Source organism: Rhododendron vialii, chromosome 8a (genome assembly GCF_030253575.1).
Source record: "Rhododendron vialii isolate Sample 1 chromosome 8a, ASM3025357v1".
Taxonomy (NCBI): domain Eukaryota; kingdom Viridiplantae; phylum Streptophyta; class Magnoliopsida; order Ericales; family Ericaceae; genus Rhododendron; species Rhododendron vialii.
In genome coordinates, this window is record NC_080564.1 from 9,306,167 (window position 1) to 9,577,731 (window position 271,565).

Consider the following 271,565-nt stretch of genomic DNA (forward strand, 5'->3'; position numbering starts at 1 on the left):
TAAATTATTTTTATGTGGGTACCTGTAAAAATCAACTCAATCGAATATCAATAAGAGCTTTTTAAGGATTCGTAGGGCAAAGCAATCAATTTTGTCATAGGAATACTAAAAAACTCTTATCGATATCCGATTGAGATGATTTTTTTTACACAAACCAATACAAATTAGTTTTCAAAATATTAGCAGTTCGGATCAACTTTCAACTATGTGCATGATCGATCTGTGGCCTTTTATCTGTGCAATCAGACTTTTGTATAAAAATCTACATTTACCAAACAGCGGTTATTGTCATCTGCTTTCAATATTTGAAAGTTGAAAACAGAAAGGGTACCAATGAAAACTGGAATTCTAATTTTTTTAAAACACCACACCCACGAGCGTGGTAAAATGTATTATCCGTTGAAAAAACAAATTTTTAATGAGGAATAATCTTCAAATGTTAGAAACTTAAATATGACAACATTACTAGGGGCTCAATCTAACAAGAAGATGTAAATGCATCTTGGTATCTGGATCAGGTCATTCTGCGAGCCGAAGAAGGTCCAAGAATCCAGAAGGGTTGTGTACAATGACACGAGGGAAGCACTACTTTAGAGCAAGCGAAACCTAAGATGGTACGTGTAGTTTATTCCCAAAGCAACCTCCAAGCGCGAAATCTCCAACAATTATGCAACTAAATATCTGGAACGTTTGATTGAGGCACGTACTACCTTGGATCATCAAGCTTTCAAGTATAGGGAGAAGCTTATGCAGTTTGGCTTTGTTTTTTGTTTGGTGGTACGGCTTTTAATCTTGAATTGTTCTTTGGCTGCTACTGTTTACTTTGTTTGGAGGGAAAGAAACCTTAGAGTTTTTCAACAGTTGCTAGTGATCAAGTTGTGCTGAATATCCTAAGCACAACTTGATAATTAATTAGAAAATAAAGGACTGTGTGCTACCAGACAATAGGATGGGTTCCGGTGAAACTAGATGCTTGTGGCTGTTTTGAGGTTGTCGTTATTTTCTCTGGAAATGTGGTGATACTAGATTTTGCTCTGTATAGGTTTACCAATTCTTTTCTTTTTTCTTCATACTGTGTAATTCTCCTATGAAGGAGTATAGCTATAAAGTCAAGAGAGTCCCCTTGGCATAGTTTGTTTGGTTGGGGCTTTAGAAAATGGTTCGTACTTATCAAATAAAAATAAAAATAAAAATCTGGCTCAGGTAAGAGATACAAGGTACTTATTTGACAAGGTGACCAAATCTGAAAATTGGGGAAGAAAGGTGGAAAAAAACTGAAAAGAAGTCAGGCTCTCAGTTTTCTTCTGCCAAAACGGTTTGCTATTCTCGAACCCATCTGCTACGGTACCAAAAACCAGTACAGAGCGCTACGCGGCAGGAACCGGCCGGTTCCTAGTGCGATTTTGGCTCCCGGTGCTATACCGGTCTATCTCCAAACCAGACGCTCAAAAAATCGCTACGAACTAGCTGAAACAGTTCGTAGGCTTAGCGGCTGGTTTTTATAAGTATGGTAATGAGAACAGACGTGGGTGGATACAGAATTTCCCAGCATCAACTAAGTCATAACCGTCTGCAGAAAGAAAGGTATTAATCTCATAACCGTTGCCTATACAAACTTAGCCGACTCCAATTGGACTTCATGTTTCTACTACTACATCTCATAACTGGTTTGTTAATCGACAAACAGGTTATGCCCTATTGCCCTAATAAATCAATTGAGAATATACGAACAGGTTATGCCCTATTGCCCTAATAAATCTCAACAGTATACAAACTTATTTTTACACCCAATTGGCAATAGGGCATCAATTGGACTTCATGTTTCTACTCTCTATTAGGACTTAAAAGATGTAGAGCTCGTTCCCTTTGTAGGAATAAGATTACTGGTTCGTGCTCTGCGTACTTGCTACCTCTTAGCTATGATGTCAATTGTACTTTCTCAAAATTCTTCAGTTTTGTTTGTCGTAACTTATCTTAGGTGAAAGTACACAGAGACTCCATCAACTATCACTTTTTCTTATGGAGACCTCCTAACATTTAAAATCACCCATATAGACCCCCTTAACTATATGAAATAAAAAATTAGCTAACTCTATTAATGGAATGATAGAAATGACAATTTTATCCCTTAAAAATCGCCCATACTGATTCCTTCATCTATAAAAAAAAATGTCTACGTTGATTCCTTCATCTTAACGGTCTTTTTAATAGAAGGGGCTGATTGGTTAATGATTATAGTTGAGAGGGTCTATATGGGAGATTTTAAACGCACTACAACAAAATACACAATTCCCGACTAAAATTCTTGACTGAATTTAGTTTAGTCGGAAAATATAAGCCAATTACCGACTAAAAATTTGTAGTCAGTAAAATATACAACAATTGCCGACTAAATTAATTTGGTCGGCCAAAACATATATTTTAGTCGGTAATTGATAGAAATAATTCCGACTAAAGTGAATTTAGTTGGTAATTTCTTTATTTGCCGACTAAATTTAAATTTAGTGGGGAAATATCATTTTTTCCAATTTAATAAAATAGAAAATTAATTCCGACTAAACTATATTTTGTCGGTAATTTATTTATTTGCCGGCTAAATTTCAAGTTAGTCGGGAAATATCATTTTTTCAAATTTAATAAAATAGAAAATTAATTCCGACTAAACTATATTTTGTCGGTAATTTATTTATTTGCCGACTAAATTTCAAGTTAGTCGGGAAATATCATTTTTTCAAATTTAATAAAATAGAAAACGAAATTCCATTTTCCGACCAAATTTATTTTAGTCGGGTAATTTCATTTAATCCAGATTAAAAAATCAAACACATTACCCAACTAATAGATTTAGTCATGGAATATCAACTTTTACCCCTTTTTAAAAATTTAAAAGAAAGGAAATATTTATTCCATCATCCGATTACAGTAGCCACAAGATCGCGAAACAATATTGACGATCAAGATCGTTGATTTTCTTACACTTGTTGAATTATTCATTCCCGTAAATTTGCGGCTCGATCAGGTTTAGAATATCCCTTTATCGATACGTGAAAAAAACCAAAAAAAAAATGTTATTAAATAAACAACGGATTTCAGATTATAGTTTACTTTATTTCTGTGTATTTTTTGATAATCCAATAATTTATTAATCTTTTCCTTTTATTTAAGTAAAATAAGCTTTTAAAATATTTTATATGATTAAGAAATTTTGAATCAAAATTCAAACATGATAATATATCAATTACTACACATATACTAATATACACTGCGTTTCATCTAATAAATATTTTAAAATAAAATACATTGAAAATAAATAAGAAAAAAAACTAGTTTTAAAAAAATAATCTTTATAGGGTTCAAACCCAAGTCCTTGGGGACTTGAGACACAGATCTCAAACCACCAAGGCCAATAATCTTTTTGTGCTTATAATTGGAACAAATAATATATATTATATAATTCTATTGTATAAAAATGGGCCTATTGTACGGTAGCCACACAATTGCGACACAACGATGACGATCCATACTATTCATTAATTTTGTTTTCAAACAGGCAGGGGTCACACGCTTATCATATCACAGCCGAGCTTCAACAATAGAAAGTGAACTCTTTTTGTTTTCAATTCTTCTGTCTAATGTTTTTACTGGGCATTTTAGTTGGAATTAGTTGGATCTAATTTGCTAATCAACTTGGCTTCTTTATTTGACGTTGTATATTCCTCTCCTTAGTCCATGTTCTCATTAAGAAGTTGCAAGGAAAAAAGTCCTGTAACAACTGTAATTGAATGTAACAGCTGTAATTGAATGATAAGTTTACTCATCTCCTATTAGTTTACCACCATGACGGGTGGTTTTCGTCAATAGAAATTCGTTAGGGTGGTGGGGTGACGGGGGGGAGAGTATGTTGATATACATGGGGATCAAGGATGTTCATGTAAATAATTATGAGAGAATGCTTTTAAGAGGAACCTTGCTGGCCCTCCCTGGATACACTTCCTCTGTTTGGGTAGGTAAAGGTGATGGAAAATTCGGGTTAAATGATCTCTTTCAATGCTGGGAACACTGACCATAACTAAGCCTATATCTTCAAATCTTTCCTATTGTGTTTTCATCAACATGCTCCTCTAGTTGTCTTAAATTACCCGATCTTTCTGTTCCCACATTGGGTTGGGCCATGTTGCACATTCTAATCTTATAGTTATTTCTGTATGCATAATTATGTCAAGATAATTTTAATTTTTCGTTCTGCCTTCTAATTAGTAAATATTTACCATGTTCATGCTTTGTTCAATGAGATACACTAGTTCATAAATACTACTGATACATTGTTCTTTTTTTTTGGTTTTTTTTTACAAGGACGACGTTTTAATGGAGTATTGTGCAGGATGTTGGTTATTGACTATGAAGATCAAAGTTGGATTTTGGTTGTGGACGTGCTTGAATTTTTTTTGTTATCCGTTTGCATGTTGAAGTTGAGTGTCCACGGGGTTTGGATACATTTTGTTACTGAGCTTGAATTTTATTTTATTTTACTCCCGCGGTGGACGTGTTGTTATTTTGCACTCTAGGAATTTGGATACAAATTATTTTTTAACTATTTGGTGGACACCTCTCTATTTATGAAAGTTTATTTATTTCTTGGAATTTTTATTTTGTATTAATTTTGTGAATTTAATGATTGTTGGCTAAAATTTACCGGCGGGAATAATAATGTGGAAAAAATTTGTAGGGAATTTTGGAATGACAAATTGGTATGGAACATTTTCCGACTAAAGTTTAGTCGCCAATAGGCTACAAATTAGTTGATTCAAAATGACATTTACCGACTAAACTTTTAGTCGGTGATAATTAAAACACATTTCCCAACTAAACAATTAGTCGGCAAAAAGGTATCACATTCCCCGACTAAACAATTAGTCGGCCAATAGGATAAACATTCCCCGACTAAATCATTAGTCGGCAAATAGGTTACACATCCCCGACTAAACAATTAGTCGGCCAATATTAACACATTCTCCGACTAAAAAGTTAGTCGGCAAATGGACCAATCTTTACCGACTAAACTTTTTTTAGTCGGCAAAAACCTTTGCTGACCCTCTTCCATTGACTAATGTGCCGACCAAAATTTTTAGTCGGGAAAAACTTTTGCCGACTAAAATGCCTACAATTGCCGACTAAACCGTTAGTCGGGAATGATGTTTTTTCTTGTAGTGAACATTAGAGGGTCTCCATGAGAAAAAATAATAGTTGAGGGGCTCTCCGTATACTTTAACCTTTATTTTACTTGGTATTCTTCCTCTGTGTAATCTTGATAACGAGGTTCATATTTGTTTTTCGTGTATTTTCGACAAAAGCTTGGATTTGTAAAGTTTATATTTGAGCTCTGTTAAGCCCCTTTCATACATTTGCCATAGAAGCTGAAAAAAGTGTTTCGTGTAGGTTTTCTCCAACCGTGCAATACTTGATTTTAAATGCCCAGAACAGACATGGAATGCTCGTTCGAGGAGGCATTCTGGTGTCTGTTGTGGAGCTCTCTGCCTGGGCAAAACCTCACCTTTTTTACCGCTGGCTGGTCAAGTAACGCATATCGCCTTTTTGCATTGCTTTTTGGCCAATGTGTAGGATCAAAAGATCGTGTATGACAGATGGAGTGAGAAATACAAGGACTGGCTGAAATCGAGACCAATTTACCAACCTTTTACGTCCCTGGCTTCTACGCCAGCCGGTGGAAAATATCAAGCACAGTCCTGGATTGTATGAGGAAATTTTCTGTACTTCATAATTAGGATTTTGTGTAATATTTTGAGATTAATAGGACTCAATCTGGTGTCTGGTTAGCTATGTTTCTGAATATTGCATTTCTGCTTTTGCTGTGACCCAAAACTTGACTGTAATGCCCTAAATTTTACATGGTCTTTGACAAGTCTCTAGCTATTGTATCGTAAGCATATATGTTCATCAAGAGTTTTTCTGTTGAGTTTAGTCTCTGTTTAGATTCTGTTACTGTTCAGTGAGGTACATGTATTTATATGGAGAATATATGTTCATTAATTCCGGGGTTGTGATAATTGTTAATGGATCTCACAATTTGGAGCATTTATGCCATTCCGTCTAGTCACCGCATCTCGCAAAACTCTAGAGTGAGCTGCAGACACTTCCCATCTAGACTTTCAAATTTTCAAAATGTTGCATTCTCCCCTTTCCGAGTCCTATTTCTTGGCGCGCGGCGTTGTTGAAGTTTAAAGTTTTACTCCTTTTTTTTTTTTTTTGTAGAGTAACTTTTTTGTATATCGGGTATACCAACCACTTGGTATCCCCATTCACAAAAATTGTGACACGAGGCAAACCATGCCAATAAAGAGAAAAGATAAAATATGAGGACTTTAACCGTAATTTCTTCATTAGCAAATCAGTATTGGCGATTTCCCACAAATCTTGAAGAGGTAAACAATTTCAAAAAATTAAACACTTTTTTTTCATGAAAAAATAAACTTTATCCACTGATTTTTCGCGTTGTCGTAAGGTTCCATTCAAATCTGAACACTTATTTCCTTTTACGAATGTTAAAACCCTTACTCAAGCCATAGTCATTGTAGAGGTTGTAAGCTTAATCTTTCCAAAAAAAACTTTCATTCCCACTTTGAGTTCCCCAATGCAATCATTAGAATTTTTCATTAAAGTAGCTTCTTCACTCTCATTTTTATAATCTGCAGCATCCATTAAACCTGATTAGCCAGGAAATTCAGTGTGATTAATGAATAGAAACCAAAAGATCATGAGTAACATTCAACAGAATAATGAGTACCCGCGTATTGTATTAAAAAACTAAAAAATCCCTCGAAATGTGTTGTTAAAATTATGATCCCTTTTTGATGTGGGTCTAAAAATGTATAACAATTGGATGAGAAGAAAGCAAAGAGGTTAGCGCCAATACTGGAGGAATTGTACGTAAACAGTTGGATGTAAGTAAAACATTTGTGCGGGAAAAAACTGTGGAGGAAGTGTTTTAGTGCCAATACTGATCTGGGAAGGAAGAAATTACAGTTAAAGTCCTCATATTTTATATTTACTCTTTTCTTGGCATAGTTTGCCACATGTCGCAATTTTTGTGAAGGAGGATACCGTGGTTGGTATACCGGTATACAAAAAAGTTTTTATATGGTTGACAGGGATTCCAGTTGACAGATATGAGTCATCTGGTGTATTTTAATTGGGCTCAAAATCGATGGGAAAGATTCCAGCTATACCCATTCTCGGTTTACCGAGTCAGTACACGGATTGTTCTCAATTGAAGGCGTACAAAATTCTTGAATCTCTCCCATTAACTAAAGCTTGCAACGAACCTTAGAACTTTTTTGTATGGTTGCTGTCAATTTTAATTGGGCTGATCATCGGTTGTTGACTCCTATATTCGATCGGGGGCACAATTCTTGAAAACAAATTCTACTTACTAGTATGACTGTCAATATTTTTTCCCCCAGCTATTTGTGTGTTGCTTTCCAGTTTAGACTCTAGCGCACTTCAATATGCCTTGAGCGGAGTCTCTGCATTTGGTCTCTCTTCTCAGGAGACCATGGCTGTCGGGTGTCTACATCCCCCAATGCACCTATATAACCATTACGGTTCTATGGCCAAGAGGATTTGTACCTTTACCTATCTACTCATGGCTAGCGTGTGTTCAGAGGAAAACTACCCCGTTCTGGAGAAACTACGGAGAATTGTGTGTGTGTGATGGAGAATATGACTAATATGTTAAAGACAAGGGAAAACCCACAGCAACAATTGAGGGACGGGAAACATCGAATGCCAAATGGAAGGCACATATTCTACTTTTGATTTATGTGCTTCATTTCCTTGCAATTTTCATGGGAATTCTTATTTAGACTCGAAATTATTAACCAGTTTCTAGTTGTTGATTCTACCTTATATATGCATTCACCTTCTTAGTGGACGGCTAGGATTTTGTTAATCCAATGGCTCTCATTCTCCTTCCAAAATCTCCCAATAAAATCTGTGCGCTTCTCCATATCCCCACAATGATCTAGACCTTTCCATACTGATTTAGCACATGGTAGAGTCTTTTTCCATTTTCTCAACATTCTCGATTATTCAAAACTTTTTTTCATTATTGACAAAGAGAAAACTTTTACTTTTTGGATTTGTCTCACCGAAAATTGTTTATTGTTGTTTTTTTCAAACATGACCAAAAAAAAATTCTCGTCAAAATGAATACATATGTAAAACTTTTTGATTAAAAAATTTAGAAAAATTCACATAAAACAAGAAAATTCCCGGAAAGAAAGCAAACAAACAAAATGAGCCAAACGGGTAGAGTTAGTCTAAGGTAGGGAAGGAATTAGGGGTTTTAGATGGAATAAGGAGTTGGCACATGTTTTTTGTTTCCCATTTCTGGAGGTAAGTTACCACATTTCGATGTTCATGCTTGAGGTCTGTTAGGAATACTGTCATGCATTTGGAACCTTTTTTTGGTAATCATGTATCAGAAATTCTCAAATGTCTTGGCCAATAGCATGACCCTGCAGGCATTTGTCTATTATATACTCCCTCCGTCTCTAAATAAGTGTCCTGTGCGCAAAATTAGGCTTTACAAAACATGCATATTTTCTATTAAAAAATTTAATTTTTTTTCACAATCTAATAGAACTCATTGCTATCTATTAATTTGTGAAAAAAAATTAATTTTTTTAACGAAACAAATGCATCTTTTTGAAGGCATAGTTTTGCGCGCCGGACACTTATTTAGGGACGGAGGGAGTATCTACTAGCGAATGTCCGTGCCTTAAGATACGTTGGAATGTAATATTGTCTCAGCTTAAATAAATTATTCGTTTTACCCAACCACTTTATGCGATAGTCATAATCACCACAAAGCGTCAGTTACCAAGTAGATATATTTACGCAAAAGACAATATTTACGTAGATATACATTGCCTAAAAAGTGAGAGTAGAGAAGTATGAATTTATTAAAACAATATTCTCTGTATCTTTAAAAAAAAAATCCGATGGCTACAAAGTTAACATGAAGTGATCTAACGGTTATAAAGGTTGCTCTCGTTTATATGCCTAGATATTTTTAACAAAAACTCTGTTTTAAAAGTACATGAAACGAAAAGTCACAACCTCATGTCTCATCTTCTTGGGGCCACGTGCTAGGACTTCAACACTTGATCCCTTGCACTCAAACATTGTCCCTACAAGTGCATCTAATCTAATATATATAAGAGAGCATCTATACTGGATTAATCAAAATTAAAATATTACTAAGGTTATTAATGTTTGTTTAAAAAAGTGCTCGCATTGAAATAATCAAACTTAACAACCTCTTAACAACAAATCAAATTTTGCTCCTTGGATAACCAAAACTATCAATAATCAAATTTAGTGAACCCCAAATCTTTCTAATCAAGCACACTATCATTAAAAAAAAAAATTTATTATGTTCTCTCTCTCAACCATATTGTTACAAATTTATTTAAAAATATTTTTTTTAAATCTTTTGTTACACAAAAAAAATATTTTTCAAAAACTTTTTGCTTTTCTAAAAACTTTTTTTTTCAGAAAATGATTTCGATTTTTTTTTTTGGAAAATTACTTTGTATTTCTAATAAATAATTTTTATTACTTTGAAAATTATTAAAATAAAAGTTTTCTATATAAATAATTTTAGTTTTTTTTGTAGTTTTTAAAAAGTGATGTGGCAAATTTTGGTTATCCAATTTTGATTATTTCATTATAGACTTTTACATTGCTAACCTTAACAACCCCTTAAATGAATAAAAAAAAATGTGATGTGGCAACTTTTAATTGAGTACTGCTATGGGTACCGACGGTACCCATAGGGAAAATGCACCGACGGCCACCGGAAGGCCGTCTCCGGTCACCGGACGGCCGATCCGAGCCGTCCAAAAATTTTAAAAAATAAAACCGAGTGGCCTTACGCGAGAATCAATGGCATCCGAGGTGTGTAGGGTACTTGATCCGAGCACCCATTTTTCGTGTATATTTGTATATACGTGTATATACACGAAAAAGGGGTACTCGGATCAAGTACCCTACACACCTCGGATGCCATTGATTCTCGCGTAAGGCCACTCGGTTTTATTTTTTAAAATTTTTGGACGGCTCGGATCGGCCGTCCGGTGACCGGAGACGGCCGTCCGGTGGCCGTCGGTGCATTTTCCCTATGGGTACCGTCGGTACCAATAGGATTTCTGCTTTTAATTATCCAATTTTGATTAGTCTACTATGGATACTCTAAAGGGGGAGCACCCTTTGGTGTAACCCAAAAATGAAGTTGTGTCACAAAAGTATTTTCCACTTTTGTCCTAAAACAAAACAATATTTACTTTTCTCTGAGCTTTCCATGTACAAATTGTCTAGGGTAAGATGGTAAATACGTTACCTCAACTGCCACCTTTCTCTTTTTTATCCGCCTCAACTGCCTCCTGATACCCCACGTTCTCACTCTCTTTTCGTTTTGAGGAAGAACTCTTCCCTTCCTCAATCAACCTTACATCGCTTTCCCTTCAATTTAATAGCTTATTCTTTCCGCTCTCAAATCTTCTATTCCACCAAATCTACCCAAACTACTCTCCCTTTGTCTCCCATTTGCTTACTGCCATAGAGTATATCGAAGGGAGTTGAATGCAAATTGAAGGGACCAAAACCACACTAGACATAAAACGTACGTACACACGTCTTCTTCCCTGCCATTTTCTTCTTTATTTTTATTTTTTTGCAAGTTTAAATAATTTTCTTTCCCGTATTATTGCCTTCAATTTGTTCAGAAAATAATTTACGAGATAAAAAATTACAGGCTTCCCTATTAGTGATTTTGTTGCATGTTAAAAAAAGTTAACCCTATATCATTACCCGCTTAACAATTTATGGAAATTTTTATGAATAAATTTTACTCAATTCAAGGTTCTATAAAAATTGGTACGTTCCAGTACTTAAAAATAATTTTATTTTAGATTAATTGTACATCTGGGGATTGGCAAAAACAAGTAGCTATTTGCCACTCCTGAAAGTGGCAATCAGTTCAAAAACTGAAGATAAAGAGTGGGATTAAGCTTAGAAAGAGTTTTCAGAGGATGTTTCAACAACTTGGGTCCACAATCGTGCAAGCAAGACTTTGTACTCATAGGTAAATATTCGTGAGAACTTGTTCATCATAGACAAATGACCAAGATTGGGCTTGTGTTGGGCGGCGGTCGTAGCCAACGACAGCAGTACCGCTCAATGACCCCAGCTGAGTTTGAGATCTATCGTAAATAGGTCCTGGAGATGGGGGTACGTATATAATTCACGTACTTATATTAGTTAATAGCTTTGAATATCTATCGGAATTTCAAACCTTTATTACCTGTATCGTATTGGATTGAGCATCTCCACTCGTTAGGGCCATATTGTAATCTCGAAAGCCAGAGTTTGTGCCATTATGCATGCAGTATTTTTTATGGTAACCAATGGTATTACATCGGTGATGATAGAGAGAAGAAATTTAACTTCCTATTGGCGATGTACAAGGGTTTGATGTCGTTATTCCCCCGGTGTGGGTAATTGCGGTTTAATTTACCCGTGCCCGAACTTTGAAAGGAATCCCTGTGTGTTTGAGGAGGTCAATCGTTGTGCAAGCAAGGCAATTGAAATCTATAACAAGGAACATGTACGATTTTCCTTCTTTCGTTTTTTCCTCTTCATTCCATCATTGCCTATTTATTAGGTCATCTGACTCGGCATTACTGTCCAACTTCTTTCTTGTATCGTAGAATACAGAATACCGGTTTCTGAGGGTCATCAAGTTAAGCTCTATGGCAATTTCTGGTTGTAATCATTACATTACCTTTGAGGCTAATGCTAATGCTGCTGCTCCTATGCACTTCCAAGCTCTTGTTTATGCTGGAATCCCTAAGGATAAGATAGAGGTTATCTCTTGTCGTCCTAAACCAAACTCACCGCATGTATGTTTTTGTTCAAGTTCTTTTATTTCTCGTCGTGATAGTATTGGTAATTATGGTTTTTTGCATTGTTATAAACTTATTTCTTTCCCTTTGGACACTTGTACACTCACCGATGAACCTTCCATAATGCAAATATTTAGAAGGTTTATTTTCTTGACTTATTTGATGGGTCCACATCAAGTTTTTTTTGGCATAACAGAGAGGGAAAATTTAAAAGGGAATATATGAAGTAGTTAAACTCATGGGCTTCTTCCTAAAGGGAAGTGACTGGAGAGTTCAGGCATATCGATTATGCGCCTTTCCTTAACTTCCTTGTGAAGTGCTAGTCTTGCCTATATTTTTCAACTAGAGGAGTATGGATTCAAAGGATTTTGGGTTTGCGAATTTCCATTAGATATTTTTGTGATAATTGTTGAAAAGAGTAAGGAACCTTTGGAATGACAAATGTATTTTCTTAGTTGGCACGGGTGTGTTTGGGGTGACTTTAGGCTTTGTATGGAAAGATACCATGCCCTTGTGTGATACAATGGAAAGAAGGTTTTCTTTCAAAGGTAAAATCGGGAGAGGTTGTCTTACAAAGTACAAGAGTCTAAGAGAAGGAAGAAAAGGCTCAAGCTGAAGTTGAAAGAGAGGTTGAGATGTTTACATGTAAGGTGAGTTATCAATGTACGCGATTGCAGTGGTTTGGTATAAGGGGTGGGGTCTATTATGGAGAATGTATAACTGCCTTTTCCTCTTGAAACTTGGGTTATTTGATTGAATGCCTTGATTGTTGATTCTATCTTATATACACATTCACCTTCTTAGTGGACGGCTAGGATTATGTTAATCCAATGGCTCTCATTCTCCTTCCAAAATCTCCCAATAAAATCTGTGCGCTTCTCCATATCCCCACAATGATCTAGACCTTTCCATACTGATTTAGCACATGGTAGAGTCTTTTACCATTTTCTCAACATTCTCGATTATTCTAAACTTTTTTTCATTATTGAGAAAGAGAAAACTTTTACTTTTCGGATTTGTCTCACCGAAAATTGTTTATTGTTTTTTTTTTTCAAACATGACCAAAAAAATTTCCTTTTCAAAATGAATACATATGTAAAAATTTTTGATTAAAAAATTTAGAAAAATTCACATAAAACAAGAAAATTTCCGGAAAGAAAGCAAACAAACAAAACGAGCCAAACGGGTAGAGTTAGTCTAAGGTAGGGAGGGAATTAGGGGTTTTAGATGGAATAAGGAGTTGGCACATGTTTTTTGTTTCCCATTTCTGGAGGTAAGTTACCACATTTCGATGTTCATGCTTGAGGTCTGTTAGGAATACTGTCGAGCATTTGGAACCTTTTTTTTGGTTATCATGTATCAGAAATTCTCAAATGTCTTGCCCAATAGCATGACCCTGCAGGCATTCGTCTCTTATATATCTACAAGCAAATGTTCGTGCCTTAAAATACGTTGGAATGAAACATAGTCTAAACTTAAATAAATTATTTGTTTTACCCAACCGCTCTATGCGATAGTCGTAATCACCACAAAGTGTCAATTACCAAGTAGATATATTTACGTAAAAGACAATATTTACGTAGATATACATTGCCTAAAAAGTGAGGGTAGAAAAGTATGAATTTATTAAAATAATATTCTCTGTATCTTTTTAAAAAAAAAAATAATCCGATGGCTACAAAGTTAACATGAAATGATCTAACGGTCATAGAGGCTGCTCTCGTTTATATGCCTAGACATTTTTAACAAAAACTTTGTTTTAAAACTACATGAAACGAAAAGTCACAACCTCATGTCTCATCTTCTTGGGGCCACGTGCTAGGACTTCAACACTTGATCCCTTGCACTCAAACACTGTCCCTGCAAGAGCACCTCTCTTGAGATCAATTGATTGCATAACAAGAGGAGAACTAGAAGATGGAGAGGGGGGAAAAACTCTTGCATCAATGTGAAAATTTTACAATAAAATGTTCAGAATGCAGTGTGGCAACAGTACACTTTTTTCTGGGGGAATGAGAGGACCGTTCCAAATGGATACGGTGGCTATGCAGAATGCAGTGCTACCAATATTATGCGTTGGACTGCTTTCAGAAAACGATAATCGGCAGCGATATTTCTATGTACTTCAACGACTACGAAATCTTGAATTTCCGGTATTAGTGTGGCATTTTGAGGGATCTCTTTCAAGCAATCAAGCTCACCTTTTAAATTCTAGGCCGGTAACTCATTGATTTCTATATTATATTAGGAAAATTAACCTCCTTTTAACTTGGAAAAAATGTTTAACCTTTAATTTCAGTTCCAATTAAGATGTAAAACAAGTTATGTTCATACATCACGACAGTTAAATCATCTTTTGATTTGCTTTATTGATATTGTTATTGGGGCCGGAATCCTCGGTCCATACTTGTGGATTTTGTGGATAAGTGGCACGGAAACCGAGGAGAGGATAATGCCGAGAGGCGAAGGCAAGGGCTCCGTGGAGCCCACGATGACATATATGTATGATGCAAAGGACATGTGGGATAGGCAAGCATGCCCTAAGCAGCCACGGACGCCGTTTGGTGAAGGAGGAGGACGTGTGGGAAGGTACGGACATGACCCTGATGACAGGGATTGGGAACGGACCAATCACTAGCGGACACTGGGAGAGATATCCCGGATTCAGGGGATATCCTTGTACGGACCGACGTGAGCGACCTGGTGAGTGGGTGAGTCAGGAGGAAGGGAGAGATATAAATACAAGACCAAGCCATTTAAGGGTAATGAATCTCTCTTCTATAAGACCACTGACTTCATCATCGGAGCGTCTTTCCGGCTACCTTGGCCAGAGTGCGCTAACGGTGTTTTAAGTGTGCAGTACTTTGAAAGAGCAAGCAAGGCTTGAGGCGAAGCTCACTGGTTCGAACTAGATACTCGTATTCGACGACTGTACAATTAGTGCCGTCTGTGGGAAACATTTTATAAATGCATTGTTTGGTTGCCTTTTTTAAAATTTTTTGGTTTGATTTTTGAGGTAACGAGTGAAAAGAGAAATGAGAGTAATGATTAAAAATAAGGTAATACGTACTGTTTTTGGATTTGGTAATAGTATCAATAATGCATCAGTTTTACTTGAAATGAAGAATCCTTCAAACGCATTCAATTGAAATAACAACCACTATATATGCAGTATACAATAGTACGTCATGCCAAATTACGATTTCCTCACAAATGATACAATGGGTAATCATTGAATGAGAAAACAAACTGGGCAGTGGGCAACATCACTGAGATTTTAACAAAGAAGTAGACCAACAAAATGATGCAGTCACTCCTTCTAGTGCTTCGTTAGGAAAATAACTGGCAGGGAAGTTGAATCTTAACAAATAGGTCTTTCTTTCCCTCTTGAATTCTACGGCATTCAGTTTGCGGCGAATTTTCAAAACGTAGAAGAACATAGAGGTGCAACCTGAACCTTCCAAAGTGCCGAAATATAGTTAACAAAGATATCAGTATATTAACCCCGACCTCCGTTATGTGTGTTGAGTTCGCCTTTTCTAAATTTTTGTTAAATTTTTATGATATTCTTTGGATTAATCATCTGCCACGACAAGTGAAGTCTTAAAAGTAGTACTCCCTCCATCCCATAATGTTTGGTATTTTCAGGAATGCGTGTTATTTTTAAATTGCATATATCTTTTAATTCATAATGTTTTAGGCAATTTTTGAACTTCGTATAATAGAACAAATTAAACTCTATCAAACAAGATCCATATTGCTCATAAAAAAATATTGTGGATTAAAAGATATTGTTAATTTTTTCATAAGGCTGAAATAGTGAAAGTGTCAAACATTATGGGACGGAGGGAGTAAAAAATTTTGATCAAGAGCCAAAAAAAAAAAGTTTTCTAAAGACAAAAAAAATATCAAAAACTATCTTTTTTTTGTCTAAAGTGTCGTCTTATATGATAATTTTTTCAACATCAGTTCACATTTTTACATTTTTCTAATTCCTCTCGTCAGGACGAATGATTAATCCAAAAAATTGTGACGAAAAGCTCAATAAAAATTGCAATAAACTCAACAGAATATGTGCACTGTGCAGCCTCCTCTCATTGATGTCCTAGCCGCCTTTGTTATCTCTCACCAAACCTTGAATAAACTATGAGAATTGTAAAAGGAGAATAAATTCTTTACACTGTCGGTGTAAATATTTGTTTTCTCCAAATCAATTGCATTACAACAAGTGTCAAAACAATGGTACCAATTAATAAAACATGGCGACATGGCGCAATGCAATTGATTTGAAGGAAACAAATATTATTTACACCGGCGATGTAAAAATTTTATCAGAAAGTCTACACACACATACAATCTGTGCACAGATTGTGCACAGATTTTGTTGTGGGGTCCATCACAGGTCCCACACAAATCATCCGAACCGTTCATTAAATGTAAAATATTTTTTCAAGGGTCTCCGTAAAAAATAATCTCAATCCGATACCTATAGATACTCGATTCAATCGTATAACTTTTCATTATCCGAAAATCTGAATGAAAAGTTAGATGGTTAGATGAAGCACATATAGGTATTGGATTGAGCTTATTTTTTACGGGGTCCCTTGAAAAAATGTTTTACATTTAATGAACGGCTTGGATGATTTGTGTGGGACCCGTGGTGGGCCCCACAACAAAATCTGTGCACAATCTGTGCACAAAAATCTGTGTGGATAGCACAGCTCAAAATTTATTCTCTTGTAAAAGAGGCAAACACAAACCAAGCAGAATGCATGTTTAACGAAATATATAGAATCACATCATTGAAATAGCTATATCAATTGCATCCAAATAAATGTATAACCAACATAACCACCCCACTTGTAAATGCTTCCATTTTTTTTGCCCCAATTGCGTCGATAATTCCAATAGGACTTCCATTGTTCCCCTCTTACCTCATTTATATGAAAATCACTTGGCACAAATCCTAGACAATTTCATTTGCATTTGTTCTCTCTGCTCAGGAGATCATAGATGTTGGGTGTCTACCAATGTTTTGAAATCTGGACCATTAAGTGAACCGGAAAAGGGACCGGGCGGACGGCGGTTGAACCAGAATTAAATCGTGACATCATAATTATATTTAAAATTAATAATGAATATATTAGACAACTGATAATTAAATCCAACCTATATTAAGATGTAAAAGTTTACTTATTTAAAAGATATATACACAAAAGATGAGGAGTTGAGCTATTCTTCGCACTCAACACTTTCGGGACAATCCTACATCGGTAAGAAAATGAATTTGAGGCAACAAGGGAGTATATATATAAAACAGAGTGGGCTGGAAAAGCTGTTTGACAGTTGTTTCATGCGTGTGAGCCGTAGCTTTCAATACATAGTGGGTTATTTTCAATTCAAATTTTAGATGGTTCGGTTCGATCAACACGTTGCCAGTTCCCACGGTTCGATGGTTTAACTGCCGTTAGCGAATGGTTTATGTAAATTAGGCCGGTTTTGCAAATGCAATGGTTTTCTGGTTGATCTGAACCGGACCAAGGGTCGGTCAACAGTTTAGTATGGTTTTATGGGCAGGAGAGCCCATACCTTTGCCTATCTTCTCACGGTTGGCGTATGTCTAGAGGATTAAGATTACCCGTTTTGGAGGAACTATGGAGGATTGGTAAAGCCTAAAAAAAACTGCCCCCTCTGATTTATATACTAGCTAATCTTGTATTTCTTTCGTAGCAAAGAAGGTCTAGGATCCAAGGCTTTCATACCTTTCCTCACGCAACACCGCTAGATGTGGTCAGCCATACCTTATTGCCATATCTGTCTATTGGTCCTTCCGAGACTACAGTAATGTAAGTTCCACTTGCACACCTCGGCCTTAAAACCTATTTGTTGACCATTTTCGTGCTGGAGTGTGTTGTGTCCCCATCACATTAATTTTCTTTTGCGAGTGGATGGATCTTGAGGAGAAAAATGGTCAATATGTTAAAGCCGAAGGAAAACCCGCAACAACAATTGAGGGACTCGAAACATCGAACATCAAATGGGAGGCACATATTTAACAACTTTTAGAGAGAGAAAGAGAGATAAGAACAGATCTCAATTTCATTTACTCTGTTCAACTAGCTTTTATAGAAACTAGCTATCACTACTTATACGAAATTACAGATGAAATGAACATGAAATGATAATCAAAAATCAACTGAATTTACATACTGAATTACACTGCAATTCAACCATCTAACTGCCAACGAGACCAGTTGGTGGAGCTGCTAAGTTGATTGGAATAGTTAGAGGTCCCACTGAGTCAGTTGAGCACGTGGAGCTAGTGTTGACTTGGTCAACACCACTTAACACACCCCCGCAAACTAAGGGTGGAGGAATGAACAGCCTCAATTTGTCTTTAAGACACTGAAGCCTGCCTATAGTGAGAGGCTCGGTGAAGATATCTGTTAAGTTTGCAAGTGTGAAGGTACAAACTTGATAACCAACTGTTTACTCAACACTTTTTATCGGATGAAAGTGAAAATCTACTCCAACATGCTTAGTGCGAGCATGAAAAATGGGATTAGAGGCTAAGGCAATTGCAGAAATATTATCACACCACAAGATAGGTGGAGATGAAACACAGACATGTAAATCTTTAAAAAGCTGAGTAAACCACATGACCTCAGCTGTTGTATTAGCCAAAGCCTTATATTCTGCTTTGGTGGAGGAACGAGCCACTATGGCTTGCTTTAAGTGGAGTTGCTAAGTTGATTGGAATAGTTGGAGGTCCACTGAGTCAGTTGAGCACGTGGAGCAACACTGGCCACTTAACAATATTCTACTTTTGATTTATGTGCTTCATTTTCTTGCAATTTTCATGAAAATTCTTATTTAGATGAAAATTCTTATTTAGACTTAAAATTATTAACATGTTTCTAGTTGTCGATTCTACCTTATATATGCATTCACCTCCTTAGTGGGATGGCTGGGATTATCTTAATCCAATGGCTCTCATTCCTTCCAGAATCTCCCAATAAAATCTGTGTGCTTCCCCATATTCTCCACAATGATCTAGAACTTTTCATACAGCTTTAGCACATGATAAGAGTCTTTTTTCCATTTTCTCAACATTCTCGATTATTCTTAACTTTTTTCATCAATAAAGATGATGTAGAACACGTGGAGACCCAATTTTATGATCAATTAAACCGGTCGAAGCCTCGGAAGTCCAAACGTTGTTTAATTGCAAATTACCCAATTTGGCAACTTTCAGACGAGCTCGGTTTGGGCCCAAACTTGGTAGGCTGACTTATTTTTGCGCTACGATCAATATTCACCACCCTAAGTTGTGATTGATGATGTTTTTCGGCCTAATTCCTTCGTTTAAGCCTCCAATTAGACGTTTTTGCCGTTTTAGGAAATATTTGTTCCATTAATAACTTTTAGCGTATAATTCCGTAGGAGTTGATTCTTACGGAATTATACGATAAAAGGTATTTTAGTCATCAACTCGCCCAAATTTTGAGAATTTTCGTTTTTGAGTTAGGGTTTTGCTAGGGTTACACATTTTTCCTATAAAAGGAGTTGTAACTTGCAACCTAATGTTTATGCTGCTTTTTATCAATATTATTCAAACTTTGTCTCTTTCTCTTGTGGATTCAAAAACTGCTCGTGGCTACGAGCACCGATCATTCGTTTGATTAGTACGCAACTAATATCTTTGTTAATTCCGTTGCGTCAAAAGAAAAAACCTTTACTTTTCGGATTCGTTTCACCGAGAATTGTTCGTTGTTTTTTTTTTCAGACATGACCAGGAATTTTTTTCTTGTTGAAATGGATAAATAAGTAAAAAAATTTGATAAAAAAAGTGAGAAAAATTCACATAAAACTAAAAAATTCCTGAAAAGTAAGCAAACGAGCCAAACGGGTAGAGTTAGACAAAGGTAGGGAAGGAATTTGGGGTTTTAGATGGAATAGCCGACTGATTTACCTGCTATCAGTGCTGCTGCTCATGTTAGTTCTGAGCCCAGTTATGCGGGCTAAGGCGCCTTTATTAGTCAACTTTTCGGGGTTGGCACTTCTTTTTTTTTTTTTTTTTTTTGAGGTAAGTTACCACATTTCCATGTTCATGCTTTAGGTCTGTTAGGAATACTGTCCTGCATTTGGATCTTTTTTGGTAATCATGTTCACAAATTCTCAAATGTCTTGCCCATAGCGTGACCCCGCTGGCATTTGTCTCTTAAATATTTTTTTTTGTAAAAATTCTATTTGCTACAAATCTTATAATGTAACAAATGTAATCTTATAATGTAACAAACATTTGTTACATTATAACTTCCACTTTTTATACTCTCTCCGTCCCTTTTTAAGTGTCCTGCTTCGTAATTCCAACTTATTAAAAAGACATCATCATTATACTTTTCACATCAACTTTTTCCTCTACTTTCTCTACTTACCCATCATCATTACACTTTTACTCATTTACTTTTCAAAAAGAAATCTACTTTTAGGGGTAAAATAGACAATGCACCAACTTTTACCCACTAACTTTACAAAATGGACACTTATTAAGGGACAGCCCAAAATGAAATACTGGACTCTAAAAAGGCGACGGAGGGAGTAGTGTCTAAAACACAATGATAACATTTATAGTTACAAAAAAGTATAATTTTGAGAAAGTGACGACCGTGGAATGAGAAAAGAAATAGCAAATAGAAGAGCTATTTTGGTCCAAGAGATACTTTCTAAGGCCATCCACAGTGGTATAATGAAAAGCCAATTATTTTTAAAATTAACAATGTTGATATAAAAGATGGCTCATAATGGTATAATCAAACTTAGCAACATCCTTAGAAATATTCAAATTTTCAGCTTTGAATAACCAAAAGTAACAACCTTTTTCAATAATCAAATTTTGTGGACCCCACGCCACATAAGTTAACTAGTTCCAAAATTTGTATACACGCATATTTCAACTGGTATTTTCTTATTCTCATTCGCCTACTCTATATCTTTTTCACTTCACCCACAAACTATCTCTTTCTTTCCTTCCAAAAGTGAAACTCATATCTCATGATCATCTACAATTCAACCCATCGTCGTCGGATTAAGGTATTTTAACTCTTCTTTTCTGTTTCTATTTTTTCCCCACAAAAAAATTCATAATATGAGGAAAGGAATTCACCAATTTTTTCCTTAAAATTAAGGAAAGGAATTGATATATATATTTGCCCAAAAAAAACTTAAATGGAAGGAAGTGAATAACGAGAAATAAAGAGGGAGAGAGAGAGAGAGAGTGAAATTATAGTGAACCCCTTATTTTGATTATGAACTAGAAGTGACCATTATGAATCTCAATATTATTAAGCTTAGCAACCTCTTAAATGAATAATCAAAAGCGATGTGTCAACTTTTGATTATCTTTTTTTGATTATACCGTTGTGGATGGCCTAAGCGTCTATTTTCGTAAACGGAGCGGTGAGTCACTAGTTGAAGCTTAAATGGACTCAAACTGTGGGTTTTTTGCCAAACTAGATGAACGAAGAAACATGGCCTCAATGAGTCAAATTGCATTCAAAATATAAATATATCAAGCCTACAGTCGCAAGACTAATGGGCCTTTGCGAGCCGAACGATACTATCTCTCAGGACCACAATTAATGGGCCCAACAGCCTCTCCAACCCAACCGAGTTACTATCTATATATGACCATAAGCCCTAAACTGCAGAGACGATTTCCTCTGTCTCTCTCTCTCTCTCTCTCTCTCTCTCCTTTGACTTTTGGAATGTTCGGCCGGAAGAGGTTTCTGTCGTTCCCCCTGGTCATCGGAGCGGTTATGTAAGCATCTCTTATTTCCTTCTTTGTACTATATGGTATACTATCCAGGCTTAAAGTAATGTAGAGGAACTTCAAATAATGCCCTGAAATGCTGCATCGAATCCGGTTGGATTGACCCTAATTATCTTGTGCAAAGCATCAGACCCAACTCGTGTAGAATCTGCTGGGTGCCTGTATAGGTACCAACACGGGCTATAGCATTTCTGGATGTAAAGAGGGAAATTCGCTTTTCCATATTCATCATAACTATATATATATATATATATATATATATATATATATATATATATATATGGCATTAGCATATTTAGTCCTAGCACCGAATTAATATAAAGAAAAAAGCAGTGCCGTTGGAGATAGTGGTAATTGAGAAACCTAAACAGCTCGTTTGAATTGTGAGAAAGGGAGCGATAAGAAACGGGAGCCCGTTCTCACTAAATCTCATCATTTTAAGTGGGATTGGGTGAGAAAGGGGAAGAGCCAAACAAGACATTTCTTTTTTGTACTTTTCTCACCAAAATATTACATTCAAACGAGGGATTTCTCAAGAAACCATAACCCTTTCCTTTATTTTCTCATGAAACCCCTCCATCCAAAGGGGCTGTTAGTGTGAGTGTCATACATTTCACCACCAAGGTGGTAGCCTAGATGGCTAAGGTGTGAGGGTGAAAGTACCCCCTCCCACACAGTCGCAGGTTAGAATCCTGCTTGCGGGTAGTAGTCCTGCAAAATAGATGTTGTGTGGAGGGCCCTTGCCCCTTGGTCCACTCTAGCACATTGGTGGGCTTGTGGTAATGGGCTCGCCTCCCAAACAGTAGCTATGGCTAAAACAGGACATTCCATAGCAGATGGGAACCCCTATGGTAATGCTTACCCAAGGGGGATTTCCCATCTTTTTTGCATAGCAAAACAATACAAATCAGTTGTCTCAACTTTTCTTTAAGAACTAGGGCTGAGCCCGTTCCTCGCTCAAGTTTTGTCTCTTTCTTGACCCGCTGTGGGATAAGTTGGCTGACCGTGGCCCTACTCCTAGGAAATGATCAAGAGGGAAGGCTATTGCAGCCATTCAAACATGGGATGGAGAGCATTGGGCATGAATCGTTAGGGGTTACTAAACGGGCAAGTTGTGGTGACAGTTGATTTGGCAGGTATCCATCTGGGTCGAGTTGAACTTGCTCTTATGAAATGAAAGTGGTGATGGACGAGGCATATCTTGTTTGGTAGATGGGAGAGGTGGAGAGGTTTTGCAGATGCGGGTGGGGAAGCTAGTGTAGGTAGGCACTAGTTTTGCACTTTTTCTTAAAAATTAACGTTGAGAGATATTAGGGAGACGGAAGTGTTGTTTCTAACCACCTTTCTCTATTTCTTCATAATTGTTGAGTAATTAATAACGTCAAATTAGTGGCGTATGATTGGATTATGTCGTTCTAAATTTTAGGCTCTTTGAATCATGTTGTTTGTCAATTTCAGTAGTTCCCTATAGCGTGTTTTTAGCCTTGAACATTATATTGAGATTGCATCATTTGTACAGCCTAAACTCTGAATTTATTCTCTATAGTAATTACCTAGAAATACAGTCCAGAGTCCTGTCAACAGGCGCATTCTCCTTACCAACTTTAGTTAAAAATTGCTCTACTTTTTGTTAAATAAAGAGTTTTAACTATGAACTTCTTATTTCAAGCAAAGTGGAAGCAAGAATTCTGCCTGTATGCAATATTGTAGGTTTACAATGAGATAGACTCAAAGGAAGAACACTACGATGTAAATTTAACTCTAAATGCTAGCGCAACTGTTGCATGGTATTAAAAACACATACAATTGTATTAGTAGTGTAGTGCCTTGTTATTTCCTATATTAGTTGGCAAAACCTCTAAACAACAACTCCCCAATCATTGGGGGTATGGGCGGGAATGATTGGAGATAGACCTAACATTTGTCAATCTATGCACAAAGTGGCTACTCTCAGAATACCACTGAAACAGTGACCCCCCTAAAACTCTAAGAACCGAGGAGCTACAGGGACGTTTTGTTGTAGAACCATGCCCCCAAATCAAAGCCAAATGACATCAGAGAAAGCAGGCTTAGAGACCCAAATCAATTTATGTGCACATTACCATGCTTCCTTCATTGATAGTCCAAAAACGATTCTGCAATAACTTCTTACGCAATTTACAGAAAACCACTGCTAGTTTTGATTTCGAACACTATTTGAACTGATTATTGGTGGCGTTCCTTTGCAATTGGAACATCTAATGACTTTCTGGGTTGTCCAGAATTGGAGTTGTTTCTGGAAGAGCAATATTCGGGCCGCCACTCGACGAATATTGGAAAAAGAAGGTTCAGGAAGAGGCAGTAACAAAGGAGAATGACAGAAGCTCTACTTAAAAGCAGAATTTTTTTCAAGGTTCACCCGAAGGTTGGAAAGTAAGTGGATCATCTATGCATTTACTTTGTTCTCCGTTCTCCAAGGTGGATTCTTTGAGATCCCGTGTTGGTGTCTGTTTTGTATTGCCGATTAAAGTGGAAGTTCTCAGTTCGAAGCCAAAGCATTGGATGCAACTGGAGCTTTAGCCACATCATTGCAAGATGGACCCAAAAATTCGATTGCTATCATGTCTTGTTATATTAGTCCCTTTTTGTACACAAACTTGAGCAACTTACATAGGCATATTACCGAATCTTTCTAACATCATCAGGATATTTCCATCAGATCTTACAAATAGCAACCTTTTTGTTTGTTATTTTACGTCTGGGAATGTAATTCATAATTGATTATCTCATTTGATGTGACATTCCTATTCCGGTTCTTCCAAGTTCCAAATTTATGACTTACTATTATGGTGATATGACATCAAATTTGTAGATCTTAAGATTCCAACCATCCAAACACGTGAATAGACAGTGGCAAGGACAAATGTGTTATTGTTGCGAACCATTAAGATAGATGATCAAACAAAATGCCCAACAGAAGCATGTCCGTGTATGAAAGGAAAGATTTTAAGACTTCTTCCCAAGGCTCTTTAACCTGCTAACTTTAAACAATACTCCAAGATCGGCTCTAATGAAAAAACACAAAGGACGCTGTTTGATTGAGAAGAGAAGAAGAGGAAACGATGAAATCCCGGAGGCGTAAGCAACATTGAATCAACAATACAAACCTCTTGCTGAAATGCAAATATAGGAGTCAAACTTAACGGAGATGCACACATATAATCGTATCACTCAACATGGGGTTGGAAAACAAGAACCACCAAAAACAGAAAAAACACAATCACCCACTGTAAATGTCTTGAACTCCTACGCTGGCACCAAAATCCAAACACTGCCCAGTATGTGCAAACACAGAGAAACACATATAGTAACAAAATCAGATGATTTTTGTGTCACAAATCTGACAACTTCGATACTCCTGTCAATGACTGCCTCATGAACACCATTAAAACTACTTCTCATACCCTCACATAGCTTCTCCATCAAAAAATCTAGGAAGGATTTAACAGTTTCGAAAGTTACCCTCCCAGTCAAATCAAGAACAAACTTTCTGTTGCTTGGAACTGCCAGCGTAGAAGACACGTTATTCACCCAGCCACCATCCTCATTCTCATCGAACGATTCCCGCGCTTCCCCATGAAGCTCCTCATTCACCGAACTCTGATTCTCAAACTCATCGATAGCCAAATACGGATCACTTGAGTTGGACTTCAAATCGGAACTACCACTAGTCAAGACTTTGTGAGATGTTTTGACCAGAGTTTCGACTGCTCCATTGCAAACTGATGCCACCATCTCTTTCATTTTCCTTTCGTGCTTCGGATTAGTCAGCCCTGAAAAAAGCTCATCGTAGGTATTGATGTGCATCGTCTTCTCAAGATAGACGGTAACTGCTGTGCTCACAAACAACTGGATACAATCACCAATGAGTTCTCTGCTCTTCTCACCACACACAACATTCACCCACTCGACCGCAGACTTCGAAGTGTTACTGGTCGCAAAATCAGAATAAGCCATAACCAAGTGTTTTGCAAAGCTCCCAACAACAACAGAAGCAAAACCAGACCCAGCTGTAGAGAACAGCTTATCAGAAACCTGGTCCAAAAAGCTCAAATTCACACTCATTCCATTATCTTTCCTCATTCCTGATTGATACCCTTTTGAAATTCCAACAGTTAAAGCCCTAGTAACCTTAACCACAGACTCCGAAAACTCCTCCGACCTCGTTACCTTAGAAACCTGCCTTACACTGTTAGGAATTCGGGCCGAATCCGATTGTACAAACTCTTTCAGATCTTTTGATACAACCCCAATTGCCTCAGCTGAATTGGACACAGCTTCAGCAATTGACATCAGGGCTCCTAAGACCTTCAACAGCTTTTTCCTCTTCTTAGCCACATAAGGCAAGTGATAAACGTTGTATGCCCCATATCCTGTGAAACCCAGGGCTGCCAGTAGAAGAACCCACTTCCCCCTTTTCTGGGTATGACCAAAACCCTCCTTTGCAAGCACTAAATCCATAATCAATTGGAGGTTTGGGTAAATTGTAATCAGAATTTCAGTGGTTTCTAGTTGGGTTATTTGACATTTCAATGGTTCGATCGAGGATTTGTAAATTGGAACGCACCAGTAACTGCATCCACCCAGACATAATAATATACCCACATACACTGAATGTAAGTACGTGCATCTATCTATATGTAAGATCAAAGAGAGAGAGAGAGAGAGAGATCACGTGATGTCAAAGCGGTTGAAGATGGGTAACGGAGGGGAGTCTCGTGTAGGAAATGGACAGCGAAGCGTGCACGTAGTTAATGCTTAGATGAGGGCGGCGAAATGAAACAGAGTCGATAAGGATCAGTCAGCAACCAGCTAAAAGGACAAAGTTCAACCACCGGAAAGGCACAAAACAAGTTTTGGGGAGAGAACTGGTTTACATCAGTGAATTGTGATAGGAGGTGCTTTGAGATCGAACTGGCCCACTTTTGCTTCTCTCTGAGTGAATGAGACGAGTCAAAGACTCAAATGTGATGCAGTGATGGGGTTCTGGATAAGGGATTGGCTTCTGTCCCCTCTGACGAGGGTCCACTTGAACATGGGTATGACTGAAATTATCTTTACTAACGGAACTAGTCGCGAGCTGCTACTCGAAGTTTGGCTTGGCTCGATTTATTTAGTAAACGTGTGAGGCTCAAATTTGAGTCTTAGGCTCATGTAGTGAAGGAGCTTGACTCAATTCGTTAGGATAAGCTCAGATTGTTTATTTTTGTGTTTGTCGGGTCAGACGATTGGATGTTAATATGTTAGTAGAGTTATATTATTACGGTAAGTCAACTTCGTTTTACTGACTTGAACTTGAAACCTCTTGCACCGGCACCTAAGTGCCCACTCACGATCGCTTGACCTACAGCTCTTGGTCATCAGCTCATTTGTACTGTTTACAAACGAGCTCAACTTGAGCTCGAATTTTGGTCTCGTCTAGTAAACAAGCCGAGCTCCAACACTACAAAACTCAACCACCTCGGTTTGTTTGCACCCCTATTCTCATGTGATAATACATCATGTGACGCAAAATAGAACTGATTGCGCGTCCATTTGATGGAACCGATCACGTGTCCATTTGTATTTAATGTTCATGCAGAAAATCAAGTTTATCGAATATATATGTCCATCGAACAAATTATATTTGTCACAAGGGGAATAGACAATTAGATTCTGACCATTTATTTCTTTTCACACAAATATAATTAGACAAAAAAAATTTATCGATCTCCGATAAACTTGATTTTGCCATGAATATTAAACACATCGGGATCTACTACACAAACGGTTTGGTTTGTGAAATAAGATTGTGGTAATTTCCGTTGTGCATGACATGAGATCATCTATGGATTTAAGCCGGGACACATGTTTAATCCACTTAATTTTCTCATGAAGCACCAACTAACCAAGCCAGAGAAAATGTGAGGTTATATTCAATTCGAGCAGCTTCAATTCATCTCTCAATCATTTTTCACGTTGGAGCTAGTCTCGTCATCCTATCTTATTCAAAGAGAACAAATAGACAATTTTCTATTCATTCACTCCAATCCATTTTTTCACTTTTATCTCTATTAAAAGTTTGTGTACAATTTCTCCATTATCAAACTTTAATTAAACATGTCGACCTTTCGAAAGTTCATACCGAGATATTGCCAATGATGTGTACTCGATAAAGATTGGCTTTGTAGAGGAACCTATTTTATGGAGATAACTAAAATTCAATTTGGCCACCTTCAATTCATCTATCATGCACTCATTTTCCCAATTGGAGTACTCTCATCATGATATTTTACAAGATATTGTACTGAAAGAGTAAAATAGACAATTTTTTATTCATACAACTCGGAATTGATAATGCCAAAACTATTTTTGTTGGTGTCAAAACTCCAATGTATAAAAATCTTGTACATTGCAAATTGTATAAATCTTTTGTGCACTAGAGTTTTGACACCAACAAAAACGGTTTTTGTATTATCATTTCCCATTCAAATTTTCCACTTCTATTTATATATGTTCTTTATTTTTTTTATATAATTCTACATTTTAGATTTTAATTAATTAAACATGTGATTCATTTCATTTGAATGTTCATATCGAGAAATTGCCTATGATGTATATACTTGATAAAGATTGACTTTATATAAGAAAAGCTTGTGAGTGCTTATTTTATGTTATTAGATATAGTAACTAAAAGTCAGAGGTGTGGGTTGGAAAATTATTTTCTATTGTGGAAACCAGATGGAAATGGGTTGTAGACGCGGTTACGTGAGTGAATTCTTTTATTTTTGTTTTTGGTCGAACGCAATGATATTCAATATTATAGCCAAAGGAAACTTATACATAAATCCATCCGAAAGACAAGGACACAAATCTAAAAAAACAATCTACCAAATAGTACATAAAACACTTCATCAGCGAAATGAAGGAACTACTAATGTATATTATCTTGAGTCCTTGACATGAACGCTAAGCTCTATATAGCACATAATGCGAAGCATACCAAAAAACAAGTCCAGCAATAGTGTGAATCACACAAAAAAAATGACCATTAGCTAGCCCATAAAGTTTATGGGATTCAAATCAATGTAACCCAAGAGGCACCTCTGGACGCGGATGATCCTTTGTACCCATTATTTTGTTTGGAAAAATTTTATGCGATCCAATGGTTCTCTGTTTCTCGGTACAGAGAAACAGAGGGAAATGGAAACAGAGAATTGAGCTTATCCCTAAAATTTCAAACTAGAAAAAAAAAAAAAAAAAACAACAACAACACGAAAACGAAAACAAAAACAAAAACAAAAAAACTCTCTAAAATCAAAGCTGCTCCGAAATAGCTAAAAATCTAAAAGAGCCGTCGACTTCAGATCAAAGGATTCCCTTTTCACTCCCTATGCACCTGGTTCAAAAGGTGAACTTCACTTTCTTAGTCCGCCCCTAAAATTGCGGTTAGTCTCGCGACCTCTTTAGTTGTCTCCCTTCCACGGTCCACTTATCGAGGAACAGAAAGAAAGGTCCCGAGATTAACAACACAGAGAGTGATGCAGGTAAACGGTACTAGTCGGAGACAGGGCTAGGCAGCTGTTGGTACAACTGTGCCCGAATGCCATTCGCGCTAGGATTCTTTCTAGTTTCAACTGTTTTTTCTTTCTTGTGCAGAGCTTCTCTCTCAAGCTAATGATAGAGGCAAGAACCCATGCAACATAATAAGTCCTAAGGTATTTAACCTCTGAAGCATTATTAATAAGTTGTTGCGAAATGGGAAAAAACGAGGGCCAAGTAATTCTTGAATAGTTTATGTTGGTCGAAAGTCCTAAAGAAGCCCGCAAGGATTACAACTCCAAAGACAGCACGTGTTGACTTTTCCCTGCCAGCATAGCAAACCCCTCCCACGTGTAAACAACCGCGGGAACTAGACGCCGCAGTTGGACGCTTACGGATCGCCACCTCATTCGCTCAAAAGTACACGTGGGAGATTCCCACCGACAGATTCTCTGCTGTTAAACAAACTCAAAAGCCTCTCTCCCCCAGTCCCCCCCCCCTTCGCTATCGTTAACGGCGTGCGCAGATTCCCCCCAGAGAGAGAGAGGGGGGTGGGGGGGCCTAGGCCTTTGCCACTGGAAACAAATCAGCACAACTCATGTACGTATTTAACAGCCCCCGTTTCTATATCTTTACATATTTTGCATACCAAACATGTGTAGCTATATATAGGGGAGGGAGAGGGGGAGAGAGTGTGTGTGTGTATGTGTATTCTCATTGACTCTGTCTATTTCGCGGGCTTCTCTCTCATCCCCCCTCTCTCTCTGCCAACAAACCTTCGTGAAAATATGAGAACTCTCTCTCTCTCTCTCTCTCTCTCCTCAACTGATGGGCACTAGTTGATCCATTGAAAAGTTCTCTCTCTCTCCACAGGTGATTGCGTTTCTCTGTGTGCAAAATTTTATACCTTAATTTCTCTCGCGTTTCTATGTGGAATTTTCTTGCACAACTTGAATTTCGTTCCGAGTTCTGTTTCTAATTTGCACCTTTTAGTTATCATCTGACAAATGTTTGTTACACAAGAATCCAACTTTGGAGAAACCCTTTTCTTGACGAGGGATCTTCAAATCTGTTTTCCAACGTCAAAAGGGTTCTCGTGAAACCCAAGAAATCTAATTAGATATCGGCGAAAACAGTCGCTTAAATTTCTTGGGTAATGGGAATTCTTGAAAAACAAGAAAGCTAGACAGCTGGTAGCATATAAATTGATCGGTTGACCTCCAACTGGTACAATCTTATCACCTGGCTAGTTTCTTTCCTATCTTCTTCAGGTACAGAGAATATCAAGCACAAAGTTAGGTCTCAATATTCGGAGATGGAGATTGTTTACAGGCCTTATTTCGACCCGGAATTCGATACCCTTATCGAAAGAATCCACCCTCCAAGGTATCCATACCATCCTACTAATAATTAAGTTACCTCATTTGGTCAATATTCTCAATCTTTATGACGGAGTCTTTTTCATTTCTGTTTTTTCAGGGTTAATATCGATAACGATACATGCCGAGACTGCACCCTTGTGAAGGTTAGCAGAATGCAACCCAGAAATATTTACTACTCTTAACACAAATCTTTTTTATACTAAGTATAGTACGGAAGATATGGTTAATTTGATATTGCTTTGGTAAATGATACCTATCTGATATACATTTAAGTATTCAATTGCTTTTTAGATTTCATGGGGTGAGTGTTTGGGTCCCCAGCAATGAAAAGATTCCACCGGAGAAGATGTATGTTATCTCCATATTGAGTTGACAAGACAATGATTACGACTTAGGATTCCGATTCTCTAACTAATTGGGCTTAGTTGATTTGCCCTGAATTAGTGTTTTTAATCACAAACTCAAAGGTTCTGAGTATCGTTTTGAATTCTCTTTGGCGTACTTGGACGGTCCAGTTGGGACTTGGGGACTCGCCAATGGTATATTTTCATGATCGGAGTCATTCTCCTAGATCATGTAGCCTATATGTTTATATCCGCGGAAAAAACTTTGCATATGTTCCACGGTCATCTGGAACGTTGTTTCATTAGACCTTTATAATACCAGATTCATGAAGTTGTACTTCCAGACTATTTCTGCAGATGGTCCTTACAAGATGAAATATGGCGAGCTCAAGAGATCCAACAAGAACATTTGAGTTCACTAAACAAGCAGAATCGACCGAAGCAAGCCTCCTCCCACTATTTAGTCTTTCTTTAATTTCTTGAATTACATGAGCTAAGTGTCGATCCAAGGTTCCATCCTCGAGAAAAGTATGGTGTGTAACAGAGCAAGTTGTACGTGGTGTCACCGATCTGTTCATGCTCGGCTGCATGTTTCTGAGCTGGGGCCCGTGACTGAGCAAGTAGGTTGAGTGGTCGGCCAAATCGGCTTGGCTCCCACCTCAGGCATGAGTGATCGACGTGAATGGATTGTGACACCACATAAACGCGCCACGCGGGGCCACCGCTACTCAAAATACTCTCTCCATCCTCTACCCTGTGAATTTTAATGGTAGAGATAAAAGGTTCCTACCCACCCACAAAGTTGAGAGGCCCTAGGAATCGAACAAGGAAAGGTCAAGAACTTGAGCTTTTACTATCATCCACTTCTTTCTGCCTTTTCCACTTTTAATGTCAGTTAGTAGCAGTTATGGATGCCGATTTATTCTAATAAACTGGTCTGCTCTTGAAACTAATGATGAGAGATCCAAAGTTGGTTGATAGTTTCATACCGACGAGGAAACAGTGTGTAAATTCCTAGAATACCCCTGTTCCATTGGCATAGATAATAGGCAAATCAGTTGGAACTTATAAAGTAGCTTCAACTTTATGCCCTCCACGCCTTTTAGTTGTTCCTTAGCCAAGTTGCAGAAAGAAACTTTTCCATGTGCATCCTTTTTCAAATAATTATTATAAGCATCGAGTGTTACTTAACAATTCTGTCACAGGTTGATAGTGCAAATAAGCACGGAATTTTGCTGGAGATGGTTCAAGTTCTGACGGATCTTGATCTAGTTATATCCAAATCGTACATTTCTTCGGACGGTGGTTGGTTCATGGATGGTTGGTGCTCTTCCCCCCACCCTTTCTTTTGTTCACACACTTGCTGTAAAAAGTATTCTGAAATCTGGATAATTGATATGCCACTGCATTAGTATAATCGTATCACTTTCTTTCTGAGTCATATATGAGTCACCCACTATGATTCCTGTGCTTAGACTAATGATTGGTTATTAAATAATTGCACGGCTACCAGTTTTCCACGTGACGGACCAGCTCGGCAACAAAATTACTGACGAAAGCCTCATACTTTACATTGAGCAGGTACCCCTGTCGCTCTCGCTTACACAAACAAGAATTCTGTTTTTATTTTGTACTCCATTTTCTGATGGCTGTGGGAATTTATAGGCAATATGTGCAACTAGAAGGGGGTCAAAGGAAGTACGAACGAGCCTTGGTAGAGAAGTGAGGCCTCCACACGTGTCAAAAGAACGGACGGCCTTGGAGATCACAGGCACGGACCGACCAGGCCTACTATCTGAAATATCAGCTGTGATTGCTGAGTTAGAATGCCATGTGGCTGCTGCGGTTTTGTGGACCCACAATACTCGCCTGGCATGCATCATCTACATGGAAGATGACTGCAAAGGTGGGACCGTTGCAGGTGTGAACCAAGTAGCCCATGTACAGGCCCAGCTTGAGAATGTGTTGGAGGCCCACCACCGGGAGGGAGAGAGGAGGAGCGTGAGGGTAACAGCCCCCGAGGCCGGGCGGACCCACACCGAGAGGCGGCTCCACCAGCTGATGGCAAGTGATAGGGACTACGAGGAATGCTGCAGCAGTAGTTCTGGTGGTGGTGGGAGGAGGCGGCAAGATAGACACAGGGATGGGATCAGAGTCACCATAGATTACTGTAAGGAGAGGGGATACTCAGAGGTTAACGTGAGGTGTAGAGACCGGCCAAAATTGTTGTTTGATACTGTATGTACCCTAACAGATATGCAGTACGTGGTGTTCCATGCCGCTATAAGCTCCAAGGGCCCCATCGCTATTCAGGTTGGTTCTTACCAAATTCTGTTTCTAATCACATACGCTTTGTTACATGGGACAACTTCTATTTTAAGAAAAATTTTATGTACATTGTGTGTTTGAGGGGACAAAAACGAAAGCCAACGGAAAATAGTGTCCATGCCGACAAAAAATGAGTTCGGTTTCGACAGAATGCATTTTTCACACTTAAATGTTGAAAATGATTTCATATGAATGGTACTAGTCAACTATAACACCACCACCACCACTCTCTCACCCAACAACAAATGCCATTGTTGTTGCCACCATTCTTCCACCAGCATCACTACCATAGTTATTTGCATCATCACTTTCAAAGTTGCAACTTGCAACCCAACAGGAGAATCCATTATTCTTGGAAAACATTTTTCACAACCAATGTTCTTAGAAAATACGTTCTCATAATACATCTGCTGCTGCAGCCAAAATGCTCAGAGTCTTGACTGTTTGTTTTCTGAAAATCCCCTCAGGAGTATTTCATTCGGCACATGGATGGCTGCACATTGGATTCAGAGAGCGAGAGGAGAAGAGTTGCACAATGCTTGACGTCTGCGATTGAGCGGAGAGTCTCCCATGTATGTTCCAGAAATTTGTACATAATATCCTGAGATACTTTTACTCTATACTTTTATCGTTGACTATCAACGATTTCCATGCACAGGGACTGAGGTTGGATATCTGCACAGATAACAGACTGGGACTCCTTTCGGACATAACAAGGGCCTTTCGGGAGAATGGGTTGTCAATAACAAGGGCAGAGATAGGGACACATGGTGAGAAAGCTGTTGGATCGTTCTACGTCACGGATGCATCAGGACAAGACGTGGACCGGGATGTAGTAGAGATGGTGAGGAGAGAGATTGGAGGTACTGTCACGGTGGTTAACGAATCCCCTGGGCGGCCCCCACAAACTACGACCAGAAGTATAATCACAAGCAAAAGCAGCAATGTGGAAGAAGGTCAAAGCAATGTGGTAGAAGATAGACCGAGGTTCTCTTTGGGAACCTTGTTGTGGTCTCAGCTTGAGAGAATCTCAGGCAACTTCAGAACCATAAAATCTTGAGTCTTGATGAGAAAATGTTACTGTTTCGCCTACTGTATCCTATTGCACATCTGTAAATATGTTAGAACAATACTGGTTTCGGTATGCAGTTTACCGGCTTCATGTGGCTAGTGAAATGTTACCTTCAGATTGAAAATTGTGTTTCCTCTTCCTGCCTTTTCCTAACCTGCTTCTCTGAGTGTGCTTACTTCAATTATGTAGTTATGAATGAACCTTCGTAACTTTTGTAAAAAAAAAACTGGAAATTGATCATATGGCCAGAAAATAGGTTTTTTCTATAGATGTTCTAGAAAGAAGATTTGCACAAAGGAATTATCTTCATCTCTAGATGATTCCTAGAAAACAGGAGCAACAGAAATGATATAAAGAGAAAGTATTAAACTTTTTTTTAAGAAACAGACCTCAATATAAATACAGTATATACTAATCTCTAATACTACGAATTCCTAGCTTCTTGCTCTAGAAGGATGGGAAGAGCCAACACGATTTGAACAGAAGTTGACAATCGAAACAATGCCATTTGAACTAGAAGATGAGCCTTTTAAACTAGAAGGATGGGAAGAACCTACACCATTTGGACAGAAATCGACAGGGAAAACAACAGTTGCAAACGCTTATGTGCTCAAAATCAGCTTTGAGAAATGCTTCTAAAACTTGGCTAGTTCCCCTATGGTTGTCTGCGTAGAAGTAATGTATTTTGAAGGGGTGAGATAACTGCCCTTTCTATGATCTATGATTCCCATCTTCCACCTCAACATTGTACAGCAACCATAGAAATAGAAAATCAGTAACGGAGTCGTAAAAGCACCGACTATAAGTTTGCAATTGAAGCTTCATGCTCTAGCATAAGGTCCATTAGCACTACTGAGCATGTCAATATAGGTAAATTGAAATAATGTGCATCATCTAGAACATGAATTGTTCTCATTATTCTGATATCACCAGTAAACATGTAATAAAGTTTCCATAAGCAAACATCCAGTGTATCCCCAGGTTTATATACAATCATTGAATCGTAAAAACATCGAGCAGCCTATTCACAACATGGAAGGGTGAACAATTACTTTAAGGCATCATTCTAGACAGCTCCGAGAGTGACACTACTCCACATCAATCTCATCAACATCAAGCCAGTCATTAGATTCCTTCGTCTCAGGGTCATGCGCACTTGCCTGGTCAAACCCAGCACGATCAACACCAACAGTGTTGACATCCTTGTTCGAGTCGGTAGAGCTTCTGCCCAACTGAACCCAATCCCTTGATTCTTTAGTTGAAGAATCGGAGCCATATGTTACTTTCTTGTAACTAGTGGGAACATCTCCATCATCTTCCTCGAGATCACTGAACGATACATCCTCTTCATTCTCAACAGGCACACCGGTCCCACTAGCACCAACTATCTCTGAGCTTTCTTCCTTTAACCAATCATCACCATCGTCTTCGTATTTCTCTTCAAACCCTCTAGAAGACGAATCAAAGTGCAACTTTTTGTCCTTGGCCAAGTTTGTTGGCCCTTCCTCAACAACAGACTTGTCAATAATCAGAATCTCAGTGCTCTGAGTCCGGACTGCGTGCTTCTCTGTCTCAAAATCAGCATCCACTGTGGAAGTGGTCGGTTCAAGCTGCACATATTCAGCTTGAGCATTGGAAGGAACTAAAATACCCTTTTCATGCCGTGGGTTGGCAATGTCATTTGAATAAGAAGTGTCCATTCCCGACCAGTCTTGTTCTGGCTTTGCCTTGGTTTTGTTCTGTAACTCCTGCGTCAACGAGGCTCTGGCTTCCACTATCTGCATGTGCAAGATCCGTTAATAGTTCCATGGGTAAATCAACAAAATTGCTAGAATGACAAGAAGAAAATCTACATTAGCATGTAGGTCACAGAAGAATTGATGAAAACCATCTTAGCAGGGCCCTTTCTATGGTAAGTTCTTGAACGGTCCATTTACTTGGGACTTAGTTGAATCCCAAAGAAATTTTTAATTTTTTCATTTGCCTAGGCCAACATTTCAGAATTTCCAGGGCAGCAAAAACATATAGAATCAACTACCTCACATCAGCACGGGACAATTTATGGTGAAAGATTCAACTTACTGTTCCAGTGCAAAATCTTTCTCACACGCCATAAACTTAATAAACAAGGATGATCTTTAGAACAAAGTTGTGCGACTGATGGACAAAATGAGTTTCTATTACAAGTTGCAAGACAATGACTCAATGAGGAAGTGCCGACCCCTTCCGTTCTCACATTTTCCCCAGCATGCAGTCCCCAACTTGCATATCAAATTGATCTAATTCAGTCAGTGGCCCACTCCAAAGTTGTAAGGTAAAGTCAGAGAAACACGACAAAACTGAAATATATTTTCCCCCGCATCATATGCATCAACTCTGAACATTGTAACATGCACGAACATCCACGAAGTGAAATCATGACAGTAAAATGAACCCATCTATGGTACAATTAAGAAACTCAACTATTGTCAGATGCCATGTGTGAAGAGCTTGCAAGTTGCAACACAAAAAGGAAAGCAACCGGCAGTACAGTTGGTGCCAATGGTTTTTCTCACGAGGAATCCCAAAGAGTACAACTTCCCGTAGCTGCACATCTGTGGGCGATGTCTAACGGACTAGGGAGTAGTGTTCGACATTTCAAAAAAGCCAGTGATCTTCCCCGTAGATTACCAATTTCAAGAAGGACAAAGCTATTAAATTTTCCAGATTCCCATGTGCAGAACAGTGAAGACCAAGTCGCCATTTAGATCAAGCAGTAAGTCATGATTCCTAGGCCACTGCTGTAGGTAAGTGGGCGAGGGAGAAAAAAACCGGATCAAGCCACACCAAAAACAACATTATGTCCCAGTAAATTGTTGTGGCATACATGAATCCTTTTTCTCCTTTCTGCTCTGTCAAGGTCTATACAATCAAACAAATTCAAGTAACTATATTCTTTGTTATCACAGCATCCCATGTCTATTTAGGTCTTCCCCATCGCATTTCCAGAACGATTAATTTATCACTTTCTATTTACGGTGGCATCTATTGGTCACCGTTGTATGTGTCCAAATCTCCTTGGCTTATTTTCTTCCAACTTACCTTCAATTGATGCTACACCTACCAACCCACAAATTTTTTCAGTTCTTACCCTATCTCTCCTAGTCTTACCACACATCCACCTTTTCAGAATAAGAAAAGACAACACAGATAAAAAAGTAAAATAACTAAGAAGAATGTAATGAGATCATGAAACTAGAATACCTGGGGTGTTATCAAAAGGTCAGCATCATGTTTATTGAGTCTAGGTTGCAGGAGAACAAAATAAATCTTCCAAAAGCTGCTCTCGCTCATATAGCCAGGGCAAAGTTCAATCCTGAGAGCAGCTAATCTTGGTGCAAGACTTTCAACTGCCAAAGCATGCTCTTGTTGGGCATCAGACATGTCAAAATCTGGAGGCAAAGGGGAACATAATGTAACATGTTGTATAACTTGTATCAGTACTAATCATATAGACATTCTACATCATGAGTTTAACAGCAACTAATTGCAACATTCTAATTCCTCCGCTCTCTATGCATAAAGGAAACAGAGTAGTTGCAGTACTTGCAAAGACACTTTCAAAGTTTAGCATGCATATAAGCATATAGAATTAAGGGAAACCGCATGATTTCCACAGGAACTTTGGAAGAAAGATTTAAGCATTCCCACCCATGTGTAAAATTTGCATCACTTGAATACCAAAGTAAAACACTCACAAGTCACAACCTGGGTAAATTGGTTCTTTTCAAAAATTCAATAATTCCCCCATTTTACTGCATACTCCCAAAACCCATTTGACCTTTTCTCTCACTCTTCCTAAATAACGAGATAAAGTACGTCATAAGTCGATTCCCTAACTTCTAGCTGAGTAAACACCTTGACGGCTTGACCTCCCACGCGACCACTCCAACTCCAAGTTCTCTGAAACTGCTTATAAATAAAGTTGTACAATTCAGCAGGGACACAAGTCTTTGTCCATAGATTATCATTCTCAAGCACTACGACATTGGCTTTAAGTGTGATTTGGCATAAACTTGTCAGCTGAAGTATTAACCTTTTCAAACCATAATGGCCATCCATCACGTACACATCCCAGATATGAGATACTACATTTACTCTTTCTATGCACGAATGGTTTCTCCACAATGACTCCCTTGGTTTGTCCTTCCCTAATCCATTCTTTTCACTTTTTTTCCTCCCGCCAGATATTAAGGGAAACGTTCTGCAAGTTTTGTGTGACTCCAAGAAATTCGGTATCCGGATAGTCACATAGGAGGATTCTAATGAACATACAAACCATACAAAAACTAAAGCAATATTAAAGCTTTTCAAACCATACAAAAACAAGTTCTTTCAATCTTGCGGCAATACTTGAAAGTTGAAACAAGTAAAACATTATGAACTATCCATTTGCTTCATTAATTCTAATGAACATTATGCATGCAAATTACCCACACACACACACACAAAAAAAATTTGAATGCAACATAAGTATAATTCATAGAAACACAGCAAAAAATCCCATAATGCTGAGTCCATGAGTTTTGAATCTCGTTCTTTTAATCCTAAAATCAAATGCACATCGATTACGAGGAAAAAAACCCCCAACAAACCATAATTGTACTACCCAAAACAACGTACCCTCGTCGTCGTCGTCCTCTTCGGGCAAAGGAAAATCCATCCAAGTCTCGGGATGCATCGCGACGTCCCTCGCGAACGCCACCACTTCCTCAGTAACCCCAACGGCAGATCCATTATAACCTCCCTCCTGCTCCTCCGACCCCAACTGCAGAAAATTCGACGCGATTTTCGAGAACTCCAACACCCCTATGTTACTCGAGAGCTTCGAGATTCCGCTCTTGAACTTCCCCCCAATCTCGGCGATATCGCTCCGTATTCCCTCGATCCCCGCCGCGTCGGTCGACTCCCGATCCGAGTCGTCGCCACTCGGTTCAGGCGCCTGAGGCGGAGGGGCGAGGAAGGAGGCGACGCCCCAGAACTGGCGGGTCAGGGTCTGGGTGAGGTCGGAGAGGTCTTCTTTGACGCCGCGTTGTTCAGGTGATGGTGGATCGGATTGGGGATGAGGTTGATTGCTGTCTTTGGTGAGATAATTGGGGTTATTGGATTCACCATTGTCATCGTCGTCGTCGAGTCGAAGAGAGTTAGTGATCGATCGGACAAGCCATGACATTGTTGTTGAATCTTTTTGGTCGGATTTTTGGGATTTCGGAGCGTTGAAATTGGAAAGATGACTTGCTGCTCTACTTTACTCCTATATCCACACTCGATTGGGGAAGCTATTGCCAGGGCTTAATTGGCTCTTGCCAGATTTTAAAGGAAAAAACTGGATTTATATTTTCACCACAATTTTGATCGAATTTTTTTTGAGTAATAAGTGAAGAGAGATAAAGAGATAAATGAGAACAATAAAATTGGAGAGAAAATATATTAGAGACCGTATGCAAAAAAAAAAAAGTTTGAGTCTATTGAACCAAAACGAACATGTTTTCACTACGCCAATATTGTAGGAAAAGAATAAAAGTCGAGTGGCTATAACTTAACGAGGTGTGCGTATAAAGATTTCCAAATTCAAAAAGAATTAAAATATCGTGGGTGATTTTGTACCAAATTCCCGGTTTTGTCTTTTTAAGGATTATTTTGACAATTGCAAGTCTAATCATTGTGATATATGCAATATAAATAGCTAGTACTCCTATCTATTTTTTTTATCAAAGCCAACAAAGTAAATTTTATAGAAGTCACACTTACCTCGTAAAAAGAGCTGCAGGACTAAGAGCCTGTTCCAGAACACATTTTTAAAAAATAAGTACTTATTTCACATTTTTAAACTAAAAATAATGTAAATGAAAAATAATTTTTTGATTTTTTTTGTATCGTATTAAAGATCTCAATGAGATCTTTTAAACAAGATTCATATTGCATATTTTTAGATTTCAATAAGACCATTATTTTTAAGCTTGAAATTGTCTTCTTAAAAAATAAAAACTTATTCAGAACTTGAATAAGTTCTTATTTTTTGTTCAATAATAAGGTTTGTTCCACAAAATAAGAAGTAAGTACTTATTTTTTGGTTAAGGCAATTTTAAGCTCAAAAATCATGTGTTTACGCAAATAATTTTCCTATCAATATGGATCTTATTTGATAGATCTCATTGAGATTTTTAATACGGTGCAAAAAAAATTGAAAAATTATTTTTCATTTACGTTATTTTTGAGTTTGAAAATGTGAAATAAGCTGCTTATTTGAGTTTTCTGGAACAACTCTTCTTATTTATATTTGAGAAGTTTCAAAATAAGTACTTATTTTGTAAGAAGGTTTCTGGAACGGAGCCTAATTTGAATCGATCATGTACTTTTTTTTATTGTCCTTTCAATGTCTTCATATTGTAACTTTTTTTAACGACTAATACGATCATGTATTTTTTTATTATTGTCAATGTTTTTCATAGTGTAATTTTTATCAACCAAATACGAAAACAAGCGTAAGTGTTTTTTTCCTAATCAGCAACGAAGAAAAACTCGTAAAAAGAGTCGAATGTCTAATTTGTATCGATCATGTAATTTTCTTATTGTCTTTTCCATGCTTTCTTCCTTTTATTTCCTCCTCCCCATATAAATACCCAAACCTTTCATCTTCTTGTTTTTTTCATTTGAAATGTCCACTTTATCCTATTTTTTCGACTTCTGTATCCTTTGAAAATGTTTGTTTTGAATTCTAATTCCTTTGATTCTCATTGTAGTATGAGAAACTTTTCAAGGATAAACAGCTTCATTTTCAGCTCTGAATGACCTACAACAAATTTATTCGAATGCCATGACCATGATGTACGAGAAGACGGTAAATGCATTGCATGTGGGAATAATGCAAGGATTACATTTAACTCTCCATAGATTTAATAGATTTAGAATTCGAAAACCTTATGTCTTGTTTGGATGGTGTTTTGAAATTTTTTTAGTTTGGTTTTTGGGTAATGAGTGGAGAGAGAGATTAGGGTAGTAATTAGACAAATGAGTAATGAGTGGAGAGAGATAGAGAAAGAAATGAGAATAATGATTGAAAGTAGGGGGAATGGGTGTTTTTTTAGTTGAATTTTTTTTTTCAAATTTGCAACCGAACAAGGGCTTAATGTGTTGAGAGTCGATGCCTAACTTTCCGTAGATTTAGAATCCTCCATAATATACTAGAGTTGTGTGGAGAGTTCTAAAATATTGTGAAGATAAAAGAAAGCAAAGACATTTGATAAGAGAATTTTAAAAGGAGAATGTAGACCATCAGATGAAAATGATCCTAACCGTCCATTGAAGAGGTGGATGACAATAAAGAGTAGGATGAGATCATTTGGAGGAAACTCACATGGGAGATCAGACTAGGTGTGCATTAAGGAGAATGTATTGGATCAAGTGAGAACTGAGAAGTTCTGATTGAAAAACTTCTGAAAGCGCAAGGCAAGGGAAAACATCTATCAAAACTAGCTAAGAAGTGCGGAACTTGCAGGAATCTACGAGCGAAATGCCATATTTAAGATGATGCATTAGAGAAATCTCAGGTTTTTGGAAGAGAAAAGCACTTACAGGAAGAATGAAGCCATTGCACTCGAAAAAGTGTCAATTTTTGTCTTCTCATAAATTGCTTTGCTTTTGAAGACGTATAATGATTGAGTTAAATTGCTTTGCTTTTGAAGACGTATAATGATTGAGTTATTCTGTATGAAAATCTGGTCAATGATATTAGGTGAATGAAGAGCATAGCGCCGGGGAATGGTGGGCTTCTTACAGGTCATAAAAAGGCACATGCCATATACAAAGATGTTGACGATTTACAAACTATACGAAAAGAAGATTGATCGGGAAATCCCGTCATCAAGGTAGTGAGAGAGTTGGAATACTTCATACGAAACAATCCTTTTTTCATGATACCTCAAAAAAAAAAATTCAGAAAATACCACGACCTCAAGAAGCTTTGAAGAGATTTTGAAACTTGATTGCCAACCTACGCATCTGTCAAAGTCCTTCTCTTCCGGTTTCTACCAACCCAGCCTAGCGTCTTGCTTTACTAACGGAAGAACCAAGAATGATATAAAGTTAAAACCAGCCAACCTTGCGTCCCTGCTTTATTTACGGAAGAACCAAGAACGATATAAAGTTAAAAGTGGACATGGTGTCTCCCGCTTCTTCTGCAATTCACGTGGACACGCCGGCAAAGATTGGTTTTCTATGGATAAGGTGTGTGCATTGATGCTTGCTTCGCCACAATCTAACCGTTGAAAAATGTTGAATTACCCCGAGCATAGGACTAGGTCGTCGTCAGCATAAATACCGGAAAGTCCAGGATCATACCCACAGAGATAATCCCAATAGCTTGCTAGGATTTTTAGATGTAAGGGTTTCCGGCGTTTAGATGGCCAACTTTTGGTTTTACTTTGCAAGGTGATAAAAACTCTTAAGAAAAAGACTAGAAAATGAGTTTGGACTAAATTAAATAAGCGGCAAGGCATAGAAGTTCATAACGCTCGTAACTTAAGTCATCTAACCATTCTCAATGAAAACTCGGTTAAACTGCACAGCATAGGCTATCAACCGAAAGATTTACTATAAAACCATTAAAGACTAGAAGTGTAGTATGGAAAATGATTGAGCACTTTCATTCTCTTGGCAAACACGAACCGAGACATCGCTCCGGAACCATGTGAACGAGCATATGATCACCGGAGATTAACATCGGTAAGTTTTGTTACATAAAGGCGAGCCCTTCTCATTTTACAAGCCAAACTTCAAGTCTCAAGTTGAGAAAGGCAAGATAAACATAAGTCACGAGGTGTTAATCACTCCATGGCCGAGCCTAATAGACTACTCACACATAATCATAGAGCTAAGCATAGCAAGAAATTTAGCCATAAGATTTAACTGATAAACTTGAAAATAAACTTGATATTGTAATGGATCTCAACAATACAAACAACTCTAGTACTTGAGAATTAATCAAACTAGCAACACTTACTTGAAATCTTGCAAGATTACACTTAAAAAGCTTCAAGGGCAACAATGGAGTTCTTTGAAATAAAAAAACTTAAAGCTAAAAGATTACATAATGGCCATAAATGGCATTAAAGGCTATTTATAAGCCTTACAAATCAGTCAAACAATGGACCAAAAGACCCCCAAAATATCCCAAAAACATGCCTAAAGTAGAAACTTTTCATATATGGAAAGTTGAAACATTTAGCACAAAAAAGCTGGTCGAAGGACATTGGTACCGGTACCACAAAAACGAGGTATCGGTACCAACTCAACTGTCTTCCATATCAGCAATATGGTACCGGTACCACAAAAATGAGGTACCAATACCTCTGTGTGAAAACTGTAGAACATGTATAGCTTGGCCCATCATGGCTTGTGGTGTCCCGACGACTCTCTAATACTTCAATACTTGATCAACGGGACTTGACGGAAGTATGCCATGTGGCTTTGGTCTCTTGGATACCCTCGAGGGCCATCCTCGATGCATTTGCATTGCTTGCTAAGTTTCGGCATGCCCCTCGCCATTCTTGACCACCGAACGTCCACCAAAGCTTCTTGCAACACCGTTAGGCTCCGGTGACAATGAAACGTTTGGCGCTGGGCACTTGAACTCTTGGTTACATCTTGGAACGTCTCTTGGCATTCATGTAACAACCCGACCCAAAATACATATGTGACTTGACTAAAAGTGAAGACAATATTGGAACCAACGCTTGAAATTATCTAGTCTTATTTTCGGATCAAAAAAAATTAGGAACATTTTCATATTTTACGCGTAAAAATTATTAGACGCATTACAAATTTCATTTGCTACATAAGTATGCTGTGGCCTAGAACAAAGAAATGAATGTGCAGAAAAAAAAAAAAAAAAAGAAGAGAAAGAAAGCAAACAAATAAGGGAAAAGAAATGGAAGTTTTATCTCCTTCTAGGAAACAAAAGAATGCCATATCATACTTATAGAATGTCACCTAGGCATCCATGTGTCCAAGCTAGATCAATTAGGCATCCATGTGTCAAAGCTAGGCTAATTAGGTAGCCATGTGTCAAGGCAAGACTAATTTAGAAAGCCTATAAATAGGGGTGCTCTTCTAATGGTATGGGCCAAAAATAGTAAGTGCAAGAGAAACTAATATTACTGTACGGATAGGAAAAAGAAAAAAGAAAAGAAATACCAAGTCGGTATTTAGAACAATTGGCATAGGAAAAAGAAGAAAAGAGGGGGGTGTTACTACCATGCTCTAATTTTCGTCGCTAAGGCTACCATCACGTTAACAAGAGGTTAGCAAGAGTACGAGACAAAGGATTCCAAGGTGAGATACTTATACTCTAGTTACATGATTTTTCTTTATAAAAGTAGCATAATTTTATGTTGAGAAAAGATTACAATTTTTTTAGATATGCCATGGAAAAAGATATTACAAATTTTTCATGTTAAAGATTAGAAGCACGTCAGACAAAGGTGATGACGCTCTAAAGTTTAAGCTAGAAATGGAAGCGGTCAGATAAAGGAGATGACCTATTGATGCATCCAGACAGTTGTCCCGAGTTTTGGGGACGCTTAAAAAGATACCATAACACAGAAGGGAGTTATACAGACGGAAAGAATAGGATCCTAGTGGCCAGTGACTTGATCATTTCACGCGCAGCAAGAGGGGTCGCTCCCCTACAGAAAGATTAGGCTATTGGATGAACATCATAAGATTAGTTATTTCAGATTGTGCAAGCATTTATGTTAAGAATTGTTTCCATGATATAAAACGTGCAACTTTGGTATTTATATCTCACACGAGCATTCGGCTTATGAAAATTAATATTTTTCACAGATAATGAAGAATAGAGATGGAGTTGTTGTTGCCCTGAGACATGCTTTTGTGTAAATATTGTAAAAATGTTCTCTTCTCAGAAGACTTGGATTTTGTAATAAAACTTAATAAGTGTTTTTGAAATAAAATAGTTATGTCTTTCTCAAGCTATTGTCTCCAAATTGATTTATGGAAAAATAGGCCTGGATGAGCGTTAGGACTCATCAGCCGGTCACGATGACTCGATAAAGTTAATAAAATCGGGGTCGTGACAGTTCAAAACCGTCTTATTAGCACGTTTTACCTGAAACACACACAAAAATACCTTACGTGCATTATGGAATAAAAACGACTACTTAACTGCATAAAAGTTATAAATTAGAGGATTTAAACCCCAAGATTATACAATCATGGGTGCTAATCAATGCTGTGACAGAGGAGGTGCTGTAGCCTCTTGGTTTTTCTTACTGGCTCGATACTTTCAGTCGTTGCTGTACGGGGTTATCCTTTGTCTAATGTTGTGGGGTTCTCACAAAATGACCCTTATCCTCCTTTAAGGAATCAGAATTGATGGGCATTGGTTATTCTTCAGAGCCTCGGAGTAGCTGAGAGATTGCAATTGTACATTAACAAATTTTGCCTTAGATATTGGTTGACGCTCAAAACAACCTAAGCTTTTAACCAATTACAAATTATACTCTCTATCTTTCTCCGAGTTGAAATTTCTTTTTTCTTTTTTCTTTTTTCCCCACTTTAAGGCCCCTCTCAAGAGCCGAGTCTCAACCCGCCACACTAAATAAATCAAGACAGATGAACAGAATAAAACGGAAGAAGTTCGTAACTCTCTAAATTTAAGACTATGTAGTATATCCCGCATAAATTGCAGAATCAGCCGATCACATATATACATAAAGAAATGCATACAACAAGAAAAGGGTACTTATTCTCCGTAATGTTTGAGAAGCTAAAGTGCAACCATTAAATGCCTCTCGGATCTTTGTATATCCTACTTTTCATCCCGTTTGTGTACACTCTGGGCATAGGTGCGTCTACCGGTAAAACGTCTATTTGGTCTTTCCAGCTTCGAAGGTTGGTATTTCTTGTTGATTGTGTATAAGTCAGGACAATAGACACCTTCAAAGATTAATTGTGACTGTTGAACTGTGATGCAGATTGCGCAATGGGAATACTGCGCTTCAGGGAAGGACTCTAGAGGATGGTCAATGTTCTCTTTTTGAAGATAACTGATAATTGAGAGGAGTTGTTCTGCCACATGAAGATGACAAACCCTTACGGCCCGTTTGGATGGAGGATTTGATTTTGAGTGAATATGTAATGAGGGTGGATTTGAGGTTGAATATGTAACGAGAGGTGATAAGTAATGAGGGTGACTCCACCTCTGAAGAAGGATGTATTTGTAATGAGGTGTTTGGATGAATTTTTGAGAAAGAGATTTAGAGGGTGGATATAATGAGATTAGATGTCAAATGACTGAATCACCCTCCTTGATTTTGTAATGCTCCAAATTGGTTTATTTCATTAATTAGAAAAAAATTAGTATTTACCATTAATTTAAGGATAAAATAAATTTATTTTTAATTTATAAATGTTTAAACCATATATTTAATAAACAATTACTATTATTTTCCAAGAAGAAAACGCAATAGGAAAGAGGAAAAAAAAAAAAACCAAAGCTGTTCATATGTGTATATTAGTATCAGTACATGTATATTTACATATACCCACACAGATCCGCTTCCAAAAAACCCACGGACGCATCCACCACCGCCTCCCCCTCTCCCCCCAACCCCCTCCTCAGCCTCCACTCGGAGAATCGGCGACCTCCTTCTTCTCTGACGATCGGCGACCTCCTCCGACGACGATCGGAATCCTCCTTCTTCTCCGACGCCGACGATCTCTGTGAGGTATCACTCCTCCTCCTCCTCCTCCTCCTCTATCTTCTTCGGTTTGGTTTCTGCGCTCCACAAACGCGTGATGACAAAAAAAGGGGTGAAATGGTCATTACACAGCCCCGCATAACTAACGACAGGGGTACCCCCGTCGTTAGCTAATCCGGCCACAGGTGGATTTGTAGTCCGAAGTCCCCAAATCAGGGGACAAATCGGGGTGGGTTTTTTCGTTCCCAAAGACCGGAGAAGAGAAGAGACTTTATCTCCAGCCGCATCACAAATCCGGGGCCATATCCACCAGCCAAACAGGCTGTTAGAGAGTTGTACAATTCATAGTTATGTGTTGAAGATCCATCAATTGTACATACAAGTGCCTCGGTATGAATCCTTTTATGCGAGACTGTGAAAACATAATCTCAAGAATGTTTTGAGTTAAAAAGATTATCGAATACACTATTTTTCTGCTGGAATGTCTTTCCAGGGTCTGAATTCTTTTCATGCGAGATTATGAAAACATAATCTCAAGAATGTCTTGAGTTAAAAGAGATACACTGTTCTCCTTTGAATATTGTTGGTCATGGTGAAAATTGAAATGATATATTTTTCTAGAATGTCTTTTCAGGGTTTATTTGGGACTACCTCTATTGTCAATGCCCATTATAGTGCTGCTTTAGGGGGATTCCAATCAAGTAGTGCTGGAAAATAGATATTCAATACAAACCGTGAGCACTATAGCGGGGGTGAAATTTGTCTTTAAGTATAGAATGTCAAACTCGCCTTGATCACAATTTTGTTGTATTGATTTTTAGGTTTTGAATTCTGATTTTATTGCATACATATTATTAGATTTTTTCACAAAAAGTAAAGACATTTTCCAACATGTATACCTTAAGATAATGTTTTCATTGTTTCTATATCTTAAAGATAATTCTATAACCTAAAAACATCATGTTGAAGGTGCCATTAACAATGACGTACTCAACCTCACTCCTGCAAATAAGAAAATTGTAAAACTATTCAATTTGGGTAAGAAAAAAACATTACCCACATGATTCAATTCATCGCAGTAACAAACTGAAAAATCTTTGAGAATGTGATGCTAACGATGTATGAACCTAACTTTATTCCTTCAGCATTTGAAGTTGTGTTTTGATGTATTGAGCAACATCATTTACTGAAGCGCGCGCATACGCCCAAACCAATATAACAAGACTAAAATTTTTATTTTACGGATTTACACTAAGAAGATACAACTCTTATACAACTACAAACAATCAATGAAACACTTTTACAAATACACTTATATTCACATGGGCATCCTTTCACACTACGCCTCTAGTGTCTGCGATCCATAAGTAGTTGTGAGTGTGTGTGTGTGTGTGAAAACTGAAGTGTTTGTGTAAAAGTTTGTGGTTGTAGAATTTTCAAAAAAAAAAATCAACTCTTTTACAATCACAGAAACACTTTTACAAACACACTAATTTCTACGTGGGGATCCACACACTCAAAAAATCGGAGGATAAATTAAGATAACCCTTTGTTTAAACTCTCAATTTCTTCATCCGTGGCCTACCTTCAATTCTCCAAACACCACCTTATTGATCCCATCGGATAGCTTCCATGATCCCATCGGATAGCTTCCATTATCCCCGTACGGAAAATCAAAAAGCCAACTCAAATTTTTTTTAAAATAAGTGATTTTCGCAGTTTTCAAATTGTTAACTTTGAAGCTACGGTTAACTTTGGAGGGGGTTGGAAAATGACTCCCATTACTAAAGTGATCTTGTTTCAGTATGTTGGATGCACCCAAGGAGCACTAAAACCAAACAGAGTCGAGAATGCTAGCACTGAGGACTCGCTTCATCGCTCTCTCACCCTCCTCCTCTCCTCCTCTCAAAACCCCCTTATTCTCCCTCTCCTTCCGTATCTCTATCTCTCACTCCACCCCCCAAAACCCTAACCCTCGTTCCTCCTGCCATGCTGCCTCCGCCACAAAGACCTCGAAGCCGCTTTTCGATGCCGCAAAAGCCCTCCGAACCTTCCTCTTCGTGCCGCCCGGCGTCGAACCGGAGGAAGTCACCGACGAGATGATCCTCCCCGGTTCAAACATCGTAGTCGGACCCTACGCAGGCGATTCGAAAATTAAGGAGGTGGAGTTTGTGAAGAGCAGCAGTAGAGCCAAGGATTGTCCTAGGGATACCCGGCCCGAATTCGCAATGCTTGGCCGCTCCAATGTCGGAAAGTCTTCGCTAATCAACGCTCTTTGTCGGAAGAAGGAAGTTGCACTTACTTCGAAAAAGCCAGGTTCGATTCGGTTTTCGGTGCCCGTTACCTGTTTGATGTTTTGTTCTTCGGGGGTTTTGTTGAAGTGTTGATGTTGTGCTTCTGTTGTGCAGGGAAGACGCAGCTGATTAATCATTTCTTAGTGAACAAAGGTTGGTACATCGTTGATTTGCCTGGCTATGGGTAAGTCGGTCTTTGGTTTTCGATTTGATATTTTTTTGAAAATTTGAACTTTTTCTCTTTAAGTGTTTAATTGGGCGTATTGTATGTGACTGTTTGTATTACTATCAATGATGCATTAAAAATAACGAATTTATTTAAGTGGACTAATTTGAAGCAATGGTAATAGTAGCGCATTACATATCCTCTGTAGTGCTATAGATAACGTTGCTGCTTGTGTTGATTTTTCTCTATGCTTATAATGGAATTGTGGTGCCAAATGGAATCCATGGTTCGTTAGTTGTGGGTTATTTGGAGATGATAAGCAAGTTCACTGAAGTTCAAAATGCACGATTTCGGCTGAAGGTGCATTGACTTTTGGATTGGCCATTCTATAATGACATCCATAAAGCTTAATTTGGTCAAGAATAATGTTTAAATGGACAATTATGAATCACCAATTCACCTAGAATAGTATTGCCTGCCAAAACTCAGCATTTGGTAATATTGCTCTTGGAAAATTATTAGACTACCACTTTAGCTGACATTCCTGGATTATTGTCATCTATATGGCATGTTAGAGTTCCAATGCTCCATACTAGAAGTGGCTATCTCTCTAGTCATACATTTGGGGAATGTCAGTCCAGAACTATGGTACACCGCCGTTCCGAATCGGGGAATTTGGCAATTCAAAGTGATCCCTTTTTCTTTTCCTGGTAGTTCCTTGATATTTCCTCAGGAGAAGCAGAACTCCTCATTTAATAAATGACATCGCTATTATCAGTGGAGCTTTGTCAAAACAAAATGAAAGATGACAGATCTTAATGCTCCTAAGATAAGTAAAATGCTGCTTTATTGGATGTTTGATGCTTAAAGGAAAGTACATCTTGAACCGTGACACTACGATTTGGGGAATGTGGTGCACTTTATTCATGTTATTCATGTTGTTATTGTTGTCCGTACCTGATGGATCCGCATTTGAAGTAACTTTGGTACAATCCAAAGTTCGTGAGGGTTTTTGCGAGGGATCTTGTCCAACCTGAATTGGTAGCTCCTAGGAAGGTTGTCGTGCCATGGAATTTTTGCTCGGTCAAGGTAGATAAATAGGCGTCTTCCACTTGACTGGGTTGTGGTCCTTGTGGACATGTTGTGGAGAGACAAAGCATGCTTTGCCCAAGGGGGAGGTCTGTGAGAGAAATGAGGTTTGTTCCCTTAATGGCAATGGTGCTTGGCCAATCCTGATATCAACTAGTTGTTCTAGATTGCTGATCACTTGAGCAGCGAATCCTGGGTCGAGCCAAGGTCATTTATCAGGTGGTCTTGAGTTTCTTATTGCTTGTCTAGCTTGAGCATTGTATGCTTTTACCTGGATCAGGCATGATCCAGCCTGCAAAGGTGTGCATGTGGATATGCAGAGCCAGCCCAAGGTATTTGGGTGCCCAAGGCCCATTCTAAGAATGGTACCCTAAACACTTGACAATTTTTAGGGAAAAAAAAAAAACCAGTCAGAGAAAGCCAAAACTATAGTATTAAATCCACTTTGCCAATTGAGCTTTTCCTCTGTCGATGTGGGATAAACAAGTTGCAAAACAAAGCCTCCCACCTACAGTCCCACATCGCTAGTTGAAGGAAACAATGAAGGCAAAGAATCTTTTATAAGTAGAAAGTCCTACTGCCTCAGTATCAATGCTCAAGAGACTGGGCTTGCTTTTGAAACTTGGACTGAGCATTTCCTAAAAAGAGTCCCACCCAACCCAAATACTTAAAAAAATTGGGGTGCCCCAAAAATTGGGCATCTTGGGGATGCCCAAGGCCCAGGCCTTGTGGGCCTTGTGCCTGGGCCGGCTGTGTGGATATGTCGTGTGTTGCCTCACAAAGTTGGCACATTACGCCACGTCAGAGAAGTAGATGTCCGCACCAGGTTGGTGGTGAAGTCACAATCGTGAAAATCTTGAAAATCTTACGCTAAAGAGGTAGTTCACTAGAGTAGCAGTTCCTCTTCTACTCTGCCTGATATCTTTTGTGATCTGTGTTTTGTTTCATTTCTTCATAAATTTTCCAGAATGACAATTACCAGTAATTTTAGACAGTTTTGTGGAAATGGTACATTTTTATGAGAGCTTGAAGAGCGATTTCTATTGCCCATTTGCCGTTAACCACCTCTCAATGAACTCGTCAACACCTTGTGACATCACTGCATACCTGTATTCACGTTGATGCTCTGAGCATTTAGCTCTAATCTCATTGAAGTTCACTTTGTTCACAGATTTGCTAATGCCCCAGAAGCTGCTCGAATGGATTGGTCCGCATTCACAAAAGGCTACTTTTTGAATAGAGAAACTCTAGTTGCTGTTCTACTTCTGATTGATGCTAGTGTACCACCTCAAAAGATTGACCTCGATTGTGCTAATTGGCTTGGACGGAATAATGTATGCTCGTATCCAATTTCTATCCTCTTTCCCATCAGAAATACTTACACTGGGGTGTGGTTAAACCATTAAATTAAAGGAGATGCTAGGGGCACATCAATTTGTCACATTTCAATCACACCCCTCTCACATACATGTGGGTCCCTTGCAAGTCCGTAGCATATATTGTGAAATTCCCGCACATGCATGTGAGAGAGGTGTTGTTGGAGTCATGGAGTGTGACACATTGATGTGTTCCTAGCATTTTCCTTAAATTAATCATGTTCTTTCTATTAACTTTTGCTGGTTTTCCGCCTTTTCTTTCAGACGCCAATTACGTTTGTTTTCACAAAATGCGACAAGATGAAAGGGGGTAAAGGGAAAAGACCTGATGAAAACATCAGAGATTTTCAAGAGGCGATGAGACAAAATTACCCAGAACATCCTCCTTGGATCATGACCAGTAGCTCCACTGGTTTGGGCAGAGATGAGCTGCTTTTGCACATGTCACAGCTGCGGAACTATTGGGACGTCTAGGATCAAACATTTGCAGTACATTTTCTCCTAGAAATGGCGAATCCCAAAACCTTGTGATGTTGATGACATGTTTGTTAGTCGATGAAAATATGCCGAGCATTGTCGAAGCATGTCCTCAGGAATGGATCAAATGTGACCAGCTTAAAATTGTCGTCATTTCAGTTTTGGGATGTAAATTCCTCTGTATATACCGGGTTAGTCTGTGTTATACATCTCGTAAAAGCATTACCTCCGTCTATGCCGGCATAGAATTTGAGTTGTAATATTTTTTATGTGGATTTTTCCATCAATCCCTTTTTTGTGTGTGAAGTCTACTGGTACAGCAAAATCGTACAGATTTTGCATACAGATTTGTTGTGAGGCTCACTACGGGTTCCACACAAATGATCCAAGTCGTTCGTTAAATGTAAAATATTTTTTCAAGGGCTCCCGCGGAAATCATCTCAATTCGATATTTAAAAGTGCTCGATCTAATCATCTAACTTTTGATTTAGATTCCAGGATAATGAAATATGATTGGATTGAGCATTTATAAGTTTCGGATTGAACTGCTTTTTCGCAGGGATCTTTGAAAAACTGTTTTACATTTAATGAACGGCTCGAATCATTTGTGCAGAACCTGTAGTGGGCCCCACGCAAAATCTGTACGATTTTTCTGTACCAGTAGACGACTTACTGGTGTATTCACCCGAACCTGAGGTGCTCAAATTGTTGGGTGCCTTATATTTGGATATTTGAATCTATCTAAAAATAGTACACGATGGTTTATATCAGAATTCCTGAAAACACCCTGGTTTTCCCGTGAAAAAGGAGCATATGCTATTTTCCAACATGTAATCTGCATCCTTCACTTCAGTCTCTTGGGCATTGCTTCTAACATGTTTGTGTGTATGTTTAAGGTCTATTTCTATTGTCTTTCTACCTGTTTTTTTGAACTTGTGAATTGGTTATGGTAAGATTTCCATTGCAAGAATATTTCTTTTGTCTTATTATATGTAGCCTGTATGCCTGTTCTCCAATCATGATTAATGAATCTCCCTTTTCTGCCATTATGTTAACTGTTAGTAATACAAATCACCTGTCTCTTAGTTTCAAAAATGTCGGCAAATAAATACGCCATCTCTTTATAGTAACTTTAAAGTACGAATAATTATGATACCAACTTATTGTGTATTAAATTCAAAATTGTGGTCAAATGTGAACTGCTGGGTTTTTGCATCATAAAATTGTGGTTCACGTGTTCCTTGTGTGTTTGATGGAAAGCATATGACCTAACTTCTTGGTGCTACAGCACGGATGTTGACACAGCAGCCAAAGCTGAAATCAGGAGTTCATTTTCCGCATTAGATTTCTACTCTCCAAGCCTATACCAGTTTGTCAAGAAATTATTTTATCCTCCTGGAGAATTGCTCAACAGGTCGGGCTTCTCTTGAACCGCACATTTGTATGGTGACCCCACCTAAGTATGTGCAGTCTACAGAAGTGTCGTGCAGAGCTCATGGAGGGCAACGCTCCAGGAGTATGGAATAATCACTCCTTGGAATAATTACTCTTTGTGCATGGTAGGTGTCATTCTTGGTATAAATTCTATCCACCTTAGGTAGAAACCATGGGTTTTCCACCACCACCAATTATGGGCCCCACCGTGTATTTTTTTCAGTAATCTGAATCGTTCGTCTTGTAGAGCTCGCAGAGTAGTATATTTTCGCAAAAAATCAGTTTTATTATACATGGATAGGTATGTAAAAAATTGAATTTTGGTTTACAAGATCAACGGTCGATAAGTTTAAAGTTAAACAATCCATGACCGTCTATTTTATAAACTAAAATTTAATTTTTGATGTACCTATCGATATCCGATAAACATGATTTTTTGAGTCAACATACTACTCTGCGGACCCTACAAGATGAACGGTTCAGATTACTGAAAAAAACACACGATGGGGTCCGCAATGGGTGGTGAAAACCCCGTAGTTTCCGGGAAAGAATTTAAACTCGTCATTCTTTTCCAAATTTCTGGATTTCCATTTTATTTCTTTCCGAGAATGGGGGCGTTCTTACTTTGGAGATTGTGGTTTCAGACTTCTTGAATAATTTCGTAATTTCCTTTTGGTTTACTTGCGCGCGTTGTTAATTGATATCCAGTTCGTAAACAGAAATTGATGGTGCCCTTTTTATTGTTTCTTTTACCAGCTTTGTAGGAGCTGCTGATATGACGAAAATCAAAAAATGATTAGCTCAGCTTACAAAAAAAACGAACTTATAATTCACACTTCAAATAAACCCAAAAAATGATTTTACTCTAGAACATTGTGCTCTGCTCCCAAGATGGCGTGGTTCCCGGACTCGTGAGAAGGAACGTACTCCACGCACGTGACGTTGGAGACGAACTAAATCCCAGAGGGCTGAGTACTGCAGCTCCCAAGGGTGCCGTATTAGTATACGGCGAGGGAAGGAGATCCTGGGCTGTTGCTGGTTTTTCACCATCAGATACTGCTGCGGTCGTCGGTAGACTGAGGGGCGGAGGCGCCACCCTTTCGAGGCGGCGGGATTGAAAGTCGGGTCCCTTGGTGAGTTTCTGAACCAGGTCCTTGAAGTCTTTGGGCTCCACGTTGTATATTCCCGGTGGGGTTGGCGGCGGTAGTGGCGCTACGGGTTTCTTCCACGGCTTCGCCGGAACCTTGCGAACCGCTCGGAGGGGCGCGTGGAAATGGGGTTGTTTCGGGTTGGTGTTAGCGAAGGTGGAAGAAGAAGAAGAAGAAGAGTGGGATTGTGATTCCATTAGGTTGATCTCTAGAGTACTATTCGTCTTTTACGTGTGAGAGTTTTTAATTCTATATATAGAGGGATCGTGAACGTGACTGGTTTGGAAAAGTAGTCGTCGGCTGGCGGCTATGCGGTTGCGCCGCTGACATTGCCGAAAGTACATGGTCAAAAACTTTGACCGCCTGTTTACAAAACCCATGGGTTCACACCGGAATTGTAAATCCCCATTCGTGGTGGGCCTCACATGTTATCCTTGATTAGCTAGTCTCACGTTTGTCACAAGAAATATTTAAAGAGCTGTGCTACGTGCACAGCAGCTGTGCACAGCAGCGGTTTTCTTTCGCTTCGGATCGCATAAAGATGATCGGAGCAGCTCATTTTGTTCAAAATATATCGTTTAAAGTTTCTGTAAAAAATGAGCTTCGTTCGATATAGTTAGAGGCGTTAACAAAACACCCAAAATCACTTCTGAACCTAAATTCTGAAGTAATTTTGGGTGTTTTATTAACGCCTCTAACTATATCGAACGAAACTCATTTTTTACAGAGACCTTAAACGACATATTTTAAACAAAATGAGCAGCTCCGATCATCTTTGTGCGACCCGAGGCGAGAGAAAACCGCTGCTGTGCACATAACTTTTTTGATATTTAAATATTAATTAAGTTGAAGATACAAAATTAAAAAATTAAAAGTGATTAGTTGGGTATAGGTGCAAACAAACCGTGCCGAGTCATGTCGAACTTTTGCATGCTCAACTTTGCTTACTAAGCTTTTAGCGAGCTCCAGCTCATTACAAATTTGAAGAATTGAGTTGGCCAAAACTTGAGTCAAGCTCGAGCCTAATAAACCTTACAATCTACAAGTACTTATAGTTATAACACATATTTTCTCAACGTCCGAATCACTTAAAATCTTCGTTATTGGGTAAGTAAATATCCAAACGATGATCACACCGTTTAGGAGTCGTCTCATTTGTTTAGGAAATTTGTGAAATTTGTAAATAGTATTAGGTGAGGCTGGCATCTGTTCTTGGCTAACACAATCATATATATAATACGAGATTAAATTGTATATACCGTCGGTGTATACATTTGTTTCTTCTAAATCAATTACATTGCGCCGGCTTATTAACTTTTTTGGTCCCCAAAGTATCATAAAAATCTCATTTTGGTCCCCAATAAACACGTTGGAGAAATTGAATCCCCAACGTTATTAAATGTGTACCAATGTAGTCCTCCACCCGTCACGCCGTTACCCCAGACGTCAAAACCAGGGGCACGATTTCCCCTCCCTAACCTTTTTATCCTCTACAGCCCATCCTCTTCCCCTTCCCCCAAAACCCACCGCTCCATGGGCTGCTCCATGCGCACCATCTGCTACCACACCCGCTCCTTCCCCCGGCAACTTTCTCTCCGAAAACCTAACCGACCCCGCCGTCGACTTCCGCCTCAACCAACTCGCCGCCACCCAGAACCAGTCCGATAACTGGGTTTTAATCGCTAAGTTGGGCGCTGTGCCGGCCCTAATCCCTCTAATGAGGTGCACCGATCCGTGGGCCCAAGAGCACACCGTCACGGCCCTACTGAGGGGTTGTTCGGCTAAATAAGCCAAGTGATTTTTTTTTTTTTTGTCCTTATTCAAATTTTTTTCACATTTGCTAGTTTTTTGTCAATTTTTTTGGAGATTATTGTTTCGTCATGACGAGAGGAATCTAAAAAGTAAAAAATTATGATCGAAACCTAATTTTTTAAAATAAAGACAAAAATAAGCCAATAAGCCAATTTTTTTCATTTTTATTCAAAAAAAATTGGATTTCGATTGTAATTTTTTACTTTTTAGATTCCTCTCGTCATAACGAAACAATAATCCCTAAAAAATTGACAAAAAACTAGCAAATGCGAAAAAATTTGAATAAGGAAAAAAATAAGCCACTTGACTTATTTAGCCGAACAACTCCTCAGTAAGGCCGTGATGGCGTGCTCCTGAGCCCAGGGATCGGCGCACCTCATTAGAAGGATTAGGGCTAGCACAGCGCCCGACTCGGTTGTTTTTGTCTTTATTCAAAAAAAATAGATTCCAATCGTCATGTTTTACTTTTTAGATTTCTCTTGTCATGAAGAAGCAATAATCCCAAAAAAATTGACAAAAAACTAACAAATGCGAAAAAAAAAATTGAATAAGAACAAAAAAATAAGTCACTTGGCTTATTTAGCCGAACAACCCCTCAGTAGGGCTGTGACGGCGTGCTCCTGAGCCCACGGATCGGCGCACCTCGTTAGAGGGATTAGGGTCGATGAAGCGCCCAACTCGGCAATTTTTGTCTTTATTCAAAAAAAATTAGATTTCGGTCATAATTTTTTACTTTTTAAATTCCTCTTGTCATAAAGAAGCAATAATCCCAAAAAAATTGACGATAACTAAGAAATGTGAAAAAAATTGAATAAAAAAAAAATCAAGTGGCTTATTTAACCGAACAACCCTGAATCTCTCCCTCCACGAGCAGCAAGTGATTTTCCCAACCCTTATAGGTGCTGTGGAGGATAAAGACGTTGGGGGAGGGGAAATGACAAACATGCCCCTGGTTTTGACGTCTGGGGTAACGACGTGAGGGGTGGGGGACTACATTGGTACACATTTAATAACGTTGGGGACTCAATTTCTCCAATGTGTTTATTGGGGACCAAAATGAGATTTTTATGATACTTTGGGGACCAAAAAGGTTAATAAGCCCATTGCGCCACGTCGTCAACATAGTGGTCTCAATTGATAAAATATGACGACATAACGTAATGTAATTGAATTGAAAAAAACAGATGTTTACATTGGCGGTGCAAATGATTTGATCCCATATAATACATGCTCTCGTATCAAGTTTGACAAGTTGTACTTTTTCGTATTGCATATTTGCATGACAACCTCGCCGCCTGCCCAGACAGGCCGTGTTAGAGGTCTGAACTGGGCTTGGACTACGACCCAATTACTCTTCTACGTCTTTTTACCCCTAGACTAGAAGCTTTGACTTTGGGTCATTGAACTTGGGCTTAAATGGTGTGAAACATGATAACTTTTAATGGAACTTAACATGAAATTGATATGGATGTCTGAGATTTACAGTTGTGCGAATCTCAGCCATTCATTTCGGTTTCATAGAAAGTTTTCATGTTTCCTATCAATCCCCGTTATGTTTCAAGCGCAAAACTAACAACAAAGAAAGTCTACACACACAGCAATTGTGCACAGATCACATTGTGCGACTTGCTCTGGGTTCCAAACAAATGCTCCGAGCCGTTCATCAGATGTAAAACATTTTTTTGAGGGCCCGTACATAAAATCAGCTCAATCCGATACCTATAGGTGCTCTATCAAATCATTTTTATTTTTCTTTCTGATTTCAGGATTCTGAAAAATTTAGGTAGAAAACTTTAAAATTTACAAATAATAGAATGTGATAAAGATACATAATGATCATATCGCGATATTGCTATACCAGAAAAATAGTTGCTTGAAATCCCCTCCAAACAGAATGTTTGTAAAAAAAAAAGATGTCTTCAAAAATTGTGTTGATCGGATATTTTGCGTTAAAAAATATGAGTTGTGTCCAATGTGCTTTTTTTTTTTTTTTTTTCAAGACAAAGGTTTTCTGCACTCTACAGTTATCTTGATTGATATCCGATTGATCGATCCATCGAGATGAATTTTGATAGGATTAAATTCCTCGTAGGGACTTAATGGAATCCAAATCCTCTTCCATTTAATTGTTGCGTTTGTCTCAAACGCTTCATCTCAATTTGATCAATCGAATTAGTTACAGTATTTTCTTTCGATTCTTTCAGTAGTTTGAAATCATATTACTACTAAACATCTTGGAGGTTGGGATTGGATTGCTAAGGTAAGGGTATCAATAATACTTTGTTTGGTTTTCAAAATTGGTCCGTATTGGTAGTCCCATGGGATGAACAAGCCGGCTCATATGGGGTATTAGCAATATCCCTTGAGACTTGGTATTCAAAGTTCAATCTCAACCCTTTCTCATTACTAATTTCTTCTATCAATCCAATCCCGTCATCTAATCTCATTTCAAATAAACATGATATTAATAATCTCATTATCTAATCGCATCTCAAACAAGCATACTCATTATCAATTCCTTCACATTACTAATCCCAATCATAATCTCACATTCTTATGAATCTCATCTATCTATTATTGTTATCAAACAAAACCTAAAAAATACTACTCCCTCCGTCCGGATTTAATTGTCTCTCGTTCAATTCTAACCGGATAAAAAATGAGTTATATTATTAAATTGATAATGAATTTTATATACAATATGAATCTTGTTTGATTGATCTCAATTTGTACTATAACAAAATGTTTTCAAAATTACATAAAACATTATAAATTGCAAGATATAATTGATTGAAAAATGACACGAACTCTAAAAGGACTAATAAATCCAAACAGAATGAGTAATTAGTTGGTCTACAAAAAAAGTAAAATAGTAGCAGAAGGGAGATGCCAAGCTTGACTTTTGAATGTGGTTCAAGACTTCAAGGCCCGACCTTGAAGTTACTGACTGGACTTGTGACTTTTGAATTTTTTAGCTTCGGTTTTCCCTTCCTGGAAACGAAAACACTAGTCACCGACCGGAGGGTCGGTGACCGGCCACCGATCCTGTGTGGGGTCCACTCCGGGCCTCGCACGAATGATCCGAGCAGCTCAATAATTTTTTTAAAAAAAATTGAGTGGGGTTACGTGTGAAATAAGCTCAATCCGATGTGTGTATGTGTTCGATCCAAGCTGTTCCAAAATCAGATGATCCGAGCCGTTCAAAAATGAAAGTTTGGAACGAGCATGTACACACATCGGATTGAGCTTATTTCTCATGTGGCCCACTCGGTTTTTTTTTTTTAAATTATTGAGCGGCTCGAATCATTCGTGCGGGGCTTGGAGTGGACCCCACACGTGGTCGGTGGCCGGTCACCGACCCCAAGGTCGGTGACTGTAGCACTGCTGTCCTGGAAATGTTAGACACATTATTTTTTTTTTTGAACCGCTCGAAAGTCATTTATAAATAAAAACGTCATACGGCATCTACAGATTTCAATCAAAACCACGAAAGGGTACAACAGGAATAACCGAAAGGACTATAATTGAAGCCTGAGAGCAAGGACCTCTTCACATTGCCACATGCTCAAAGGCAGGGTCGGGATACGTGGAGTATGCATCCAGACAAACAATTCTCTTCGAGAATCAAAACCCTAATCGAGGTGATCAATGCAGCACAGAGAAATCTGTCTTCCCCAATACAGTAATCCAAAAGCCAAATCGCCGGCGAAACCGCGAAGCAAAAACTCAAAGAGTTTTTCCTTCGCCGGAGAGGACGTCACTCCAAAGAGCAAACTCCCGCTGGCACGCAGAGTTCTGGCCACGGAAAGGCAACCGTTGACAGTCCAACGCAGCTCCGAAGCCACGGAGGGCAGACATTAATGTGTCACATTTCAATCACATTTCTTTCACATGCATGTATGTGTGAGAATTGTGAGAATTTCACAATATATGCTAGGGACTCATATATATGTAAGAGGGGGTGTAACTGAAGTGTGACAAATTAATATACCCCTAGTATCTCCCATATCAAATCTCTCAAACGCCTAATCCCAGATTTATAAAGTCTCTCTATCTCTCCATTCCTCTCCCGTGAACCCACCATAACCACATTTCTCCTACAGCTACAGCCGACAAGGCGACAACCCACCTCCATTCCCATTCAACGGATTACAAATCAAACATACCCAGGTGGAAAATTGGTGGGATATTCTATTATTAGCCACAACAATCTTGCTTTTCAGAAGATCATGCAGAAGTTATGGAGTCCCACTTACAGGGACTCCATCTTGGCCTTCATCGACAAAACCATCGAATTCATCTCCGTGCCTATTCGGATCATAATTTTCTAAACGAGCCTTTAATCGAGTTGAGCCGAGCTTTTTTTTCGAAAGAGCTGAGCTTCACTCGGCGAAACCATCTTAATTTTCATTTGGGATCATAATTTTGCTTCTCACGATCATAATTTTGCTTGAAAACATGAAACTGAAAACGATTGCTTTGTAAAGCAAGTAGTGTAGTGGAGATCAATTAAGTCATGCAATAAAAAATAGGGATTGATTTTGTCACTCTCATTTTTGTTAATGTCACTCTCCTTCTCTTACAAAACAAGTCATCTAATAAAGACACAAAGGGAAGTGGCAAAATCACTCCCCTAAAAAATACACCTTGAGTTTTGACAGAAACAAAAAAGGTTTTGGCGAGAACAAAAAAGGTTTTGACATTATCAATTCCCTTACAAATTAAAAATACAAAACAAAAGATTGAAATCACCCCCCAAAAAATACCAGTCAGTATTCTTAGGGGAAATGAATGAGAAGCATACAAATCCTTCTTTCAACTCACAACAGGATAAAAAGCTCCTGTAAACAAGCAGCTTTTGCTTTTGAAGGGCGATATCTAATCTTCAGTAACAATTACAACAATAGTTAAACCAAAAATAATCCCATAAATAAGAAAAATAGTTTTAAAATAGCTTGTAATATTTTTCCCCTTACACAAAGCATTCGAATCGATTTACATACACCTCAATTATACTTCAACAATCCAATTAAAATAGACTATTTTGAACACATGAAGGAACCTGATTGGCTCTTCTCATTGAAACCCTTCTTCTTCTTCTTTTGGGTGGGGGTAAGTAGTTTATAGAGCCTATAACTCATAAGAAATTGACTTATTTAAGTTAGCCAAAAGTTGATACATTGAGATGTCCCTAGCATTTTCCGTTTGATAAAACTGCAATAAAAGAAAAAAGAGCCCGATAAATTTCAAGTGGCATTTTTGAAAAGAAGTGGTGTAATGGAGGGCAATTAAGTTATGTAATGAAAGGTACACCTTGAATTTTGACAGAAACAAAAGAGGTTTTGACATTATCAATTTTCTTTTTGTAATCTTTGAGATTAATTATTCGTCTCGGCAAGAGAACACTTCCTGTTTGATATTCCATATATGATGACATGACTTTAGACTCAAAATACTTCCTGTTTGATACTTTTTTTTTTTTCATTTTTAGTGAATTTTGTTTTTTACCATGACTTTTTACTTATGATCAATTAAGAAATAAAATGTAAATTCAACAAAAATTCAAAAAGGACGAACAAAATTACCCAGAAAAATTAATGGAAACATCTATGGTCCGTTAAAAAAAAAAATTACTTCTCAATATATGCTCGATTAAATGTCATTTTTAACTAAAAAAATATCTTACTCACCGCATTTGAATTAGCCGTGTAACTAAATGGTATTGGTAACTATCAAATAAAATTCATATCGGATATAGAATTTATTACCAATTTTAAAATATAATTAATTTTCTATCCGATTAAAATAGAACAAGAGACTATTAAATTGAAACGCAAAAAATAAAATTTTACTAATCATCGATTGCGTACTCAAAGTCAAAGATGAGCTAGAGCTCGGGAAAAAAAATAAAAGTAACTGCCGCCCCACTCCCCGCTCCCACTCCCACTCCACTCACTACTCCATGTAATCAGATATTTCGAATCTCTTTGCATTTTTTGGATTGAACATCTCCAGTTACGTGGTGGATCGGATCTCACTGCTTGAGTTCAGCTGATTTCTTCAGCTACGGTGGGTGCGGCGATGGCAACGTAATTTCATGCCGGATTTTTCCAACACCACTTGTATGAAGGTGGATAGTTTTCCAACACCGAAGCTTCTTTTTTCGGCAGCTTCTATTTTTTATTTATTTATGTCTTAGATCTTTTTAATTTTCTAGTTCCCACGCTAACGAAAGTATTCTCTTCCATCTTTTGTGTGGCGCTGCGTAGGTTGTGTGCTGGCAGTACCAAAAAACGAAAAGGTTGATTGTGCAGGCGCGGGGTGGTGAGTGGATCTGATTCCAACATCATGAATGATCTTCCACTGGAAATGCGATAGAAATGATCATAAGGAATGTCGACCACGTCATTAAGAGAACAATAGTATGAATGGAAAGCAAGTTCAGTCGTAGAAGTACTCGATCGCTAATGGCAAGAGATTGGCCCTTCTAATACTAGTCCAGGTGCGCAAATCCTTCTTTCAACTCACAACAGAATGGTATAACCATCAATTCATCGTCATTCTTCAAAGCTTAGGTAAACGGTTCTTCTGATCATCGGTCAATGCCATCGTGGGTTTCAAAAAATTAATATTTTTTGCTAAAAATGATTATTTTTCAAAATACTTAGATAAAAGTAAAAAGAAAAAAATTACTTTTCCGATTCATCTCGTCGAGACGAATCAATATCGTACAAAAGTTTGGCCCAAAACTAACAAATGCGAAAAAAATTCAAATAAGAAGAATTTCCAAATTTAAGTTAAATTTAAATAAAGTTTATAAGAACGTAGCAGGGGATCGAGTCAACCAATTTAATTTATGTCATATCACTCAATCAATAAATACAGATATATAATTATTAAAAGTTACCAAAATACTAGAGGCACATCATTTAGAGGCACATCAATTACACCTCTCTCACATACAAGTGGGTCTCATTGGAACGGAACCCACCTGTATGTATGAGGGGTGTGATTGATGTGTCTCTAAGGTGATGTGCCCCTAGCTCCTACCGCTTGTGCACAATGACGCAGTATCGGCGTTGCACTCACATTTCCTTTTGTCCAGACGTGACATATTCGAAACGGACTGGGGGAAGCTGCTGTGCAGCTTCGTGCTGCATAGAGTGCTGCGCACCCGCCGGCGAGGCCTTGCCGGCATTGGTCTAGCGATCAGAGATGTTCATCGCGTAGAGCTCGTCGAATTCTATGTGTGCGCTAAAAATCAGCTCGATCAAATTTTGTTAAGTGCCTCATCCGAACACATATTACTTGAAAAAAATGGATTCAGTGGTTTTGATCCAATGTTTTGTATCCATTAGGATTTATTTTTTTTCAAGTTATATATATTCCGATGAGGCACTTAACAATATTTGATCGAGCTGATTTTTGGCACACACGAAAAACTCGACGAGCTCTACGCGGTGAACGTCTTTGATCGCCGAACCGATGCCGGCAAGACCTCGCCGGCAGGTGCGCAGCACGCTGTGCAGGACGAAGCTGCACAGCAGCTATAAACACGTGTAACGGGTCACTTTGTGATGCCGGAAGCAAATAATCGAGTAAATTTTTGTCAACAAGTAATCTTAACCCCAATTTCAAAAATTTTTAAAAATGTGAACTTAACCCAATAACACGTTAACGTCAATTTTAACCCTCATTAATTTGCAATTAAATGCCCAGTGCAAGAATGGTAGATAAGATCGAAGTCAACTTCCTTGAATAGCAACTCACTGAGCTTGGGGCCTTGGTTCCTCTGCTTTCAAAATAGTGGGTCCGCATGGGTTTCACAATCTGATCTGAAACATTTAACTGCAACGTTTTCCTAACAAATTTTCTCAGTACTAGATTAATTCAAATGATCATTCAAAACCCGTTAACCGCGAGGACTAATATATCGATCTTCAAATTGCTGAACGGTAAGTACGATTTCGAAATTAAACTGTTCAAGTTTGAAGGACGAATGTTAATAAGTTTAGATAGCTGTCGTTATGCGATCAAGTTAAATTCAGAATGATTTTCTCGACAATTCCAACATTTTGAATGGTTTGGATAACATAGTAAGACCTAGCCCGGGCTCTAATTCAAAGCTGGTTTGGGCTCGACACATACCAACATCCGAGTGAACTCACTATGCGCATTTATTTTCGATCCCGACAAGTTTAGCCCAGTTGCTGTTTCTTGATTTATGTCCACCATACGGAAGGACGAAGTCGCGCATGAATCCAATTATTCGGAGTCTTCGCACTGGTTTATACGTCAAGGCAAGAAAAGATTTTGGCATGTGACGTGACCCTCGTGTCGTGTAGTCTCTTATACGCCATATAAATATATAATAGAGGAATTTTTGGGTGCCGAGTGGATATCACGTGGTGCACGCTCAGCGCATTCGGGCTGTTCATTTCGGTTTTGAACAGTTCGGATTTAGAGAGAAAGAGTGGTGAGGTGAGAGGAGAGAAAGAATTTCAATCAGGACCGTTCAACATACTTTTGAACGATCTGGACGGGCTGCTCGGGCAGCACGTGGACACAACCACGTGGTACCCACCCGGTATCCAAAAATCTCTATATGATATAGAAAGACTATTATGACCCCATCTCCCAACTCACTGAGCTTGGTACCCACCTTCCTCTCTCTCTCTCTCTCTCTCTCTCTCTCTCTCTCTCTCTCTCTCTCATCACATGTTTTTTTGTGATCAGTGTCTCTCATCAAATTTAAGAGTCCTAATTTATTTACTGGTTCATCTCTTCTTCTTTTTTTGGGTCAAAGTTATTACTCATCTTGATTCCCGTATAATCTACACCAAATGTCAACTCGATAATACAACAGTTTTGGAAGAATTTATTTTTCAGCATTCTCGAAAAGAAAAAAAAATACAAACGTACTATGGATTTGGACGAAATAAACACTCGGTTTTTTTTGTTCTTCATTTTCTTATCTGTTTTGCCTAAATTCTTTGTGGAAACGACGACTGAATTTTATTGAAGTTAGTAGAAAGTATATGATGTTAATGTGTGTGTGCGCGCACATCAAAGAGGATGGTGTTTAATTATCTCCTTTTAGGTCAAAATGTTTAGAAACAATGCAAAATTTTCTGTTGTTTGATAATTTGGGGGCGGCAGTAAAATGTATAGAGTTGTAGACAGCTGTACATCTTTAATTTTGATGTAAGTAGATTGCTTTAAAAAAATATGTTGTCGATGTTAATGTATATTTGTAAGTTATGAGTGTGTGCATGCTCTTGTGAGTTGTAATCCACAATTTTTGGAAACAATGTCAAAAAATTTAATGTGAGGCTACGTCTATTTTGATGTAAAATGTTTTACAATGTAAAATATTTTTTCAGAAAACAAACTTCAAATATTTATTTTTCGGTGTTTAATTGGCACTTGAAAATATTTTCAGAAATCAACAAAATAGCGTAGAGAGAGAAAGAGGAGGCTTAAACAGTGGAGAGATCTGAGATTATTGGAATTGAACATGGATCAGGACTGACGATCGAAGAAACTGAGTAGTGAGAATTGCAGTAGAAGGCAGCAGGTTCATTTCGAAAAATAACTTACGAAAAATTTAAGAGTAAGTCATTTTCATCCAATTGATAGAAAATGTTTTACATGTAAAATGTTTTCCTCATTTTCGACACAACCTAACACCAGAAAATAGATAAAATAATTTACAGAAAAATATTTTACGTCCAAACAAACGGAGCCTGAATGTGTGTGGTTATAGTGATGTGTGTAAATTGCATGTGCACATGTACACAATGCACATAAAAAAAATTGACGTGTTACTTGTTATTTATGAGTTCATGAAATTTGTTCATTCTTTTACCGATTTAAACCTCAGCAAGAGATATCTAAAACTCATTCGAGCCCATCTAGCGGTGTGGTCCCACCAATTTTTTTCTTGTAAAATTCCATTTTTCAACACTTGTCCACCAGTTGATAATTGACTCGCTAAAAGGTAATTCCTAAATTCTGTGACTTGAGCCAGACCAAGTGGTTCTGTTTGACGCGTTCAATAACGACCCATAATGCAATTTGACATTCTTCTCGGAATAAATCATTCGGACAGATGTTCACTCCAAAACCCAAGTTTTAAAAATCTTTTATGCTTTGTTTGCTTTATAATTCAAAAAGATTTTTTTTTTAAATTTCTCCTAAATTCTCCTACTTCCAACATTTCTCTCTCTCTATCTCTCTTCACTTATTACCCCTACTATTTTTTTTTAAAAAAATTCAAAAACCAATTCAAACAAGGTTAGTAAGCCAAGCTCATCACGTGTGATAGCATTTCAGAGCAGCTCCAATCGATACCTCAAAATTTAACATCAAAAGTGTATTTTATTATGTTTTTGTTGACAAGCTGAGAGTCATACAAACCGAATGGTTCCGATCGTTGAATGAGTCCATAGTGTGTTTCATTTTATATCACATGAGAAATAAACGTGAAGTCCTCACAAGAAAATTTTAATTCAAGTCAAGCCCTGCCGAGCAATGCATTAGTCATTACACCAAATGTCACCTCAATAATTTGATCAAGTCTTTTGAAAGGACGGATTTTTTTATCAGTCTAAGCTTCCCGACCAAAAATCCCGATCGGAATCCCGACGTCCCGCCGGGCACATTCTGGCCACCGGACGGCCAATCCGAGCCGTCCAAAAATTCTAAAAAAAAAATCCGAGTGGGCGTACGCGAGAATAAACAGCATCCGACATGTGTAGATGGCCGATCCAAACAATCCATTTTTGTGTTTGGATAGGCCAAAAATGGAGTGTTTGGATCAGCCAAAAATGGAGTGCTTGAATCGGCCATTTACACACGTCAGATGCCATTTATTCTTGCACAAGCCCACTCGGTTTTTTTTTATAGAATTTTTGGACAACTCGGATAGGCCGTCAGGTGGCCGGAATGTGCCCGGCGGAGCGTCGGGATTCCGATCAGGAATCCTCCCGTGGAACTGTAGCACCACTGTTTTAAAAAGTACTAATTCTTGACACCAAATTACTGGTGGCACACAAACAAGGGTTGTCTCAGTGGTTTGGATGGATGCACAAACTTTAGGATTACTCCTCAAGGTCTGAGATTCGATTTTCCACAAGATGAGTACCTTGAATTAAATGGAGACCCGTGACTAATGTGGTCGCACTAACTTTCCCGAAAATTTGAATTGCCTATTTGAATTCATTTAATGGCCTAATCGTAGGGTTGTTCCTCCGTTAAAAAATAAATAAATATATTGCTGGTGGCAATGGATGAATGAGTTTTGGAACCACTAAAAGATACCCAATATAATAAAAGTAGTAATTCTTTAAAAAATCAGCTCCTCTCAATATAATAAAGTTTTCATTTATTTAAAAGCCCTCCTTTTCATACCAGATATTTGACCCCACCTCTACATCTACATATATAGGAGTACATGTTCTCATCACCTTAAACAATCCTTAGCATATATACTAATATAGTAACAAATCTCGGTGAAGTTTGCAATACCAAATCCTAAGCATCCTTTCCCCCCTCTCTGTCTTCACTCTGTTGCCTATATATCGTGTGATCGATCTAAGTGGTTAATTAACAGCCCAATTTGTTGCAAGCAACTCAAACATTTGAAGATGTCGAAAAAGGAAAGTCGCAAAGAGAGCAAGCTAATCCGATGCATCAAGTCACCAATCAGAGTCCTGGGCAAAGCCAGGGATTTCTACGTGAGGAGCATGACCAGGTGGGCCGGGAAGGTCGAGTACGGCGGCGTCATGGGCGGCGCCCCCACGGCCCAGGTCTCCAGCCTGCCCAAGAGCTTCAGCGTCAGCTCGTCGAAAACGAGCGGCGACGACGACGACCTGAGGGACCTCATCAGGGCTGCTTCCACCAGGAGTCTGGAAAGCAAGGTTCAGCTGGAGCTCCTGCGGCGGCAGCCAGCTGGCCGGGCTGGGGCGGCGAACGGGGTCGTGCCGAGGAGCCAGAGCGTTGCGATCGGGAGGATTGAGGAGGACAAGTGTTACGAGTTCGAGAACGATCATATGGGTAAGGTTAATACGGAGTTTGTTCCGAGGAGCAAAAGCTATGCTGTTACGAGGAGAGCTAATGGCCGGTTTTGAAGGAAAAACGGAACTAAACATTTCTTTACTTTGGAAGCAGTTGTGTTTTCGTCAATCTGTTCAGAAATTTTGTAACATACTGTATTTTATACGGTTGATGTCTTTGGATTTCAGTTCAATTAGGTACAAACAACCGCGTTGTTCGTTTTCGGGTCTCAAAACTTCTGAATACGGTTTTCAATAAATTTTATCTATATATCTCTGATCTCCACTTATTATTCTAAAAAATCTTTTTCAAAACCCAAACCGAACAGGACACGGTGTTTTTCTTCTTCTTTTTAGTCCCTGTTTTGCCTAAACTTTTCTGTTGCTTGATAGTTTGGGGGTGGCGGTACTAAGGTTGTAAAATCGTAGAGAGCTGTACGTCTTTATTTTTTGGTATATATATAAAGTGTAATATTGGGGGAAAAATAAATTATGTTGTTGGGTGTCAATGTATGTGTGTAAGTTTTGTGTATGCGTGGCAAACGTGATGATGCTAAATGCCTTGAAATCCTGAATTTTTAGAAACCATATAAAGAATCAATTGAGGAGAGTTCTCGGAATCAATCATTTGGACGTACAGATGTTCAATAATCGAAAAACCGAAATTTGAGGAAAGTTTTTTCTGTAAGTGCCGCATTAATTACATCCTTCCTGACTATGGCTCATTTACAGTCTAATAATAATACCATTTCAGACCAGCATTTTATTTGTTGATAAAAAGTCTGATAGCACTTGCTCATTCTGTCTTTAGTGATATCTTGTTCGGACAAAAAAGCCATTGGCTTTCCCGCAAAAAATAAGCCAAACAAACCCACATAAAAACAAAAATAAGCCAATAAGCAACTTTTTTCATCTTTATTCAAAAAATATTGAATTTCGAACAAAATTTTATACTTTTTAGATTCCTCTCGTCATGAAGATGCAATAATCCCCAAAAAAATGAGAATAAGCCAAGTGATACGAAAAAAATTTGAATAAGGATAAAAAATAAGCCACTTTGGCTTATTTGTCCGAACACCCAAGTCAAAGATATGCAACCCCAAGGGGTCTTGGAAAAGTGTGTATGAGAAATAACTAATGGCCCGTATAAGATTTTGGATGGATAAAGAAAATGTGGATATGTTATATATAAGGAGGGATTATTTAAGAAGTTACCTAATACTTTGTTTGAGTAGTAGTTGATATGAGTGGATAAGAGTAAATAATATGATAAATTACTTGGTTGCTCTCATTTAATCATTTTATCGAGAAAACAAAAATTATTTCAGGAATAATTTGAGTTTTTTCCCCACCTGGATAAGCTAATCCTAAGATGAGAGGTATTTTTAGCTAACACCATTGGAGGAGGACAAAGCTCTCCCCCTCATTCCTTCTCCCCCATCTTTCTCCTATCAACAAACACCTTTCGTCCTTCTCCTCCTCCCTCCCTTGTCCCCTCCCTAATCCTCCCACCAAACAAGCCCTTGGCTTGTCCCCCCAAAAGTCACAAGTTCTAATCCTAAAAAATCAAACATTTCAAACGTCGAGGCTCTGGAGATTGGCCCCAGAAGAAAGGCCCAGGAGATAAGTACAAGCTGACCCAGATATCGAGTTATAAAGATAAGTCATGCATTAGCATATGTTTACATATTGAGATCAAAATAAAAAATAGTTTAAAAAAAAAAAAAACTAATACGTACACACTTGCGCTTTGACCTTTATTTAAAAGTATAAAAGAGTATTCCAATTCCCAACTTATAGATTGAGGCAATAACGCAATTATCAATTTCCGTTGACCCAAAAATAAATAAATAACGCAATTATCACAATAATAGTGCTCAGGACCACTGCATGAAGCTAAAGTGTTGGTGGGGTGAAAGTGAGATATTCTGTATAATATCTTCAGAAGGCGAGTTTTTCTATTCACAAAAAATTAGGGGAGAGCGTGTCGACTAAATTCGAGGTTTTTGTGCTAAACCAAAAACCAATATGTGAAACTCACAGAACCATATACCATAACCAAATCATCCCTGAATACTCTAACTACGGTTTGGTTCCGGTTGCAGATAAGGGTTCGTTTCGAATGAGATATCGTGTTTATAAACCATTTATATAGGACTCAAAAATTAAACGATGTAATCAAATTAGAACATATTTATTACCAAAAAAATTTGAACAAATTTTTGAACAAATTTTATTAAAAATCACCAAATTTGTCGAAGATCCAATAAACATTATTATTCACGAGTTCATTTTAAACGGTGTATAACTATTGGAGTATCTATATTTTTAACCGGGTTTAAATTGATTTAAAATCTGAACTACTAGATATTTAACTTTCTAAATGGGACCAAACGACATTACTAAAATCTGAACCAAATCGCCTTGTTTTTCTTTCTTCTTTCTTGTCAAAACGATAACTGGTGATATTATAATGATGAAATCAATACATCAAGAGGAAAAATCCCATCCCTACACAGGAGATCGAGAAGCCAAACGACAGGGGAACTTATTCTAAAGACCCTTATTAGCCAAAATATGCGCAACTGGATTAGAGGACCTATGGCTATAATAGAAAATACAAGAAGCCGAACATCTACTTAGTTGGATATCATCAAATCCCCTTGTTTGGACTGGAAATTATGTAAATTATGTTTTGTTTGGTAAATAATTGCTCAAATAACCCGGCCCATATGTTTTCCTTTCCATCTTTTATGGGCCTTCAGCTAGCCCAAATTCAATGCATGGCCTTAGAAAAGGACTCAGGCTCAAACAAAACATCTTGTGCTTTGAATAACATGAATTTGGAATCTGAAAACCAGATTTAAAATATGGGAAAAAAATTATCGGAAAATACAAAATTTCAAAGTTTAGAAAAATAAGAGGCAACAATTTCAAAAAAGGAAAAAGAAAATTAAGAGGCGACGCTGTACAAATTTGTGTATATCCATCCAAGAATACTTTTCCAGCTATCGAAAAATAAGAGGCACCCTTGTTTATGTTTTAAGTTCTATTGAACTAGCGGATGGCCGTACGTAAAGGCACGTTGAAATTCTCATGGTCTTAACTGAAATAAATTGCACGTACTACTCCACAAAGTGTAATCTCCACAAAGTGTTAGTTACTCCCTCCGTCCCTAAATAAGTTTCTGGCGCGCAAAACTAGGCTTTACAAAATATGCATATTTTTTATTAAAAATTTTAATTTTTTTTCACAATCTAATAGAACTCATTGTTATCTATTGATTTGTAAAAAAAAATTGATTTTTTAATGAAACAAATGCATCTTTTTGAAGGCCTAGTTTTGCACGTCGAACACTTATTTAGGGGCGGATGGAATACTATTTTGAGATATTTTCCTATTTGATCATGTAAGACAAAATTATTTTACATATAGATACATTGCCTAAAAAGTGATGATAGAGGGGATAGATTTATTAGGTGAATATTCTCTGTATTTTTTAACAAAAATGCTACTTGCACAACCGTTGTGTTAGTTGTGTGCGTAATTTTGACCGTCTAGATGTATTTGGATGATCTAGATTTTAAACACATTCTTTCAAGAAAAAGTTTAACTTTTATAGAAAATAGTTTGAGTGAATCTTGACCATTTATTACAGCAATAGACGGTTAGAGATTGGTTGTGTTGTGTTTTACACAACCGTTGTGTGTGTAGCACTTTTGATTTTTTAAAAAGAAATAATCCGATAACTATAAATTTAATATGAACTGATTTTACGGTTGTAGAGGCTGTTATATGCCTATTATCTAAATTCATGTTCAATATAATGACTTGGAGGACAGTTCGAGAAATTAAACAGTTACTCTAGGTGGGGAAAAAAAAAAAAACATGACCGTACTAATTTTAACTATAGTATGAAATAACCACGATCCAGATTCGATAATATCATGTAATGGACGATGTAGCAACATTCATTGGGAGTTGGAACACCCTTGGTCCTCGATCCATGGGAGTACTCGTCAACTGCAGTACTTAAACGAAACCACGTGATCGATCCCGAAAACTTATAGGGCACTCGTCAACGCAACACATTTTTGTGTCGTCCTCTAATTAAGCATATGGACCCCATAACAATATATGACGTTGAGAGGTATTGGGACACTATGTGACGGTGTCCAAAATCATCGTATACTCTCTCGATCAATCTCACTCTCTCAGTCAAATTGACGAGGCAAGTTCACAAACATTGATAGGTAATCGCACCTGCAAAATTGATAGACGTACAAAAGAAATGGACAAGGGAAAAAATCACTCTTACGTGTAGTCAATCTCCGAATGACAAGCAAGCAAGCTTTTCATCCTTTAATCACGGAAAAATAATCCACAAATCACTGAAAGTCTACATCATCGATGAAGTAATGAGACTAGCTTGTCCAGACTACCACTGCCAACCTAAAGAAAAGAGGAAATGATTTGGACACATATGAACGGCTCTCAAAACATCTTCGTCCAAATTCGTATAAAGAATATCTGTACCTGTAGCGTTACTCAAAGAAAAACAAACTCCCTTCCTCCCGAAACGCTTGACAACCCATTAGTACCACTGTTTTAACAAACATATACCACAAGAAGTTGACTGTAATTGGACTACTGTCCTGGCTAATGCCAATCACCACACCATGAAACGCATAAACTAGTACCTAAGAAACCACAACACCGTGCAGTTCTTATCCGCTCTCACCAACAATGATTCTTTGGTCTTGCGACATGCATGCCATAGCCCTAAACAATAATTTTAAGAAATCGTAAATCACTCATTATGCAGGAAAATTAAACGGCAAAGCCGACACATGGGAAGAATCCAGTAGATCTGGGTGCACAAACCCATAATTACGTAGCACTTGATTATCCGCAAAATTCAACGCCTTCTCCATCCCCTTCCAACAAGAATCGCCCGTGTACATAGGATTGTAGTCCCCGCTGCACGGCTGACATCCCGTGAAATGCGTGATACACGGTCGTTTCCCAGCATCCTTCCTATAACCAGCCTCCTCTAGATGCTTTTCCCATAGCGCACCGTAGCTCTCGCTCACCTTCTCCGCATGTCGCCTCCTTAACGTGTGCACTCGCTTCTCTATCCCCGCGTAGTTAGATGTCACGTTATGAAGTGTGCCCACCAAACCCTCCCAATACCCTTGGATACAATACTCGTGCTCCAGAAACACCTTATCACCCCATTTTTCCTTCTCCGTCATCAACAAATAAACCATAGCTGTCTGATCATCGGACATTGGATACAACTTGTCCTTGATTGTCGATGACAGGATTTGACCCCACTTCTCGTAGTCTGGGGTCTGTGGACCCATCTTGGCCCACGCTTCCATAAAATCAATGGACCATTGACAATTCCGAAAATAAAACACCCCGGCATTGAGCCCCATCCAGCTCGGATTCTCGTAAATCAACTTGGGCGACCCACCCACCACGAGGTTGTAATCCTTGTACCTCTCCAATGGTGGTTTAAAATCCATGTCAGTGAAAACCGCATCCGAATCAACCCACCAGATCCACTCGACCTCCGGGTGGGCCACCATTGCAGCCCGAACCACAGGTATCTTGGCCCAATAAGTGCCCATCTTTGGGTGAAGGAGGGCATTATTGTAAAACACATCGTACCCGTGGATTCGACAGTAATCAACCTTGTTCTTGAAAAGCCTCAGAAGCAAATGGTCGCCAATCGGGTTCTTGCACGGACCCGATTGAGAACCCGTCAGGAGTAGAATTTTGTCCCGTGCTTCTGCGGCGATCAACGGGTGATGCTTCAGCCAATCCCGTCTCTTCAAATCCCAATTCAGGATTGGCTCCTCTATCGTGTAGGTAACATTAGGCTCGTCATAGAATGTCCTTTCTTGTAGACTATTAGCAAAAACCGGTGAGATATTCGACATCTTCCCATCAACTGATGGAGTTGAAAAACTAGAGGGAAGATTCCATACCACGAGAAGAGCGAGAATGGCTGCTGCTCCGATGAGGAGAGAGAGGGGTCTGTTTGGGAGAAAGGAGGAGACAGGGGTTTGATCTGCTCTGGTCCTATCCATGGTTGGAATCTGCCAACTGAAAGGTTTGTGGGGAAAAAATGGAAGGATTTAGGGAAGTGTATTCCAGGGGAAGTTGTGATTGTTTGAAATGAAATGAAATGAAGTGAATGATGTTGTTCCAAGTTTAGAAAATATTGCCAAGGGGACAAGGGTATAAGAATTGATAATGACTTGTATTGTATTTTACCAAGAATTTCCTGCGCTATTTAGGGAGAGTGAATCGTCAGTTATCTCATCTTCTGTATTTATAAACAACCAATGGTCACCAAGCAAGTGACGCGGCCCAATCTTAACAGTCTCCACCCAATGGTACGTTGTGTCCCCTGGCTTCTTTCAAACTACTCTACTACTAATTAATGAGTCAAGCAACCCATGGGTGTCCTGGCAGACTGAAAACCCAATCCAATTCCTACTATTATTGGCCGTTTATTTAATTTTCTTCTAGCATCTATGGACTATGGTTGGACCAATCAGTACTCGGTTTGGTTTTAACCCGACAAGGGTTTCGGTCAGGTTTGGGTGGCCGTTTAACCAATCCGACTAAAGTCGGGTCAGGTCCAATTCGAACCCGACCAAAATCCGACCGTGGACAGCGCTACCTGGAACTTCATAGGCAAGGGTAACGATGACCAATGTTGAATTAAAACACTATCCTTTATGTACAAAATAAAAAGAAAGATAAAAGGATAATATCAAATGTTAGTATGATTAAAAAATATACTCGAAATAAAGGAATGCAGAAATCGCTAAAACCGTTTACTCCGTAATAACCCGGCGAGATTGACAGATTTAATTTAACCCACAAGTAGCATGGAACTGACAAATACTGTAAATCCTACTGTACTAGTGAACCTCTTCTTCTGCTGCTGGATAATCAAACGGCAAGACAGACAAGCGGGAAGCATTCGACAGGTCCGGTCGCACAAAACCATACATGCGAAGCACTTGATTGTCAGCAAAATTCAATGCCTTCTCCATCCCAATCCAACAGGAATCGCTCTCGTACTTCGGATCGTGCTCCCCGTTACAATGCTGGCAACCCGTAAAGTGCGTAATAAACGGCCGCCTCCAACTTCCCTTACCGTATCCCGCCGCGCTGAGATACTGCTCCCTTATCGCAGCGTAGCCTCCGGTCATCTTCTCCGCGTGCCGCCGCCTCAACCCGCGGACCCCTCTCTCTATGGTCACGTACCTCTCCGTGACGTCATCAACTGTGCCCACTATGTCCAGCCAATACCCGTGGAAATAGTACTCCCCCTCTATGTAAATCTTGTCCGTCCATTTTTTCTCCCCTTTCAATACCAAGTAAATCAGCGCCGACTGATCGTCGGAGTCCCGAAACATTTTGTCCGGGAGCGCTGATTTCTGTAGCCAGCCCCATTTGTGGAATTCTGGGCTCATTGGGCCCATGGAGGCCCACAATCGCATGAAATCCATGGACCATTGACAGTTTCGGATCAGGAAAATCCCGGCGTTAAGGCCCAGCCAGCTCTTCTTCTCGTAGACCATGTGGGCCCACCCGTGGACAATGAGGTTGTGGTCCCTGTACCGCCTCAACGGGAGCTTAAACTCCATGTCGGTGAAAACGGCATCCGAGTCGACCCACCAGATCCACTCGGCTTCCGGGTGGGCCACCATTGCGGCCCGAATCAACGGTAACTTGGCCCAATAAGCCCGCATCTCCGGGTGAAGAAACGCGTTGCTGTAAAAGATATCGTAGCCGTTGATCCGGCAGTAGTCAACTTTATTCTTGAACAACCTCAGGAACAGGTGGTCCCCGGTAGGGTTCGAGCACGGGGAGGGCTGCGAACCGGTGAGGAGGAGTATCCGGTCGCCGGCGTAACCGGGGTGGTTCTCGAGCCACTCCCGCCGCTTCTCGTCCCAGTCTTCCATCGGCTCCTCGATCGAGTAACCGAGACCCGGGTCGTCGTAAAACGTCGAGTTGGGTGAGTCGTGGCGGAGGTCATCGGCGGCGGGCGCGGTGGATGAGCAGTAGGCGGCGGTGACGCCGTCGGAAGCCAAGACGGGGTTTGTTGGGTTGTTCGAAAAGTCGGTCCAGGGTTCGGAGAAGTACCAGAGAGTGAAGAGGAGTACGGCAGCCGTAGCTCCGCCGAGAAAGAGCGGTCCGTCTCGGAGGGAGAGGGAGCGGGTGGATTTGCTTTGGACTGTGTTTTTGGCCATGGATGGAAGAGAGTGTGGTGGAAGAAGAAATGAGTTTAATTGAGACAATGACGTTGGAATTGGTACTGTTGATATGGGGAAGATAAAGGGATTGGTTCGAGGAAATATGTTTGCAATCGAAAGAGGAGTCGGCTAGCTAGTCTAGTCACGTTACTTGTGGTGGGAATTCCAAGCTGATTTTTGGAGGATATGCGGTTAAATTGAAAATAAAGAATGAAGGAGGAGGAGTACAACTGTACAAAGGCACAAGTAAAAGTAAAAAAGATTCCCTGGGGAGACCCCGGTTCCCACTACGGAAGGAGACCCCAAGGCTTTTGTTTAGTATAGTAGGGGAAAAATTTGAGGGGAAAGGGAACTTTGATCAGACAGAGCATCTCCCTTTTGCTGTTTAAAATCTATGTGCCGTGCGCGTTTTGACCGAAGAAACTTTTATATATACCCGGTATAGGAATCTTGGTTCGTTTTTAATTTTTCAGTTATTTTCTTAACATATTTTGATGATCAATTCCGTTTATGTTTTAGAGCTCAGCGAAATCATTAATCATGCCAAAAATTATGTTTATCAAATTTTAGTCGATACATGATCGGAACACATGAAAAATGCAAATATATATATATATATATATATATATATATATATTGGATTCCGATTCAGCGTGTTTTTGAATTCAATTTTTTTTTTTCAATTTTCACGTGTGTTGATCATGTATCTACTGAAGTCTGACGAACATGATTTTTAGCAAGATTATTGTTCTTGGCAAGCTTTACAAATTGAACGGATCCAATCATCAAAATATGCTGAAAAAATAAAAACAAACCGGAGAGGGACACCACTATCCCTCCTATACCAGGAATATATAGGGTGTCCTAAGCCACGAGTTTAAAGTACTTAAATTACGCTTTTTATACTCATTCCAAGAAAGTGAGGCTTGTCTTCAAATTTATTCAATAGAATAGAAGACCAAACCCACAATTCCTCACAAGCTGTTTTCATAAAACCACAAACAATAGAAAGACGTACATCTGCTCGACAACCACAAACAATAGAAAGACGTACATCTGCTCGACTGCTCGTTCACATTCTTCACTTCCCGTGAGCACGGGCTGTTTCATATCACTATTTATCAACCGGACAAATTCTAAAGCAAACGAAATTATGAATCTTTTATTCTACTCATATCTCCATATTTTTTTAGCAACTGTGCTATTGAAACATACACAAATAAAACACAGATCGTGCACAGATTTTGTGTCGGGCCCACTCCGGGCCTCATGCAAACAATCCGAGCTGTTCATTAAATGTAAAACATTTTTTCAAGGGCCTCCACAAAATATTAGCTCAATTCGATACGTATAAGTGCTCGATCCAATAATCAAACTTTTCATTCGGATTTTAGGATAATGAAAAGTTAGACAATTGGATCAAGTATTTATAGATATTGGATTAAGCTGATTTTTTGCGAGGGCCCTTGAAAAAATATTTTTTACATTTGATAAACGGCTCGAATCATTTGTGTGGGACCCGTAATGGGCCCCACAAAAAATCTGTGCACGATTTGTGTTCAATTACTTATTGTTTTTTTAGAGTCATTGGGGAAGGATTTTTTCATTACTTTTTCCTAATACTACTTTAGTAGATAATGGTATTTTAGTCCGTATAGAGGACAATGAATGATGAATAAGCTTTGAACTCTGATTATTTGCCATCACGTAAGTGCCAACAAGCATTGCAAATTGAGGATCGATGTCAGGTTTTGGGAAAGAAATTAACTGGATAAAAATGGTGATATGCTCAACGATGTTGGTTGTTCTCCAATTTCAAAAACCAAAAGGTCATCCAAAAAGAAAACAATTGAAAGGTGGAAAGAAAGGAGAAAAACAAACAAAGACTTAGGTACCGCTTCGCCTTTTTTTTAAATCTTCTTTTTCAAAAAGATGGTAATTTCAAATTCAAATATAATGAAAATGAAAATGAAAATAATTTTTTAATTTTTTTTGCACCGTTTAAAAGATCTTAATGAGATCTATCAAACAATATCCATATTGGTAGGAAAATTATTTGCTTAAATACATGATTTTTGAACTTTAAAATAATCTTCCTTTTCTAAAAGTTCATTTTTTTTTTTAAATCGGAACGGGGCCTTATACTGTGCAAGGAAGGTGGGCACAGCTTGAATTACGTGTCTAAACAAGGAAAATATCACCACTGGTTCACGAAAGAAAAAGAAAATCACTTCAAGCGAAATAGGATTGAGTCCTATATTTTGTGTCAAGTATTAGAAACTTGAGTTCTGGACAATTTTTCACTTTTGCAATCTCACCCGATTTCGTGTTTTGTACGGCTCTTATGCAACTGTAATTTTTTTCAATAATTTTAGTGACACACCTACACTCACATAGTGTGTGTAGAGCCCACCACTCATGTGAGTGGTGGGTGTGAGTTTGGGTATGGAGCACCATTGAATTTTTTCTCCTTTAGACGTTGAGAATTGAGGTCATTTTGTATTTAATTGTTTGAGGTCGTTTTGTTAGTTTTGTGTTTTGTACGGTTGTTCTGTTTCTTGGTGTTCCATTTGAATAGCATTTTTCATGTGTTCATCGAAAAATTGGTAAAAAAAACCCTGCAATGAACCAGAAATCTGCACTTGTAGAGTTTAATGGTTAAATAACATTTCACTTACGTAATTATAAAATGGGAAATAAGGGTAATATCGTCATTAGAAGGGTAATATTGTCATTAGAAAAAAAGTATCGGATTTTGATTTTCGCACTCCACTTTTTACTGATGGCGCTCCACTTTGTTCATGAAGTTACTAGTAACTTCACATTAAAAGTGAAGCACCATCAGTAAAAAATAGAGCGCGAAAATCAGTTTCCAAAAGTATTCTGGACTTTTATAACTAGTATAGTCAATCAAATATTCTACAACCACATCTAAAATCATACACCCAAATACACACCTTCTTACGAAACACAAGGGTCCCACACACACTGCACAAGGGTCAGTGTGTGTGGAACCCTTGTGTTTTGTAAGAGGGTGTGTATTTGAGTGTGTAATTTTGGATGTGATTGTAGCATCTCTCATAGTCAATAGTGTTGAATAGTAGTGAAAAAGTGACGTTTTGCGAGTTTTCATAAACACAATATGTGAACACAAATCTTCACAGCTTCACCCAATGGTGTTCGCACTGTGTTAAAGCGTGGACATCTCATTTCTCGATAGAATTTCGATGATTCGAGCCGCTTAATGTGTTCAGAATGTGATTTTAAGAATAACATAAAGAAATCGACAAAAAAAATAACCGAAAAAGATATCAGAGCAAATTTTTTTAGAATCATTCAATGAAAATTGCTCGAATGAAGGCATTCGGAAAGGTCTTTTTTTTTTGTTGATTTTTCTCGGGGACCTTTAAAATCATGTTCTGATCACATTGAGCGACTCGGATGATCGAAATTTGAAATTTGATCGAGAAAGGAAAGATTCACACTTTGCTGAGTGCGAACGACCTTATAGGAAGAGAACTGTAAATGTGAATATATTTATTGAATCTAACTATTGCCCTTGGGACATCTAATACTCCCTCCGTCCCTTTTTTTGTGTCAAGTATTTCATTTTGGGCTGTCCCTTAATAAGTGTCCATTTTGTAAAGTTAGGGGGGTAAAAGTTGGTGTATTGTCTATTTTGTCCCTAAAAGTAAATTTTATTTTGAAAAGTTAGTGAGTAAAAGTGTAATGATGATGGGTAAGTAGGGAAAGTGGAGGAAAAAGTTGATGTGAAAAGTGTAATGATGATACCTTTTTAATAAGTTGGAGTTACGAAGCAGGACACTTAAAAAGGGACGGAGGGAGTAGAACTTTATGACAAAGTGAGACCCAATCCCAATTTTACGTGCCAAGTATTTATTTATAGTTAAAAGAATTGATGAGGGCTCTATTTTAATTGGACTCCTCGCATGTGCGAAATTGGAACTTAATAAATTAAATAAAATTAAAAAAAACAATTTAGATGTGCGTAAAAGTAGAAGGGGACCACTTTTATGCTTATGAATGTCGGATAAATCTAAACTCTTCTCTCAACTATCTTTCTTCTTTTTTTTTTTCTTTTTTTCCAGTAAACCAAATGAGAAAATCTTATTTACGGAGTTGCTGTAAACAAGTATTTATAGTACTCAATTGTGACCATCAAAAAGTGTTTTGTATAGTTAAGATGTTAATAAAATTTTTTCGGAGAAGAGTTAATTGTGACTGGTCATAGTTGAAAACGAATCTCAGTCATTGATTGTGCAAATAGACGGCTGAGATCGATCCGCTCCGTGAACGGGTTGTTCACGAAGCCTTCATGAAACAGACTATCTGAAACCAAATATTTCTCTCTCCTATCTTTTGTCTCTCGGTCTCCTCTCTCTTTTTCTAGTTGTACGTGAACAAAAGACCGCGCCCTCTTACCTAAATCTTACAACGCTGGCACGATGCTACCCATACAACAAATATTTACATATTCTGTACACAGATCCAAGCAATTCATTAAATGTAAAATATTTTTTAAGAGTTCAAATCAACTCAATCTGATACTTATAGTTGTTTGATCTAATTATCTAACTTATTATTTCGATATTTTTTGCTTTCTGTAACTTTTTGTTTAATTTTTCGTTGTGATTTTGGAAATTAATCGTTTGTCTCGACGAAATAATGAATAGCTCAATCCGATACATGGAATGAGAGGGGCTGTAGTGCACCCGCCGCATTACACCGTGTAGTGTGGCCGATTTGACCGTTCATCTTGACATGGACGGCTTGGATTTAATCCGAACTCCTATAAATCCTAGCCGTCTATTGTTCGGATTAAAATCCGAGCCGTCTATTGTCGAGATGGACAGCTGGATCGGGTGCACTACATGTAGTGCGGGGGGTGCACTACAGCACCCCCGGATCCCGGATACATAGGTTGCGTTCTTGTAAACTTATAAGTCTGAAACTTATTATTTTGATATTTTTTACTTTTTTTTAACTTTTTTGTCATAATTTCTAGGGTTAATCGTTTGTCGAGACGAGACGAATCAGAAAAGTATAAAAATATAGATTGATATTGAAAAAATTCAAATTAGACGGCACTTTAGACAAATAAGACATGTTTGATACTTTTTTCGTCTTTAGTGAACTTTTTTTGCTTTTGATCATAATTTTAGTAATTTATTAGACTCCTCTTGTCGAAACGAATGATAAATTCAAAAAATATCACGCGAATCTAATAAAAATTCAGAAAAGACGAACAAAACACACAAAACGAAAAAGAAAAATAAGTTTACAAGAGTGGAGCCTTAAAGTTGTAAAATTTATAGTATGCAACTGGTAATTATCAATAGTTTAATTGGCCAGCAAGGAAAAATAAATAGGTCAGAATACATCGCATAAAATATGTGAACAGCTAGCCTTCAATTTGCAAAAATAAATCAAATCAAATGGTCCTCGAGTCGTGTACTATGTTTGGGCTTTAAGAAACTGATTCAGATTACCCAATGAAGTCTGGGCCAGCAATTGCCCAAGTCGGGCCAGTCTCAGATTCGGGGCCTTGAAAACAAAGTTGAGAACATAACAGTTGCAACAAAGTTCTTCCGCAAACACTTGAGCGCTTTGTTCACTTTTGGGGTTCTCAGAACCATCCCTCCTCTCTCTCTTTTGATACCTACTTATTATTCATATCTCTCTTATCTCTTTCTACTTGTTATACCTAAAAACCAAACGACACTATTGACAGCGGCTGAAACAGTTCACTCAACGGTTATGTGAAATTTTTTATTTTGGGGGAATTTTCTTCTACTGAGTCAAAATTGATAATCAGTTAATTATTCGATTTAGATTTATTTTTTCTATGCAGACTAAGGTTTGATTACTTTAGCGGATTATTCACTCAAGAAGGGCCAAAAAGCGAGACTATTTTTTGGAGACTATTTCACCATTACCATTGGGTTGTGTTGAATCTTTAGAACCAAGAAATCTTAAACTTTAACAGGGTTCAGATATAATTCACACGTCATAGTATGACTTATGCTGCTATGGGGACCGACTATACACAGACAAGATAGAAAGATAACCCATTTTGATAATGTCTGCAATCACTTATGCTGGGACAGAAGGATAATCCATTCGAGCAATAATTTTCAGGGCGACAATTTTAAAAAATGGTGGAAAATTCGATCACAACAAGCGTGAAAGTCTTTTGATTGGGAACAATGGGAAGCTATGGAGATTACAACATCTATAGCTGAGCATTTCTAATCCTTCAAAAAAATCCATAGCTTTCTCAGCACCCAAACAGATGCATTGTGATGTAGGACAAAAATGGAGAGTTTTTATATTTTATTTTTATTGTTTTAGAATAAGAATTTGACTAGGAATATTTTCGTTTAGGTTAGAATTATTAACTTTCCGTATTCGGTTTGATTTTGATTTCTGCCTTTATTAGGATTCTTGGTCTACAAGAATTAGGATTTTATTTTAATTAATTAGGAAATTTCTTTTATTTAATGCCGCTTGTTTTGGCATGATTTATTATTTCTTTTACAGTAGGATTTCTAGGGTTAGGGTCTTATAAAAAGGGCTGTAACCTATTCAATTAAGAAGACTTTAAAACTTTTATAACTTTTATCAATAATATTCAGAGATTTTCTCTTTCTTTCTTGTGCGCAAGAATTGCTCGTTGCGACGAGTTGTTTATCTCGTTTGGACTGGTACACTAACTAGTCTCTCGTGAATTCCGCCGCGTCAAGTGGTATCAGAGCAAGGCTTTGCCTGGTTCGATGTCACCAAACAAAGTTGAAGACACACCCATTGACGTTGGTCGTGGGCGTGCTGACCTAAGGAAGATGATGGAGGATACTCGAACACAAATACAGGATCGAAGCACTCAGTTAGCCGAAATCCGTCAAGATACTCGCACTCAGTTTGCAGAGATCCGTGATTTACTGCATGGGTTGACTCTACAAATTCGCCAAAGGCCAGAAAGGGTTGAGAAGGATCGCGCGTTGGGATTTGCCCATCGCCAACCTCTTAACCAGAATAGGAACCGCGTTGAGGGATTTGCCCGCAACCAACCTATTCACCAAAACGTCTCCGGAGGATATTCTTATTATCACTACGATAGTAGGAATGAATTTGAAGGCGAGTTATTCGAGGGCCATGATGATTATCAGTCGATAAAGCGACAAACAAATTTCAGGTATTACAATAAGTTGCCAAAATTTAGTGGTCTTGAATTTTTTGAAGATCGTTTGGATTGGATATTGGACATTGATGATTTTTTTGAGTATACGAAAACTCCTTTTGAACAAAGGTGGAGGTTTTTATTATTGAAGCTTACGGGCCCGGCGCTACAATGGTGGTTAAAATTACAATCGTCAAGAGATCGATTGGGCAAGCGTCGAATTCATGCATGGTCGAGAATTAAAAAACTTTTGGTAGAGAGATTTTTGCCCTGGAACTATGAGGAATTACTGAAGGAAAAATATGGGCCAAAGCAACAGAATACAACCATTATTGCCAAAGATGTTGAACAAGTTGCAAAAGAGGAGGGAGATCGGATTGAACTTGGTGACGAAGAAGAAGCTGGCGATGAAGCAGTTGGTGGCAAAGAGGAATGTTTGAGTGCCCCTATGCTCGAACATCGGTTGGATTTAGATGGAGGTGCAACCAATGAGGTAATTGCAAGCAAGGATGAAAATATCGCAACATTGTATCAAGTACGAGAACCAAAGGAAGAGGAAAGTCATAAATCAGGACCTATAATTTCTCGACATGATGATGTCTTCCCTAATATTGAGCCTTGTGAGCCACACGGAAGTATGAGTGGTCCCAATGGTGAATTTGGTACAAGATCTCTTAATGCTACATCATTCATACATGATGTACCAATTAATTCTGCTATGGATCAACATAAAGAGAAATTGGAATTTCTGCATGACGTTCAATTTATTGATTTTCTTGGGTTGGAGCAGTTTGAGTTTTCACTCAATTCTCGTATTGTGAAAATTGTCAATCAATTGAAGTGTGCAAAAAAACTATCTTGGCAAGTGTACTTTTATTGGAAGACGAGCGAGAAGTTGAAGTATTCCAAATATTTATTTATTTGGAAAGGCAGATGGCAAGTTTCTAATGAGAACTCGAGGGCGAGTTCTTTTGAAGAAAAGGAGACTGATGTAGGACAAAAATGGAGAGTTTTTGTATTTTATTTTTATTGTTTTAGAATAAGAATTTGACTAGGAATATTTTCGTTTAGGTTAGAATTATTAACTTTCCGTATTCGGTTTGATTTTGATTTCTGCCTTTATTAGGATTCTTGGTCTACAAGAATTAGGATTTTATTTTAATTAATTAGGAAATTTCTTTTATTTAATGCCGCTTGTTTTGGCATGATTTATTATTTCTTTTACAGTAGGATTTCTAGGGTTAGGGTCTTATAAAAAGGGCTGTAACCTATTCAATTAAGAAGACTTTAAAACTTTTATAACTTTTATCAATAATATTCAAAGATTTTCTCTTTCTTTCTTGTGCGCAAGAATTGCTCGTTGCGACGAGTTGTTTATCTCGTTTGGACTGGTACGCTAACTAGTCTCTCGTGAATTCCGCCGCGTCACATTGACAAAAAGAAAGCTGGTTTTTCTGTTTTTACCTTATGGGGGTGCCTAGGCCACCTTCCCAGGCGGGATTAAGAGGCTTCAATTTCTAAGAAGTAGAAGAAGAAGAAGAAGAAAACACCAGAATCAAACCCAAAAACCTGTGATCTCGACCACCATTTTTCAAGTGGTGTACGTATGCTTTGTAAATGGCTATAATAACAAGGGCAACGTAAATCGCTAATATGGACACAGAGTCAATTAATTGTGTATTTTGTTGGAAAAAAAAATACAATGTATACAGAAAATCCAGAAAAAAAAAATTCCATTACAAAATGATAAATTGAATTACAACGAATTGAAATTAGAGATTCAGAATTGCAAACTGAATACAATATAGAGTTGTGAACCGAAACCCGTGTTGCACACGATGTCCTTAAAACTAGATTCGCCACCTACCAGAGGGTGTTGAGGTTAAGTGGTGTCTGTCTCCCAATATTGATCTGGCTCGGACCGTGAACATTGGAACACCACCAATAAACGCCTTGACGAACTGACTCAGCATCTGCCTCTCTCTCTCACAAAAAGAATGAACTCAAGAATTTCAGATAGAATTCTTGAAGGACGTAGAGAATTCAGAAACTAGAATGATCTTCTGTAACACCCCGACCTTTATTAAACGAAAAAAGAGAGAGTAAGGACTCAACATCTAGTGACCGCTTACCATTAGACCCTAGAAAATATACTTATTTGTAACTTAAAGCCCATAGAAAAACAAAAAGAAAAAAGAAAAGAATTAGCGTATTTTCTAAGATTTTCGATATTGTCCCAATCTTGCAAAACTTCATCGTGAGGCAAGAGTCCTCGCGAGATGGACAACTGTAATGTTCAAAGAATTATAAGGAATCGGATTAGACCTTATGGGATTATTCTAGACTAAATATCTAATAGATACACTTGGATTTTATTAGATTCACTAAGATTTGATATATATTTTATTAGATATTTATAGATAATGCATAGATTATTCTAGATATGAAAAGCCTCATATAAATAGGCTCTTTCCCTCCCCTCCCCTCCATACACCACACACACTACACATACGGCACTTAGCTGAAGGAAAGGAAGGAAGGAAAAAAAGAGAGAGGAAGAAGGAAAGAAAGGAAATCAGGGGAGGAGGAGAAGGAAAAAAATAAAATTAATACATGAGGTGAGTTTCACTTCCCCCACTACCGTATATACACACTCACACTTGCACTTGTATAAATCTACATAATCTCTTCTCTAATTTCCTATACAAAGTCATCCTAAAAATGAGAGTAGGAAAATGGCCTTCAATAAATGATTCCGTAGGATGCCCAATTTGGGATTGAATCGTTTAATTTATTCCTTCAGGTTGGTAGATATGGTTTAAGGTTAAAAGAAAGAAAAAAATGAACCAAACTTCTCACATAACTTGTGGTTCGGCTTGACACGTAGTTGGACCAAACTCAAGCTCAAACTCAATACAATCTATGAGAGAGATGATAATGATAATAGTAATAAAATAGATATAGGGATAGCAATGAAAAGTAATATTAAAATAATAATGAACTAATTGATAATCAATGAATTAACGTGGATGTATAATTATTTGGTCCAACAGGTTCCGGAATTAATAAGTAGGTATTCGCACGGTAGATTGTGTTTCTTGAACGAGGTGAGTTACTAATATATTCTAGTTACATATGTTTTTCAAAACTTACTTTGTGATTGTTTTTATAAAGTATTATGATAAATAAAAATAAATTATATAAGTATAAGTTGTGAAAAGAAAGAAAAAATTTATAAAAAGACATGGGATTGATTTTTAAAAGGAAGTTTAATGGAAACATCTGGGCGAAGAGCTCTGAAAAGCTATGTTTGAATTGGCACCTATGAATTGTGGAAAGGATACAGCCGGGTATCCATTGGATTGATATCAATTCCATTATTTTGCTGGGGTCGCTCCCCGGACTACTGGATGGTAGCCTAAGATGATGGTCAAGACGATGATTAAGATGATAATATATGATGATTATGTTGATGATGAATATATCTCTTTTTGTCTCACTTGTGGTGATTGCAACTTGCATATTAATGTTCTCTCTCTTACGGTTTGGCAAACTGATGGATTATTATTTTTACTGATTATGTTGTTTAATCTCATATTTATTATGTGGCCTTAATATATCATAACTTCCTTAATTGATTTTGTGTTTCATAAAATATTTTCAGGAAATCAGTGTTAAAGAAGGCTTATCTGTTGCGTGTGAAAGATATTAGTTGTTATGGCTAAATAAGGAAATAATGTGTTAGTGGCGTTTGTGTGTGCGAGCCACAATTATGTAATTTTAAAGTTGTAATCGGTGAGTATGCTAGACAACTTTGAATATAATATTTCATTAATTTTTAATTTATGGTCCTGGGAGTTTTGAATGAAAAAAAATAATGATAATATTCTTTTTATTGTATGATATCCAGGCCTGGGGTGATTTTTAAATCACTGGCCACGTCACGAATTTCTACTCATCAGATTTGGGTCTTGACATCTTCTTACAATCAAGGAGAGACCATTGAATTGTTGTCGGAAATCAATACAATTAAAACTACTAGAATGAATTCCTTGGCATAAATCTCACATCATGGGGTATTAACCATCCATAACCACTGGACTTTAGAGCTGCCTTGTCCAGATTCGATGAACCCGATGAACCAAAGTGGATTTGTTTGGTTGCCTTCGTTCACAAATTTTCCAACATATTTGAGAAGGAAAAGTTAATAACTTGTGACCATATGCCACTTTTTCGACAACATTGACGCAAATACTAACGTTCTCACATTAATTGGAAGTTCATGGGGTATAGACATATCTACAAATAAAATAGAGGGGTTTAAGTCAAAATTGATCAAAGTACAAGGGGTTTATTTAGAAGTTTTTCTTTAGTGATTAGTGACAGGTTTACTTTGCAAGATGGCAGATCGATCCGAGGAAGAAGATCAGGATCTTTGCATAGAAAGCTAACTTTCTGTCAGGCTTCTGAGTCAGCAAATCAATCATTGACACTATATTACAGGTAAGATATGTATCGGTACCATGAATCATCCTAAATTTATCGCTATTAGTGTTATTGTTTTACAGACAAAGATTTGGTATAATATATACATTTATTAAAAATAATAATTAAGTAGTTCGATCCCGTCTAGTATCGGTACCGCGAATCGTCCTGATTTTATCGCTATTAGTATTATTGTTTCACAGCAAATGATTTGGTATAATATATACATTTATTAAAACAAAAATTGTAAGTAGTCCGATCTCGTCTGGTATTGACTGATACTGTTTGGTACCATCGTACCATCTGGTATTTGATTGGTACGGATCGGTATTTAAGCCGCAATGAAATTAGAAGTGGAGGGTACTAGATTTCGTCAATACCAGTGCGTACGTGCCGATATAGTACGAGATTCAATACATTGCTCATTTGTTATGTTAGCGGTTAAATTTTTTAAAGGAATAAATGGGATATAATAAGAGAGCGATAAAAAGGTGGATACATTGAAGGATGAATTATTTTAGAAGAAGGGGGTTAAATGTTACTCCTACTTGGTTTTGTTTAGTTTTAATAAATGGAATATGTATATGCTAGCTTGTATTGTATAGTTGATAGAAAGGGTGGATAATCTACAATGGTAATGGTTATGAATATTCAACATTCAATTTTAATAAATTACATATCAATTCATATATCACAAAAAATTACTACCGGGAGTTTAATCACCTTGTTTGATTTTAAAAATAGATTTGAAATTATTTTAAACTATACAGAATGAGTCATAAGAGATATTTTTGGCATTTAATTGCACTTTTCTGGGAACAAAATGGAACTATTCATATTATTTATATTAGAAGTCATGATCAAGAGTCAGTTCCCTGCTTAAAGCATTTTCCGTGCTCAGAAATATTAGAAGGTCATAATCATGGAAATAGAACAATTCGAATTTCTGTAATTAAGTTTGACTGCAGAGCATTTTTAATTTGGGAAAAGGCGATGAGTCATGATTGAATGGAGAGAAAAAAATAGGTCTAATAGAGGTTTAAGATGAGGAGAAATTTTTCAGTGCCGGGAGGGTACCATGTGGTGTCCGCTCGGCATATCCGAGCCGTCCGATGCGATTTTGGACTGTTCAAATTTGGAGAGAGAAAAAGGAGAGAAAAAGAGGAGAGGTGAGAAGAGAGAGAAGGTTTTAATCTGAGCCGTCTAAAAAAGCATCGGACAGTTCGGGAGTGCCGAACGGACACCGCGTGGGAAATACCCGCTCGACATTGAAATTTTTTTCTAAGATGAGGGTATATATAATCGGGTTAGATTAGGCCGTGTTTCCACTATATTGTTCGTCCACAATTTATTGCCTTCTACTAAACTTTTTACTAATTCATAAGATTTTCAGAAAGTCTACTGGTACATAAAATCTGTGCACAGATTGTGCACAGATTTTATGGTGGGGCCCACCATGGGTCTCATACAAATGATCCGAGCCGTTCATTAAATGTAAAACATTTTTTCAAGGGTTTTTATAAAAAATCAGCTCAATCCAATATCTATAGGTGCTTGATATAATCATCTAACTTTTTATTACCCGAAAATCTGAATGAAAATTTAGATAATTGGATTGAGTACTTATAGGTATTAGATTAAGCTGATTTTTTATGAGGACTCTTGAAAAAATATTTTACATTTAATGAACGGCTCGAATCATTTGTGTGGGACCCGTGGTGGGCCCCACCACAAAATCTGTGCACAATCTGTGCACAGATTGTCTGTACCAGTAGCACGGTTCTAAGATTTTTTGTTCCCTCCAATTTTTATTTGACCCGGTTTAGTCCTGTAATTTTCTATTTGGTCCATTAAGCTCAGTCAAAAGTGGAAACAACTTCTCTACATGTTTTTTTTTTTTTTTATAAGTAAAAGAATTTTATTAATCTCCGAATTCGAACTTCTCTTTATGTTGTTGAATCTACACCTTTTAAATTAGTGGAAACCTCACTTATGTGTCCCAAGGGGTGTTAAGGTCTTTAATTGCATCACAACAAGGTTTTAATTTGACAGTCCAATATGGCGGCTTTAGAGCATCTCCAACCCATACTCTATTTCTTTATTTTGGAGGAAAAACATTTTTCAACCCATTCTTGAAAACTCTCCTCCATTTGGAAGGATGAACTTTGATCCTCTAAATATAGAGGATGAAGGAAAAAATAGAGGCTCTCCTCCAAATATGTGTTGGAGTTGAGAAATAGAGTATTGGGTTGGAGTTGAGATAAATAGTACTGATAAGTATAAAATAATGTAACGCCTCTCAATTTTGGTCAGTAAAAATTTCGTTAAATATTTGAATTTTATTTGAATTACTTATTTTTCTCTTGAGTGGCTATATGATTTCTTATTTTCCGTCGTAATTAGATTTTGTTTATTGGTTAACTCTCGACTAGAAACCCTACGTGACCAATTTAGTTAGTTTCCAACCGACTATTTGGAGGAACCGAGCAACCAACTTACCTAGTTACTAGATGAACCTTTTGGACCTTTTGAAACTTTTGAACCTTTTGCCTTTACCCATTGGTCCATAATGGTTAGGATAATTTTTGTCCATTGGACAATAAACTTTTTTAAAAAAAGTACATGTAGTCTTTTCAAAATTTTATTTTAATAAAAGGTACTTGTACTCCTTTTATCCATTGGTTATTAACAGCAAGGAGAATTATTATCCATTGGGTAATAACCGTTAGGGAAGTTAGTGACCCTTGGATAATAGAGTCTTTTGACCAAATAAAGTACCGATGTGACTAGGGAATCTTCCAATAAAGTTGATTTGACTAGTCAACCTTTTCAACCCTAGAAATTTCTTATTTATTTTCTTTTATTATTTTGGATTTATTCTTTGTCCTTTGGACAATAAATGTTAGGAGAACTATTATCCATTGGATAATAGAAACCCTAAATTTTATATTCTTTGCTAGAATATCAAGTACTCATAAATGGAATTTTATAATTTTCTAAAATGACAATTTTGATTATTTTATTATAAAAAGTTTCCTAGTTACTATTGTCCATTGGATAATAAAAGTTAGGGTATATATTATCCATTGGGTAATAGCCTTATTCTTTCAACTAAGTACATGGGTTTAATAAACTAGTCTTTTTCAAAAACCCCATGGGATAAGGTACAAATATTTTATTATGGATGAGGTACAAATATTTTATTATGCTAGTACTTGGTAGTCTTTAAAACCTAATATTCTCCTAAGTACTCTTTTACTATTTTATATTGGGGCTTTGTACCCAATTGGATTAATTTATTGGAGAGTTGATCTTCCTAGAGTACATTTGTACACTTGTCTATTTTGTTTAGTCAAACATGTGCCTAATTGAATTTCTTTATTGGGTATTTGATTTTGTGAATCTTTGTACTTTGTACTTTCTTATTCTTTCTTGTTATATATATATATATATATATATATGTATGTATGTATGTGTGTGTGTGTACTTGAGAGAGAGAGATGGGCCGAGAGAGAGAGAGAGAGAGATAGGAGAGAGACAGGGAGAGATTTTTGTTGTACTTCCTTGATCTTTCTCATCTTTTCAAATTCTTGGTGAATCTTCCTTCCTAGCTAAGAAACTAGCCATCCATTAACCTCCATTGTACTTTTATATTTGTTTTAGACAAAATCTTGTACCATTGTCTCCAAATCTTCCAACAAATCTTCCATAATCCATCCAAGGTACACCATTTAGCCATGCAAGCCTAGGGTTAGCCTTTTGACCTTCCATGAGTGCTTGACAAGTGTCAAAAGTTGAAGAATGAGAGAGAGGGGGGGCCGGCCATGAAGAGAGGAGAGAGAGCCAAGATTTTTCCTATAAATAGGACCCCATTCCAAGCATTGAACTCACACCTTCTCATTGCTCCAACTTCTCTCTAGAAATTCTTGTTCTTTCTTTTGTTCTTCCTTTGTTCTTGAGTTCTTCTTGAGTTCTTCAAAAAACTCAACCTAGGCCGCCACTAAACCGCCACCCGACCACCCTTCGATCTATAAAGTAGAGTAGTGTTAGTCAAGAAGAAGTTTCGAGAGAAACCTTTCTCTTTCGAAGCTCCCGAAGGCCTACCGTAGGAAGTTACTCCGTCCGACCGCCGACTAACCTTCCGTAGCCGCCCTACCGCCAAGAAGTAAGGTAGAACCCCTTGTCCACTATCTCTAAGTATATGTAAGGAAATCCTTACTTACTTCCTATTTACTTACTCAAGTATAACGTTGTTATTTTGCACCGCTAATTATATGAAGTGTATCTTTACCTATTTACTTTAAGTATTCGTATTTTGATCTTTAGGATGGTTATGAGTATGCATATATGAATTGTTTGTGGTGTGATTAAGCATAAGTGATTTCACTCCAAAGACGTTCGTACATGTGGCGTTGTGCTTTGAATAAAGCATAAGTGATACACTCCAAGGGCGTCTGTACATGTGGCGTTATGCTATAAGTAGTGATTGAGCGTGATAAGTAATATAGAATTGGATTATCTGGTTAGAATGTTTCATGCTTATTTTTATCCTACCGCGGAGTCTATGCATGATAACGAGACACGAGAACCGAAAGTAGAAACATGACACCTAGGGTGTGGTTAATGAAAGGAAATATTTTTCGAGGAAGAAAATATTTTGAAAGCACAAAATGACCGATTTTGGGTGGCATTATGCGAGTTGTGTGTGTGTATGTAAAAGAAACATTTGAAAAGGGTGAAAAGTTTTGGAATCCACAATGTGGCCGGACTTGCCCATTGTTTGAGGTGTGTTCCAATGGGATCCGGGAAAAACGGAACCATTGTGAGGATGTGTGTGTGCCAATAGGAACCCGGCGCAGCGGAACCGAGGTTGGGTGAGTTAAACGAAAGATTTTTAAAATGTTTTGGAAACCGCAATGTGGCCGGACGTAGTAGCCCATTGTGTGGTGTGTGTTTTGTGTGTGTTCCAATGGGATCCGGAAAAAACGGAACCATTGTGAGGTTGTGTGTGTGCCAATGGGAACCCGGCGCGGCGGAACCATTGTGAGGATACTCGGGAACCCGGCGCGGCGGAACCGAGGTTGGGTGTGTAGCTTGGTTATTCGCGGTACGGAGCCAATGCAATTGTGTGCCAATGGGAACCCGGCGCGGCGGAACCATTGTGAGAATACTCGGGAACCCGGCGCGGCGGAACCGAGGTTGGGTGCGTAGCTTGGTTATCCGCGGTACGGAGCCAATACAATTGTGTGCCAATGGGAACCCGGCGCGGCGGAACCATTGTGAGGATACTCGAGAGACCGGCGTGGCGGAACCGAGGTTGGGTGTGTAGCTTGGTTATCCGCGGTACGGAGCCAATGCAATTGTGTGCCAATGGGAACCCGGCGCGGCGGAACCATTGTGAGGATACTCGGGAGACCGGCGCGGCGGAACCGAGGTTGGGTGTGTAGCTTGGTTATCCGCGGTACGGAGCCAATGCAAATGATTTTTTAAAAGGTTGGGTGTGTAGCTTGGTTATCCGCGGTACGGAGCCAATGCAAATGATTTTGAAAGGTTGGGTGTGTAGCTTGGTTATCCGCGGTACGGAGCCAATGCAAATGATTTTTAAAAGGCTGGGTGTGTAACTTGGTTATCCGTGATACGGAGCCAATGCAAATGATTTTGAAAGGTTGATTTGTAATGTAAAAGTGTTGACACAGTCTACGATAAGTCGCGTAGGAGAAACCCGGAAATCTTGGACACCAACGATAAATGATTAACGAATGTGGATGTGTCATTGTTAACTGTGTACATACGTATCATGTGGAAATTGATGTTTGTATAACCTGTTATTTGTAAGTTATGGGATTACTCTGCTGAGTTTTGTAGCTCACGGTGTTGCCTCTTTGGTGACCCTGACATATTATATCGGTGGTGACGCTGGTATAATGTGTCAGATTTTGTAGATAATCAGGGTAAGCAGATCACCGTGGAGGCTTTTGAAGCTGAGGAGCTGGCAAGAATGGAGGAGCAGGAGGAGCTGTAGTTAGGAACCCTAGAACCCCCCTCCATTTGTGTAAATATTAAACTATTGTGGGAGTTTTGTTGTAATAAGAGCCAGACTCTATTTTGAGGTTTTTAATGAAAATGTCTTTTTAACGTGCCCAAAATTCGGGGCGTTACAAATAACCTCCCAAGGTCAGCCCAGACCAAGATGCCTAGCTCAACACAAAGGGACATGTAGGGGACCTAGTGATGTGGAGCTTAGCTTAAAGAGCTGAGCTCAATGGACCAGCCCAAGGGCAAAGGTCATCTCAAGGTCAGCCCAAACCAAAGAGCTCACGAGCACAGCCCTAAGGGCTCAAGCTAGAGTCTCAAGAACACAGAATCTAGCCTATAAGAACTAACCTCTATTAAACTAGCTCAAGGACGGAGACCAGCTCATGAGCACAGCTCATATAAGAATACTGAGCTTAGCTCATATAAGAATACCGAGCTCAGCTCATCAGGTGAGCTCGGCAAAGATGGAAAACCTGCAGTCAGAGACTTATAAAATACTCCACAGCAGAAGTTCATACAGTCTATGGGACTCATAGAACAACCAGAACCTTATCTCATCAGAAGAGATTAGGCCACGAGTCTTAGAGGATAACCACAAAGATTCATCTACCATGGAGAACTCCTAAAACTAATAAGGACCAAAGAAGTTCAAGGTAAGGAGAACACTACATCGTATTTCCGTCAAGTACGGATAAGCCCAAGAGGTCCCAGCACCATAAGAACTCTTAACCTTGATAACAATTGCAGAGTCCAAGGGTGAAGGGACTCTTCAAGCCTGATAAGGGTCAGGGGAATCCTAAGATGAGGAGGACACTCCAACACCTATCTATTCCCGCCATGAACGGATGAGACTTAAGAGTCTCAGTCCCAAGGGATTCCTTTCAAAGATGCCTATATAAAGATCACACCTCTATATCACAAAGGTACGCAATGCAAATACTACAGAACTCATACTCAGTCCATACTCTCTTCTAAAAGCAGATCGACTGACTTAGGTATCGGAGGGGTGATGGCGACAGCCACGCCGGTGCCCATAGCTTTTCTATTCTGTATTGCAGGTCGCAGATCAAGCTCGCCGGAAGCCACTTCATCAATTGGAGGGTCCGATGGACGGTTAAGGAACCCCACCTCCGGAGGTGACAAAAAACCGCTTCATCAAGTACAATCCTTTAAATCTACTTTTCAAATAAAATAGATTAATTTGATCCTCTCAAATAGAGATTTGGAGGGTGTTGAATTAGAGATGCTCTTACAAGCAAGGAATGATTCTCTCACATTACGATTCTTCATTCGTGTAAAATGAGACCGAACCACTAATTAAATACCATTAGACCATTCAAATAGTTTACTAATTCGCAAGCTGGAGTTCTTTTTCATCTTCTATGCAAAAAATTAACTTGGTCTGATATCAAAATTCGATAGTCATATGAAGTAGTAATCATACACTTCATCCTTCCCAATTTACTTGTCTTAGTTCTATTCTAACTCGATAAAAAAATTAGCTATATCTTTAAGGTGGTAATGAATTTTATATCCAATATGGATCTTGTTTGATAGATCTCGATTTGTTTTATAATTCAATATTTTCGAAATTACCTAAAATATTATAAATTACAAGATATAATTAATTGAAAAGTGGCATAAACTCTCAAAAATGACAAGTAAATTGGGACGGAGGAAGCTTTATTTTTGTGTGAGAGTTGGCACCTCTTATGATATGTACTTCTCATTATACCCTTAATTTTTTCTTCCCTGTTCTGATTCAAAATGTATGTCAAGGATAAAGAGTAATCTGTAAACATTTTTCACGATGATGCTTATACACTTTTTATTGTAACCCAACACATAGAAGAAGTTAAATTTTCTTTTCACTTTTTTTCCGTTCACACTCTACTTTCTCTTATTTTAGCTTCCTAGCAGAATATTCTCTTATTATAATTAATTGAAGATATATTTTTTTTTTTCAATTCCTTCATCAGGTTAAATACAATGATACATGAAGGAGCGGAGATGCACTAGCATTTTTTTAAAAGTTTTTTCTAGCATTTTCGTAAAAAATAAGAGAATTGTCACGTGAACTATACGTTTATGGTCTCCTGTGTTTGAAGATCTTTAATTACTACAGGGAGACTGTCTTATTTACTGACCGACCAACACAGTCGTTCAAAAGTGTTCTAAACGGTCCGGATTTTGATGAAATTTTTCCGAGGAACAGTTTGACTCTTTTCCGGAAAAGTTACATTAACATTCCGTCATTCCGACCATCCAAAACACTTTTGGACAGTAACGATTGAGTACTCTGTAGACAGGATTTTCTCTACAACAGGAGTGGAGTTGACCTTTTGTGAGGAAGGTGGTTGCATGGATCTGCACGAGCGAGTATCATGGATCTATGCACCCCTTTTCTTGCCATGTCCCTTTATGTTCTTAGTTACGGAGTATATTTAAATAAACTAAGAACAACTCTAAAAGTTGCCGATTTTTACACTCTCACATGAACTAGGTGACGCTGCTAAATTCATGGAAGTGCGTAATACGAAGTGTGTGAATCCCCACCATAAGGTAGAATATTGCTCTTTCATGTATGTAAATTAGGGTTTCATCGTGCCTGAAGGCACGGCGCAACGTGAGATCTATTTAGTGGCAATTGTGTAATTAATATTATTTGAGGGGGGGAGGGAGAGCCGTAGAATTTATGGAGCAAATCAATGGTTATGATTTATAGAGAGATAAGATTCAAAAACTATTCTCCCTTATTATGTAAATGATCATTTTTATGAAGGGAAAAATAATATTATACCCATCTAATTACTACTATTGAATTGGACTGTCACAGATTTACAACCCAATTACGACCCAAATGTGTAGGCCCTAAAACTAGACTAATTGAACTATTATATCTCAAATATATTATTTTAATTAAGACACTTATTACCTAGAAATCTAGAATGTTAGAACACATAGAATATTGGCACAGACCAAGTAAACCAAGAATAGTTTGAACATAACAAGATTAGAATTAAAAGAGCTAGCCTGTGAGAATAGGAGGCACGCTAATAAACAGTCTCTTAAGGAATATTTTTCCCCTTGTGAAAGTTCAACCCGAGCGTACTAGCACCAACATTCAATTAACGCGCTCGCAAGCTAATTTCCTCATTCGATGTTAACAACCACCAAGAATATTTCAACGAGTCACAAATCGAGTGGTCCACCAGAAATATTAGTGTGCATCACCATGTCCGTTTTGAAATTTTGGGTAATGAATGGATAGAGATAGATGATAGAGAAATGAGAGTAATAATTAAGAGAAAAGTTATTAGGGACTGTGCGCATGCAGAGCGAGAATCCCAAATTCAAAATCTCAAAACGAACATAGTCTTTATCTCCATTATTGCAACTGGATCTATTTCTTAGCTATTGCCCCTTTTGAAATTTTGGGTAATGAATGGATAGAGATAGATAGATAGAGCAATAAGAGTAATAATTAAAAGAAAATTTATTAGGGACTGTTCACATGTAGAGCGGGAATCCCAAATTCAAAATCTTGAGAAAATTTATTAAGGACTGTGCGCATGCAGGGAGAGAATTCCAAATTCAAAATCTCAAAACGAACAGAGTCTTTATCTCCATCGTATTGCACTTGGATCTATTTCTTACCTATTGCAAATAATGAATATTTCCTAAAATATTGTAACGACCAATGGTTTAATAAACAAAACATTTTGTAACGGTAGATAAAAGAAAAAAAAAGTGACAATTGAGTGGAGTAATAATTCTTTGGTTTTTATTAAAAACATCAATAACATTAACCATTCGACAAGAAATTCGACTCCCAATCCCACCTCATAAACACATCGAAAAATTAGCTTTTTTCAGATGGCGGGAACCTAAAAGCTAGCAAGCTTATGGAACGTACAGTAGTAATGACCTAGCAAGAATGACAGATTTCAATTTTAACCAAGTTTCCAAGCAATTGACAAAAGAAAATGCTGCTAGTTACTAGTATACTCCAATGTCCTCCGCCGGAAAATCAAACGGCACGACTAACGAGTGGGAAGAATTCAGCAGATCCGGCCGCACGAAACCGTACCTGCGAAGCACCTGGTTATCGGCAAAATTCAATGCCCTCTCCATCAACACCGAGCAAGTGTCCCCGTTGTACGTCGGGTTCCGGTGCCCGTTGCACTGCTTGCACCCGGTGAAGTGCGTGACAAACGGCCGCCTCCCGCTTCCCTCACCGTACCCGGCGGCCTTGAGGTACTGCTCCCTCAGCGCGGCGTAGTCCACGCTCGTCTTCTCTGCGTGCCGCCTCCTCAACCGGGCCACCCCTTTCTCCATCCTCTCGTAGCTCTCCTTCGCGTCGTCGATCGTTCCCACCACGTCCTTCCAGTAGCCCTGCAAGTAGTACTCCTCTTCAATGTAAGCCTTGTTCGTCCCTTTCTCTCTCTCCTTCAACAACAGGTAAATCAGCGCCGACTGGTCGTCGATCGTCGGAAACCTGTCGGAAAACACCGATATCTGGAGTTGGGCGAACTTGTGATACTCCGGGCTGTGCGGGCCCATGGAGGCCCACAATTGCATGAAATCCATGGACCATTGGCAGTTTCGGATCAAGAAAACGCCGGCGTTGAGCCCCTGCCAACTCTTCTTCTCGTAGACCAGGTGGGACCAGCCGTGGACGACGAGGTTGTGATCCTTGTACCTTCTCAACGGGACCTTGAAGTCCATATCGGTGAAGACGGCGTCCGAGTCGACCCACCAGATCCACTCGGCTTCCGGGTGGGCCAACATCGCGGCCCGGATCAAGGGTAACTTGGCCCAGTAGGACCGCATTTTCGGGTGCAGCAACGTGTTGCCGTAGAAGATATCGTAGCCGTTGAGCCGGCAGTAGTCGACCTTGTTCTTGAACAATCTCAATAACAGGTAGTCCCCGCTCGGGTTCGGGCAAGGGGAGGGCTGTGACCCCGTGACGAGGAGTATCCGTTCGCCGGAGCCGGCGTAGCCTGGGTGGTTCTTGAGCCACTCCCCCCGCTTCTCGTCCCAGTTTTTCATCGGCTCCTCGATCGAGTAACTCAGCCTCGGGTCGTCGTAAAACGTCGTGTTCCGCGGCTCACGGCGGAGGTCATCCGCGGCGGGTGCGGCCGAGCAGTAGGCCGCCGTGACGCCGTCGGAAGCCAATACACCGTTTTTCGGGGTTTTTGAAAAGCCGGGCCAAGGTTGGGAGAAGTACCAGTGAGTCAAGAGGAGTAGAGTTGCCGTGACCCCGGCGAGGAAGAGTGGTCCGACTCTGATGGAGCGAGTGGATTTGTTTTGAGCTGGCTTTTTGGCCATTGCTAGACTGGCAATCAGAGAAACAAGATCTCGTTTGAATATCAGGCAGGTTCGGCGTAACTGGTTGACCTCATCCAAACGTGACGCTGATCGATGGTTCACAGAAAAACTATCATCCTAGTATTAATTTGGTTCAGCGCGGCAATTATAATTAACGACGACGACGTAGCTCTGCCGAGAAAGAGCGGTCCGACTCCGATGGAGCGAATGGATTTGCTTTGCAGTACTGTGTGTGGAAGAAACAAGATCTGTTTCAGGTTCCATATTAGAGAGGCAGCTGGGTGTAACTGGTTGACCTTGATCTAATTAAACGTGATACTATAGTTTAAAGAAATAATGTTAAGTATATTTATTTAATTTAATTTGATCCAATCGACGTAGGACTAGAGTAGTAGACTAATCACGTTACTTTCAGGAGGTTTATTTAATTTGTTGGAAGTTGACATAAGCGATAAATCCAAAATATATGTAATAATAAAAAAACAGTTAAATCCAAAATGTAAATGAAGAAGAAGAAGAACACGTAGAAGTAAGAAGTAAGAAGAAGAAGATTCTCTTCTTTTGTTTATTAGAGGGAAAATGAGAGAGAGAGAGAGAGAGAGAGAGAGAGATGAGTAGCCAAAGATGGAGAAAAGGAAAACAAGTGGTAATGGTTGCCACCTCAATTCTTTTTTTTTTTTTGTAGAAAAACCCATTTATATCGGAGTAGTTTTCTTCTTCTTTTTTGGTTTCTGCCAGCCTATTCAGATTCGCCACCTTTTAAGGTTTTAATATAAAATTAAATAGTACCAGCTATTCAGATTCTCCACCTTCAATATTAAGAACTTTCGGCTAGCTAGGAATCAAATGTATTATTAGAGTCTCTTGTGTCTACCAAGGCGAAGTCAGAATTTTGCGTCTACCAAGGACAGAGTCAGAATTTTAATTTGAAGTTGATGTTGTTTAATTAATGATAATCTACTCGTATCGTTATATTTTAGTTTTAAAAAAATGAAGAGTAAGATTAAGTGTAAAGTTAGATTTTGTCATGCATGAGCTTTGGTTTCTGTTAACAAATATATATATATAAAGACTTCACTCAATTCTCCTGTAATTTTTAAAATAAGGTCGTCGAGATATTTTTTTATGATTCGAACTATTCATCTTTTAGTATGTTATTTTTTTTTATTATTTAATGTGAAAAATTACTCCTTCGATCCCTTTTTAAGTGTCTTGCTTCGTAACTCCAACTTATTAAAAAAACACAATCATTACACCTTTCATATCAACTTTTTCCTCCACTTTCCCTACTTACCCATCATCATTATACTTTTACTCACTAACTTTTCAAAATAAAATCTACTTTTAGAGACAAAATAGACAATACACCAACTTTTACCCTCCTAACTTTACAAAATGGACACTTATTAAGGGACAGCCCAAAATGGTATACTGGACACAAAAAAAGGGACGGAGGGAGTAAGTTGTTTGGATATATACCAATACGAGACTAATCCATGAAGGCTGGTTTGTAAGCGATCAAAATTATAGTAGAAGGGAGATTATTGTATAAGGGGCGATACAGATGACACAATAATATGTTTCCGTAATTGGTAATTAATGGTTATTTCATCATTTGAAGCCAAAGGGTCCATTATATTTGGCCAAGGATTGGCATGTCAAAATTGTATCATGATTATCATCCTCCAAGGAGATGTGCTTATCTCCGGCCAAAATTATATCCCACTCCAATTTTGGAAATACACATCGGATATCCCTCACCAGGATCCGGGTACGCCCATGCTTGCCTTCGATTAGAGACGTGGAAGCATAGTCGCATAATCCATCAATATAGCTTTCGTTCGCACTTCTATTTCTCATTTTTCTCTCGTGCTCCTAATTCTCATTTTTGGCTCGCGCTTTCAATTCTCGCTCTCGCGAATTTTAACACTTTATGACGTTCTTGAAAGAGGCTTTCACTTTCGCATTCGCACTCTCGCTCACACATGCACATTATGTCAGGGTGGAAGAACTAAAACGTATCAGAGGAAGGTTGATATAATTGAATGGATCACGAGTAGGGAGTGTAATTGGTTGACATCGAAATTGGAATAGATATAGGGAATCTCAACGGAAAGGTTTTTGGCAAATATTCTATGTACTATTTAATTTGTTTCAATGGAGGAGTAAGCTGATCATGGTACTTTGAGAATTCCAACCTGAATTTTTAAAGGGGACGCGACATATGCGATTAATTCAAAATATAAAGGATGAAAGAAAAAGTAAAGCACAAGTAGATTCCTTTTTTAATAAGTATATAGAAAGAAAAAAAAATGAGGAAAAAAGGATTTTGATTAGTAGCCAAAGCTGGAGGGAGCTGGAAGCCCCCACTCTAATTATTTTAAAATTAACGTTACCATCAAACTCGCCACCTTTAAAATTTAACTATAAAATTAAACAATAGCTCAATAACCTGGGAATTATTAAGAGAACTTTTAGGCTATGAAGTATTGCAGTAATAATCTCGACCCACGAAATTCATACCACAAAGTTAACCACACAAAATCGTATGTGGCATACCATACACCCCAAGCACAGGGTTTGCGTTGAAGACTCATCCTTAAGGCTCCGTTTGGAATTTGGAGAAAGGAATAGGAAGGAAGAGAAAATTTAAAAATATTTCCTCCCCTTGTTTGGCTTTTAGAAAGAGAGAAAGGAAGAATTTTTAAAAACAAGTTTAACTTTCCCTGTAAAAACAAGAATTTTTGTTTCACCATGTTCGAAATATAGCCTAAGGCCATCCACAGTGATATAATAAAAAAATGGATAACCAAAAATTGACACATCAGCTTTTGATTATTCATTTAAGAGGTTACTAAGCTTAACAATGTTGAGGTTCATAATGGTCGCTTCTAGTCCATAACCAAAATAAGAGGTCCACAAAAAAAAACACACACTCTCTCTCTCCCGGCCCTTTGTTTCCCGCCATTCACTTCTCTTCATTTACATTTTTTTTTGGGCAAAAATATATCGATTCACTTCCTTAATTTTGGGAAAAAATCGATGACTTCCTTCCCTTCTATTATGAATTTTTTTTTGGGAGAAAAATAGAAATGGGAAAGAAAAGTGAAATACCTTAATCCGACGACGACAAGTTGAATTGTAGATGATCGAGAGATATAAACTTTACTTTTAGAGGGAATGAAAGAAAAATAGTATGTGGGTAAAGTGGAGAAGATATAGAGTTGGTGAAGAAGAGAAGAAGAAAATACCAATTGAAACATACGTGTATATAAATTTTGGAACTAGGTAACTTATGTGATGTGGGGTCGACAAATTTTGATTATTGAAAATGTTGCTAGTTTTGGTTATCCAAAGCCTAAAATTTGATTATTTCTAAGGATGTTGCTAAGTTTAATTATACCATTGTAAGCCATTTTTTGCACAAATATTGTTAATTTTAAAAATAATTAGCTTTTGATTATACCACTGTGAATGACTTAAGAGATGTTGCAGCCGGTCCCAACCCAAGGAAAAAATTGTTTCTCAAAGCTCAATTATCAATCCCAATAGTTGTGAGTTTAGTTAAAGATACTTTAATAATATTCTGGCAATTATATACACAAAGCTCTCGTAGCTCAGTTGGTTAGAGCACCCGTTTAGTAAGCGGGAGGTCTTGAGTTCAACTCTCAACGAGAGCACATTTCCTTCTTGTCCTTGTTTTTCTTTTCTTCTTGTGGTTCAGGTCTCTATTATATTCTGAAGTCGATCAAATCAAGTAATTAAGGGTTTGTTTTGCTTGTCTTTCCTCAGTAGACTTTATATTCTGAAGTCCATGATGCACTACTGCTTTTTTCTTTTTTCTAGTTTTTTTAAAATTGGAAACCGATCATGCTATTTCCCTTTTTTTTTTTTTCAAAAATTGAACACTGATAGTGCACTTCTCAAGACACACTATCAAAAGCAATGTCGGATCAACAAGACACACTATCTATCATCAAGCGGCGAAAACATAATCACAAAATCTAGCCTGACAAAGTAAAGAAAAATCAACAGCCGACTAGGTTTACAACTCCATTCAAAAAAGAAAAACAAAGAAAGCTAGGAATAGAACGATAGATTCTGGCGCCAGCAGTTTGCTCATGTTTAGCACTGGGATGAAATGAACAAGCATAAAAACAAACTTTGATTTGTAGCTAACAACCCAGAAACCAGACTCAAGAGCCGAAGAGCCGAAGAGCGGGTTCAGTTTACTGATCAAAAAAAAAAAACCCCCAGAAGCCAATTATGAACACCTTTACCATTCCAGCCAATTTGAATGTCACCAATGAATAAACAACAATAATCATTATACATACATATGGTAAAATAGGGGGAAACAAGTTTCAACAATTCAGCTACAAGTCAAAACAAATCTGACCTTCCCTTGTGAAAATGATCAGACTATAGATCTCTCCCCCTCTACATTATAGAAACACACATATCTAGTATCCCTTATTCATACATCGGGAAAAAAAATTATAACTGAAAAAAAAGAGAGGCTCTAATGATGAACTTTTTTTAACACCCTTCCAAATCTCGCCACCGAAGGTAAACCAGACCCGCCCGGTAATGTGTGTAGGCCCCGGCCACCACCAACACGTGAAAAAGCTGGTGGCTATGGCCTGCAATGTCAAACTTACCAGGCATCCATCGCTCCGGGATCCTAGTAGCATAAATCAGTGCACCCATTCCGTAAAACAAACCCATCAATATCTCGTACCCAGTCGTGTGCAATGCCTCGGGGCGGTTCCAGAAAAGGAAAAGCTTGTGCATGATCGGGGCGACTCCAAAGAATCCCATCCCGAAAAATAGGGATGTGCGTAAGTTACGATATTCAGGTGTCTGGAATATAGGGATGAGCAAAACCAAGACGGTGGCGATTCCTAAAAGGGTTATGAATCCCAGGTAGAGGTTACAGAAGAAGGGCTCACACATGAAGGAATAGTAGACGAGAGGGTAGAAGGAGGTTGAGATCAGAGCTGAAATTCCAGCATAGTCGACCCTCAGCATGATGTATGCCATCCGCTCAGAATGGCAGGCGAGTAGGTGACATGTGCTGCTAGAGAGCAAGCAGAACATGGCTCCACCCAAGAAGGCGAAGAATGGCCACCGCGTGATTGGCCTGACCATCAAGGGTGCGATCATGTTTGCGACGTCCTCCTTTACGCTGTGCTGCATTTAACAACATAATTTTGCAAGAATTAGCCACATTCAACATTCAGGAAACCACCAAACCGTTCTTGTGTGGACGTAAAGAACGGTTTGGTAGTTTAATTTTGCAAGAATTAGCCACATTCAACATTCAGGAAACCACCAAACCGTTCTTGCCAGTGAAGGAGGGAAAAACTACCAAACCGTTCTTTAAGTCCACACAAGAACTCTATCGGGATTCCACATAAAAATTATGGCTCTCATCGTTTGCAATTCCTTGAATCAGTTTCACGAAGCACTTTTCAGAAATTGTTTGTGAAAATACGCTCATCTTTTTCACATCACATCCACTTTTCAGTGAAAATGTTTGGGGAATATGTTTTCTTAAGAATTGGTTTTTCATACAAACTACAACTTCTACGTAAATGACCTGTTAGCGCTCACTGATGTGACAAACATAGACCTAATCACCTAACTGATGTAAATCTGTTAAAAAACATTTGTGATTAGACTTTTATGTCATGATGTCTTCAAGGGAAATCACTGGACTGTGCTCAAAGTGAACAGGAGAAGAAGACAAAAAGACCATAAACTCCTCAGAAAGACCAAAATCCCATTTGTCATCGGTTACCAACCGAAAGATGATATTGTTTTAAACAGGATCAGTCTGGACAAATTAGTTATACTCCCATACTGAGAAACACATACCTACAATGCTCGTATAGATATCCGATGGTAATGATCAGATGAAGTTTCTACACATGCAAAGGTACAAGGTTCTGCTGGTGTTTAATTGCAAAGGGTGGGCTACTTAGAATAAGGATCAAGTACCAGTATTAGAATGAGGATGTCCGTAGTAGTTTTCCACTTTTCCTCAGATAATAACTAAACGATATTTGGCATTCTACTCTAGGACCCTAGAGTTCATTGGACATCAGGAGACATGAACAAGAGAAAATGATTTGCATTTCACTTTGTCGAAGTGAAAAGTGGACAACTACAATACCAAAGGTTTCAGTATCATCTGTGCACCCAATTAGATAAGCAACAGCTTCTAGAACAGGATGAGACAAATGGCCCACATTAACTAACTAGAAGGAAGGAAAATATCTACTGAGTGCCTTGGTATGATTCAGCATGGGAAAATGGACTATGATGATGTGTCGTGGGGTCGATGCTTCTTAGAGTAACAATATTGATGTCCTCATAACTAGTTAGTTCATGGAGATTATCAGCCACAACGCACTGAGGAAGAAGAACTGTACCAGAACACAAACATCAGTGTGGTTGGCATGAAATAATCGCTCGGGCAAACAGTTGGTGAGGAGTTCCGTGATATGCCAAGTTGATGGCGATGGTAGCAAATCCATTGTACTCATGTTGGCCAAGGAAGGCATGCAAGACAAAAGCTCAGATTGCAGCTTGTGAAGATCAGCATGTTTCAACACATCAGGAAAGTGTTGTAGAGAGTGCAAATCCACGACCTTTGGAATCTTCATTGCAGTGTATATTGTTAAGGAAAGAAAAAGAAAGAAGCCTATCAAATGCCTGCAGCAACAAACAAATTGTGCGTCAATGTAACACGCAAAAATTCCTTGCTCAAGATCAAAAAAAAAGAAAAAACAAATGCACATAAACGGTAGACAGGAAAAAAGAAGCATAAATAAAGAAATAACAAATGAACCGACCGATTTCTGAACTTCAACAAAATTAGATGCCATCTGTGCAACTTATTTACGGGAATTTTTCACAGTGAAAAGAAACCAACAGAAACAAGAAATCAAACCTCACTCTGATATTCTGAGTGTTCATATTAATTTGAGGTAAGCAGAAGAAAAACAAAGGGGCAACACTAAAATCATTGTGCAACTACTAATTCATCAACTTGCCAGGTTTGCAGGTTGAACAAGTGAAAGGGTATAGCGTGTACCAAGGATGTCAAGTCTCCATGAAGTAACTCACCTAAATCTAGGTTGGTTTCTCTTCTCTCTTGGCCTCAGTTTTTATGGACAAACAACGCACTTTCAGAATATCAACATACAAAATTGTTCTAAAATAATATCTAAATGGAGTTATGAGAGCCCATGGTGTTGCAATCATTCATGTAGATTGAAAAGTGAAAATCAGATTAGCACCATTTTAGGTGCATAAAGTATGACTGACATCAGTAAAATAAGGGAGAAAATCCTCAACAGAAGAGGAAAATCTGCCGAAGAATTCTTCTCTTTATGATTATGGGTCTTTGTAGCTTGGATTTCTGTCTTGATTGGTCTATTGGTGTTTGGTGATATACGCAACGACATCTCCTCAATGCAATCTACTTTTAGTTTTAGTACTTATAATCAAGTACACTCACTTATTGCAGATTCCACATCATCATCAATATTACGGTTAACCATCGACCTAGCTTAGTTGAAACAAAATCCATAATTTGCCATTGGCCTTCATTCAGGGCCGTAAATCGTACTAACAGTTACAGCCATTTGTTTTCACCCGTCACTTCAAACTGTAAATGGTAGTCGCGTACCACCATACTCTCATAACTGAAAAACATCGGTTGCTCGTGCCTTTGGCTGGTTTAGGGCCCATATAAGGCTGAATGAAAAACAAAAACTTTGTTCAAATGCCTGCCAAAATAGAACCTTCTATGTCCATAGGCTCAAATGCAGAAGGCTGAATGAAACCCTATTCATCTAGGGGACGTCAAGACAAAAATAAACCTCCAAGTCCTTAACAAAAGGGCCCCATAATAAGGAGTTTCTTAATTTTAGTGATAACATAAGTACAAATATCTGATGATAGTACAAGTGTGTGATATGTAAATACTAAATACCAAAAACCCTTTATAAATTTTGCCTAAAGACCCAAACAGTATGTGTGCAAAATGTATGAGCCAATACCATTTGTTCATTTTGTTGTATAAGTAGTACAGTATTTGTTTTGCATCCATTTTCTTAAGTTCAAGACATATACCAGAGTGCATACATAAGTTAGAGAAGTAGGGAATCCAATCAATCCATTGTACTACCAAAAGAATACAATATAAAACCGCAGCCTTAGTTTTATTTTTTCTTTTTCTTTTTTGGAACATCAGCCTTATTTAAGTACTGTATTTGTTTGTTTGGAACAGCAACAGCGGCCTTAAATGACGTAAATGAATAGCAATGATTTTCTAGAATGACACTAGACATATGGCCCACCATAAGTTCACAAGCACAACAAACAACAGGCAAGAACTCTCTGAAAATTAAAGAAAAGGGGGGGTTTTGGATTCAAATCTTACGTCCAAACATTGAGGGTCTCGTTATGAAGGGTGAACATGCTCAACAAGACCTGCTTCATCGGCCATTCGGATCGATAATGACCGATTATGAACTCATTGTCCCTCAAATACCCAGGCAATGAGTGGTATTCCACCAATTGGTACTTCACCTTCTTCCAAAATCTCTTCCCTTTCCCTTGCTTCGAACACGGCTCCCGTTCATTCTCATTGATCCCCTCACATAACTCCCTTGAAGCCTCGCAAGTTTCTTGAACATCACCCATCCTCTGTTCACACAAATTGAGATTAATATCATTACACAACATATGTTTTCAATTAAACGCATCAAATGGGTGGTCAATGCATAAATGCTATGTGTATCTATAACTCATTGTACCTGAAATAGGATGAGACCGGCACAGAAGGGAGAAAGACCCAGAAAGGGTTTCTTGAGATTTGTTTTATAGGTATTATATGTTGCTATGGTTTATGGTTATGGTTGAAAGTAAATGTTTTTCAGGAGGAAATCACAAGAGGGGAGGAAATTATAATCTAAAGATCGTAACAATCCAAAGAAATGGGACGAGAGAGAGTATAAAATGGGTTTCAGCCGCTAATTGGATGGGAACAGGAGAGAGATTTGGGAGAGCATATTTTTCAGAACGAATGGAATGTGCAGAGAGAGAGAGAGAGAGAGAGAGAGAGAGAGATGCTCAGATGCCTTCAGGAAGATGCGGAGATACCAGCAGAGCAATGGAGTAATTACTGTATTTGGAGGTCTAGGAGTTCTGCAGCATCCCTGCAAAGCGATCCCAAGCACTCAATCCGGTTGTTCATCTAGGCACGAACGACTCAGATTGAATTTGAGTACATATAAATCTGAACTGTCGATTGTTCGGGCAACAATAAAACCATTGATTGCCAGGATAAAAGGCCAGATCAGCTGCTCTATACCCACTTTGCAACGGTGCTTGGTAGCATCTTTCATTCTCTCTGCTTCAATACACATTTTTGTGGGTACATACACTCAATAGTGAGCCCCGCCCCACAAAAATGCATAGTGGATAAGAGTGTCCAGGTGCTCCAAAATCACCAAAATAATTACTTAGGACACGCATAAATGTGTGATAAATTAGGCGTCTGGACACCACGTGACGGACCAAATAAATTTGCAAGGCAACGTGAGGGTAGTTTGATCGTGGTTGCGGATTTGGCAACGATTATTGGGGCGAAAATTTAGTTGATTGAAAGTGATGTGCAGGTATTTGTGAATCGTGACTTTTAGTAGGACCTTCTAATTGGTCCAGCGTAATTAAAATTTTTAAAACGCAACGAAAACAAATTAACGCGCCGAAAAGATCCGATCCGCGCCGACAGGGGAGGATGAGCTGGTTGGTAGAGTTTGACAGATGATTGGGAGGTCTCTTCTTTTCTTTTATTTTTCCCTAAATAAGTAAAGCGGTTTTTTTTTTTGTTTTAATTTAAAAAAAATTTCCCCATTTTTTAGTTTTGCGTTCATTTTCTGTGAATTATTGTGTCATCATGACAAGAAAAATCTTAAAAGTAAACAATTAAATCAAAACCCAAATTATTTTTAAATAAAAACGAAAAAATTTACTTATTAGCTTATTAAACCCATATATATGATCTTTTAGCAAGTCCCTAGAACAGCTTTGTGTCCATTGTACTAAGTTGGTTTCTTTCATCTTTTAGTTTTGTTTGGTTTGGTTTGTTTAATTTCTCAGGATATCGGGGGCCATATGATTATTGGCAGCTTATATGCCAATCTAATTGGGATGCTCGCTTTTCGTTGTCATGTCGTCGTGTCCATGCTTTTTTAATCTTTGTAATTCATTTTATAAAATTAATAATTAAATTCATTTTCTTCAGATAAAAAAGTCCCTGGACCAGCTAATTTAGACATATTGGTGCACCTAGTGACAATCTAAATCATTTATACTTTATCTCCAGCATTAAAATGAAAAATATAAATTAATAAGCAATGTCAACAATTTTTTATTTTATTTTTTGTATTCGAGAAAGACTAAGAACATAATAACTTGAACAACATTTTGTACGACATCCCTACGTGCATGCCCAATGTTTTATTGGCAATTGGATGAATAATGAATTGCTAGTTTTTTGACTCTACAAGACATTGCCACCGATGCATACTATGCAAAATTTTGTACATGTTGCGTTCGTAGACTTTTTTTCTTTCTATTTGCTGCATACTATTAAGCGACAATATTAAAGGTACATATCAAAATCATAATAATTGCCACCCATTTCAGAGCACTCGTAATATTCTGTGGAATATTGTGAAGATACTATATAGGATTTCTAGCTTCTAAATTTCTCGTTTCCAATGATGATCTATATAATAAAACAGAGCTGTATTTGAATCTAAAAGACAACCAACGCTTAAAATTTATCCCATTTTTCTGCATCATAAATCTCCACCCTCCATTCTACAAAATGGCATGCCGTAAATACCTAATCTATCCGAGGGCTATTCTAAATGAAATTTTGATTCAATTTTCCAAATTTGAAACGTAGATTGTGGAAACCCTAGCCCCATACCTCACGCTCCCCGTTCTCCCTCAGTCTCAATCTCCCTCTTTTCAATCGCTCTTCTAGCACCACCGACCGGCGCGACGAGTCACCATCGGAACTACCACCGTTGGAGGCTCTCAGGGCCCGCTCTCTATATCTGTATCTTCCATTGCTTCCCCTGCCTCATCTACCACCATGTATTCATGTAAGCCAAAATCTCCCTTCGATCCACCGCCACCAACCCAACACCAGCAGGCACCGGATCGCCTCTCCATTAGCCGCACCAGTCCTCTCCATCACCGCACCACCTCTCCAGGTATCTCTCTCTGGTGATGGATTTTTTGAAAAATCCCAAACCCCAATCCTCAAACTCCGAAATTCAAAACCGTAAACCCATTGTTTGTGTATATAAAGTATCCAGATTTTTTATTTGAAGAGAAAAAAATTAGCTACAACGATCAGATTACTTTGGGTTTCTTGATTTGGACTTTGATTTCAGCCAGAATTTGGTCTCCACAGAGTTAGATTGGGGATTGATGTATGGAGTTGTTTACAGGCGAAGAGTTTTGATTATTATTTCTTTTAAGGCAAAAAAAATTAGCCAATATGCATATATTTTTTGAAGTTTTGTGGTTGTTTTAAAGTTTTACTTGAAATTTGTTGAAATTTTTGTATCAATATTGTTCTGCCCATCATTTACGTTATTGTTCCCATCTCTCACAACTTATTAGCAATAGAAATATTAATGCTATTGTTCAAAAGGTATATGGACCCATTAATGCGAATTTGGTTGCCTGGACTTCCCTTCTATCAGTGTAAGTGAAAAATGGCCACGGCTGTGTTCTTAGGATATGGTTTTTGGCGTTTCTGAACATGTACTTCAATTGTCTTCTAAGTGTTTGATGAAATGTACCAACTACAATAGCCTTATGCTTTCGTTAATTTTTTTTTATAATTATTTTCCAAAATCTTCAGCAGAATCGGCCCCCCACTTTAAACCAATTTTACCAAAATCTTATGAATTTGAGGTACGCAAAAACCATTCCTTTTTCCCTCATAGTTATCATTCCAAGTTGGCTAACATTGAGATTTAGTCTATCCATATTGGTTCTTGGTTTATTTCATATATTGTTCACGTCGCAATTTAGGTCTTTTTGTTAGGTTTTTGGATTAGCAGTGCTTAGACGCGTAGAGAAGAGACATATCTTTGTATCGTAACCTTATCTCTAATCTAAATAGATATACACACACGTATTGAGAATTACACTGATGCTTGCTCTATTGCACAATTACAAAAGTTTACCCCTAACTGAAATCTATTCTAATTCCACGTGATTCTAATATATAAAGCTTACCTCTAATGGAATTTACTCTTTAAGTGATTCCCTTTTCCATGTCTGTGCGTGGGAAAGAAAAAAAAAAGAAAGAGAAATTTCTTAGGACCTTATGGCCTTACCAAAGTAGAAATGTATAGAAGGCCCATGGCAATTATCAGCAAGGAGCGCGCGCGCACACACACACAAACCTAGTGATTGTTTGCATGATTCAATATCGGAATTGGTTGTCAAATGAATATGTTGCTCATTAACTCCTCTTTGCCCATGTAAACTCTATTTCAAGTTGTCAATGTGGTTTATAGGAAAAGATTTTGCCTCTTTTTTTGATTATTTTCTGAAGTCCATCTTTTTACTAATGGCTCCTTCATTAAGTCTCCCATTGCACATGATTCTCCCGTGATCAATTCTATGGATTTTGTTTTGGGGGCTCTTTGTTAAAAGTTGATTTTTACCTTAAAAGTTGTAAAATAACATCGCAACTGATTTATTTTCATATGTATGTTTTGCTATTTTGTTTCATGTTTGAACCGAAAGCTGTTTTAGTGGTGAGATCTGATTTCCACTACTACTATATTATTAGAGCAATATGATCAACTTCTTTTGTTTGTGATTTCTGAGTTATATGTTCAGATAAAATTCAATGGCTGCATCGACGCCGTAGAGGTAAAGGAAAATCTATGTGCATAATTTATGGGGCTTAGAGGTTAATGCTATTTTGAATACAATAGACCAATGCATTTTAGTTATCGAATAGAGCTACTCTTTACTTTTCTCTTTTCAAAAGATTTGCAGGCTCAAACTTTCAAATGAGGCGAGGACCAAAATTCTACCTGAGGGGCTGCAAACCCAGGTACAGTAAATTATGTTTCAACTTAAATTCAATTCTTACTGTAATCAATATTAGTAAATTCGTTTTCTCCTTTTTGTATTAACTAATTTGTTTTTAAGCATTTGTACATGTGTTACATTGGATGGACCTCTACACACATTTTATTTGTATGGTCGGCTGTTTAAGTCTTTGTTTAATGTTTACCTCAACTCCAGCCACGTATTTATTGACCCGGCTCTGTATCAAATCATACCTTTTGAGTTCTCTACTTAATGAGGTTTACAATATTGAAGAGTTCAATATGAGATATATTCATTTATTGTGATGAAAAGGTTAGATGGTTGTCGGCTCAACAAATAGTATGTCATTACTTATTAGTTATGAACATGCAATATGCCTCACAGAAAAAGAACAAAAAAAAAAAACAGAGATCTTTTCCTCTTCATTTGATCGTGGTTATGTACAATGAACTGAAAGTTTCAAACGAAAAAAGAAGAGGGGAAAGTGAGAAATAAATAGTATATTTGACACAGGCCATTACTGTGATCCATTTTTTGACTTCATTTTCCTTTTAGGACCTCTGAAGTTTCGACGCAGCTGGCTTTGAAAGTAGCTCAGTTTTGATTGTAATCATTTGTTGCTACGTAGCACGCACAGAGACACGAATACGAATGTGGGATTTTTAAAAAGATGTTGAGACAGATTAATTTACTAGCTATCAAAAAAGTAGCAGTCTACTTTTATTTTAGTTTACATAAACCAACGCATAGCAGTCTACTTTTAGTATGCTAATGTCTAACTATCAAAAGTAGTAAGTACGAAGGCCAGTGGATCATGTCATACTTTGCTCAATGGGCTGGAGGAATTGGATAAATATTTAAGGCACATGTGTGTTTTCTACCTCTGAAGTATCACAGCATCATTAACATTGAGTTAGAAACTTCTTTGTTTTTTTAGTTGAAGTTTGTAGTATCTACTTAACTGGTATCATTAGGTACCCTCATTGAAAAAAGTTTATCTTTTTGGGTAAGTTGATTTCAGAATGGCATGTGGTGTTAATCTTTTTGAATTTTCGTTTTCATGAGTTGGGGTTTGAAGAAACTTATCTTGAGTACCTGCTTCTATTGTGTTTCACAACATAGTTTCCTCCGGGTCTTATCATCAATTCTTTTGAGATATTTGGACTTACCTCTTTGTATCTTTCTTTTGATTCATTGGCTCGATAGTCTCGGTTTACATTCAATAGTGCTATTGTTTGAAGCATAAGGAAGCAATGCATGCCTTTTTCTTTTTCTTATATGCATTTGGACTTGACCATAATCTAAACATGGATACTTCAACTTATATATGTACAAATGCAAAGGAATGGTGTGTACAATTCTATAAGAGTGACTTAAATACCCCACTCACAACTTGGATGCATGAAAATAAAGAATAAGTACCAATGTGTATTTCCTTGGTGTATTCTCTTTCTGATTACCCTATGTCATGTTTGAAATGAAAGAAATAGGAATATTGTTTGAGAAATGATTTTGCCATTCCCTTTTTTTGTTAACGCCACTCCCCTGCAAGTGTATTTTTGCACCAAAAATACACTTGCAAGGGAGTGACGTTAACAAAAAAGGGAGTGGCAAAATCAACAGCCTATTGTTTATCTATCTTAGTCTTTGGCATGCTACATTTAGGAATGTGGACAAAATTATTTCATCATTTAGTCTATGATAAAAATTATTACTACAAAAAATTGTTGTTAGTTGCTGTTTATAGGTCCCTGAATTTCTATTAGTGTTGATATTATTTTTGTAGTTCAAAAACATTCCTCCTACTTTGTAATCTTTGACCAATGCTTTTTTTATGCTGTCTTAAGATTTCTTTTACATGTGAATTCATACAGGAGAACTCAGCTTTGACATCCACATCAATGAGTCTCAATGAAGGAGACTAACTTGGTCACGGTAAATATGCAAGTGCATATGGAAGAAAGAAATGTAACAAATACCTTTCTTTTTTTGGTGAAACTATGAATAGGCCTGAATACATAATCATTATTCTTGAACCTTATACCTCGGAAACTAGGGCTTTGTGGCATACATATTTGTAGTTTTTTTAGAGAGTTTTTGGTACGGCATGGCTTGCCGAAACCCGCAATAGTTTGCATATTGCTATTTAATCTTTTTTTTTTTGCTTTCTTTTGCATTCTTATTTTAGTTGACTTCCTTTTTCCACAGTTTGGTTTAATTTGGAAACTCGGGGTCGATTGTGGTACCAATGCTGCCATGCATACAAATTTGAACATTGTTGAGGTTGCTATGTGAACAGTAATTATAGTTGGATTTAGGGAAGTGCTACAATACACACCCCTTATTTGGGTGTGTATCATATGCACCCTTATTAAAACACACTAAAATGTTATGATTCTCAAAATGTTATGAATCTATTGCTAAAAAGTTATGAATCATATTGATAAAAAGTCACGAATTTTTAGTATAAAAGTTACGATACGAAATAAAATGTTATGAATGACCGGTCCTACAAGGAATTTTTTATGAGGTGGCACAATATGAGCCACACAATAGGTACATATGGTACACACCTTAAAGGGATGTATATTGAAGACTTTCCCTTGTATATTTGTGAGATATTGGTTGGAATGAACTGTTTAGAAGTGTGCAGTTATTACTCTCTTTGTGCTTCGTCTCCATTTAACGGTCTCTCTTATATGCGTTTGAGTTTGTGTATGCAAAAGTCAGGATTGAAAAATTGTTTGTCTTTATTTGTTGATTCAAGTTAACCATATCAATCGATATGATAAGTTATCGTTTTTCGCATAGTTGAATTTGTTGGACATTGGATTGTGGGTTTATATATTGCACATGAGTTCAGTATTTTTTTTGTGCTGATTGTTTGAGCCATTTATCGGATGGGACTTCAATATTTATTTGCATGTGCTCAAGTACGGGCATGCGCTAGTTCTTTGATGTTACCCAACGTCTAAACAAAACTATTGATAAAAGGAAATCAACTTCAGACCCAACAAAACTGCTGAATTTTCAGCTTAGAAAAAAAAGAGAAAAAAGAAAAGAAAAGAAAAGAAAAGCTAGCTATATAGATACATGACATGGGTACTGAAAAGTTCAAAATATAAAAAATAAATAAATCAAAGTATACGTGTATTATCTTCGCGTTGTGTGCCGTTGCCTTAGGTTTTCGGCTCTATTTATGTGTTGTAGTCATGGGTTTTTGGGTTGGGTTGTGTCAGCCCCTGTTAGTAATAAACAACCACGATCCAATCAACAGTTTTAGTTGTCTTCAATGGTCTCTTCTTCGTTTCATACATACATGCATACATACATACATTTTTAATTCACACACACACAGTAGTTTTTAGGATAAGTACTGATTTAAGTCGGCACGATCTAGACAGCGGTTATTTACTCCAATTTTATGCTCGTTGTGTAGCTTTGTTCGTGTTTTGCTATTAGGCGTCTGAGGAGTGGTTGGTGGGTTGGTTGGTCAGTTGATAATTGGAGTTTGGCCGGAGACAGATTCACTATTTCCCTCGGTCTTGTGTGGAGTAGGGATTTTCTAGAGGCTAAGGCAGATAAGAGGGCTTGGAACAGTACTTCCAATAGGGTGGGGAGGTAGGAGTTGAGTCCGGTGGTGGTTTGTTTGCTTTTTAGTAGTTGATGTTTCATTTATGCATTCTCTATCGATTTCTGTGTTGTAATTTGTTTTTCAGCCATCTAGTTGTATGAGGTATTTTCCAACCAAAGTGCTAGAGTCGCTACGTTGCAATTGGTGGGCAGTCTCTCTATAGAAAGTATTGTCAATTGTGGAACTACTGTGTCAGCTATACATTGACAAGTTGCATGAGCTTCTCTAACATCAAACCGTCTGATCAATTAATAGCTGGTGCATCCTTCATTTAATTTAGATATGTTATTTATCTCACTCGCGCACAATAAATCTTTTTATCAGTTGTATTAAATATACATTGGTGAATTGTAATGCTTATTATAAATGAATTTCTTGCCCTTCCAGTTTAAAAAAAAAAAAAAAAAAACCCTTATTGATAGTATTACCCCACCAACAAACTAATAGAACATAAACTGAAGTTTTTGCTCAGAGTACGCTTTTCATTGGCCCTGTTAGATTTCTTCAACAAGATAGTATTAAGCGGAGGAGTAGTATTAACATTATGGTGATAAATTCGGTTTGAGATGTGATTTTGACATTCCAATTTTAGCTAATAGCATTTCATTTTTAATTATATTTTCTCACATGATTAATACATAACGCGGAGTGCTAGTAGTTAAAATTGGAGTATTAAAATCAAATTCGATTCGATTTCTCCGTCCAATTAGCTTTCCTAAACCGAAGTTCTAGGACTATTTTTTAAAATTTTTTTACCAACAGAAATAATAATAAATTACTTCATCGCAGTCTCATGGTACAATGGAATAATCCTTTGTTACTCTAAAACCGTGAGTATCTTTTTATCATTCATGATCGGATATCCAAATCAAAGTGAGACCATATGTTACACGTCTTCCAAAATGGGAGGTCTCTTCAGAAGGAGAAATTATTCGTTGTCCTTGGGGCAACATACAGGTGGTGCTTCTCCCATTAGAATTTGTCCAATTGAATTTGTGTCAGACTTCTGCCGGGGAGGAGAAATTAATTGTTGCCCAAACGGATTAAAATTTAAATTTGGAACACTGACCCACGTTTTTCTCTCTCACTACACACAGCCTTCTCTCTAAAATAAATTAAGTGTTCCAAATTTCAATCCGTTTGAATTGGTGAGAATATTTTATTTTTTTTATCATTTAATTCTACAGGGTCATAATTAAATTTTGAATATAGGGCTCTCGTTGATTAACTCTAAGAAAGTCGTAGAATCAAATATCTCTTACGACTAACCAACGAGAGCCCTAGAGTCAAAATTTAATTATGACCCTTTAGAATTAAATGATTAGAAAAATAAAATCTTCTGACCCATTCAAACGGATTGAAATTTGGAACATTTAATTTTTCAACCTGCAGTTTATATATTAAAAAATATGGTTAAAAAATTAAGTGCTCCAAATTTCAATCCGTTTGAATGGGTGAGAAGATTTTATTTTTTTAATCATTTAATTCAAAAGGGTCATAATTAAATTTTGACTATAGGGCTCTCGTTGATTAACCCTAAGAAAGTCGTAGAATCAAATATCTCTTGGGACTGACCAACGAGAGCCCTAGAGTCAAAATTTAATTATGACCCCTTAGAATTAAATGATTAGAAAAATAAAATCTTCTCACCCATTCAAACGGATTGAAATTTGGAGCACTTAATTTTTCAACCTGCAGTTTATATATTAAAAAATATGGTTAAAAAATTAAGTGCTCCAAATTTCAATCCGTTCGAATAGGTGAGAAGATTTTATTTTTTTAATCATTTAATTCTAAAGGGTCATAATTAAATTTTGACTGTAGGGCTCTCGTTAATTAACCCTAAGAAAGTCGTAGAATCAAATATCTCTTAGGACTAACCAACGAGAGTCCTATAGTCAAAATTTAATTATGACCCTTTAGAATTAAATGATTAGAAAAATAAAATCTTCTCACCCATTCAAACGGATTGAAATTCGGAGCACTTAATTTTTTAACCATATTTTTTAATATATAAACTGCAGGTTGAAAAATTAAGTGTTCCAAATTTCAATCCGTTTGAATGGGTGAGAAGAATTTATTTTTCTAATTATTTAATTCTAAAGGGTCATAATTAAATTTTGACTCTAGGGCTCTCGTTGGTTAGTCCTAAGAGACATTTGATTCTACAACTTTCTTAGGGCTAATCAACGAGAGCCCTATAGTCAAAATTTAATTATGACCTATTAGAATTAAATGATCAAAAAAAATAAAATATTCTCACCCATTCAAACAGATTAAAATTTGGAACACTTAATTAATTTTAGAGAGAAGGCTATGTACAGTGGGAGAGAAGAACGTGTTTAAATTTTAATCCGTTTGGGCAACGAATAATTTCTCCTTACCGGCAAAAGTCTGACACAAATTCAGTTGGGCAAATTCTAATTGGTGGAAGGCACCACTTATGTGTGTTGCCCCAAGGGTAACGAATAATTTCTCCTTCAGAAGGTAAAAAATAAAATGAAAGGACATCAAATTTTGCTTTAATTAATTAGCCCAAATTCGGACTACATTATTTATTATCTAAATTTGTGTCAATTTTTTTTTATTTTTCGATTCATCTCAATCTAGAGAAATTTAAAAATGAAAAATTACGGGCAAATGTTAGATGTTTTTTTTTTTTATCGGCAAAGAGATATTTTTATTAATCCTTGAAAACAAAGATTAAACGGATTTTTTAAAAATGTTTAAAGTTATTCACTTTAGACAAAAATATCTAATGCATAGTTTTTATTAATTTTAAAAATTCAATGCATATTTGTTACTCCTACTTTTCTAATTTTTCTAACCGACACAAGTTTTAAAAATAAATAGTAAAAGTCAAAAAAGTACACGAGCTAAAAGAAAAACTTAAAATTAGTAACTCTACATCAATGCAGCTTTTTCAAAGTGAAAATGTCGAAACAATGACATCATACCAAGAAAACGTGAAGTGAATATCAACTCAATTATGGATATTGATGGTATGGATATTGATGGCAAGGGTACAAAGAGTTACCGATATGCATGTGAGACCCACTTTGAGACCCCACAAAAATGTTACAGTAGATCTATTCACTAAAAATTTTCGAGTTTTCTGGTAATATAAGATCAATCGCATACTTATAATTACTTGATCTTATTGTCCAATTTTCCATTCAAAATCTTGAATTCGAAATGACATTTAAAGAAAAGTTCCAAAAGGAAACTTGAAAAATTATGTTTAAATTAATTAACGATTTAGATTATTTGTATAAATTTCTAAAGTGGACTCCACACACCCCTTAATATATTATCTGCATCCTTGTGATCTATGCCCATAGTAATTTTTTTTTTTTTTGCAAATCAAAGGTTACCTTTGGTCAAATCAGTACTGCTTGAGACTACTCCCTCTTATTACACCATGAATTGCAATCAGTCACAAGCAAAATCCACCATTCATTTGAGCTAGGACTTCCCTTGGGGCTCTTCCCAGGACCGTCCGTTGCATGCCATCCGTTGGCCCAACGTCGCCAAGGATAAAACTTTGGGGGTCTTGTTTTGGGTAGCATGAGGATGAACAGACTGGTTCAGATTTTTCAAGGGCTTAAAATAAAAATTAAAAATAGAGCATCTTTTGTTGGACTATGATAAGGGATAAAAAAAATAGGAGGGGTCCTTACAATTTAAATTTTTTTGAAGGTCTACAGCGACCACAACACTTGCTTTAGCTTAAGATCGGCTCTGAGGATGAGACACATCAAATACCATTTCCATGGCGAAACTCAATTTGAAAACTCCACAAAGATAGGACTCTCTCTGTGGGCGCGAGTAAATCCGTGGTAAGGAGTACAACACCACACCACCATGTCTCAGTCCAAACTTTCTGCCACCTGGGGAAGTATGTCCAAAGATAGAGAATTAATCGCCTTTTCAATTTGGGTACTAGCTAGAGTGCTTGTTAATAATGGCCAGCTTGATGCTTCTTTTTGGTTCAATATGGCCTTGATCAAAAAAATAAACGACAGGCAAAACTGGCGAAAAAAACTACTCCCTCCGTTCTGATTTGTTAATTTATTTTGGGAGTTGTGCCAAAGTCGTGCCGCTTTTTCATTTGATTATTCTCCTCTTAATATATAATATTTTATTTTATGTAATTTTGAAATTTTGCATAGTAGAGTTAATTGGGATCTATAAAGCAAAATTCATATTTAATATCAAATAGTATATTACTAATAAAAAGTATAACCAATTAAAGATCTGGTTAGGATAGAACGAGAGACAAACAAATGGGGTTGCAAGGAGTATTTTGAGAGATTAATCCTAACGCCACTAGTCTGGGCCCAATTAAAGCAATGGCTAAGCATTGTATGAATTGGACCTATAAAATATTAATAGCATTGTGAGTGGGGAAATCCTAAAACCGAAGACCTTTTGAGATTTGTTGGTTACCAGATAACTACCATTACCCCAAATCTAGGGTGTTTAGAGCATGTCTCGTTCCATTCCACATTTGAAAATTTTAAAAAGATTTTACATCCCTTTATGATAAAATCAATAAAAAAAAAATTACATGATAATAAATTTCAAAAAAGACTATACATGATAGACCTCAAATGCATCTCTACAATACTTTGTCATTGCTTTAATTATCAATGGATTGGATAAGGAACAAAGTAGGGGAGACGATGAGGAACAAATTTTCACATTGCTTAAATATATAAAATGAATAATCACTTAATACGATGTTATGGGCTCTCCACCTAATAATTTTACCATTTGTTATAGTCTAAAGTTTCTGGAGTAAATATATTGAACGAGCAAATCTGTTGTCCCGTATAACATCGATCTTTATTGAATTTTTTTTTCCTTCTATGTATTTGTTCCTATGACAGAATTACCTATTCTAAGTTCTGCTAAGGATTTTTTGAGATTTTTGGGTTTTTTCTCGTTTTGTTTTTATTTAAATTTTTTTCGTATTTGTTAATTTTGAGCCTAGCTTTTACGCATTATTAATTCGTCTCGTCAAGACGAATCGAAAAAGTAAAAAAATTGTGACTTTTACCCATATTTTTTAAATATCAAAGATAAAGCCCAAAAATTCTAAAAAGCCATTTTTTTGGGCTTTAACTTTGATATTTTTAAAAATACTTGGGTAAAACTCATAATTTTTTACTTTTTCAATTCGTCTTGACGAGACGAATCAATAAAAGTTAGGTGCAACATGACAAACGTCCAAAAAAAATTTGAATAAGGACAAAACAATAAAAAAAACTAAAAAAAAAAATTAGCGGAAGTCTAGGTTAGGTGAGGTCAGACGAAGTTTCTTGGACATACAAAAAAATCATGGACGGTTTTTTTAATTGATTTCATACTCCCCTTTTGGCTACCCATACTCTTTTTTTTTTTTTTTTGTCTTTATCCACTCGAATTTACTACTATCTTGTCTCTTATTCAATAAATTTTTTTACACATTCAAAGATAATATTGTAAATTTATGTAGATAAAAATAAAAGAAAGTATGAGTGATTAAAAGGGGAGTGTGAAATTTTTTTTTATTTTTTATTTGAACTGAAATCATGGAAGGACAGAGAATCTGACACACATGAGGGACACGAGTGGTCCAAACGAGTCACGCACGCACAAAAAGACAAGCTCTAATTCGGGCAATATGGTCTTGATCAGTGTTCTCCAACACACACAATAAAACCTTATCCATACGTTGTTAGTGACAAGGTCGAACTTCCCCAGAAAACAGGTTCCACACAAGCCCGTCTGCATCCACCCAATTAGAGTCATCATCCGGTTCTAACTTTTAAGCCTTTACCACCATGTCAACCTCTCTAGCACAAGTCGTGGTGGAGGAGCATCCACGATGAGTGTACTAACTAGTGTTTTAATTGCGTATGTTAAGATTTAGCAAATAAAAATGTATTCTTTGTGCCATAATGCTTGCATTAGTTTGTGTGTTAGAATGTGTTAAATCTTCTATTGTGCTAGCATGTGTGCCAAATTTGACAACTATGCTAGCAAACAATAAGTGGATCCCACCTCTATAATTCAAATTCCAACCATAAAATATAAATGTCCATTATTCTTAATATACACTTATGGGACCCATTTTTTATCCTAACAAATATTTTAACACACAAATTTACCAAATTCATTGTAGATCTTCTAACACACTCCTATGTTAGCAATGTCTAACATAAATTTGTGGAACCCATTTTTATCTTAATACACATTTTAACAAATAAATATATCAAACCCATTGCGGATGCTCTGATGGCCCCGTTCCGCTAACTGCGTTTGGCTTGATGTACTTTAATTACTAGCCACTAACGCTACCTCAGAAAAAAAAAAAAAAAAAACTCTTTGGGTTGAGCCATCTGTTTGTATTATTTCAAGCACACAAGTCATTCAAATACTCCCCAAGTTAGAGAAATTTTTCAACGCGGGATAGACACGGGCCACGTGATGTCGAGCATGCATTTCGACTGTCCAAACGTGTTTTTGGACAGCCTAGATCTGTTTAGGCTTGAAGGGATGTTTCGACAATTTTACACTAAAAAATTACCCAAACAAATTTGGGCCGTCTAAAACATGACCGAAATTGTGTTCGGCACCACGTGGCACATGCCCACCCAGCACTTCTCCCCCGGGGAGTAGTTGGCATAGTTGTCCTTGTCCCCCAAAAAAATCTCTCTGTTTTCCGCTTCACTTTCTCTGTTTTTATTGCTAACACCGTTTCGCTGCGTCCTTCTGCCACCGCTGTCCTGTTCACATTACAAACCCTTTTTCTCCCCGTTTTCTCTTGTACGTTACTTGTGTCCTTGCAGTTATATATGGATATTGCAAAATCAAGGACTTTGTGTGGAACTTCGGCTACGTGCTGTGGTAATTCGGACAGATTGAGCAGTGGCTTGGGGGAGAGAATTGCGAGTTTTAGGACCAAAAGAGTTGATTTTCTTACTGATGAAAGGAAAAGGGGTGAGGGGAAAAAGTTTTTATTGAGGTGCTGCGGCTGCGGCGGCGGCGGAGGTGGTGGTGGTGGGAGGTTTTTCCCGGCAGAGGAAAACGAAAAGTTTGTCAAGATGATGAGGGAGGCTCAGCCGTATTTTCTGGCTCACGGAGGCAGCACTTTCGTTGTGCTTTTATCTGCTGAAGTTATTGATAGTTCCTTGATGGAATCCATACTCGAGGTAATAATCTCCCTCCCTCTCTCTCTTGAATTTTTGTTTTTGTGTTTGAAATGGTTATGAATTTTTGTTTGAATTCAAGAACTTTTCATTTTCTTCTTGCATTTCACTGTACTTTCTCTCATTTTTACGTTTCAGCACAAATTTATGTCTAATCAAACGGACCCGAAATGAAAAGTTGTAGGTGATTCCTTTTCTTTTTTTGGCTTTTGGAAAGGAGATCTTGGGTGATTCTGATGTTATCACTCAGCCAGCATATATCCTTTACCAAAAGTTTTGTCCATTTTGCAAATTTCATCGAAAATCAATGCCTTTTTAACAGATTAGCCGCATTTTGACCGTGTTATCTTCCAATTGAACTTTTACCCAGATGTCCAAAACACATTCTTAATTATTATTATTATTATTTTTTTAATTTTTAATTTTTACATTTAAGGTCGCTACAGAATTTTTGTTCAGTCATGACAAAATTAGCGTATTTTATTTTTACTGAAAACTTATTGAGCTTGATTTATTTTTCTTTCTTGAGTTAACTATTTACTTACACATAAATTTAAGTAAATTTTTATTTATTTAACTTCGTGCATAATCTTTTGCTAGAATGCTCATTGGAAGCTAAGTACTGAAATTTTTTTAAGAACAAGCACTGCATTTATTAGTGCAATATTGTTGATTTTAGTTATTAAAAGTTCATTAAAACATTACAGTTTTTTTTTTTGTTTTTTTTATCCGCATTAAAACATTACGTTTGCTGTCGCGGATGTGGCTGTTGAGCAGTGAGCATTTTCGGTGGCGCCAAAAGATGAGAGAGAAAAGAGATAATTTTGGGAAATAAATCTTTGAAATAATATGTTAGATCATATTTGTCCAATTATATTATTGTTGTCACTTTGGATTAAATCTTCAAGGATTTGGCTAAATTGTTGTGAGAAAGCAATAAGTGCTCCTCTACGAGATCATAGGTTTTATTCTCACAGAAGCCAAACATTTCAAACCTTAAGACCACTGGGATTTATGTCTGATTGTTATCTTCAGGACTCCGAAATTAATCGAGGTTCGTGCAAACTGATCCGGACATCCTATTATTAAAAAAAAGTTCAAATTCATAGAGTGTCACCAACGGGAAGCTATTTTGGGAGCCAAAGTCATACTTAGCTTCTAGGCACAAAATTCTCTCCTCCAATGAGGAGCCATTTTGGGAGTCAAAAATGGCTTTGACCATTTCTTGCAAGAGTTGTGTTTTGAATCTTTGATGACTCTTGGGAACATTCCAATGAATGTAATTTGTGGGTGTGATCTAACGGTAGCAAGTAGAAGCGGTCAAATAATGACTTCAACACCATTGGAGTTTGCCAAATTTTGATCAAATAACACTTCTCTTAAAAAAAAAGCCAGGACCATCCGAGATGAAGAGAACTGACCTAAGCCAAATGGATGGGTAGTCGAACCAAATTTGATCTCTTTTGAGCGAATTTCAGCTAATTTGGCCTTTAATTCTTCTATTCAGCCCCCTTTTTGGAAAATTTCTCCAGTACTCACATATATAGTCCATGCACCACCTTCTTTGTGCCTTACCCTTAACTAAAAAATAAAAAATTCATTACTATGCACAATACAACGATTCGTAGCGTACTCGGTTAATAAAAATTCAAGGCCAAATGGTAATTGCTTATTTTATTCTAAATTGTCAAAAAACGGGTATCATTCTCCACATCTATCGAATATACTATGCTGGATTAAATTTAACAAAATATCTCTAAAAGCTACCATAACAAATACTATTATGGTTACGTCATCAATGCTCCTCTGTCATTTACCGACATCACTCGATTATGAGATAATTTAAATAAAGTCATCATATAAAGATGAAGAAATTAAATAAGCAACTTATTTGGAGGACTTATTTAGGTGCTCATCCTAGTTGTTTATGTTATCATCATCAAAATATTTTATTGCCGCGTCATACCCCTAGTTATATATTAATATAAATATTATATATATATATATATATTATATTTTGATTATCTCCAATTATTTAAGTTCCCCTTTTGAAAGAGTTAAATGGACTCCTAAACATTATCATCATGAACTATCCCACCTAACATTCTCTCCCCGCCGTTAAAAAACAAAAAAAAAATTATTGTAAACCGATATCATGATGAAATTGTGAAATCTAAACAAGCATACCGAAATCATAACAATTGAGAATCAAACTATGACAATCATTTCATGACACATTTCGCCACAAAATTACTCAACGCACGCATTAAAATCAAATCTACAATACTTATCATGAATTTTTTTACAAGTTACCATGAAATTGAAGCTAATATTATTATACACAATATAAATTTGCAACAAACATGACAAATAAGTTAAAAACATGATAAAACGAGTCACAAATTTACAAACATGACAGCACAAATGCAAAGATTGCAGAAGATAAGTGAAGCGAACAACGTAGACACAAGGATGTGCACCAAATACTAATAAGTTGAAGCATTTTTCAAGAATAACATGACAAATTGCCACATGGTTTTAGATCAGGAAAAACCCATTGAGGACAAGAACCAGTAAAGAGTCAAACTTCGCTGTTCATCAACTCAACATTTGACACTCATTTATTGGGGAAAAAAAATTGTACGACACGCATAGTTTAGATCTAGAAAAACCCCCAAGTGCCAACCGCCTCGTGAATCTCCTCCACCACCACAGACCGCTGTCCGCCACCGTCGAAGTTGATCACTTGGATTTGGAGGTTAGCTGCTGTTTCCTTTTGGATTTTTTCGTCACGGAACGAACTGCAAGCGGAAACGGAGCTTGTAGTTTCGGTTTCCTTCTTCTTTATTTATTTTTTTGTTTCGAACGGGAAAGGATGGGAAAAGTGGACCAACGGGGCTCGCCGAACAGACCTACCATCCTTTTCTCGGTTTCCCTTTTCTTGTTTTTTTCAGTGTCTACTTTCCCCTGTTTTGAAGGATGAGGATGGGGAAAATGGAGAGTAAATGGGATGGTGGGACACCTGTGCAAACAAAATAAACGTGTATAAAGGGATAATAATTATCTACAACTAATTCTAATGAAAACAAAACCTCCACCAAACTTTTTTTGTCTGATAGTTATGGAATATTATCCATCAAATTTGTTTAAAGATAAAACATGGTAAACCAAATATTAAGGGTAAGAAGGGTATTATTTAAATTTCGGGATGACAACATAAGTTTTCAAACCCTTAAGAATTAGGACATAAGTAGCTATATAGGAGAGGACCCCTATTTAAGTTCCAAAAAAAAATAGAATAGATAGTGTCATGTCTAAAGTAAGTATTAATACTACTATATGTATAAATTATGACATGTTTGACTTTTCTTACCTTAAGTATTCTAATACTACTATATATATATATATATATATATATATATATATATATATATATATATTATAAAATGTTTAACTTTTTCTTACCTTAATTTTTGAGGTGCCTACATTATTATAATTAGTCAATAGTAATGACCAAATGTCACCATAGTAGCACAATCTATATCAAATACACGAGTTTTGGTCTGGGAAAATTATAGTAGCACAATCTATATAAAATAAAGAGAGAAAATTATCCCGGAAACTGCATTTAATTTTATATACAAACATAACGATTCTGATCGTTTTGGGTCCCTTAAAATCCAAACTAAACAAAGCCAACAAGCTTTATCGTATTACCATCAAATTAAGACAAATGACGAAAAAGAAAAAAAGAAGACGCCGAAAGAAATAACATAGAGCACTTAAGAAGAAAATAGTACTTTGGTAATTATCTCAAGATGCTTGGTCAGGTGCGCATAAGACAACAAATAAGTACTTGTTATGCATGTGGTCGCCTGTTCGAATCCACAGATGCCAAACATTCCAAATTTTGGAGCCATTGAAGAGTTTGTTTGATCGTAAACTTCATGACCCATAATTAGTCGAGGTGCGTGCTCCGGTTATCTGTACTTTGGTCATATTTTTCTACGGGTGGGGAAGCATGCATGCAGAAATTATAGTATATGTTAATGGAGCTGATCGATCATCTTAGGGAGTACAGTGATATTGCTTTCGACCTTATCTCAGGAAGTTTACTCTAGGTAGGATCTACAAGGAAAGGAATAAAAAATGTTGGACATCGTCAATGTGAGTTTTCCTTTTTGGATTACAGTTGGAAAAACACAATCATTTACGCATACAAGAAAAAAACACATAAGAACTTTTCTCACCAAAAATAACCATGCCATACAATATACGGAGTAGTAGATTGGTGTTTATCGAGCGCTCAAGACTCTTGTGAGTCTTGTCAAGTGTTCGATTTTGCTGTGTGACAACAATTAATTTATAGCCGCATTATTAATGGATGTGATAAGTTGTATAACGGTAGCAGTATATCACTGAGGAATAAGGTTGAAAATAAACCGAGCAGCTCGTGACTCAGCTTATGAGGCTTGTCTTGTTAAAATGAGCCGAGCTCAATACTCAAATCTCGGCTCGTTTAAAGAGACTCAATTGTTAAATAAATTAATCAAGCTTTGCTCCTTAAAAAACTACCCTGACCCCAGGAATCTACGTACGGATTCTGGCCCTGTCTAGTTTTCTTCTATCTTTAATTATGGATTTTTATGGGCATATCTCGGATCCATGACAATGGTTGAATTCGTTCATTTTGTAGAGTTAGTTAAGTTCTGTAAGCATGAAAAAATTTCAAAGTCCAGTGAATATCAATTAATCAATAACTTATGGAAACAAATTTATCTCGAAACAAATGTACTACTATGCAAATTGTGTCCATATGCTTCAAAATAAATGTGTGTTCATAAAGTGATTGATTGGTATCCACTGAACTTCAAATTTTTTGTACTTGAAAATTTTGATGAACTCTACAATGAATGGACTGGATCCTTCTTGTGAGCTCAGTATGCGCCCATGAGAATTAACAAACGGATGAGATTGGATGGAAGAAAACTGGACAAAATCCGAGTCTTGAATCCACATTATAAGAGCATTCACAGTGGAATAATCAAAATCATAAGGTTACTAAAGTTAGCAATATTCTCTAAAAAAAGTACTCACAGTGGCATAACCAAACTTAATAACTTCTTAGCAGCTTATCAAATTTTGGCTCTTGGATAATCAAAACTAACAACTTTTTTTGCTAATAACCAAAACCTTCTCTCTCTCTTTCTCTCTCTCTCTCTCTCTCTCAACAATGTTTCTAAGAAAAATATTTTTAAAATAAGATTTTTTTTCAAAAATAGTTAAACTATTTTTCAAAAACTGTAAATTAAAAAAAACTGTCTTTTTTTCAAAATTATATTTTTTAAAACTTTTCGGAAAAGTGTTTTTCAAAATAAAAGTTTTCAAAAAATAATTTTCTATTTTTAATAACCTGTTTTTATTAGTTTGAAAACTATTTTAAAAAAAAATTATTTTATATGGTGACAATTTTTAAATTTTTACAGATTGAAAATGTGATGCGACAAGTTTTGATTATTCAATGTTGATTATGCTACTGCGGTCATTTACATTGCTAACTTTAACAATTTTTAAATGAATAATCAAAAGTTGGCATGACAATTTTTGATTATTTAATTTTGATTAATAGACTGTGGAAGCGCTGAGCGGGACCAGTTTTCTATGGGACTGACCCCTTCACACTCCTTTCCTGTAACTAACCTTCGCCGTCGAAGAACATCTATAGAAACTGATACACGTTATTCACGGCGGCTCCCGTTCAAACTTTGACATCTCCGTGGTACCTCGGCTACCAGAAAACCTCTTCCACTCCGACAACCGCATACCATGAGTCACCATCCTATCCCGTACCCTCTTCAGCTCTCGAAATCAACGCATTAATTCCTTGTCCATCCTCCTCGCCTTCCATGGCGGTTTCGCCTGTAACCCCTTCCCTTCCTCTCCGCCACATCCACCGGAAACTCTCTCCGGCGCCGAGTGGTTTGGGGGAGAGAGTTAGCGCTCTCGGATCGATGAATCCGTCGTTGGCGGCAGTTAATTGGGGGAAGAAAATCTCTGTGAAGTGTAACGCCTTCGCGGAAACTGATGCGGAGTCGAGTAGCAACTGTATAAGAGACGAACGGTTCGTGAGGTTTTTCCGTGAGGCCTGGCCGTACTTTCGAGCGCACCGTGGCGGCACCTTTGTCGTCATTATTTCGGCTGAAATTGTTGATAGCCCTTACTTGGATTCTGTTCTTATGGTATGTTCCAAACCACTACTTCTGTTTTTCGTGCTTCTTGTTGTTGTGTATACCAGTATGGGCCCATTTTTTGACAGGACTAGTAGCACTGAATGTATAATCTTACGAGTTTAGTAGTGATCGGATTGATAATCTCACACCCCATTGTATTGTGTATCCTATACTTTGTGGGATTGAATATCCGAGACATGGTTCATTCGGATGGTAAATAATTTAATTTAACACCGGATATTTACTATTTAGTGATATCTGGTATGTAGTCAAAACCAAATGGCCGAAAGGTATGAAAATGGAATGGATAGTTAACAAAATAGGATATCGCTAACCGGATTGCAAGAGGTGTTCTTAAAATTGTTAAAAATTGTGCAAAAAACTGTATTGGGATGCTGAAATGTATTAAAGTACTAGATTTTTTAGGATATTTGCGACTTAGCCACCATCCAATGTGATGTTGTTAGCGTGACAAATGTAACTTTAAAGATGGCTCTTTGGTTGATTTGCTTGGGGTCATTGCTTGACTTGAAGTTGATTTAGTTGGTTTGAAATAAACATGTTTGAAAATTGTAATTATGCTTTTCTTTTCATTCTCGAATTTCATACATGCTTGTGAATTTTGGTGGATGTAAATTCCTTTGAATCTCTCCAAGTTTCAACCATCACAACTAATGAAACGTGATATTATTATGGAAAAAATTGGGGTATGACACTTGCTATAAATTTGTACACAGGATATTTCTCTCCTTCATGGCCTGGGGATCAAATTTGTTCTTGTTCCAGCGACCCATGTACAAATTGACAGGCTTCTGGTTGAGAGAGGTGAGTAAAACCTGGTTGCTTTAACCTATATGCCCATACACGTGCACAAATACAGTTACACTAGCACAATTACTGGAGTATATGTTTATCATTTGCCAGCAATAATGCTCTTTCCATCATCACAGTCATTGTCCTTAGCTTTGATGTGTCATTGTCCTTACTGCTGCTTTGATGTTTATTTTTTATTTTTTTGTTTTTTTCCATTTGACCCATTTTGTTTTTTGTTTATTATAAGTAAGCTAGCATGGAAGCTATGAAAGCCGTTAGGGATGTTAAGTTGAAAGCCTATGAGAATTTCTACTCTAAACTCGATAGTAAAGATGGAGAAAAGATTATTTATAAACTTGCTAAGCTACGAGAAAGGAAAGCTAGAGACGTTTTTCAAGTTAAGTGTATAAAATGTATTGATTCGGTGGTGTTGGTGAAAGACGAGACGATTAGGGATAAATGGAAGTCGTATTTCGATAAGTTGTTAAACGAATATGAGTTTTATCGGAGAATACAAAAGTTTGAAATGGTTAAAGTTTTGAAAAGGATGAAACCGGGTAAGGCCCTAGGACTATATGGTATCCCTATTGAAGTGTAGAAAAGTCTAGGTGACTTGGGGGTGACTTGGTTGACGAAGTTATTCAACAAGATTATTATGACTAGGAAGATGCCCAACGAATAGAGAAGGATCACCTTAGTACCTATCTATAAGAATAAAGAGGCTATTCCAAAGCTGCAACAACTATAGAGGTATTAAATTGATGAGTCATACAATGAAGTTGTGGGAAAGAGTTATTGAGTATCGCTTGAGGATGGTGATTACGGTGTCAGAGAAACAGTTTGGGTCCATACCTGGAAGATCGACCATGGAAGTTATCTACCTATTAAGGAGATTGGTAGAAAAACACAGAGCAAAGAAGAAGGATCTCCATATTGTCTTCATAGACTTAGAAAAGGCTTATGATAGTTGATAGGGTGCCTAAAGGCATCATATAGTGGGTTCTGGAGAGAAAATGAGTGACCAAAGGGTATATCGAGGTGATTAGAGACATGTATAAAGGTTGCGTCACTACCCTTAGATCACCAGTAGGGGACACAAGTGAATTTCCAATCACCGTAGGATTGCATCAAGGGTTAGCCCGTACCTCTTTGTCTTAGTTATGGATGAATTGACTAGACAATTTCAAGAGGATATTTCATAGTGTATGATGTTTGCAGATGACATTGTCCTTGTAGATGAAACCGCTAGAGATGTTAATACGAAACTAGAAATTTGGAGGGAAGCATTAGAGTCAAAGGGTTTTTGGATAAGTAGGAGTAAAATTGAGTATATGGTGTGCAAGTTTAGTGGTATCAGTAGTGCGCACGAAGAAAGAGTGATGATCCAAGACCAAGAGATACCAAAGAATGATCATTTTAGGTATTTAGGCTCAATTATTAGTAGAGATGGAAAGATTGTTGATGATATGACCCATAAGATCCAAGTGGGGTGGCTAAAGTGGAGAAGCACTACTGGTGTACTATGTGACGAGGGTACCCACAAAATTGAAGGAAAAATTCTATGGAACTGCCATAAGACCCGTGATACTTTATGGGACAGAATGTTAGCCTATTAAGAAACAACATTTGAGCAAGAAGAGTGTAGCGGAAATGAGAATGTTGAGGTGGATGTGTGGTAAGACTAGACGAGACAATATTAGAAATGAAACAGTTCATGAGATGGTAGGTGTAGCATCTATAGAGGAGAAGTTGAGGGAAAATAGGTTAAGGTGGTTTGGGCATGTCTATCGTAGAGCAGAAGATGCAGTAGTTAAGAGAGCGGATATGATAGCTCTAGGTAGCAATGTTACGGGGAGGGGTAGACCTAAATTGACATTAGATGCTGTAGTGCGCAAAGATACGAGTATAATGGGTTTGTGTGAACAAGTGGCCCTTGACAGAGCTCAATGGAAGAAACGAATTCATGTAGCCGACCCCAAGTGATTGGGACATGAGACTTGGTTTGGTTTGGTTTGTTTTTTTCCATTTGAAGAATGCCATCACTGTTAGAATAACACATTTCTCTACACTTTTCTCAAGGATTTTAAAGCGAGAAGTATTGCGGAGAGAATGTTGAAGATGTAAAATTTGCATGAACTAATAGTGTCGATTGTTGCTATTGGGTAAAAGGTAATGCTAGGCAACTTGGTAGTTTTGAGGTTGCACTTGGCCACTAACCGTATACCCGTTACATGTGAGACTTTTACCATTGATTGAGGGGTGTAAATTTAATGCCAAAGTTATTGTCATAGACACTTAAGAAGTGCCCAACATGTCATAAAATCAGTGTGGGACACCTGTTTGAATAAGATTTTTAGTTGTTATTTAGGGGCACTAGAAAAGAGTATCGGATATGTGTCCAAGAGTGTCGGAGAACTAAGAAGAGTCGGAATCCAATACATTGGACACATATCTTGCTTTGAAGTGTTTGTGTTTCTCAGTTAAGGACAAATAACGTAGTCATTAGGCCACACTATAATCATTAACCATGCACCAAGGGCCTTTCTTGCCCTCAAAGCCGATTGGGAAAAAAACCTAGAGTACTTACCAATGTTGGATCTCAACACATCACTCTCCGTGGCTCTAGAATCCTCTTAAGATACTATGAAAATCTTCCAAGAGTTCGGAAGTTTTGAGAGAGTGGTAAAGGATTCTAAAATAGCAAAAAATTCTCAAGATCATTGTTGGATATTGTAGAATAAAAGAGAACATGGGAGAAGGTTTTATAACATCCTACAAAGTTCTAGATGTTGGAGAACCTAGCGAGTTTTGAAGGAAGCTCGAATGATCCGAGAGAATGGAAAAGATTCCATTACATGCTAGATTTATTCGGGGAATTTAGAACCTTGTGGAATAGAAAAATCGAAATTTACGAGGAGCTTTTGAATGGAAAATGGTAGTCATTTGATCATGGCAATTGTAGTTATCCATTTGAGAAGGTGGAGGCTTTTCTGAGGGAAAAGGCGTTATTTATGAGTTTGTTTTTGGAAGTTTTTCCGGGAGTGCACTTAGAGTATGTTAAGAATCCCTGTGAATGGACAATGACTCTTAGTCTTAGGGGGTTAGGAAGAAACTCTTAAAGTGGAGAGAACCCAAATGGAGAGTAATACAATTTGTGTGAAGTTTGAGATGTATGTGTTCTAGTGTGAGTTTTGGCTTATGTAATTCTCAAGTGTTTGGAGTGAACCAATTTATTGTATGTGAGCAACGTATATAATACATACATGCATATATACGTATACATACATACATATACATAGGGGCCTTCTAATAAGGGCGCCTTTATAGGAGTAAAATGCGGACTTGTGATCTCAGCCGTTGGATCGTGTTTTCAATGGTTCGGATCTACTGATGGTCATAAATTGGTTTATGACCATTAGCAGATCCAGACCATTGAAAACACAATCTAACGACTGACAGGCGATATCCGCATTTGACAAGTATAAGGGCGCCCTTATTGGAAGGGCCGTGTACATATACATATATTCATATACATTTGACACAACATTTAACACAAGTTTTGTGTGGGACCGATCTGAGCCGTTCAATTCATTTAAAACATGTTTTTAAGAGCTCCTGTAAAAAATCAACTCATTTGGATAATTGTAAGGGCTTGATCAGTTCATTTAGTTGATTTTGACAGGATAAAATTGAATGAGCCAATCAAGCCCTTATCGATATCCGAATGAGTTGATTTTTTTGGACCCCTTAAATACATGTTTCATACAAATTGAACGGCTCCGATTTTTCGCGTGGGGCTCCGATTAGTTTTGTGTCAAATATTGTGTCTCTTGAACCGGCGCCTGTATAAATAGGTAGATACATATATATATAGAAAATTAGACTTAGGTCCATTATGTGAACTTCATAAGTCCACAAGTCCACCTATTAATTTTGTAAAGTCTCAAGTCCATTTTAGGGTACCCTAGGATTTAGGCACTTTCATAAGATTTTAGGGTGCACTTTTTTATTATAGGATAGGGCATCCTAGGGTTTAGGCACTTTTATAGGGTTTTAGGGTACACTTTCCTATTATAGGGTTTAGTGGTTTAGGCACTTTCATAGGATACCCTAGGGTTTAGGTTGTGTGGACTTGTGACTTTACAAAAATATTAGATGGACTTATGAGCTTATGAAATGTCTATAGTGGACTTATCACTAAATCTCCCATAAATATATGTATATGTATACTGTATACATATAATAATATATAAGAAATAGAAAGAGTATGTTTTGAGGTATTCCACCGGGCGTAGATTCTATGTGAGGTAACAGAGCATACACTATGTAGAGTATAATTGTAATGCTATTAATTACATAACAAATTTTAGTGTATATTGTGTTGTGGAATAGCATGTAATCTGGTGTTGTGTTGTTCTTTCAGGAAGAGAGCCTAAGTATGTAGGCCGATACAGAATTACTGACATTACATAACAAATTTTAGTGTATATTGTGTTGTGGAATAGCATGTAATCTGGTGTTGTGTTGTTCTTTCAGGAAGAGAGCCTAAGTATGTAGGCCGATACAGAATTACTGACTCTGATTCTCTCCAGGCATCAATGGATGCAGCGGGTAGAATACGCATTATGATAGAGGCAAAGCTTTCTCCTGGACCTTCTCTATGCAATATACGTCGGCACGGTGACAATAGTCGTTGGCATGATGGTGTCACTGTCGCTAGTGGTAATTTTCTTGCAGCTAAGGTAGGAAAGTTGTCACTGTCAGTGTCTGCAAGATTAATTTTGGACTATTTTGCACCTAGCATTTGGTTGGTTTGTTATACTTGATTAGTATATGGAACTTTGACCTCAATTTGTTTCTCTTGGCAGAGAAGGGGAGTTGTCGAAGGAATTGATTATGGAGCAACAGGTGAAGTAAAGAAAATTGATGTTGCTCGTGTTCGTGAGAGGCTTGATAAGGATTATATAGTTATCTTAAGCAATCTTGGCTATTCCAGCTCTGGAGAAGTTTTGAATTGCAAGTATGCTAATTAGCTTTTGATAGGTACCCTTTGTTGCTTGGCTTAAATTACTTAGTTACTTAAAACCATACCCGTATCTAGCATGTGAGGTTTTGGCAATATATACTTGATTGAGGTAATGTCTAGCTCTCGAGTTAGAGGGACTTTAGTAGTTCTTTCACTTGATTTGAGAGATTTTTCTTATTTGGTGTGAAAGGTCTCATTGATCCTTTTAAGTTATATCTATCCACCGTTGCTATTGAGCTGTTGAGCTTTCTTAAAAGGTATCTTGCATGGTCTCCTATTCTCTTTCTATATTGATGGAGGACAACTTTTGGAAGCTGATGTTGGGCTGCCTATTGCTATTAGCGTCATGGTGGTTTTGATAAAGAATTGCTTCTAAGGATAAGGTACTCTTAGGTAGACCATAGTCCTTACGTTTTGTAGAATAGGCAACGGGAGTTCAAATAGATTTTGAAAGGGTCGGCTTGGATTTGGAAGTTTATGTTTGTCTTGATAGTGACTATTTAGGGTACTCACTAGTTAGTTGAGTTGGAAGTTTAAGTTTGATGGTTTGAATAGGTGTTGTTTGGGCCTAAAAGATCAGCTTTTAAAAGGGAGTGACTTGTACCCTTGTAGTGTTTGCAGGAGACTATAAGAAGAAAGAGAGAAAGACTTCGTGACTCCCTTCTAGAATCCTAAAGGTTGGGGTGAAAGAACAACTTTTAAGGGGCTGCGGAATCCAATCTAGGATTCCTTGGGAGTTACCCCTAAGATAGAGCTGCATAACACATTAGATAAAATTTGAAAAGCTTCACACTAGTTCTCAAAGTCTCCAACTCTCTAGACTATAAATCTAAGAAGCACGTACGAGGACACGACAAGACTTGGATATGCGGATTCGTCACTTATTAAACAATTAGGATACAGTCACAATGCGACATGTCAAGTATAAGATATATTTATGTAATAGATGTATCTTTTGAGTTCATATCAAAGTTAACATTATTTCCGACTAATTAAGACGAAAAATAGAAATTGTACTAAGTTTATGAAGATGCAAATTAACTGTGATCATGAACTAGTTATCCATGAAAATTTTGACTTTGGGCCAAGTAACCTCCTTTGTGTCCTTAACGCATCTTGGAGTGTCCACGATGAGTCTGACAAAAGATGAAACATGGGACACATATTTAGGCATGGCTAAGCCATGCCTGACAATGGAGTGTCATGTTCATGTCAGATGCGTGTCAGACACAGATACGTGGGGTCGGTGGACACTTCTGTACTTCTTATTTTTAGACTGTTCAACTCTCCTAATTCTGCTAGAATAATTATTAACAATTAGGATGACGAGAAATTTTGTTGAGGTGCAAACATAGAGTATTCTAAACATAAGTAGGATTTCATATAGGATTTTGATATTTACGCTTCACTTTTTATTAATGGCGCTCCACTTTGTTCATGAAGTTACTGGTACCTTCACGTTAAAAGTGGAGTGCGAATGTCAGTTTCCTTTCATATAAGACCAATAACATATATAAGGATCAGAAGTACGGCCCATTAGTAACCCGATATCTAACAAATTAGATGTTTTTTGTTGGGTTATTTGGTATTGCAATTGTTTTTGCTACCATTAGAAACTCAAACGCTACACATTGTCTTTGATGAGTAACTTTGGTAGGACGGCTCGTCCCGCATACCAGCTAAAAGAACCAGTCAGATGGTTGATGATAATTTTTGTTGGGGTCATGTGAGCACTTGAGGCCAATCTAATGAATTTTTCTGTTGTAAATTTCAGCGCATACGAAGTTGCTACAGCTTGTGCCTTAGCTCTTGGTGCAGAGAAGCTTATTTGCATTATAGATGGCCCAATCCTGGATGAGTCTGGACGCCTTATTCGTTTTTTAACTCTTCAAGATGCGGACATGTTGATCCGTGAGCGAGCTAAGCAAAGTGAAATAGCTGCTAACTATGTTCAAGCTGTTCGTGGAGAAGATCTTACTTGCCTTGCCCATGGCGAGTCCAATGGAAGTGTAACATCTCTACAGAAGGGGAAGGGTTTTAGTGATATGCATGCAGCAACATTTCACAATGGTGTTGGCTTTGACAATGGCAATGGACTGTCTGGCGAGCAGGGTTTTGCTATTGGAGGTCAAGAGAGGCTTAGTCGACTAAATGGTTACCTTTCTGAATTAGCTGCAGCAGCTTTTGTTTGCAGAGTAAGTTTGCACCTTGATGGATGGACAATGTTTATCAACCACCTAAGTTTGCCGATTTTACTTACAGTTCTGTGTATTTTAGTACTCCCTCCATCCTTTTTTAAGTGTCGAGCTTTGTAACTCCTACTTATTAAGAGTACATCATCATAACATCTTTCACTTCAACTTTTACCTCTACTTTCCCTACTTACCCTCTATGGAGATATCATCATTACACTTTTACTCATTAACTTTCAAAATGGAATCTACTTTTAGGGGCAAAATGGAAAATGTACCAATTTTACCCACTAACTTTACAAAATGGACACTTATTAAGGACAACCCAAAATGGAATACTAAACTTTAAAAAAGGGACGGAGGGAGTAACAGCTTTTGAAAGTGACTACCCATTTTGTGTAATATGAAGCCACTGTGACTATTATCTAAGTTTCTATTCTATTCAAACTACATAAATAAGGCTCTTTTTCTTAGCGAAGCGTGAATCCTTGATTATTGGATGAGAGGGTTTTAGTAAGTTCTCTCCCCCCCACCCCCCCACTTTAGCTGCTTTAGGTTGGACACCTGTATAATGATATTTTAGGAAAGCAACATTAAATGGATTGTATTGGATTATGGACGTTCAGACCATTTTTTGGCATGCAATGGTAAGGCCAAATTTATATTCAGCAATGATGGGTGATAATTCAATTTTTAATTTGAGTTGTAAAATTTCTCTCATGTCACTGAAGACAAGCTTCGTGAGGTACCATATACTGCAGATTCTAGCATGATTCAGGATCAAGTGTGAAAATTTTATCATATTGTCAAATTGAGTAATCAAAGCATGATCTTCAAAAAGGCATCATTTACTTTTGCTGGGCTGGACTTCAATATTGGAGCTTTTGTCCTGTGAATAAATGTTGCTGTTCAAATGCCTTGTGTGTGCCAGCATAATTTTATGAGTCTGACATGTTAACGTTTCTGGTTTCTTCTTTTGCTTGATTAGTTGATTTACATTTTCCAAGTCGTGAATGTGGATTGTAATCCTTATGCATTCGATACTGCAGAAATGAATGCTCTTAGGTGCTTCGCATTGGTTGAGCTTTGTCCAGAAAGTTCTTGTTAAGTTGTTAGGTCCTTCTAAACTATGTTACATGGACTAGGGTGCGAGTATCGGGGTGCGGCTGCAAGTCCAAGCGTCGGACCTTCCTAAACTTAAATCTTAGGATACGTAGATATGTGTCCCCAACTTGGGTACGAGTATGGGGACATGTCCTGAACTCTTGTTTGTGTTATATATTGCATAATTTTCTCAGATTATGTACCGTAAACTATGTTTACAAATGTATTAAACAAGAAAGGGTTAAGAAAATTATGTTTTTGCTATTTCCCTATTTTCTGTCTATGTGAAATACTCGAATTATCGCTTTTCTAGCTAATATGATATTCATTTTCTGTAAGTATCTTAATAAGTAGAGGATCCGAGTGTCCAAAAGGATACGGGTGTTGGACACATTGACACGGGTACTTGAGCCAAAATGAAGGATCCATGTAACATAGCTTCTAAATTGCTTCAAGTGAGATCACAATTGGATGCCTACGGTGCGAGTTATGTATTGCTGTCACAAAATGTTAGGAAGGTAGTCAGTGGTTTGGTTGTTATTACAGTCTTTTCCACTTATTTTCTTTCAGGGAGGTGTTCAGCGAGTTCACTTGGTAGATGGCACTATCGGTGGAGTTTTACTATTGGAACTGTTTCAAAGAGATGGAGTGGGAACAATGGTGGCCAGGTATGCAATTTTTATGGAAAGTAATTTTGACGTAATCTTTTTTCAAGGTACATGATCTGTAATGTGTGCTCATTTCCTATGTGGATTTGAAACCATTGGAGCTGCAAATATTCCTTCGCAAGGGCTCCATTGGAACCTGCGGAGCTAATTTTCCCAATTTCCTTTTCTCTATTGTTGTTAGTTGATGCACGTGTTCCAGTATATTCTCTCTTTTAGTTTGTTGTTTCCCTATCAAGGGAACTGCTGTTTATCTTCGGTTATTTTAATTTAGATCATGAGGTAGGCAGGTTGGAATTACATACCACCAAAGGAAACCTACTCATCTGTTTCATATTATCACTAAATCACCTGTTCAGTTTATCTCTCTTGCCTCTAAACGAAAAACAATAATAAAAAAAATTGATAGATGACACAGAAAAAAACCCACGCTTACACAATATCTGTTAGTTTATTGCTGATTCTTTTGCTCATGCAGAATATCTGTTATTCCTTGATTCTTTTGCTTGTCCAAAATACTTGTTAAGGGTACACTAGAGGACCGTAGTTGTGACTTTATAATCTTGGACAATGAGAAGTTCATGGTTTATAGTTAAGTTTTGGGTTGCCACTTTCACAAATTTGACAAAAGAAATTTGAATCTTAGGGGATAAATGGATTTCTACGCTGGAAATCATTAAGTAAGACTATGCTGTAACGAAAGATTGGGCACTGGGTCTGAGCTTTTTCAGAGCAGTACCTGAGTACCTGCTGGATATATGGTATTGGCTACTGGTAGAACTGTGCAGAGTATTTGCGACATTATAGCATGTTTTGTTTCCTAATCAACAGGAACTTGTTGACATTCTATATCAATGATTTTTCATTATTTACTCAGCTTAACATGTCCAAGCTTTAAAAGCTGACCAATCAGTTGAGGCATAGGTGTTTGTTTGTTGGATGTCAAGATAGGATGATATGGATTTGTAGATAGTTGCGGTAGCAGGGGATTTGATTGTCATATCATATTTTGATTCTTATTCGTTAAGTGAGTGAAACACTAAAAGTTCTAGGCCTAGATGCTGTTATTTTGCTTAAAAATCATTTTGTTGAGAAGAAAGGAGTAAAACCTACTTGCTATATGGCCACATCTACCATTTCACTGACTTTTCTCTAATTGTTCGTTCACACTCCAGTGATCTGTATGAAGGAACAAGGATGGCTAGGATGACAGACATTTCCCGGATAAAACAACTTATACAGCCATTAGAAGAGTCTGGCGCATTAGTCAGGAGGACCGAAGAAGAGGTTTGTGCTGATGATTTTTCTTTCTCTTTTGATGTTGGGCACTCAGAACTTAGTGTCTTTTCACGATTTTAGCTACTTCAAGCACTGGATTCGTTCATGGTCGTGGAGAGGGAGGGTCAAATCATTGCTTGTGCTGCTCTTTTTCCATTCTTTAAAGAAAAATGTGGAGAAGTTGCTGCCATTGCTGTTTCTCCTGAATGCCGTGGGCAAGGACAAGGAGACAAATTACTGGGTATGGTAGTGAATATGTAGCAATTACTTTTGTGCAGTGTTTTTATTCCCTGAGTTGGCAATGGGGTGTCTCAATGTTTGTCTCTGACTCGGAATTTCTTTTCCTTTCCACCTTTTCTGAATAATCATTACAAGTGGAATTTTCTGCAGATTTCATTGAAAAGAAGGCATCTTCGCTTGGATGTGAAATGCTTTTCCTGCTTACAACCCGGACTGCAGATTGGTATGCGTTTTGCCTCCCAGCATGTTTTGATTAATGCATACTAGCTGTGTTTGGTTATGACGGCTTAATGAGAATGATCATAATTAATGTAACCATTAGAGTTTTTCGAGTAATATTGTGTCTTCTTTGATGTTGTTGAAGAGTTCCTACTTTCTTCTGCTATGGATTCATGGCTAGCAAATTAATCTCGTGCCATTGTTGACGCTACAACCTTAAGCTCAGTGTTATGACCAAATTGTTGATACAATTTAATTGCATTCTTTTACCTTTTAGTTTGTGCTTGGCTGCAAGTAGAGTATTAATTTGAACCTTAAGAGAGTTTAAAAAACCTCTTTGAAGTACATTCTGCAAAAGGAACTTCACGAGTATAGCAGCTTGGCTTATTGCTTATGTACTGTAGCATGGATAAGGATATAGAAACAGGAAAAAAATATTTCGGAAAAAATGGCCTAAGACACGGAACAATATATAAGTAAATTTTATTTTACCATTGTTGATTCAGTAACATTTGAAACTAACATTGCAATTTTCAGTTCTTTCCTTTTACTTTGACTAAAAGTTTTAGTAGGTTGGAATTTTTCGGTTTGCAATCCTTCCCTTTTAGTTTTTATTTATTTATCACAGTTTAACTCCTAAAATGAACTTTGAATTTTTTTATTTTTTTTGATAACTTGGAGTGTCCGGGCCTCAATGCAGGAACCTCCTAGTGGGGTGGTGTATCCATCTCATAACTTCGCTTTCGCGCTCCCAAGTTAAACCCTAAACTAGGGGTGTGCACGGTCGGGCGGGTCATTTTTGACCCTAAACCCGACCCGACCACGTTGGGTAAGAATATTTAGGCCCGCAAACCGAACCGCACAGGTGCTAAGAACCGTTCTGGAGCCCAATTCTTTACTTCGGGTTAGGTCGGGTTTAACCTTCAGGCCGGGTCCGATCCCATGGGTAAGGAATGCACCAACCCGAACCCGGAACCGAAATCTGATTTTTAACAGAAAGTAAACCCGCACCTGTCTGAAACACATGTTCGACCCCGCCCGAGACCCTTCGGGTCAGGTTGGGTCCGAAGGTCTGCGGGTTTTTTGCACACCCCTACCCTAAACCTTTAGCACATAGGAACCTTGCTCCCATCGAGAAAGGAGCTCCCAACTAGGATAGAATCTCTTAGAACATAAATCCCAAAAGAACAATAGTAAAAGATTCCAAGTTAGAGACAATATGAAATAATGATAACATCGAGGAAAATAACAACTCAATTTTCTCGTATTTATTATAAATATAATATTTACTTGCTAAAACAATACTTGAAGTTGACACCAATTATGAATTATAGCATTTTCCTGTACTTCACATGTATTTGTATCAGTTATTCCTACCCACAACGCGCCCCCCCCCCCCCCCCCGGGCGAAACAAGGAGCTTCTATGCCCCCTGATTCTGCCCCTACTTCGTGCAAATAAGGCCCGGGCTAACTTACATGCACCTCGATTAATCTCTGGGGTACTCCTAGCGGGGGCCCAATTAAATCCCTGACAGCCTATTTGGAGTCATGGACTGGCCCTATAAAAGTTGATAGCACTGGGACGTTTCGAACCCGTACCGTGGCTTATTAAATGAACACGACACATCGCGTACCCCGTACATGTCCTACTGTGTCCCAGGCATAACCGTGTCTGATACGTATGCTGTGACCATTTAGGCATGTTGGGTGCTTCAAAGGTGAAAACAGTAGCGTATCATCAAATTATAACAAAGCACTTGACAAGATGGATTTGAAAGTTCCCAGTGCAGTGTTGTTGCACAAGAGTTCTACTGTGGTACAGGGGATATAATGTATTTGTTCATTTCCTGCTTAATAACATCTTGGTACTTACCCAATCTAGGGGAAATATAACCTATCCTAACTTATTGTGCTAGTGCAGTATGTATCGTCAACCGCCATAGCTTAGAAAATCTGGAATATGTTTCCTGCTTTCTTACCTAGCCGCTAAGGGATGAGTTAGTACTTTCACTTTGGACCTTTTAGTATTTGTTCCTTTACTGTCAAGTACGGGTATAATTGGTTCTTGCAGTTCGAATTTAGGGCTTTTTTTTTTTTTTGCTCTGAGCCGAAGTTCTCGGCTAGTTCAAATTGGAAACCAACACCTAATATGAAGTGCTTCAAACCTTGATGGTTCAATATACTACAGCTCAGTTAGTGTTGTTGGGAACGTAAAATAAGGGATTTCTCATAGATCAGGATTAACAAGATCAGGGCTTTTGCATCATTACTTAGGGAGCAAGAGTTTCAAATTTACCTTAAGAAATCGCAGCAGGTCTGGAACATTTGGTTTTCTGTCAGTATTTTTTGCATGGAGTATTTCAAGAACATTGCATAAACTCGCATGATCCACCAATTAGTGAGTCAAACATCGCGAGAAATGGGCATAGAGACAGACAGAAGGGAGGAGCCTGAAATCGAGAGAAGTAGAGGGGACACTGAGATGCATTAGGATCATTGAGCTAGTGCGTATGCCAGTGAAAAACAAATAGAGAAGCCATTCAATCTCCGATTGGGAAAAGAGAGAAGACAGGTAAGTTGGGAAGAGAGAGAAAAAAGTTGGGTTTGCAGGTTTTCTTTCTGTGCACCTGGCACACATGGATGGTGAGTATCGAACACAAGGGTTCGTAAGGACGGTGCACATTAAGTTTTCTGATGAGGATATTAGTCGGTTAGTCTTGGTTCAATGTTGACATGCATCAAAACCAAAGTGAAATTTGATATAACTGAACTGAATTGGACTGACTATTTCGGGCAGTTTAGTCAGGGGGATTGGATTTTTTTTTTTCCGGTTAAAATTTCACCCTTATTGTCAAGTGCAAAGCTCATCTCCACATCACATGATTTATTTTTATGTTTATAATTCATATTTAGGGTGCCATTTGTTTCTTCTGGTGCTAAACATGTATGAATTGATTCGTACTTGAAAGCAGCAGAAAAGGAAATGAGTGGTCCTCTTTTGTGTATCTAGCCTACTGATGTTCTGCAATCATTGGCTCTGTGTTTGACAGGTTTGTGAGGCGTGGTTTCTCAGAATGTTCTATCGAATGCATACCAGAGGAGAAGAGGAAGAAGATAAATCGGTCTCGTGGATCAAAGTACTATACGAAGAAGCTACAACCTGACATGAGTGGAATTAGCATCGATCGAGTATTCACTTGAGGGCGAAGCAATGGAGTTGGTTATGTTATCGGCTAATAGACTGGGAACCAAGTTCTCAACTTTAGGGCTTAAGCATCTTAACATGCTAATGACATCTATTATTCGTACATCTTAACGGTGATTGGATTGTTTGCTTTAGTAGAAGGCAATATACGCATGAAAAGGTAGCTAACTAGGTTAGACTATTTGTATCAGATCTTTAGACACAGCTGATTCACGTGCTTGCTTACAAGTCGTGAAGTTGCAGCTACTATTGTCTGGCTTTTGTTTTGTTATGTTAATTGTATCCTAGGGCATCTGTCAGTTGCGTTCATGCCCTTCAATCTCAGTTTTCTTGTCACCAAAATAAAAACCAAAATACCCGGTCACGTGTTTGCCGAGGCGAGGCTACAGGAATGTTGGTTCATTTTATGCTTTCAATCGGGCACCCACAACGTATGCAGTGCTTTGCTACACTGCTTTGCTTTACATTTTAAAGGAGAATTTTCATGGTACAGCAGCGAGGACACTTTAAATTTCGTTATTTTTTCCCCTAGTTTTTGATATTTTGCTTCCTTCGTAGTGTACGTCAGTAGACTAGAAAAGAGTTTGTTATTGTGATTTAAAGATTGATGTTTGGAGATCTCGTAGATGCTCTAAAGTTTTCTTTTTGACTCCTTTATATAATGTTGGTACTCAAAACATGGAAAATGTTGGTCAAACATTGTAAACCAAGGAGTCCATCTAATTTGTTGTTCACTTGTCTACTCCCTCTCCCTGCATTGAAGTTTTGTTGGAGGCCCTTTGGATTCCAAAATCCAATCATGGTGACAAATTGCTCGTCTGAAATTCATGAAAATAAACCAGTTACTTCTTCCAGCCAATACATATTAGCGACGAGGTAATGTAGTTTCCATTCATGTACCCAAAAAGTAGTGTTATGCGACTTGAACATCTGAATATCATATCCTTTCATCTAGATGTAGACCATACCCCTTTTGTGCTGAACTTAACAAGTCTGTAATTCAGAAAGATTTGATAGGAGCGACGAGCATGACTCCGGAAAATGTTTGAAAGATTTTGCCATTTTAGACAATTGGAAAGTTGAGAAATGATTACATTTATAAGGGTTGAATTAGTGGACCATCGGTTGTTTAACTTTGAAAGTTCGATCAGGCTTGGGCGGGTTGTATCTCAGAAGCTTTGGGGTTGGACAAGATTCTGTTTTACGTTGGTTTGCAGAAGCTTAAGTCATTCAACTAAAGGGAGATATTCTAAGGAGTTTCTGCCAGACAATTTTGCTGTGTTGGTGCTTATGCCAGTCCAGAAATGATAAACTATTTCAAGGTTTTCTGACCATGTTGACTCTAGAGGCTATCCCTTCATCTTATACCGGCAACATTTGTCCGCCATGTAGCCCAGACACCCCTCCCCCCGAATGGATCCCTCCTTCCCATTTTGTCAAGATCAACTGTGATATATCATGGGAAGCTAACTCGGAATCTGGTGTTGTGGGGATTGTTATTACCGTTTAGGGATGATTCTGGTAAACAGTAAACTAGTTGATGGAAGGAGGATTGGAGTGTAGCCGTGTAGCCGCGGTGTAGGGCAATCGTTCATGCATTACGCCCTTGCTGTGAGAGGAGCTTGCTTGATGGCAAGAGCAATGGGTTATGGGTGTCAGGTCATGCTCTGAGCAGAATGATAACAAAATAGTTATTGCTGAAAATCCTAGCTTGCCTAGGTATATAAATATTTGATATGTATGAATTCTTTAATTAACCGCACAAAAGAGCTCAGCTTTTTAGAGCTAACAATTACATTTAGGGTTTCAGTAAATTTTTTTTTAAAATGGTAAGGATCCATACTCAACGGTACGGGAGACGAGAGCAGAGATCACCCGTAAAATCCCAATGGGACGTGAGTCCATAACCTTCACAATAAGAAAGTTCGGGCACCTTGCATGTAGCAAGGTTCGGACACAAGAGTTCCATAACGAGGGCTGATCTCTAACCACTTTGGGTGAGCCCCAAGTGGCTTGAGTATTACTGAATTAGTGCCCCCTTGGGAAAGCTCTTTCAAGACATTAGGGGCTATGATTGTAGAACTGAATTTGCGTTGTGCTTATATCTCAAGATCGGCAAACATCAGCACACGACGCTGCTTCTAACTTTAGCCGAATTTTTGTCATTTTAGTTGCTTAGAATGTAATTCTGTCTAATGATGTAACCGGTGGTTCCTTGTTCTAATAGACAAGTACATAGCACAAAAACAAAAGGAGTTTCTTGAGAATCTCAGATATAGCTTTAAATCTTGTTGGAATTTATCATTTTGAAACGCAAATTTTCCATATTTGAGAACCCTCTCCTCCCTCCCTGGAGCTCGTCCATTCGTTGCGTGATCCCCTTGCTCGTTTAGGCCGGTGAGTGAGATTTCTGCTAATACCAACTTGCTAGGCTTGCCTGGTGGAGTAGTACACAAACAACAAACAAAGGCCCAATTCGAAAAACAGACAATTATTGAACACCTGCATTTCGTTCTCACTCTCATATCATAAAGATGAAAGTTGTTTCTACGATAAGATCACAAAGAAGCAAGAAATCAAAATTTCTTTCTCTAAAAATATATGAGTACATTAGAAATCATTCCAACACCACAGTGGCACCCAACCCCTTGAGTTTCTCCACGATCGAATCCGCCTCTTCCTTGGCAACCCCTTTCTTCACCACGACCGGTGCCTTCTCGACCAAATCCTTGGCCTCCTTCAATCCCAATTCCGTAAAGCTCCTCACCTCCTTTATGATCTTGATCTTCGCCCCCGCGTCGAACTTCTCCAGCTTCACGTCGAACGCCGTCTTCTCCGCCGCCTTCACGTCCGCCGATCCAGCCCCGACCGAAGGCGACGAAGCCGCGGGCGACGGGCCCGATACGGCCGGGCCGTAGTTGTTGAGGCCCATCTTGTGGCGGAACAGGACCGAGTAATCGAATCTTTCGAGCTTGTTGAGGCTGAGGAGCTCGTCCGCTATTCGCTCCAGCTTCTGGGTTTGGGTCTCGGCTGTAGAGAGGTTGCGCGAGATAGGGTTTCGGATGAGAGAGAAGAGTCTCGGTAGGCTTTTGAGTGGGATTTTGGAGGCCATTTTCAGGAGATCGAGTCCGTTGTCTTGCTCTCTGATGAGGTTTTGCAAGAATTTTACTGAATGTACCTGCGTTTGTGGGTGTTCGCTTTTTTTTTTTAGGGTTCTAAACAATGAGAGAGAGCGGATCAAAAAAAAAAAAAACAATGAGAGAGAGAGAGACGAGGGTAATTTAGTAATTACGGGTTATTTGGATTAAGGAAAACGACGTCGTGGAAGTTAGATTATTGTTGTTATTATTAATTTTTTTTTTGACAAGAGGTTAGATTATTGTTTGGGCTGTAAAACGAGCCGAGTTGTTCCGTATTCAAGCTGGTTTATTAAATTTTTGACGAGTTCAAGCTTGGACATAGTGGAAACTTAGAGCAAGTACACCGGTCGTTAGATAAAATACTTTATGAATAGTTCACAATTCTATTTTACCTATCAATTTTTTCTTTCACAACTATATCAACACTATTTATTTTACCTAACACCCAATAAAATATATATTTTCATCTTCTTCTTTTTCTTTTATTATTTTTCGAGCAATAAAATCAGAGTGCAAGTTTTAAGTCCAAGCCAAATTCTTTATCTACTAGATCATCTGGTTCATGAATCTTGATGCTGGAGGGAGCAGGGGGAAATTTTAGAGGTGTCCTCTGGATTCAGATCGCGAAACCAAAAAACCCACAAGTCTCTCTTTTTCTCTCTCCGAAACCACTAAAAAACCCACAAATTGAACCCATAAATCAAACCTCAAACCCACCAAAGACGTGGAGATCATGGATATTTTGAGATCGTAGAGCTGTTCAACCCATTTCTCCTCGACCAGTAGATGGAAGAGAGAAGGTGAAGAAGAAGAAGAAGTGCACGTGCCAAGCAGGAGCCCGAGAGAGAGAGAGAGAGAGAAAAACAATACTTCCTATGTCCCATAATGTTTGGCACTTTTACTTTTTCAGCTTTATGAAAAAATTAACAATATTTTTTAATCCATAATATTTTTTTATAAGCAATATGAATCTTATTTGATGGAGTTTAATTTGTTCTATTATACAAAGTTCAAAAAATTGTCTAAAATATTATGGATTGAAAAATATATGCAATTTAAAAATAGCACGCATTTTTAAAAATGTCAAACATTATGGGACGAAAGAAGTAGTATTTTACCAGATAACTTGTGAATAGAAGTTCGGTACTTGTAGCGAAGATTTTTGGCAGAAATAAAATAGCTTCGTGTTTACCTAATCCGCTGCAGCATGATTTTCTATGCTTTGCTTAGTTATTTTACCGATGCTGATATTGTTGCTCTTAATGCCGAGCACGAGCCGAGCTGGTTAAAACTTGACTCAAGCTTGCATGAGTTCACGAATTTTAACGAAGCAACAACAAATATATTTATATTTTTATAGTACTTGCATAGTAGAGGAAATTTTGATGGGAAAATTATAGTTACCCCCCTCCAACTAACCCTCGCGTACACTTACTTCCCTTTAACTTTTTTTTTTGGCACTTAATCCCCTTAAACTAACTGAATTCAAACGGTCATAACTTCTTCGTCCAAAATCGAAAATATGCAAATTATATATCGATTTCGAGGTCTTGAAATCAGCTTTCTAATGACACCAAAATCACATCACGATTCAAAGCACACAGAAAGTTATGATCAAAAGAGTAAGGGGTGGTAGACAGAAAGACCGTTTTGATCATAACTTTTTGTGTGCTTTGAATCGTGATGTGATTTTGGTGTCATTAGAAAGCTGACTTCAAGACCTCGAAATCGATATATAATTTGCATATTTTCGATTTTGAACGAAGAAGTTATAATTGTTTGAAGTTATGACCGTTTGAATTTCAATTAGTTTGAGGGGGTTAAGTGCCAAAAAAAGAAGTTAGAGGGAGGTAAGTGTACGCAAAGATTAGTTGGAGGGAGGTAACTATAATTTGCCCAATTTTGATTGTGTACTCTTATTATCTCCTTTCCTTAAAATAAAGCGAGCCTTACGAAGTCAAGCTGAGCAGAGCATGCTAATGTTCAAATTTTTTATTATTAATAATTTTTCTGAAGCTCGAGACGAGCTGATTATGCTAATGTTTAGGCTTGTTTATTATTTTCACGAGCTCGAGCCAAACTGAACATGTTAATGTTCAGACTTTTTCGCAAACTTGAACTCAACAAAAAATTAACGAACCGAGCTCCTATGAACCCAAAACGAGCCGAACACCGAGCAGTGCACGCTCAAAGGCCCTACTTAAATCTTCCGAATGCCCTCCAGTAGGGTCTTTTCGAGATCGAGATCGAGAGAGAGAGAGACCTGAGTTTCTTCTTCTTTTCCCCGTTTCTTCTGTATCTATTTGGAGATTGGGTCGATTAGAAGCGATATTTGGGTTGGTTTCGACGTTTCGTTGTGGTTTAGCGTGTGGGTTTTCGAATTTGAGGAGGTTTTGGAGAGGGGAGTGTCGAGTGAGGTGAAGGAAGATGGTGTTCGGTCAAGTGGTAATTGGACCACCAGGCTCCGGGAAGACCACTTATTGCAACGGCATGTCTCAGTTCCTCCAACTTATTGGAAGGTCTGTGCCCCAACTCTACTCTCTCTCTCTCTCACGCATATGTTTATACACATACAAAGGTGTATGCACTCTTTGTTTTTTTTTATAACTCAGTTGTCCATGCTCCTCGGCTAATCCTGGGAAACCAATTCCACTGTCGACTAGTAGGGACGCCTATTAAAGCCGGAAAGCATGTATAGACTATGGACTCACCCAAAGGAGTTCATAGTACCTGAGAGGCTTCAAACATTTGACAAAACCCTAAGTGCTTTGACCACTGGCCCAACCCTTACATATGTATGCCCGCACACAAATAGACAATTAATTGAAGTTCTGTTTGATGCCAATGTAATCAAATGCGCAATTGTAGGGCATAGCCTAGGGTTTCAGTTGTGCCCGTTTTGAGTTCATTGTCTGTCTTGCCTTTTTGTTTGACTTGTGAATTCTCATACTGTTTGATGTTGGTGGAGTAAGTTAATGCACGCACATATACAGCCCTAGCTTGTTTCGGGTATTATCTCGGTGAAATTGTGTGTTAATGGAAGAATTGCAATAATTGCTTTGCAGGAAGGTAGCTGTAATCAACTTGGATCCTGCAAATGATTCATTGCCGTATCCTCTCCATGTGTAGATATATTTTTTCCTTTTGCTTCCTCATCTGCTCCACTTTCTGTTGAGTCCTGGATTGGCTGCCGGAAAGCATGATTTTTTCTACTCGCGTGCGATTCTATTTTGGATTGTTAATCCTTGACCTATAAATTATAGGTACGAATGCGCTATTAATATTGAGGATCTTATTAAACTCAGTGATGTTATGAATGAGCATTCGCTTGGTCCTAATGGAGGTCAGTCCAACTACTTAACCTTTTCTGCCAAGAAAACTGATGTTGCAGTCGACTAAAACTAAACAAGGGTCCTGATTTAAGTATGGAATTCTTATTATAGGTCAAATTAAGCAGGCTAGTTAAGCCTTATCATACTGTGTAATGATCCTAAATGTCGGTTTTCTTCTCCAAGAAATTAATGACATTCAACAGTGGAGGAAACTCAAATGAAGGATTTCCTTGTAGATGTCCTTACAGATAATCTTTTTCTGCCTTTTTCGACTAGGTCTTGTGTATTGTATGGATTACTTAGAGAAAAACATTGACTGGTTGGAGTCCAAATTGAAGCCTCTTCTCAAAGGTTAGTATCATCCAAAGCTCTATTGACCATGACCCGTGACTTCTTCCTTCTTGAAAGTTATAATTGACGTTTCCGGTTCTTGACATTGCATCCATATTATCAGATGCATAACTGTAGGGTGACTAGAGTCCTTTTTCATCTGTTGCCGCTTCTTGTTGCATGCTTTCCAATTGGTTGCCATATTCTTGGTTGGCTTTTTTTTTTTTTTTGGTTGGGTACCATAAGAGGATTTCTGTTGTCTCAATTCGGACGAACTGTAAATTTTAGATCATTGAGATTTCTTATTTTCTGGTTATCAACGTGGCAGTAATTTTTTGAAAACTAAATCTTCCGTGCAGATCATTATCTCCTCTTTGACTTCCCTGGCCAGGTAGAATTATTTTTCCTCCATGCAAATGCCAAGAATGTCATCGAGAAACTTATAAAGAAGTTGAACCTTAGGGTATGTGATGCTTGTACATCAAGGTTTATTTCCTTACCTTTGTAAACCTGCGCAATTACTATTATGTAGTTCCTTGGTACCAATTTTAGGTAATTGGTTTCCTTTTATGCAGCTGACGGCTGTGCATTTAGTTGATGCACACCTTTGCAGTGATCCAGGAAAGTATGTGAGTGCATTGATTCTGTCTCTATCGACAATGTTGCATCTGGAGCTTCCCCACATCAACGTTTTGTCTAAAATTGATCTCATTGAGAACTATGGAAAACTAGGTACAAAACCTCCATCTAATACATAAAATGTAAAATACACACAATTCATTACGTTTTTTTTCAAGTTAAATATGCAAGTATGCAACTCACATTTTCGAATTTCATCTCAAGTAAAATGTCTGTGAACCTACCATATTTCACTAATCAGATGAGCCTTGTATTTTGCAGCTTTTAATCTCGATTTCTACACGGACGTGGAAGATTTATCGTACTTACAACATGATCTTGATCAGGACCCCCGGTCTGCTAAATATAGGTGGATAGTTCGTTAAAATAGTTCTTCCAGTATTTTTTCTCGTGATTGAGGGAAAGAAATCATGTTTGAATGAGGTTATTTCTACTTCTATGTTTCCAGAAAAATGACGAAGGAGCTGTGTGAAGTAATAGAAAATTATGGTCTGGTCAACTTTACAACCTTGGATATTCAGGCATGAGGTTTTCATTTTATTTCCTTATAGCTTTATGTCGTTTTGTTGTTATCACATGGTATTCATCCTTTACTCTTTTTCAGGATAAAGAAAGCGTCGGGAATCTCGTGAAGCTCATTGACAAGAGCAATGGGTATATATTTGCCGGCATAGAAGGGAGTGTGGTTGAGTTCAGCAAAATCGCTGCTGCTCCGGTTGACTGGGATTATTTCAGATATCCTTTTCTGCATTTTAGTTTCTGTGCGATGTGCCTACTATGCCTGCTCATCTCGTTAACCAGTAGGCATCAGTGTTCAGAGATTTTGGGATCCATTCAGGTGGTGTGAATGCAGGAATGTCGCAGTCAGCACTGAATGGATTCTAATGGGATTATGTTTGGGCAAAAGATCTCAAATGGCTGCCAGAGTGCCTGCATATCTAGTTGAATTAATTTAATGAATATATTATAAAGTGCCCCTGCAGATGGGAGCCTGCTTTAGAAGTTGAAGAAAAACACGTGACTCAATGATTTTTCAACGATTTGACACTGTTGACAGTCATTGATTCTGCTGCCACACCTTTTAGTTCAAGGATTTTATGTCAAAAGTTAGCAAAGATTGCCGTAGTTTTGCAAATGGCAGTATCACACATTCTTTTGGACAAAAAGGTTCTACTTGGTTGTTAAGTAGCAGCAATGAGTACAGAAATGATAATATTGTCATTATGTATTTACATGAGATGCTAAATATCTCTTGATCGTGTCGATACTGAGTAACATATTTCTCCTGGTGTCTTGTACTTTATTAAGTTTTGTGTAATCTGCTCATGAGATTCTAACACTACGTCTCCATTTTCTTATCTTCCAAATTCAAGTCCTAGTGCTTTTCCCCAGTTATTAGGACTTACAAAGTCAAACCCTGTTAGTTGGTATGCGGTAGCATAACAGATTCACGGTTGTTTACTCCAATTGATCATTAGTGGAATTAAGAAGTCTAAATATGTTATTATCTGAGTGTTGTGTTGAATTGACTTTTAGACAACGTTGTTAGATAGTTTTGCTTAACCAAGCAGTTTCACAACAGCAGCAGTACAAGAGAAGTACATGAAGGACGATGAAATTGATTTCGACGACTGATGTTGGGGTAGACGCTGTTTACAGTAAAGGCTGAGGTTTCACTAAATCCCATCACAGTAAGGGTTATCGTCTTAGTAGTATTGGAACATGATTTAGGTCCCTTTTTAATTCCATTTTGTTTAATTTTTCCGTTGGTCTCTAGACCACCATTGCTTTGTGTTTTATCCCCGTGAGATATGGGCATATGTAATTTTCAAGAAAATCCTCTTAGTTTCTCAACACATATTTCTTTTACATATATTTATGCATGATTAAATATTTAATCATATTGGTTTTGGAATGTTAGGTGATTCTCATCATCACATGTACAGCAAGGTGAGGGTCCGAAGTCTGATAGAGTTTCGGAGAACGGAATGCCAAAAGCAGGATCTCTGTGTCAAGAGTTGCCGTTAGGCATGGCTATCAGTTAAAAACGAGAAAACTAATTGTCTTTTGTAATTTGGCTAAAGGGTTGTAAGTGATGGCTGAAAACCTTGTTTCTTGTCTGCCATCTTACATATTCTGCTGCTCATGTTTTCTTGTCCATCTACAAATGGATTGCTGAATGTTTCTCGCTGCAAGGCAAAATCCCAGCCAAATTACATCTTCGCTAAATCTTTGCCAAACTGTAGTACTTGTATCAAGTTTGTAGGTGATGCAATTTAGAGGCAGTTCTTGTTTTTTAAACCCCACTATTTATTTGACATGGATGCCACTTAGATTTTAATTATTCGCTTGATCTTGTTGCTATGTCGAACTTATGTTTCTATTGTAGCTGTGGCATAAATCATATTCAATGTTGGGAAGCACGCCATTAGTCATTCTTCTTCGTCTTCGTGCTCAATCAACAGGGCTTCTTTCACCGCTATGTATACTTCATTACGGTGGCTGGTTACGTCTTTCTCTGTAAGCTTCTCTAGCCGCGGAACTTGAACCACTGTATGGGCATGCTCGAACTCAAGTGCTTCCTGTATGACTTTCTATCTTCCTTCCCTTCTTCCCTGTGCTGGTAGTTTACCAAGGCTAGTCAAAGCAGTCTCTGCTCGAGTAAAGCCCAATAACGGGAGGGTGAAGTTATTGGCTAGGTATTAAACTGTGACTGTTTTCATATGTGCGACCAAGATTTCCTTGTACACTATTGTTCTTACGTGATAATTACTGGAAAGATAAAGGATTATCGTGCTACTTTTGCTCCCAATCAGTCATGGCTAGACATATTGGATGCTTCAAGTGGAAAAGCCTCGCAGGAAATTAGGAAGATGGAATTTATCCAACTTCTTGGGCACGTGCATACAGTTTTAGTAACTTTTATATAAAGCTATACAACATATCACATAATGCCACGTGGACAGAGAGTTAAAGACACAGCTTGTTTCTATTTTAAGTAGCTACAGCTTGGTTAATATATTGCAGTAATTTCAATAACCACCACAGTAATAGGTGTATAAGGACTACCTTATTTTAATAAAATGCGGATCTCTATTTCCCGATCAAATTTTGATGATCCGAGCCGCTTAATGTGTTCAGAACGTGATTTTTAGGGTACTCGCGGTAAATCAGCAAAAAAAAAGACCGGGAAGGGCTTCATCCGAGTAGTTTTTGTTTGTTTTTTATCTAACGGTTCAAATAAAAACTGCTCAAATCAAGCCATTTTCGGTCATTTTTTTTTTGCCAATTTCCAGTGCGTACCGTTAAAATCACGTTCTGATCACATTGAGCGGCTCGGATCATCGATATCAGATAGGGAAAGGCGAGAAATGGGAGGTCCGCATATAAGGTCCTTATTTTAAGGTCCTTACTTGAAAATTTCTGTATATATATATATATATATACACGCGCGCATTAGTCTATGCGGCTGTCATGCATGCCTTCGAATAGTTTTGCCTTAGCCATCATGCTTATGAATTCATGCATAATAGACTATAATTCGGATCCATGCCTTAGAGTAACAAGTCACAGACAAGAAAGGCAAAAAGATCAAAAAATAATGAGTATGCAAATGAAAAGAGTGGCTTACATAGAAAGACATGAACCGTAAAAAGTGGCCAATTCCTTTAACTTGGTAGACCATAAATTCCTCCTCCTGATTCGCTAAAAGCCCTTACATTTCTCATTCCTGAAGCTCAGAACCTACTACTATTCTCTCGAAAACCATAGCCACAAGCTATTCTTCCCTTACCCTTCAAGTCAAGCCATGCTAGGAGCTTTTTATTTGCTTGCCACCTCCCAACTCTCTCTCTCTCTCTCTCTCTCTACATATATATATATATATATACACACACACACACATCTATCTATAATTGAGTTGTCGGCATCACAGACCCTTTTCATTTTTTCAAAAAACTGAAGAGTGTTGCTATGCGAAAAACCAATGATGGGTTTGTTCTTTCTTACATCCTCCTCTTGGTTTCTACGTCTATTTTCTCTCATAAACCTGTCGCCTTTGGGTCCCCTGTTCAAGAACAGAGATTTCATAGGCCCGATCCTCTGCGCCACTTCAAATTTTACAAAGGCGGTTACGATATTAGGAACAAGCATTACTGGGCTGTAAGTTCAATTTCTGTCTTACTTTGTTTAAAGCCTTTAGATACCCAGTTGCAATAGCGTAACGAAACCAAAAGAAAATGGAACAAATGCTTAAATAATGACGTCGTAGATTTCTGTTTTCTCAATGTTGAATCAATAAACTCATTGATAGAATTTGTTACTTAAAAATATCATTGCCGGATTATGATTAAATGTTCTACCTGAAAATTCACTTAATTAATGGAATTCGTTATTCTCATTATGTCGCATGAAAATTCTACATCGGGAGTATTTTTTACTAGCATTCATTACTAAAGTTTGTTCCTTGAAAACATCGCCGCCACATCTATTCTCCATGCAAATTCTAGATCATTTGTTTGTGCTCGTTTTGGTGCCCGCATCAAAGAACACCGAACAAGAATTGATTATTCTGGCAACGGTCTCCCTATGCATTAATGGAATTTTATTTGGAAATATCATTGTCACATTATTCTCATTAGGTATTTTGCATGAAAATTCTAGATCATCAGGACGTTTTAGCACTCATTACTCTATAGTTTGTTGTTTGAAAATATCACTGGCTCATCGCTACATTATTCTGGTTTAGTATTCTGCATGCAAATTCTAGATCATTTTTTTTTGTTTGCGCTCGTTTTTCGGCCAGCATCATAGATGGCAGAAGAAGAATTAATTGATTATTTTTGGCAATGCTCTCCCTCTCGGAATTGAAATTTTTTTTTTTCCAACCTTTTTTCTTGTGTTAATTTGCAGTCAGCAGCATTTACAGGGGTCCATGGATACGCAATTGGCGGAGTGTGGATGCTCTGTGGGCTGATGTTTGGAAGTTACTTGGTCTTTGCTAAGAGTTTCAATGGCAGTAGTTCTTCCCCCACAGTGGCACAAAATTCAAATTCTTTGTACATCATAGTCTTCTTTCTGGTTCTTCTGTTTTCTTTCTTGGCCATGTAAGTGCCCAAGTTATTCTCTGTCTTTTCAAACTAATTAAGAATCTCTTTCATGTTTGTATAATGGGCTGGTTGAATGGAGAAAAGTGAAAGAGAGAAAATAAAATTGTCATGAATTAGCAGTTCTATCTAAGTAACCAAAAAATTGAACAAATATTCATTTCTTACCTTTTTTCTATTCAATCAAAACAAATTAGAGAGAAAAATAGCTCCTACCTCAGTTTATTTGCCTAACTTTTCCTATTGGATAGTGTACACAAATAATAACTTGTCCGAGTTCCTAAACTTAACAACGATGTAACTTTTTATGGTTCTTCGTCATATAAAAGGTCACAACGGCATATTGAGAGATGTAATTTTCTATTGTTCCTTTTTTTTTTTTTTACGAAGAACACTTTGAAAATTTAAACTCTCTACGTCTAGTATATCCTACAATCCCTGTTTGTACGTGTGTTAAGACTTTTCCAAGGATTACCTCATGTCATCCAAGTTGGATCATAATATAGAAGGCATAAATTACACCAACTTTCTTTTTCTTAAATTACTATTAATTAAAAGAAACTCTCTTGAAGTTTCTGAAATGAAATTGACCTCCCCTATCAACTCTGTTGGCCGATAGCGGCTGTGTCACCTTTGAATGAAATTTCTGTTTTGAAATCAAATTCTTTTCACAAATTCAAGAAACAATTATCAGTTGGACAACTTTGTGGTTTTGGTAAATATAAAAAATAAAAATAAATAAAAAACTTGTATGAACATAGGCTTGGATGTTGTTGGATTGATGTGAAATTTTTACATTTTGTTTTGAAATTGAAGAGTCACAACCGGTTTGGTCATAGCAGCAAACCAGAGCTCCTTACAAAGAACCAAAAAGCTAGAAGAAACTGTTCTTGGAGCTGGTGGCGAAGCTCGTAAAACCATCCTAAAAGTAACAGATGCCATGAATGAGATGCAAAAGCTTTTACTTCCGTACGATCCCAAAACCTGTAGCCTCTTGAATTCGACAAGCTATCAGCTTGGAAGGGAATCGCGGCTGATTCGAAATTTCGGCAGAAAATATGAGCATTCTATCAGCAAAGCAATTCAAATTTCGTAAGCATTTGATTCCCAAAATCAATAGTTTTGATCTTGGATTATTATTACTACTTTCTATATCAGTTCTCACTCTGTTCTCTTCCTATTTTTGTAGGTACGTTGCGAATCTTGCAATTGTTTCCGTTAACTTGGGATTCTTGGCTGCTGCAGTAGGTGAGATTGTTTTATGAGACTAGGATTCATACCAAAACATGTATTTATTTGACATGTAATGTTGACTTGAATTCAACTCGTGAAAATTGGTTTCTTCTACAAATTGCCAGGTTAAGCCTTGGCGGACTCACAAATTTTGTTAAGAGGTCTAGGAAAAATTCTTGCATTTCGGAGGGATCGATCCAAATACTATCTTGTATGGTGAAGTCCAAAAAACTGCAGGGCACAAGAGAAAGTATAGAAAGTTAGTACCAAGATTGTCTACTTATCTCTCTCGGACCTTATTATACGCAACTATTATATGCGGAAATATGATGAGACTGCTATTTCCCATTCTCCCTCTACGTTTTGCCCCAGTTGGGTGTCAAAGCAGCTTGCAGCCCTGCAAATCGCGCATACTGAAAGGGAAAAAGCAGGCCAATTCACGCATCTTCCACAGAGTACCATAAAAGCCCTATGAGCTAACTTTCCATTTGACATTTTGCATTGGATTCGATATCTTGAGAACAGGCAAAACACCAATGTCCAATATTTCTATTCGTATGTAGGAACCATAGCGAACGTATGGTTCGTTGAACATCAACATATAGGTTATATCGGTTAACTTAAACTAGTTATGTTCTCATAATAGTACCCAAGTAAACCCCAAGGGGTTGCCCTAGAGATCAAGGCCTAAGACTTAAAAGGTTTGCCCCCTCCTAAGGACTCAGGTTCAAAATCTCTCAGGTACTATCAACTCCTTTTGGGTCAGTCCATATTGAGAATTTGCTCGCACTTCAAGTGGGGCCCCCGCAGTGGACAATCTCCCAAGATTAGTCGAGGTGCGCGTAGCCTGGCCAGGATTATCAAAAAAAAGAAAAGGACAGTACCCAAGTGTGAAGTGTCCTAAACAGAAATACAGCTTCAAAAACCTCATAATAGCAATGTTGTGATCCTCCCTTTATTATCTTGCATAGCTTGCTCATGTTTAAGCATTCTAACTTTTTCTTTTTCTTGAATCATCTCAAGCATTCCAACTTATTCTGCCAAATTAACTTGTGAAAGAATAAAACTTTGTTAGACTAATGAGTTGCTGCTTTGGCTGATCAGTTCTGCTCTTCTTCCATTGGCAACCTGGATTTGTAATGTGAGTTCAAATTTTCGTATGTTTCATTGCTACCTGAAGATTTTCCATGCAGTAGATTCTTTCTCTTCGTCTTTCTCTGTCTCATGTTAGCCTATTTTCGCTCTTGTTTCAGTATAATTCTTCTCTGCTGGATCCTTACTACGCTATGTTGGGTTCTGACTGGCTTCGATTTCTTCTTTCACACGTGAGTAAAGAACTCCTCTCTCTGTCTCTGCGTGTGCGTCTAAAAAATCAGTTTTTTTTTTCCTTCACAATTTTAGGAAAACAACCCAATTTGAAGAAACAACAAAACGATGTTATGTGAAATAGAACACAATCAAGTACAGTTTTGACACGATCTTTTAGTTTCGATGTGCAGTTTTGCAAGAGACACTTGTTCAGCCCTTGCGAATTACGAACAAAACCCTCAGAACAATAGTCTCAGCTCAGTACTTCCCTGTTCAAATTCCACAAATTCAGACAAAGCACTGGTGGATATTGGTTATACGGTTCATAACTCCATAAAAGAGGTACCGCGACCAATTGCTATAATGTACATTCACTTGTTTTTCATAGCACTATAATGAAGTTTCTCCCTTTTTGCAGTTGAATTCAAAAATAACCCAGTTTAGTGATTTAATTCGGTTAGAAGAAGTACAAGATGATAGTTCTTTTGGAGTTAAGAAGATTTGTGACCCTTTCTCAGGTGCGCCCAATTTCAGCTATGCACCTGAAAATTGCTCAAAGGATTCCATTCCGATCGGTGCCCTGCCTGGTGTAAGTGACTACACTCAGGAAAAAAAAAAATTTAAAACAATCAACCTTTCAAAAATAACAAAAGGATGTTTCAAACAGAATAAAAAAGACAAAAAACAAGAATCGAAAATTCGAAGTTATTTTTCAATATGAAGTATTCATGATTTTGAAGGAAAATAGTTTTTCCAGAATTTCAAAATAGTTCTAATTATTCTCTTCAAAAATGGGTTCCTTCCGAAAAATTCTCAAAAAAATTGTTCCCAAAACCATAAACCATATTACTTCCTGAAAAGTACTATACAGAACTAATTTATAAGAACATCTGATACGGTTGGAACGATACAGAAATAATTTTTAAAAACTACGACTAAACGAAAAAAGGAAGCACTACAAAACGGTTTGCTTTGTTTCTGAGCACAAGAACGTTAACTCTTTTTGGCTACATGTCCATATGCAGGTCCTTTCGAGATTCACTTGTTACGAAGACAACAACAAAACAAACTGTGAAAGCAATGGGAGATTCATCCCAGAGGCCTCATATCTCATGGTTGGGGCATACAGCAGTGCACTTCAGGACTTGATAAACATATTCCCAGATTTACAGAACTTGATTCAGTGCTCCTTTGTGGAGGAAACGTTCTCGAATGTTGTTTTGCATCAATGCAAACCACTTAGAGCCGCGACTCGGAGGCTATGGCTATCTGTGCTGTGTCTTTCCATTATTATGGTGGTTTTGGTGTTACTTTGGGCAGCAAAAGCTTATCAAGATAGGGAAAGATCCTTCTCTGGTTGTTCCATCATCCCCAATCCCACTGTTTAAACATGTATAGAGACTACATACTAGCAAAAATATAAGCTTTAAATTTACTGAAGAATAGGTGGTTAAGATTTTTTTTGTAAATATGTTGAGATCATGGAGGAAAGTCCAAAAAGTACTCTCCCTATGGTCCTTATATGATTGGAAATAAGGGATCAATAATGTAGATTGCCAAAGAGAAACGTGTAAATATGTACATACCTTGATTGTTTACAAGTTAGTAGTTTGTCATAGAGCAATACAAACATCCAAATGCAGGTGTGTCTGTCCGGCCGGATCTGTATTCGAATACTGTGTCTGAACCATCTCGGCTTTTTTGCTTTTTTGGTCTCCAAAGTATTAGCGAGTTGTCAATTTGGTCCCCAATGTATGAATTTAGCCAATTTAGTCCCCAACGTTTAAAATGTGTGCTAAAATGGTCCTCCTCCCCAACGGCGTTTGCCTCTTCCGTCAAAAGGAGGCGGGGGGGGGGGGGGGGGGGGGGGGGGGGCTGAATGGTATTTCACCCCCTTTACACGTAATTTATGCCTAGTTTGGCATTATAAACCAAACGGCTTATTTTTTTGGACAAAAAAATTGCATTTGTTAGTTTTTCGTCTATTTTTTGAAAATATTGCTTCTTCATGATGAGAATAATCTAAAAAGTAAAAAATTACGATCGAAATTTATTTTTTCTAATAAAGAAGAAAAAATTGGCTTATCGGCTTTTTTTTGTCTTTATTAAAAAAAAAGATTGGGTTTGATTGTAATTTTTTTTACTTTTCAAATACCTCTTATCATGAAGAAGCAATAATCCTAAAAAAACTAACAAATGCGAATTTTTTTTAAACAAGGACAAAAAAATCATGGGTAAACAAAATCTCTCTCTGTATTCTTTTGAGCGTTACAATCTATATAAGAGGTGGGGGATGACATTTGGCAGGAAAAAACTCTCCATAAGAAGGAAACGCGTACAGGGGTGAAATACCATTCATGCCCCCTTTTGACGGAAGAGGCAAACACCGTTGGGGAGGAGGACCATTTTGGCACACATTTTAAACGTTGGGGACCAAATTGGCTAAATTCATACATTGGGGACCAAATTGGCAACTCGCTAATACTTTGGGGACCAAAAAGGCAAAAAAGCCGAACCATCTCCGTTTGTCTTAATATACCATCACAAAGAATTAGTCGCACTATCATCATATTAAAGAAATGCCAAGCTAGCGTTTAAAGCTATGGAAATTGAAAGACAAGTGGTGTCATACTAAATTTGAATTGAATGTAATCTATGATGCTGAATTTTGGGCGTCCAAGCCTGAACAAAGTATTCAAAAGGCATTACAGGGTGGATTGTTGTTAACGTTAGCCTAGTGTAATAAGTTTTTTTTTTTTTGCCTTAAATAAGTTATATACCTTCAATTTGAGTTAAGATCTTGAATTTGTAGAGAAGAAAGAAAATGCAAGAAATTCGTGCTCCTGTTTTTTTTTTGTTGTTTGCATCTTTAATTAAATCAATAATGATGAGTAAGTTTTACAGAGCAATCAGTCTCGGTAACCTACAAAAGAGAACTTGACGCCGGTGTGGTGTCAAACAACACCCTTAGTCCGATGCCTAAAATAGAATGTTGATGGAGAGAATTGGGTAGAGTTCAAGCAAATTAGGGTGCAAGAGTTGTGTACCTGCTCCCATTGTATGACGAGTTATTATATAAGCATTTGAGAGGTAGAGTCCTATTTGTACTGGATCCTTGGATCTCAGGATATTGATAAAGATGGCGCCAATCAATTCCAACAATTAACGTTGGCTTTCCTAGATTTACTTAGGATTAGGGAGTCCCGGAACTGGACTGTTTCATGTGTCATAACCTTCAATAAAGTTTTGCCCTCTCGTCCCTAAAACCCTAATGTTCTATCATCTATGAATAATTCACTACAACAAAAAACACATTTGGTGACATGTAAAAATGTCACCAAAAGTCCAAATTTTGTCACCTATTATCTTTGGTGACACAAGAAGAGGTGTCATTGTATCCATGACACTGAAAGTCAAGGGTGACAAAATTGTAAAATTGTCACGAAATGTTGTCAACAGTGACAAGAATTTGATGTCACCGAAGACAAACTTTCCGTGACACAATTGTCACCGAAAGTAACAGTGACAGCAATATGGTGTCACGAAAGAGAGATTTTCTGCGACAAATGTGATTATGTCACGAAAAGTAACGATGACAGCACCATGTTGTCACAGAAATCTCTTTTCTGCGACAAAAGTTGTCACTAAAAATACCTACCATGACAACCAAATATGTGTCACCAATAACCTATCATAGTAATAGACACACAACAGTGACAATCTCTTTTGTCACCAAAAATAGGACTTCAACAGCAATACAATTTATTCCATATATTGTTTTCACCTACTTACAAATTAAACTTCAGATTTTTTTTGTATCTTATAATTCAACTTAGCAAAACTTAAAGTGCGAAGAAGCAAAATATCATTCAAATCAAATATCCATTAAGTCAACATCATCATCCAACTTCAAAACCTTTCAAAACATTCATCCTCCAACAATAATCACTTCAAACTTAACATTATCGAAACTACAAAACATCCATATCCAAAAAGAACTCAACAATTGTTCCATTTAACTACCAAAGAGTCTTCAACTCCATCTTGGTTAGCTTCCAAAAATAACTACCAAAAAGTCTTCAACTCTATCTTGGTTAGCTTCCAAAAAGCAACTCCATCTCCTTACTTACCTGTATAAAATTGCAAAAAAAAAAAGAAGGTAATTATATATGTAACAATGTCAGACACATGGACACGCTTCGGACACACTTCAAACACATGAACATTAATTCAAGCTTTATTACCAGCTGCCCAGGAGGCTTTCTATTCCACAAGCCTGGACAAATTCAATGGTCTTAAATCCAAGTGCAGCCAGGAGAATAACCAGAAGCCAACAATATGAAGCATGCTATAGCAACGAGGGAATGGAAGATGAAGCTGATAACTATATTTTTGGTACTCAAGAGCAGCAACAAGACAGTAATAGCAGAGGAACTTCAGAACACCATCAAAGAAGGTAAATTTGATGACATGGGTGTAAACAGAATGAAAAAGATCGTTAAAAAGGAAGCTATTGAAATGAATCTGATGAGACGCCAAAAATGGACTAGGAAGCTAATATACGTACTATGACCGGAGACGTGCTGAAAGAATTGAATTCCTTCAACTGTACATGACATTGCAACAATCTTTAGACTAATAAATTTCTGTTACCCACCAAAATTGGCACAACTTGTAATTGTTTAACTTTGTTGGACAACTCCTATATCTTAGTTGGGACCAAATACCTTTCCATGAGGGACTACAGTCGCTACCTTTACGATCTATAACACCCTTAATGGAACAATTAACAGACTTGTGCAGCCACTTATCAAAAAGAGACATTCATAACGAAAGACAAATCACCATACAGAGAATTTGACTCCAATCTACATGACATCCGTTACATAATGTTCACTCTACGTGTTACAAGGTATATTTACTTTATGTTCCACAAGAAATTTACTTTTGCAGAAATATAAATATATAAATCCAAAATTGCGGGCTAATGAAGCGGAAGTTACTTACTGACAATTAGAGCCTGCCCCAATTAGAATAATTTAACTAAAAAGAGTCGATGCAATAAACAAGTTGTTGCTAAGCCAATGTTTATCTGATATTCTCCATGATGACCTACCTGCGAAAGGTTTTTGGTTTATATGGTCTAACAAGCGAGGAGGCTCAGGTGATAATAAGAGTAGCATTGATAGGGTGCTCTCTACTACTCACTAGTTGGTTTCCTTCCCTACTTGTGAGGCTACTTTCCTACATTGATCTAAGCCAAGGGCTAAAAGGAAAATGGAACGATTGGGTCATGGTAGCAAACATGTAACTTCACTCAAAAGAACTCAGCTACCGAGAGGGACTAGCACCACAAAGCTGCCAACTAAAGAAAACAGCAGAGCATTGAAAGCAGTAGCAGACACATCCAAAGCAGCAGAGTATTCAAAGCAGCTCAATAGCAATCATAGCAATTTCAGAACCAGCAGTATACAAGTTACAAAATACTACAAAAACAGAAAACAGCAATCCAGACAGCACACAGAACCAATGCTGCTCATAGCTTCCAAAAAACCAAAACAACTGAACTAGAAACAGAACTAAAATCAAATACCGTTCTGGTTACCCAAAGACCAGCATGGCTAAATCAAGGATTCAGAACCAAATTATAAAGAGCTGGACAGTATGAAACAAATGATATGCCCACAAAAGAGCTGGACGGTATGGATCAAATACCATTCTGATTATGACTGTTTTGCCTTGTATTTAGAAAAGAAGATCATTCAAGTTTTTTAATTTTTGGCTATAAAACCCAAGCTTCAAGGATACTCTTATTCAGTCTTGGGCTGAGCCTGTTATTGGTAGACCTATGTTTGTGTTATCAACAAAATTGATGAGATTGAAAAGTGTCCTTAGAAAACTAAACTTGGAATGTTATTCCAATATTAGTAAAAGGGTTTTGCTGCCAAAGAAGAGTTGGATGTGATTCAGGAATAGCTTTTCAAAACCCATCCTAGTGGTTCTTTCACAGTTAAGGCTGCCTAGAATACCATAAGGGAGAGGTATCCAATTCAACCTTGGTACAAGATAAGTTGGAGTGGGAGTTGTGTACCTAGATGGTCATTCATTTTATGGCTAGCTGTTCTTCAAAGACTGAGTACTAAGGACATATTGAAGAGCTGGGGTATGTAGATTGATGGTGTGTGTAGTCTCTGTAATTCTGAGGATGAATCATACCAAAACCTCTTTTTTGATTGCCCCTTTTCAAGGGTAGTTTGGCAGTCTTTGATGGCTAAGAACTGGGTTCAAGGACTGTCTAATAACTTGGGGGAGGCGCTTAATTGGTACTGCTTTAATGTGACAATAATTGTCTTCTCATCAATGGACGAAATAAAAAATTTTGCTGAACATTTGGCTTCGCCAATGGGAAGCATCTAGCACAAACAAAGTAAAAATGTCTCATACAAAACAGCGTAGCTTACGCAACATTATCAAAGAAAGTTAAAGCCATAGTTTACATCAAAAAGGTTGCTCAGCTGAAGATATATATGCACCACGCAACCATTAAAACGAAGCAAATATCTTGAATGATAGTAAGGGAAAGTTTTACTTGAGTTTTTGAACTATCAGAATCATTGACAGATTGTTCTACTAAACGCTTCAAGTTACTTGTGCTGAATGCAATCTAACCAGCTAGCATCTTCACTTGCTCAACTAAGAGGTCCATTTGGTCCGACATTGTCATCCTACCCTGCAGCCACACACAAGTAGTAGGGCTAAAATACATTCATCACAAAGAATTATACATGCAAATCAATGTTGGACGAACCTATTGCAAGACAAATTTGGCCATGACCACATCAGTATGCACTCTGTCAATGCATCAAACAGTAAACTGCCCTATGGAACCAGCCAAAATTGCTTTAGTATAGCCATCCTTAATGCTTAGTTTGATACAACACAGTAATTGGTACCTTTTAATCGTTTATAACTAAAGATACTACCGAAAAAGTTTAATCCAGGTGTTCAACATCATAAACGATCTACATTTACCACCCTAATGTCCTTGCTTCTTTCAGCCAATAAGGGTGTCTGTCAAACATGTAATCTAGAAACAATTACAATCAAATGTTCAAAACCACTGCAGTAAAGCCAAAAAAAATCACTGTATTCATGCAGCACAAAATATGACCAAGGCAATACAATTCCAACTTAGAAAACGACAATGATTAACTAAAGATCCAAGCAAAAAGAACCAACAAAGTAGTAACTCAAGAAAGATTGGATAAATCTACACTGGTTGCATATTAATGAATAGCAATGCCAACAAATCAACAGGGGGAAACAAGGATAAATCAAACAACATTACTCAATCAAAGTAAAAACAATACATACTAAAATAGAGGAAAAAGCATACCAAGAAGAAGATACAATCCTTCCTGGAAGATAGCCACTCATGTTCACCTGGACAAAAAAACCTTAAAAGATAAACCCTACCAATCAATAAGCAAAATAAAAAGCATCTGGAAACTAGCACAGTCGCAACTCCGAAAAGTAACCACAACATAGAGGTGCTAAGTATCCAAAGCCAAAAAGTAACCACAGAATAGAATGGTTTGGGCATTTAGTCAATCAAACAAATGTCTCAATTATGTAGTCTCACTTAGATATTAACCGATTGGCCCAATTAAACAGGTAACTTGTAATAGACTTCATTAAAACTTACGCAATTATGTAGGAGACAATACTAAAGGCTCCGAAATTGGCCCCCTACCAGATTGCCTCTTCAACTGTTAACCGTGACCACAAACTAAGTATTTTGTACCCAATTTTAAAAGAATGAAATCAACACAATAAGAATCTAGAAAAAGAAGCAAAAAATCATTACTGTTAACTAGATGTACAAGCGTATATCAAGTTAGATTCGATCACTCACTACCTTTGATAGAAGGCCATCCTTTGGCTGTTTATAATTGCTATCAGCATAACTTTTAGCCACAACACGCTCCTTGGCCCAAAATATCTACCACTTGGTCCAACCAACAATCTTGTTATCAGGAGCTTCACACACTTTCCTGATTTCCACTAGAAATACAAACCCAATGCATAAGACCACATAAAAGTAAAAGGAAACAAAAAAATATGGAAAAAGGAAACTATTGGTACCCCCATCAAGCCGAGAACACCAGATAAAGCAATGGCAAAACCCCCCGCGCTCCTCCGCCAACATGACAAAAAGAGCCCCGGTTCTATTCTAAAAGCAAAAAGGAAAATAAATGAAGACAATAAGGAAATTAAGCACAAGAGGGGCATTTTCTGACTCTTAAGTTTTAAACCTAATGTTCAAATTTTGGGGAAATAAAGCATAGCAATGGCTTCTGTTTTTTTCCATGTGGTCCGCCCGCTAAACTAAAAAAGGGGCTATAAACGGGTTTAAAACAAAAATACAGTTTGAAGGTCACATAGGAACAGTTTACAAACTCAATCATAAGCCAACTCATTCCAGACCGAGAAACGGACGGCAATCTCCACGAACAAACTCAATCAACAATTTCACTTAGGAACAAGTTACAAAAACAAATTGAGAGGTGCCTTTCCTTCAAAATTGAGCTCATCTACAAGACTACAACCATGAAAAAAGGGCCTTAGATCTAGAATAGAATTACAAATTCCTTTGCAAACTTGAGTAGTTGAGTTAACCCATCTCTCGCATATTATTAGTCTTCAAAAAGCTTAAAGAGTAGTTTCAATGAATCTCTTCCTTCACATTTCTTTACACGCCAGTATAATCTACCTCCTTTCGGTTCAATTACACAGATTTGAACAAGTTAAGGTAATCATATTAACCAACATCGATCATATTAGAAAACTTGAACTTAATAGCAGAGCTACATACGTGGACATCTAGATTTCCATATGACCGGTAATTGAAACTTACTAAAAAAGAATCCAAGAATATTGGCTTCATGGAACACTAAATCAAGTCATGCAGTAAAGAAAACCAACAGATCAAACAAAAACAGAGAATGTACACAAGTAACCCCTCCAACAAAGTAAGGGGTTTATCATTTCCTACAAGCGAACCAAGCTTTTTGTGCCCTAACCCAAATCTTCCTTTCACCACGACCCCATCCCTCCCTGAATAGACTGCCCTAGCTCGAAATCCAACCCTGACCACCGAAGCCAAACTCCACCGGAGAAAAAAGAGACATTCAGAGAGAAACACACACGGAGAAAGAGAGAGATACCAGTGGCGAGATGAACGACGAACCCCAGAGACAGAGAGTGCTTATATGGACAGGAGATAGATTCAGAACCCTTAAGGTTGTTGGGCTGTCCCTCGCTTCCACACCACAGATCTGTTACAGCCATCAATGAACCCACAACCCCTTCACTACCACATATCCGCTGGCCATAGAGAGAGAGAGAGAGAGAATACCAGTAGAGATAGAATAGCCGAACACATATTATGTCGTTCCTGAAGTTTCTCTGCCCAAAACGAGATAAAATAAGTTTAATCGTGATACGAATTCAAGCCAAAACGAGAGAGCGAGAGAGAGAGAGAGAGAGAGAGAGAGAGAAGGGGGAGGGGGGGCCGCCGGTTTGTGGGCTGATGGAAGTCTTCGGCGTGAGCGTGGCTGCGGGAGTGGAGATCGAGAGCCAGAGTAAGAGAGGAGACTGAAGAGAGGCAGCGTGAAAGAGGAAAGTTAGGGTTGGGTTTTGGTGACAAGCAAAACGACGTCGTTTTGCTTGTTCGTCGTTTTGCTTGTAAAAATTTTCATTTCCATTTTTGACAGCGCGCCTAAATGAGTTGGAGCCCGGGAGAGGGAAAATTCGGATCTTTCGGTGACAACTTCGTACTTGTCACCGAAATTTGTCTTCAGTGACAAATATTTTATCACCAAATCTCTTCATTATTTACCCAGTTCACCCAAAGGTTTTTGGTGACAAACACTAAAATTGTTTGTCACCGTTGAGTATATTCTGTGTCAACACCAATTTTTTGTCACCAAAGAGTGTCAAAGGGTGTCACCATTGGTGATTTTTGTTGTAGTGATTGGACCAACTTGGGACAATTAAAATTCATCCATCCCTGAATTCCAAATGCCCGTGATTATTGCATCAATTAGAGCCGAGAGCTAAAGTTTACGGTGGAAGTCAGCATCACTCGATCGAAGTGCATAATCCAAATTGAAATAAGAGAAAAAGGTTAGGGACGAAAGATGTATTTTTCTCTTACCATTGCTGTGTGTGGACCCTTTTTCATGGGTCACAATAAGAATGTTGAGACTTGAGGGTTTGTTATTGTTGGTAAACTTAAGTGATACAGTGTTAAGATGTTCTCCATTTTAGAGTGCTTGTTACAATATCTAAAAATAATACTCCCTCCGTTCTAAAATGAGTGATTTTTTTAGGAAAGCGTGTCATTTTCAATTATTTATATATTTCAATATGAATGTTAAAAAATATGCAATATGGACCTCGTTTGATAGATTTTAATTAGTTCGATTAAACAAAAATTTTAAAATCACATAAAACTTCATAAATCGAAAGATATAAACATTTTAAAATGACACAGAGTCCCAAAAAGGTTACTCATTTTGAAACGAAGAGAGTAATTTCTAAAAAAATACAGACCCCTCTCTCCTTTGTCTGTCTCTTTCCTTGCTGGTCTCTCATAGGAGTATTACCTAGCAACCAATGCCACAATTATCAAATGAACAATGATATTGTGACTATGTCCCGTAACCACATTTTAGATACCATGGGATCTCTCACCAATGTATTGGTATGGTATCCAAAATGTGGTCACACCTATACAGTGGCGAGACATTACATGGTATCCAAAATGTGGTCACCAATACGAATATAATTGAGAAACATCACATGGTTTTCAAAAATGTAGTCACCAGAAATGGCTACCATAGCATTAGTATCAAAAAAAAAAAAACCCCCTTAGAACTGATTCTAAAAGCATTGATGGAGTGTGAGCTTAAGAGTACCCCTCCATCTTCTTGAAAGCTATATTACATAAAAGTTGAGATATTGCTGCTACTGGACAATATTAATTGAATAAAAACAGTGCATTGAGGGAGACTTTCGGTAACCTGCAAAAAGAATGATAGTAATTGATCTCTTGGAGATAGATCCCACTCTAAAATCGAGGCAGAGAATAGAATAGACTCTTAGCCCTCCTGGCCTCTTATATATGACCTATATATCTGCATAATTGCGATAAGACACTCAAAATACATGTACCCCCATTAAAGTTATTCGTTATCTAGCTAACAGCCAAGTAAAGTAGCTAAATCTAGCTAGGTCCGTATAAGGCTAGAGTTGCAGTAACATGAGCTTGATACGTGATCACTAAGCGCGAGCCATCAGGACGGCTAGCAGTAAAACCATGCAATTAATGCCACTCTAGAGGTGATCATTCTTTTTCTGAGCCCCATCCGCAAATATGAGAACCATATTGAGCAGCGGAATTGAATGTGTGGCATAAGGTCGGAGGATGAAGGAGGGAGCTCCATGTCTATTCACAACCGTACCCACAACCCCAAAACATCGACATTCGAATATTGGCTCAAACAATGTAGGAGTAGGATTTTGGATTGAAATGTTCTTCAAAAAAGACTAGCTAGCTTGTTACGGTTTTTCAAGATGGCCTAGCTAGGGAGTGTAGAAAAGAAAACTAATTCAATTATCCAATCCATTACCTAATCATTGCAAGGAAAAACTTCATCTATTCTCAGCACCATCGGAAATTTACGATCAATATTGACCCAAACTTGTTAGGACCGCGAATTAGCTGGTCTAAACACCTAAGTTAGCAGAACAGCCATACTTGTTAGTGGCCAGGGCAATGACACAAAATGACTAAGTGGAGAATTCAAATCGAAATCCACTTATAAATGAAGAAGGTTGATATAGATTCACCATTGCCCACAATACAAGATACAACCTTTGAAAATTGGGTCGTCCATTTTGCCAAAAAAAGGACGTCCAAGCCCAAGAAGAGGAATGATTTTAGAGCAGGGCATCTGGAGACTGGAGAGGAGCAAAGTGTGGCTAGAAGCTGGGCTTGACTGAGAAGGAGAAAGTCTCTCATACCAAACCTGCCATCATTCTCGTAAAGCTGAAATTACAAGTCATGACTCATGAGAGCCAATGAAAAAGTTTTCCATCACTAATTATCCGCCAAATTAAAAGCTGCAGACAAACGGTACTTTAGCTTTATCACAAAGGCATTTTTGCAGCTTGAAGGTGGAGCAGCTAGAGAGAACATTTTGTTAGTTGACACAAGTCATATCAGCAAAAAGACAATGTTAGGGTGATAGAAGAGCTTAACTGTAATGATGCCGTAAAACCCAAATGTGACCCCTTGACATGGTGTGCCGGGTTTCAAATAAAGGCCAATAAGATACGTATCAGTTGTTATATAACGAGATTTTGAATTTCTGATGCTGTTATTTAATTATCTATGTTACTGGTTGATAGTGTTCGATATTGCCTGTTATATGACGATATCACTAATACACATCTGAACAGTTATATTTAATATAAAGCATAATATATGAAATACAATTGAACTACTCCAAAAATGTTTGGACCAAATTAAAATTGGAAGCAAAAAAACCATGTACCGCGAAAAGGCTGCCCGACATATTAATCAACTTCCACTCTTGTTGCCAACTTGCAATACTGCAGGGTCCCAAATATCTCAAGGTGAAGTGATTCGGTAGTTGGGAGCAACGTCACGTGGTGTTCCGAATTACTTAACAATCATACATTATCGTGAGGTCTACAAATAAGTGTATCGATCTCATATAAATATGTGATTCTGAAATGATCAGGTGCTCCAAAACTATTTGAATAATTACTCCTCTCTGGACTCTGGAGACAACGGTCATCGTCAATTCTATCTCAAAGGGAAAAAAGAACTTTCAAAACGCTTTAAAATATCCAAAGTCATGGGGCCAACTCCCTCTCTGTAAAAAACCCACATCAAAAAGCCCACGTAAAGAAGAAGATGCACAGAGAGAGAGAGAGGAAATTGAGGGGTCAAGTCTAATCAAATGTAAAACCCTAAAAAGATGTTCCCACTATGAACACACTACAAAGTATTTTTCCTTCTTTTCTGATTGCTTTTCTTTTGTTTACGCGGGCCATAAAGTGCCACTTTCTTTGTATGCCCTTGCAGCACCACCCTCCACCACCGTGAAAGAGTTTTTTTGGTCCCTGATAAGAGGTGGTGGTGGCCCCCCTGAGTTCTCTCTCTCCTCTCTCTCTCTCTCTCTCTCTCTCTCTCTCTCAGAAAGAAAGAAAGAAAGAAAGTTGATGGAGATTACAAAATATATATGAAATGACCATGATCTGCACAGCGTGCTGGCCACTAACACATAATTCCACTAATGGCTAGACACCTTTTTATTAGATTCCCCAAACACAGCCCAACTCAGTGGCCGTCCTAAGATTCTATGGTCCCAACCCCAGATAGCGATCCCCTTCAATTGTTAAAATTATCATGACTTAATGTAAGCACTCCTCAAATTAATTTTCAAATTAAAAGATTTTTTAATAATCTAATACTCTGAGCTGATATCATCTTAACCTACCTAATTAATACCAACTCCATATAAATTTGGAACCCAAGACTTTAATTAAATTACAACTCCAATTAAAACTACAGTATTAAACAAACAAGGGATACGTAAGATCCACTTTCATGTGTCAATTACATTGTACCTAAATAGAGTTATATATATATTTATGTCGCCGCTCCTCCATATATAAATAATAATGGTGCGAGAGTATAACTTCATGTTGAAAACTTATGCGGAATAATATAGTGACTTTTTTCCTTACACAAGTTCAGCTGATCAATCATTTTCGAACATGTGAACCTCTCTATGAATCACATTCGTCTATACAAGAAATTACGTTTGCATAACGTACTCCAATTGACTTGAACTTTGTTAAAATCTATTGTTCGGTTTTTAGATTTACCTCTCATCACAATTTGTTCAGCGAATTCAAGTCATTTAATAGAAACACAATTTTTTACATAATCGACACACAAAATGACGTTGTCTTTGTTGATCACTCCAATTTAAACATTACCATCAACACTCTCTTGCATAAAAAGCGGTACACACACATGCTGAATATATACTTATGCAAAATGGAAAAAATTGACTTTTCCATACACAATTTCAATGGATCTTGCATTATTGTGTACAAGAGGTATATTTGGGTAACATATTTCATTTTTTTTATTATCAAAAATCAGTTGGTAGTTTGGTGAACCTACCACAATATCTTGGAGAGTAATGCAGAACCAGTCACAATATCTTGAAGAGTAATGCAAACGTGTAATATAGGGAAGAAAATTTTATTTACATATAGAATGTCGTTGTATTTGTCGATCACTTCATTTCCAAACAAAACATCGAACATTAAACACCACAATTTCATACAAGCTACCGTAGAGTGTGAATAAAAAGTTTTGTTTGTTAACATTTGGGCTAGTAATTAGGTGATCGAATCAAGTTACACACATTTTGTTACTTTAAATAGCAAAATATAAAACCTAAATAAATCTTTAATTGCAATATCACCAAAATACTAATCAAAAATGGGAATATCTTACCTCACTTCCCATTCATTGAAAACTTTCGAAAAAGAAAAAGCAAATAGTCTCTTTCAAACTCCCTAATCCTCCCAACAAACCCCACAAACTACAGACCCCTTCATGCACGTGCCGAAACCTCCACTCGCACATGCGACCCCACCACCACCGCCACTAAAAATCAAGGCCTCCAAGCACTAGCCCACACCACCGGCTGATCCTTCCACGACAAGAATATTCCGGCGGCATCATCGGCGCACTGTCCCATTGCCCACCCTTCCTTATACCTCCTCAACAGCGCCCGGACGTCATCACACACCTCATCACTGAACAAAACAGGACTGAAGCCCCCGCCATGCAACCGCCGCGACCACCTCGCCGCCGTCTCCCGCCGCTCCCCCGACTCCCCAGGCGGACACGCCACCAGGTCCACCACAGCCCTGCCCGCCGCCCGCTCCAGCATCAGCCTCTCGTTACTAGTCTTCGAAAAGCTCTCCTCCAACGTCTCGAAATAAACCCTGAAAAACCTCAAGCACTCTTGAAACCCTTTGAAGAACTCGAACCCTTCGATACCCACTTCCAAATCCGCCTCTTCTTCGACGACCGTCACGACCCGCGGATTCAAACTCCGGAAAATCGACAACAGAATGTCCCTCCGGCTGCCCCCCGGCGCGACGGAGTGTAACGCGCCGACGCAGTTGATCGCGAGAGCTTCGTCCTCTTTAACATCCAGTTGTGATAAATTTAATTCGGATAAGTCGCCAACGTGGTGCACCACGTTGAATTTAAACGGCACGCCCATTAGTCTCGCGAATTTCTCCATGCGGGTACCGATTTCCTTCATGACTTTCTGGACCGATGAGGCCCCGCCTCCGGAGCACACGGTCGTGATGCGGAGGTGGGGCGTCTCGTCGGTCCGCGTCGCGATGGCTTCCAGCAAAGTGGGCCATTGGGTGCAGTAAGTGTTGCTGAGATCAATTATGTGCAGGTTTCGCTCCCCTTCGAATGCTTCCATCATGGCGCCGTTGCAGGCCACGTGACCGAAAGTGGTCCACGGGCTGACCTCCTGGAACTTCAGAACCGTTTTCCTCGTCGACTCGAACGACGCCGTCTTCTCCGCCGCCGACCACAAGGTGCGCCGAGATTTTTCGCCCGAGTCGGTCATGCGGCTGAAGAGGGCTTGGAGGAAGTACGAGGTGAGTTTTTGTTCGGTGTCGCCGTAGGGTGAGCTGAGTTCGTTGAGCATCCACATGAGGTGCTGGAAACGCGCGCTGTCTTTCTCGGATATCGCACGCGCCGTCTCGAGTAGGATTTCGGTCGCCCACTTGCCGGAGAAGTCGATGTTCGGGTCTCTAGAAGGGGAGAAGGAGACGTCGTGGTGGGAGAGCTGCAGCGGTGGGGTGCCGGTGGTGGTGGTTGGAGTGGTGGTGGTGGACGGTGGTTGTTGTTGGTGGTGGTAAGGGTTGTGGTGGTGGTGGTGGTGGTGTCTGGAAGAGGAAGAGGAGAAGTCATCTTCATCCATGAAAAAGTTGAAGCATTCTTCTTCTTCCTGGTAGTAGGGGTGGTTTTGTGATCTAGAGCTGCTGGAATTGGTTGTGCTGGAGTTGAGGGATTGGTTATGGTACTGGTGGTGGTGGTGATCAGGTTGAAGAGTGCTCACTAGTCTAAACAACGTATCCATTTAACCAAACCCAAAGAGAGAAGAAGACCCACACATCCAAAAAAAATACTAAGATAGCTAAGATAAGCCCCCTTTATGTAAGTATGAGTCTTGTCTGTTAGGCTCTTTGGACACAAGAGAGAGATGGGGCTGTTTGTGTTTTTTTAAGTGGGATGACTAAAAGGAGGATCTCCATGTTGGATTCTAGCATGCCTTCTCACATAATTTGAGAGAGGGAGAGAGAGAGAGAGAGAGAGAGGGGGATAAATAAAGAGTGTGGCAATGACAATCTTTTTTTTTTCTTTTTTGAATAGTAGTAGGTTCAGGTCAACTTTTACACAACTCGATTAATTCTCGAGTACTGAAGTTAGATAAACTCTTTAATAACTCTATATTTGGTGTTGTTGGACGTAATTCACATGAATAGAAACTATAATTAAACACACACACACACACACATATATATATATATATATATCATTTTTTCTTCCATTAAATTCGAACATGCATGTTTTGATTTCTCCAAAATTTATCTTTCTCTTCACAATTTATAGAACTATTAAAGAATATCATTTCGTGATATTACAATGAAATAGATTATCAAAACATGTGAGGAGGAGGATATGAAAAAAATCTGAAGTTTGCTTTTTGTGTAATCGATGTGAGGAGGGGTGGTGGCCTGTGGGGGAGTTTTCCTTTCTTTGGGGTACTTTTTAAGAGCGTGTTTTTAAATTTTAGTAAAGGGGTTGACTGAAATGGGTTTTTCTGTTAAAACTTGGAAAATGGAACGGACGAGGTGCGTGCTTAGATATGGAATTCTGTCTGACAAATGATGTAATACAGAATGAGAAAAAGATAACAAAGGTTGTGATCATCAGATGGGCTAACCAGGGATTTGATGAGGTACGCATGAAAACGATAATAAATGTTTGTTTTTTACGAGATCGCATGTTCGAATTTCACGTAGGTCGAACTTTCTAAACCATGGGTAACTTGGAAATTATCCAATCGTTACCTTCAGAATTTTAAAATTAATCAAGATACACACAAACTACCTTGAATAGTTAGTTATAAAAATAAAAAAAAATATTTTCACAAGGTCTTTCCATAAATAAAGTTTAAGGAGGTCAATTTTGGCCGTCCAAAAGTATTTTTGACGTTCCAAATTAAAGACAAACTATTAACTATAAGAAATATTTATTACCCGCAATAGTCTAAAAATGTATTTCAACCGTTAATTGCTGAAACGAACAGGTAAAATTGCACGAAACCGTAAATAAATTATTTCACCGTGAATGAACTTTTGAAAAATATCATAGGGGGGTTTTAGGGGATCAGAGAGAAAGGGAGTAGCAATATATAATTATTTGGGTGGGAGCAGGCGTGACAAATGGGGGGGGGGGGTTAGAGAGAGAGAGAGCAAGAGAGAGAGACGTCAGAAAAGCTGCCGGCGTGCATCATCATCATCATCATCATCAACCCCACCACGACGACCACCGCACCCCAACACGCACAAAGCCATTCACATTACTTGCCTCCTATTCCCTCTCCAAACCCTGCCATAAAATTCCCTACTTTTTCCCCTTTTCTATATCTATACTCAAAAATGCTACAGGGACCGATTGTGGGGGGACCGAATTCGGACCGACGGCCGCCGGCGGGCCGTCTCCGGCCACCGGACGGCCGATCCGAGCCGTCCAAAAATTTTAAAAAAAAAAACCGAGGGGCCCTACGCGGGAATCAACGTCATCCGAGGTGTGTAGGGTGCTTGATCGGAGCACCCCTTTTCGTGTGTATATGTATAATATATACATATACACACGAAAAGGGGTGCTCCGATCAAGCACCCTACACACCTCGGATGACGTTGATTCCCGCGTAGGGCCCCTCGGTTTTTTTTTTTAAAATTTTTGGACGGCTCGGATCGGCCGTCCGGTGGCCGGAGACGGCCCGCCGGCGGCCGTCGGTCCGAATTCGGTCCCCCCAATCGGTCCCTGTAGCAACACTCATATCTATACTAGTCTACAAACCACACCCCCATACCCATGTTAGTATATAGTTTATGTAATATACTGTTGCGTCATTATGACAAGTTGTGTGCACCTTCTCCACAATCTAGGGCATGCCTGTTACACTTTTTTTTTTCCAAATTGAGTGTTCAGTTCATTTTATGCGTATCTCGACTAATTTTGAGTAGTAGGGACAGGGATGAAACCAGAATTTTGTAAATTCGGAGGCCGAACTATGAACAACCAGATTTTGAAATTTCACGGTTCCAGAATCAAATAGTTTGTTTGGTTTATTTTGAGTGAGATTTTTTCGGTAATGAGTTGAGAGAAATAGAAAGAGAAAGGAGAATAATAATTAAAGGAAAAACTTATAGAGACCATGTGCAAAGAGAGAAATTGAGTTTTAGAACCCAAAACGAACACATTCGTAAAATATTTAAATGTCTAAATAACGCCCAATACAAAATACAATGTTTAGATGTTTTTAACAAACAAAAAAGAACAACTAATACTGAAATTAAAATTTGAAAAAAAAAAACCAAAATGATGCGGGGTCGTGGCCCCCATATGCCTATACATGCATCCGTCTTTGAGTGGGGATCAATCTCACCGTCCACTTACAGGTGTCTAAATCAAAGTCAAATCAATCACATCTCGCCTCTTCCACTTTTCTCTCGTTCGAATATAACCACTTCTTTTATAACTTCGAGTGTTCAAGTTAATTTGTACGCTTCTCAACTAATTTTAAGGTACTAATTAATTATCCTTTTGTCTAGTAGAATGGGGCATGATTAAAGTTACAACAATATCCTGTATGACTCATCCCCACAAAAGTTGATAGCATCTACTAGAAACAAACAAATTCAAAATCTTAGGCCTTGACCATGACCCCCACTCTTTCGAGTTCAAATATAATCCTATTTATTTATTTATAATTCCTAATTTTTAATGAATTACACATTTATTTCAATTGTGAAATGCTTAGAGGACAGTCTTAACAAAAAAAACAGAATGTCTAGTTAAGTGAGTAGGAAGATACAAAAGAATTAACTTAAAAGAATAAACAGAATGCGCGTGGGTCTTGCTCATTTGGGGGTTTTGAGGGAGGTTTTTTAGAGTAATAAGTGAAAAAATAGATCGTAAAAATTTATTGGAGGCTGTGCCTAATGGTTTTGAGATCCCTAAACGAACAAGGCAGCGCCTTGAACTTCAAACCCTATCATAGGGAGCAATATTCCAAATTGATTCATGTTCGATTTTGTGTCCAACTACATGAGTTCACAATGTTTAAACCCCAATTTTCTTAACAGTTTCAGTGGAACAAGAGCGTCATTCCACAACTCTTTTGACTAAATTTTGCTCAAACAAGGCCACTAATTACTTGATTCATAGGTGCAATTTCGATTTGGATTCAAGTATGTTACATCCTTCATCTTATTTCTTGCATTCGTGACACTATTTTGACAAACTGCATTGAATATTTGACATCAACATCGATGATACCACTTGTATTGTCTGATAGGCCTAAACCCTAAACCGATCTAGGAGAGGGGGGCACCGCCTCCTTCACCCTCCTCTCTCTTTCCACTACTCCTTTCTCTCTCCTCTACATCTTGGTGCATCTATCTTCACTGGTTTGGTATGGCAAATATTGGTGAGTTCCAGGTGACCAAGCTTCGAATGTTCGGACGGCCGGCGTTCTTTGGGCCTAACTCAACCGGACCCTGCTTGTCTTCTTAGATCCGATGTATAGTGGTCAACAGTGAGGTAATAATAGTGTGAATGTGTGATGGGGTTAGGGTTTTTTTTCTGTTTTGTATCGGTTTATCCAGGTTATCCCAGCGAGTCTCCCCAATCCGATGTTACTGGTTTGGTTCCCTAGGTCCGGTGGGTGTTAGTGGTGGGCGAATAATTACTTTGGTTGTAGTTGTGTTTCTGGTTTCTCAGAGGTGGTACTCAGTACCTCACCGTGGTTGCGTCAGTCTGTCGGTTTGCCGACGGTTGTTCTTTTGCGCGCCAGAGCTCGAAGTGATAGCGGGGCTCGCACAGGGGTGATCCAGTGCCCATGTTAGTGTATTAGGCTGTCGTCATCTAGTCTGCCGGTGTCTCTACTCGCTGACAAGGGCGTGTTGGCATCTGGCTTGTGGGTATCATGGTCACGAAGCTGGCTCAGATTTCATATGTGCTCCCTAAGGGTTTGAACTGGAGATCCTTGTATGATTCTCTGCTATCTCTTTTGCGATTGGTTCTTATGTTCTGACGTTTCGCCGGCCTGCATTTACAGCAAGTGTCTGTGTCTAGATTTTGGTAGTTTTAGTTCACTCCTTATCTTTTAATGATTTCTGTAATATATACCTTTGGGTTTTTGATATGATTTTAGTATTAACCAATCTGATAGGCCCACATTTAAAATCTTGATTTGGGAATCAACTTGAAATCTTGGATTAATGAGTTCCGCATACCATTAAATTTACTCTTAAGAAATAAACGTTGTTTTGGTTCAAATAAATGTTAAAGAAAAGTCTGTCAAAGAAGGTGTAAATTATTTCCCTTTGGTTTTTCTCAGTGGGTAATAATGTCAAGACCTGTTGGTATTCTAGGTTTCTTTCATCAATCATTGGGAAAAATTCCATGTTTGGACCCTTTGTCCCTTCTTGAGTTTTGGGTTAGATGTTTTTTCTTGAAAGCATTCATTACGTACAAGCAGTCCTAATAGCTGTGAGAGAGAGAGCGGGGGGGTGGGGGGCATTGCCCATACCTCAATCCAAGCCACAACAGCAACACTCATTTGTGAGGGACAGATTGGTCACTCAGTTCCCAAGAAATATATAATTCAGGAAATATTCCCCAAGGAAGGGTTCCATCTCCGATCCCCTGCGAAACTATATTTAAATTTATGTTTGTTTTCAAAACAAAATCAATGATGTTAATTGCTTAACCAAAAGCCATTAAAGACAAGACTAATAAGACTAAATTAGGGGATGTCTTGTGGATTTTAGGTCCCTACACTTATAGTAGTTATTATAATTTGCTAATGGGGGTTCTAAACTCAAAAATGCTGATTAGATGTCACTACCTCAACCACGATAGCAATTTTGTCATTCTAATAGAGGTGGCAAAGTTGAGGTGTAGGCTTGTTGGATTAATTTAATCCCAACTCTAAACTATTGGTTACTACGTCGTTTCGTTGATCAAAGCCCTAAGATATTCTCAATATTTCATCAGTCACTCTCCTTTGAGCGTATGCTTAGGACTTAGACTAGATAAGTACATGATATACGATGGGGACGGTCAAACTACATGTAACCCAACGGATCGCAAAGTGATATGAAACCCCATAAAATGGTTGTTGATTTTGTCACTCTTTTTTTTGTTAACGTCACTCCCCTGCAAGTGTATTTTTGTTAGGATCACAAAGTGATCTAAAACCCCATAAAATGGTTGCTGATTTTGCCACTCTCTTTTTTGTTAACGCCACTCCCCTGCAAGTGGAGTAGCGTTAACACAAAAAAAAAAGGCAAAATCATTTCCTCGTAAAATTCTTCAATGTTATCAGGATACTGCTCCCTCTTCTTCTTTTCGGTTCAACGGTCGGGGAGTCTGGGCCAGTTTACGCGTACCTCAACTAATTCCCTCCACGTCCGCACCAGGACTAGAGGATTCTCAAAATATTCTTCCTTGCGGCCTGCCCCGAGAAGCAAACCCTGGTCAGGGTCGGCCCAAGAATTTTTAGTGCCCAAGACCTAATAAAAAAAATTGTGCTCTTAAAGAGTTAATACTTAACAATTTTTACAATAACAATTACAAAACGAGAAAGTCAAACCAATATAAAGTTTTACTAATCATTACATACGAACACAAAATACGAGATCGTGAAGTTTTTGGGGTGGGTTTGGGGGAAAACGATTTTGGGGAGGTGTTATTCGGTGGTTTGGGGGAAATGATTTTGGGAATTTAGTGGGTTGGACACTTGGGCTTATGGGATAGTGGGTTGAGTTAACTCATTACCTCTAATTGGGTATTTTTTTCATTCTATTAGAGCATCCGCAATGATACTAATCAAAATCAATAATCAAAATGTGCCACATCAGCATTTGATTATCCATGTAATCCATAATCAAACTTAACAACCTCTACCTCCACATTGGTTATTTTGTATCTCTAACCAAAAAAAACCCCACAATACACAATGCACATTTGTCCAATCGCAAACGAGTTTTAATCACGCACCCGACCACACCAAATTATTCGTCTCGATAAGACGATTCCAATATGGGGTGTTTTTGAGTTATTAAGTTTTAAGTTTAATTGTTGAGTTTGGTTATTGAGTTTTGGTTATTGGTAAAAGTTGTTAAGTTTGGTTATGGAATGGATGGAATTTGGTTATTTACTAAAAGACTTGTAACTTTGGTTATTACAATGTGGGATGGTTTTTTAGCATTGTTGTTAAATTTGCTTATTCACTTCCATTTGCTTATTACAATGCGGATGCTCTTAGGCTTAAAAAGAGTCTACTCAAACCCAAATAGTGACAATATTAGAGTATCCCTAAAAATTTAAATTTTTAAATTTTTGGGATGCCCAAGGCCCAAGTCTCTTGAGCCTTGGGGTTGGGCCGGCCCTGACCCTAGTCAAGTGTGGGGGGAGTAAACTCACTGACCAACCCGACTAACCCTCGGGGCTTCTGCTCCCTCTCTTACACAAGGGTTCGAGACTTCACATCCAAGTATGCAGGTCCGCATAATTTTGTATCTACTCTTTTGTCCAAATTACCAAAATAGTTTCTCCCCTTCTATCCGACTCCTGTTTCTCAAAAAGCAGTTCTCAGCACCCATTTGTAAGTAGAAATTAATAGAATTGCTTCAACATGAAAAATGCAATGACTTCGCAAGAACAGACCACATAAGTTGACCAAATTAGGGAAAGGGACAAGTTGCCTGTGGATTTATTTCATTAGGTCTCTCTCATTTGTCCAACTTTTTCTTTATTTTCTAACCTCTCCCATTTTTAAAAAAGCTGTTGGCTTCAAGCTGGTGATGTTGAGAGGCACTATGGCTCTCCTCCAATGAGAGCTCAGTGCATACCCAAACTCAACCTTTTTTTGAACAATGTATGCATCAAATCATGGACCCTCTAACTTTGGAGCAATTTCCCGGAAGAAACAGTGCTGAAAGAGACTGACAAATTGGAGAAAAGAAAAGGATATAAATTAGTCGTGTCCCTTCCCTTTGTTTTTGATGGTCTTGCCTTGTGACTTATAATTTACTTCCTGTGAAAGGGATTGTAGAGATTAGTCCGAAGTGCGCGTAAGTTGACTTAAAACACCTTACATTACTGAAAACACACACATATCGTTTTTACAGTTTCGATCCATGCACATATATGTAGCTTAAGAGTAGTAGGAGTACTTTACAAGGTAACTGTAAGACTAATTTATTCTTCCTAATCATGAACAGTGAAACAACTGCAGACGAAATCCCACAAAATCTGGTATATTGTAGAATTATATTATAGATCATGTGTTGTTTGTGTCAACGACGCATATCAACACATGATTTTGCTCGGCAGGAAATCATTGCTAGGTGCTAGAAGGAAAGAGTTCTACAAGATACATTGTAGACTTATTTTGAGATGTAAAACAGAACAACTATCCAGACTCTATAGCAATCGTAGAATAGCCATATCAGAACAATTGGGTGCTGGGAAGTAGAGAGCTTCTTCTTCTTCTTTTTCCTTTTTTAGATAACTAAATATCCGGATCAATTTGGGCGCACCTCAACTAATTCCAAGGCACTAAAGTTTAACAACCGGACAAACTCTCCAGTGGCCCCAGGGTTCGTAATGTCTGGCGTCGTGGAATTCGAACATGTGACCTCAGGAAGGACAAACACTTATTAGCTTTCTTATACTCACGGCCTAACCCTTGTACTTTCATATTCAGACTTGATATACACCACTTCAAAGGTTCACGTTGGTGCTATTATATTGAGACAACCATTTTTCCCATACAGAAAAACCAATTCACAGATTATAAAGAACATTTACAATAACAATTGAAATACTTCCTCGTTTATTGCAAGCAAGACCAAAAGGCCTTTACAGGACAGTACAACAAATATACATCCAATTAATCAATCAATTAACTGGATATCATACAGGAAGGATGGAAGCATTCAAAAAGGAAACGAGCAGTTTCCTTCGTTTCCTTCCCACGAGGAAAAAAATTATCAGCCATTTGCGATTCCATCGCACAGTATTGTACAGGTGGACGAGTTCAGCAGCTGCTGAACAGCAATGCCCACAAATTAGGAAATGAGATACCCATTCTCCTCCAAGTAAGATATCACGGTTTCAGCCATATCACATGGGGAAGCACAGACCCCTCCTTTCTGTTGCAATACTATCTGCAATAGTAGTAGAATTTAAATATCAATGAGAAGTAAACATGGCACATTTTACATGACTTTTGATACTACCGTATCACCAAAAGTCCTTGAACTTGATCTCAATTTCCACTAACAGAATAATTGAAATCTGAAGGTCGCAAACAAAACAACAAAACGTTCACCTCAACTTCGCCTCAATTATTCATTCGGCAACTCAAAAAAAGGATTCCCTTTCAACTTACATATTGGTACATTAAGATAGAGAATAATCCACTTTGGTACCGATTGCAAATTGTTGTATACTGAAGTTTGCATGCTTCTTAGAAGAGTACAAGGCACATTCTGATGTACAGCCGTGCTTGAGTGAGTTCAGACAAAGCAAGAACACAAAAGATAAATACACTCAATACACTTAAAGCTGTATTTGGGACAAGGCTTTGGGTAAGGAAAAGAAAATGGAAACGGAAAAAATGAAGGATCAAACCATTGAGTTGTTAGATCCTTTTCTTGCATTTCCATTTCCTTACCCAAATACACCCTAAAGGGCACACATACCTCAGAATTCAATGGTGGCTCATATGGGTCATCAATCCCAGTAAAACCTGCAAGATAACAGGACAAGAAAAGAATTGAATTGAAATTAGCATGGCGATGAAGAGAATTACAGAAATTAGCGCCGTGATCAAGCTACCAACTACCGACTAACTTAAACCACCATTGAATTTATTTACCGCAAGGAAAAAGGAAGAAACCCTAGGCACATTGACAGTCCAGACCAAATAAATTCAATTCGCATTTTTGGATAGAGAAGAAACCTTCAATTTTTCCTGCTCGTGCAAGCTTGTACAGCCCCTTAGGGTCCCTTGCTTCACATACTTGCAAAGGCATGTCCATAAACACCTGTGAACATTACACTCTGTCAAACATCACTAAATGATTTTAATGAAAAACATGATTTGTCAATTGCAAACAATGAAGAATCTCCCATCCATCGCAAAATCCTTATCCCTTCTGTATGCACCCAAATGCTTAAATTGTCATAGAACACAAACCTCAATGAATTCTCCTTTTGACAGTAGAGCACGACAGGCATCTCGGTCCTTTCTGTACGGAGATATCAGACTAGCAATGCAAATAACTCCGGCATCTGCAAACAGCTTCGCAACCTCCCCTAAAATTCATTAATATATGAAACTCCAACAATTTTAGAGAAGACTAAGTGGATCACCAATGAGTGTACATAAATGGACCTCGAAAACCCACCAATTCTACGTATGTTTTCTGCACGATCCTCTGCTTTAAAGCTGAGATCGCGGTTCAGACCATGACGAACATTGTCACCATCAAGGATGTAGGTCAGCTTTCCTCTGATGTGCAAGCCTCGACTTAAAGCGCATGCTAAAGTGCTCTTTCCTAGAGTTATAATTCCAGGAAAGGAACAAAGCAATAGAATTGATTTCAAAATAGAGAGTGCTCTTTCCTAAAGTCATAATTCCAAGACAAGAAAACATAAGGAACCATTTAATAAATTTGACTTGAAAATAGAGAGTAATGAAAGGAAAAATGTCAATGTAAGAGGTACTGATAGTACCGACAAGTTTGATATAAAAAGATGCATAGATTTCTTGCTATATTTCTTGCTATAACGTGGCAATGTTTCCTAAAAGTAAGGCTTAGAGTTGGTACATAATTCAGTATTGTATTTCATTCAGTATCAGGATAACTGAGGTACAGTGCTGGACTTGGTAAATATAGGAGGCTAGGAGCCCTTTTGAGAAGAACGCTAAAGATTGTATACTAGTGGTTTCATATCACTTGTAAACTTATATGCAGGAAATAGGAATCCTGTCATGTGAAAAAGAGGGGACGTGCAACCCTCAAATTGGTTCGAAAATCTGAAAATTCGTAACAGAAACAAAATATTTTGCTTCTACAGCAGCATAAAACCAAACCAAACCAAACAAAGCAGGGCCTTAAGTCCCCATCATTTGGGTCGGCTACATGAATCTGTTCTCTCCATTAAGATTTGTCAAAGGACATCATGTTTCATATATTCAAAAAACCAAGACCCTTTTGAACTACTGCATTTGATGGCAATTTCGGTCTGCCCCTTCCTGTAGTGCATAATTGATCAACAACCACAGAATCAACTACTTTTCTCCACATTTATTCAAGTCATCCAACTACCACTAACCAATGAGACAATTTTTGACACTTGGATAGTGTCTGAGGCTCGTATAAAGTTCTATTACTTCTCATTTGTAATATCCTCGACATAACTATGAAGCACCACCGTTTAACCTTAAAACCTACCCCTAACAACTATATATTATCCATCCCCACAATATCACCTATCTGTTCAACACAGGCTGCAGCACTATGCACCTGCAACAGTAATGCAACCGGACACATTAAAGCGTGCTTCTTAGAGATGATGTGTAGTACTAAATCAAGGAATTTCTACATTTCATTTCGGTTTTCAGAATTCACGTTTCCAGTTGCATCCGTGAAGAAGCATTAGAAAGAGCACACTAATAACTAATCCTCAGGATTAGTATCTGTAAACAGCTTTCTAGAGAATATGTTTTGATATATGAACTCTTCTTCCTAACGTTGATCTCATTCTGAGTTCCATTTTACCTTTTGAACGAGCACATGTAATTCTGGGACGTCTAAGATGCTTCTACTATTATCCAGGGAATCAGTACACTCTATTTGATCTCCTTTGCCTGATAATCAAGTACTCTATTCTCACCATGGACTCTACTCCCTTCTATAGCTTCTTCAGTGTCTTAGTTGACTTCTACTCTTCCCCAGCAACTCTTCCACCAATAATTACAAGTATGACATTTTCTGAACAAGGACAACTCTTACTCCAGTTAAACATGGATGAACTAAGATAGGCATTTTTATTGGTCACACGCAGTAAATGTCCAGACTCTCCAGAGGCAGTTTAAAAAAGGAAACCAGTCATATTCAAATAGTAATGATTATGGGTAAAAACCAACAAGCATTTTGTTAACCACGAATGGGAAAAGAAAATAAACACAAAAAGGTGGACAAAATTAGCTTTATTGGAACCACTAATGAGCCTTTCAAAAAAAGAAAAGAAACAAGAACCACTCTTGAAACCTGGTATTGAAACTAAAGTTGCACTCGAGCTGGCATGTTAAAACCAATTTAGAAAGATCCCAAAAAGGTGGACAAAATTAGCTTTATTGGAACCAGTAATGAGCCTTTCAAAAAAGCAAAGAAATCAAGAACCACTAATGAAACCTGGTATTGAAACTAAAGTTGAACTCAAGCTGGCATGTTAAAACCAATTTAGAAAGATCCCAATGAACCAAATCTTCTTACTCAATATACCTTCAATTTGGTTTTTAAGATAATGGCAATCAGTGGTAATTTTCAGTACAAATGTACAACAGCAAAATGTAGAAGCATCATCAAAAGTCGCGTAGCCTAGACAGCACTTAGGCCCAAGCAATGAACAATTCAAGTAGCTACATGCAATTGAACACAAACCTGAACCACTGAGGCCTGTGATCCATATGACGCACCCTTTTTGCTGGAGTAACTCCTGCCTGTCAATTTTCTTGACCGAGCACTTATGCCACACAATGTTTGACGAATTTCCAAAAGTAGACATCTGCCGCATACTTTTACCTAGTTATATATCCAGTCGAAAGAAGTAAAATCTCAGTAAACTTAATCCTCTAAACAACCTACTAAACGCCAGATCTACAACAATCTTGCAACTACATTTCACGGTCGATGTTCACAGCATAAACAAGGAACAACTATCATATGCTCGCTGGAGGTTAGACCGCTAATGCAATTTAAAATAAAAGCACTTCAGACTAATTGTAGCAATATTACATTTGCACCTCCCAGAGAAGCTTCACACGCCAAATTTCAAAGAATTTGGGTTGAGTAAGCAAATTGTTGCTCACACTACGAATGCCAAACCACCATTCACAAAAAATTTCCCCCTTTAAAGTTTTGACATATGGGTAACAATTTTCAAATATCCAAGCATGCTAAAAAGTTTAAGTATCTCGAGTTCACTTGAAGGTAGGAAAAGGATAAAAAAAAAATGGTAATTACAAAATTGAAGAGCGTGTTCAACTGCATGCTAAGAAACAATACTCACAGGCAGTGGTGGATCCAGAAAATCGAAATAGCAGACACTGTCACTATCAACCATAATCTTGAAGACCCCGGAAGTTTAAGGGTTTTGAATTTTGGATTCTAAAAATTATTTTATTTCTTTCCAATCATTACTTTCATTTTTCTCTCTCTAATCATTAGCATATTTCCAATCATTACTCTATTTCTTTCTACACTTATTATCTACAAATTCAAATCCAAAATCCCAAAACGAACTCAGTCGAAATCTTTTTCCATTGACACGCCTCCAAACTTAAAACAATTCTTACTAAGCATAAAATTTAATAATGCCTAGTTTCCCAAATGTGCTAAAAATACAAAAAAATATTTTTAGTATTGTAACACATCTGGGAAACCACCCCTAATACAAACTTAAACAAAAGTTTTCTAAACACAATCACAAAATGCAAGATATTCTACACATTAAAGTGAAATTCTGGAGGATTCTTAAAAGCACTTGATATATTTAAAATGGGCACTAGTGTAATTCCTTAGGCATTCCTTAAGATGATAATTGAAAGTGTGATTCTGATTCCTGAAAAAGAAATCATTTTGAAGTATTATTGGATATGCAACAAAAATAGATAAGTAAAAAAGGTCGGGGGTTCTCCAAAAAGTATTTTTTGAAAAAAAAATTAATTTCAAACTCAAAAATTATATATTTATACAAATAATTTTTCTATTAGAGTTTAAAAATTAAAAAAAAATTTAAATAAGAAGATAAATTGGAACAACCTTAGTGGGTCAAAATAGTCAATCTTTAAAAAGCCATAGACAATCTTTCGAACATAAAACAAAGACCTTTCGAACCAAATTTTAAAAGCAATAATCCACGGGTCAAATTTGGAATCCGGAAAAGGAAACAGGGATCAGAACCGTACCTTTAGAATCTTCTACCAAACCCTTATCGTCCGCATTAGAGTCGGCCTTATCTAATTCTCGAACGAAATCAGCTTTGCCATTGACGCACGACACCTGAGACCCCTCCATTGCCTTAACTGGCGCGGAAAAACTCGATCTTGCGCTTTCATAACAACAATTAGACGCGGGGATCTTGAAGAACCCTAATTTCGTCGGCGTCAAGCCGCCACCGAGGTCGATTTCCGGAAACGGACACCGAATCGACGGTCGATTTCCGGCCGTAATCATGTTTCGGTAGGAGTGAGAGAGAGATGCGGGCGATGGCAGGAGTGAGAGATGTTTCAATTAAGGGTTTCAGCGGGATGTAACATATACTACATGTGTATGTATAGGCGTGGGATACGCTAAAATTTCTATCGCTGTCTGGTCCGATGATTATCGATGGACGTTTGAAAGCGGCGGAATGCGAGGGACACGTGGTTTTGGGCAGAAGAATCTACACGGGATCAGAAGCTCTGCTTTGCAGTTGAGAGGGGGAGAGAGAGAGAGAGAGTTGATTTGGATTTTTTGATCAGGGAGAAAACATACTCTATTCACTGCTCCACGTAATTTCTATAGTCTATTTCAATAATTAATGGTTTAAATACGTTTTTAAATTATTATTGATATCTATTACTGATAATAGTTTGTTTTTTTATCCAAATCATCCAAAATACTTTTGAATGCTCAAGATGAAGTGCTTTAAACTTTATTTACGAAAGACCCCGTTAGAAAGTTTTTCTCTATTGGAATACTGAATACTCCGCAATAATAGATCCGGCGTATGTCACGATCCAAGATTAGGATTTGTTAATTGTAATTGTTTGGTGTACTTACTTGGAACGCATAATTGTTTGTTAATTGTTACTCGACGATTCGAATCTTATTACTCAAGAGATAATCAGGTAAACTCTCAGTACTCTAAAGCCAGATAGTTTGAGGGAGGATTATGTTGTTTGGGTCCCTCATCCTAGTGGCCATTATTCTGTTGCCTTACATGGGAAGCACTTCAAATCAGAAGGCCAAACCCACCTTGGGTAGCAATTGTCTGGTCCAAACAAATGGTCCCTCGATAGGCCTTTGTTTTATGGTTGGCCGTTCAAACCAAGCTGTGTACTAAGGACAGGTTAGCTAATTGGGGGATGCAGGTGGACGACAAATGTGTGCTTTGCAATAATGCTAGAAAGGCCCACCACCATTTATTTTTCCAGTGTCCCTTCTCTTCTATGGTCTGGCAGCAAGTTCTAGTGAGAACTTTGGTGCCAGGCATTCCTAACACCCTCATGGACATTGTGGACTAGCTTGTCTAGTATGGGATGTCCAAGGTTTTTAAGAATTTAGTTTTACATAGTACCTTAGCAGCTACAGTGTATGGTATTTGGATTGAGAGGAATACTAGAGTGTTTCAAGGCCTTTCCAAACAGGTTGACATTGTGTCCTTTAACGTGGTTAACTCTATTAGAGATTTTCTATGCTCCAGAAGACGTGTTAAGAACTCCACTTTGAACAGGACTTTGGGTGACAAATGGAGGCTTTCGGATAGTATTTTTTCTCCAATGTAAATGTTGATTCTTTGTATAGGCAGTAGATACCTTAAAGTTGTTTGTGTTTCTTACGGGGATGCCCCTATTACATCTATGGTGTTCATACTGGGAAATGCCCCTTTTAGTTTGTAATTCGTTTGAGCTTTTCAATGAAATTGTGCTTATCAAAAAAAAAAAAAACTACTATCCAAGGGAGAAACAATCACAAACAAATTCACAATCGCTACAAACTTAAATCAACTATACTAGCCCCACTAGGAGAATTGGGTATGATATTAGAGCATAGCCTTCTCCAAGTGGTGGGTAGGATGCGTTTTGCCACCATAGACACCAAGAGAGGTTGTTGGGACTCTACAAAAGGACATTGCATGTCCAACGGAGGGTTTTTTTTTTTTTTTGGGTCAATGGATAGAAGTGATCACTTACATTATATATGAAATATAAAATACAAATCCGGGATACTTTATCAATTGGAGAGTTCACAAGACAACTAAACCCAATAAGTCAATTAATACAAGAAATAAGCCTGTTATAGAATAGAAATAAAAGAAAAAACACTCTAAAGGGGGAAAGTTGTACTACCCAAGATTTGGTGAAAATGAGTCAAGTGTCCCACATCGGTTAGGAACTAGAGCCTCACTTCATATATTAACACCAATCAAAGGCTGCTTTTGTAACGACCCAGATTTTTGACCCAATTTTTTTTAATACAAATTTATATTGTTAAATTTCTAATTCAATAATTAATTAGATTGAATAATTAAAATATATTATTATGTGTACAATTGATATTATTTGTATTATTGTATAAGATATGTATTTAAACTTTAGATATACAGGAAATCAGTGATTCATATTTATCTCTTATCTTTCCTATCTAAACCCTAAGTAGAACTCTATTCAAACTAACTCTCCACTTCTCTATCTCTCAACCTATACATAAAAGCGTCCAGATACATCCTCACCATGTACATACATGCGTCCACATACATTAGAATTGAAAACCCCCCAAATGTGGCACTTGTCTCCTATCCTTTTATCATTATCAGTATCCATCTCCTTCCTCATTCCACTACTTCTACACTTATCCTCTCACCTTCTTATTACCTTATTATATCTCATTATACATACTCACATAAATTCGAAAATTGAACACCAGTATATTATTTTACTCTCAATTCTATTGTTGAGTCTAGAATATATATATATATATATATATATATATATATAGAGAGAGAGAGAGAGAGAGAGAGAGTTATGGCCGTAGGTGTGTGCACACCGTGAGTTTCGTGGGCACACCGCTGCTGCTGGCCCTATCAGAGTGCCGCCGGACGCTGCCCCGAGATTTCAAAACTACCACGGCGATCTACGAACACCGTATAACACTTATTCGGACTTAGAATCGCGTTTGAGGTAGTTTTTCGGAAACCCAAAACCTTTATCTGCAAATTAATGGAATTACTTAGATTTAAAGTTTATTGAATATGATAATCTGCTGTTAAATTGTTAATTTATTTTTAGTCTTGTTTATATTAAAATTTAGTCCGGTTGTGCTGGAATGATTAGTGTTATACCCTGTGAAAATTTATGATCGTTTAACAAGTGTTTGATTGTGAAATTATTATTGATGTTGCATTGTTAATTTGTATTTGAGTGAACGTTTACGTGTTTAATAAAGTATTGGGGTAGATAAATATTTATGAAATATTAACAAGAATATTTTATTAGTAAAAATTTATTTAGATTGTAAACAAGAAATATTTTAGATTATATATTAGTTAATCTTTAACTCTAATAAATATTGATTAGCATAGCCTCTCATAATTTTGTTGTTATAAAAATCTCATATTAATATTTAATATAGATAGTAAATACTAAATTTAGCAATAAGTATTTTTCAATAAAAAAATTAGTTTGTAAAATCTATAAATAATATGAGAGTTAAAGAAAATGTTTAAATAATAGAAATGTTTTATAAAATTTCTAAATGAGAGAAATAGACTTAATTTTAAGTGTAGTAATTAATTGTTTGGCTGAATATTATTCTGTTACTCGCATGATTAAATCTATGACAGGATTAATTTTATCGCATGGTTATGTGTTGTTAGTACTTTTAGTTGAAATATTGAACCGTGTGATATTTTGTTGTGACTGTAGATCGGACAAATAGGTTCCCGGGGTGGTTACGAGTAGTGAATCATGTAGACGATGATAAGTAAATGGAAAATGATAAAGTGTTGAAAGTGTGAGTACTGTGTGGATTGTGAATTGAGCCTTGGCGATGGCAAGGGTAACCTATGGGGCCCTGTGTTGAAATGGGTTACCTGCGGGGCCCGGTGTTGTGACGCTAACGTATGATACGTCATGGAAAGTTTCTCTTTGAGGAAGAGAATGGGTCCCATGAGACGGTTATAGTTAGTGAGATGCTAACGTATGATACGTCATGGGAAGTTTCTCTTCAAGGAAGAGAATGGGTCCCATGAGACGGTTATAGTTAGTGAGACGTTAATGTATGATACGTCATGGGAAGTTTCTCTTTGAGGAAGAGAATGGGTCCCATGAAACGGTTATAGTTAGCGTGGGGTAGTGGATGTCCGACCCTAATGTACGATACGTCATGGGATGACTCGATCCTCCTGTTATGGTCTTAAGTGAGAACATACTCGGTACATAACTTAGATGCGCTCACCTAGGACCCTGGTGCAGGATAAGCAAGAGGAAGGGTGGACCCATGAGACGATTGTAGTTAGTGGATGTGGGAGGAAAGGATCTCGCGGAGAGAATCCTTAGATTACATGTAAGATGATGGATAGTAAAGAAAAAGACGATGTGTTATTATTTTATACCTTCAGTGTATTATGAATTATTATATTGTTGATCTGCATATTGTGGTATTGGGTTTTAGGATTTCTACTTAGTGAATTATCACTCAGGATACGTTTGTATCCTGGCAAATCGTTTGCTTCGGCGTTCAATTTGTCAGAGTATGCAGGATTCTACAGTGGAGCAGTTGATATAGGTGGGACCCCTGGAACGGAGTCTGGGCCAACGTTGCTTGGAATTCGTGTCAAAATTAGAGTCGCTCTGGAGTTGCTTTTATTAAGTAAATGTACATAGATTTTTGTATTATTTTGAAATTGTAATTTTTGTATAAAGATAAATAAGGGCCTAATAATTTGTAAAATTTAGTGTATTTTAAGATTAATGTTTCCGAAATCCCTTGAGAAATCGAGGCGTTACAGATTTTGTCATTTTTTTTTTTGTTAATATCACTCCTCTATAAGTGTATTTTTGGCGTTAACAAAAAAAAAAGAGTGGCAAAATCATTTTCCCAACCAAAAGGCCAAGTATTGGAGTAGACTGAAAGGCGGTCCCATGTTAACCGGGTCGGGTGTAACATAAACTACTTTTTCCATTTTTAAAAATAAATCAGATTAATCTCCCCTAATATTGAATATTATGCTTTTGCCTATTCATCCTTTGTTGATTGTATGTGGTTGGAGAATACAAATATCATCATCAAAAGATTCAAAACTGAATATCAGCGCAAAATTCCACTAATTGTTTACAAGGATAACTCCATGGAGAAATTTTTCGGTGTGGGGTAGGTATATCCCACGTGGTACCCGCTCGGCACATTCAGGCCGTCTAATACACTTTTGGATGGCTCGGATTGAAACTCTTTTTCTCTTCTCATCCCAACACTTTCGCTTTTCTTTTTTTCTCTTCAAATCAGAGCTGTCCTAAAACACAATAGACAGCTCGAATGTTGAGTGGACACCATGTAATACCCACCCAACATTGAAATTTTTTCCAACTCCATGGGAACCCTCGACTTGAAAAGTGTACAATCGACTGAACTCACATCTTGATTACTAAGGCTGCGTTGTTTTAAACTTAACTTAAAATGAGTTAATTTGTCATTATATGATTATTTTTGCATTTACTAGTTTCGCGTCAAACTTTTGTGAATTATTAATTCGACTCTACGAGAGAAATCAAAAAAGTTAAATTTTTTTACTTTTACCCAAATATTTTTGGAAATAACCACTTATTTCTCAAAATAATTCAATTTATTTCACTTTTATGCTAAAAAGTGGTTATTTCTCAAAATATTTGGGTAAAAATATAATTTTTTATTTTTTTGATTCATCTCGTCGAGACGAATTAATAATTCATAAAAATTTAACGTAAAACTAACAAATACAGAAAAAATTCAAATAATAATAAATTAACTCATTTTAAGTTAAGTACAAAAGAATGCACGCAGCCTAAGCTTTTGCTTATTAATCGTTGGCAAGTAGTATCCGCAGTCAGGGCCGGCCCTTGGCAAACACCGGGTCCTATATTTTTTTTATTACTATTAGTAAATTAAATTTTAAATCATTATACATACATACATACATATTTATATATATATATGGGGCCGGTTTTCGTTATACAAAAGTTGACTCAAGTTTTTACATAACACTAATCGGAGTTTTACTCAAATGATCGGAGCCGTTCAATTCGTTTAAAATAGGTTTTTAAGAATTCTTGTAAAAAATCAACTCATTCCGATATTGGTAATGACTTGACCAGTTCATTCATTTTTATCTTGTAAAATTTGACAGGAACCAATTGAACCTTTAGAGATATAGATATACAAAAAACTTCTTGTAAGAGCATCCACAATGGAATAATCAAAAGTGGATAATCAAAAGTTGCCACATCATATTTTGGTTATCTATTTAAGAGGTTGCTAAAGTTAGCAATGTAGATATCCACAATGGTACAATCAAAATTGAATAACCAAAACTTGCCACATCACATTTTTAACTTATAAAAATCTAGAAATTGTGACATAGAAAATATTTTTTTAAAAATAGTTTTCAAACTAATAAAAATAGGTTATTAGAAAAAGAGAGAATAGTTTTTAAAAACTTTGATTAAAAAAAACAGTTTTCGGAAAAAAGTTTTTAAAAAAAACAGTTTTTGAATAGAAAAAGTTTTTTTTTTCAAAATAACAGTTTTTGAAAAAAAAATTAAAAAAAACTATTTTGAAATAAAACTGTTTAAAAAAATTGGGGAAAACAGTTTTAATAGAAAAAACGTGTAAAAAAACTATTTTCGCAAAAATATAAAAACTGTTTTTAAAAGTATTTTTGTTATAAACATGTTGAAAATGGAAGAAAGAAGGTTTTTATGTAATGATGGTGCACTTGATTGAGGAAATGTGAAGACAATTAAATTTGATTATTGGCAAAAGGTTAGTAGTTTTAATTATCCAATGTCCAAAATTTGATGAGTTGTTAAGATGCTTCTAAATTTGGTTATTCCAATGTGAGCTCTTTTTGAGCAAATATTGCTAACTTTATAAACCTTTTTATTTTGATTATACCACTGTGGATGTTCTAAGGACTTTAAGTGAGGACCTCCCTTTCCCGATCAAATTTTAATGATCCGAACCGTTCAATGTGTTCAGAACGTGATTTTAAGGGTCCTCACAAGAAATAAGCAAAAAATATGACCGAAAAGTGCTTAATTTGAGCAATTTTTTATTGAACCATTCAATAAAAACTACTCGGATGAATCTCTTCCCGGTCATATTTTTTGTTGATTTCTTGTGATGACTCTTAAAATCACATTCTGATTACATTGAGCGGTTCGAATTATCAAAATTCGATCAGGATCTATGAATTCCGCACTTAAGCTATGTAAGGGATCCCTTACAATAAGCTAACTGATACTGTATTATATATATATATATATATATATATATATATTATTCTTATTCTTATTAATTTTAGCTAATTTGAGATAGTAAAAAAATAGATGAATCATCAAGTAAAATATTAAAATAAATTAACGCGATAGTGCGATACCAAGTATGTTTGTATTTTCATTTTATGCGATAGTTAGTGGGGCTTTTTCGCACGAGTTACTGGGTTTTGCCAATGCGACATAAAGTCATTTATGCTGGGTTCGATCCCAAGCAGTCTAAAATTTATGAAGAAGGTATTTTTAAACAATTTAACAATGAAAAATGAATAGAAATTAATGAAGTAGATATTTTTCTAAGGTGCTGCTAATGCCAAAATTATTTTTGTTTATGCCAAAATTATACTCCCTCCGTTCCAAAATGAGTGACCTTTTTGGGATTCCGTGTCATTTTAAAATGCTTATAACTTTCAATTTATGAAGTTTTATGTGATTTTGAAAACTTTGTTTAATAGAACTAATTAAAATCTATCAAACAAGATCCATATTGCATATTTTTTAACACTCATATTGAAAGATATAAGCAATTGAAATGACAAGCTTTCCCAAAAAAGTCACTCATTTTGGAACGGAGGGAATAATGCATAAAAGCTTTGTACATTGCACTACCATTTTAGCACAATCAAAATTAGTTTTAGCATTATTACTTCCCTTTTTCTAAGCATTTAACAATTGAAAATAAAAGCTGCAGCACCATCCAACTCTGTCCACTTTGCTTTGTTCGGTTTGTGTTTTGAAATTTTTTTTCAAAAATAGTAGGGGTAATAAGTGAAGAGAGATAGAGAGAGAAATGTTAGAAGTAGGGAAAATCTATGGAGAATTTTTTGAAAATTCTTTTTGAAAATGAAAGAGAACAAGGCAAAGTGACTTGCAATTTCTACCGCTCGAAAAAGAGAGTAATAAAGGGCTTGGCATCTTACCGCTGGTGGCCAGGCGCAAGTTGTATAAATGTAGTGCAATTTATAACCAATACTAGTATTAGTACGAGGAGTGCTAGAGACAAAGAAAATAAGTAAAAAAAAAACCTTAAAGCATACATAAACGGCTCAGATTTACTGTGCAGTTCATCTGAGCTGTTTATGTACACTTTTAAGGATTTTTTCTTTGCCCATTTTCTTTACACTTAGCATTTCTCTACTAGTAATTATTCCCACTTAGAGTCCCTATTTTTCACTGAAAAGTTGGGAGCCCTTCTCAGCGGCCTCTTGGACCTTGCCCTAGGGCTGGACCTGTGACCGTAGTGGAGCTTTGCACCCACAATATAACAACACTTCTTACATGATCTGGTAGCGGCTACTTTTAGTGCTGTGGCTACTGCTTGCAATGAGTGACAGGATGAGGATATACTCCTAAAAGGGAAAGAGAAAAACAAGAGAACAGTTCCACAAGAAAAATACAGAAAAGAAAAAAAAGAAAAAAAAAAAAAACGAATCATGACTTAATACAAGATATACTTGATTTGACTGAATTATTCACGAAAGAAGAAGAAAATAAAACAATCTACTGCATGCAACGAAAAAACAACAATACCCTTTTTACATAGCCACCTTCTATTGCATTCTCTTGAATAGACTTGCTCAAAAACACATTATAGATAGATGTCTACTAGTAGAAGCTCAGATTGCGGAATGAGACATTTACTTTTATTACTGAGTATCCGAATCAACATACGCAAATTTCGACTTATCTCAAGATCTCGAAATCAATGACTAAGCATATCCGCTCACCTTTGTTATCCAAACAGTCAATTCCGAGAAAGAATAGAGTCCCTGCTTTAGAAAAACAAACGAAGAACTTCACAAATTAGTTGTATCAATCAAATTGTCAAATGAAAGAGAGAATCCAAATGGAAGAGAAAAGTGAAAGTTTTAACCATATAATCCTTCCCATATAACGGTGGTGAAAAGGCATATTCTTTTTCATCACAGCAACATTCCCATTCCCATATAATCCTTCACCATATTTTCCTCCAAATCCTGTTTCTTCTTCAGATCCGATCGAACCCATCGGATCTGTAATCTCGGGTTTCTTCTTTATTCCCAATGCACTCTTCAACCTACTAATCAGCGATCGACTCGAACTCTTTCCACTTCTCGGAGAAACTCCCTCACTGGACGCTTGGGATGAAGTTGCAATTCTAATCGTCTCCCTCGGGAAAAGCCGAAACCCGCTCGCAGAAAAAGACCCTATACCCTCTTTTTCAATTCTAGTCTCCGGTGTACCGCCCCGAAAACTCAGAGATCGGCCCAGCTCTGGTCCTCGAAAACTCAAAGATCGGGTCAGCTCCGGTCCACTACCCCGAAAACTCGAGGATTGGACCAGCTCCGGTGCACTGATGCGAAAACTCGGAGATTGGGCCAGCTCCGGGGTACTGCCTCGGGAAACCTCCGGTGCACTGCTCCGAAAACTCAAAGATTGGGCCCGGTCCGGTGTGGTGCCTCTAAAACTTGAAGATTGGGCCCGGTCGGGTGTCTTGCCCCGAAAACTCAAAGATTGGGCCCGGTCCGGTGTCGTGCCTCTAAAACTGGAAGATGGGGCCCGGTCTGGTGTCGTGCCCCTAAAACTCGAAGATTGGGCCCGGTCCGGTGTCGTGCCCCGAAAACTCGAAGATTGGGCCCGGTCCGGTGTCGTGCCCCGGAAACTCGAAGATCGGGCCCGGTCAGGTGTAGTGCCCCATCGGTTCCGGTCCGGTGTAGTGCCCCGAAAACTCGAAGACGGGGGCAGAAACGGTGTGCTGCCCTGGTTCATTGACTGTTGCAAAAGCTTCTTCATTTCATCCAACTCTCTCTCCAAGGACAAGATTCGGGAGCTGGTGGCATACATCGCCTCTGGGCAACCGGCAGGGGCGGGGGCGGGTTTGGGTGGGCGGTGGCGGCGGCGGCGAGCTCTGTGGTGGTCGGTGGAGGCGACGGCGATGGCGCGGCGGGTGTTGAGCTGGTCGACGAACATGGCTTGGACCACGAACCTGAGGGGCATTTGGGGGTTCTGGACGGCGTGCATGAGTAGCGGTGGGGAGAGCGTGGTGCAGTCTATGGAGTTGCATATTTCGGCTTTCTGATCCTCCGTTATTTTCCCGTCATATTCCTATATAACAACAATATGAAAATTAAAATCCTTCATTAAAATGCTGACGCACGCGCACTATTTTTTTTTTTTTAAACTTTGTTTCTACGGATCCGAATTCTCTGTGAGGATTTAGCTATAATGATCATATGAGGCTTTTAATAAGAGCATCCCAACACATCAAGAAGCAGATCCAATGGTCCAAAATAGAGTTTCCTTTTACTTTGGCAAAAAAGTTCCCGTTTTCAAAATAATTGCCTAACAGAGACAAAACTGAAGAAAACGGAAATGTTACGAAAGATTGAGCCACGCAAGCTTCACATCGAGCTCCAAACGATGGTTCTCTCTCTCTCTCTCTCTCTTATGTGGGTAAGCGTCCGATTGCCTCATCAATTTCCTCTGGTTTTCACATGTAGGATGGTCATACCTCTTCACCATCGAGAATGGCCTGAGGGACTCAGGCCCCATTCCAGAACACCTTCTTAAAAAATAAATATTTATTTCACATTTTCAAACTCAAAAATAATGTGAATAAAAAATAATTTTTCAATTTTTTTGCACCCTATTAAAAATCTCAATGAGATCTATCAAACAATATTCATATTGATAGAAAAATTATTTACGTAAGCACATAATTTTTGAGTTTGAAATTATCTTCTTAAAAAATAAATACTTATTTTCCTTTCTGGAACGGGATCTTAGAAGAAAACAGAAAAATGGTGGTGGGTTTTCTGTCGAACTGTTGAACAGAAACAGGGGTAGAAGAAAATGACGGTGGGGTTTTCTCACCGTTAGTCAGTGTTCCATAAACGGGGTCGTTTGGCTACAGACAAAAGGAAACATCGCTCTGGACCATTGGATCTGCTTCTAGATGTGTTGGCATGTTCTCATTAAAAGCCTCACATGATCATTACAGGCGTAGAGGATTTGGATCCCGTTTCTACTTGTATAGATCTCACTTTAGCCACCGTTTCCTTTCTGTCCTTGAGATTCCAGGAGATTTTAGCAATAAAAAAAATTATGACGAATACACTCACGCACATATGTCCATGAGTAATTCAAATGGAGGAATTATGCGCATACCCAAACAAAAAATTCCTGACAAATCAAAATCAAGAACCAATTTGATTCTTGGGGCAGACCAAGAATCTAGATGTTACATTTTCATTTTTTCATGGTTGACCATGAGTTCCGGTGTAATTAATGTCGTTGTTCTACAATTTGATGCGAAGATAATTGAGACTGAGACAGAAAGGGAGGGGTGAAGTGAAGACGACGGAGGAGGATGTAGTGGCAATGGAGGTTGACAAGATGTTAGTGGAGCGGGAGATGAAATACGGTTGTCGGTTCAGGAACTGATCGAGGGATTCCGGCAACAGTGTGGCGGCAGAGACAAGAGGGTGGAAGATAGAGAGGGATTTTGCAGAAGGGTTGAGACTTCGTGATGGACAAGTGCAGCCACAGAAAACCGGGACATAGGATGGGAACAAATGATCTCATCCCCTCAATCTCAATTAGTAAATAATTCCAACGTGTTACATAAGGCAGATATTGGATAACTGAGCGGACCTTTCCCTGATACGATACGGGAGGATACTCGATCTTAGCTCAGCATCGTTTGTTCTATTCCACTAGAACCAATCAACACATAATTTATCGATATTAAAAATCATAATCAAAACAGATATCTTAAACAATTTTCTGGATACTAGTAGTACCAAATTGTAGAAGGTAAATAGAGATATTGCATATACATCAGGCCCTGTTTATGAGTCGCAATACGTAACAATTCAAGGCACTAGTATAATTATAAGAGAATCAGGTGGGATTCTTATTGCATGCGTCCCTGTTTATGAGTCGCAATACGTCACAATTCAATTCTAGACGAATCATCCATAATTGCTGTTGCATTACCCATTAAATTCAATAAGAATGATTTATTCCTAAATGAAAAATGCGGAGCTAATTTTTAAGCACACGTCGCTGGGGTTTGTTCTACTCATTCTCCTTCGTTCTTTTGTTCTTAGACTTTTTCTATCACGCAACGAGTCTCTAAGACTGTAGAAACAAAATTGAGACATGGATCATCAATCTATTCCACAGACACAAGAGTCAAGACATTTAAAGTTGCAATAAAAAAAAAATGACATCACACCGTATTGTAAAAAATGTTAGGAAAAAGACTGCGATCCTTTCAAATGACGCTCTTCTGTTAATTTTTACACTTATTCAGAACAATGAGAAGGAAAATAATTGCTTTAATTGTACGATACGGCATGCGCTAAGAAGGATCACAGTTATTTCTAGTATAAAATGCGAGGATCACCAAATCCCCATTCCTGCCCATGCCAACTCCGCTTATCAAAGTCTTCTTAATTATACATAACTTGCCTCCTTAAAAGAAAATCTCCTCGCGAAAATCTCAAATTTTCTCTTCCTTATAAAACGGAAGAAGTAGAAAACTTGCATTAGTCTAATTTCTCTCTCTCTCTCAAGACTCAAGACAAATCTCTTCAGGTTTACCATTATATTTTGCTTGAAAAGAGAAGATGAAGATGATCAAAGTCGCCAAAATTGTTATGGTGGTCATCGTCATTTGTGCTGTTATGGCAACGTCCGTGGTAGCCAAACACAAGGGGGGAAAAAAGTGTTGGTGTTCAAGCGCACCATCAACTTACTTCAATAGTACTTCTGCTCTTTCCTCTTTGACACTGTCTTGTTTTGTCAAATGTCTCATCTTAATCATCCTCGCTTACTCCTTAGGTTATGCTATGTAACCCGCTGTTAAAATGTCTTGGCCGGACGCTTACTATTCTACGCGACTTCAATAAAAACAAGTTTCCAATTGTGGTTTGCTATGTTGGTTGAATGGCACTCATGTTTGCTTTTCGTTTTCCGACTGATCGGGCAACTGAAAAAAAAGGGCACTTGAAATCTATGGTGGCAGGGGGTGGGAGCAAGAATTTTGTAGGCAGTTGCAAACACTTAGAAATATACCTAGTCTGTCTCCTACTCTTATTCGCAAAATTAAAAATAGAAGGTTCTTAAGAATGACAAGATTTATTTCAATAACTTTTTATCTCAAAAATTTATTTCAAAACTGACAACCAAATAAAGTATTTCTAAGAGTATCTATTGACCAATGAGAAAATCTGAAAGTCAATGGGATACAGCTATGGTTGGGTTTGCAAATTGAATGACGCAGTTTCGGATTGTTGTACACATCACTCATGCAAAGAGCTCGTCAAGCCGATCATTCTAAAATAATTTAGAAATTGGAAGTAACGTAATCGATCGAACTACATTTATATTGAAAACATAAATAAATTTGGATTGTTGCAAGACTGATGTTATTTGCGAGTTCTTATAACTGAACGATTCAGATCATTATCGTTAAAGTTGTGTTGGGCTCAAAATGAAAAAATGTAGAGTGGAATTCCTAATTGCAAAGAAGCTAACAAACTTTTGGAGAACAAAAAAAAAACAAAAACAAATTGTAATGGCACGTATGCAAGGGGGGCTAACTCTCTGGGTTAAAAAAATGAACTAAAATTTTATATTTCATACATTCATAATTTCTAATATTACCGGCACTGAACCATTCGCCTAAACTGAAGACAAATTAAATAATATTTATATTTTTCTAGTATTACCGGCACTGAATCATTCACCTGAACACAAATTAAATACTAATAACTTACTTACATTTTTTAGCAAGTAGTCATTGTAACTCAGCGAAACAAACTCAATAAATTTTTAATTAAAATAAATATATTATAATTTATATGGCGTCTCAGAAATTTTTTTGAACATTTTTATCACCTTTGAATTAAAATCATAGAGTCACCCTTGTATTTAAAAAAAAAGAGAGAGATTAAACTACGAAAGCGAATATAAGATCGGGAATATGTAACACCCCTTGTATCTATGGTAGGAGAACATGCACAAAATCTATAGAAAAATCAACGTGGGGAAATGGAGTAGATTTTAACCTTGAGATAAATGTCAACGATTTTGTAAAGAAGGTCGTGGCTTCCAGTCAACCGATGCTTCACGGACTCGGCGAGCAATTGAAAATCCTCGGGTTGCACCTCTCTAACGTCCTCGCCACAACTCATGATAGCATCGTCCACGTCGTCAAACGCACTCAGCGCCTCGACGCACCTGCTGGCGAGAGCCGCCGTCGTCTCCGCCTCCGGCAGCAGCGGCAGGCACGATCGGAATCCGATCAACGCGTACTCGCGGCTGAGGGAGATCGCGCGGCGGAAGTACGCCTCCGCCATCTGCCCCAGGCTGTCCTCGGCCGCGTCGCCGTCGCCCTCCGTCATCTCGAGCAGCTCCGCCGCCACTCTCAGGGCGACGACGTTGAAGGGCGTTATGAGGACGTGGATGCCGTAACAGTAGTCGGCGACGAGAGTGAACGTGTCCGACGTGATGTTTAGCGGCGGCGATAGGGTTATTTCGGACGATTCGTCGAGTTGTCGTTTCAGGTATCCGCTTCGCTCTGCCAGTGGGCCCTGCGGAAAAAAGGGCAGGTAGATATTGCAATAAGTTTCCAGTATTTTGCAATAATTACAAAAAAGGTGTCACTTATAAAAGTTTTTTGTCATTTTGCTACCTCGCTTGGACAATAGCAATGATATTCATGAGCGTGTTTGGATAGCAAAAGAAAGATATTTCTCAGTATGACTTCTTCAAAGAAGACCACGAAGTAAGAATTGAGAAAATCTCCTCTTGAAGAGATTTTGAATTGTGATTTCCGATTCTCTAAACGGATGTACGTCAAAAGTGAAGTGACTCATGATTTTTGTTCTCGACAAAGATTATGAATATAATTTGTTTGCTCTGAAAGAGGGATTTTTTGAGAGCCTCATTAATCCAATACGGATTTTTTCATTTTCCAGTTCTTAATGTTTAACCACTGGTTATGGTCACTATCAACAATGAACCGGAGAATGAAGAATTCAAAAGTCACATCTAGATGAACTTTTGGAATTCAACACATTTCATTCATACACTTTTACAGATTTTGGTTACTTTTGAAAATTTATAATCTATAATTCACAATTAAGAATCTAAAAATAACATGTGCTCCCGAACCCTTGAAAGACATGGCCAGTTAGGTCCATAGTACTGCGCCCATTTCAAAATAACGGAATGAGAAAAGCCAGTTGGGCGCGCATGGGCCAATCTTTTTTTGGTTCATGAGCAGAAATATAAAAGCAAAGAAATCTAAAGACAAAAAATTAGATCCCTTCTACCTTGTGAAGGCAGAAACGAGAGTCATCAACTTGTATCACGGCATCGGTAACAGCTCCCGTAGTCAGCGACCTAAAACATAGTTTAAAAAATAAAACAAAAGACAGAGGTTGTTAAAAAAAACGCAAAAATATGGAGACAAAGTATAATTGATTCATAAAAACAAAGAGACACGTAAGCTTGCCCGAACATTCGGTTATCAAGAGAGAAACGGTGGGGGATCGAGAAAATTACCATGCCTCAACTCTGCAATGGAGGGGTGTGGGAGGCATAGAGAGAGATGGGGAGAGAGAAGGGGTTGTTGAGTAGTACTCATGTTCTTCCTCGTAGATTGTGTCCACCACCCCTAGCTCTTCCCAACCCCTCACCAATTTCTCCATCTCAGATCTTCTCTTCTCTTTCCTTGAGAGAAATCTATGGCTTTTGGAATCGATGAGGAATTCCCTGATGCTACATCACTTGTGTCTTTGGCTGGTGCATTAACTGCTTTGAATGTCCGGACTCTGGAAGGAGTATATAAATGACCTTTGCCTTAAATGGCTTAGGGGTTAGTTTGATATTAATTTGTGCTATTGGGTCTGATTTTCTTACCATGATTTGGTTGACTTATACGGAAATCTGATTATCTGGATTCTGCTGGGGGGTATTGGGATTCTTGTTCAGATTGCATTCAGGAGGCTCTCGTCTCCAATTTTGTAAATATTAATTAGACACAAATTCTAGAGCCTCCACTGGTAGGGAGATGTTTGAAAGTAAGTAATTAACTATCAAGATCAGCTTACATACATCCCGATTTTGCTACGTAAAGTATGAACTAAATTATTTCCATTTAAGTTATGGTTGAAATTATTAAACATATAATTGAGATCAGTATGTTCGATCGGCCAATTGACTAAGAGATCGTCTATTTGAAGTTGACAATATTATATTAACAAAAGAAGTTATACAGAGTCATAGAAGTTCGATTGGGATTCTATTAAGAAACGTTCATAAACAAAACTCTTACGTTTGGTTAACAAACTTGAGGAAGATGAGAAATGAAACACCCACATGTATACATACATATATTTATGTAAGTCCTTTCTGTGAGCAGATTCATGAGAGCACTAATTGGCGTAAACACATAAGTTGGTTAATTTTAGTAACGGTTTTGGCTTTGAAATATCCTTCAACTTGGTTCAAACAAACGAAAAATGTATTTAGATTTTAGGGGGAAAAAAAAAGCATTTCAAGGAATCATAGGGGTATCAGTTACTTGTTCCCATAATTTAATGAGTTTACTGAATTTCTTTTCTTTAGGAAAAAACAAGCTTGAATATGTCATCCCTTGCTCTTACATCTTTTAGGTAAAAATTATCCAAACCTCTCATCTATTACTCGCGCTATCACTTAACCCCCATAATCTAAAAAACCAATCAACCACAACCCTTCACATATCAGTAAATATGAAGTTTGCATTGACAGAAATGCCCCCTCTTTTATAGATAATGACGAAGAGGAACAATAGACTTCACAACACAAACATGTCTATATGTCCAACTTCATCTCCTTGTCACTCCAGCTAGGTTCTCTTCAATGGCGAAAGTGAAAATCTGAGCATCAAAGCCCTCAAAGTAAAGAAGATCAATCTCTGTTGAGCCAAAATCAAAGGGAAAAATACAAAGAAACGAACAGGATGGAATGCTATACACTTGTAGATGTATATATATGTGTTTTCTAATAATGGTGCAGTCGTTGTTTTGGATTCGTTTCTGATTATTGGCATTACAAAGCAACACATTTCTGTATTACATTACATTACACCGCATCAACTAGGGAAGATATAATTACCAAAAAAAAACCTAGGGAAGATATGTCATTGTACTGTTCTTGGTGAACCACACATCTATGCATACAGCTGGTAAAAATAAAGAAGCACTTCATTTGCTAGTACTAGTCCTTCACTTTAGCTTCAGGCTTCAGCTGCTTGCACTAGCTTGTATTCTTAGGCTCTTGTTATGATCATTGCTCAAAACCTGGTTTGCTCTTGCTAAGTTTGCCTTTTCCTTTTGAAGAAGCTAGTTTTCAGCCTCCGACTCCTTCTCTTTTTTCCTTCTCTCCAGAGGGTGGTCAATCCAGTTGAATTAACCACACGCATTTTCTTTCTAAGGAAAAACCATTTAACTTTGATAAAAAATAAATTAAAAGACAAATACTTGAGGAAAAGCAAAATAACCAGTTTCAAACAAGCTAGCAATCTTCTTCTTCCTGATTTCGTGCCCGTGCTTGGAATTCTTCGGGGGGCTGATATCCCACAATTGCAAAGAGAGCCAATATTTCTGCTGTTGGAGGAGCTAGCTGAAGCCATGGAGGAAGGTTTGGTGGAGCAAAGCTTAGGAGCTGGAGGAAGGGGAAGGAGAATAAGGCCGGGTTCTGCTAATGAGACACTCACCCTCTAACAATTAATGAATGGCACATTTGACCTACAGAGTTTTTTTTTCCTTTTTTTTTTTTTTTAATATGTCAAGTGACCGATTTCCGTGCTTTCCCTAAGGAATAGCACGCACAACCGGATTTTGTTATGTATGGAAGCGGTCAAGTTACATCTCTTCATGATAGCTAGTGTCACGGGGCTGTTTTTCGCCTAGAAATCTGCCCGTGATGGCACCAAGTTTGCCAACAACTTGGTCTCAGCCAACTAGTGTTTACACACACACCCGATATGTTTGAACGTCTAGGAACACACTCAAGAGTTACGGGAACCGTCCCAACCTTTATTAAGCACCAACTCACAAAGGGTTACACTCAAGAGCCTAGACAGAACAACCCCCTCTGCCTTAGGCTACGAAAATGCCTGCCTAAATAGGCTTACAATCATAAAAACGTGGCCACTAAGTACATGAGATCATGGGGCCAACCCATGATCTTGCAGTTGACACCCCCAACTGCCCTAGGGCTGTGCTGGCACTGCCAGAATCTGCCAGCACATTGAAACATGAAACTGCCTGGAAATTAACTGCCGGTAACTGCCCGTTTCTGCCTTGGACACCTGTCCCATGCTGCCAGCAACACATGCAGCCCATTTCTGCCTTGGACACCTGTCCCACGTTCCCAGCAACATGTACAGAAATGCTGTTAACCGTCAATAACCGTTTTGCCCGAGCCAACTCAAGCCTGCCTCTGTTTTGCCCGAGCAAACTCAAGGCTGCCTGGCCAATTTCGTGATCCAACCCCAGCTCCCAATACTTAGCCGTTTTCCTCGATTGCCTTGTCCCACAAGCCTGCTTCCCGTTTAGCATCCCTGCCTCGATATCATCGGGCCATCATGTGCATCACGACTGCCACTTGCCTTCGGGACCAGTGTCGACACCAACCGACACCGTCGGGTCACCTTGTAAAGACATGCCTGCCTCATGCCTTCGTTTCCATCGGTTGGCTAGGGTGCAAGGTGCCACCGCTAGCCAAGCTTAGCAAGCCTTGGAAATCAAGGTGCTAACAGCTAGCTAGTAGTAGATCGATGAGGGGTCTGGATGATTTTTACCATACTCTCCCTCTCCGTCTCTCTTCATATTCTTTTGATTTTTAGAATTTTAAAAAGTAAAAACTGTAAGTACTGCTACTGATCGATCTATTTGACTTTGACCATTCGATATCAAATCAACATCAATCAAAACATCTTTATTTTTTAGTTTCAAAACAATTGCTAAATATGTCACCAACTAATAAAAAATCAGTTCCAAGATTTCATCCTTTGACAAAAAATTTGAAATACTTACCGAAATAACCCCAACACATCCCATGAATTATGGGATCAACTATGTTTTTCAATGAAATGGTTGATTTTGTAAATTCAAACATGTAGACTCTCTCCAATTATTTGTTTTAGCTAGTAGCTAGAAATTACAAGTCTAAGAGCATCCACAGTGGAATCAAAACCATAAGATTGTTAAAATTAGCAATATTTTCTCAAAAAAGAGCTCACAGTGGCATAACCAAACTTAACAACCTCTTAGTAACTCATCAAATTTTGGCCATTAGATAATCAAAATTAGCAACTTTTTGCCAATAACCAAAACTTTTTCTCTCTCTCTCTCTCTCAACAATGTTTCTAAGAAAAATACTGTATTTTTAAAAAAAGTTTTTCTTTTTACAAAAACAGTTAAACCATTTTTCAAAAACTGTTTTTATTAAAAACTATTTTTGTAAAACTGTATTTTTTTTTCAAAAAACTTTTTTTAAAAAAAATATCTTATTTCAAAAACTATTTTTTTAAAACTTTTATGGAAAAGTGTTTTTCAAAATTTAAAAGTTTTGAAAAAATTATTTTCTATTTCTAATAACATGTTTTAATTAGTTTGAAAAGTATTTTTAAAAAATGTTTTATAAGGTGACAATTTTTAGATTTTTATAGGTTGAAAAGGTGATGTGGAAAGTTTTGATTATTCAATGTTTGATTATACCACTGTAGACTTATACATTGCTAACCAAAACCTTTTCTCTCTCTCTCTCTCTCTCTCTCTCTCTCTCTCTCTCTCTCTCTCTCTCTCTCTCTCTCTCTCTCTCTCTCTCTCTCTCTCTCTCCCAACAATGTTTCTAAGAAAAATACTGTATTTTTAAAAGAAGTTTTTCTTTTTACAAAAACAGTTAAACAGTTTTTCAAAAACTGTATTTTTGTTTCAAAAAACTTTTATTTAAAAAATATATCTTTTTTTCAAAAACTATTTTTTAAAACTTTTATGGAAAAGTGTTTTTCAAAATTTAAAAGTTTTGAAAATATTATTTTCTATTTCTAATAACATGTTTTTATTAGTTTGAAAAGTATTTTAAAAAAAGGTTTTATATGGTGACAATTTTTAGATTTTTATAGGTTGAAAATGTGATGTGGAAAGTTTTGATTATTCAATGTTCGATTATGCCACTGTAGACTTCTACATTGCTAACCTTAGTAACTCCTTAAATGAATAATCAAAAGGTGATGTGGCAACTTTTGATTATCCAATTTTGATATGTCCACTGCATGTGAATGCTCTAAAAAAGGAAAAGAACTCTCTTCTACTTTCTCTTCAAGTGCAAAAATTCTAGCATTCACATCGTGACAAGCAAAATATTGGCATCTCGGCCTCTCCTTCAGTCTTTTTTATTGTAAGTAATGGTTAACATACACAATATATTTTATGGAGAGACGTACGTCCATAGTCAACTCTAAACTTAAGTGCAATGTTTTAGTATTGAAAGAGATGGACGATGACATGGACCAAATCCGGCCCGCACATGGTTCTTCAACAACGAAATTCCGAACCTAAGTATAAATCTCCTTAAAACTTAGTATTTGTTTTGCAGTCATGAATATTCCAGTAATTAGATGAAATGAAATCTAACATCTCTTACTTTTCTTGGTTCTCTCGTTTTTTAATGTTAGTAGCATTGTAGAATAACTTCTCCTTAGGAAAATCATGAGAGCATCAAGTGACACGAATATACCAATTTGTTACTTTCTTTTCGGTCAATACAATCAATAAATATATAAATATAGGGGAGTGATTTTGCCACTCCTCTTTTTGTTAATGTTTCTCCCTTTTATGTCTATATAAGATGATTTGTTTTGTGAGAGAAGGGGAGTGACATTAACAAAAAGGGGAGTGGAAAAATCAATTTCCTAAATATATCAAAAAAAATTAAAAGAACCATAACAATTAAGTATCTCAAAATTTATGGGATGGTTTTTTTTTTTTTTATAGAAAAGAAGCTTGAATATGTTCTCTCCCTTAAAGTTAAATATTCTTATATGTTTGCATTATATACTATATTGCAAGTGGATATTTCATGAAAAGAGTCATGAGATAGCCAAGTGGTATGTTGAAAATTTCCTGTTTTGATGTTAAAAAAAATTATGGCAATATTGGTGTGGACTTTCTAATTGTTGATTTATTTGAAATACCCAGGCACAGACACTGACACGTCACGTCACATGCTTGAGAATAAACATGGCAGGTGCATGACATGACATGCATTCAGCGTGCTCGTGGATTTAGTCGGGGCTAGCGGCACAACAACATTAATAAAGGAGGGTACAACACAAAAGTAAATAGACTGCGCTAGCAAAACACAACCCATTGGACGCCTCTACCAGCATAACTATATTGATTGGTTACTTAAAGAATTGTAATCTTAAAATTTTCTTGAAAATTCCTTCTAGTCAACATAATCAAAAGAGATATTTAGATTTTAGAAAATATGCAAAAGACCAATGTCATTAAGTGTTCTCTTTTGGTAAGTTATTCATACGTACGTGTTTCACAATCTGTGGGAGTGGGACAATTATATACTTTTAAAAAGAAAGATTGATGCCCCCCTCCCCTATTTTCTAGTAATATACTTCTCACATATCTAATTAATTACATGAATTTTATTTATTTTTTACATGAATTCATGAAAGGCTCATATTGTAAGAAGGGGATGTGAAGTCCATTTAGCCCTATGAGATTGCAATCTCTTAAAGAATTTAGCACTGCCTAGCTACTTCATAGTCGATCCCATTCCCACCACATGCAGGGGCTGTCCAAACCTAGGCTATTAGCACATTTTACTGTGTAGACGGTGAAGAATCCTTTTCAAAGTTGAATATGAATTAATGAATGAATAATATAATTTGGTTGTGTTTTTGTAAAAGATGTATATACTTTTAGTTGCATACCATATTAAATTATCATGTATCCTTTTCAAATACAAATGGCCTTCAGAAGCTAGCTTTTGTAAGTCAAACTCGTATTCTACAAATGAATACTTACAATTCGTATTTACTAATATTTCAAAATATATATCTTTCGCATAATATAGAAGACAAGTACATTGACCATACTCACCAAAATTTATAGCTCTGTACCTGACTATTATGGCCAAAGCCTAGGGCCTCAAAATTGGATAAGCCTCGCCGTTTGATCTTCTTATTTTTTTACAGGAAAGATCCATTTACAAGAAATTAAAAGAAGCTTAAATATGTTATCTCCCTTAAGTCTTTAATTTGTTCGACCATACATAAAACATCAAGAAGTTAAATTTTCTAAGCTATATTTTAGAAATATATACTATATTGCAAGGGATATTTCATGAAAAAATTAAAGTCATGAGATAGCCAAGTGGTATGTATTATTACCAAGGCCGGTAGGGGCACAGATTACATGCATGGGCCTAAATTATTTTTGTCTATGCATAAATGAGATTGACCTATGTATTAAATTTGATTTCATAAAAATGAGATTTGGTCAAGCTACAATCAATTCAATGACTTAAATAGTTTTGAAGAACTGGTCTCTTTACTCTCTCTTTTTTTTTAATTATTGTGAATATATGTTTCAAGATGCTAAAAAATAAAGTAAAAATGCAAAACTAGGATATTATAGATGAAATAATATTTACTCTGTTGATTGACTTTTAAATAGTTGAAAATTCTCTCTCTCTCTCTCTCTCTCTCTCTCTCTCTCTCTGTCTCTCGCTTTCCCTCTCTCTCTCTCTCTCTCTCTCTCTCTCTCTCTCTCTCTCTCTCTCTCTCTCTCTCTCTCTCTCTCTCTCTCTCTCTCTCTCAGAGTTTCAGAGAATAGGGTTTTCCTGGCAGAGCACCTTCCCCTTCTTTTTTCCTCTCTCTTTCTCTCTCTTTCTGAACTCGGTTTGTTCCGACGTCGATCTTGTCTGTGGGAAGCTGATGCCAAGTGACAGAGGCTTCTTTCGATCTCCCTCATTACAGCAGTCTGCCTGCGTGCTTCTAGTTCAGATCTTCCTCACCATGTGCTTTTTTGTCCGATCTTCCTACAGTTCTAAATATTTTTGTTATCAGGCTGGCCCCTTCCTCATTGCTCTGGGCGATGCGTGGATTCACGCCCTTATGAGATCGTAGTTTGTTGGGACGGAAGTAACACTTGATATGACGTTGTATGGTGGGGTGTGACTGCTATTGTGATTGAGGTTTCGGACCTCGGTCTTGATTGGCATTTTTGGGCGGCTGATTTTAGGGGTGTGGGCCTATTGTAGGTTTTTTGTTTGTTGATTATTTCGTTTCTTCCTAGTTTCTCTCCCGTTGTGGAGGCTTGCCTCACCCTTACATGGATGTTTTGTTGGTTTTTTTAGTCACGTGTTTGGTGTTGCTTTGATTGGAGATATACTCCATCTGTTTTGCGCATTTGATTGTGTGAGGTCCTGGACGTTCTGCGTGGTGTTTAGGCCTCCTTTGTGGTTGATATATCCCTTCTCTTAGAATGGTTTCCCGGTCTATGTATTTTCTTCATTACTATCAATGAAGTATACTATCATTTGACACACACACAAAAATGACTTTGTAATTGTTGCTTTGAAACACCTGATACACGCGGGCACATCACGTTACATGCATGAGAACAAACATTGCAGGCGCTGATGTGCTCTACAGAATTAAGTGTCATACCATGACCACCAGGTGAAGGTTGTTGGGCCAATGCAATGAAGACGTTGCCGCCAAGGTGGGGAGATTGTAAGATTCCACATCGACTAAATTGGGAAATGTTAAATGGTATATAATGAATTCCGACCAGTTACTGTATAATCTGAAATTGATCTTTTGAACCACGTGATTAGGCTAAAGATTAGCAAGTTAGCTGGCGTGGATTGTTACAGTGCGTGCCATGAATTTGGTCAAGGCTAGCAGCATGCCAACATTAATAAAGGAGCCAGGCTAGGTACAACACAAAAATAAATAGACCAAACTAGCAAAACGCGACCTATTGGACACCTCTAGCATTACAAATATATATCGATCGGTTACTTAGAGAAATGTAATCTTAAAATTTTCATGAAACTTCCTTCTAGTCAACACAATCAAAAGAGATTTAGATTTTAGAAAATATGTTAAAGAATCATATTCATTACGTGTTCTTTTTTGGTAAGTTATTCATTAGAGTGTTTCACAATCTATGAGAGTGGGACGATTTTATCTATATAGGAGCCGGTTCGATGGGAACATAAAATGTACATTTGAATTAAATGACACTTTTTTTGTTTTGGAATCATTGATTGGAGCCGTTCAACTTGTTCAAAATATATTTTAAGAGCATTTGTAAAAAATCAGCTCATTCGAATATCGGTAAGCCTTGGTCGGTAAACTATCAAAATTAGGGATAAATACCGATAAAGGTCTTACTGATATCCAAATAAACTGATTCATTTGAGAACCCTTAAAAACATGTTTTCAAATATTGAATGGCTCCGATAAGTTGTTGGGACTTTAAGAAAATTTATGATTCGAGTTTATCATTTGTTTTTACTCATGGGAAAGTAGGTAAGGAATTTTTGAAATTACAAATAGTAAAAAAAAATGATAAACTCAAATCATAAATAAGGAATTTTTGAAATTACAAATAGTAAAAAATTTAATTAAGTCTTCAATGCATAGATGAAGTAGAATGAAAGATGAAAATATAAGTAAAATATAATATTATAAAGTCTTTATAAGATATAGTTATACTTCTCTTTTATTAACCATTTTTATTTTGTTTTCTCGATAATTTTCCCAAACCATGGTAACCATCCAACAAAACATATTCAAATTTTTTTATTAACCGTCCTACAAAATATTTAAGTTACCATAATTCATTTGGATTTTTTTTTGTTCTTATTCAAAAAAATTCTCATTTAATAGTTTTTCGTCAATTTTTTTTAGACTATTGCTTCGTCGTGACGAGAAGAATCTAAAAAATAAATTTGTTATCGGTCTTGCTAAACGGACTACTACCCAGCCCAAATCATTTCATCAGATGGGCCTCTAAGCCCAATCCCAAATCCAAATTTACTTGTTTTTTCTCATTGGGCCAAAGGCCAGGACACCCAGAACCCTAGTCATTCATCGTCCCAGACAAAATCAATACCACTATAAATCCTAAAAACAAAACCCTAGCCTCATCCTCCACCCAAAAAGAAGAGAGAGAGAAGATGAAGTACAATCCGAGGGTCTCGAGCTCCCGCCGCAAGAGCCGCAAGGCCCACTTCACGGCGCCGTCGAGCGCCCGCCGCGTGCTTATGAGCGCGCCGCTCTCCTCAGACCTCCGGTCCAAGTACAACGTCCGGTCCATGCCCGTCCGCAAGGACGACGAGGTCCAGGTGGTACGCGGGACCTACAAGGGCCGCGAGGGCAAGGTGGTGCAGGTCTACCGCAAGAAGTGGGTGATCCACATCGAGCGCATCACGCGTGAGAAGGTGAACGGCTCGACGGTCAACGTCGGGATCAATCCGTCCAAGGTGGTGGTGACGAAGCTGAGACTGGATAAGGATCGCAAGTCGCTTCTGGACCGGAAGGCCAAGGGCCGGGCCGCGGCTGACAAGGATAAGGGCGCCAAGTTCACTGCCGAGGATATCATGCAGAGCATCGACTGATTTGGATATGTGTTGGTAGTTCTGTTTATTGAGCTGAGTATGTTTTGAGGATTTTACTGTTTTTTGATGTATTTGATTTGGATGCTAGGGTTTATGAAAATTTGATTCTGTTTGAGGCTTACATCAATTGCTTATTTTGATGCGTGTGTGCTGATATAGTGATATGAAATTGTTGTTTTATGGCCTGTCTATTAAGTTAAGAAGATATAGATTGCATGTGGAACTAGTAATTTTAGCATCGGTATGTTCGTTGGTATAATCAACTTCTGGAAATGTGCCATTTTTCGGAGTTCGGAACTTCAGAAGTTAATCTGTTGAGAGGGTTTTTCTTATTTCTGGGCATGATTTTGTGAGAAGGGCGGTTGAATAGAACAGATGATTAGTTGGATGCACCATCTCCTTGCTGAATTCAACGTGTTGTTTCTGTTGCGAGCCCTCACTCTCTTCACAGGTGGTAGTGGTGGATACCTCCAATGGTGAGCTTTTCATTGTAACTGTCATTACATAGCCTTCGAGAGCTTCCAGGTTCATTGTCGCTGTCATTATGTAGCCTTCCCTGGGCTTCTTGGTTCTATTTATGTGTTAACAGATGAACCTGTTAGAAAAATTGCTAGTTGTTCTCCTGCTTGCCATATTGTTGTTTACAGTTCCATGCTCTACCCACCTGCCTTTGATTAGCGGCTTCAGTTACAATTAGGGATACAATAAGCCCTTTTTACTTCCTGGGTAATCATTGTACATGATAGTCATCCCTTCTCTGCTATTCTGCTGTATAGACTCACATTCTGACTCGAATATTGGAACAAGATTCTGCTGTGAGACTCTCTCATTCTGATGCTGCTATCAAAACAAACTTAAACTTAATTTGTTCAAGGTAAAGTGATTCATGTTTTAAACTGATTTCTGACTCATGATCTATCTGACTATAGTTTTGGGGGAGAGTCTAGGATGTCATGTGTGTTTTGTTATTGTTTCCTAAGCAAAGCCTGTGGGAACTTCATTCTGATACTCAAATACATCATTTCACTATGATAGGCACTGATGCCACGACACTATTCTCTAGTGCCACGACCATTTATGCCAATTGCCCCTTTTACCCACAAATTTTCTCTCGGAGAAATGCTTCTCTTTTTGGTCCATGGCTGCCTAGGAGGCTCCGCCTCCAATCCAACCTCACCCTCTGAATAAAAATACCTTCTTTATTCACAACTAAATTGAATTTAAGAAACCAACACAAACCATGGAATTAAAAGCCGCTCTCTCTCTCTCTCTCTCTCTCTCTCTCTCTCTCTCTCTCCATATACATACACAAGTCTAGATGTACATCAATACAAAGAACAAAGCACCAACATCAAATTCTGACCAATGAGGTCATCAGGAAAGATTTCTCTTCAATTCGGCGGCCTCCCTACTCCCGATTAATCAACACCCAATCTCCTTGCTCAATGAAGCCAGACCGCCGCCGCCTCTCCTCCAATAGACGGTGGAGAAATTTTGGTAGGAGAAACTAGAAAGAACTTGGGTCTTACCGTTTCCTATGATTCTCCATATTTCTCCGACGAGTTTTCAGTCAATCGAAGAAGGGTGTCGGTGTTTTTGGATTTGAATATTTACCAAAATAGAGAAAAGTTTTTTTTTATTATTATTTGCTGCAATTTTGCAATCTATTGTATCCATATGCGCATAGATTGTGGGTAAGGAACAATTTGTCGGTAGAATTTATTGGACTGATAAAGGGGAGATAGTGTTCACCTTCCTATGGAGAGAGAGGAAAAAACTTACGGAAGGTATTTTTATTCAGAGGGTGGGGTTGAATTGGAGGCGGAGCCTCCTAGGCAGCCATGGGACTGAAAAGAGAGAAAATCATTTCTTCGAGAGAAAATTTGAGGGTAAAAGGGGCAATTGGCATAAATAGTCGTGGCACTAGAGAATAGTGTCATGGCATTAGGGGCATCGATTGACTATTAGCTTATGTCATAAAACATCATTTTGCGGTATCATTACCTTCGTTGCCAGGCAACAGAATCAAATGTTTTACTATCATTTTTGTCTTCAAATCTCCAATGACTGGAGCCAAACGCTGGGTTTGGAAATACTGAAAGGGAAGATAAAATAAGGGGAAGATAGGGAGAATTTAATACAGAAGGGTTCTTTCTGCTTGGTTGATTTTGCAATAAAAGAAACGAAAATGGCAAGAAATATTAGAACAAAAGAAAGATAAGAAAGAAGGTCACTTTCCACTTCTATTTCTTGGATTTTAACCTTTCCTCTTTAATAAACTAGGAATCAAATTGTGAGGGAATTTTTGGTGTCTCTCCTTTCCCTCTTCCCTTAGAAGTTCTAGACAAACTATAATTGTAGAGACCCGTATTAAATTTTAAAAATTTTAATGTTTGAGTTGCAAATTATGTGAATAATAACAATAATGTGGAGAATGTGATTTGGGTTGAATGTGATAGAATTTGAAAGTTTGGGATATGAGTGTTAGGCACATGTGTATGAGTATATATATGTAGGGTGTGCGTGTAGAGAATCAATTTCTCATTTCCCTTCTCTCTCTACTCTCGCCTCTCTCTCCCTCTCTCGGTCCTCTCTCTCTCTCTCACTCGGCTCTCTATCTCTCTCTCTCTTGTCTCTCGAAATCAAGCTATAAACTCGAGACCCACGAAGATTCACCTTCATTCCACCTTCCACACGCAATCTTGAGCTCGTATTTCGTTGGGTTTAGCTCGGAGAGGAGTATTCGATTGATTCAAGGTTTTCGGAGCTAGAGCTTGCTTGATTGAGCTTGGGTTTCGTTCTTCGACTTTGAGGTAGAGATTTCTCACTTCTATTATATGTTTATGTGTTGATTTGGTATTTAAATCGTGCCTTAGATCGTTGGTTTCGTTGTTGGAATCGTTCTTGTGAAATCTAAAAATCGTGCACTGAAAACCTAGGTCCTACCAGTAGGAGTTTTGTCCCTACCGGTAGAAACGTTGTCCAGTAGTGTTTTTGGTGAAATTCTAGTCTCCTACCGGTAGGAGGTTGTGTTCTATCGGGAGGGAATGAAAAATTTGCATTTTGGCAAAATTTCGAACGAGCAAAACTTTTTCATCCGAACTCTGTTTTGGGCATATCATATATCAAAATTGATGTACAGAAAATCTACTTTCCAATGGTGGTGGTCTTATCTCCTAATTCTTAACCGACTAGGTTTGGTAGCCAAAATAAGATAGATATGTTCGTATATGTTGGGAAATCCTTTTCCTTAGAATCGTTTGGGTGAGACATGGATGTTCTTAGGTTCTCCTGAGTACTTAATTGAATGGTTTGACGAGACTAGTGGTATACTTAAAGGCTTTGTAGTGGTCGTTGGGTTCCATATGAGTCCTTTGACACTGAAATGAAGGTTTAGAGAACATAAGGTATATAGGTGGGGGAAGGTTGTATGTGTTGACATGTGATGTGAAAAACGAATGTGTAGAACGCTCCTTTGAGTTAAACAATGCTAGGCGTGGATACATGAGACATTTTCCTTATGATTGATATGTGGTACATCTCTTGCGTGACCTGTACGGTTTCATGGGTTGCAGGGTGGAAATCCATGAATCGTTGTGAGAGAATATCCCTTGATATGTGAGTGCTTGTATGGTGATGAGAAAACTAATAACGTAATGATAATAAGTTGATTAAGATGAAATTATCCGTACTACTTCTATGTGAATAAGTCTTCGTTATGAGTTCACTATATGTGATTGAGATGAATGACTAAATTGTAAAGTGTATCGGAGGAATTGTGGTATGGTGACCTATGATGTGCGACTTGAATTAGCTCCATCAGTGAGGGAGGTACTAGTGGGGAGCAACGGGACTCCGTAAATGGCCCGGCAGGAGCAAATGCTCATAATATATTCAGGACCTACCAACAGGAAAGGTGTCTGGTAGGGGGTATCGGGATCCCTTAAATGGCCAGGTAGGAGCTTTTGCTCATGACACAAAACGATTAGGAAATTGTTACATGATGTGAATGAAAAGAGGTTATCATGGTGAAAGTATGAATGGTATTAAAGACATTTACATTGTGATTCTTTGATTACGATAATTTCATAAGTCAAAATATCGGATTAGTGATTTGAAATAAGATGAGGGGCAGTGTTAGTCATGAGAAAATCATTCAGATAGTAAGTTCTCGTGGTCAAACTAAAGTCATGGTATGTAGTCATGGTACTTCATTTGTGTTTTGACTTTGGGGCCATTACTAGTCGAGTTTTGTTTCTCCTTGAGATACCGTACCTTGCTTCTGTTATTCATTCTACATGTCCTCCCATTTGCACATAATGATTGTGTAGATATCTCTACTGGGCTAGTGTAGCTCAACTTATCATTTTTCAGGTGTGATTCCAGAACAGTAGCATGAAGTGAAGTGCATACATTCTAGTGCATATCTTCAGTAGCATGAAGTGAAGTGCATGCATTCTAGTGCATATCTTCGGAAGAGGTAGTAAAGGAGACACTTAGACATTTTGATAAAATATGTTTTGTAAATGTAATAGAACCTTAACTCTAATTCTTTTAATGATGTAATATGTTTAAACTCTTGGAGTTGGATCTGTAATTTAATGACTATGATATGGTGAACTCTTTTGGGTATTATGTAAGATAATGTGAGGAATTTATTTATGAAAAGCTATGTTTATTTATGTTAAAAATCGAGAGCGTGACAATAATGGTTGAGAAGATTAGTTGTGCTATTTGCTTGTGTTTGATGAATTTTTGCCTGACATATCCGGTGTACCCAAAAAAATGAATTTCTGCCTGGAGATGGATGCATCGATATATTGCCGCATCTTCTGAGATTGTCACGGCCCATGAATTTTAATAAAAAATCCGATCAAAGAAACTGTAATAGTTAAGAGTATGATTTCCACCGTGCCTGTTCTCTGGAGAAGCGAGGCTTCGGCATGCTTGGCGCCCACAATCTTCCCCATTTTCCAGATACATATCCCTAATAAGAACGAGAAACTATAAACGTTTATCCGATTGTTCGGAAATATATATTCAATAATTCAACCCAATATGAAGAAGTTTGGCCTCCATCTTTTCAAGCAAACATTATGCATTACAGTTTTCTGATGCAAATGCGTCTTAACAGAAAATTGAATAAACGAAGGAGGTTCCAATGCCCCATTTTAAGGTTCAATGATCAAGAAATTATGAAGCAAAGAACAAGTCATCTGCCGCCTTCCACTGATTTTCCACTCCGATTGTGCACCAGATTGTTGCTTCTTTTACCCTTGAGAGCACTTGGCAGCTAGTCTCCAAAGGTCAAAAAAGCTAACACAAGTTTTCTATACCATAAAAATTGCAAAACAACACCCACTGCTCATGAGATAATGACAAGGTGCATGTGGTTACCTGCCAGCCAGAAGCATATAGATAGGCCGTCCAAACAGATGTATGGACAAACTATATTCCATTTGCATTCAAACGGACTAAAATCCCACAAAACGTCAATGGAATAAGCAATACTTCTAATTTCTAAATCAATTCCGAAAAAGCTCCCCACGTCAAGACAAAATAATGTGCAAACTTCATGCTTAAAGGAAATAGAAGGAATACAGATGGAAAGCCCCAATGGCAATGCCCAAGTACCAAACAATCATCCATTCATCAAGAACCTAAAACAAATCTCTCTATTCAACTAATTATTGAGCGCTCCTTTCAAGAGCCACCCACAAAAAAAATATCAAGAGGGTATCGAACTCCAACAAGATATCATCAATGGCAGAACATCCATCAAGGCTTGAGAGCAAGGGCCAACCCAAACCTGGGAGTCTTGTCCAAGGCCTTAGTGTCGAACTCACTAGAGATGGTCAGAACCGATTTGGGTATCAGTTCATGCTGCAAGACGGCCCCAAGCTTCCCATGATTGTTGAGCTTTGTTTTGACCAATGTCAGGTTATCAACTGCATATGATCCTCCCACAGTAAATGTGTTCTCGTTCGTGGAAAACCTTCTAGTAATCTCTCCAACAGTGGAACTCTTCTTTAATTGGTCGAAATTGTACACGTATGATGCCCTTATAGAATCTCCTTTATCGCCCCTGGGGAAGAAAACAACCAACAATTGGAATCTACAAACAATATCGAATCATTGTCAAGTGAAATGGATGTTATCGTTCCTAATAAAACTCTCCCTTTGAGGTACTTGACTTACAAAATGATTGAAGCGCAAGAGTCTGGTTGGTTCACACTAACACCAGCAGTGTACTTGGAAAATTTGCCAGAATTGGTCTCATAGCCTGCCTCAGCACCAAAGGCAATAGTTGGAGTGCCGATTGTTGCTGAAATATCAACAACAGGGGATTGGTTCAGAGCAGCAGCCGTAGTGAAGGTTCCATGGTAATGGTAGTACTGAACCTCTAGCTGCATAAGACAATACAAGTTTTGATATTGGAAAGCTAGAGGAAATAATACATCCGTCCACAAACTATGAATAACTGCAGAGAGCAAAACTTGATGCAGTGTTGGCAATGGAACATTCGTCTTAAATAACAGAGGGGCCCACCCAAGAAAATACATTACTCCCAATACTGCATTATGTGGTTCATCACGTGTCCCTACACTAATTGGTAAACAAAAGCTACTGTTACTTTAGGAGGTGTCTTTGGATGAGCACCTTGCCAGAGTTGTAGTCAGGAAGTTTGAATGATGCAATAGCTTTTGTTGATGGGATGATATCAGTGACAGTTAAAGTTGTCGAGATCTGCAAAAACAGAGTGATAAGAGCATTTGCTCAGTGAAAAAAGATGACTTTATGTTTATCATAAGAAAGCCAAGGTGTTGAGAAACCCACATTTGATTCTGTATCAAATTTGACATCAAGTACTGTGTTGTTGTATTTGTATTGTGTCGCCACATCCCCAGCAGATAGCCCTCCTTTCTTCACTGCAGTTGACGTGATGGCCTACATTGAAAAAAATATTAGAAAAAAGAATACAGAAACTTAGTTGAATTGAGTTCTCATACCCTATGAATCTGAAAAATCAAACTCAACTCAAATCAGCCACTGCCATGTAGGACTAACAATTCTCGTTGGGTTATAAGGAGCTACTTAAGTTTTTAACCAAAGAAAAGTGGCCAGGTTTGAATCCCCAAACATTTAATCTAGCTAATACATTCATGGCCATCTATACTAGATATCATTATGTCAACCAAAACTAACCGCTGTGATCTACTCAAAGTTTGGTCATTTCAAGGAAACAACAAATACCTTCCCGTTTCCACATGATCTGATACGAGAATTACACACATACCAAAATGAACCCAAATTCATCAAAACGCTATAAGACATTCCACAGCAATTCCTCCCTCCATCCCAAATTGTTTATCCAATTGTGGAATTCAACTTATTAAGAGATCAAGTTACTACAATCAAAAAGCTTCGAGGTCCAACAATACCCTTACTTTTCTGGCATTAAATGAGAAGGTACTTTCTCCAATACATAATTTTGTAAAAGAGAGGGCATTAAGGTAACTTTTAGAAGTCAACTTAAAACTGGACACACATTTTGGGACATGTAAAAGTCAAAAAGATGGACAAACAAATTGGGACGCATGGGAGTAGTTGTTTTGACAAGAGCTATCTCTATTAAAGGACCTCACATGCCTTAGATACCAGGTGACATTTTTACTGTAAAAAATTCTATACTTGTTATTTTAATATTTTTCTGACTTATTTGGTTGTAATCCAATACATTTAGAATTGTGTATGCTTATGCACTATGAAGCACAAACAATTGGTCAAAAATCACGTACCCGTGTCGGACACTTCTCGCACCCCTGACACTCTTTGAACATTCTACGGACATAGGTCTAACAAGCAAGTCAAAAGTGACCTACTTCGTTTTCCATTTTGTTCACTAGGACACTCTAGGGATACTCTAGAACATGCTCCGGACATTGCGAGGGCACTCTATCGAATATAGACACTATGGCACATGTTGCATCAAATGGAGTAGTTAAATCTAGTTATAGCTTAGGGAATTCTTCTTTTTGTACGGTCAATGATGGTCTATAGACGACAGTTACAATACAATAATGACAAATGGGAATGGTACATCATTTTTCGTTGAACTACTATTGTGAATGTAGTGACAAATCTTAATGATGCAACAACAGAAGTGAGTGAAGACACGTTGAATTTTCCTATAAGCCTCATTTTTAAAAAAATTCATTTTTTATTCTAACATTATGTACTAATACTAAACGTACATGGACATATTTTATTTAACGTGTCCCCAATGTGTCATATCCTCCATTTCTAAGAATTTGTTCGCTGTGTCAGACACTCAATGTCGTGCCGCATGTCCGCGTCGGTGCTATTTAACATGTGCATGGACCATGCTCTAATGCTCAGTTGTAACATCGAGTCATTGACTTATTCGGTATTAATTTTGATGATTCACGGTTCACATTGGATAAACTTCCAAAATCTCAATGATTCACTTGGACCATTCTTATTTGCTATGTACTTAAATGTGTACACCTCAAACATTTTCAATCATATCCAAACCATACCATACATATTCATTTACTATGTAAAAGTTTATCATTTATATTTTGACTCAAAACCTATTAGAACTTGGAACCAAAGTCTGCTTTTCCAAGAGCATTTACCTTCACCGTAGGAATCCTAAGATGCAATCCCAATCTTTCAGGCAAAAATTTCAGGAAAAGGTAGATTGGTTTTTTGAGTAATGGTGGGTTCAGTCTTATTATGGGCAACCCAGTCCTTCAACTCAAATGTTTTGCAGAATAACAAATATCAGATTTCACTTTTGACCAATCCAACTTAATGATCTTTCCCATCTAGTCGCCCATTCAACCATGAGAATGCAAATTGCAAATGACCTATTGAGTCAACAACTTCATAATTGAATTACCTCTAGCTGTGCAATGCATTCAAATCAGCCAGATGTGCATAAGCTTATTTCTGGAAACCATACCAGAAAGTAATTCCAAATCATCTCCACAAAGACCGTCCCCACTCCCTTCATTTTGTCACACGCAACCCAAATGAAAAAACAAATCACCATAAATGAAGGAAACATCCTCTCTATACTTGTTTTCCCCATAAATAATCACCAAACACAAAACGACAATTCGTAGAAGCTTCCAGCAATCAATATCACCCTTCCCCAATCCAAATCCTTTGTACTTCCAATGCTCTATACTACTTTTATCTTGCTAAAGAAATGTCACCCAAATCACCCACACTTAGTTCCAGTTCCTAATCTTTGGCCTCCAAAAGAATTCTTTACGCACATGCAAACATGTTTTAAGTGAAAGCCTTTTATCATTCTGTTCCCGACTGACACGGACTCTCGAACTAAAAAACAAGGCAACCGCAAGGGAAACTACTAGACATGCCCTCATTATGCATACAACGCGTCACATAGATAATAAACGACACTTCGTAGAAGCTTCCAGCAATCAATATCACCCTTCCCCAATCCGAATCCTTTGTACATAAAATGCTCTCTACTACTTTTACCTCGCAAAAAAAAAAAAAACGTAACTCACATCAGCCGCACTTAGTTCCGGTTCCTAATCTCTGGCCTCCAAAAGAATTATTTACGCACACACAAACATGGTTTAAGTGAAAGTCTTCCACCATTTTGTTCGCGTCTGACTACAGACTCTCGATCTACAAACAATGCATCCGCAAGGGAAACTACTAGACACGCCCTCATTTTGCACACAACACATCACGTAGATAATAAGCACCATTGCTTTCAAATCAGAAACTGCTAACAGAACCTAGATTATTGAACCACAATTCTCCAGAGTATCTAAACAATCAGAATAATAAAACGAACAGTCCAGGGTCATGCCATTAGAGAGGGACGAAAAGATCGATCCATACCACTCCAGTGTCACTGTAGGTAGAAACCGAGAATTTCTGGTCGGTGATGTAGTCCTTCGTAAGCAGATCTAAATTCAATCACCAACAAAATTCCATCACCGTAAGCACAAATAAACACATACGTAAACCAAAAAAACAAACAAAAAACAACGGGGAATTCGATCGATACAGGAAAATGGATAGTCTTCGAGTAGGAGTGATTGATGATTACCTTTGGCTTTCTTGCCAATATCGGAGAAGAGTCCAGGTCCCTTGCTCATGTTTGCAGATTTTTAGAGAGAGAGAGAGAGTGCTCGGAGTGTGTGAATCGCCGGGACCTGTGATGAAGGGGGGGAATTTCGTGGTGGCCACGAAAATGGGGCTGAATCGTAGGGGGGAGAGGAAAGCGAGACGTTCACGATGCCTGTGACCTTTATTTGGTCACAGGCAGGTTTGGACCGTGGATTCGGTAGCGAGTGGGTGACGAATGAGGGTCGCGTGGGCTTTTAGCTACGGGTGGTTATTATCACCATCAATCGGGTTTTGAATTTGTTAGAACTCATTTTGGTCATGTCAAAAAAAAAAAACTCATTTTGGTATTTTTAATTTATTCGATAATTGTGAAACCAAAATAAGATAAAGATTGTTTGGATTTCATTACCTTGTTGCTTATTCGGATGATAATCTTACTTATTATCTTCACTTACATAATGAACCTAACATTAATTTTTTTATTTTTTCATTTTGATTACTTAACCGAATAGAACAATAAAAAAATAAAATACATAAATAAACGAGCCTTTAATGTAATTAGAACATGGTACTCTAGGAGTTCAGCTCCTATACAACTCATCCATACTCTCATTGTGGGTCTATTCTAGATCCATATCCACCATTAAATATGTTTGAGAAAATTTGTTTTGATCGAATATCAATAAATGCATTAATAAATTGCATTTTACTCTAGAAATTGTAAGGCTTAGGTGTAAAATATATTATTCAATCATTTTGCATTGTGAAATGCAACATATTTGTATCTCAGCCAATCTTCGATGAAATAATTTTTCGCAAACTTGATCTTTTTCACATACTCTACAAGGTAAACGGTTCTGATCATGATTGTGGACTTGAAATAATTCTAAAAAATAAGAGTATAAAAAGGTACAGGTAGATGGAATATGAGAAGAAGCTCACCCAGGATCAGCTCATAAATTTTGAAGACCGAAAGCAAACTCCTTGAATAAGGTCTCCCTATATTTTTTCATACAAAATTTGATCTACCAAGAGTTTTATAAATATATATAGAGGAATTTTCAAGTGAGGGATCCCTCATTTTAACAAAATGAGAGACTTTCATTTTTCGATCAAATTTTGAAAATCCGAACCGTTCAATGTGTGCAGAACGTAATTTTAAGGGTCTCCGCGAGAAATCAACAAAAAAAATGACCCGGAAGGGCGTCATCAGAGCAGTTTTTTTTGAACCGTTCAATGAAAACTGCTCGGATGAAGCCCTTCCCGGTCATTTTTTTTGCTGATTTCTCGTGGGGACCCTTAAAATCACGTTATGATCACTTTGAGCGGCTCGGATTATCGAAATTCAATCGGGAAGGGGAGTCCCGCATTTTAATAAAATGAGGGATCCCTCACCGGAACCTAACTCATATATATATATATATTACAAAAGATATACCATTACAAAATATAAGCATATAGTTATCCCAAAAAAATACAACTATTACAATATCTAAAAATACATCATTTGAAAATTAGTCTTCTAAAAAAAAAAAAAAAGTCCTTAAAATTTAACAAATTAGGTCAAGATAATAAAAACAAACTTATTTAATAGAGATGGAGAGTTGGAGATGGTAAAAGAGGGGTCTTAAGATATGCCGTGCGTCCACGGTCATCATCGTTCCTTCGAGTCGTCTTGTCAACCTTAAACAGCCATGGCCATGGGTAATGTCGTTTGCCGAATTGCCGTAATGGGAGTAATCAGCTATGGGTCGCCCCTTCCTAATTCCACCGTTCTAACTTTTTATTTAATTGGGCCTATTTTTTGGCCTCTAATTTTCAATTGAGCCTATTTTTGTGAAAAGTCAAAATTTATTGGGAAAATGATGGCCCGGGACGTATTTTGATAATTAATATCCGTCAATGACATTTTTAGCATTAACAATTATTCTCAGTATGTTTTTGGCGGGTATTAATTATCAAAAATACGTCATTCGCCGTCATTTTCCCAAATTTTTTATTTGAGCCATATATATGGGTCTAAGAATTTTAGATGCCCTTTTTTGGGCTCAAAGCCCATATTTTTCTGGCTGCCCTTCCCAGCCGGCCTTGGGCTCACCCCTACTATCGGTCATCACTCCTCCACAAGTGTACCTTGTCACAAACAACTATCGGGAGCATTGTGAAGTATTGGGTGGCACATCTAAAATACTCAGACTATTTTGGTTTTTCCAAAAACAAAGATTGTTAGATATCTATAGATTCGATGTTTGAAGAAGATAATTTTTTTCATGAATAAACTCCTCAACAAGCCCTATAAAATAACTGGTTCAGAGTATTCCGTTATGAGCTTGGTGCATGCTTAAAGTACATTTTAAAATGGTTGACTTCTTTTTTTTTGTCATTTTGATTCATTTTTATACGTTTTTCGATTCTTCTCACCGAGATGAACTTAAAAGGTTAAAAAAATTAAAATCGATAGCACATTGCTGGTAACCAAAGAAATAAAATTATGAACATCTATTTTATCTCTTCATAATTCCGTTAAACTTTCGGTCAATAACCTTTTAATCATTTTGTTCTTGCTTTTATGAAAGTCAATTTACAACGTATTAACGACGAATTTTTCCAGAACCATGTTGTTCCCTTTCTAATGCACTCGTGAGAATTGGGAGCTTGAGAAATGGAAGTTGAAAAGATTGAGAGAAAAGCCAAAGGGTATTTTAAGTCTCATAGATCACTAAAAATTGTTTTACTAGGTGGATATTTGTCAGGCGCATTAGAGCAAGTACATCAATAGTTCGTCGAAATGGCAGGTGAACAGTGGAGAAATGTATTTTTGCTGCCTTCTTTTGACTAAAATATCACACCAATGTTCTGTATATAATACTCTCCATCTATTAAAATATGATAAAATATGACATTTATAGTATTATAAAATACAAACAAAGACAGAAGGGAGGAGAGAGAACGTGTCAGTTGTGTAAAACAATAATAAAGTAAACGGTATATAATGAACAGTGCTTAGTTATTTCTACCGAACCATTTCAGAAAATGCATTTTTTTTTTTTTGATCCGCAAAAAATGCCCAAAGGGCTTCAGAAAATGCATTTTACCTCTGCGTTTTGCTAATCTGCTGCACTGCACTTTTTTGGCTCTACTTCTCTACTTCACCTAAACTTACGCATATGCCTACTCTGATGTTGATGCTCTTAACTAGTTTCACCTACCAACGCATTCAACAAGGCTTTGAAGTTTTGAACAGAGGTTTTCCAAGACTATTCCCTTTCTAATTCGAGTTGCCCCCTTTTCAAGAACTTTTTCCTGGTCAGAGATTTGGATCCTTCTTTGTTTTTGTTTTTTTTTTTTTTTTTTGAGATTAGTCCAGATCCTTCTTTGTTGATCCACTACAAGTCTACAAAAATCTCACGACTCTTTCAATTCTTGGGCTGATAAAATGTGTTGAATAGTGACTTAGACATTTCCCTTGGACTGCTGCTGGCCCTAATTGCTACGGCTTCAAACTTGAAACAAGTTGCCTATATTTGTGGTAAAATTTTGAATCCAGTGCGATCATACAAATTAAACAACCATGCAGCCCACACCATGATTGTTGATTAGTAGTACCAAAAACATAAGAACTTTATTAAACAATAAAAATATAAAATTGCCATTGCAAACATACCTCTGACAATGATCAATCAATGACAAAATAAAAAAGACTATAAGTTACTTAGAAGAACCTAATTATTAAACAATCACGTTTATCTGCAGTCTGTGATTGGACTGCAGAGAACATTCTGTGCGATATTAGACGTCCAAAAGTGTTTTTAATTCTTTCATTTGGTTAAAAGTTGCTTCTCTGGAAGAATTATTCTTCTCACGAAAAAACTTTTTAGAATCTGGATCATTGATTGTCATAATGAATGACCCAAATGAAGTTGCAAAAAAGCCAGATCCTTTAAAAAAAAATCATCTCATGACACAAAAAGAACCCATCATTCTGCTAAAGATTGCAAACACCATCTCCTACAAAACAAAGCGATGGAAGATGAAAAGAGAAGGGCAAAACGTGTTGCAAGAGCCAAGAGCTATCTTTCATGGTACATTGCTAGTCTGAGCCGGTTGGAAAAGCTAAGCTGTTCGTGATTACGCTAAGTAGACGTTCAAAGAGAGCATAACCATACTGTTAATTAAAATAAAAAAGGTGATAGCTTGAGAGTAGGCAAAGCCGAGCCTAGGGGGAGGAACAGCTTCCTTTATAGATAGTAGCTGACCGAATGACCGAACCAATTGCAACATAAAGGAAGGGGCAGGCAGGTAACCGCCTACAGACAACATTCCCAATACGAGCAATGAGGGGTGACTTCGTTTTCCCTCTCGATCCGGGTAGCGCGAGTGAAAATGCCAGCCTCTCATAACAAGGATTAGAGGTTTCTTTATTATATATTAACATAGTTTGGCAGAACGGGCACCTCGATTTGGGCTAAATACCGTAAAGCCATAGCTTTAGGATCTCAAGTTTTGGTTGATTTTGGAGCCTTAATTTTATAGAGCCATGTATAAGTGAGGCCTGCTTAAAGTTATCCCGCTTAAAAATTTTGAGGGGTCAATTTAAAGTGAGGCCGTTTGAAAAGGCCCAAACTTGATATAATTGGGTGCCCATTTGGTTATTTTAAAAACCTAAGGGGTGATTCCAAATTTCCTCTAAACTATATGGAGGTAAACTTATCAATGGAGTGTAAAGTTCGAGAATGTATCATCTGCTTCCGTTAATTTAATTAGTACTTAATTGCGCGGGATGAAAATTCTTTATGTTTTTTGAAGGTGCAAAGACATAATCGCATGATATTTAGGCAAGTTACTTGCGCAAAACATAATCGCATGATATTTTTAGCTCCTTAAAATTTGTGAATAAGCTCGAATTCGATTTAAACCTAAGCCAACTTGACTCGTCCAGTTTCACATTGGGCTCAAGCTCGATTTTGAGTTCACTTAAACCTTAACAAACTTACCTAAACATACACTCTTTCGCGGCCCTAGTTATACCTGGATCCCTGGATCCGATAATCCTACAGGCTGCAAGACATTTCATGTAATGTCACCCTACAGTGCAGATTCGGATCGTCCATTTCGGCAATTAATAGTTCAAATATGTTTCTTAACTTTGATTGATAAAAGATAACAAACATACTTGAACCATTGATTATCGAAATGGACAGTCCGAATCTACCATAATAAAAAAGTGCACCACAAAATTTCCAATTCCGTTGTGGCATATCACGCGCATTCTGCCGATTATCCTTCCAAACAAAACGTATGATACCTCCGTGCCGGACCGTGCGAATGGAACTGGAATTACTTTAATCAATTTAAACCGCTATAGTGACATTGAAAGTGAGGAGTGCAATTCTGTGCAATTTTGAACGATCGTGATTGCTGACACTAGTGTGGAGTCTGGGGACCATGTAAACCGCGTTATATAATATCCCCTCCGCGTACAAAACGCGTACTACTAGGTTAATTCAATTCAATTCCATGACATTTTCTTTCCTTTTGCTTTAAGCCAACTTCACTTATAACCTTTTTTGTTTTGGTTTGGGTTGCTGATTTTGTCATTTTTTTTTTTTTAACGTCATTCTCTTACAAGTGTATTTTTACACCAAAAATATACTTACAGAAGAGTGACGTTAACAAAAAAAGAGAGTGACAAAATCATTTCCCTTAGTTTGGTCAAAAAGCAACATCATATGTGTTTTTTCCTTCGAATTCATCGGACTAAAAAGAGTAATTGCAGTTTCAGAAAATCACATGCTATTTGTTAACTAGTACTAGAAAGCAAAGAAGTGTTTGTTTTTTCATAAAATTTCATGTTTATGAAAGATCAGATTTTCCAACTTTTAGGCAATTGGAAAATTTCTCCGGTCGTTATCTTCGAAACTCTGAAATTATTCGAGTTGCATGCAAGTTAACGCAGACTTGATTACATAAAAAATTGCATAGTTTATATCAAAGCCAAGTTTTGATATAGGACAAGATTCACGAAGAAAATTAGTTTGTGTAATAATCCAAACGAATAAACACTCGAATTCACGAGCACACCTTGCGAACAAGCAAAATAGAGAGCACTCTCAGAATAATATTGATTAAAAGTTGAATAATTGGATAGGTTATAGCCCTTTTTATACGATCTTAACTCTAGAAATCCTACTGAAAAAGAAATCTTAAATCATGTCAAAATAAGAGGCATTAAAGAACATATATATTTTATTTAGTTAAAATAAAATCCTAATTCATGTATACCAAGAATCCTAATAAAGGTAGAAATCAAAATCAAACTGAATACGAAAAGTTAATAATTCTAACATAAACGAAAATATTCCTAGTCAAAATCTTATTAAAAAACAACAAAAATAAAGTACAAAAACTCTTCATTTATGTCCTACATCAGTCTCTTTTTCTTCAATAGAACTTGTCATCGAGTTCTCATTAGAAGCTTGCCACATTCCCTTCCAAAGAAATAGATATTTAGAATACTTCAACTCGCTTAGTACCCTTGTCTTCCAAAAAACATTCAATGAAAAGTATTCATGCAATGATCTTTTCTCTTCATACTTCAATTTGTTGACAAGATGTACTAGACGAATGCTGGGAACCTTATCAAATTGTTGCACTCCGAGAAAATCTAATACATGAGCATTATGTTGATGTTGCAAATTGTCTTGACCTTGATTTAGTTCTGATTCCTTTGATGTCCCTGAACTAAGTGGAACGTCACCTTTGCAGTCGGCTATATAAGGGTCAAAACTTGCTAGATAAAAAACGAGAGATGTCAAATGGGCCGTGCCGGCACGGCACGTCACAGGCACGGTTTTAGTGGGCCCGGGGCAAGACACGGGTACGAAAGTGGGCGGCACAGCACGAGCGCAGCACGAAAGTTGGCCTGGCACGACACGGGCACGGGCACGGAAAGTGGATAGGAACGGCACGGCATGACACGGTTCTAGCCGGTCACGGGCATGGGTACGACACGACACAATACGTGCATGAGAGGGTACGACACGAGGCACGAAAAAACAAAAAATAAATAAATAAGCCAAATGGCTTTTTTTTAATTTAAAAAAAAAGTAAACAATTTCTATTCGGTAAAAAATATTTGTTTACCTTTAAACAACTAAGATATTAAATTTTAAAAAAAAATAATTTCTTAAAAAAAATCATGTTTTTAAAAAATCAATTTTTATTCGGCAAAAAATATTTGTTTTGTTTTTGTTAGTGAATAGGCTTTGGACCTTTAGTTTGTAAATTTAACATTACAAAATAACGAGTAAAATTAAAAAAACTTATCAAAATATTTATTGTGCAAGAGTAATTTAATAAGAAAGGAAATGTGCAAGAGTTGTATATTATTTACCCCAAATCTAACGAGAAATAAGAAAAAAATGTCTGAAACAAAAAAAAAACATAGTAGAATGATAAGCCCTTGATAGTGTAAATAAATGGGCTTATCGATCCAAATTTTGTCACTCTCACATGCGAAACTTGCTCTATTTAGATGATATTGCACGGAGGTTGTGTTTTTGTAAGTTTCAGGTAAAAAAGTGAAAATAAGGCGTTTTGAACACCAATGATGACTCCCGGAAGTATCCAAGTGTCCAAAACCACGTGGCATCCCGCCACTAAGTCCCAAGGACCATGTAAAGAAGTGTCGAGGACTATCCGGGGCATCAAATGGGTCGTTGGAAAGAAGAAAACAATTTGGAAGTTTCTGCCAACAATGTACCGGTACCGAGTATCTGTGGTACCTGTACACCTCGGACAGATTTGGTCCAAAACTGCCGTGAAACAAGCGTTGTACCGGTACTAGGATTTCACGGTACCGGTACATCCTGGAAAAAAATCTGCGTTTTTGTACCCGACTGCACTTTGACTTGGGGGTATTTTGGACCTTTGTAATCCGACTTTGAGAGCATATAAATACCCCTAGACCTCATTTCATTAGGGTATCTTTCATTTTACACTTTCTCTCTCTACCTTCCTCTTATCCTCTCCTCTCTAGTTCTCCTTCTCTCTTCAAAAGAGCAAGGATTTCAAGGGTTTTGAGATTTTTGTCCTTCATTAATGTTGTAAGTACTCTTGTTCTTTACATTAATCTAGTTTTTATTTTTGTTTTTGCCCATGTTTTTGTATCTCTCTTCGTTTTGCCTTGTATATATACCCACTATGGGTGAGTAGTGATGTAGGCTTGGTCATGGGGTGATTTCTACCCCATGATTTAGGTAATTTAATGGCTTCTCTCATTTTTTGTGCTTAATGTGGTTTGTGAATGGATTAAGTTCATTTTTATGTAACAAAACCTAGGGTTGTTAACCTTTTTGATTATGTGTAGATAAGGACTTGATCTCTTGCCACATATAATGCTTGGAGCTATGTCACTCTAAGTGTTTGCCAAATGCCTCAAAGAACTTGTTAAGCTATAATCTTTAGTCTAAACCTAGAGATGTTAACTTCTTTAATTGGGTGTAGACAAGTCTCTTGGCACACCCAATACTTGGAACCATGGCTCTCTTTGTGTTCGATAAAATGCCTAAACAAGTTTTCATCCATTTCCAAACCCCATTGTATGAGTTAAACTTGATTTTCATAGTTAAATCTTCCGAGTGAGATCGAATGACTTCGACTCTCACTTGAGTTATCAAAGAGAAACATTGAACGGCCTAAGTTATGGGCGGAACGAACCCCTAGACCTTGCCGCTGTTAGTTTCTAGTCAATCTTCGTTTTCAATTAAGTTAGGAGGTAGAGAGAATTCCACAACGCAAAAGTTGGTCGTCTCAACGCCAAATCTAAAGGTTGGCAGTCCTAACCCTTCGTAAAACAAACCTTCTGACCTAGCTCCATTGGCTCCCTGTGGATTCGACCTCGGATTTCCGAGTTTATTATGATGCAACCGACCTAGCCCTACGCTTGGGGCAACCTCTACTACGACACACTTTGGTCGAGCAAGCATAGAAATAAGGGGGAAAAAACAAAAAAACAAAAAACAAAAAGGGGTTGGCTGGACAACCTGGACTAGGACTTGAACCCAAATCCCTAGGTTCTTTTATACACAAACAAACCACTATGCCACCAATTAACTTGTGTTATAAATTTGAAAAATTAGTATATAATGTGTAGCTCTGTTATATAAAAACGAGGTCATCAAGCAGTAGCTACACAATCGTAACGCAATCACAATGATCGATATCATTCAATGCGTTCATTTTGTAGCTCTATTATATAAAAACGAGGTCATCAAGCAGTAGCTACACAATCGTAACGCAATCACAATGATCGATACCATTCAATGCGTTCATTTTGTTGTGCTTAGTGTTTTAATCATGGGATCAAATTTTTTCGTGCGTCGGATTTTGAAAGCTCTTTCATCGGCACGCTGATTCATTGTTTGATTGAATTTTTTCTACGTCCGATCAAGTATGTAGCGTGTAATCATTCGAATTTTCATGTCAATTTTTTTAAACATTTTATTATAATTCTTTTACTAAAAATTATTTATTAAAGTGATTGTATTATTATTATTTAACTCTAGGAGCTAGCCATTAAAAAACCCTTTGACATCATAGGATTTTTTTTCATATCTTGAACCTTGATATCCTTTTACCCAACTATTATGGAACCCTAGACTTAGGTTCATGATACTAAAAATCTAGGAAAGATATGAGTAAATCTAGGAGAGATCTTGAAAGATATATATATATATATATATATATATATATATATATATAGAGAGAGAGAGAGAGAGAGAGAGTCCGGTTCCCCTAAGGGATCCCGCACGGGCTTACCGTGCGGGACTCCCCTTTTCCGATCAAATTGCGACGATCCGAGCCGTTCAAAGTGATCAGAACGTGATTTTAAGGGTACCCGCGAGAAATCAGCAAAAAAAATGATCGGGAAGGGCTTGATCCGAACAGTTTTTTATTGAACGGTTCAGTAAAAAACTGCTCAAATCAAGCCCTTCCCGATCATTTTTTTTTTGATTATTTCTCACGGGTACCCTTAAAATCACGTTTTGAACACATTGAGCGGCTCGAATCGTTGCAATTCGATCGGGAAAGGGGAGTCCCGCACGGTAAGCCCGTGCGGGATCCCTCATTGGATATAAAGAGTGTGTGTGTGTGTGTGTGTATATATATATATATATATATATATATATAGAGAGAGAGAGAGAGAGAGAGAGAGAGAGAGAGAGAGAGAGATATCTAGGAAAAGATTTGAGAAATCTAGGAGAGATTTGGGAGAGACATGTCATAAGGAGGGAAATCTAGAAATTGATCTTGTAGTTAACACTAAGATTTATAGTACAAATTCATTTCCTCCAAGAAAGCCGTAAGGTTCAAAGAATATTCTAGAAAGAATCATATTAGATATACTTAGATCTACTAAACTTTGTTTTAGATTTTATGAGATATTATTAGATAATATAAGATTATGTTTAGATATGAAAAGATTATATAAGATTATGATCTAGATTTGATTTGATTTTCTAGATATGATCTAGATTCTAGGTTCACTAGTATAAATAGCCTCACACCCATGCACACCAACTCACACCTCACTTCCTCACTTTTTATTTTCTTTGATTGAGTTTTTATAGAGAGAAAAAAAGTGAGAAAGAGTAGTCGGCAAAAGAAAAAGAAGAGAAAATAGGGGAGGAGCCGGGTGTTTTACGATAGACCGAATTCAATTGGTGTAGAGTAGTGGTACTCGGTTATGCATATGGTTCAGAACATATTTTGAGGTAATCCGAGAAGTATACGATATGCTTCCCACTTCCGGAATTCTCTCTTCACTCTCATTTTTATACTCATTTTGATTATCTCGTGATCTTTGTTCAATCTTGTGGGTATCATTGAAAAGTGGAATAATTGGTATCGAATATGATATTGTTTGCTGAGTACTATAGAACTGTTTAGTACAGGAATCGAGTGAACTCACCAATAGCCTGTCCAATAGCCAGAATGGGTCGAGGATGACTCGGTGAGGAAAGTATTGAGGGAGGGTCACTGGTCATATACTGAGGAGGACATGATATGAGGTCCCTTGTGATTGTTGCTTCGACTTGATGGTCGATTATCGTTTATTGATTTCACTTGAATATAAGCTTTGCTATTCTGTTGTATCATATACTTCCCGAATAATTTCTTTTTCAGGTGTAGAGTCGGATTAGTGAAAATTGAATCGGAGCACATAAGAATTAATTTGGAGAGGTCTTAGAAGAGTTGATAATTTTGGAGTATCTAGAAAATTATTTAGCTGGCGGCTTAAATTTATTTTGGGGTGTAAATTATTTATGGAGAGAATAGGAGCCTAGAAGTGTTTAAAATACAATGTATTTTGAAGTTTATTTTTATAAAATAACAAGGTGTTACATAGCGATAAGCATTTTACTTGATTATTGGCATGAATGATCTAATCCCCCCCCCCCCACATAAAAGTTAGATGGTTCCGATTTTTAAAAATAGCTTAGGACAAGTAGTGCATTATAGGACTTTAATGCCTCTAGAAGCACCGAATGTGTTCCGATCATATGGTTTTCGACATTCGATTATCACCTATTCAGGTGAGAATGATAAATTTGATAAGACGTTAAATCGTAACGGTTTAGATCGAACATTCGAAAAAATGAGTCTATAGCTACCATTCAAATCTATACACTGAACTTACTTAATTCTATACCAAGGTATTCTGTTATAGTCGAATGTACGCTAACCACACAAACGCAACACGATTATGATGATCCATACCGTTAATTTTGTTATTCTTGGTGTTTTAATCATTCTCGCAAAATTTTGGGTCTGTTGGGTTTTGGAAGCCCCTTCATCGGGACGTAGATTCATTCATAGGAGATTTTTTGTTATGTGCGATCAAATATATAACAATAACCAATTTACTTCATTTTTTGCACGAATGATACAATCAAGTCGTGCATTTTGCAGTTTGAAATGAATATCCTTTTATTTGGTATTGTTCGTCTATTTTAGAAGTAACGGGTGTCATGGGTAAGTTGTTGATGGTTCGAGCAAGATCAACTGAAAAGCAGTGCACCTTCAGCTGAACCTAGCTTGTGTAAAATTTGGTGTTGTAATGTACTAATGCATAATATTATATTTGCAGTACCAACACAAGCTTCCCAAATAAATTCCAAGACAAGGACTAAACAAAATCCGTATCCTGGGATTATTTCTCATTGTTCAACTTATACAGGACATTATCATCATCCATCATTGAAGGAATTTATTTAAAACAGCACAACTTAAAACGGCATGGTCCAACCCGACACGATTAAGTAAACGAGCCGGCACATCTTGACACGATTGAAAATGGCACGGCATGACACGATTTAAGAAAACGAGCCGACACGACAAGACACGATTGAAAACGGCACGGCACAACACGATTTAAGAAAACGGGTTGGGTCGGCACGACACGACACGATTTAAGAAAACGGGCCGGCATGACACAATTGGCAAACGGCACGACATGACTCGATTTAAGTAAACGGGCCGGCACGGCACGACACAATGACAAACGGCACGACACAATTTGAGTAAATACTGTGAACGGGCGGCACGGCACGACACAAAGCACGATTAGCACGAAGTTAAACGGGCCGGACCGGCACGGCACGACCGTTTGACACCTCTATTAAAAACAGATAAGTCACGTGCCTTCAATTTTAAAGCTTCACCATTACCATTTTTACCATCACGAGTTCTTTGTTGACTAATATCAACTAATAGTTCTGTATCGAACTTATTTGCCTCTACCTCATCAAGTGCAATTGGTCCCCTGGTTTTGGAACTCCAAATCCATCATAACAATTATGAACCGACTGACTTGAACTCGTTGGCATGTTTTTTTGAATAATTTGTACCATCAACTTGAATCACAACCTCTTTAACAACTTGTTCAACATCGATATCAATTTTTTTATCATCAACTTGAATCGCAACCTCTTTAACAACTTCTTCAGCAACTTCTTAGGCGGCATCAAGTTCGACCCGACCTCATTGTTTTCCAATTCCATCTTGATTCTTATTATCAAGAATCGAAATGTTCGAGCTTGAAAAATATGGACTAGTTTGTCAACTTTTAGAAATTGTTTGGTATGAACTCAAAAAACTTGTAATTCTTTGTGAAAAATATTGCAAATCAAAAGTACCTTGGAAGGAATGTTTTGAATCAAGCTTCCTTCGATAGTCTTGATACAACATATGTCCATGTTCTGTCTGAAGAAATCTATCACTCATCAATCGTCTCATCTTGAGCCATGTCCTAATGGGTTGCTTATATTGCCGTAGTCTGTCGGACTGCAACTGTTCATACCACGTAAAAATATAGCCATGTAATTTACGAGTTACATATTTGACCTCCTCCTCTTCCAGAATATCCTTGTAGAACTCAAAAAATTTATCAATTTTGCGAAACCAATAAATAAAATTCTCAAGATGACAATACCCATGAAAACTAAGAATTCTCGGTTCCACCTGAAAAGTTGAAAAATCGTCATCTGTGCGATAGAACCCTTCAAACCTTGAATGTCGCTTCTTGGACTGATATCCATAATAATCCTCAAATAATTCGTCTTCAGATTCATCATCACTATCAAGTTGATAATAAGAATATCCTCTGGAAACTTTTTGATTAATAGGTTGGTTGTGGGCAAATCCCTCAATGTGGTTCCTATCAACTTTGTGTTTAACAGGTTGACAATGGGCAAATCCTTTGGTGCGAGTCTTGTTAAATCCTTTCCTATGATCATCGTCAATAGGGTTTGTGTATCTTCCACGGACGAATGCCATCGAACCAGAAAAAAATCTGGCTCTGATACCACTTGACGCAGCGGAATTCACGAAGAGATTAGTTTGCATACTAATCCAAACGAATAAACACTCGAATTCACAAGCACACCTTGCGCACGAGTAAAATAGAGAGCACTCTCAGAATAATATTGATTAAAAGTTGAATAATTGAATAGGTTGCAGCCCTTTTTATAAGATATTAACCCTAGAAATCCTACTAAAAAAAATCTTAAATCATGTCAAAATAAGCAACATTAAAGAAAAGATATTTTCTAATTAATTAAAATAAAATTCTAATTCTTGTAAGCCAAGAATTCTAATAAAGGTAAAAATCAAAATCAAACTAAATACGAAAAGTTAATAATTCTAAAATAAACAAAAATATTCCTAATCAAAATCTTATTTTAAAACAATAAAAATAAAATACAAAAACTTTCTATTTTTATCCTACATCACTCTCCTTCCCTTCAGGTTTTGTTGCTTTGCCGAATTTGTAGCAGTTGAAGAGAAACCTACTCCATTTCGAAGCTTTCCAAGAGCTTTCGCTGTTTCTGTGTTTGGTGGGAAAGAAGCGTGGAGGGGTCCACACAAACTTATTACTCCTGTGTTCCACAGTGTTTCATTTAAATTCTACGAACGTCCCATTGAACCTTCTTCTTCTCCATCTTCTTTTCTGGGCTGCTTAAATGACGGTGCATGACGTGTTTTGATAATTAATATTCACTAAGGGCAAGTTAAAAACATTTATTAATGTTGAAAATATTATTGACGAGTATTAATTATTAAAACATGTCATTGACCGTTATTTTCCTTTTTAACTTCCTAGCAGTTTCTCTCTCTTTTTTTGTTTTTGTCACCAAACACTAGAATGAAGAATTTTTCATCACCAAAGCATTCAATAAGGCTTTGAAGTTTGGACAGAGGTATTCCAGGACTATTGCTTATTTAATTCGAGTATTTTTTAGGTCATTTAAGTTGACAGAGGTTATGTTCACGACTTATTAGGTCATTTAAATTGACTCAATTGATGTCCAATTAAAACTCAATTAATAAATAGATTGGACCCATTTTAACCCACCTAATTAATGGGTTGGGTTAGGTCTAATTATCAGTGAGTGGGTTTGAATTTATTGGTCCAAATTGCCACCCTACTATTCCTTATTTAATTCGAGTTGCGCCCCTTTTTCAAGAATTTTTTTCCTGGTCAGAGAGTTGAATCCTTGTTTGTTGATCCACAAGTCTACAAAGATCTCACGACTCTTTCAATTCTTGGGCTGATAAGGGTGTTCCAGTTTTGTAAAAAATGAAGTTTTAGAAAAGAAATTAATTTTAAATTAAATAATTATATATTTATGTAAATAATTTTTCTACCAATATAGATCTTGTTTGATAGATTTCATTGAGATTTTTTAAACGGTGTCAAAAAAATTAAAAAATTATTTTTTATTTTCATTATATTTAAATTTGAAATTAACTTCTTTTTGAAAAAGAAGGTTTGAAAAGAAAGCGGAAGACATTTCCCTTTGATGGCTGCTGCTGGCCCCAATTGCTATGGGTTCAAACTTGAAACAAGTTGTCTCGGGTCCTGTTTCGGAACGCGAAATAAATACTTATTTTTTAAGAAGATAATTTCAAGCTAAAAAATGATGGGTTTATTGAAATCTAAAAATATGCATTTGGATCTTGTTTGAAATATCTCATTGAGATCTTTAATTCGGTGCAAAAAAAATTGAAAATTTATTTTTCGTTTATATTATTTTTAAGTTTAAAAATGTGAAATAAGTATTTATTTTTTTAAGAAGATGTTCTGGAACGGGCTCTTAACACCTGCCTATTCTTGTGGTGAAATTTTGAATCCGTACAAATTAAACCACCGTGCAGTCCACGTCATGACAGCCGATTAGTAGTACAACATATGAGAACTTTATTGGCAATAAAAATATAAAATTGCCATTGCAAACATACCTCTAACAATGATTAACCAACAACAAAATAAAAAAACTATAAACTACATAGAAGGACCTAAGTATTAAACAATCACATTCCTCTGGGGTATGTGATTGAACTACATAGAACAGTCTGTGTGATATTGGACGTTCCAAAGTCACTACAAAAATAGTACATTTGATGACGAAAAACAAAATTTTTGTCACCAAAAAGTTATTATATGGTGACGAAAAAGTGACTTTCTTTCATCACCTGTATGTTGTCTCCAAAAGTACTTTTTGTGACAAAAATCTTGTTGTTTTGTCACCTATAGTAAAAATTATATTTCGTCACCATTTTTTCTGTCAGCAATTGTACTTTTTCTTGTAGTGAGTGTTTTTTCTTTTAATCTTAAGTTGAAGCCGAATTTTTTCAACTCTATCTCTCTTTGCCTCTCTCTCAACCCTAGCCACCACAATTCCTCTTCTCCCTTCGCCTCCCCCACCACCCCCCCGGTTCCATACCTGTGTGCGGCGACGGGAGGGGGAGGCCATAGTACTACCGACTCACTTTCTTTGTTTTTTCTTTTTTTCCCTATCTCTTTTTGCCTCTCTCTCAACCCTAGCCACCACAACTCCTCTTCTCCCTTCCCCTCCCGGGTTTCATATTCGTGTGCGGTGACGGGAGAGGGAGGCCATAGTACTACCGACTCCCTTTCTTTGGTTTTTTTTTTCTTCCGTCTCTCTAGATCAACGACTTGTCGTCTGATCTGTGAGAGTTTTGTCTCTCGTTCAACAAGATCGAGTTATTAGTTTCGTCTTTGGACGAATTTTGTCTACAGATCGGATTTTCTCAATCGAGTTTGCTTCACAATGATATCTGTGCTTCAGTATTCTATCCCTACACGATATTTTTGGCGAGGCAACTTATGGCAGCTTAGCAGATCTGTAGTTCTTGGGAGTTCATTGGTATGTTCATACTTGGTTGGAGTGCATTTAATCGTCTGGGTATTTGGTGTCTTTTGTCTTTAATTTTGCACTTTTTCTCATTTGAGACTCCTAATTAGATGTAAGACAGTTTAAAAGTGTCGCTGTTATGTTAAGTCATGCCTGGATTAGGATGGAAAACACCGATTGCCTTGTGATTTACTTGTTTTGTATTTGTTAGACGATTAGTTTCGTTTTATCCAAGTTCTTTGTAATGATCTTCATTTTGTAAATGCCGCTAGCTAAGCGTTTATCAATATAATTTTCTCACTTTAGACAAAAAAGTGTTTTTAATTCTTTCATTTGGTTGAAAGTTGCTTCTCAGGAAAAATTATTCTTCTCACGAATAATTTTTTTAGAATCTGAATCATTGATTGTCAAGATTAACAACCCAGATGAAAATGCAAAGAAGCCAGGTCCTTCTTAAAAATCATCTCATGGCACAAAAAGAACCCATCATTTTGCTAAAGATTGCAAACACCATCTCCTACAAAACAAAGAGATGAAAGATGAAAGAGAAGGGCAAAAGAAGTGAGTATTGCAAGCGCTATCTTTCATGGTACATTGCTAGTCTGAGCCTGTTTGGGCTAAATACCGTAAAGCCATAGCTTTAGGATCTCATGTTTTGGTTGATTTTGGAGCTTAATTTTATAGACCCATGTATAAGTGAGGCCTGCTTAAAAATTTAATTGTTATCCCGCTAAAAAATTTTGACGGTTCATGTGATATCCGTTTGAAAAGACCCAAACTTGATATAATTGGATGCCCATTTGGTTATTTTTAAAAACCTAAGGGGTAATTCCAAATTTCCACTAAACTATATGGAGGTAAACTTATTATTAATGGAGTGTAAAGTTCGAGAATGTATCATCTGCTTCTGTTAATTTAATTTAATTATTTAATTGCGCGGGATGAAAATTCTTTATGGTTTTTGAAGGTGCAGAGACATAATCACATGATATTTTTGACTTGTTAAAATTTGTAAATAAGATCGAATTCGATTTAAACCTAAGCCAACTTGACTCGTCCAGTTTCACATTGGGCTCGAGTTTGAGCACTACTCTTAATAAACTTGCCTAAACATACACTCTTTTGCGGCCCTAGTTATACCCGGATCCGAAAAATCCTGCAGGACACTCCATGTAGTGCATCTTTCAGGACAGTTTGGACCGTCCATCTTGTCAATCTATAATTTAGATATGTTTGTTAACTTTGATCGGTAAAAGATAACAATCATATTTGAACCATTGATTGTTGAGATGAACGGTTCGAATCTATCATGTAGTGTGCACTGCAGGGAGTGCAAGCCAAGGCCGACAGTGGGGTAAGCCTCGCAAGCCTTCGGTCTCGGGCAACCCCCGGCTGGAGCAACCAAAAAATAAATAAATAATTTAAGTAACATATTATATATACTAAAAATGTTTCCGATGCTAGCACAGGCATTTGCCTTTGGTGCAGTGGTCATGGAAGCCTTTAACATCCCAGGTGTACTGAGCTCGAACCTTTGCCCTTCCGCGTCCCTCTATTTTCACCACTTTTGATCTACTTCGTTTTGTTTTCCCTCTCAATGCACAAATATTACGAAAAATCTTACTTTGTTAGGAAATTTTCGATTTAACAAACACAACAGTAATGTATAAGTGATATGTTCTTAGGCCATCCACAGTAGTATAATAAAAAATGAATAGCCAAAAGTTGACACATCAGCTTTTGATTATTCACTTAAGAGATTGCTAAGCTTAACAATGTTGACGTTCACAATAGTCACTCTAGTCCATAACCAAAATAAGGGGTCCACTACAATTTCACACAATCTCTCTCTCCCATTTTGTTTCCCGCCATTCACTTCCCTCCATTACGTTTTTTTTTTTGGGCAAAAATATATCGAATATATGGTGTTCTTCCTAGTGTTATCTATCAAAACAACACTGATTTTTTTTTTCTTCCTATTCCTATAGCCTATATCACAAATCCACTACTCTCTTAATCTTTCAAAAAAAAAAAATCAGATGTGTTCTTAAATTTGGAAAAGAATGCAAGGTTCTTTCTCTTTTTTATTTTGCAAGGTTCTTTGTTTACTCAACCATGGGGGAGGAACAAAAAAATGAATAACCACTTTTTAGTAGAAAAAATTAATTAATTTTTTGCTAAAAACTGATTATTTATCAAAATATTTAGGTAAAAGTAAAAAAAAAAAACACTTTTCCCGATTCCTCTCGTTGAGATGAATTAATAACCTATAAAAGTTTGGCGCAAAACTAAAAAATGCGAAAAAAATTCAAATAAAGATAATTTTCAGATTTAAGTTAAGTTTAAGTTAAATTCATAAGAATGCAGCCTAAAATAGAAACGTAAAAGAAGAGTAAAATACCTTAATCCAGCAACGATAAGTTAAATTATAGATGATCGAGAAATATGAGCTTCACTTTTGGAGGAAAAGAAAGAGAAACAGTTTATGGTTGAAGTGAAGAAGATATAGAGCAAGTGAAGAAGAGAAGAATAAAATAGTAGTTGAAATACATGTGTATATAAATTTTGGAATTAGTTAACTTATGTAGTGTTGGGTTCACAAATTTTGATTATTGAAAAAGGTTGCTAGTTTTGGTTATCCAAAGCCTAAAATTTAATTATTTTTAAGGATGTTGCTAAGTTTGATTATACCATTGTGAGCCATTTTTTGCACAAATATTGTTAACTTTAACAACAATTGTCTTTTGGTTATACCACTGTGGATGACCTTACATTTGATTAAAAAAAAGTCACAAATAAAGCAAGCTAACATGGTTTTTATTTTTACTTTCAAAGTACCATTTTGCAAGAGAGATTAAAGAGATCGACTATGATCTCAATTGAAAATGAGACATCGTTCACTCATTCCACTAAAAGCATTTCTGGGCATTTGGGGCCTTTTTTAACTTCTTACGCTTTTTGAGAAGGTCATTCTTCTCACATATATCAACTAAAAAACCCAAAAATTAAAAGTTAGAGGAACGGGTCCCGAGTTTTTGGATAAGTAAAGTACGATAGCTCAATTAAAAATTTTGCTTCTAAAAATATAAGAAGTATTTATTTTCTTTGAATCGAATTGTGCTAATCATAAAACACTATAACCGGGTTTTAGATTTTGATGTTGACTCTTTTGATGTTATTCAAGCTAAAATAACAATGTAATTTTGATTTTATTTTTGTACTTGTATATATATATTTTATATTTTGTATGACTTAATTGTAAATGGGCAACAAAGCCTGAGTTTGGGTTAGGGTAATCCAAATATCGGGGTCGACACTGAGTGCAACACAGGATTTTCAATTCCGTTATACCTTACCACGCGCATTTTGCCGATCATCCTTCGAAACAAAAACGTATGATACTTTTGTGGAAGTGGAATTTACTTACAATGTTACGGTACACATCTCCGTATTATATGCACCCTTATAACCAAAATAATGAAAGTCGTAACAAAATCATTGATGTCCCGTTTGATAACAGTAATAGATGAGTAAGATTCGTAAGGAAATGAGATTATAATCGAGATTGATAATGAAAAGGAATTGATAATGAAAAGTGATTAGTAATAAGGGAGGAAGCTATGGTACACAGGGTATACGGTACGTCTAAATTATGACAATTTGTGATTTTCATTATGCCGATTTTTGATTTTTTAATGCATATTTATGATTCTAGTTACGACTTGTACATTAAAATTTACCTGTTGAACAGGTCATTAGCAGGTTACCCATAATTAAAAAATATTATTATTATGTAACCATAATTATTCGTACCGAAATCTATAATACTTGTACCATAACCAAATATATGCGTACAATATCAAAAATTAAATAATGTTACCCATAAATATTATAACAACACCATAAATTGGCATTATCTTATCACAATGAATCGTACCAAATTTTTTTTGACTCGTATGATATTCCATAACAAAATCAAAATATGTCGTACCAGAATCAACAATTGTTATACTCAAGCCAAAAATATTTGTAAAATGCCACAAATTTTATAAAATAACCACAATTATTATGACAACACCTAAAATTGTCATTTTCTTAACACAAGGTGTCGTATCAAAAGAAAACATATTTAAATACCACAAATTATATAACAAACCATAATTATTATGACAATACCATAAATTGAGGTTTTCTTACCACAATGTGTCGTACTAAAGGAAATTAATTAAAATATTCCGTAATAACTCATGTCTAAAATACCACAAATTCAGTCATATAACCAAATTTATTATGACAACACCATAAATTGACGTTTTCATACCCACAACGTGTCGTATAAAAAAATTCAATCAGAATGTTCAATTAACGATAGTTATAATCAACAAAATATCATACCACAAATTCAGTAATATAACCAAATTTGTTATGACAACACCATAAATTGAGATTTTCATACCCACAACGTGTTGTATAAAAAAATTTCAATTGAAATGTTTAGTTAACGATAGTTATTATTAGCAAAATACCATACCGTAAATTCAATAATATAACCAAATTTGTTATGACAACACCATAAATTGACGTTTTCATACCCACAACGTGTCGTATAAAAAAATTCAATCAGAATGTTCAATTAACGATAGTTATAATCAACAAAATATCATACCACAAATTCAGTAATATAACCAAATTTGTTATGACAACACCATAAATTGGCGTTTTCATACCCACAACGTGTCGTATAAAAAAAATTCAATCGGAATGTTCAGTAAACGATAGTTATAATTGGCAAAATACAATACCACTAATTATTTTCAATTCCCGCCACATTATTTTTTAAAATTTTAAATTTTTCACCATTTTATCTTAATTTTCGATTCCCTTCATATTATTTTTTCAAATTCTTATTTGTCCCTACACAATACCTCAATAATTTAAACTAAAAATGAAATTTTCGCACAAAATTTTCATCCAAGAAATTCACCAAAAAGTAAGTACTATACCCAAATTTTTGAATACAACTACAATTTCCTCTCAAAATATTGTCTAAATCAAATTCTTTCTCTACAAAATTTAATTCAAAAAATCAAAATTCCTTCGTGGAAAAATGAGAGGTCACTAAAAAAATAATTATCCTACTGTCTCAAATGCATACACTTTCGACACTAAAATAGAGTACAAAAAAATAAGTGTGAATATCAAAAAATAGAGTGTGAAAATTACTCCTTTTTTTTGTAATTGGTGAAATTAATTATATTAATACCCAATCTTATTAATATTCAGGGCGGTGCACTTAACAATTGGCACTATATATTTGGCACATGGATCGGTGTCAAACCTTCACCCTATGCATACCAATCAAAATTTAATGGTGGTCCTTGAAACTAGGTCGTGAAAGTAAAATCTAAATAATTTTGTAAATTTATTGTCATTGTACTTTCTTTTAAAAAAAATTATTATAGTTGACATATTGATTTACACCAATAACATAGGCTATAATATGATCTACAAGTGTAGGCCCAGCATTAGGACGGAGGCATTTGAAATCTTTGTCTTCTCAAATTTTTAGCCTGAAAATAAAGCCCCTACATACAAGAAAATATTATATAATTAATAGTCTTTAGAATTACAAATTCTCAATTGTGTACCATAGTGATAAAATAATGGAATTTGGACATTTATCTAAAAAATCTGGGGTTCATGTCTTACACCATTCGTTCATATTTTTTTTTAAAAGAATGTTGTTATTTTTTAGGATAAATTATATAGTTAGTCCTTAAAGTTTCATACTTCAACAAATCTCGTCGTTGAATTTCAATACAACATTAAAATATAATAATGCATCATTTGAGCCTGACGTAAGGTGTTTATTTTATTTTATTTTTATTTTATCAAAATCGTCTATCTTTTACATAATATTAATTAGGTCATTCGTACCAAGAATGAAGTTGATGGCTTATAGCTAGACACTTAATTAGATGGAAAATATCATTATATTATTCAATTTGCGTGCCGATGATGGACCTTTCTAAATCTGATTGAGACAAAAATTTACGTAAGTGACTTAATCAACAAACATAAAAAATTCAACGGATTTGATCGTCATTATTGTGTCACAGTCGCATGGCTACATTACATTCAACTACAACAGAGGACTAGGTTTCATACCAAATACTATAAATTGACTATACAGTCTAAATGTCGTTAGTGAGTGTATTTTTAAATTGATCGATCAGGACTGTTAGGATGTTAAGTTATACAATATTTAATTTGTGATATTTTAGGCATGTATCTTGCTTAGGTATAATAATTATTGATTGTGCTACGATATATTTTGGTCTTGTATCTAGTATCTTTTAATTGATTTCTTTTGGTACGACACATTGTGATAAGAAAGTGTCAATTTTTTGTGTTGTCATAACAATTGTGGTTATGTTATATAATTTGTAGTATTTTACACATGAGGGAGAGTGAGAGAAAGTCAAGGAGGAGAGAACAACCTGTTACCTGCTAAGCCCTTTTTTTTATTTTATAAATTGATTTAATATATAGGTGGTTCGGATTATTTACTTTGAAATCCAATGGCTTAAAATCATGATGCGTACGGTACACCCCCTAATAAGGGGTGTGTACCATAGGACTACCCAGTAATAAGTATGTTTATTTGAGATGAGATTGGATGATGAAATTATTAATATCATGTTTGTTTGAGATGAGATTAGGTGATGTGATTGAATTGATAGAAGAAATTGATAATGAGAAAGAATTGGTAAAGAGAAGGAGTTGGGATTGGACTATAAATACCAAGTCCCAAAGGGTATTGCTAATATCCCTAAAGGTCGGATTGGACATGTCAATGGACTAATAGTCCGAACCCTTTTTTGTTACCAAACATAGTACTAATACTCCCATGGGATTAGTACTCTAATCCCAAGCCTCAAAACTGTTATCAAACAGTGCCTGGGGGGTGTAACCAATCCGTTGAAAGACACAATGAAACAATCGAAAGATAACAATTAAATGAAGTGTTTGATTACTCTGATAGAAATAAGGGCTTGTTTGTTTTCAGCCTTTGTCTATTGACCGCGTCGTTCCATATTAAAAATATATTTATAAAACTGAGAATTAACTACTACTCCGTAGAATAGTGGTCAAGACCGAGTATCATTCCAACGGAGACAGTAAGGCTAAGTTACGACAAATTTGATCAATTTTTAGATTAATTCGGGCAAAGAAAGTTTGGTTGTTTGAATTTGAAGAATTTATTAAATCTAAGAGAATAAATTAAATGAAAAGTTTGTAACGATTGGAGAGAAAATCTAGAGTTCGAATCCATCTCGACCGCGTAACTCTAACATGCATAGGCGAGATTAATTATTCGAATCAGAAGGGATTATTGTGAGGGCTTGCAAACCCTAGCAATAATCGTCAAGAAAATTATTGAGTTGTTAAAAGACATAGATTATCCCATAGCACGGACCGTCTTACGAGCATAATCTATCTCAGAACTCCAACTACAATCGATGAAAACCATTGTATAACTCGTATTTGAAAGCATGCATACAAATACTCAATAGATTAAAACCATCAAAATCATTCCATTCAATTGAAATAGAAAGGGTTCTTAGTTATACAATTGATCCGAATAATAAACCTAAAACCCATACATAAAATAGAGTTACTTGGTATGAAGTTTCATCTTCCCTTAGACAAGGGGTTTAGCCGGCCATGGGAGCGGAATCGTTCTTCTTTTCTCTGGTGTCGTCTTCTGTTTTTCTTCGTCTCCTAAACTCCCGTCCGAACTATCGTGATAGCGTGGGTCTCCTCCTTTTATACACTACTGTCATTCATTTCTTGTACATGCACTGAATAATTGCATACGGAAATAAGAATCCTTTTCTCTGGCGGCCCCGTTCGACTAAATAAGTCACTTGGCTTATTTTTTTTTTGTCCTTATTCAATTTTTTTTGCATTTGTTAGTTTTTCGTTAATTTTTTTGGAATTATTACTTCATCATGACGAGAGGAATCTAAAAAGTAAAAAAATACGATCAAAACCTAATTTTTTTGAATAAAGACAAAAATAAGCCAATAAGTCAATTTTTTCGTTTTTATTCAAAAAAAATGAATTTCGATCGTAATTTTTTACTTTTTAAATTCCTCTTGTCATGAAAAAACAATAATCCCCAAAAAATTGACAAAAAACTAACAAATGCAAAAAAAATTTAAATAAGGACAAAAAAATAAGTTGAGTGGCTTATTTAGCTGAACGAGCCCAACTCTTGCTCAAAATCCCTAATACAACTTGGGCCCACCACCTAATTAATTGTATTGTTTCATGGATAACAATTTTAGCAATAATAACAATTCCACTTGTAAGCCCACGTGGATGACTACAGTGCTATTCATAAACCCAATTTCATTGTTATTTTTGTCCATCGAATAAATGTTAGCCAAACCTCACGACAACCCTCCGTGAGACCTTTCAATTTGCACGTTTTAACACTCATCGATCTTCAAGGTTTATAAACATCACAAAACATTAATTTTTTTTGGTCCTTATTCAATTTTTTTTTTTGCTTTTGTTAGTTTTTCGTTAATTTTTTTGGGATTATTGCTTCATCACGACAAGAGGAATCTAAAAAGGAAAAAAATACGATCGAAATCTAATTTTTTTAAATAAAGACAAAAATAAGCCAATAAGTCAATTTTTTCATTTTTATTCAAAAAAAATTAAATTTTGATCATAATTTTTTACTTTTTAGATTCCTCTTGTCATGAAAAAACAATAATCTCCAAAAAATTAACAAATGCGAAAAAAATTTGAACAAGGATAAAAAAAAAAAGTTAAGTAGCTTATTTAGCCGAACGGGACCCAACTCTTGCTCAAAATCCCTAATACAACTTGGGCCCACCACCTAATTAATTGAATTGTTTTATGGATAACAAATTTAGCAATAATAACAAGGGTCTTGCAATTGGGCGAATGCATGCGTCGGTTAAGTGTAATACTTTGTTCTTATATTTCTAACCCAAGTGACAGGACTCTAGTCTGCCATTGATTTGCTTTTTGAACAATGTTTACAGTCGTCCTATCCTACCTTTATTTTTTGGAAATGACAAATTTAACCTCCATCCATCAGTTCTTAAAGTTCATATATATAGAAGTTACTAAGAGCCCGTTCCAGAAATGAAAAAAAATCCTTATTTTTTAAGAAGGCAATTTCAAACTCAAAAATTATGGGTTTATTGAAATCTAAAAATATGCAATATGGATCTTGTTTGAAAGATCTCAATGAGATCTTTTATACGATGCAAAAAAAATTAAAAATTAATTTTTTATTTACATTATTTTTGAGTTTGAAAATGTGAAATAAGCTGTTTATTTTTTAAGAAAGTTTCTGGAACGGGGCCTAATACATCCTTGCACAAGAAAAATGTATATGTGCAATGCTCCACCCATAATATTTTTGGGTTTTTTTTTTTTAAAGAAAAAACCTAATTTCAGTTCCTTAGGTTGAGTTCTTTTTAATTTATTTTTCTAATTTATTTTATCGAAACGAATCAATAACCTACAAAAATTTGACGCAAAACTAACAAATGCAAAAAAAATCAAATAAGGATAAAATTTCCAAATTTAAGTTAAATTCAAAAGAACTCAACTTTACTAAGCAACTACCATTGGCAAGATTATCGGCAAAATGTGAGCTTCATGTATATGAAGGTCTCACTACAAATGAGAGAGCGTTACAATTAACAGTTACATTGAAATTTTTCTCGTTAGCACTTTAAATGGAAAAATTATTGGGTGGTGTTGGGACACCGCCACTTGGTGTCTCAACACCCTTATCATCATACATTTCTGTGAGGTCCAAGACCACTCAGTAACTTTAGGCTCTCCATTTTTGTAAGAAGTGAGAAAGTATTTGAAATAGAGTGTGAATATAGAAATATAGAGAGTTGTGATTGGAATTTATACGGATAATAAAATCCTCTATAATCACTTTTTTATTAAACAATACGTATTAATTTAATTCTCAAAAATGAAGAAATAAAAAGGATGTTTGATTGAAGATACTCTAAAAGAGAAATGCTATGTGCAAAAAAAAATCAACAAAGAAAATACCCTTAAAGTGTACATGAACGGTTCAGATACACTGCACAGTGAATCGGAGCCGTTCATGTACACTTTAAGGATATTTTTTTTGCCAATTTTTTTTGTCCCTAGCACTTCTCGCTCTAAAACTAGACCATTTAGAGCATCTCCAATCCAATGCTCTATTTGAGAGTATCAAAATACTCTATTTTATTCATAAAGTGATTTTAGAGGAAATCACTATTTCTATTTACTCCAATCACAAATCTTCTATTTTTCTCTCTAAAATCACTTTACGAATTTTTTTTTTTATACTCTCATAAGGATATGATTGGTATAAAAATTTAGTAAGAAAAATTTACAAGGACAAAAATGTCTTTTGAAAAGGTGAATAGTGTTATGGAGATGATCCTCCGTATTTTCTTTTACCCTCTAAATATAGAGGATCAAAATCCAATATTCTTAAATGGAAAAGGATTGAAAGGATGAATTAAAATGCTTTGATACTCTCAAATAGAGATATAGAGTATGAATAGGATATGCTCTTACAGCTTTTTGGGGGATTATACGTGAGAGAACTGTTCTTGTAGCAAGAGGAAATAAAAAGGGTTAAAGATGTCATTCAATTGCCCAAATAAAGTAGCTCTGACATTCCATTTCTATTTTTCTTCATCAAATTAAATGTTAGCCAAACCTCATTGCTTTCCGCAGGACCTTTCAAATATAAGAGTACCGACAAAGCTATATTAGTCAGAGTATATAGGTGCTATCATCTATCCATCCACAGAAGAAGAGTAGTCAAAAAAGCTGTTATCATAGGCCTTCCTCTTGGCATCCCCAGCCATCGCTCAACTCTCTGCTCCACTCTCTTCAGTTCTTGTATAGTTGTTTTTGTTGGGTTTGAAGTACGATGGATAGTCTCTTGAAGGATTTCGATGTTCCGGCTGAGAACCCATCGGAGGAGATGGATATTCTCTTGCAGGATTTCGATATTCGGGCTGAGAATCCATCGGAGGAGGCACAAAGGCGGGAGAGATACGCAGTCTCCGTCGTCAGGAACCGCCGGCGGCGGTTCCACATGGTGGCGGATCTGGTCAAGAGATCTGCTGCCGAGACCAAGATTCTCAAAAACCAGGTTCCCATTCTCTCTCTCTCTCTCTCTCTCTCTCTCATGGGAAAAAATAAAAAAGGCTTGTTTACCTTTTTCGTCCATAAAGTATTAGCGAGCTGTTAATTTCGTCCCGAATATACACATTTAACCAATTTCGTCTTGAACGTTTAAAATGTGCGTCTAGATGGTCCTAGCTCTCATCTTCTTCAAACCCCACACCTTAATTCCTAACCTAAAGTACTCACTTCCTCCGACCTCCTCCCAGGCTCCCCCTTCACCAGCCAACATTTCCGGACACAAATCTGCCCGAAGCATTGCTCGAGCACAGACTTACCAAACAAAAGAAAAACAATTATATCAAGCTAAACTTCCAAGTTCATTACACCAGCCCAAAATTTGTAGCCCACAACATTGAGATAACCTCATTCAAGACATTGGCCGTGAGCATCGAGAACGCGGTGCTCTCCCTGCGGCGTCCCTCCTCGGATCGAAACCGAACCCCCCCCTTTCTTCCTTCATCACCCAAATAAATCCTGAACCCCTTTTCCGGCGAAAACCGGATCAGAGAGCTAGCTCGGCCAAAAAGGCATTGACGGGAGCAAAACGACACTGGACCCCGCGATAACTCTGAGCATGACCCCGGTGGTCACTTCCACCTTCCCGAACGCCGGCCACTCCATCTCGGCATCTCCCTTATCTCCTCCGCCACCCCGCTCCAGAAATCCCCACCCCCTCTTCCTCTCTTTCTCTTCCTTCTCTCTCCTCCACCGCCTTCTTGGTCCGCGAACCCAAATTGGATACGTTGATGTTGTTCTTGGGTTGTGGCTCGTTTGTAACAATTTGGGGTTCAGAGATGGTGGTGGTGTTGGATTCTTTTGGATTTTATTGTTCTTTGTTGGTGGTGGTGGATTAATTGGGTGGCTTTGATGGTGAATTGGGTGGGTTTTGTTTTTATGATTTTGCAGTGTTTAGTGGTGAATTGGGTGGGTTTTGTTCTTGTTCGATTTTCTTGTGTTATTGTTCGTTTTTTATTTTTATTTTGCAGTGTTTGAAGAAGATAATATAATAAGTGAAATACCAAGAAAGCCCCTCGTATGGACGGGAAGGTTAAACGGCGTTAGGGCTTGGGACCATTTAGGCACATATTTTAAATGTTGGGGACGAAATTGGTTAAATGTGTACATTAGGGACGAAATTGATAACTCACTAATACTTTGGGGACCAAAAAGGTAAAAAAAGCCTAGTAAAAATGAAGAATCAGCTTAGAAACTTGCTTCTGGGTTAATAATAAGACTTTTGTTGTGGTGTTAAAAAAAAAAAAGATAGAGAAATTTTTTTTGGGTAATTAAAAAGATAGAGAAATTATGAGTTCTGCTACACACACAGACAATTTGTGCACAGATTTCGTTGTGAGGCCCACCACGCGTTTCACATAAATCATCCGAACTGTTCATTAAATGTAAAATATTTTTTCAAAAGTCCCCGTAAAAAATAGGGTCAATCCGATACCTATAGGTGCTTCATCCAACCATCTAACTTTTCATTCAGATTTTCGGATAATGAAAAGTTATATGGTTGGATCGAGCACCTATAGGTATCAGATTGAGCTTATTTTTTACAGGGACCTTTGAAAAAATGTTTTGCATTTAATGTACGGCTTGGATGATTTTTGTGGGACTCGTGATGGACCCCACAACAAAATCTGTGCACAGATTGTACGTGTGTTTAGACTTTCTGGTATTCCGTTCTATGTCCTTTTTTTCTTCCACACATTTTCTTGGAATCCAAACGGAGGATTGTGGACTGGCCTTGATTACCACCATTGAAAGACATAACAATTGAAGGCGTAAGCGTCACTGCCCAGCCAACACTACCACCCAACCGCCTCGCCCAGCCAACACCACCATCCAACCACCTAGCCGTTATGTAGATCTGGTCCCTCCCAGAAGTAGAAGACTGGCGGCAGGAAGGAACCCAACAGACCCACCAAAGTAATACTAATGGCCTACGACGATGGAGAGGAGAGCAAAGAGAGGCCAGTAGGAGAACGGATCAGCTGCCTAACATCGCCTCTCCACGAACCCCGGGATCACGAACGCGAACAAAAGCTGGATAATTGAGCATAGTAAAGCTGCATCTTTTTGTTGCCCATAACATTGTTTGCTGACTTAGGGAGTAAAAAAGAAAGAAAACATTGTTTGCTCACTGGTTGCTCAGTTCGTTTTTGAGTTATGCTGTTACAACAGAAATGTTGAAATTCCTGTGCTGTTAAACTAGTATTTGGAGACTTCGAGCCAATCGGGTAGTAGGTGTCTGACTTTCGTCTTGTGTAACTATAGGAGAAATTGAGGGTTGCAGTTCTGGTTTCCAGAGCCGCAATTCAGTTCCTAAAAGGTGAGTTTATTCCACTTACTGCTAAAACTTGCCTGTAATGAAAGGTTTCTTAGAATTAACTGTCTTCTGGTCTATTTGCAGGTGTACAGCCAATCGACTATGTTGTACCTGAGGAAGTTAAAGCTGCTGGTTTTGACATTTGTGGTGATGAACTGGGATCCCTTGTTGAAGACAATAACCTAAGAAAGCTGGAATATCATGGCGGCGTAGCTGGCATTGCGAATAAACTCTCCACATCAATAACCACTGGTCTTTCTACAGATGGTAATTTACTGAATCGCAGAAAGGAGATTTTTGGGATCAATAAATTCACAGAAAGTCAACAACGCAGTTTCTGGGTATATGTTTGGGAAGCACTTCAAGATATGACTCTCATGATCCTTGGCGTGTGTGCATTTCTCTCTTTGATTGTTGGCCTAACAACGGAAGGATGGCCTGAGGGGGCTCACTACGGTCTTGGAATCGTTGCAAGCATTATGTTGGTTGTTGTTGTCACGGCAATAAGTGATTATCGCCAATCCCTACAGTTCAGAGATTTGGAGAAAGAAAAAAAGAAGAGGTCGATTCAAGTTACAAGGAATGGATGTCAGCAGAAAATGTCAATATACGATCTGTTGCCTGGTGATATTGTACATCTCTCCATTGGTGACCAAGTCCCCGCGGATGGGCTTTTTGTTTCAGGATTTTCTGTGGAGATTGATGAATCGAGTTTGACCGGAGAGAGTGAGCCAGTGATGGTGACCGCTGACCCGGCGGATGGGCTTTTTGTTTCAGGATTTTCTGTGGAGATTGATGAATCGAGTTTGACCGGAGAGAGTGAGCCAGTGATGGTGACCGCTGAACATCCGTTTCTTCTATCAGGAACTAAGGTCCAAGATGGATCATGCACAATGATGATAACCACTGTTGGAATGAGAACCCGATGGGGTAAGTTGATGACAACACTCAGCAAAGGAGGAGATGATGAGACCCCACTGCAGGTTAAGCTAAAACCATTATCGGAAAGATAGGACTTTTCTTTGCTATTGTGACTTTTGCAGTTTTGGTGCAAAAGATGTTCTTGCGCAAACTGCTACGGGCTGTTTGGCAGCGATATCAGGTGTGGGGTTCACTGATTTGGGTTAGGCAACCTCTCGAGCCTCTGGTTCAACTGGGTTTGCGCTTAGGACCCTCACTTAGCCTGTACAAGAAAACACGTCTAACAGACCACACCGGAGGGACTTTGGAACAATCCTTCAGTGAGAGAATCAGAAAGTGCAAAGCAAGTAAGGAAAGTGCTAGGCACGCTTTATATAGAGTGTCCTTGCTTGCTCGCCAAGGTCGAGCATGTGCCAGGCACGCTTCGGCTGACATCACCTTTGATGTACCTAATAAGGCGGTTAACGGCCTCGTGCATGAGCTGTCACCCCATGTGCGCTCATAATACTTCGTTGTGTAACCGCTTCGGATGACGTCACATACGTCACTTCGGATAAGGCAGTGACATTCACGTGGACGAACTAGCATGCTAGGGCTACTACCAAACCTAACAGTCCTGACGCTAGGGCACTGAGAGTCGTCCCCTCAGTATAACATGATAGACGGACTTCTTCCATTCGAACGCAGACATAACTGAACCAAGTATCCGAACCTAAGAGTTCGGTCTCTAGTTCCATCTCTCTGTGTGACGAGTCAACAGCCTTCAGCTATCGATTTGTGTACAACCGAGGCCGAACCACCATGCCGAGCCTATAAGCCCAGCCTGTGGTTTGATCGACCCAAGTAAGAATTAGGGAGCTGACCGGGCCTTCCGCCGAGCGTGGTGTCCACATTCAAACCGTAATATTCAGCCCACTACATAAGGCACCTGGATATACATTTGAGCCTGATATAGCAAACCGGGTGCTTTATATCCAGTGTTTGTTTTTACCGTTAAACCCATATATGTTTTCGTTGGGATATCCATATCCATCTGGAGGGTCCATTATTTTGGATACCCTGTCCTCTTATCCACAGTGATTATTTCTCATAATATAAGGGTAAAAATAAAAAAAAATTTACATTTTTGATTCATTCGTCGAGATGAATCAATAATTCACAAAAAATTGGCGCAAAACTAACAAATGCAAAAAAAAAAAAAAGGGGTCACGTGAATGGCACATTGGAGAGGATTCACATATGATGTGAGTGAATTTGTATAAGTATTTGTGTGTGGTTTTAGAATAGTATATGAAAAGATTTACTGTGTAAGTATATCTTGACTGTACCCGAACGTTTTGTGCAGGAAGCACGAAAGCATTTTGACAAGGCAAGCCTTCTTTATGACCAGGTGATTCTCATCTCAGGTACTTCGATGGTTTTTATATCCCTCAAGCTATACATCATTTTTTGACTTCATTCTCAAACTATTAAAATCGTTTACTTCGTCCTCCAACTTTTGCATTGCAACCATGAGCTAACTTCCATTAACTTTTCGAACAAAAAAGGTCACGGAAAGGCACATGCCCCAATCTAAGGGCGGAAATGTCATTCCCCTTTCAATCCCACAATCCACGCAGGCACGCACAAACATCTCTCTCTCTTCGACGAAGCCAAAACCCAGAACATGCACAAACCCAGTTTGGCTTCACACACACACACACACACACACACACACACACACTCTCTCTCTCTCTCTCTCTCTCTCTCTCTCTCTCTCTCTCTCTCTCTCTCATCACCCTCCGATGGAACTTTCCCCTCCACCCTGTCTCTGTTGATTCTCGCGAGATCTGGAGCTAATTCCACGATCGGAGTAGCTTTTGGTTGTTTGCTCATGATTTATTCACCATAAAGCTCAAATCTTTGTGAATTTCAGTTGAAATACTTGATTTTCTTGAAAATGGATGAGATAATTGAATTTTAGGGTTTTGTACTGTTATATTTTTTTTGCTCGGCGTTTTGTACTGTTATATTATGAGCTACATTCGTTTGAGCTTCAGATCTTACTAATTGGGTCTGGGTAGTTAATGGGAATTTGATTATTTGGCGAAATCAGTCAACTGAGTTGCATGTTGATTTTTTTTTTTTTTTGCGCTTTAACTTTTAAGTTTTAACCTTTTTGATCTGGATTTAAGAACTTTTTAAATTTTCAACTTTCAATTGGTGCTTTGTATACTGTTTTTTGGTTGAATTGTTGTCATATCTGATATGGCCGTAGGTGATTTAAAGCATGGGACTGTAGGTATTGTAAATTACATGCCCATTACTGTTGTCAAAAAGGTTAAATTCCAACCAACTTGAATTTGCAGAACAAAATTTTTGATAGTTTGGTTAAGCATTGAGGTCAGGGGAAGGGATGGAGGTAAGAAGTTCACTGGTATGGAGGTAAGGCATCCAAAATGCTATAATCAAAAATTGATAATCAAAAGTTGTCATATCAGTTTTTGATTACTCCGTATTCATTTAAGAGTTTGTTAAGGTTAGCAATATAGATGTCTACAGGGACAATAACCAAAATTTATCACATCATATTTTCAAATTATAAAAAACTAAAAACTGTGAACAGTAGAAAATAATTTTTCTAAAAATAGTTTTGAAACTAATAAAAACTATTTACTTGAAAAAATAGTTTTTGAAACTTTTTTTCGGAAAAAAAACTATTTTTAAAGAACTGTTTTCTAAAAAAAATTATTATTTAGTAAAATATTTTTTTTTCGAAAATATTGTTCAGAGAGAGAGAGAGAGAGAGAAGAAAAGGGAAGAGAGATAGAACATTTTTGTATAATAATTGGTATATTTGATTGAGAATATGTAGACTCTATTAAATTTGGTTATTGTCAAAATATTGCTAATTTTTGTTATCTAAAGCTCAAAATTTGATTATTTTTAAGAAGATTGTTAAGTTTGATTATAGCGGTGTGAGCAATATTTTATATCAACATTGTTAACTTTAAAACCTTTTACTTTTGATTATAACATTGTGGATATTCTAAGAGGTTTACTTGGTACTCTGTTTTTGCTTGCCTGTGTGTACATATATATATAACCCAAAATGGAGGGAACCCACTTTCAGTTTGGCGCCAGTTTGTAGGATTGAGAGGGGAATGACATTTCTGCCCTTAGATTGGGGTATGTGGCGCCAGTTTGTAGGATTGAGAGGGGAATGACATTTCTGCCCTTAGATTGGGGTATGTGCCATTCACGTGACTTTTTTCCGTTTGAAAAGTTAACAAAAGTTAGCATGAGGACTTAATAGGTTGCAATGCAAAAGTTGAAGGACGAAATAAACGATTTTGATAGTTTGAGAACGAAGTAAAAAAATGTTGTATAGTTTGAAGGATATAAACAAAAGAAATCATGAAAAAAATAAAAAAGTTGATTTTGCCCATGAACAAAATTACCTCTGGCGGCAATGAAAATCGTGGGGTTACCGCTTTTGGTTACTTCTCTTCACTAGTATGATTTTGGTGAACTCATTTATTACTAACATGAAATCCTATATTGAGATCTTAATACTTTTTCCCAACAGTTGCACCCTGTTTGGCCGGGTCTCAACTTCTGATACTACCTTGCTATCATCTCGTCACCGTCATGGGTTTTCTCATTCTTGGCCATGGATTTCATCAAGAGAACCGCCGGCCTCAACCTCGCCATCTTCATCTTCCTCATTTTGGCACACGGAACTAGTACCTTCATGCTTTCGAGGTTATATTTTTTGTTGCCGAGAAATCAGGAAACCCATAGATTCTTCCGCAGATACAAACGTGCCGGGAAAACAATTGGCTACGTGCTTCTGTTCTTCAGCAATGTCGGTCTTTACTACTTCTCAGAGAAATCCGTTGCTTGCATGCTCACTTTCCTCTCCCTCGCCTTTTACTGGCTCTGCACTCTCTTCTGTTTCCAACCCTATACGGATTTTGGGGTCCTAGAGTTCCTTCTCTCAGCCTGTATGAATCAAACATTGAATCTTTTTGGGCTTCGATCTTCATACTTGTGGCTGGTTATAATTGCATGTATAATCATAGCAGTGATCCGCTTCTGTCTAGAACCGGTCCCCAGAGAAGCAACTACCGATGAAAATGATCTTGAATCATGCTGTCGGGATACTTCGCAGAGAGGTCAGGCCAAGAAAAATTAAGCTCGTAGAATCGCTAACGACTTTTTTCACCAAGCCCAGTAAATAATGTTTGTGGTCTTGGATCCTTCCTTTTGGGCTTGTGTGCTGTTTGTTGTGGTTGTGAGAGGATACTTAGTTTTAAGCTCCATTAGGCTGAGTTTTACTGTGTTTGTATTATAGAAGAGGTAAAATAGATTGTATTGTTTGAGTGTTGAAAAAGACGTGGTTAGCTAAAATATATAATGTGCACTGGTTTTTTTTTTTTATCGGCAAAAGATGAAATTTTATTATAAATGGGGAAAGGGGAAGGGGATCTAACAAAGAGTTGGAAGATACATCACGTGGGCAAAGACCAAAACACACCAAAGGTCTACAAGAGTCCAAAACAAATAAACAATGACGTTCAACCCAACATCCAAATAAACAGATAGAAGCCCAAACACCCTAACCTGATCCACTCATGGACCAGTCCACCCAAACCATAATCACTTCAATCTCCACCACCACACAAACCACCGGAAAACCAGCCTCGCCGTTATGCCAAGCCGATCTCTCTCAGATGTAGAGACCGGCGGCGGAAACCGGCCTACGACAATGAAAATCAAAGCAAATCAAGGCAAACCACCACCAATCTCAGCCAGCCCCAAACGAACCCCAACATCAACGATCTCCACTGACGACAGCAACAACCCAAAGAGCGAACTGTTGGCCTCGCGCCTGAATGAGAGCTTGGAGTGGCCGCTGACTGGACTTCGACACACAAAATGACCAGAGCAACCCAGCCATGCGGGCCACATCCACCTTGCCACCACCGGATTGAACCACCACCGATCAACATCGCCATCTTCACCGATCATTTTCTGAAAATATGAAACAACCTGCAAAACATAAATTAGAAAAAACAACTACTGGAAAGCCACCGCACCACCGCCTGACAACTATGCCCTCCAGATCCATACCAGAGTGACCGCAATGCCCACGACCGACGAGACACCCACGCTGCTAGGCATGTCTACAGAGCCAAGGAATCACCGGTAGTAGATGAAACGCTTCACCCTCCCACGCCGGGGAAGGCGGTAACCCGTTAAAATAGAAGGAGGAGAGGAACGTGATCTGGAGGAGGAGAGGGCAGAAAGAGAGATAGAGGGGGTGAGAGAGGAAGACGGACCCAGGTGAGGAGGGAAGGAGGCACCACCCCCCCCCCACAGGTAGCAGGCGGCGGTGGAAAGAGAGCCCTAGGATTGAAATCACCAAAATCGCCTGGGGGAGAAAGAGCTATGTATTGGTTTGTTAAAAGGTGACTAGCATTTTTGGCTCAAATTTTGCCTAAGTTGATGCACTTGCTCTAAGGAAGCCTATTGGGAAGTTGGGAACTTCATTCTGATACTCAAATAGGGAGTACATCCTTTGACTATTAGCTTATGTCATAAAACATCATGTTTCAGTATCATGCTACTCCTATACAGGTAGCCAGGTAGGTAACCTTCGTTACCAAGCGACAGAATCAAATTCAAATGTTTTAATCAGTTTTGAAAGTTCAAATCCCCAATGACAGGAGCCAAACGCTGGGTTTGGAAGTAAGGGAAGAAAACAACAGAGACAAAGTGTGTGTGTGTGTGTGTGTGTGTGTGTGGGGGGGGGGGGGGGGGGGGGGGGGGGGGTGTGTCTTGGGGATGATTTAATACAAAAGTGTTCTTTCTTCTTGGTTGATTTTGCAATAAAAGAAAGGGAAATGGGAAGAAATAATAGGAAAAAAGAAAAGAAAAGAAAGAAAGATAAGGAAGGTCGTCACTCTCCACTTCTATTTCTTTGGTTTTCACCTTTTCTCTTTCCAAACTAGGAATCAAACAGCGATGGAATTTTTTGGTTTTGTCTCAACTCTTCCCTTCAGAGGTCCATATATACAAACTAAAATAGTCAAGTAGATGCAATTAGCTTGTTTTTGATTTTTGCCTGATATTTCTGGTGTTCCCAAAATATATAATGAATTTTTGCCAGGAGATGCATGCACGGATAATAGATTACTGTAACTTCTGAGAATTTGTCATGGCTCATGAATTTTGATAGAAAGGCCGATCAGAGTAACTGTAATACAGTATAAAGAATATAATTTCCACCATATGCCTGTTCTATGGAGAAGCGAGGCTTCGGCGTGCTTGGGCTTGGCAGTGGCACCTACAATCTTCCCCATCTTCCAGATACGTATCCCTAAAAAGAACGAAAAACTATGAACCATCTATTCAATTGTCGTTCGGAATCAATTGTTGTTCGGAAATATATTCAACTTCAAATGTAGAAGAAGTTCGGCCTTCGTCATCTTTTCAAGCAAACACTCTGCAATACAGTTTTCTGATGTAAATGCGACTTATGGAAAATTGAATAAAAAAGTAGGATCTAATGCCCCCATTTTAAGGTTCAAAATGATCACGAAATTATCAAGCAAAGAACAGTCATCAGCTTAACTTTGACTGATTCCCCGCTCCAAGTATGCACCAACTCTTGCTACTTTTACCCTTTTCTGAGCATTTGAAACCATAGCCTACAAAAGCTAACCAACTTAACCAACGTTTCTAGCAAAAAACAGTTTTCCTTTGCAATTTGCTAATGTGCCGTACCAATTGAATCAAGAATGGGTTCTAACGTTCCGTTAAGGTTACAATTATCAAGAAATTATCTGCCAACGAACAAGTCATCTGCTGACCTTTTACTTAACCGAATTCTTTTGTTTATTGTTTTAAAATAAAAAATAAAATACATAAATAAACGAGCCCTTAATGTAATTAGAACATGGTACTATAGAAGTTCAGCTCCTATACAACTCATCCATGCTCTCATTGTGGGTCTATTCTTGATCCATATCCACCATTTATCTCTTAAATATGTGAAATTACCTAATGTGCTACAAAGTCCCAGAGGGGAGTGAATGAGACTACCAATTTAAATTTATAAATTAACAACTCAAACAACTATCCAATCTCCATGCCACGCTATTCAATTCAACAATATAAGTAAAGAGTGATAAAACTAAAGAACGCAAACACTGAGATATATGTGGAAACTACTTAGGGTCAAACACACCCTAAGCGCATAACCACAGCCTAATCTACTCAAATTTCCATAAATCAAAAGGTTAAGAAAAAGACAAGAAGTTAGGAATTATTAACTTTTACCCCAAGTTACACCTAATTCCGCTTGCCTAGCACCCCCATGCCCCTTCTTGATTCCATGGACTCCTCTAGCAACACCATCTCGATCTCTGCTCTAAAACGGCTCCGGTATCATTTGGCCATGTAAATTCATAGGCATGAAAGTATGGATTTTGTAAAGTGAAAGTTTTTATGTAAAAGAATCAACCTAGAGAGAATACATGGATCATGAAAGTATTTCTCTAGATTGAACAAAGATGATTGAATGTTAGATTCAAATCATCCAAATGCAAATGAAAGCACAAGAGCAAGAGATGTATTGTTTTCTCTCTCTAAAGTGAGCTATGTCACTCTTGTGCCATCGAATAATGAAAAATATGGTTATATATGACCAAGCAAGGAAAAATATTGGAGTGCCCTACTAAGGCGCTCTTAGCACGCACACAAGGGCCTTAGTCTGCTAAGGCACTACTAAGGCGCTCTTAACACACGTGCAAGGGCTTTAGTCTGGTAAGACGTTGCTAAGGCGCAAGCACTTAAAAGACCTTAGACAAAATTTCCCTTCAAATAAAACAAGGCGAATAATATAAGGTTAGTCACAAAAGATCGATTAAGACATTAAAAACTTTAATGATGTATGAAAAATATTAAGCTAAATGCACATGAGATGCATATAACTATCCAATCATATTCCAAGCAAAATGCATGGCACGGCCTTCGCGATCAACTCTTGAACCAATGGACGGAGTATCTAATCTAGACAAAATAAAACCACCTCCCAAACCCAAAGAAAAAGAATAAACATAGACTTCAACGGTTTGTCGTATACAGAAATTGCCAATTACATTTACAACATGTTTGGGAAAAATTATTTTCACCGAATATCGATAAATGCATTAATAGATTGCATTTTTTATTCTAGAACTTGTAAGGCTTAAATGTAATTAAAATATATTTTCATTCATTTTACATTGTGAAATGCAACATATTAATGTGTCAGTCAATCTTCGATCAAATGATTTTTTGCAGATTTTCATCTTTTTTCACATGTTCTACAAGATAAACAGTTCTGATTATGATTGTGGACCTGAAATAAGCCTCGAAAATAAGAGTATAAAAAGGTATAAAGAGATGGAACATAGAAGTAGCTCACCACCACAATTGGACCTCCACACACGTGCACATCACTCCTCCACAAGTGTACCTTGTCACAAACAAATATCAGAGCATTTTGAAGTATTGGGTGGCACATCTAAAACACTCGGACTATTTTGGTTTTTCAAAAATCAAGTTCAAAAAACTAAGATCCTTTGGAATCTCCATTTGGTTTTACACTTGTCATGTTTCATAGGTAAAGGATCATATATAACGTTAAAAAATTTACTCCTTTTCCTACCGTTTAGACCATACTTTAGATATTAAAGAGATATGAAACAAGTCACGTGCTATCATCGATTAATAGAAGTTCTCAATTAGAGAGGATAACATTTTCTTTTTGTCACCAAACACTAGAATGAAGAATTTTTCATCACCAACGCATTCAACAAGGCTTTGAAGTTTGGACAGAGGAATTCCAAGACTATTGCTTATTTAATTCAAGTAGCCCCTTTTTGAAGATTTTTTTTCCTGGTCAGAGAGTTGAATCCTTGTTTGTTGATCCACTACAAGTCTACAAAGATCTGAGGACTGACTCTTTCAATTCTTGGGCTGATAAATCTGTTGAATAGCGAATTAGACATTTCCCTTGGACGGCTGCTGCTGGCCCCAGTTGCTACGGGTTCAAACTTGAAACAAGTTGCATCCACATCTCCCTATCTACTCCTCTCCTTCCACTAAAGAAGAGAGCAATATACTGAAAATGGAGGTCCATCAGTCTCGTGGCCTTCATCGCCACTTTACCGAAAGTGTAGTTTTGCTACAGTTCTCTTTTATAAGAGGCGAGGAACTATTCACCCATTTGTTAATATTTTATTGTTTTATTTGTGAACTCCTCCCCACTTTTATTTACCAATAAGTCTAAATACACTCCTACCGATTACCCCCGACCACTTCTTTTTCACATATGTGTGGGGTGCATCCCATAATTAAATGTGTGGAGTGTGAGAGATGAGTGATCGATGGGAGTACTGTACATAGCATTGCTTTTCTTTTATTACTATATTCTATTCGATAGAAGTATCACAAGTATCTGTTCTTTATTTGGAATCTTGGAGAGTTCTAGAGACAAATTAATTATGACCTTTTAGAATAATATGATTAAAAAAATAAGATCTCCGCACTGATTCAAACGGATTGAAAATTTGAGTACTTAATTTTTTTTAGACTATTTATATATATTAAAAAATATAATTAAAAAATTAAGTGCTCTAATTTTTTATCCGTTTAAATTGGTGCGAATATCTTATTTTTCTTATCATTTTATCCTAAAAGGTCATAATTAATTTTTGTCTCTACAAACTCTCATAATTAATTAATTATGATCCGAAAAATAAAATTTTAGCACCGGTTCAAACAAATTTAAAATTGGAGCACTTAATTTTTTTAATAGACCGCTACAGAGTATACAATTGAGAAAAAATAAAAAAAGTATCATTTCAATATTATTTTGGAAGAAGAAGGAAACAATCTATTAATAGATCACAAGTTAGAGTAGAGAGTTTGATGCAGTATGCATTTTAAAAGCGACTAACTAAAATAATAAAATGGCATTTTAAAATGTAATTTTGGTCTGAAATTTAAAAAGACTGATGCGGATGATCTTAGAAAACATGGACCGTAACACTATTCTTGTGGTGAAATTTTGACTCCGGTGCGATCGTACAAATTAAACAACCATGTAGTCCACATCATGACAGCGGATTAGTAGTACAACATATAAGAACTTTGTTGGCAATAAAAATATAAAATTTGCCATTGCAAACATACATTTCTGACAATGATCAACCAACAACAAAATAAATAAAGATTACAAATTTACTTTAAGCCCCGTTTCGGAACGTGAATAAATACTTCTTTTTTAAAAAGGCAATTTCAAACTCAAAAATGATGGGCTTATTGAAATCTAAAAATATACAATATGGATCTTGTTTGAAATACGGTGCAAAAAAGATCAAAAATTATTTTTTATTTACATTATTTTTTAGTTTGAAAATGTGAAATAAATACTTATTTTTTAAGAATGTGTTCTGGAACGGACTCTTAGAAGGACCTAATTATTAAACACGTTTCTCTGCGGTCTGTGATTGGACTGCAGAGAACAGTATGTGTGATATTGGACGTCCCAAAGTCACTACAAAAATAGTATATTTGATGATCAAAAATAAAATTTTCGTCACCTAAAGTTATTATATAGTGACGAAAAAGTAACTTTCTTTCATCTATGTTGTCTCCGAAAGTCAATTTTGATGATAAAAATCTTATTTTTCGTCACCTATATTAACTTTTTGTAATGAAAATTTTGTTATTTCGTCACCTATAGTAAAAATTAAATTTTGTCACCATTTTTTCTATCATCAAATATACTTTTTTTTTCTTATAGTGAATGTTTTTTTTTAAATCTTAAATTGAAGTTGAATTTTTTCAACTCTATCTCTCGTTGCCTCTCTCTCAACCCTAGCTACCACAACTCTTCTTCTCCCCCCCCCCCCACTGAGTTCCATACTCATGTGTGGCGATGGGAGAGGGAGGCCATAATACTACCGACTCCCTTTCTTCGTTTTTTCTTTTTTTCTTCCGGCTCTCCAAATCAACGACTTGTCGTCTAATCTATGAGAGTTTTGTCTCTCGTTCAACAAGAGTTATTAGTTTCGTCTTTGAATGAATTTTGTCTACAGATCGAGTTCTCTCAATCGAGATTACTTCACAACGATATCTGTGCTTCAGCATTCTATCACTACATGATGTTTTTAGCGAGACAACTCATAGCAGCTAGGCAGATCTGTAGTTTTTGGGAGTTCATTGGTGCGCTCATACTTGGTTGGAGTGCATCTGATCGTTTGGGTATTTGGTATCTTGTCTTTAATTTTGCACTTTTTCTCATTTGAGACTCCTAATTAGATGTAAGGCAGTTTAAAAGTATCGTTGTTGCGTCAAGCCATGCATGGATTAGTATGGAAAATATCGATTGCCTTGTGATTTACTTATTTTGTATTTGTTAGACGATTAGTTTGGCTTTATTCAAATTCTTTGTAATGATCTCCATTTTATAAGTGCCGCTAACTAAGCATTTATCAATACAATCTTCTCACTTTTGACAAAAAAATATTTTTAATTCTTTCATTTGGTTGAAAGTTGCTTCTTGGGAAAAAATATTCTTCCCACGAATAATCTTTTTAAAATCTGGATTATTGATTGTCAAGATGAACAACCCAAATAAATATGCAAAGAAGCCAAGTCCTTGTTAAAAATCATCTCATGGCACAATAAGAACCCATCATTCTGCTAAAGATTGCAAACACCTTCTCCTACAAAACAAAGCTACGAAAGATGAAAGAGAAGGGCAAAAGAAGTGAGTATTGCAAGAGCTATCTTTCACGGTACATTGCTAGTCTGAGCCAGTTTAGGCTAAATACCATAAAGCCATAGCTTTAGGATCTCATGTTTTGGTTGGTTTTGGAGCTTAATTTTATAGACCCATGTAGGGGTGTGCACGGGGCGGGGCGGGTTTGGCCCGCCACCCGACCCAAGTAGTCGGGGTTGGCAATTTTTTGAACCGAAACCGAAACGTGGAACCGTTCGGGGAACCGCGGGTTGGACCATTAAAGGCAGAACAAAATGCAGAATCGAAGAAAAAAATGCAGATCGAAGGAATAGAGTCAAGAAAATGCAGAAAATATACGGATTGCGAGGAGGGAGTAGTTGTGGACGCCTGGAATAGTCTCGACTCTGGACGACGACTTCCGGCCTCGATCTCTTCCGTCTCACTGGTTGTGGAAGCTGGGTGAGATGTGAGAGAAAAAGAGTTTGAGTTTGAGAGAGTGAAGTTTTTTGGGTGTCGATTATTGCCGTCATCGAATAGAAATTGCAGAGGAGAAGAACGAGAAGGAGAGAAAATGAGTCGTTTGCATTGTTTGACTTGTTTCAAACCCGAAATTGTAGAGGAGAAAGAGAGAGAGAGAGAGAAAAAAAAAAGCAGTATCCCAGACCCAGATCCACTTTTCACGCTGCAACAATCTGAAAAGGCATGTGATATGAGAGAGAATTGATAAGGTGTATCATTTTTTGGGATTATGCCACGTGTAGACCTTTTAATCGGACGGTTCGGGTCCGAAGGGTAGAGTCTCTACATCCAAAGGCCGAACCGAAAATCAAATATTTTACATATAGCAAACCGAGGGTCGACCGAATCCTTGATCAGAACTGTCCCTATGGCTTCGGGTCAGTTCGGGTTGGCGAGTCAGAGAGTTTTTTGCACATGCCTAGACCCATGTATAAGTGAGGCCTTATGTCTTGTTTGGATGGTGTTTTGAAAACTTTTGAGTTTGATTTTTGGGTGATGAATACAAAGAGAAATTAGGATACTAATTGGAGATAAGGATAATGAGTGGAGAGAAAAATAAGGATAATAATTGGAAAGAGAAGATAAAAATAAGAGTAATGATTGAAAGTAGGAGTAATAAGTGTTTTTTAAGTTGGAATTTTTTTTTTAAGAAGCAAACAAAACAAGGCTTTAGTTGTTATCCCGCTTAAAAATTTTGAGGGGTCAATTTAAAGTGATATCCGTTTGAAAAGACCCAAACTTGAAATAATTGGATGCCCATTTGGTTAGTATTTTTAAAACAGAAAGTCTACACACATACAATCTGTGCACAAATTGTGCACAGATTTTATCATGGGGCCCATCACAGGTCCTATACAAATCATCCGAGCCGTTCATTAAATGTAAAACATTTTTTCAAGGGTCCCCGTAAAAAATAATCTCAATCCGATACTTATAGGTGCTCGATCCAATCATATAACTTTTCATTATCCGGAAATCTGAATGAAAAGTTAGATGGTTGGATGAAGTATCTATAAGTATTGGATTGAGCTTATTTTTTACGGGGACCCTTGAAAAAATGTTTTACATTTAATAAACGGCTCGGATGATTTGTGTGGAACCCGTGGTGGGCTCCATAACAAAATCTGTGCACAATCTGTGCACAAATTGCTGTGTGTGTAGCACAGTTCTTTTTAAAAACCTAAGGGGTGATTCCAAATTTCCACTAAACTATATGGCGGTAAACATATTAATGGAGTGTAAAGTTCGAGAATGTATCATCTGCTTCTGTTAATTTAATTTAATTATTTAATTGCGCGGGATGAAAATTCTTTATGGTTTTTTAAGGTGCAAAGACATAATCACATGATATTTAGGCAAGTTAGTTATGCAGAACATAATCGCATGCTTGTTAAATTTTGTATATAAGATCGAATTCAATTTAAACCTAAGCCAACTTGACTCTTCCAGTTTCACATTGGGCTCATGCTCGAGTTTGAGCACTTACACCTAAATAAACTTGCCTAAACATACACTCTTTTGCAGCCCTTGTTGTACCCGGATCCGGAGATCCGGCAGGCTGCAGGACATTTCATGCAGTGCACCCTGCAGGGCAGCTTTGGACCGTCCATCTCGTCAATCAATAATTCAGATATGTTTG

The 271,565-nt window shown here is 37.5% G+C and overlaps 20 protein-coding genes, 1 long non-coding RNA gene and 2 other non-coding genes across 37 annotated transcripts; 10 read left to right on the top strand and 13 right to left on the bottom strand.

Moving 5' to 3' along the window:
* Positions 1 to 23,826: 23,826 nt before the first annotated feature.
* Positions 23,827 to 23,934, bottom strand: LOC131299343 (small nucleolar RNA snoR100). Its single transcript, XR_009190728.1, has one exon. It is a non-coding gene; the product is annotated as a small nucleolar RNA snoR100 (small nucleolar RNA).
* A 329-nt stretch (positions 23,935 to 24,263) lies between these two features.
* On the bottom strand, positions 24,264 to 26,881 carry LOC131336490 (protein PHLOEM PROTEIN 2-LIKE A10-like). Its single transcript, XM_058372358.1, has one exon. The coding sequence runs from the start codon at positions 26,314 to 26,316 to the stop codon at positions 25,102 to 25,104; it is 1,215 nt and encodes a 404-aa protein (XP_058228341.1). The 5' UTR covers positions 26,317 to 26,881; the 3' UTR covers positions 24,264 to 25,101.
* Positions 26,882 to 29,955: 3,074 nt separating this feature from the next.
* On the top strand, positions 29,956 to 34,626 carry LOC131298013 (ACT domain-containing protein ACR1). Of its 2 annotated transcripts, none has more exons than XM_058323272.1 (8): positions 29,956 to 29,976; positions 30,648 to 30,762; positions 30,856 to 30,901; positions 32,308 to 32,422; positions 32,616 to 32,683; positions 32,768 to 33,415; positions 33,898 to 34,002; positions 34,089 to 34,626. In XM_058323272.1, exons 2-8 carry the CDS (start codon positions 30,692 to 30,694, stop codon positions 34,488 to 34,490), a joined length of 1,455 nt encoding a protein of 484 aa, XP_058179255.1. In that variant the 5' UTR covers positions 29,956 to 29,976; positions 30,648 to 30,691; the 3' UTR covers positions 34,491 to 34,626. The 2 variants fall into 2 exon arrangements, with proteins under 2 accessions (XP_058179255.1, XP_058179254.1); XM_058323271.1 differs by lacking the exon at positions 29,956 to 29,976 and adding an exon at positions 30,074 to 30,249.
* Positions 34,627 to 35,397: 771 nt separating this feature from the next.
* On the bottom strand, positions 35,398 to 39,830 carry LOC131336097 (uncharacterized). The gene is made up of 3 exons (XM_058371760.1): positions 39,165 to 39,830; positions 37,746 to 37,933; positions 35,398 to 36,280 (listed from the first exon to the last, which is right to left on the bottom strand). Exons 1-3 carry the CDS (start codon positions 39,712 to 39,714, stop codon positions 35,591 to 35,593), a joined length of 1,428 nt encoding a protein of 475 aa, XP_058227743.1. The 5' UTR covers positions 39,715 to 39,830; the 3' UTR covers positions 35,398 to 35,590.
* A 7,270-nt stretch (positions 39,831 to 47,100) lies between these two features.
* On the top strand, positions 47,101 to 52,952 carry LOC131298068 (GTP-binding protein At2g22870-like). Of its 2 annotated transcripts, none has more exons than XM_058323347.1 (5): positions 47,101 to 47,290; positions 49,068 to 49,579; positions 49,672 to 49,741; positions 51,984 to 52,146; positions 52,453 to 52,952. In XM_058323347.1, the coding sequence occupies exons 2-5, from the start codon at positions 49,114 to 49,116 to the stop codon at positions 52,660 to 52,662; spliced, it is 909 nt and encodes a 302-aa protein (XP_058179330.1). In that variant the 5' UTR covers positions 47,101 to 47,290; positions 49,068 to 49,113; the 3' UTR covers positions 52,663 to 52,952. The 2 variants fall into 2 exon arrangements, with proteins under 2 accessions (XP_058179330.1, XP_058179331.1); XM_058323348.1 differs by having other exon boundaries at positions 47,117 to 47,653.
* A 1,859-nt stretch (positions 52,953 to 54,811) lies between these two features.
* Positions 54,812 to 55,501, bottom strand: LOC131336340 (VQ motif-containing protein 29-like). Its single transcript, XM_058372128.1, has one exon. It carries the CDS (start codon positions 55,442 to 55,444, stop codon positions 54,965 to 54,967), a length of 480 nt encoding a protein of 159 aa, XP_058228111.1. The 5' UTR covers positions 55,445 to 55,501; the 3' UTR covers positions 54,812 to 54,964.
* Positions 55,502 to 68,707: 13,206 nt separating this feature from the next.
* LOC131298531 (uncharacterized) lies at positions 68,708 to 69,190 on the top strand. The gene has a single exon (XM_058324014.1). It carries the CDS (start codon positions 68,708 to 68,710, stop codon positions 69,188 to 69,190), a length of 483 nt encoding a protein of 160 aa, XP_058179997.1.
* A 4,223-nt stretch (positions 69,191 to 73,413) lies between these two features.
* LOC131336309 (uncharacterized) lies at positions 73,414 to 77,706 on the bottom strand. Its single transcript, XM_058372096.1, has 2 exons — positions 76,058 to 77,706; positions 73,414 to 75,229 (listed from the first exon to the last, which is right to left on the bottom strand). Exons 1-2 carry the CDS (start codon positions 77,392 to 77,394, stop codon positions 73,933 to 73,935), a joined length of 2,634 nt encoding a protein of 877 aa, XP_058228079.1. The 5' UTR covers positions 77,395 to 77,706; the 3' UTR covers positions 73,414 to 73,932.
* Positions 77,707 to 98,878: 21,172 nt separating this feature from the next.
* LOC131336314 (glycosyltransferase 6-like) lies at positions 98,879 to 100,879 on the bottom strand. The gene has a single exon (XM_058372102.1). The coding sequence runs from the start codon at positions 100,445 to 100,447 to the stop codon at positions 99,116 to 99,118; it is 1,332 nt and encodes a 443-aa protein (XP_058228085.1). The 5' UTR covers positions 100,448 to 100,879; the 3' UTR covers positions 98,879 to 99,115.
* A 3,174-nt stretch (positions 100,880 to 104,053) lies between these two features.
* TRNAT-AGU (transfer RNA threonine (anticodon AGU)) lies at positions 104,054 to 104,127 on the top strand. The gene has a single exon. It is a non-coding gene; the product is annotated as a tRNA-Thr (tRNA).
* A 576-nt stretch (positions 104,128 to 104,703) lies between these two features.
* On the bottom strand, positions 104,704 to 109,983 carry LOC131297962 (heptahelical transmembrane protein 4). Its single transcript, XM_058323194.1, has 4 exons — positions 109,279 to 109,983; positions 108,903 to 109,168; positions 106,885 to 107,167; positions 104,704 to 105,640 (listed from the first exon to the last, which is right to left on the bottom strand). The coding sequence occupies exons 2-4, from the start codon at positions 109,163 to 109,165 to the stop codon at positions 104,987 to 104,989; spliced, it is 1,200 nt and encodes a 399-aa protein (XP_058179177.1). The 5' UTR covers positions 109,166 to 109,168; positions 109,279 to 109,983; the 3' UTR covers positions 104,704 to 104,986.
* A 1,537-nt stretch (positions 109,984 to 111,520) lies between these two features.
* LOC131336381 (uncharacterized) lies at positions 111,521 to 115,940 on the top strand. 6 transcript variants are annotated; one of them, XR_009202804.1, is made up of 3 exons: positions 111,521 to 111,753; positions 113,559 to 113,624; positions 115,498 to 115,940. XR_009202804.1 is itself a non-coding variant. In XM_058372186.1 (3 exons), exons 1-3 carry the CDS (start codon positions 112,289 to 112,291, stop codon positions 115,916 to 115,918), a joined length of 330 nt encoding a protein of 109 aa, XP_058228169.1. In that variant the 5' UTR covers positions 112,006 to 112,288; the 3' UTR covers positions 115,919 to 115,940. The 6 variants fall into 6 exon arrangements, 1 of the variants encoding a protein (XP_058228169.1); XR_009202805.1 differs by having other exon boundaries at positions 115,832 to 115,940; XR_009202802.1 differs by lacking the exon at positions 111,521 to 111,753 and adding an exon at positions 112,006 to 112,836 and having other exon boundaries at positions 112,867 to 113,624.
* A 7,999-nt stretch (positions 115,941 to 123,939) lies between these two features.
* LOC131336445 (probable amino-acid acetyltransferase NAGS2, chloroplastic) lies at positions 123,940 to 145,745 on the top strand. 3 transcript variants are annotated; one of them, XM_058372294.1, is made up of 10 exons: positions 123,940 to 124,456; positions 131,421 to 131,508; positions 136,033 to 136,238; positions 136,365 to 136,516; positions 138,297 to 138,717; positions 140,389 to 140,486; positions 141,659 to 141,770; positions 141,843 to 142,002; positions 142,152 to 142,224; positions 145,272 to 145,745. In XM_058372294.1, the coding sequence occupies exons 1-10, from the start codon at positions 124,100 to 124,102 to the stop codon at positions 145,420 to 145,422; spliced, it is 1,818 nt and encodes a 605-aa protein (XP_058228277.1). In that variant the 5' UTR covers positions 123,940 to 124,099; the 3' UTR covers positions 145,423 to 145,745. The 3 variants fall into 3 exon arrangements, with proteins under 3 accessions (XP_058228277.1, XP_058228278.1, XP_058228279.1); XM_058372295.1 differs by lacking the exon at positions 123,940 to 124,456 and adding an exon at positions 130,099 to 130,692; XM_058372296.1 differs by lacking the exon at positions 123,940 to 124,456 and adding an exon at positions 130,646 to 130,692 and having other exon boundaries at positions 136,089 to 136,238.
* A 2,156-nt stretch (positions 145,746 to 147,901) lies between these two features.
* On the bottom strand, positions 147,902 to 148,687 carry LOC131298347 (uncharacterized). Its single transcript, XM_058323753.1, has one exon. It carries the CDS (start codon positions 148,536 to 148,538, stop codon positions 148,044 to 148,046), a length of 495 nt encoding a protein of 164 aa, XP_058179736.1. The 5' UTR covers positions 148,539 to 148,687; the 3' UTR covers positions 147,902 to 148,043.
* A 1,961-nt stretch (positions 148,688 to 150,648) lies between these two features.
* On the top strand, positions 150,649 to 155,211 carry LOC131336541 (GPN-loop GTPase QQT1). 3 transcript variants are annotated; one of them, XR_009202862.1, is made up of 11 exons: positions 150,649 to 151,085; positions 151,632 to 151,676; positions 151,830 to 151,909; positions 152,175 to 152,249; positions 152,588 to 152,691; positions 152,804 to 152,960; positions 153,129 to 153,216; positions 153,316 to 153,388; positions 153,472 to 153,602; positions 154,445 to 154,558; positions 154,789 to 155,211. XR_009202862.1 is itself a non-coding variant. In XM_058372417.1 (11 exons), the coding sequence occupies exons 1-10, from the start codon at positions 150,994 to 150,996 to the stop codon at positions 154,500 to 154,502; spliced, it is 903 nt and encodes a 300-aa protein (XP_058228400.1). In that variant the 5' UTR covers positions 150,723 to 150,993; the 3' UTR covers positions 154,503 to 154,537; positions 154,789 to 155,211. The 3 variants fall into 3 exon arrangements, 1 of the variants encoding a protein (XP_058228400.1); XR_009202863.1 differs by having other exon boundaries at positions 150,723 to 151,085; positions 154,445 to 154,598; XM_058372417.1 differs by having other exon boundaries at positions 150,723 to 151,085; positions 154,445 to 154,537.
* Positions 155,212 to 156,742: 1,531 nt separating this feature from the next.
* LOC131336540 (uncharacterized) lies at positions 156,743 to 162,124 on the top strand. Its single transcript, XM_058372416.1, has 9 exons — positions 156,743 to 157,028; positions 157,779 to 157,972; positions 158,789 to 159,064; positions 159,162 to 159,220; positions 160,310 to 160,346; positions 160,459 to 160,530; positions 160,705 to 160,855; positions 160,932 to 161,102; positions 161,539 to 162,124. Exons 1-9 carry the CDS (start codon positions 156,840 to 156,842, stop codon positions 161,899 to 161,901), a joined length of 1,512 nt encoding a protein of 503 aa, XP_058228399.1. The 5' UTR covers positions 156,743 to 156,839; the 3' UTR covers positions 161,902 to 162,124.
* Positions 162,125 to 164,361: 2,237 nt separating this feature from the next.
* LOC131298489 (uncharacterized) lies at positions 164,362 to 170,240 on the bottom strand. 3 transcript variants are annotated; one of them, XR_009190522.1, is made up of 4 exons: positions 168,432 to 170,240; positions 167,910 to 167,956; positions 167,103 to 167,243; positions 164,362 to 164,643 (listed from the first exon to the last, which is right to left on the bottom strand). It is a non-coding gene; the product is annotated as an uncharacterized LOC131298489 (long non-coding RNA). The 3 variants fall into 3 exon arrangements; XR_009190524.1 differs by having other exon boundaries at positions 167,103 to 168,577; positions 168,659 to 170,240; XR_009190523.1 differs by having other exon boundaries at positions 167,103 to 170,240.
* A 4,836-nt stretch (positions 170,241 to 175,076) lies between these two features.
* Positions 175,077 to 177,043, bottom strand: LOC131298023 (protein SHORT-ROOT). Its single transcript, XM_058323287.1, has one exon. It carries the CDS (start codon positions 176,800 to 176,802, stop codon positions 175,303 to 175,305), a length of 1,500 nt encoding a protein of 499 aa, XP_058179270.1. The 5' UTR covers positions 176,803 to 177,043; the 3' UTR covers positions 175,077 to 175,302.
* A 7,696-nt stretch (positions 177,044 to 184,739) lies between these two features.
* On the bottom strand, positions 184,740 to 190,805 carry LOC131298002 (adenylyl-sulfate kinase 3-like). Its single transcript, XM_058323251.1, has 7 exons — positions 190,228 to 190,805; positions 188,702 to 188,842; positions 186,440 to 186,589; positions 186,229 to 186,347; positions 185,992 to 186,076; positions 185,732 to 185,778; positions 184,740 to 185,194 (listed from the first exon to the last, which is right to left on the bottom strand). Exons 1-7 carry the CDS (start codon positions 190,493 to 190,495, stop codon positions 185,096 to 185,098), a joined length of 909 nt encoding a protein of 302 aa, XP_058179234.1. The 5' UTR covers positions 190,496 to 190,805; the 3' UTR covers positions 184,740 to 185,095.
* Positions 190,806 to 198,970: 8,165 nt separating this feature from the next.
* On the bottom strand, positions 198,971 to 206,342 carry LOC131336346 (BTB/POZ domain-containing protein At3g49900). Of its 2 annotated transcripts, XM_058372133.1 has the most exons (5): positions 206,107 to 206,342; positions 205,875 to 205,944; positions 204,606 to 205,130; positions 199,424 to 200,634; positions 198,971 to 199,319 (listed from the first exon to the last, which is right to left on the bottom strand). In XM_058372133.1, exons 1-5 carry the CDS (start codon positions 206,250 to 206,252, stop codon positions 199,295 to 199,297), a joined length of 1,977 nt encoding a protein of 658 aa, XP_058228116.1. In that variant the 5' UTR covers positions 206,253 to 206,342; the 3' UTR covers positions 198,971 to 199,294. The 2 variants fall into 2 exon arrangements, with proteins under 2 accessions (XP_058228116.1, XP_058228115.1); XM_058372132.1 differs by having other exon boundaries at positions 198,971 to 200,634.
* Positions 206,343 to 215,697: 9,355 nt separating this feature from the next.
* Positions 215,698 to 216,367, top strand: LOC131336043 (large ribosomal subunit protein uL24z-like). Its single transcript, XM_058371661.1, has one exon. The coding sequence runs from the start codon at positions 215,806 to 215,808 to the stop codon at positions 216,244 to 216,246; it is 441 nt and encodes a 146-aa protein (XP_058227644.1). The 5' UTR covers positions 215,698 to 215,805; the 3' UTR covers positions 216,247 to 216,367.
* Positions 216,368 to 221,742: 5,375 nt separating this feature from the next.
* LOC131336328 (mitochondrial outer membrane protein porin 2) lies at positions 221,743 to 226,608 on the bottom strand. The gene is made up of 6 exons (XM_058372116.1): positions 226,367 to 226,608; positions 226,156 to 226,223; positions 223,084 to 223,194; positions 222,907 to 222,993; positions 222,445 to 222,653; positions 221,743 to 222,331 (listed from the first exon to the last, which is right to left on the bottom strand). Exons 1-6 carry the CDS (start codon positions 226,413 to 226,415, stop codon positions 222,025 to 222,027), a joined length of 831 nt encoding a protein of 276 aa, XP_058228099.1. The 5' UTR covers positions 226,416 to 226,608; the 3' UTR covers positions 221,743 to 222,024.
* Positions 226,609 to 251,549: 24,941 nt separating this feature from the next.
* On the top strand, positions 251,550 to 262,019 carry LOC131299291 (calcium-transporting ATPase 2, plasma membrane-type-like). The gene is made up of 6 exons (XM_058324932.1): positions 251,550 to 251,627; positions 253,914 to 254,337; positions 256,653 to 256,707; positions 256,789 to 257,687; positions 258,971 to 259,031; positions 261,194 to 262,019. The coding sequence occupies exons 2-6, from the start codon at positions 254,113 to 254,115 to the stop codon at positions 261,349 to 261,351; spliced, it is 1,398 nt and encodes a 465-aa protein (XP_058180915.1). The 5' UTR covers positions 251,550 to 251,627; positions 253,914 to 254,112; the 3' UTR covers positions 261,352 to 262,019.
* The last annotated feature ends 9,546 nt before the right edge of the window (positions 262,020 to 271,565 follow it).

What these genes read in the sequence shown, in the direction of transcription:
- LOC131336490 (XM_058372358.1), bottom strand. Translation starts at nt 26,316, where the DNA reads ATGGATTTAGTGCTTGCAAAGGAGGGTTTTGGTCATACCCAGAAAAGG.
- LOC131298013 (XM_058323272.1), top strand. Translation starts at nt 30,692, where the DNA reads ATGGAGATTGTTTACAGGCCTTATTTCGACCCGGAATTCGATACCCTT. An exon ending in GAGACTGCACCCTTGTGAAG is followed by an intron (nt 30,902 to 32,307) that starts GTTAGCAGAATG and finishes ATTCTGTCACAG; the next exon opens with GTTGATAGTGCAAATAAGCA. An exon ending in CGGTGGTTGGTTCATGGATG is followed by an intron (nt 32,423 to 32,615) that starts GTTGGTGCTCTT and finishes CACGGCTACCAG; the next exon opens with TTTTCCACGTGACGGACCAG.
- LOC131336097 (XM_058371760.1), bottom strand. Translation starts at nt 39,714, where the DNA reads ATGTCATGGCTTGTCCGATCGATCACTAACTCTCTTCGACTCGACGAC. An exon ending in AGAGGACGACGACGACGAGG is followed by an intron (nt 37,934 to 39,164) that starts GTACGTTGTTTT and finishes CTTTGCCTCCAG; the next exon opens with ATTTTGACATGTCTGATGCC. An exon ending in ACCTTTTGATAACACCCCAG is followed by an intron (nt 36,281 to 37,745) that starts GTATTCTAGTTT and finishes TTGCACATGCAG; the next exon opens with ATAGTGGAAGCCAGAGCCTC.
- LOC131298068 (XM_058323347.1), top strand. Translation starts at nt 49,114, where the DNA reads ATGCTAGCACTGAGGACTCGCTTCATCGCTCTCTCACCCTCCTCCTCT. An exon ending in GTTGATTTGCCTGGCTATGG is followed by an intron (nt 49,742 to 51,983) that starts GTAAGTCGGTCT and finishes CTTTGTTCACAG; the next exon opens with ATTTGCTAATGCCCCAGAAG. An exon ending in ATTGGCTTGGACGGAATAAT is followed by an intron (nt 52,147 to 52,452) that starts GTATGCTCGTAT and finishes CTTTTCTTTCAG; the next exon opens with ACGCCAATTACGTTTGTTTT.
- LOC131336340 (XM_058372128.1), bottom strand. Translation starts at nt 55,444, where the DNA reads ATGGAATCACAATCCCACTCTTCTTCTTCTTCTTCTTCCACCTTCGCT.
- LOC131298531 (XM_058324014.1), top strand. Translation starts at nt 68,708, where the DNA reads ATGTCGAAAAAGGAAAGTCGCAAAGAGAGCAAGCTAATCCGATGCATC.
- LOC131336309 (XM_058372096.1), bottom strand. Translation starts at nt 77,394, where the DNA reads ATGGCCAAAAACACAGTCCAAAGCAAATCCACCCGCTCCCTCTCCCTC. An exon ending in GCAGAAGAAGAGGTTCACTA is followed by an intron (nt 75,230 to 76,057) that starts GTACAGTAGGAT and finishes CAAACCTTTCAG; the next exon opens with TTGGCAGATTCCAACCATGG.
- LOC131336314 (XM_058372102.1), bottom strand. Translation starts at nt 100,447, where the DNA reads ATGGCCAAAAAGCCAGCTCAAAACAAATCCACTCGCTCCATCAGAGTC.
- LOC131297962 (XM_058323194.1), bottom strand. Translation starts at nt 109,165, where the DNA reads ATGGGTGATGTTCAAGAAACTTGCGAGGCTTCAAGGGAGTTATGTGAG. An exon ending in GAGACCCTCAATGTTTGGAC is followed by an intron (nt 107,168 to 108,902) that starts GTAAGATTTGAA and finishes TTGTTGCTGCAG; the next exon opens with GCATTTGATAGGCTTCTTTC. An exon ending in ACACTGATGTTTGTGTTCTG is followed by an intron (nt 105,641 to 106,884) that starts GTACAGTTCTTC and finishes TGTTAAATGCAG; the next exon opens with CACAGCGTAAAGGAGGACGT.
- LOC131336381 (XM_058372186.1), top strand. Translation starts at nt 112,289, where the DNA reads ATGGTTTTTGGCGTTTCTGAACATGTACTTCAATTGTCTTCTAAGTGT. An exon ending in CAAAATCTTATGAATTTGAG is followed by an intron (nt 112,466 to 113,558) that starts GTACGCAAAAAC and finishes TCTTTTCAAAAG; the next exon opens with ATTTGCAGGCTCAAACTTTC. An exon ending in CTGAGGGGCTGCAAACCCAG is followed by an intron (nt 113,625 to 115,831) that starts GTACAGTAAATT and finishes CTTTTTCCACAG; the next exon opens with TTTGGTTTAATTTGGAAACT.
- LOC131336445 (XM_058372294.1), top strand. Translation starts at nt 124,100, where the DNA reads ATGGATATTGCAAAATCAAGGACTTTGTGTGGAACTTCGGCTACGTGC. An exon ending in CAGGCTTCTGGTTGAGAGAG is followed by an intron (nt 131,509 to 136,032) that starts GTGAGTAAAACC and finishes TTGTTCTTTCAG; the next exon opens with GAAGAGAGCCTAAGTATGTA. An exon ending in ACAAGGAGACAAATTACTGG is followed by an intron (nt 142,003 to 142,151) that starts GTATGGTAGTGA and finishes AATTTTCTGCAG; the next exon opens with ATTTCATTGAAAAGAAGGCA.
- LOC131298347 (XM_058323753.1), bottom strand. Translation starts at nt 148,538, where the DNA reads ATGGCCTCCAAAATCCCACTCAAAAGCCTACCGAGACTCTTCTCTCTC.
- LOC131336541 (XM_058372417.1), top strand. Translation starts at nt 150,994, where the DNA reads ATGGTGTTCGGTCAAGTGGTAATTGGACCACCAGGCTCCGGGAAGACC. An exon ending in TTCCTCCAACTTATTGGAAG is followed by an intron (nt 151,086 to 151,631) that starts GTCTGTGCCCCA and finishes ATTGCTTTGCAG; the next exon opens with GAAGGTAGCTGTAATCAACT. An exon ending in TAAAGAAGTTGAACCTTAGG is followed by an intron (nt 152,692 to 152,803) that starts GTATGTGATGCT and finishes CCTTTTATGCAG; the next exon opens with CTGACGGCTGTGCATTTAGT.
- LOC131336540 (XM_058372416.1), top strand. Translation starts at nt 156,840, where the DNA reads ATGCGAAAAACCAATGATGGGTTTGTTCTTTCTTACATCCTCCTCTTG. An exon ending in ATTCTTGGCTGCTGCAGTAG is followed by an intron (nt 159,221 to 160,309) that starts GTGAGATTGTTT and finishes TTGGCTGATCAG; the next exon opens with TTCTGCTCTTCTTCCATTGG. An exon ending in TTCATAACTCCATAAAAGAG is followed by an intron (nt 160,856 to 160,931) that starts GTACCGCGACCA and finishes CCCTTTTTGCAG; the next exon opens with TTGAATTCAAAAATAACCCA.
- LOC131298023 (XM_058323287.1), bottom strand. Translation starts at nt 176,802, where the DNA reads ATGGATACGTTGTTTAGACTAGTGAGCACTCTTCAACCTGATCACCAC.
- LOC131298002 (XM_058323251.1), bottom strand. Translation starts at nt 190,495, where the DNA reads ATGATTACGGCCGGAAATCGACCGTCGATTCGGTGTCCGTTTCCGGAA. An exon ending in CACAGGCCTCAGTGGTTCAG is followed by an intron (nt 186,590 to 188,701) that starts GTTTGTGTTCAA and finishes TTATAACTCTAG; the next exon opens with GAAAGAGCACTTTAGCATGC. An exon ending in AGAAAACATACGTAGAATTG is followed by an intron (nt 186,348 to 186,439) that starts GTGGGTTTTCGA and finishes AATGAATTTTAG; the next exon opens with GGGAGGTTGCGAAGCTGTTT.
- LOC131336346 (XM_058372132.1), bottom strand. Translation starts at nt 206,252, where the DNA reads ATGGAGAAATTGGTGAGGGGTTGGGAAGAGCTAGGGGTGGTGGACACA. An exon ending in CATTGCAGAGTTGAGGCATG is followed by an intron (nt 205,945 to 206,106) that starts GTAATTTTCTCG and finishes ACTATGTTTTAG; the next exon opens with GTCGCTGACTACGGGAGCTG. An exon ending in TCGTTGACATTTATCTCAAG is followed by an intron (nt 200,635 to 204,605) that starts GTTAAAATCTAC and finishes GTTGTTATATAG; the next exon opens with GAATATGACGGGAAAATAAC.
- LOC131336043 (XM_058371661.1), top strand. Translation starts at nt 215,806, where the DNA reads ATGAAGTACAATCCGAGGGTCTCGAGCTCCCGCCGCAAGAGCCGCAAG.
- LOC131336328 (XM_058372116.1), bottom strand. Translation starts at nt 226,415, where the DNA reads ATGAGCAAGGGACCTGGACTCTTCTCCGATATTGGCAAGAAAGCCAAA. An exon ending in TATTGGCAAGAAAGCCAAAG is followed by an intron (nt 226,224 to 226,366) that starts GTAATCATCAAT and finishes GATTGAATTTAG; the next exon opens with ATCTGCTTACGAAGGACTAC. An exon ending in CCTACAGTGACACTGGAGTG is followed by an intron (nt 223,195 to 226,155) that starts GTATGGATCGAT and finishes TTTTCAATGTAG; the next exon opens with GCCATCACGTCAACTGCAGT.
- LOC131299291 (XM_058324932.1), top strand. Translation starts at nt 254,113, where the DNA reads ATGGATAGTCTCTTGAAGGATTTCGATGTTCCGGCTGAGAACCCATCG. An exon ending in CGCAATTCAGTTCCTAAAAG is followed by an intron (nt 256,708 to 256,788) that starts GTGAGTTTATTC and finishes GTCTATTTGCAG; the next exon opens with GTGTACAGCCAATCGACTAT. An exon ending in ATGATGAGACCCCACTGCAG is followed by an intron (nt 257,688 to 258,970) that starts GTTAAGCTAAAA and finishes CGTTTTGTGCAG; the next exon opens with GAAGCACGAAAGCATTTTGA.